General features: G+C 48.3%; 3 protein-coding genes across 7 annotated transcripts; 2 read left to right on the forward strand and 1 right to left on the reverse strand.

Annotated features, from left to right (window-relative positions):
• The first annotated feature begins 6,876 nt into the window (after positions 1–6,876).
• Positions 6,877–196,723, forward strand: ANKRD11 (ankyrin repeat domain containing 11). Of its 5 annotated transcripts, none has more exons than XM_074314446.1 (14): positions 6,877–7,184; positions 70,047–70,130; positions 154,468–154,612; positions 163,093–163,231; positions 174,874–175,044; positions 175,234–175,437; positions 176,642–176,784; positions 180,195–180,342; positions 180,809–187,425; positions 191,046–191,144; positions 191,231–191,374; positions 193,647–193,739; positions 193,949–194,110; positions 195,734–196,723. In XM_074314446.1, exons 3-13 carry the CDS (start codon positions 154,526–154,528, stop codon positions 194,096–194,098), a joined length of 7,995 nt encoding a protein of 2,664 aa, XP_074170547.1. In that variant the 5' UTR covers positions 6,877–7,184; positions 70,047–70,130; positions 154,468–154,525; the 3' UTR covers positions 194,099–194,110; positions 195,734–196,723. The 5 variants fall into 5 exon arrangements, with proteins under 5 accessions (XP_074170547.1, XP_074170548.1, XP_074170546.1 ...); XM_074314447.1 differs by lacking the exon at positions 193,949–194,110 and adding an exon at positions 174,317–174,410 and having other exon boundaries at positions 6,878–7,184; XM_074314445.1 differs by lacking the exon at positions 193,949–194,110 and having other exon boundaries at positions 6,878–7,184; positions 154,465–154,612.
• Positions 196,724–208,150: 11,427 nt separating this feature from the next.
• On the forward strand, positions 208,151–213,393 carry SLC22A31 (solute carrier family 22 member 31). Its single transcript, XM_074314448.1, has 9 exons — positions 208,151–208,588; positions 210,167–210,270; positions 210,367–210,521; positions 210,821–210,989; positions 211,194–211,339; positions 211,433–211,541; positions 211,658–211,872; positions 212,283–212,394; positions 212,929–213,393. Exons 1-9 carry the CDS (start codon positions 208,211–208,213, stop codon positions 213,224–213,226), a joined length of 1,686 nt encoding a protein of 561 aa, XP_074170549.1. The 5' UTR covers positions 208,151–208,210; the 3' UTR covers positions 213,227–213,393.
• Positions 213,394–213,566: 173 nt separating this feature from the next.
• CDH15 (cadherin 15) lies at positions 213,567–234,745 on the reverse strand. The gene is made up of 14 exons (XM_019742687.2): positions 234,452–234,745; positions 226,728–226,886; positions 226,396–226,551; positions 225,668–225,812; positions 220,526–220,686; positions 219,419–219,547; positions 218,818–219,003; positions 217,604–217,857; positions 216,806–216,948; positions 216,404–216,640; positions 215,886–216,125; positions 215,636–215,772; positions 215,257–215,424; positions 213,567–214,254 (listed from the first exon to the last, which is right to left on the reverse strand). The coding sequence occupies exons 1-14, from the start codon at positions 234,491–234,493 to the stop codon at positions 214,054–214,056; spliced, it is 2,358 nt and encodes a 785-aa protein (XP_019598246.2). The 5' UTR covers positions 234,494–234,745; the 3' UTR covers positions 213,567–214,053.
• Between the last annotated feature and the right edge of the window lie 15,767 nt (positions 234,746–250,512).

The following is a 250,512-nucleotide window of genomic DNA, read 5'->3' on the forward strand; positions in this document are numbered from 1 at the left end:
GTCTTAGGACTTCTTTAGGTGCATAAAGATGTCAACACTGCCCAGGAGCCCCAAGAGGTTTTGTTTAAGTGGGTTGTATCTACTGGTATTTACCATGTTAACATCAAAACTGAGAAATGTTTAAAAGACAAGAACACACATTCCCCAGCTGTCAGAATGATGACATAATCCTAGGTCATGTAGCCACTGGAAAACATAGACTCATGAGGAAAGTGAGTGAAACAAACAAAAGTCCTCTAAGTATTTATAGGAAGATAGTTTGACTTTGCTGACTCCACAAAAGGCCTTGGGGAAACCCTAAGGGCTCCTGGACCACACTTTGGGAACCAGTGGTCTAAGTCAATCATGAAAACGTTAACGTAATTAGAAATCTTTTAATCAAAGATAGCTGTGAATTTTATACATTTAAAAAGGGAACTTGTTCCTTTCCATCGCTGCAACCATCAGGTAGCCAAGATAGGCACTTACAAGTACATCTAGGAGCTATGGAGGAAGAAGCAGTCCGATGTCATGCACTTCCTTCTAGGTGTTCTGCTAACAGTAGCACCAGCTCTGCCATCCACAGGGGCCCAGCTCCACCCAGCCTGATACAGCGCCCAGGATGGGATACAAGGCCAATCAAGGTTATGTCATATGTATATTGGATTTGCGTGTGCCGTGGTGACCACAAATGCCCAGTTCCTAAAGCTGTGACCATGTGACCTATGGCAAACCTGTCCATCATGGTGTTAACCAGCTAAACTTTGCTTGAAGTCTTTAGTCTGTTGCCAAGGAGCCAACTGGACACCACTGTGGGGCTCTAAGTGTCCTAAATTCTTATTGGGTTGGTGAAGTTTCCTCATACAAATTCTTTGAGGTTATCCTCATTGATCCATTCCATAAAGCTATTGGATGGAATCCTGATACCCAGTGGGCCAGTCCAGATGCACAGGGAGATGGAAGGGCTGACATCTGCAGGCCGCAAGAGCCATGGCCTTGGAAAGGGCCACAGGTTCACCATACTACTGGTGGTTCTCGTCGTGCAGCTTGGAGAAGGTGCAATACTCTCCACACTGTTACCACTAATATAAGTATCGTTTGTAAAATTCTTGCCTAATAACAATTTAGGACAGTAAAAAAAAGGGGGGAGGAACTTGTTATGTTAGGTTCAAAGTTATTCCTTGTGAGTTCCTCTGTAGCTAAAACATTTTGAAGTACCCAGGGACAATTTGGAAAATAGGTTCTTTTTTCCTTTTTTTTACAAGAGAACAAATCCACTTTATGTACTTTTCAATAAGTTTAAATCTTCGAAGGGTATAGCATTACACAGATTCTGTGTCCTATGGCCTTAGCAGGAAGGTGGCTTCGGAATTTGACACAAACCACGCTACTGTTTCCATGAGCACGAGTTACCTTTCCCCAGATTACTCTGGTTTTGTACGGTTAGCCACCAGGAGTCACTGTGCTGTTTTTTTGCCCAGTATACATGAGCACATCTCTTGCCTAGACAGAATTCAGTTTTATCTTGGGCATAAACACCTTTGATTTTAAGAAGAGCTGCGTGCTCTCTCTGGTTCCAGAGACACCGCTGATAGTCAGCAGAAATGGCCTGGGACCACTGCCTTCCAGACATATTTGTCATTTTAGAAGTCCTGTTCCCAGCAGGCCTCCACAGGCCCCAAGATGGCAGAAAAAGCTGGAGAATATGTGTTGTTGTTTTTGTTTTGTTTTTTTTAATTTTTACTGAAAGCAGCATTAGTAAAAGGTTCCGGATTGACTATCTTGAAAAATAAGCATTGTAGTTACTCATAAAACTGGCACCAGCCAAAGGGCTGCTGTCCCAATGACTGTTACCAGCAGAGCTCGGGTGTATTCCCAAGGTTAGGTTCCAGGGATGGAGCAGGGTGGAGCCTCCATGGTAGTAGATCTGTGGTTCCTTTGCAAACCCAAAGAGAGTGGCTGCAGGTAGGCATTGTGTCACTTACTGAATGTGGCCACCCACCAAAGCTTCTGGCATGTTATACACCAATTATATAATCACAAGATGGCGTTTCGAGTCCTAACTGTCTGGACTGTGAGAGCATTTAAGAGATTTTTCGTTTGGTCTGTATCAGTGTCCAGTACACAGTAGGCACTCAAACATTTGCTGTATGAGTACATGATTCGTCTCCCAGCTGAGTAAGGCCCCTGCTTTCTGCAGGCCGAAATTCATTACATAAAATACATTATGCAATATGATGACAGCCTTACTAGGAAAAAGTCTTAGGAAGACTTATTTTTATTCCAATCTTTCTAGTTAGATTTGAGATGATTTAATTAAAAAAAAAATACATCATATATTTAGACTTTAAAAAGGGCACAAAAACCGGTGGGGCTATAGGAAAAGCACTGGGGACAGAGTTTTAAAAATTAGGGGGTGGTTTTGGTGGTCCTAAGGTCAGGGGCCCCAGGAATAACTGAATCTTGCTTCATGCCACAGTTTCTCTTTTCCTTGAGGTTTGGGAGGGTGATACACCACAGAGCTATGGTAACTGGAAAGCGAAGCATGTAATAATTTATTGTGAAATGAGCTTGGGTTCCAAATTCTAGCGCTAAGAATGCTGGGGCGAGGCTCCAATCCAGATGCCAGTTCTCACCACACAGCCATGGGAGAAGAGACAGAAGAGAAGGGGCCAGAACATGGGCCCATGTTCTGGCCCCTTCTGCCATTTGTGCAGAAGAGGAAGTAGAAAGAAAGCAAGGTGGCTGGGCTGCCTCCCTTTCAGCAGTGATCTATCTCTAGCTGTTCTGCAAGAGAGAAAAGAACCCCATCTACCACAGGATCTCAACAAGCTCCATAAATCTCCTGGTCCACAGCAGAGGGGTAGTATGGGGAGGGGACCGGTGTGCGGAGAGGCATTTGGAGTGCCTTTGCTTAGAGGCAGAACAAAGTAGGACATACCGTTTCTTCTCTGGGAGGTCATCAAGCCCTGCCTGGGCACTGGACTTTTCTGGAGCCACATGTTGCTTATGTGTAATTTTTTTAAAAAGTAGCTTCTTTGGTTTCAGGGAACCCAGGACGTAAGGGAATGTGTCTTTGGCAGGACCTTGGTTTTGTTCATAGCAAAATCCACAGCTCCTAGATCAGTGTCTGGCAAGTAGCAGACCCTGAATGTTTGCAAGATAAATCCAAGACCGTTGGATGGGGTGGGGGTGAGCTATAACGAACACAGTCACTGACCAGTATTGGAGGAAGTGTTTAAGCACAGGCACTGTCAAGGCCAGGCCTTCTTGACTGGGCTGGGGGACACTCCGAAGATGGAAGACGGCGCTAGGACCACCCAGTTGCATGTTCTAGGTCTCACTCCAGAGCTACTGAATCTCTGGATGGGCCTAGGTAACTACATTAAGGAAAACAGGCTTCCCGGGCAAGAATTAGAAAACCACCTTTTAGGGATCAAGATCAGGAATTTGTAGGTCTGATGTATTTTGTTTGGTCCACACAATGTTTGAAAAATTAATCGCTTTTATTGAAGTGCCCCATAAAAATTTAATATGGAAAAACTGGAAGGTGTGACAAAGCTGGCTCTGGCAGCCCCTTTCAGTTCCCTCCAGGCCCAGCAGGCACTGTGTTTGCCACCTGACCCCACTCTGCCATCTTCCCCTTCACTACTTCCTCATCACCATTCCTGTTTCTCTCTTCTCTGGATCTACTGGGACGGCTTCCCACCTGGCCGCTCATCACGGGTTTGCCCTTCACACTGTTTCAAGAGCAGTGTTTTAAAACAGGACTCCGCTCCTGGCCTCCTGATTAAAGGCCTCCACTAGTAGGCACTACTTGTAGGCTGAGAATCATTTGTGTGCCCCAAAGGCCTAGCTTGACCCTGGCTACCTCCCCTCTCTGTTGCTGCCATCCTAGTGACTCTATTTACCTATCATCCCCACAGAGGCCCAAGCATGTTGGACTTAATGATACAAAACTTCCAGTTTTTCAACTCAAACCTGTACCAGCACTGAATCCTTCCAGCTAATGTCAACTACATCCTGGACCCTTCATTTTTCTTACCGCCCACAAAAATCTTGCCAACCCCATCTTCAAAACACATCCCGGATCCAACTGTCTCATGAGTCCAGACGTCATTGCCATTTTGCACCACTTTCTCTATGCGCTTGTCATCTCCAGAGCAATCCTGGATCCATCTCCCTGTGACCCTCCCGTGGCTCCTTCCCACACAGGGTGAAATCCCAAATCTGAGTCCTGACTCCCAGCCATCTCCCTCAGCTTGTCTCTTCTGACTTTGCTCTGTGGTTGTGGGCTTCCTTCCTGCCCCAACCTGCTGCAAACATGCACGTCTTGCTTCCTCGCTCCAAAATTCTGCTCAAAGATGATCTTATCTCAGTCCTTCCCCATTAACTCACATAAAATAGCACCCCTCCTCACCCCTATTCTCACATATTTAATACAGGCCTTAGAATGGTGCTGGGCACATGTGGGCACTTAAAAGCCTTAAATACGTGTTGAATGAATGAGTGCTGTCCCTTGAGCCACTATGCCTCTCTCCACCTTAGGGACACCAGTTAGGTTGCCCCTTTGCCCAGGGCTGTCCAACAGAAACCAAATGCAGCCAAGGTGTTATTTAAAATTTCCTAGTAGCCCCGATTAAAAAGGAAAAAGAAACAGTAAAATTAATTTCAACACTATATTTAATGCAATTGTTCAACATGCTATCATTTCTACATGTAATAAATACAAAAAATTTACTTGTGAGCTATTTTACATTCTTCTTTGAACTAAGTCTCCAAAATCCAGTGTATTATATATTCACAGCACATGTCAATTTGAATTTGCCACATTTCCAGTGCTTAATAGTCATGTATAGCTAGGGGCTATCTTATTGGACAGCAGACTTAGTCGTTCTCCCCACATCTTAATTCAGTTAGCTCTTCCTTAATCTTCTGGCAGCAGCTCAAGTGTAAAGACCTTAGGGAAACGTCCTGCAAGCCACTCCCCAGACCAGATCTGATTTTCAGTCAGTAAAAAATACTTTCGTTCATAACTTTGATACTTCTCTTTCAAAGCACTTATCACAGCTTGAACTAGGTACTTCTATACCTATTTGATGAACATGTTTTCCCAGCCTAATGATACATCATATGCTGGTAGAGACTAGACCTGCTCTGTTTCTGTGGAATTCCCAGTGCTTGATAAAGTGTCTAGCCCATAGCACTCAATAAACATTTTTTTTAAAGATTTTATTGGGGAAGGGAAACAGGATTTTACTGGGGAATAGTGTGTACTTCCAGGACTTTTTTCCAAGTCACGTTGTTGTCCTTTCAATCTTAGTTGCGGAGGGTACCGTTCAGTTTCAACTTGTTGTCCTTTCAGTCTTAGTTGTGGAGGGTGCAGCTCAGCTCCAGGTCCAGTTGCTGTTGCTAGTTGCAGGGGGCAGAGCCCACCATCCCTTGTGGGACTCCAGGAGTTGAACCGGCAACCTTGTGGTTGAGAGCCCACTGGCCCATGTGGGAATCGAACCAGCAGCCTTCGGGGTTAGGAGCACGGAGCTCCAACCACCTGGGCCACCAGGCCGGCCCCTCAATAAACAGTTTTGAATTAATGCATTAAATGGTTTCTTTCCCTTTACTCTATTTCTTTTCACAACTGTGTACTTTTTAGAGGTTCTGTTTCTGTGGAACTTCACTTTGCTTTTGCCTTAGTTATGTTTTCAGATTGTTTCCAAGGCAAGTTGACTCCTTATTCATATTTGCTACTTTAAATTCTCTAGAGAGAGTATTTGATTGACTAAGATCAGCGTTTTTCAAAATTTCCCCAAGAATGAATATTGTCAGGGACAACTCCTCCTCCCCTCAAATCGTAATTCCTAGACCCTCTCATTTAGATTGACACAATAGGTGAGTGTGGGGTCTGGAATTTGAATTTTATCAATTTTAACAGGTAATTCTTACAATGAAGCAAATAGGGTACTTTTGGGTCATCTTTTCATGGATGCCCGCCAGCGCATGGATTGGCTGTTATTGTGAGGTGTCCACCCTCATTCCAGGGAAATTCCTGGTTTTGAGTGGGAAGAGCGAAATCTGGCTGCCCAGAGGAATCTGAAAGACTGCTTATAGCACAACCATTACTTTCAGTTAACTAGGTGACAAGTACTGTTTTAAGGATTTCACGTGGTTCTCGTTGAATCTTCCCGATGGTCCTGTGAGGTAGGACTTGAGAGGTGAATTAAACGTCCAGGACTGCGGCCGGTCAGCGGCATCCAGCCGAACGTCCTGCACGCCCCACCGCACAGGCTCCCCTGGTCGTGGAGCTGAAGCTCCAGTACAAGCAGCACGTGCATTTAAAGTGGGGCCTGACTCAGCCCCAAATAAGGCACTACCACACAACCCCCATGGACCGCTCCGCGCTTTGTAGGCCCATAGGAGTCGGTGAACGACGCACAGCTCAGCGGAGCCGTCAGGGTGCGTCTCTCAGAATAGAGCCGAGGGCCTCCAGTCCAAGCCGAGCGCTGAAGCCGGCCTGGCTCACATTTCATCTTCCAGCTCCTTCATCACCAGGCCCTGGTTCCCGACCGTTCCTCTCGTCGCTTCCGGCATTTGGAAAGGCCAATTGTCAAGCACGAGAACGAAAGTCCCACCCCTTTTGCGACTCAGGCAGCCAATCCAGCTGCTCGCTGCCCCAACGACCCGTACGCCTGGACGCACGACCTTGACCAATCCGTCCCAGGACGTTCTTCTGATCCCGCCCCATGCCTGTCACAAAAGATGTCAATCTTGCCGTCGCCCCTTCACCCCGCGCGCACTTCCTCCCCGACGCTGTGACGTTTGCAGTCCTGTGCCCAGAGCGGCGGGCCAATGGCGGTGGCGGATACGGCGGGCCAATGGGCGGCGGCGTCTCATGAGGCCGGCGCCCGCCGCAGCCGCCGCGGGTCCCGGAGCCAGAGGCCACCCGAGCCGGAGCGCGATGGAGCGAAGGCCCCAGGCGGGGAGGCGCCGCCGCCGAGCGCGCGGCCCGACGCCCCCTCAGTGAGCGCCAGAGCCGCCGCGGCGCCGCCAAGTCGGGCCGCGCCCGAGGGGCCGCCTCGCCGGTCTCGGAGCCCGCGCCGCCGCCGCCGCCTTCCCGCGCGGGCCGCGGGCCGGGAGCCGGGCCGGGGCTGCATGGCCTCGCCCGCGCGCCACCGCTGAACCCGCGGAGCCGCGCCGCTTGGAGCCGGGTGAGAACCGCCGCCGGGGCGGGGGTCGGGTGGGCGCCGGGTTGTGGGACGGCCTCGAGGCCTGCAGGCCTTCCCGGCCGGGCGGAGCAGCGCGACGAGCTCCGGGCAGGCCTGGGGCCCGGGGCAGCCGTGAGGGGCCGACGTGGGTAGCTCCGGGTGGTCCTAGGGGCTTGCGGCAGCCTCCAGGGGCTGAGGGTGGGCTCTGAGTGGGCCTGGGGGCCCGGGGCAGCCGTGAGGAGTCGACGGGGGGATCCGGGCGGGCCTGGGGGCAGCCATGAGGGGCTGAGGGTGGGTTTCAGGCGGACTTGGCGGGCTCGCGGAGTCCGGGCAGCTGTGAGGGGCCTACAGGATGTTCTGGGGTGGGTTTGGGGCAGCCGTGAGGGGTTGACGGTTGGTCTGGGGCCTGGGGCAGCCTTGAGGCGCTGAGGGTGGGCTCTGAAGCGGGCCTGGGGGGCCCAGAGGTAGCCATGAGTGGCTGAGGGTGGCCTTCGGGGCGGGCCAGGAAGGCCTGGGGGCCCCGGGGTAGCCGTGAGGGGTTGAGGATGGGTCTGAGGGCCTGGGGAAGCTATGAGGGATTGAGGGTGGGCTTTGGGGGCCCAGGAGAGCCGTGAGGGGGTGATGGTGGGTTCCGGGGCGGGCCAGGGGGACTTGTGGGGCCCAGGGCAGCCGTGAGGAGCTGATGGAGGGCGCGGGGGGGGTTGGGGGGGTTAAGGGCGGCTGCGAGGGGCCAAGGAGGGACTGAGGGCCCGGGGCAGTCTTGAGGGGCTGATGGGGGGCTTGGGTGGGTCTGGGGGGCCCAGGCAGCCGTAAGGGGCGACGGTGGGTTCCGAGGGCCCCGGGCACCTGGGGAGCGGGGGCACCGACCTCTGACCCGAGGGAGGGGCGCCTTCACGGTAGCGGTGGTAGTTGTTATTCTCAGCGTCCCTATTATTATCGCTGTTTTGAAATGGGAGCAGGCGGGTTTCGGGCTCCGAGCCGGAGGGGGCGGGCGAGCCGGGACCCTGGAGGGAGAGTGGGGGCGCCGGGTTGCAGGAGGCGTGCGTGGGCTTGCAGAGGGGCAGCGGCGCTGGGGGTGTTGTTTGGGGGGGTAGGGTAGGCGGGACTGGGGGTGGGTGGGAGGGAAACAGCGGCGGTGGCGGCTGCAACAGCAGCCCTTGGCCTCAAGGAACAATGTGAGACGTTGCCTGAAATGTTAATTTCCGTTCCTCATTTCATCATCCCCTGGCAGGGCGGTAGCTGTGTGTGTGTGTGTGTGTGTGTGTGTGTGTGTGTGTAGAAAGAGAGAGAAGAGAGAGAGAGAGAGTGTGTGTGAGAAAGAGAGAAGAGAGAGAATGTGTGTGTAGGGTTGGCCCTGCCTCGTGGATTCAGTCCCCTCTCATAGAGGGATTGTGCTGTTTAATCCTATATATATCCTTGCCGTCTTAGGGGGAGTCTTTAATTTTTAATGTCGCTCTGTTCCTGGTGCCCTATCAAGGCTTTCTGCTTCTGTTGTGTTTTTGGAAAGCTAGTCTTGTATTCCAGCTTCCAAGGAGTTTTGGAAGAGGTTTTGGAAGGTTAAGCTGGCGGAAGAGGGCCCTATACTTTGAAAACCATTTTCTAACAGTTAAGATACAGCATGCTTAGGTTTCATTGGTTTCTACAGGTTATGAGAAGTTTTATATTCGATTGCAAGAACAGGGTGGCTTTGCAGATTTCTTGGTAGAGAAATCAAATTTCAGGTTTTCCTATATGGTGAGAGAATTTTCTGAAGTGGTTTGAGCAATAAATATCCTTAACATTCCTTTCCAACTGAGGAGTCAAAGTGTGCACAGTTGTTGAATTGCAAAACTTAGAATATTTTGGTCCTTTTGAGGGGATAAGATGAATTCAGCAAAATGATGTAAGATGATATTGTTCGTGGAAAAAAGTGCCATTGAAATAGTTACTATTTTTGGTTTGTGCAAACCCAGTCAATGGCATAACTTGGATAGTTCTAAGTCAGAGACCCTGAGACTGTTTATTTGATGCCTTTGGGACCTTGATTTCTCTTGCTAAATGTTGCTGTCCTGGAAGACCTAGAGTTCTGTTTGTGTCTTTTGAGAATGATTGCACAAGTACTCTGGTATTACTTTGAAACTGTAGTTAAAAAAAAAAAAAAAAGGAAAAACATCTTGCTCAACTTTGATTGTGACCCTGGAATTGGATCCCTATCTTTGGTGTTGTCTCCCCCACCCTCCATTCAGCTGTTCTCCCCTTTCTGTAGTTTCACGCTTAAGAGCAGGATCTCATTTGATAGGCTGGCCCTCCTGAATGGAATGGGATGGGAGGAAACAAAGACCAAGTTGCTATGACATTTTTCTGTGTTCTTTGTGCATGCCTCTTGAGTTAGTTAAAAAGCTACCCAAAGATATTGCTAGATTTGATCCAAATTTGAAGCTTTCAGAAGTTATTTTACTTCTAATTTTTTTATTGTCGTAAAATATACCTAACAAAATTTACCAGAAATTTGTTTTTAAAGGTGTCACGTAGTCTTGAATTCTTCATTTGCAGTTTTAACTTTGTGTAGGCTTTCTTGCTTGCATTGGTACTGTCAGATGTTTTCCTCTAGACCCTCTGTGGACCAGCCATGTTAATCACACTGCACCAGCAGTGCCTTTCGTTTCTCTAAACCAGATGGGCTGCTGATGAGTAGTGGCTGTCATGTTAGCTATAATTACCGTGTTGATACAGTGACAAGTAGGACTTTCTACAAATAGAGTTAAGGAACCTATGCTATTTGTATTGGAGAATATGTTTCAAGAAGCTTTGTGTGCCTTGGATTTTAAAGTACATTTGACATAGTAAGGTTATGTTACATCAAACATAAGAGGAGAGTTCTTTGCATGTGGGCAATGAGCCCACCATCAATTAAATAACATAATTAGAGTCAGTAAATGCTGGTTCAGAGCACAATCTACATTTGTTGCCAAAATAAGTGTTGTGATCTGTCCATTGCCCTGTAGAAGTCCTTCATCCCTCAAATGGTAAGTGTAATGGATGAGCTTCCTTTAATAGCAAGATTATTTGCTAGTTAATAGGTGAAAATGATGATGCATTGCTTGTTTGACCACATGCTGTGTCAGTTTGTTGCTGTTTAGTCAGTCCTCTGTGGGGATTGAGCTTGGTCATTTGATAAACTTTATACAAAAATTGAATGAACTCAAATAACTAAAAGTTACTGTCTTGAAGTGTTTTTAGTGTGTTCTCTTAATTTGAATTTCAAATGGAATTTCTGTGCAATTCAACTTTTCCAGTTTTATGTTAAAGCTGTATAAAAGAAGAGTATCAATCCTCAGCTCCTGAAACTCAGGCAGCTAGAGACAATCACCATATAAAGCCTTTTTAGGTTTAGGAAATGATCCACTTTAACAACTACTTTGTTAATTCTCATAAAGATGTTTTTATTCCTAAGTGGCTGGGTTTTTTTGTTTTGTTGTTGTTGTTTGATGGATCTTACTCATGGTATCTTTTAAGCCAGAGCCAGACTTAGCTGTGTTTAAATGTCTGTTTTTATTCTTCTGTGCTTTTCTTAACTCCCATTCCTCCCCCTCATATTTAAAATTTTCTTTAAATTCACCTTTGGACCAAATAGTGTTTTATATATACACGTTAGAACTACCAGTGTTATTTTTATGATGATGTCCCGGATGATTATTAACAGCCTGAGCCTGATTGCATGACCCCCTCGCCCCCCACTCCACTCTTATCCTGGGTCACTCTTCCTGAACTGCTGATGCTCTGGCTACATTTGCCTTTCATTTCCTAGATTGAGCCTTGTGTCTTGTTCTTAACATGGCCTTGCCACGTGCTGATCCTCAGTCTGGACCAGGGTCCTGCTGAGTGTCCGTCATTACCTCCCTAGCAAATCCTCCCGCCTCCCCCCACCAAAAAAAATCTCCAAGATAACTCCTACTTAGCCTTTGGGTCTTAGCTAAATATTACTTCCTCGTAGAGAGGCTTCTTAATCATCACTCCCAGGGAAAGTGGACACCCCACCTCATTATAGTGCATAGAACTTAACACAGTTGATCAAATAAGTAATGACTGGTTTATGTCTATCTCCGTGATAGAAAGACTGTAAGCTTAATGATAGGAAGGGTCTCTTTCGTCACCCAGGGCATGACACTAGTTGTAGAATTGGCTTACAAAGTGTTTGTTGAATTGTTTAAAGCATATATTCGGAAGTATTTAATTTTGAAAAGCAAAACTTAGACTCATGAACTTCATTTGATTGACTAGGAATTATGCTGTGTGCACTTCAGCCATTTTCTCATTTGTTTTCATTACATGTTTGCCTTTACAGTTTAGATAAAGGTGTGGGGCATGGCTTTTAGAATTGGCACAGAACAAGAGATAAAGGAAAATAATTAAAGGGAAGGTTGTCTTTGTGGGAATAATAAAATGCTCTTTCTGTGAAAGCAGTTTCAGTTGGACTGCTGCTTTTGGGGCCGAAGTCCAAGGTTCACTGAGTATAGTTTGTTGCCGTTCCTGCTCATGGTCCTTTGGTATTTCACCCAGCATTTTGAACACCTTTTGGCCACATGTAACATGAACAGTGGTTTAACATTGTAGTGCTGTCCTTTGAAAGTTTTAGCGTTTTATTTATTTATTTTTTACTCCTTAAGTAGCTGTATAAAAAAGTTCCTGGGCCTTGAGGCCAAAGCCTGTTTAAATATAAATTCCCCAGAATGGAGGTGGCCCCTTAACAGTCCCCTCCCCCTCCCAGTTTTATCATTTCAATAAAGAAATAATCTCTTTGGAGGGAAGTACAGCAAAATGGAGTTGTGTGTTATTTCTTTTTCCCACTATGTTTATTTTTTCCCTAAATTTTTAAAATAAACTTATGTAGCTGGCAAAATGTTTGCTTTTGAAAAGACTACTTATGAGTATAATTTGGGTGATAGAGACTTGAGTTCTTGGTTTGGGTACAGTGAGTTGGATTTGTGTGATTTTAACTTTCTGGGTAGTAAGGGACAGGGAGTTGGTTGTGGTTGAAAACATTTAAAGACACCATTGTAGAATTTAAGAAAGCCCATAGTTCTAACGCTGGTTCTGTGAATACCGAGTTCAGTGGGTTTTCAGTGTGAAAGGACTGAAAGTCCTGTTGCTGGGCCAAGGATTCTTTGTTGCCACCCCCCCCCCCCCAAGGCCAAAGGTGAGGTGGCTCTCAGGGGAGTGATGCTGTCTGAGTTACAGTGTTCGGACTGCCTGGCTGAGGGCAAGACCCAAGTTTCCAGTTCTGCCCTTGGCATCTGTGCAGTGAATTATTTATTATCCTGAAAATCTGTAGACTCTCTTTTTCCACTTGTAAAGAAACCAATGTGCACCTGTTCACTATGTAAAAATGTTGGCCTTTTCTCAACATAAAAGATTTTTGATCACTTAGATCAAATTTTTTTTTGTCAGGGTTAAATAAAATTCATAAACTCTCCCCCCTCTCCCAATTACTTGTTTAACTATAAAAAATGTGCTTTAAGAATGGCTGGAATTGCAGTTTAACTTGTAAACGCTTAATACGTTTGATATCAGGTTTTCTTTCATCTAAAATGTAGCAAATAGACTTCTTTTCTCAGCTCATTAGTAATGTGTCTCTCCCCTCCTCCCAGCAGCAGTCTTCAGACCGCGAATGCTAATGTCCTGGAATAATGAATATTTCTAAATAATGAGAAGATTGCATAGGGTGCTTGGTTCATGAGGTTTTGGCTAAAGTTATGATTAGCTTTTTCCACTGCATTCATATCTAGCAAAATAAACAAAGACTTGCATTTAATTCTGGGTGATAATGTAAGCTTGAGATCATTATGGTTATACTGAGTAAACTTATGTAAGATGGAGCGCGTGAGAGCAGTGAGGAACATTACTCTTAAATTCAGCCTTGCTAGTATGTTTCTAAATGTGGTTTTACATCCTGTAAAACAGGAAGTAAAAATAAAAAAACAAAAAAACCCCAAAGAAACACTCTTGAAGGAATTAATTTTTTTTTTTTAATTACTAAAGCGCCTGGCTAAAGGATGTGCAGAACAGTTAAAAAAAAAATCTTGCCTTTTTGGTTGATTACAAAGAAGAAAACCTGGCCTTTAGGGATCTGAAGCTGTTTGAGAACTTGTAGTGTTAGATTAGTATTCCATAACCCCTTGGGTGATTCTAATTTCCAGGAATTTTTAGATTTTGTGAACTTTCTCTTTGCTAGAGGTGTATGATTTGCCTAAATGTATTTAAATTACCTACATAGGTATTTTCATTACTTTAAGAATAGTCTATATGAAATTTGAAGTTTTTTTAGTTTAGTGTTTAATATAGTAAATATACTAAAACTAAAAATATTTTAATAGGAATTTTCCCCCTAATACTTGACAAAGGTAATCTTTGAATTGTGTCCTTTATCGTTTAGTGTGAAACTTAGAAAAGTAATAATGTCCTTTCACTCATAGATTAATTTTTAGCAGATGTAACTTTGAGATTTGCATGCAAACTTTTTCTTTGGTGAAGAGATTAGATGTGATTCTGCTAAACTTGGGTTCTCATCAGATGACTGACTTTTTAAAGAAGACTGTTGAAGCAATAACTTTAATTTTTTAAAAAAAGGACATTTAAGTAAAGACCAATGCCATAGTGAAATTTTAGAAAGTTGGGGAGAAAATCTCTGTCCTAGAATTTAACCTATAGCCTTCCCTTTTCCTTTCCTTGATAGCTTCCTTCTAAGCCCCCACATATGCGGTCTAAGGAGGATGAGGACTTATGTAGACGGAGCGTTTGTTAGAGGAGGTGACACAGGAGATTGTGAGGGAGGAGGGAAAATATGCGTGCTCAGAACTTGGAGAAACTGGTTTTTTATACTATTTAAGTGCTGGCATTATTTGTTTTCTATTGCTGCTAACAAATTACCACAAATTAGTGGCTTAAAACAATACAGATTTATTATTTTATAGTTCTGTAGATTAGAAGCCTGACATGGATCTCACTGGGCTAAAATCAAGGTGTCAGGGCAGGTTCCTTCCGAAAGCTTGACAGGAGACTCTTGTTTCCTGGTCTCTTCCATCTTTTAAAGGCTTTTCACATTCCTTGGCCCAGGGCCCCTTCCTGCATCCTTAAAGCCAGTAATGTTGCATCTCTGACCTTCAAAGTCACATCTCCTCCCAACTCTCTCTTTCCTCCCTCTTCCACTTTTAAGGAGCCTTATTACTGTATTGGGCCCACCTGGTTAATCCAGGGTCATCTCCTGTCTACTGCTGAGTAACCTTAATTTCACTTGCTCTGTGACCTAAAATATCCACAGGTTCCAGGGAGTAGGATGTGGCCCTCTTCGGGGACGTTGTTCTGTGACCACACTAGGATTCCATGGATGCTGTTGTAATAGATGAGGTTGGATCAGATCCTCGTGAAGCTGACTCTGGCACTTTCTTTTGGTTCACCAGAATAGTCTTGGCTCTTGGAAAACCTTAGTGCCATCGATCACCTAATGTTGTCTGGCATTGATGGGGGATCAGTGAGTGTGGTGGAAATACACGTCCTGGACACGGTTTTGTTTTGTTTTTAAATAAACTTTTATTTTGGAATAATTTTAAATTTACAGAACAGTTGGAGAAGTAGTGCAGAGTTCCATTATATACTTTATCCAGGTCTTTAAAGTTAACCTTTTATGAAACAATGGTAAGGTTGTCCAAGTTAAGAAATTAACATTGGTACGTTAACTTAATTAACCCCCAGACCTATTTGGACTTCACCCATTTTTCCTCTAATGTTTTTTACTGTTCCAGAATCCCACATTGCATTTAGTTGTCATGTTTCCTTAGTGTCCTCCTGTCTGTAACAGTTTCTCAGTCTTTCCTTGTTTTTTCATGACCTTGGCAGTTTTGAAGAGTACTGTCTTTGTTTTTTGTCTTTGTAACCATTCACCCATTTGGCACAGTTGTAAAGCTGATGTCTGGTTTATCTGACTACTTTTCCAAATGTAGACTGCTTTATAGTGAGAGAACAGTTTTGTGTCTTTTTGCAACTGGAATGAGTTACATGTTTTATGGAGGGGGTTTCTAGTACTAGACAAACTTATACTGATTTAGTCATATGTTTATTGGTTGCTCATTGTGTGCAAGGCTGTGTTGTAGAAACGGAGAGTTGACTGAGACAGGGCCCTGCCCTGAGATGGGGGAAGAAAGAGATGCACTCAGGGATACTGTGAAAAAAGGCAGGCGTTCAGGGCAGAGAAAGCATTTCTGGCTTTGCAGTCTGAGATGTAATGGAGGGCGTGCTATTTAAGAATCAGGGCTATTTAAGAATCAGTGCAATGTCAATGTGCAGAGAGCAGGGTGAGGCAATTGCAGACTGTGGGAAGGCTCTGGACAAAGGCTGGGGGGTGGGATGTAACGTGAGAATGTCAGCTAGACCTGTTTGAACATGGAGCCCATGAAAGAAAATGGTAGCAGATAAAGCTAGGAAAATGGACTGGATTCAAACTGTATAGGACTTGGAGGGACGAAGCCCAGACTTGGCCCCAGGAGGAAGTGTTACATTGCTTGAGGCAGGGCTTGATGTGTCAGAGTCTGACAACTAGACAAGCTGGATGCAGTTCGGAGGCCTCGTGAGTGGAAGGCCATGCAGTTCTCCTGTGCCTACACATGGGATGCCCAGAAAGGGGCGGCTTCTAGGGATTTGGCAGAGAGAGAATCAACTCAGGTTGGCCACTGCTTCTGAAAGGAGGTGAATGTAAGGTCACTGTTTTGTCTTCTGGTTTGTACTTTTAACCCCACCACCCTCAGCTTTTGGTTGAATATCAGGTTTAAAATGTGTCTCACTAGAAACACTGTTATAGAAAGTAGGAAGATCATTTTCTAGGGAAGAATGTAAAACAACCAGTTAGAGATGGATGAACAGGCTTAAAATTTGTTGTAGGAATAATACTTGAAATCAGATGAATGGCAGAAATATCTATCCCAGAAAAGGGATGTGAAGTGCATATAATAGAACCCTGATGGGGATCTGTCAGTGAGGGAGGGGTCTTAGGCAAGAGGGGGACGATCTCTTGTGAGGAGAAGAGCCTTGTGGGCTAAGACGCTCCTAAGAGGATCTAGAGAATCTTGAAACGGGAAGGAGGCTCTTAAAGTGGCCTGTGTGGGCGAGTTGTGAAGAATTAATGGTGTTTGCTAACAAGTATTTATATAAGAATGCTTGGAAACAAGAGGGTAGGTTGATTCAGAATGGATGGAATGGGGCAAACAAGTGATGTACAGTTTTAAAACAGGACAAGGTGGGCCGGCCCAGTGGCTCAGGCGGTTGGAGCTCCGCGCTCCTAACGTGAAGGCTGCTGGTTCGATTCCCACATGGGCCAGTGGGCTCTCAACCACAAGGTTGCCGGTTCGACTCCCACAAGGGATGGTGGGCTGCGCCCCCTGCAACTAACAATGGCAACTGGACCTTGAGCTGAGCTGCACCCTCCACAACTAAGACTGAAAGGACAACAACTTGACTTGGAAAAAAGTCCTGGAAGTACACACTGTTCCCCAATAAAAAGTCCTGTTCCCCTTCCCCAATAAAAATCCTGAAAAACAAACAAACGGGAACAGGGCTGCCAGAGACTAGGGCACAGTACTGATTTTCTGGCGTATGTTTGCTGCATGCCACACTCCATCTCTGTGCTGTGACAAACCTGAATCCCTCTGGCCTTGTGGTACTTGCATTCTGGAGAGAGAAATGGGCAGCTCCGTCAGGAGAGGAAATGCTATCTAGGGAAGTCTGACGAGAGGAGGCCAGGAGCCTGCGGTTGGCAACAGTTCAGCTCAGCAGACGTGTAGTTTGAGGACCTATTATGTCCAAGACAGAGTCTGGTCCTTGCCCTCAAGCAGTTTATTTCAAGACAGTATAAACTACAGGCCAAGGGTAGTAGTTTTGGGTCCATACAGAAGGGGCTAGAGATTTGGGGATCTGGAGAAGTGGTCAGCCTGCTGATGAAGGCTGTGTGGAAGGAAGAACGGGGATCTTATTTGCCAAACTTCATTGTTAGGCTTGTGTTTGTTTTGTATCTCCCATAGTTCTATGCACATATCGGTACATACCTAATCAATATTTGCTTGAAAGATAGACCTAAAAGTTATGATTTTAAAAAAGGGCTTAGGACCTGAGGAAGGAGTAATACCTGGCAGGAAATACATAATACTCTATGCAAGAAACATTAAACCTATGCCAAGCTTATTATTAACTAGTGTGAGTATTCATGATTTGCCTTCAGTCATAGAATGTAGCCTTTATCCTGCTGTATCGTAGCACCGTTTATCATGTGCTTTGGTCCGAAGAACTTTGTCCTTTGGTCTGTCTGTGGGCAGGCAGTGGTGAAACTCAGGCATCTGGCTTAGGGAGCCTTCGGTTGGTGACTGTCTTTGTTGGCTGTACTGTTTCTGTTGGGGCCTAAATTGCAGGTAGTTTAATTACAGATGCAGAAGTAAATGTTTTGGGCAGCCTGACATTTGCAGGTGCCCAAGACGAGGTGCACTTGAAGGGAGTTGTCTCAGGGCCAGGGAGGGCGTGTGTGTGTGTGTGTGTGTGTGTGTGTGTGTGTTGCACTTACTTTGCAGTGTTTGTTTTTACTTATACTGCTCTCCTCAGTTCTGCTAACTCCCTTTATTACCAACCCCTCCATAGCATTAAAGCATTTTACCTTCTCACTAGGTGACAACTGCTGTTTATCTGAAGGAGAGGACTTGGTTTTACACTTGTTACACTGTCACAGGGCTGATCCAACCACTGTCCTTTCTTGATTAGCAGACTGCATTTAGGAGCTGCAGAGGGGCGCACTCTAGATCTAAGTTACCCATGACCTAACTGGTGACAGCAGGGATGGGGGTGGGGCAGAGGACTCACAGAAAGTCTCAGGCAGGGGTTGCGGCCCCCACTGTGCTTTTGTTTGGCTTTTCCTCACCCTACCCGAGACTGGCTTGTTATTGTTGTTTCTTTGTTTGTCCAGGATGCTTTTGAGGGCTACGCTTTCAGTGAATTAAGCTTCAGTGGGCTAGTCAGGGCTATTTGGTTTCCAGGTGTTTGCAGCGGGACCTAATACGATCTGTCCTGGGCTGTTGGGTTAAGGTGAAGGGAAATACTTTGTGCCCCCTCTCATTCGCAGACTCTGCTCTTTTTATGCAGTTATTTGCAGGCTAAAGTCATACAAGATTTTAAACCGTGGCAGAGCACTAAATAACAGATACAAGAGTGGTTCCAAACTCCACCAGGTTTTGAAAATGACAGCTTTAGACCTTTTAGGGGAGACTGTAAGTTGGTTGTGGGCATATGAAAGAAGGGGGAGAGATTTGTAGCAAACAGAGTAATGTCGGCATGTGTTTATTCTGTGCATGGCCTGGCATGGGGATGTTAATTCCAGCCCACACCTCCATTTACTAGGCTTGAGAGTTGGAACTAGAACCTGTGTTTTTACCAACCACTTAGGGTACTTTTAAACATCCAATGTATGTAAATATTTGTTATTGGTGGCTAAATTTCCTAAACTGTAGCTTTCACTAATGAAATTATAATTACTTTTGTCATTACTTTTAGAGCAGATAGACAATTGCACAAATGAGATTTATTTGCAGTTCTTTTTCTGAATTAAGTAAAGTCACAGTTTGAGTTGGTAGCCTATCGTGTAATTCAGAGAAGTAGACCTTCATTAGTAATAGTTGATACTGTCGGCTGACGTTAACTTCATGAGTAGATTCGTCCAGGATTGCTCACTGTAGCTCAGGAGCAAAGGTCCTCCCTCGGCCAGCGGTTCTCCCTGGCTCCCATCAGAGGGAGAGCATGCCAGTTTCCTTGCCCTCCGGCCCCGGTCGGTGTGTGTGAGGCTGGTGGGCTCAGGCAGAGCATGTTGTGCAGGAGGAAGTGGTTTTAGGTTTCATCCCCTTAGGGTCTTACTGCTCAGAGTTACGATTTGATTAAGTAATAAAAATTACTCTGGAATGTAAAATGTAAAAAATCAAGTTTCATTCCAGATGTTAGTGAGTTTATATTAATGTTTTATTAACATTATGTTATCATTTGTGTTGTTCCTCCTTGTTTCATGGAGCTTTCTTTAATAAGTTCACACACAACAAAAGAAACCATTAACAAAGTGAAAAGAGCCTACAGAATGGGAAAAAAATATCTACAAACCAAATATCTGATAAGGGCCACAATATCCAAAATAGGCATACAACTCGATAGAAAGAAAACAAAACCCAGTTAAAAATGGGCAAAGAACCTGAACAGACATTTCTCCAAAGAAGATAGACGAAAGGCTAGGGTTTCCAGGCAGGAATTTCCCCCCAACCCCGTTCTCAGGAATTTTCCCCACTTTCCTGTTCCCGAATCCTGAGAAAAGTCGGTCAGGAAAGCGGGAAAATCAGCTCCTTGAACCCAGGTGGTTGGTAGTATCAGCTGTCACTTTGTGGAAACGATTCATCGTGGAGAACAAAACAATTTATATCTCGGGATTCGGGAACAGGAAAGCGAAAAAAATTCCTGAGAACAGGCGGGAATTCCCTCCTGGAAACCCTAAGGAAGGCTCACATGAAAACATGCTCCACATCACTAGTCATTAGGGAAATGCAAATTAAAATCATAACGAGACATCACCTCACACCTGTTAGAACAGTTGTCACAAAGATAAGAGATCAACGTGAGGATGTGGAGAGGCAGTGACAATGGGAATGTGAATTGGTGTAGCTACTATGGAAAACAGTATGGAGGATCCTCAAGAAATTAAAAATAGAACTACCATATGATCCAGCAATTCTACTTCTGGGAATATATCCAAAGGAAACAAAAACACTAACTTGAAAATATATCTGCACCCTCATGTTTATATTTATAGCAGCATTATTCTCAATAGCCACGACATGGAAATACCCTCTTTCCCCGAAAATAAGACCTAGCTGGACAATCAGCTCTAATGTATCTTTTGGAGCAAAAGTTAACATAAGACCGGGTCTTATAGTAAAATAAGACCCGGTCTTATATAATATAGTATAATATAATATAATATATAAATTATAATACCAGGTCTTATATTAATTTTTGCTCCAAAAGATGCATTAGAGCTGATTGTCCGGCTAGGTCTTATTTTCGGGGAAACACGGTAACCCAAGTGTCCATTGGTGGTTGAATGGATAAAGGAGTTGTGAGACACACACACACACACACACACACACACACACACACACACACACCAGAATATTACCAGCCATAAAAAATGAGGAAATCCTGCCATTTGTGACAACATGGATGGACTTTGAAGACATGCTATGTGAAGTTAGAGAAAGACAAGTACTGCATGGCCTCACATATATGAAGAATCTAAAAGAACCCTCCCTCAGTCCCCCCAAAAAAGATCAGATTTGTGGTAATCAGAGGTGGAGGGGGGGGAATTGGAGGAACCTGGTCAAGAGACAAACTTCCAGTTATAAGATAATTCCTAGAATATATTATACAACATGACTGTACCTAACACTGCTGTATGATATATAGGGAAGTTGAGGAGATCCTGAGAGTTCTTTTTTACCACAAGGAAAGCATTGTTTTCCTTTTTTTATTGTATTATATGGGAAGATAGATGTTAGCCAAACCTGTTGTGGTAATCGTTTCACAATAAATGTAATCCCAGACCATCATGCTATATGCCTAAAACTTACACAATGATGTATGTCAATTGTTTTTCAATAAAACTGGGAAAAGATTTTAAAAAGACATTCACTACAAGGTGTAAGTGGTGCTCACTCCGTACTAGAAGGGCCATTTAAAAACCTGTGAGCACAGGCCCGCTGCCTGCCTCGTGTCGGCTTGCCCGCGACTGAGCAGGGCTCCCCTCCTGCAGGCTCTGCGGTGCCGCGCTCCGCATCCCTCCTGGGCTTCTAAGCGTCAGATTCTGGGGAGTCCTTGAGAAGCCTCGGGCTGAGCAGCAGCAGGCACAGTTGCAGTCACCCAGAGGTTAGAAAGCTGGTCTGACCTCGGCCTCTATCTGAGATGCCAGACCTGCAGAATGACCGTCACGAAAGTATTGTTGCTGATGGTGTGGCAATGGGACTGAATTGTAATAAAAATGTTATTTAATCTTGGTCTCTGTATTTTGATACTTGAATGACTTCCCCTTTTATTTTGCTGTACATACCATTGTTAATCTGTCCACTTTTGTCTGAATTACAAACACCGATCTGTGCGAAAACATAGCCTGACCTCACTACATGAGAGTGTAAATATTCCTGGGCTTCCAGCTTTGGTTTTGTTATTTTCTTAACTGTACAACTTAGAACAGACTGAATTGATAAATGAGAAGCGACACGACTAAAAAAAACAAAAACAAAACCAACCTGTGAGCAAGGTGGATTCGCTGCCCACTGGGAGGGCTCAGGTGCTTTCCACCGAAGGCTGCGTATCCCCCCCTTTGACCATGGTGCTCCCTCCCCTGTCATTGTTGCTGGAGTGTTAGGATATCTGCACTGCTTTTGCTTTGCAATGTAATTTAAAAGGTAAACATGTTGTCTATAAACTGAATCCATTAAAAAAACAAATATCAAGTGCTGATTAATCGAGAGAAGTAGGTTTTCCAGGCTGCTTTAAATAGCCCTCAGTTTTATTAAAAGTAATTTCTGGGCCAGACCGGTGTCTCAGGCGGTTGGAGCTCCATGCTCCTAACTCCGAAGGCTGTGGGTTCGATTCCCACATGGACCAGTGGGCTCACAACCACAAGGTTGCCGGTTCAACTCCTCGAGTCCCGCAAGGGATGGTGGGCAGTGCCCCCTGCAACTAAGATTGAATGCGGCACCTTGAGCTGAGCTGCCTCCAGGATGGCTCCGTTGGTTGGAGAGCATCCTCTCAACCACAAGGTTGCCAGTTTGATTCCTCAACTCCCGACTTCCGCAAGGGATGGTGGCTATGCCCCCTGCAAATAACAATGGCAACTGGACCTGGAGCTGAGCTGCGCCCTCCACAACTAAGATTGAAAGGACAGCAACTTGACTTTGAAAAAAGTCCTGGAAGTACACACTGTTCCCCAATAAAGTCCCGTTCCCCTTCCGCAATAAAATCTTTAAAAAAAAAAAAAAAAGTAATTTATGAGTAGTGAGACATTTTTTATATTGTCACATTTGTTTTATGCAGGAGGCAAACCTGCCTTGTAATTAACATTCTCCTAGTGTCATTGTACTTTCCTGAGGTTGGTTATCTGATACCTGAAACTTTTACGGACCATGATTCTCAAGGGATTGAGTGATGGGTGGGGAACCCGCTGGGAACAGGGGGACACATTGTCCACGAAATTATCAAGGTGGCATGTTTATCTGGTGTGAGGGCCCAAGTGTGTCACTGTAGGACGGCTCAGTTCAGGCATGTTTAGCTTTCCAGACTACGTCATCCTGGAAAATTTAGGAATCAAAATTTCATTCTCTTGAGGTGTGGTTCTTTGATGTTAGAGTTATGGGAATAAGGGGTTTTCATTATGCATCAGAAATTGTTTATGAGAAGTCCTAATGAGAAATGTCATAGAAGAAGCTGCCAATTGTAGCCAGATGGTGCAGGCAATGGCTTCAGAACGGCTCTCCCCCAGCCAACAGGTGGAAGGAGAGAGCGGCCTGAAGGGAGGCAGCCTCCAGCTGGTGTGTGACTGTTGAGCAAGGATGAAAGGAACACATGTGGACGCTGCTTGGCTGCTTATGTGAGTACGACGTCCAGGTTGTTTATGGGGTACAGTAAGTCTGCGAGACCTGAGACCTGATCTCTTTGGCACGTTGCTGACTTGGGCTAGGGAATGTTCACGCGTGGGATGGAGTCATCACATCATGTTGGTTAACAGTGTAAAGGTCTTTCTTTTCTACTGAGATGTTTGGAGTAGGATGTCTTGTTTTTAGTTTGGCTTTCCTTCCATTTTCTGTCTCTCTTTCTTTTGTACTGTTGCCGTCAGAGTGTCTGATAGGGTGATTATTCCTATGTACATTACTGTTTCTCAGACGCTGGACATAAAAATCGGGTCCTTGAGTCCTGGGGGTGTTTCTTGGTCTGTGCCTGCCAGCCTGAGGGCCCTGGGATGTGTTGCTCCCCAAAGTCTGGGTCCAGGTGGCTGACCAGTCCCATTTGCTGCCGAGGCAGTGGTCCTTCGTGTCCTCTCAGGACTGCAGTTAGGAACTATTCCCGAAAGAGTCCAACACAAAACCTACCTGTTAAGCACTCGCCACGCAAAGCCGTTTTTTTCCTCTTTAAGTCTTTTGGGTTTCTTTTGAAGCCATAATAAATTAGAAATAGAATAGTATATACCAAGAAACAAATATGAGGTCTAATTTTTATAAAATTTGTCAATCATTTAATATTTTCAAAACCGTTTTACTGTGACCTATTTTTTAATGAAGCACGTTTAATCATATCCAAAGCTGTGCAGTCATCAGTGCTTTGAAAGCAGTGCAGAAAGAAAGAGAACAAATGCACAATAGGAACAGAGAAAGGATGACTGGCCATATTCCCCCCACAACTCTCTAAGGCCTGCCATCCAGTGGGGTCAAGTTACAGTGTGTTGAGGAAGAAAGGGGATCATTTTGGGTCCTCATTATCAAGAAAATTTAATGTTTACTGCTCATAGTTAAGCACCTTATATCAGGAATGTCAGTTCAATGAAGAGATATTTCAGATGTAGTGGAAATAAGCTAGTTAAGAGAATGGTGGTCCTCCTCTTAAATACTGGGACTGTGTTAGAAAGTTCATCACTCTTGATTTTGCCTTTTACTTGTTCATTTTTAGCTAAAGCCCTCTCCAGGCACTCTGTTGTAGAGTTGAGGTTTGTGACCTTGATTCATAAACTTTTTTCATCCTTTTTTTTTTTTTATTGTGATAAAATATATAAATAACATAAAATTTACTATTTTAATCACTTTTAAGTGTCCAATTCAGTGGTATTAATTACATTTACATTGTTGTATAATCATCACCACTCTTTCCAGATACTTTTCCACAGTCCAGACAGAAACTTTACCCATTAAATAATAACTGTTCATCCCCTTCGCCCTAGTCCCTGGTAACCGCCATCTGACCATCCTAGGTACTTCATAAAGTAGAATCATACACTATTTGCCCTTTTGTGTGTCTGGCTTATTTCACTTAGCAATAATGACCTCAAGGTTCACCCATGTTGTAGCAGAATTTTCTTCCCTTTTTTATTTAAATTAAAAAATTTTTTTTTACATTGGGAAGCAGTGTGTTTCTCCAGGGCTCACCAGCTCCAAGTTGTTGTCCTTCAGTCTAGTTGTGGAGGGTGCAGCTCAGCTCCAAATCCAGTCACTGTTTTCGATCTTAGTTGCAGGGGGTGCAGCCCACTATCCCATGTGGGAATTGAACTGGCAACTCTGTTGTTGGGAGCTCGGGCTCTAACCAACTGAGCCATCCTGCCGCCCCTCTGGCAGCTTGTTGTCTTCAATCTAGTTGTGGAGGGCACAGCTCACTGGCTCATGTGGGAATCGAACCCTCAGAACTTGCGCTGTTACCAACTGAGCCATCTGTCCGCCCCAGAATTTTCTTCCTTTTTAAGGCTGAATAATATTCCATTGTACGTGTATACCAGTTTTGTTTATCCATTTAACTATTGATGGACGTGGGTTTCCATGTTTTGGCTATTGTGAATAATGCTGCTATGAACATGAGAGTGCAAATATCTGTTCAAGTTCCTGCTTTCAGTTCTTTTGGGTGTATACCCAGAAGTGGAATTAGTGGATCATATGGTAGTTCTATGTTTAACTTTTTGAGGAACTGCCAAACCTTTTTCCACAGCGGCTGCACCAGTAACACATTTTTCTTAAAGGAGCATTCATTTTTGACTTTTTATTATAAAATGCAGAAAAGTAGACAGAATGGTAAAATGAACATTCTATATGCATCATTTAGATTTATGTAACAGCATTTTACCATACTTGCTTTATTATTTTTTTGAAGTATTTTAAAACAAACAAATCCACAAAAACTTCAGTTAGGCCAATTTCTTACACAGTAACATTACCTTTGTTACAATTACCAGAATAAACAATAATTTCCTATTATCTAATACCTAGTTTAAAGAGTACTTTTAATAATTGATTTTTATAAGCATGTATTAGTCTAGTCAACTTAAGCAAAAAGAAAAAAAAAATCAATGTTTTCTCCCCCCAACTTTTTAGTATGAAAAATTTTAAAAATATGGAGAAGCAGGAAGAACAGTTAACAGTGATCACTCATGTACTAACATTTGGATTCAATCCTCATTAACATTGTGCTAAGATTCATGTTTCCCCGAAAATAAGACCTAGCCGGACCATCAGCTCTAAGTGTCTTTTGGAGCAAAAAATTAATATAAGACCCGGTCTTACTTTTCTATAAGACCGGGTCTTATATAATATAATATAGTATAACATAATATAATGTAATATAAATTATAATACCAGGTCTTATATTACTTTTTGCTCCAAAAGACATTAGAGCTGATTGTCCAGCTGGGTCTTATTTTCGGGGAAACAGGGTATGTTTGTTTTGTCTGCACATGTGTATATTACATGACAATTTGGAAGTGAGGTGGAGACCTCTTGACACTCCTTCTTTATAGACATCTTCATAAAATGATCATCTGTGAACTGCAGCATACATCACACCTCAGAGAATCAGGTTACCTAGTAGAGTCAATTAGGTCCATAACCAAACCCTGGCTAACCTGAGCATGCTTTTCATTTGGTTGTCCGATAGTGTCTTTTAATGTCAGACAAGCTCTCCTGCTTTGTGTTTTCCTTGAGTCCAAACCAGTCATCTGTAGACGGAAGTGCATTCTCAAGTTGTCTGGCTTTTTCCTAGTTGTGTGGTTTAACTTGTTCCTTTGTTCTATGTTTCCTGTAAACTGGAAGTTAGGTTGGAATGCTTGATTAGAGTTTGATTAAACATTTTTAACTGAAGAGGTAAATTTTTTGGTTCAGAGTAATCTGTGGGGTGACAAAGGATCACCCCATAGATGACTTCCTGGTTGCAGAGGGACACGTGTACCTCTATAGTGGGGAGAAGACCTGGTGGTCCCCACCTTACCCAGGGGTCAAGCTCAGCAGCACTGATACTGATCCACAGCACCCTTCTGCCCTCAGGGTTAACCTCAGTCTGTATTGATGACCACGTGCAATGAGGAAAACTGCTTGCACCCTCATTTGGAGGGAGGGCACAAAATGGCTTTTAAAAAGTGCATTGAGTTATGTCAGTTATACTTCAATTAAAAAGTTTTGGAGACCGTTGGACATTTAAATATGAACTAGATATCAGATGATATTAGTGAGTAATTGTTAATTTGCTTAGGTGTGATAATGATTTTGTGGTTTTGTAGATTATTCTTTGCTCCAGCAATATATATAGACAGGAGATAAACTGTGAATCCTTGGATCTGGGTGAGGGGCTGACATGTGCATGTGTGCACTGTGCTAGTTTCTTAACCTTTTCTGTGTTTCACATTTTAATATAAAAATATTGGGAAAATACTTTGTAGGTGATGCTTATATGCTTCATGTTGCACCCATTTCCTGAGATATAAATTAGACATGCTAAACATACTCTAATGATAGTAGATGAGACCAAGGAAGACAAAAAGAGAATTTTTTTTCTCACTTTGTTTCTTAAGCTATTTGTTTTCATTAACAAATGCTCATGGAATAGACCTCCATCCATTTTTCCCCTTTCCCCCTTGACTAGCTCCAAGTATAATGAGCTTCGTGTATGACATTGCCAGCTGGATCTTGTGTGCTAGTCTGTGCACATACATCTATATTGTGTGTTCCCAGAAGAGTGAGATGGATCTGTCCAAAGAGACTCACTCAGTAAGTCAGGACCCTGCCTCATCTCCACCCCAGCTCGTCTGCTGCCTCCCAGAGAGCCAGATTCATAGGGAAGTGAAGAGAGGATGTGGTTTGGGGAGGAGACTGGCGGTGTACTCAATGTCTACTTTGCAGTACAAACACTAGGACTGGTTCCAAATTAAGAGTTAAAGACACGTATAAATGTATACGTTAAATGACTTAGGTCTGGCCACTTTTAGTGAGAATATATAAGTAACTTGAATAGTTAAAATCTTAAGATTTGACAAGTTGGCAATAATTTTCAAATCAAATAGAAAATAGAATATAGAAAAATACATATATATATATATATATATATATATGTATATAATTTTTTTTTCTCCTTTAAATTTTATTGGGTAACAGTGTGTTTATTCCAGGATCCATCAGCTCCAAGTCAAGCCGTTATTCTTCAATCTAGTTGTGGAGGGCGCAGCTCCGCTCCAAGTCACTGTTTTCAGGCTGGTTGCAGGGGGCGCAGCCCACCGTCCCATGTGGGAATCGAACCAGCAACCTTGTTCTTAAGATCACGTGCTCTAACCAACTGTGCTAACCAGCCGCCCCAGATTTTACATTCTCTTATCTTCACACAATTTAATTTTGTTTTGTTTTTATCTTTATGCTTACTTTTTCCATTGAAAATAGTGATTTTCTTTGTGTCAGATGTCATGGGAAGTCTTTACTTCTGGTCCCCAGCTTCCTTTCCATATCTCGAGTGTCCTTGCAGGGGTGGTCCCTGCATGTACAAGCATACGGATGTGTATGCTTACACAAGTCGTAGACATGTGCTATTCTGCACTTTGCTTTTTTCACTTATTCTTGGGATTTATTCTGTGTTAATACCAGTGGAGCTGCTTTATGTTTTTCCATCGTTGATTTGATTGTGCCATAGCTTATTTAACTTGTCTGTTACTGATGGACATGTCCTTGTTTCCATTGTTCTCCTGTGACAGAATAACCACATCCTTCTGTATACTTTTGCACGGCTCTAAGTATTATCTACTGGTTACGTTCCTAGACTTGCTAGGTCCAATGTTATGGGTATTTTGATTTTGCCACCTTGCTTTTGGTTGACATGGTGCTGGCTCACACTCACCAATGATGTATGAGTGCTTTTGATTTATTTGTAAAGACCACTATGTCTGTTCTCTGTTCTACATGTTTTGAAGTGGCCTTTTTCAAAAGTAAAATTCTGCCGTTTGGGGAAGTGTCAGACTGGTTAGCTTTTCTGCATAGGTTTAAAGGTTTCACACATTGAGGGGCTGCTGTTTGTATTTTCTAGAGATTTCTCTTATTTCTGTCTAGAAGATGCTGAAAAAATCACTGGTTAAACAGTTAATGATATAAAAATTTGTCATGATTTTAGTTCGTAATTATGTTTAGTAGCATTTGCATGTCTGTCTGGTGTGTAGCCCTTGTGGACTACAGAGCAGCATAACCATGGCGAGTGCTGTGAGGTTAGGCCCCTCTTAGTTTCAGTCATCTTTAAAGCCACTGTAGACTTCTCAGCAGAAGGTCACCTGTGAGTCTGGAGGAAGGGGAAGCATCTTGGACTGCCTTTTCTCTGAGGATAAGGAGTTTCCAGAAGCACAAATGGATTTGGAGAAGGAATACCACCAAGTCAAGGGAGAGGGCTGGTGGGCCTTGTATTTGGGAGGAGAGGGGCTGATGCTGGCTCTGGCTTCTTCTCAGGCTTGTGTGCAGACTGGCAGTGGTCATGGTGGAGTTGGCAGGCACGAGGTGCTAGAGCCTCTTTCTGGAAGAACCAGTCACCCCAGTCAAGCGTGAGATCAGGGAGAAAAGTCGTTTTGGGCAGCCCAGTCCCTGGGGCTGCTCTCAGCGTCTGTAGCTCTGTTTGGAGAGCCGCACCCGGTTGAGTCAAAACCTGCCCACTTGCCCAGGCAGGCATGGGCTGCTAGGGTCCACACACCGCTCCTGGTTTGGCCAGGGTTTGGTTTGTATTTCTTCATCATGTTGACATGTAAATAGCAATTTTATTGTTACAAAGCAAATCACTTTACTGTTCTACAAACAACCTAAGAAACAGAAGACAATGAGAAATACTAACATTCCTCCAACTAAGAGTTCTGTCTCTGACTATCCTGATTGTGGTGGGTTATTAAGGTTTATGACAATCAAGAGTTAGCTTTGGGGACCTTGAAAACAAGATCTTTTGAATTTGATTCCAATTTTTGAGAATGGGTTGATGTGCCTGAATTTGGTATTTTGATGAGAGAAGACATTGGCTAAAATTATTTTGGTCTTAGGATTTGCATATTTCTATTTTTTTCATCATTGTTTTGCTCAACTGTTTTCATGTTCCTTATCTTCCTTCCGACTTTTGAGGGCATTTCTTGCTCGATGTAGGTATTAGAGCAGAGATCAGAACTTTGTAATTTTTGCAGTTCTTGATTTGCTTTTGTATCTTTTGTCACTATTTCTTAGTTTAAAAATAGAGGACCCAACATACTTTATTGATAGTAATGTTTAGTGCTCAAAATAGCTTTCAGACTTCTGGTGTGAACAATACAATTATTTTAGAATTTAAGAAAAAATTGTTTGGATGGTGAATCAATAATTAATATTAATGTTATTGATGTTGCCTACCTAGTTCTTTATTAAAATGCTTTTCCTGACTGCAACATTTCATTATAACAGAGAATTCTCATGTAAAACTGGTTGCTTTATATTTTCTTTCTGGTTGCTATAGAAACAGTCCCGTGTGGTAGTGAGTGTTAATCAAGTGCCAGGTTACCCGGCTTTTATAATGGAGCTCTCTGTTAATCGGCTGTATGTAGCTCTAGCATCAGCCACAACATGGCTTGGAGGGGCGGGCCGGAATTGTATCTTCTTTTCTCATTCTTTTTGGTCACAAGAGCATCAGGATCCAGTTGATTACAGTGGTGTGATTTTTCTTTCCCTCCAGCTTATGTGCTGGGGTGGGGGGGGTGAAAGCTGGGGGGCTGCTTTTGTTCTTGGGCTAAGTGGTCCTGGATTTCCTTCCTGCCCGTGAGTCACTGTGTGCAGCCCCACCAGCTATAGACCCCCCAGCCCCTGTGCCTGTCCTGTAAGATCGTCTCCCAGGAAGCAAGCAGGAGGTTCTGGTGAAAAATCACTGCTTGAACAAGAAGTGTTAAAACTTGTCCGGAATTGTGAAAGTCCCACTGCCAACCCCTTAATTGAGGTCCTCATCTCACTACACCAGGCGGGCAGGAAGAGGGCAGGGATGGCCCTGCTTGTTGCTGAGGGGAGAAGAGAGACAAAACCCAGTCACTTTCGTGCTGGACTACTACCACCACCGTACTGGAAGATTTCAGTTCGATTTTTTGTGAACTACAGATTAGTGAATTTTAGTTTATTCATTATTCTGGAGTTAGAGTTGGTAGCAGATTTCAACCTGGAAAACAGCATTCTTTTAAATGATAAGAAAAACTTGTAATATAGTCATTGTTGGAAGCTGTGAGGTCAGTTGTGAAGAACTTGGTCTCAGCTTGGTTGGTACTATCTTTTTAGTAATAGGTTGTGAAGAACTTAGACTTCTGGTGTTCTTGAATTTCATGCCTGAGAGGCCTGTGCACCCTTTTTGGCAGCCTGTATTCAGCCATTCTTTATGCACGTAAGGAGGTGGCATGGAAGCGTGCAGATGGGACATGTGTGTACTGCTGCGCAACACATGACCGCAAACATGGCAGCCTAAAACAGCACTCGTTTCTTACCTCGCCGTTTCTGTGTCAGGAGTCTGGGCAGGCGTCGGGTGGAACTGGGGTCCAGCAGAGGCTGGAATGGGGAGTGCTCTGCCTCCAAGCCCCCTCAGGTTGTTGGCAGAATTTATCTCCTTGTGGTTGTGAAGTCCCCCGTTTTCATTCTGGCTGTCAGTAGAGACTGCTCTTGGCTCCTAGAGGCCTGCTGCAGTTCCTGGCCAAATAGTCCTCTCACAAGCCACCAATGAGTCTTGTGCTCCAGTCTGCTGTGACTGGGTCTCATTTAATATAACGTAATCAAGGGATTGCTACCACACCAGCTTTGCCAGGTAATGCCACCTCATCAAGGAAGAGACATTGCATCTCCTTTGCCATAGTCTATTGGTTAGAAGCAAGTCACGGGTCTGCACTCATGGATGGAGATTACAATGAAGGCACGGACACTTGAAAGCCGAGTCACTGGGTCTCAGGGTCCGTCCATCTGCCGGGGTGTCCATCGGGATGGGCTGCTTTTGGGAACTCTCGTTCCCTGGATTCTAATGTGCCGTCTTGGGGTGGCGTTCCTCTTCTGCCCCACTGCCTATCCATTCTCCGTGCACTGTGAGCCTCCTGGAACCAGGTGGGAGTAGAACCAAGACTGAGCCGCAGGTTGGGGGAAAAAGTGCTTGGATTGACAGCCCTCTTGTCCTGTCGCCTTATGGTGTTTACGCCACGCCTCGTGTTCTCAGCTGTCCTGCCTGCCTTCCAGGTTTGTGGGGAAGATAGATGAGATAATGGGTGTGGTCAGTGAGCCAGTTGGGCAGGGCTTGTGGAATGCTCGTGTCTGAGCCAAGTGAACTAAACTGCGTCTTCTCCATTCTTCAGCAGTGGATTGGTTCTTTTAGGAGAATATAGGATTGTCACCTCTGTGGCCTCTAGCCCTCCTGCTGTTCCAACCTGGGCTCTGTTGAGTGCATTGGACCTTTGATGGGGAGCATTCTTTGAGGCCTTGTAGACAACGTCGACCGCTGTTCATTCTGCCTCTTAAACATCTTCCAGTTTGTCCACTTACGTCTTTCCGCATTGTCACTGCCCTGCAGCTGGTCCTCCTCCTTTCCCTTTTATTACTGCAGCAGCGTCCTGTCTGGTTCTTGATACTGCCACACTATTACCAAAGTGATTTTTTAAAATGAAATTCTGATTCTGTTATTTCCTTTTTTAGAGGAGACTGCTATCTTCCAGGTCTTAAGTGATATGCTTTCTGCCTGGAATTCCTGCTTCCCATTTTCCCCTGGTGATGCCTGCTCATCCTTCAGGCCTCAGCTTCCCCGTGCGCCTTCTTGATTTCATGGCTTAGCTTGTTTGTTGTGTGTGGCTTCTGTCCCCAGTTGACTAGATTCTCATCCTCTGTCTCGCCTCTCTGATAGTAATTTATTGTTCTGTGTTGTCATCTTTTACGTAGCTGCCTTCCCACTAAATGAAACACGTATGTGCAAGCACCAAACCCGGGGCTTGGCGTGCTCATGGCGGATACCTGATAACGCAGTGGCATCACACATCACAGCCTTTAAAGTGGAGTGGAGAGCATGGGACGTGTTTGTGACTCTGGTCACTCTAGTTACTGCATCTATCATCTCTGGCCGTCTTGACCCACCTGGCTTCTCATTTGCTTCCAGTGTCAGTCAGTGTACTTATTTCATTGCTGGATTTATTATGTGAGTTTGAAATGATTTCTTTCTTTTAGTAATTGTCTAGATCTCCAAAATATTGCATCTAAGTTAGAGATACTGGTACTCTCTTCCGTTTTCATGCAAAAAGCATAGGTGGTGCCTGGATTTGGAACCCGGAGAAGCAAGCTCACATCCTTGCTTGTTTCCCATTCTCCTGGCTTACGTCATCGCTGTTGCTTCTGTGCCTGGGAGTATTCATTCAGCAGCTTTGTCATTGCATGTACAGCAGCTCCAGCCTCAGGAAAAGGACGGGAAACTTGCTCTCGGATTAGAACCCTGAGTGTTACGTTTCCGTCTGGGATCCCAATGTTCTCTCCTGCTCTGTTGGGAGGACCTGTACAAGAAGTCGCCTGGATGTCAGAGCTGGAGAAGGCCTTTGCCTGGGCACTTAGCCTCTCCTTTTACAGAGATCGGTCTGTCAGTGTGAGTGAGGATTTATACCGGGTAAGCGGGAAAGTGTTAATGATACTAAGTTTACTACTCAGGTACCCTTTGGCAGAGAGTGAATGTAGTTTTTATTTTTTTAAATCACCATAAAATGAGCATTGTAGCTTGGCAAGGCTGCATTCACCTGACAGGACCTGATAGTTAGGGAGGAAAATACTTAAAATACATGACTATATGAGAGTTTTCCTTTCCCTCTTTTCTGTGTGGTGTTGCATGTGAATCGAGGGCCTGATTTGGATAGTCAGTTGCACTTTAAACATCTCCTTGGTCACTTCACTCCTGACCTGAAGCTTTTGCTCAGAGTAGCCTCTGACAGAGAATCACTTCTTGTTAGACAGCTGGGTGAGTTCTTGCTGTCTTGTGAAACTAAGTTCAGAATTTTCCTTGCTCACCTATTTGAGATTTGTGTTTTCAAGGATATGAGGTCATGATGCATGGATTCATATTAGCCATCTTTTAAGTTTTGTGTTCAGCTACTCTCAGGCTGTGATATGGAAATTGTTAGAATTTCCAAATAGTATCTAGTTTGGGGCTCAATTGTGCTTCCAAATTTAGGGTATAGAAGGGAAGGGATTGGTTGCTGTGCTTTTCTGTGGTTACTTGGGGGCTGATATTCTTTTTCTCCTCCCAAATCGATCAGATTAACCAATTTTCCTAGTCTGGACACATGATACCCATAGCTGCCTGTCCTCAATCTGGCCGCTTATACATCCTTTCCTCAGACTCACATGTATGACCTTGACTTTAATTCATGTGCACATTTTCACTTTGCTTTGTGCGTGCCACACAGCATATTCTACCTCAGCCTTTTTTGTATAGGGCAGGAATTGTAGACAAGGGTATAAGCCATGACCATGAGTAAATTACTTAATTTCTCATTTGTTTTTCTCTTAAGAATCGGGATTATATCTGCCACTCAGTGCTTTTTTTTCCTGTTTACATGCGCTAATTACTATTAAAGCAATTAGCACAGTGACTAGCACACAAGTGCTAAATAATAATTTAATTATTCCCTTCACCCTCTGTTTTGCTTGGTCAAGGGTGACATCTGATGCCTGGTAACTGCTGTTTTGTTTCGTTTTTTAAAACCAGCTTTATTCAGGTATTATTAGCATACAATAAACTATACTTGTTAAAGTGCACAACAATTTGATATATTTTGTTGTACGTATATATCACAGTTAAGATAATGAAAACATCTGTCACTCCACAAAGTTTGTTAGGACCCCTTCATAATTTCTCTCCCCTACCCTGCCCCTCCCTTACCCCCAATATACTTTCTGTCATTGTACGAGTACCTTGCATTTTCTAGAATTTTATATAAATGGAATCCTTTCTCTCTCATTGTCTTTATATCTGTCAAAAATAAGTTGTCCGGCTGTGGTTGGGTCTGTTTCTGGACACTGCTTTGTCCCATTGATCTCTTTATCTGACCTTGGGCCACAGCACACTGGTGCGAATGCTTAACTATAGCTTTATAATAAGCCTTGATGTCCAGTGGTGTTATTCCTTCAAGCTTGTTTTTCCTTTTTCAAAGTTGTCTTTGGTTATTTTAGGTCTTTCTCATTTCCATATGAATTTTAGGATGATTATATCAAATTGTACCCAAAAACCTGCTGGGATTTTGATTGGGATTGTGTTGGTTGTTGAGGTGGAGAGAATTGACATCGTAATGTGACTGAGTCGTCTGGCCCATGAACATGATGTATATTTCTGGTGACTTAGGTGTTCTGTGGTCTCCCTCAGTAGTGCTTCAGGTTGCAGTGTTGCAATCGTGAACATCTTTTGTCAGTTTTATCCTTAAAGTAGTTAATATTTTGATGCTGTTGTAAACGGTATTTAAAAAAATTTTTTTGATTATTTTTGTACCAGTACATATGTCAATTTTTAAAGTTGATCTTGTATCCTACAACCATACTAAACTAGTGACTTTTTTTATAGGTTCCATTGGGTTTTTCTATGTAGATGGTGATATTATCCACAAATAAAGTCAGTTTTACTTCTTCCTTTCTAATCTGGATACCTTTTATTTCTTTTCTTTTGATCTGATTGCCCTGACTAATGTCGAAAAGAAATGGTGAGAGTGGATAGCCATCTGAGGCGTATTTCTGACCATGTGAGGGGTTCATTCACTTTTTCACCACTAACTATGATGTTAAGTGTAGGGTTTTCATAGATGCGTTTTATCAGGTTGAGGAAGTTCACTCTTATTCCATGTTTGCTGCATTTTTGTGAGGAGTGGATGTTGGATTTTTAAAAAAACTTTTTACAGTTATTTAGTTGATCATACTGCTTTTTTAGTTTGTAAATACTGTGAATTACATTGATTGTTTTTCGAATGTTAAACCAGTCTTGTATTCTGGGGTTCAAACCCATTTGGTTCTATTTGTTGCTTGGCTGTCTTGATAGCTGGTTGAAGGGGCGAATGAGCTATGTGCCTCTCGTCATCCAGCAGGGAGGCTGGGCTTCACCACAGCTGTGGTGGCTGCTGTGTCAGTGGAAGAGTAAAAGTAGCAGCCCTATGGCGTCCAGAGGCCCAGAGCTCTCAGTTTCACTCCTGTGTCATTCTTCCCTGCAAAGGAAGTCTTAAAACCAGCCCAGATTTAAGGGATGTGAGATAGATTGTACCACTCCAGCACGTGATTGGAGTAAGCTGCAGAGTCACATTGTGGATGTGGATAAAGGAGGGCAAGAATTGATTGGTTCCCTGCTCACAGTCTACTGAGGGGCACAGCCATCTCAATAGCTTACACCCAAATCCTCTCATTTTTGCTATAATTACGTTCTTCTATGTTTTCTTCTAAGAGTTTTGTAGTTTTAGCTCTTATATTTAGATCTTTGACCCATTTTAAGTTAATTTTTTGTGTGGTGTTAGGTAAGGGTCCCACTTCATTTTTCTGAAAGTGGATATCCAGTTTTCCCATCACCATTTGTTGAAAAGTGTGTCCTTCCCCCATTGAATGGTCTTGTGATTTTTGTCAAAAGTCATTTGACCATATATGCAAAAGCATTTCTGGGTTTTATATTCTATACCATTGGTTTGTATGTCTTTATGGCTGACTCAACTTTTAAATTGTCTATAAGTATTCCATGACAGGAGGAGGTCCACTTGGCTGTGAAAGTGTAATCACAAGAAGATGAGTAGCATCTGGGTCGGAAAGTGTTAGCTGCTTAATTGTATTAAAACATTTTAATTAAGAAGTCTTTTGGTTAGAGACTATACCAAAAATTAAAGAGAAGCTTTTGAATTGGTAGTGTTATAAACAGATGGTAAGTTTCTTTAAGGGTTATGTTTTTATGATTTAAAAAATAAGGTGTTTTTTCAGGGTAACCAAGTAAAATTGGAAATTGAAGTAATTGATATAGCTCATGTGTAATCTCTTTAAAACGGGTCTCACTGTCTGTCTCTGGGAAATAATGCATCATGATTCCTCTGAACCATGTTTCCTAATGTGATTTAGTGCCCAGCCTATGAAATCTTACTAAGTATCACTTTGTGATTTAAAACAGTTTTCTCAAAATGCAGTTTTTTTTGCCTTCCTAAATTTGTATTAACACAATTATTACAGGGCTCCCAAATTTTAAACATTTTTTCTTCTGAAAATTAGTTAAGTGAGTTCAGAATAGGAAAACATTTTACCTGAGTTATGTTGTTGTAAAGCTTTTTCTAGCTGGGCCACAGCAGGAAGACCTAGTGGTATAAAATATAAACTGTATTTATAGCATTGTGTCTATAGGAAGTGTCTTCTGAAAGGGTAAATAAGGTGATTTCTGCTGCTTAGTGTGCCACCTTTTTATTTCCTGTAGCGGTTGCTTGAGGGTGTATGTGGTGTATGTATTTAACTTATCACAGACATCTTCAAATGATACATCTTGCCCATATAGTTTAAGAATCTTACTTTGTATATTTCCATTTCTCTTCTCCAGGGTTTTGTATTAGTATTTTGAAGCATCTACATGTTATAAAATGCGTAATACATTATCATTTTTACTTTAAATGGCCAATTTTTTTCTAAATAGATTTAAATAATAAGCTTATTTGTTTATTTTTACCTAGACTTTAGGTAACCTAAATCACATGGTATAGTTAGCAGCTTTATAAATGTTAGGGGCAAAACTGCAATAAAACTGGATAGTTTTTAGTTTTAGTGTTCTTCATTCCTATGTGTAGGTCCAGATTTCAACTTATTAGTTTCTTCCTTTCTGAAGGACTTACTTTAGTATTTCTTATAGTGGACTTTTGGCAATGGATTCTTTTAGCTTTTGTCTGTCTCAAAGTGTGTTTATTTCGCCTTTGTTTTTTGAAAGGTATTTCTGCTGGGTAAAGAATTCCAGATTGACTATTTTTTCTTTGAGTACTTCAGTCACAGCGCTCCACTGGGTTCTGACTTGCATTGAATGCGTTTCCAACCAGAGGTCTGTTGTCATCCTTATCCTCGTTCCTCTGTATGTAATGTCTTTTCTCTCTGATTGCTTAAAAGATGTTTCAGCTATTTAGTTTATAATGTAGCTTAGTGTAGTTGTTTCCCCTCCACCTTCTTCCACCTCCTCCCCCTCCACGCCGGTTCAAGCCGTTGTTTCTCAGTCTAGTTGTGTAGGACACAGCTCCCTGGCCCATGCTGGTATTATGGGCCTTGCGTTCCTCCCCAGCTGAGGCAGTTGTTGGTCAGCCGCTCACGGCAACTCTTGATGGCTGCCGGCCACTCACACTGGCTACCGGCTGCTCATGGCAGCCCGTGGCAGCCCGTGGCAGCACACAGCAGCCCATGGCAGCTCACGCCAACCTCCAGCTGCTCACGGCAGCCCAGCTCCAGGGAGAGCCGCTGTTCACAATCTTAGCTGTAGAGGACACAGCTCACTGGCCCATGTAGGAATCAACTGGTGACCTTGGCGTTAGGAGCACAGCGCTCCAACCACCTGAGCCACCAGGCCGGCCCGCTTAGTGTAGTTTTATGCATATTCCTTGTGCTTGGGGTTTGTTGTTGAGCTTTATGAACCTCTGGGTTTATAGTTTTTATCAGATTGGAAAAGTTCCTGGGCATTATTTCTTCAAATAATTTTTCTGTCCCTCCCTTTTCTCTTTTGTAGACTCCAGTTACATTTATATGAGGTTGCTTCAAATTGTCACATAGCACAATGACGTGCTGTTCATCTTTTCTTTTCTTTTTCCCCCCTCTGTGTCTCTGTCTTATTTTGGGTAATTTCTATTGCTGTATCTCCAAGCTCACTACCCCTTTCTTCTGTAATGTGTAGCATGTCAGACATTTTTGTCTCAAAAATTTTTGCCTCATTATACTTTTAATTGGAAGAAGTTTGACTTGGGTCCTTTTCACATCTTCCATGTGTCTAATTAGTATGCTCAGTCTTCAGCTTGAATATATAGAATGCTTTCATGTCCTGATCTATTAATTGTTGTGTCTGTGTCACTTCTGGTTGGTTGATTGATTTTTCTCATTGTTGCTCACACTTTCCTGCTTTTATGTCAAGTAATTTTTGATTGCATGCCAGACATTGTTAATTTTACCTGGTTTGTTGCTGGATATTTTTGTATTAACTATAAATATCCTTGGGCTTTGTTTTAGGGTGTAGTTAAGCTACTTTGAAACAGTTTTGATTCTTTCAGCTCTTTAATTCAAGTTTTGTTAGATGGCACCAGAGCAGCATTTAGTCCAGGGCTAATTTTACAGATCTTTGGCTTTCTCTCTTCCTGTGCGTTGCTCTCCTTTTGTGCTCTCCCTGCGATTTGTAGCCTCTGTGGCTTGCCTGGAGTCCCAGCTTCACCCTCTCAAGTCAAAGAGACTGTTGGGCTGCTCCTGGGTTTCCTCTACCCATGTTGCAGCCTGGAAACTCTTGCCAGTCAGTAAGGCGTTGCAGTTTTAGAGTTTTCTTTGTTTTCATTGCTTGATGTCCAGTGTCTTGTAAACCATTGTTTCCTCCTTTTTGTCCAGGTTTAAGAGGGATGGTGAATCCATTCCCTTCTAGTCCACCTTGATTAAAGTGGAAGCTGGGATAGAAATTTTACAACATTTTATTTATTTTGCTTGAAAGCTCAGATTTTATAATTGACAGCAAATACTGACAGTTGTTTGCTTTTATAGCTATGGTTTATCTGTCATACGTTCAAGAAAATTGGGTTTTCCATAAAATAGTAACTCAAACAGTTGAACAAGTCAAGTGCTTTTTGTTCTAAGAACCATTGTCCATCGGTCTTCAGCAGATGTGTGCTTTATGCTCTCTTTGGTTCTGTCAGAGAGTATTAAGATAATATGTACTCCATTGTTGAAATTTAATAAAATTAATTTTTATTGCTTAAATCAGAACAGTTTTAAGTGACATGGGCATTAAAAATTGCCATTGTGTGGTGATGAAGAGTATGGAACTCACTGTTACAAGTGCTGAGTTGCCAGCACTTCTCTCCTTGCAAATGTAGACTCTGTGAAGAGGACAAATAATTTCTTAGTATATGACAATGGTTTTGATCTCAGATCTATTTAGTGCATTGCTAGATTAGAGAATGTGTAGAGGCAGTAATTGGTGAAAATGAATAAGGGCTGGTGCTGCAACCCTGGTATTGGATGGATTGGAGATATTTTTAGGATATGGAAGATAAACTGTAGACTTATTTCCCTTTTTGGGAATTTAAATCAAGTTTTACTACCCTAGGTAAGACAAGTTTGGATTTTGTTTAAAGAAATGCTGTGGAATGAAGCAGCTTCTTTGTAGCCAGCAGCTTTGGAAATGATTAATGGAAGATGTCTGAACAAGCCAGGGTAACGTTTAGCCTTCCAGTGGAACTGTAAAAGAAATGAAAGCACTGCAAAAAAATTTTGTTAATGTACAGTGTGTGTGCTTCCTAAAAAATGACACCCACATATCTAAATTACATAAAATGTGTGCTAAAGTAATAAAGAGCAAGAATATATATCTGGAAGAAAAAATTGATTGAATTTTATTTTGATTAAACTTTTAAATCATTTCAGAAAACTTTTTCTTTTAGCATCAGTGTCTTTCCTTGGCCACTTCTCAGCAGTGGTGTCACTCTGAGAACAGAAGGTCGACTGTGCTAATGGTCTTTTGTTCCAAGAAGGGAGGATCTCTAAGGCTCTGGCAGGGGGGTGAGGGCGCGGAGAGAGGAGGGGGTGTCATTTTGTGGGAGCTGCTCATTGTTAGGTGGAGTCTCTGGCCTTTAACTTGATTCTGATTTTAACTGCTGTGTGTCATTTCTTTTGGTCCATCCAGCTCAATGTTTGTGTGCTTCCTATAATTACTAATGTAACTGATTGTTTTAGTGGCATTTATACATGTATTCTTCAGATGGTAAAAGTACCCATTCTAAAATCTATAGTTAATGAGTTTTGACAGTTGTATCACCCCAGATAACCAACAGTAGAACATTTCCATCACCTCAAAAAGTTCCATTTTATTATGTTTTATTTTTTCACTGGGGAATATTGGGAGACAGTGTGTTTTTCCAGGTCCCATCAGCTCCAAGTCATCGTTTTTTTCACTCTAGTTGTGGAGGGTGTAGCTCAATGGCTCACGTGGGAATCAAACTGGCGACCTGGGTGTTATGAGCTCTGTGCTCTAACCACTGAGCAAACCGGCCGCCCCCAAGAAGTTCCTTTTCAACGCTTAACCCTCAGCTCCAGGCCCAGCCTAAGTGATCACCGGTATACTTTTTGCCATAAATTAGTTTTGCCTCTAAGAATTTCATATAAATTGAATCACACAGGATATACTCTTGAGTCGCACATCATTCCCACAGCAGGGTATTTTTTTATTTTTTTTTTAATTTTTTTTTTAAATGAGGTAAAATTTACATAAAAAGTTTACCATTGTAACCATTTTAAAGTGTATAGTTCTGTGGCTTTTAGTAATTTACAATGTTGTGCAACCATGACCACTCTCTAGTTCCAGAACATTTTTATGACCTGAAAAGGAAACCCTGTATCCAGTAAGTAGTGAATCCTCGTGCTCTCCTCCCTCTGCCAGAGCCACCACAGCCACTGCTCTACTTGGTTCTCTGTGGATTTGCCTGTTATGGACATTTCATATAGATGGAATCATACAAGATTGGTCTTTGTTTCTGGCTTTTTTAACTTAGCAGGATGTTTCCAGGGCTCATGCATGTTGTAGCAGTACGGGAACGTCATTCTTTTTTGTGTTTGAAAAATACTCCGCTGTGTGCATACACACGTTTTGTGTATCCGTTCATGTGCGATGGACATGTGAGCTGCTTTCACTTTCTGGCTGTTGTGAATAGTGCTGCTCTATGTATGTAGGTACGTGTTTTGTTTGAACACCTTCTGGGTACATACCTAAGAGTGGAATTGCCGGGTCCTACGATAGTTCTAGAGGTTAACTTTTTGAGGAATCACCCAACTCGTCCACAACAGTCACACCTGAGAGCCAGGGTTCTCTCTTGACTTCTAGACTGGAGCCCTGACTCCGGACTCAGTGTCAGCCTCACAGCCATGCTTATTATTTGCTCCTTTCTTCATCTGTTGACAGGCAGACCTGCAGAAGTCGTGATCTCTGACCCCTGGATGGCAGGGGTTTCCATTTTCAGTGACTGAGAGCAGCTCTTCACAGCTCTGATGCTCATAGCTGAGTCTGTCACAATCTGCCCCCAATCCCTTTGAAAAGCACCTTCCCCATATGAGGTAGGAGAGTGTGTCATTGATAGTCATCACTGAAGACACAGTTAGGAAACGTGTCCTGTTTTCCAGGTGCTATTCTGTGTGCCTTACAAGAGTAACTCATTGAATCTTGGTAACTTCTGAGGCATAGGTGCTATTCTTCCTGTTGTAGACACGAGTAAATTGAGGCATAGAGACGCTGGGCCATGTGCCCAGGGTCATATAGGTCAGGAATAGCGACTCTGGCAGTAAACCCTGGGCAGGCTGGCTCCAGAATCCCGCCTCCAGTTACTCAGGAGTGTTGTGTCCAGTCACATGTCCTGTACTACTACTATTCACCCCCCCGCCCCCACCCTTTTTTCACAGATAAATAACATATGGTTAGGGCACAAGTCTGTTTTGTTGGCAGCTGTATCTCCAGCGCGTGCAGTGTGGAATGAATATCTTCTCACTACATTGCGCTGTTCTCATGTTTTCCCATTTATGTTCTTGTTTGTGAAAGGACACTGTACTTTTCTTTAAATAACATCTCTTGCCTCCTTTCTGTTACCCGTCCTTTTGGAAACACCCAGTGCTAGTGTTAGTAAGCTGGGTAGTAACACTTTGTCATGGGTGATACCTAGCAGCAGGAAGGTCCTGTTCATGGAAAGGCAGTCTGGCTTGTAATAGTAGTTTTCTGTAAAGCGAGAGGACTTTTGCTAATTGGTTGTGCTAACTAGTACTTTAACTTAGTTATATATTCCTCTTAGAATGTTTGAGGAAATGTTAACAGGGAAGTAGGTGCTCCGAGGGATTTCTGCTTCAGTTTTAAGGTGGAAGTTGTTTCATACAAAAGCAGACTATTTACCTTGAACAATAATTATCTTACTTCCTGGATTGAAACATTAATGTCAGCAAACTAAGACAAAATTTGATGGCAGTGGAATATTTTTTAACCACTAACATAGTAGAGAATATTTAGAATGTGCTTAAGATGTGATGTGTTTCTCCTCACATGTGAGAATGCATGATTCCATAGAAAAGAAGACCACGTGGAAACAAGGACCAAAAAGTAGTGAGGGTATAGTACCCCTTAAAAAAAAAAAAAAGGTTGTCAAAGTATTCTTAATTCAAAAAAGGTAAATGGCTATGTCCTCATCTATGATTTTAAATACCTACGTGGTTACTGAGAAGAGAGGCATTATTCGGTTAAACCAGGCCCAGAATGTGGGTATCCTAGCCATCAAGTACTGATTGTGTAGGTGGGGAGAGAGAAGTTGGGGTTTCATGGAGACACTCAGGATGTGGGTGCCAACCCCATCCTGCCCTCAGCTTACAGCCCAGGCACACCTGCCTGATTCCTGTCCCTCCAGCCACAGGTGAGCTGTTCGCTGTCAGAGGTTCAAGTAGCAAAGTTTTGGACAAGTGTTTGAGAGGAAGTTTTAGTGATTTATTGCAAATTGTGCCCTAAGCTTTAGGTCTTACATGACAAAAGCACAATTATATATAGGTAGTTAACTTTTTAAAAATTTAAAAGTTTTATTGATTAATTTTCATAGCAGATGGACTCATTTTAAATGTATAATTTAGTGATTTTTAGTAAGTTCACTGAGTTGTGAAACCAACACCATAATTCAGTTTTAGAACATTTTTGTCACCCAGTAAGATTTCTCACACCCATTAACAGTTAATTCCTGTTTCTGTCCCCAGCCCTAGGCAACCGCTAGTATACTTTCTATCACTATAGATTTGCCTTTACAGATAATTAACTGTTAAAATAAAACCCCTAAACACTCTCAAAAGCAGCAGATCCAAACTCATTGATCTAGCATGTGAAGACACTGTCTATCTTTGGTTGAGTAAAACCTTGGATTCTGACGTAGGCCAGGGGTTGGCAGACTTTTCTGTAGAGGGCCAGATGGTAAATATTTGGGACTTTGCTTTTGAACCATAAAAATGACCAGGGATAGTTGGTAATGGAATGAGTGAACCAGTTGGACTTTCTGTAGAAACCAAGATTAGACCCCACAGTGTGTACATTTTCATCAGTCATTTTAATGGCCAATGCAAAGCATACTTACTTAAGTTTTTAGGAAGATAAAGCTAGAATTTGGATTGTCCTGACAATTCAGAGAACTTGGGAATTTGGGAGTACATGAAAAGTAGTACGTTTTAGAAAAGAGGTTGGGCATGATAATCACAAAGGATTTCAGTTTTGTAGGCTCGTAAGCATTCATCAGCAATAAATATGACGAGTGGGTTTTTCATTTAAAATAAAATATTTTACTTTTAAATACTGATCAATTAAACTGGGAGAAATAACCACTTCTAGACCATCAGGTGTGGGTTTGGTCCTGGTGGCCTCCCTCTTCCCCATTGGGGCACAGTTGTTACTATAAAAGTCCTTGCAGCTAGCTGCACTCAGCCTTATTCTTGCATTCTGTCTCTGAGTCTTATGTTTTTGTTTACTTTTTTACAAAATGGAAAAATTCCCTTCTCCAGTTATAACAGTGCTGTGTTGTGAGCAACATTAAGGTGTTTATAGCAGAAACTGGCGACCCCACGTGTATCTACACACTGTAAGGAGAGTGCTACGGTGATGGGTTTGTCGCATCTTCCTGCAGAACCCTGAGCGGAACCCTGAGTGCATATCAGGGTGTATGAAAATAGGTGTGTCTGTATGTTAAAATGGGATTTTAAAAATGTGAATGGAAGCTATATGTTGTTTAGTTATCAGCTTTTCCCAGTTAATACCTTTGTATGCTAAGACATACTGTTTTCCTCCTACTATGTTGTGCCCATCTTTTCACTACATCTTGAATTGCTAGACATTCAATTGGGATCTGAGGAATAAATACAGGATATCATTAAGAACGGGATGATTTGTTTTTAAAGTCAGGGATTGCAGTGTGCACCTATATGCTCATACCTGTGCAATTGCACCTCTGCTCTGGGTTATTTTCTCCTCACCTCACATGTACCTCCCCGGTGATCACTCTGCCCGCAGCCCCATTGCTGGATTCCTCGGGGCCTGGATGGGGGGCTAGGGGACAGCAGAGTGTTAATTTCCGGCAGTGACTCCCGCTTGAAGGCAGGGCTTAGAGGCCAGGAGTTGGGTATTTGAGGAGGCCTCCCCTAGTCCTGTAATTCTTCCACCCCCACCTTATAGCTCCAGGAACACACAAACCTTGGAGAATGACAGCGCCGGTGCTCTCCACGGTTGTGGGGCTCTTTGCATTTGCTTCCCACAGGAGTGTATTGCTGAGATAAGTTTACAGAGAAATTTTAAATGAAAGGCTGAAGTGAGATTGTAGACTGGGATCATATCTGAACTTTTGGGGTTCATTAATTCCTCCCGCATCCCACCATTTTAGGACATTACGTTTCTAGCCCGTGGACTTTTCCCCTTAATCCCTCCTTTGGATCTCGAGAGGACATTGGGTGTTACTGATAGCCAGGGCCTTGTATAAGTCCGCTTCCACGTTTGTGGCTGGAACCCTGGCTTCCTCTTTGATTTATTTCTGCTATTTCATGAGTTCGGCCCTTCTGTATTAATGTCCCTGCCTCGAGCGGCCAGTCACATGGGGAGTGCGGTCTGGTGGAAGGAGCAGGAACTGGGAAGTAGGAGGACTTCACCCCTCAGTGTGGCTCTGCCTTGTTCTTGTGACTTGGAGCGTGTTCCCTGCATCGTCTCTTTCAGTTCCTGACTAACCTGACTCAGGAGACACGTGCAGTGCCTCTGAGGGCATGCATGCCCTTTCAGGGTGGAGGAACGCAGACGTGTGTGGATGTCTGTGTGTAATGTATAGGTGTGTGTGTAACTGATTTTGAATAACCAGTTTTAAGAGATTCTCATCTACGCTGGCCCCATGATAGCTGCCTGGGCTTCATCACTGTGTTTCTATTCTTGGATTTTCTTTTTTATTTGCTGGTTTGAAGCAGCAAAGAATGAAACAAGCTAGCTTATGATGCTTGATAGCTGCCAGTAAGAACTAAAGAAAATGGTGATACGGGCAATGGAAGATGGCACATCAGACCGGGCAGTGTGGTTTTGTATGTACTCACAGAGCGAGCTGGAGGCGGTGGGGAGTGAGGACCCGCTGGCTGCTCTGTGCTGAACCGCGAGGCCGGGACCCGAGCCCTTCACTGTGCTCGTGAAGGCTCAAGTCGCTGGATTTGTGCAGTGGAGTGCTAGCTTTTACTAAGGCGCACTTCAATATTATTTGGAAGACATCTTTGTACTTGTGTCATGTATAATAAGGTTTATATTTTTAATTTTTAGTTTGAGAATTTAAGTAATAACAGTAAGGCTATTATTTATTTTTTTATGATAATAGAGATTCTTGTTCAGATGCTTCAGTAATTTGCTTAGGACAAGACCTCAAATGCTTCAGTAGGATTTGGACCCCATAGTGTAAATTCTGACAGATCATTGAGAGTTTTTCCTTGACCATTAGCATTTTTATTAACTTGTCCCTTTAATTCAAAATTTTAAGGGAAGTGTTTGATTTTATGTTTAGGCTGCGTACATTAGTTTTGTGGTTGAGAACTTCTTAAGGAGACTTTCTTTGTATGTTCTATGGGAATATGTGCATATTTGCTACTTGAAGTAGAAATATAACCTGTTCAGTGTAGTGCGTTCCTGTGCCCACCACGGGGAGGGTAAGTGTGACAAGGTCATTCCCTCTTGTCAGGCATCATCCTGTCTGGGTCAGGGCCTGTGCACTAGCTCGCTGTGGACTCTCTCAGCAGGCGTGTCATGCCCACTGTGGCCAACTCCAGACTTCAGTGTGGCAGCAGCTGAGAGGAAAGGCACCATTCGTGACCTGGAGGAGCTGGCTGTTTGCCTTTGGAGACGGACGTGACAATAGACAACAGGAGGCGTGGGGAAGGCTTAGAAAGAGATACGCAGAGGGGTGCTGTAGGGTTCCCGGACTGGGCTGAGCTGAGGCTCCCACAGGATAAGGAAGGGGTGGGATTCTTTGGGAGGATTAGCCTTAGACAGGAAGAATCTGTCTCTCCTGGGAAGAGGATGGGTTGAGCAATTGTGGAAGCTGAGGGCCTGCGCGCCGCTTGTTTAGGAGGACTGAGAACAGGTGACATGTGGGACCACGTGTGGAGAATCCAGAGGGAGCAGAGACCTGCAGCGGGATCACGAAGCTCATGTGGGTTGGATGCCCACGCTTTGGGGGTGCCATCTCGCTGCCATGTTTCGGCAGCAGTTCCTCAGGCCCCATTGGCGTTCAGAACTGCTGGCTCAGCGACATGCAGGGAGGATCTCAGGGGAGACCAGGGTGTGTTTGCTGGTGAGGGAGCACCTGGGCACACTTTGTGAAGAGCAGTGAGGGTGATGTCGGAAGGATGGGAGACGCGTTTGGTGGCAGTGGGTTGCAGACATGGATGGGAGGTGGTAAGGTCACGAGTTGAGCACAGAGCGTGTGGTTGGATAGCTGGGTGTGCTCTTCATGTGGGGGTCGTGCAGGCCGAGCTGGGGGAGAGGGATGGTGATTCGTGCAGTGTCCTTGTTGGCGGGGCCTGGACGGTGGGCTGGGTCCTTCCCAAGTGTTGTTCTACTGAAGCCTTAACTAGGACCCAGCCTGGGAAGGGGGCGCTGCCTACCACCCACAGGTACAGAGGGTGGCTCGGAGAGTGCCTTGGCTGGTGGCTTGGCCGGGACTGCTGAGGGTGGAGGGTGTTTGGCAGGTGGGTACAGGAGTGGCAGCTGGTCAGAAGAAAACAGTGGCGTGGGTGCCAGCCCCTGGCCCCAGAGTGGAGGAGACAGGCTGACAGCGTGGAGATGTGGGCAGGAGTCTGTGTGTAAGGAGGTGCTCAGTGGGTGCTGTTGGGCCAGGAACTGAGTGATGGAGTGGTTTGATCTGTGCCGTGTTTGGGTGTCTTGTCAGTGTACATCCCGGGTCCTGTCAGGAGGATTTCAGGGTTTACTTCAAAGCCCTTAATGGCCTGGCCCCCAGAATTGACTTTGTCTTAAACTTCTTTTAGATGCGAACACCGTGGGAAACTTGAGGAAAACGTCATCTCTTTTCACATTGAGAAGCTTTTCCCTTATTCTCATCACTCATGATTTTGGCCCAAGCTTTAGAAGTCTGTTCAGAGCTTGTTTGTTAGACCTTTTCTAAACCATAGCACATGCTGTAGAAGGTCCCACTGTCAGGAGGACCCCAGGCCTCGCCTCCATCAGGTCCCCTGTTTGGGAACAAGGCAAGGGCCACTGCCCGCTTCCCCTCATCTCCGTCCCAATAGCCCATTTTTTGAAAATGGGCCTAACATGGATTGTTACATCCTGTGTGAAGAGCGGTTAGAAAGAGGCTCTTTTAAAATTACTGTAAAATTATAAAAACCGTGTTCCTTAATACTGGTTTTAAGTGGATCCCTTTCAAAAACAACTAAACTTCATGTTCTCTTTGCTGTTCACTTGTTAAAGAACATATGCTAGGTTAATCTTTTTTTAATCTTAAAAAAAGATCTTTAAAAAAAAATGACACCTGTTTTCTTGATTTTCATACAGAGGTTGTTGGGATATCAGTGTAAGGCGGGGACTTGTGAGTGTTTTTATTGAGTGTTCTCCTTGCTTCCCTGCAGTTGGAATGGCTTGGCAATTTGGAGGGGGCTGGGGGTATTCACTGGGGGCTCGGGCACTGGTCCCAGGAGGGAGTTTTGGGGGTTAGGGTTTGAGGGCGGTTGTGGTGCCCATGACAGGTAGGACGCAGCTTGCAGGGGCAGCATCTTGGGCTTCATGGAGATGATGGCCGCTTAACTTCCCTGAAACCCAGAGAGGCAGCTTGGCGGTGCTGAGTCAGTGCTGGGACTTGGCCTGCTGCCTGGGTTTCCTCTGGAGTCCTCTGCTGATTGCCTCCCTTACTGACACCATGTGTCCTTAGCGTGTCCTGGCTGTAGGAGGAGGATCTGTGGTGGCTGCTGTGTTCCACATTCTACCACAGAGGTGACGCTCTTGCTGCCCCAGGTTGGAGGAAACGTGTCCTGGGAGGTGTTCACCTCCGTTCACAGGTGCTCAGAGAAGGAAGCTGCTGTCTAGTGTGTATGGTGCAGGTGCTCTGGAGGTCCAACTGCACATATACTTCCTTCTGCTGTGAGCAGACAGTGAAGCCACTGGCACTCACATGACTGGGCTTGCAGGGCAAGCCTGTGCCCTCAGGCTCCTTATCTGTTCTCCTTATGGGCATCAGATGGTGGCTCTCCCCTGTGGAGGTGCTGTGAGGATTCAGTGAGATCCAGTTGGTAAAGCACTTGCCAAGAGCCTAGCACAGAGCTGGGGCCATGGGTGTTTGTTAAATAAATAAAACAGCCCTGCTTCCTCCCCTCTACAATGCTCCATTAATGCCACATCCAAGCAGCCTGATTTCCTTTTACAAACAAGCTCCACAGATATTAGCTTTCTGGGAAAGAATCAGCCATTAAGAGTTGCCTCCACTGAGCTGGGGCTGCTAGGGAGAGATACGGGGGTTCAGTAAGTGTGGGTCTGAGCGCTCCACGCCTGGTCCTGTCTCTCAGAGGCCAGCAGGACCAGGCCTCAGCTTCCCAGAATGAGTCGGTGCATGGTCGTTGCCATGTGGGTCTGAGTGGCTCGGTCTGGCAGGGTGGTGGTGCTGTGTATGCCTCTGTCAGCTTGGGGCATTGTCTTCTGTGGGTTCTTTGCCTTCTTTAGACTCTGGTAGGCCCCCTGCAGCCCAGCCCCTAATGCACTTCTGCAGAGACTGCAGTCTCTTGGTTGGTGCTTCGTAGTCGTTTCTATGTTAGAGTTTCTAAAAGTAGCCTTGTATACTAATAAGCCCTGAAGTGATTCATAATAGTTTCATCTCCACCGGCCTCATTGGATTTTTCTTGCTTTTAGGAGACGAGGCAGTGAGTGGATCAAGTGTGATAATAATTTGTCGGCTCCTCTGGTGCTCTGGTCTAATCGGATTTCAGGTGCAGTGCAGGATTGACGTCCCGGGGAAAGGAGCCAGGCCTCCACAGTCGGGAAAGCCGCTGATGCTGACAGCCGGCCGCATCCTGTACCCGCTCCCCAAAAGCAGACCTTCTAGAGAAAGAATATTTTCTTCCTCAGCTGCTCTTCCAAGCAAAAGTGTTTCATGCATGAGAAATTCTGGTGAGCAGCCGCTTGTTCAGAAGTACTCTGGGCATGAAAACTTTTCTTCCTGATAAATTCTTTTGCTCACGCTTTTTGATGTGGAGGCTTTCACAGTGCACTGTTCATTCTGCTTGTAATTTAAAAAATTGCATAGCAATATTTATCTGTTTTAAGTTTTATTACTATTTTATGCAGTCGCATAACATTTATTTAACTACTTTCCTTGCTAAAACATCTAAGTGAGTTATTTTTGATTTCAGATTTAAACTCTTCCTCAACTTTTGACTCAGCGTTGGTGTGTTTCAATGTTCTACTAAAACCTTAGTGGTGGGTCTTGATCTTCAATCATTATTGCCTTGTCCAGCCTGGTAGGGTGCTTTGTCCTGGCACATTTCTCCTACACAGCGGTTACACATTTGCCCAGGTTTTGTTTTGTTCACACTGTCTTCCAGGAGCAGATCTCTGATCTCAAAATGGGTTCACTCTACACCCATTTTGGCTCTTGGTCCATCCCTTACCACTTGTGCAAACTTGCTGCTTAACCTAGCTAGGTAATGGGTGACTGCCTTTGTCGCAAGTTATTAATTCATCCCATTTGTGTAGCTTTACATGTAAAAAAGGGTGTTCCTCACTCGTAAGCACAGTGTCCCTAATAAATTAATTTTTCTCGCTTGCAAAACCTGGTTGGGAGGGCTTAACAGGTGTGGTAGTAATGCTTATTACTCTGGGTGCGGAGGGTATTGCTTAAAGAATTTTCCATGTGCGGGAGGCAGTAGGGTGGCTGGCATGCTTACTACCCACATGTGATGTTGACGCGCGCAGTGCAGGGCGGTGCTGGGGAAGGATGTTTGCATTGGAAATCGGAGCCCTCTCTGTGTTTCTCACCTCCTTGCTGTCGGGAGGGCAGCTGATGCCCTAGAGTACAGGTACCCGTTTGTTTTTGCTGACTAAGAGCAAGCCTAATTCCAAATACTTTTGACAAATTTCCTGGCTAGAGGAAAAATTCATATTTATCTTTCTAATGAAAGAGGTAGAGAGGCTGGATATTGTAGTGAAGTACTCAGTAACAGTGGCAGAGGGCCAGCTGGAAGACGTGCTGGCCAGGCTGGAGGCTGGCCCGGAGCGAGCGTGGGGGTTGTGATGGCTGGAGGCAGGACTGAGCACGCAGACTTGCTTCATGCTGGGGAGTTAACCTGCGGGGTAGGTGGAGGGAGGGAGCGCTGCAGAATGGGGTCTTGCTGTGAGAACCTGTGCTTCTTCACTCACACTCCTGCTGGATGCTGGGGAAGGAACGGTTGGACCAGACTCTGTCAGCCTGTGTAAGACGTAGGCTGCCTCCTTGAGCCACTCACAGATGTTTTTTGGAAACGAGTCTTAGATAGGTAAAACCGTTCCTGAATGACAATCCAGCTAGGTGAAAAATTGATTTATTTTGGCCTAAAAGCTAGAGGAATTGAGAGAGACAGACAGAGATGGAGACAGATGAAAAAAGATGTGTCTGGACAAGCTGTTTCTAGAGAGAAGTTTATAGAATTTCAGTTTTGGGAAGTCTTAATTTTTTGTTAACAGCTTACTGAGATAAAATTTCCAATGCACTGTCTAGATAGGTACTACTCCATCACATCCAAAAACATGGTTTTTAACTATGCTTTAAACAATTAGAAGATCCTAAAAAAATTAAAAATAGAACTACCTCATGACCCAGCAGTCCACTGCTTGCTATCTATTCAAAGAAATCCAAAGCACAAATTTGAAAAAAATTTATGTACCCCTATACTATTTATTGCAGTGCTAATCGTAATAGCCAAGATATGGAAACAACTGAAATGCCCATCAAGAGACGATTGGATAAAGTAACTCTGGGACGTTTATACTATGGAGTATTACTGGGCCATAAAAAAGAATGAAATATTACCATTTGCAACAACATGGATGGACTTAGAGAAAATTATGCTAAGTGAAATAAGTCAGACTGGGAAACACAAATACCATATGATCTTATTATATGTGGAATCTAAAGAACAGAATAAACACAAAAAAAAAGTTAGAAGATAGTGTAGAATATTGAAACTAAGTCCTCAGTGAGAAGAACGTTGCATTACCTGGCATTTTTTCAAAGTACCACCACCATTGTTGCGTATTCCCCCCCCACCCCCCATCCTGTTATGCTGGTCTGTCTCCTGTCCTTTATGAGTCCTGCACTCTGGTCATTATATTCTCCAAGGAAATTTCAGACGTCTCCAACCCTTCACGTATTGGTTAATTAATGCTTATTACTTTCCTAGGATCTTAGTCATAACTGATTTTAATTGTACTTCTGTGCAAGGATTTTTGACTTCTGACTTTTAATTTGGAGCTGTTTAAACTTGAATAGATTGTTTTCAAACCTGCCAACAACTGGACTGTCAGTCTGAGGTCTTGGATGACTTCAGGAAAGTTCTTGCAGAAACTGTGGATGGTACTTTCTGTGCGTGGCTGGGTGGCTGGCACTGGGATCACTGTGGCAATGCCGGGTTGCAGGTGTGAGGTTTTAGAATCAGGTTTGCACATCTTTGAAATTATTCTGTTTTTTAAGAATTGATCTTTTTTTATGATTTTGTGTTTGTTACGGGTGGCAGAATATATTCTGACATTGGATTTGTAAGATCTTAAAAAAAGTCTATGTAATAGAGCCTGTTTTGAGAATTTCTTTAGGCTCTTCAGATTAAAAATTCATTTAAATATTTTAGGACCTCCTCCCCACCCACCCGAGAGAGTTTTAGCACATGCGTAGTGTAGGAAACTTATTTTTTAAAAACTGATCTAAACTCTCCCTTTGCTTCAACTCACGTAACCACACCAAAATTCATGCAAGTACACAAATTGCAACACTCACAAATATGACTATTATTGGTGCCATATGGATTCATTTTCTGCTCTGGCAAGACTGGAGGAAGGCCCAGTGGACCTCAGCGCTGGGTGGGCGTTTCCTCCTGCCCTGAGAGGCGGCACGTCGACAGCTTCTGCAGCCCTCTGGAGGGGTTTGCCCACATGCCTGTTTGGGTCAGAACTTCTTAGGCCCTTGGTTTGTGTTTGACGTTGCCTGGTGGTTCTTTTTTCCTTGTTCTACTGTTAAATGATAACAGTAGAAACATGAGAACATTAACATTTTATACTAATATATTTCTAAGATGTTACTGTTTAAAAAGAGCACACTGAATTCTTTGGGGGAAGCTTGTTTATGTGAATTGTTCCGATGTCCCCTTGAAGACCAAAGATTAAAAAGAGGCAGGGAGAATGGTAAAGGAGAAAGAACACAAGGCTGGAAGCCAGGATAGTTTTGTTTTAGACCTTGGTGCTAGCATGCAGTGATTCCCTCTGTGGCTCTCTGTCAAACTTTGCATGAGAGTGAAGTCATAGATCACAGAATGAAAATGGTGACCTGTGGCTCAGCTCCCAAACCCAGAGAAAATAAAATGCCGTCGGATGTGGCAGTGTGTTCAGAAAGGTGTGCATGTAGTGGAGGTGGAACCTTTTCTTCTGGAGCCTGGCCATCCAGTCTAGACCCTAACTGAGCTCTGCTTGTTGTTAGCGTTGAGCTTCCAACCAGACCCGTATGTGATAATTTGGAATGAAAACAGTTTACAGAGGTTTGAGGTTTACAGAGATTTGTTAAGAACACCTTTGGTGTTGCTTGTGAACTGTGTAGGTATAGAATAAGACAGGATTTTTGTTGTTGATTGTGTGGTCACATTCATAGCCCTGGTTACTGAGGCCCTCTCCTGTGTGCTTAAACTTCAGCTTCAGTATTGCATTGCATTTTGGGTAGATTTTTCTCACGCACATCCCTCAATCACTGTTTTACACGGAGAACTTTGTTGCTTGTGTTTTCCTTTGGGGCAGTTCTTAGCGCTAAGAGAGTATATTTGATTTTATCTCCTTAGAAGTACAACCATTAAGTTAGTGTTGCTGGATTTAAGATTTTTATATGTGCAGAGGTCATATATATTTGTGCTCATGACTCATGCACAGAGTTATTTATACCTCAATACTGTGCATCTTTCAAAAAACTTCTGTTTTTCTGTTTACCCAAAAATAGTGGAATGTATTGAACCTTCAGTGCTGAGTAGGAAAAATAAGAATTTTGTTACAATTGTGTATATACTTGAATTTTGAACAACATAAGTCATGCATTTAGGTAATATTTTATTGTGATATTTACCTACGAGAGGAATGGAAAAATGCAGTTATATTTGATGCTTGCAGGTTAAATCCTTTTATTTAGAAAGGACTGTGCCAGGTTCTCCAGGACAATGTCTTCCAAACTGTGGGTCATGACCCGTTGTGTCTTGTATAGGAAATTTTCCCGATCCCAAAGACGTAAAGATAGCTTCCTGTGCCTTCTGAAAATTGTGTACTTTTGCCCTTCACATCTGTCCCAAATTGATTTTCGTGTACCATGTGAGATAAGGAACCCGTTGTTCATACCGTGTTTCCCCGAAAATCAGACCTAACCGGAAAATAAGCCCTAGCATGATTTGTCAGGATGACATCCCCTGAACATAAGCCCTAATGCATCGTTTGGAGCAGAAATTAATAAAAGACCCGGTCTTATTTTTGCAGAAACACGGTAGTTTTCCATGTGGATACCAGTTGTCCAGGCCTCATCCGCTGAGTAGATTGCTTTGCTTGCTCATCTGCAGCGTTACCGTTCATGCAGCAGGTTTCCTGGTGTCTGGTCTGTGCCATTGATCATCTTGTCTATCCCTGCGACACTGTCACCTGTCTTCATTACACATGGTCCCCAGTTTAGGATGGTTTATGATTGTTTGACTTGATAATGGTGCGAAAGCAATATGCATTCAGTAGAAACCCTACTTCGAATTTTGACCTTTGATCTTTGATCTTTTCTTGGGCTAGTGATAATGCTGGGTAGTGACAGTGAGCCACAGGTCCCAATCAGCCGTGCAGTAACGAGGGTAAACAACCAGGACTCTACATTGTACTGTGTTGCCAGCATTTTCTGCATATTGTGTTTTGCATTTTTGTATCCCATCATGTCTACAAAATGCCCATCTGTGTTTCCTGATTCTGGTGAGAAGAAAAAAAGGAAGGCAATTTCTCTTGGGATAAAACTCAAGACAGTTACCCAACTGCAGACTAATGTAAGTGTTACGTATCCAGGAACTTCTCTTTGTACAGATAAGAAGACTAAGAATGATACATTGTGGTACAAGTAGAACATATCCAAGGTCACTGCCAATACAGTGGCAGGGCCAGAATTTTTATTTTTTTTTCCTGGGGAATACAGGAAACTGTGTTTCTCCAGGGCCCATCAGCTCCAAGTTTTGTCCTTCAGTCTAGTGGTGGAGCGCAGCTCAGCTCCAAGTCTGGTTGCTGTTTTCAACCTTTAGTTGCAGGGGGCGTAGCCCACCACCCCCTGCCAGTATTGAACCATTGAACCGGCAACTCTGTTGTTAAGAGCTAGTGCTCTAACCAACTGAGCCATCCAGCTGCCCCCAGAATTTTAACGCTGCCGTCAGACTCCATAGTCCCTGGTCTTAGCTTATCTACACTGTCCCACATTGATCTTCAGGAAAATTAAACTGGCTGCTGCATATGAGGTGCATTGGAGCAGTGAATTGTAGGATGGGTACAGGCTGGGATTCACAGTGGCATCGAGCAGTAAAGGGCCGCAGAAGTGAAGCAGACACCCTGGGAGAGTGGCCGGGATGGCACAGCCCCAGAACAGAGAGGAGCCAGGCAGGCCTGTGCTGATGCGCTGCGTTTGGAAAGGCATCGGACACACCCAGGCTCGTAGCAGGAATGGGATCTCAGGAGAGATCCAGACAGGGTAGCCGACTTGGGAGGGCTTTGCTTAGAGGTGACAGTGGCAGATTGGGGACTGAGGGAGTCACCAAGTGAGAGACTGGGAGGGAAGGAGCAGGAAGGAGGAAGAGATGAATGAAAAGAAATGACCTGTGTGGAGAAGGAAAGTGGGAGGAGGGGAGGAGTCGCCCTGTTTGCCCTGCTGGTTATTGAAAACAGATGAAGAAATCAGGCATTAAGGAAAACAGTGTTCCATTTTTTGGTGTCAATTGAAAGATTTTGTTTATTTATTTTTTCTGCGGCTTTTTGCTTTTATTCTCTTCCAGATACGTAAGGATCATCTTTGACTCATGGAATGAGAGTTGTCCCATGTCTGCCCTCTCCCCCTCTCCCACCCCCCTGCCCCGCAATTTCTAAATGGACATTAATTTCTTAGTTTAGAGGCAAGAAGATTTGTTCTGTGTTTTTAATGATGGGCCTCTCAGGGCACCTAACAAAGTTTATTTCACTGTTTTGAAAATGGTAGCATAAGTAAGTTGAGTTAGATTTGGATGTATGTTATTTTTCCTTACAACACGCCTTTCTTACATGTCACCTTTTAAGAGATTGGGGACAAGTTGTGTTGAATTTATTAACTGTGGCCATCTTTGGTTTAAATGAAACTACTTCGAGCTTCCCCACTTTCTACATCCCTGTCTTTTTAAAGATATGATTAATATTATATAAAATTCAGAATTTTATTCCATTAGAGTGAACAAGTCAGTTCATCTAAGAGTAAAAACTGACATTTTTTTTAAAGGAGTACCATTAACCTTTATTTTAAGACGTCTCAACTGACAGTTAGCTAAGTTACTCTCATAATTACTCAAGATCATTATAATAATTTTATTGAAACAAATATGTAGTCAAAGTTTTTTGGCTTGTGAGTATCCTGCACTTAGTTGTCAGTGTTAAAATAATTTTTTTTTTTTTTAAGATTTTTTATTGGGGAAGGGGAACAGGACTTTATTGGGGAACAGTGTGTACTTCCAGGACTTTTTTCCAAATCAAGTTGTTGTCCTTTCAATCTTAGTTGTGGAGGGCGCAGCTCAGCTCCAGGTCCAGTTGTCGTTGCTAGTTGCAAGGGGTGGGGCGCAGCCCACCATCCCTTGCGGGAGTCGAACCGGCAACCTTGTGGTTGAGAGCCCACTGGCCCATGTGGGAATCGAACCGGCAGCCTTCGGAGTTAGGAGCACGGAGCTCCAACCGCCTGAGCCACCAGGCCGGCCCTAAAATAATTTTTTATTTTAATTCTGTAGGAAGTCAATTTAAAGGAATACTCTGATGGTAAATCCAGAAAGGAGGGCTTGGTTGCCCTGATGTTCATAAGTATTATCCTCCCTTTCAACTGCTTTAGTTTTACTCTTGCTGAATGACCATCCTGCTTTCTTCTCTTAATACCCAAGGCAGCCATTGTCTGAAGTTCTTGTTTAATACGTCCTATTGGAAAATGGTGTATTTTGTATCTGAATTTCTCCTGCTGATGAGGATAGTCTAACAGGAAAGAAAGGTGGATTTTCATGTTTTAATAGAAGAAACTGTTACTCTGCTTTTCAAAATGGAGAAATCTACTCCTTTGCTGGGTGGGGGGTTATCTTCTCTCAGATTGGTGAGAGGACATGTGTGGATGTGCAAACGTCCATCTGCTTGGTAGATGCAAGCAGATTAGCCTGTTGGCTAATGAACACATTTTGACAGTTCAGCACTCTTACTGGGGCACAGCGGTCCTGGAAGTTTGCGTGTTTTAGAGATGAAGCGCATCACCAGCATATTGAAGTGAGAAAGACATCTTATTCCTTGAACTGACAAATCGAAAGTATGTTTGTTTGTGAAGGGATGGGAAGTGTGAGTTGGTAGGTAGATGTTGGGCTCCCTGCAGGCGTCATGTCCAAAGTGAATCCCCACGCTGATGTACACCTGCCCATTAACCAGCCCCTCCACTCCAGCCGCTTAGTGAGACATTTCAGGCCGGTGTTGCTGGCCTGTGCACTTGTGCAATCTTCAGGGAGGGACATCCCCCAGATGCGCAGGATCGTACTTAGCAGGAGACAGCTCATCAAACATCAGATCACTAGAATCCAGGAGATGATCCTGCTTTGAGTCCTAGACTCACATGTGTGGTACGGCTGTATGACTCTGATGTTCCCCGTCCACGTCTCACGCTTTAATAAGGAAGGATTTGATCTTGTCCCTTAGAGCAGATTTTGGATGCAGGAGATCTCTGTTGCAGACTATGTCATGTCAGGGCTGTTGAATAGGCTTTTCCGTGCATAGCTGGGCAGGAACACAGTGAGTGGACCCGCCACATGTGTCCTTAGTCGTGTTAACGCCCGGGTTGGGATGGGCAGCCTGCAGCAGGGGCAGCTCTGGACTCGCCTGGCAGCCCTGCGACTCCTGGCCTAAATGACTTTGGTGGAATCTTCTCGTTTCTGTGGCCTGCTTTCTCAAACTAGGCCTCTCCGACTTACTTTAGAGGTAATGAGAATTCTCAAGTTTGAGAAACACTGCTTTCTGGTGATTGTTTCTACAATTGTATAATTGGGGGTTTCGGTGGGAGACTGGAACTAGATCAGTGATTATTAGATTTGCTTGGGAAACAACAACAAAAAAATCTACAATCCCCACCCCCAGACACACAGACTCTAAAGCATCTTTAGGTGTGGGAATATGTACGAGACAAGTCATGGGTGAGTTGAGTCTTTGAAGTACAGTGGGCATATCCTCTCTGCAGCCTGTTTGCAACCTGGGGCCGCTTGTTTGTATCTAGTGAGTGGGTGGAACAGGCTACGTGGTGGCAGGGGACCTTAAATTCTTGCTGGGTAACAGGCAGTGGAAGTGATGGGAACTGGAAACTTCTGTGTTTGGAGGCCAGTGTCCTGTCTGCGTCTCTTCCCCCAATACTATGGTTAAAGAAAAGAGTCAGTGAATGTTACTAATCTTAAACATTTATGTAGCTATATTGCAAGTGCCCGTTCATTGTTTTCTTCCGCAGTTCTTGCAGGCGGAGGGGAGAGCTGCATTCCCCTCCCTCCCTCCCTCCCTGTCTCTGTCTCTCCCTCCCTCCCTCACTGCTCCTTCAGGGAGATCTTTTAATTTGAGAGTTTAACCTTGCTTGAATTGGGACTAGTGAGCAATGTTTCTTTTCCATTTGGTAAAAATATATTTTGAAAGCTTTGTCCGTGGTAGTAAATGGAGGAAAAAAGGAGATTGGAACTTGGCGTACAGTTAAGAAGTGGTTCGGTGCTGTCGAGAATTGGTGACTCTGGAAAGGAGAAAATGGGCAGAACTGTATTAATCTGTAGGTGAGGCAGAATGAGAGGCTCTGAGGAACCAATATGCCACAGCCCAAATCTGGAATTACCTGAGGAACGGTAGCTGACCAGGCTGCTCAGCTGGGGCTTGTAGTGAGACCCTGTGCATGGGGAGGGCTTCTTTATGTATTCATTTCTCATTCATTTTGTCTATAAACTACATTTATTTGAGGTGAATTTTCATCTGTATTAAAGAATGATTGTAAGCTGGATGGATCGAAAGAGCACAGATGCTCAGAGGTGAAGGGTAGAGACCTTTATTATGACAGTGCTTCTCTATGAAGTGACCTCGTTTCCATGTTTTCCAATAAACCAGTTATGTGTTTTCATGTTCTCTGAAAGTGAGGGTTTCATCTGCATGTGCCTTCCATGTCCGTTGTGCTGTGTACCCGGGGGCAGTATTGGGCTCTGAGACGAGGGGATCTTTTACAGACTGGAGAGACAAGCCCAGGGGGTATAGCCTGAGTCAGGGAGGATGTGTGGGAAAGGATTCCTACGTGTGGTGATGACATAGTGGGAAATAAAAAGCAGTACATGTCCACTCTAGAGAATCTGAGAAAATATTGACAGTATTAAGGAAGGAAGTCGGGACCTGCGTGTGATGTTGGAGGATGAATAGGAGCTTGCCCAGGGGGGCAGAGGGGCAGAGGGAGCCACCTGCGAATGAAATGTGGTCTTTTCAAGAAATTGGCAGAACGAAATTGCTGAGGAGGCAGCACAGGACAGCCTCATTCGGAGCCTGTGTTCCTCTTGCTTTCCATTAGGGGGTTGCCATATTGATGGGCTGTGAAATCAACTTAGCGGGATGCGCCCACAGTAAAAACAAACCAACACCAACAGCCAATCTAGACTATCGCAGAGGGGTGGCCGGTTAGCTCAGTCGGTTAGGGCATGGTGCTGGTAGCACCAAGGTTACCAGTTCATCCCCACGTGGGCCACTGAGCTGCGCCCTCCTTTAAACAAAAAAAAAGAAAAAAAATAGAATACAGTAGAAAACGTTGGGGTGCCTCCCATGTAGGAAGGGCAGCGTTGGGTGTGTGAAGCCTTTTCTTTAGTTACGTATTTGTATGTGTGTACTGCATCCTGATGTAAAACGTTTCTCGTTGTGGGTTGGAAGTTTGAAAAACACTAATGGATTCCTTGTTAGCCCAGTGACTCCTATAGGTGAGAGTGAGGTGTAAACAAGAGGTGATTCAGAGGCCCAGTTCACTTCTCAGCAGTGTGGGGAATGAGTTGGTTGATGTGTGTGATTGGAGGTAGAGATAATTAAGTTGTTATGATAACATAGCTGAAGAAATACTGAGACTTTGCTGAATTAGGAATCAGGGCAGTGGCAGGAGGGACAAGAAAGTGATGTTTAGAAGATGGAATTGACAGAACTTGTCAACTGGCTTTTGATCTGGAGGGAAAAGGGGGACAGTGGGATTTTATTTGGAGCATTGTCTGAACAGTGGTACCCTGAACCCAGGGCAGCAACTATAGCAGTCATAATGGACTGGGGGACCCCATATGTGCAGTGTGTGTGTGTGTGTGTGTGCGCGCTTGCTTGTGGGTGTGTCTCTGATATGGGTGGACTTTGTGACTTCCGGGGGAGCTCTGAGTTGGACACTGGAATTGAGATTTAACAGCGTGGTTATTAAAGCCAGAAGCAGATAAGATTGACCTGGGAGAGTGTGAAGGAAACTGCATTTAAGGAGCAGGTGGAGGAGAAAGAGCTGGCCAGTGAAAGCAAGTGGAAATAAAGAATTAGCAAGAGAAACGGGTGGTATGAGGGAAGCCTGGGAAAGAGGCGGGTAGTTGGTAGGATGAACGCTGCTGAGAGGCCAAGTCAGGGAAGAGTCAGCTATGTTCCTGGTTTAGATGAAGGATGAACTAAGCCTGCCCTGGATTTCTGAGGTATGAATTATCTCATTGTAAATGCCAGCATCATGTCAATATTTTGGGTTAGGGAGAGCGTTGTCATTTTTAGACTTAAAGTGCTCTCCAGGAACTGGAAGTGCAGGGGAGGTGGGTGGTGTGTGTGGCTGCTACGGAGACAGACTCTAAAGCCTGGGTTTTGATCCTGACTTGGAGGTAAATGATTCAATCTCAGAATCTGGTTTCTCATCAGAAACATGGAAATGATGCTTTTGCCTTAGGGTTGTTGTAAAGGTTAAATGAGACAGTGTATGGAGAACAGTGCAGGTCTGTGGTGGGGACCAGTGAAGCTGGCAGAGGCTGCCATTCCGTGCCAGGACCCTTCCAGACGCTAGGATGTGTCAGAGCTCATACAAGCCGTAAATAAATATGTATCAAGTTACATTCACTAGGGCCAGCTTGCTTTTGCTTATCTTCTATACTTCACCCTTGCTACTTGATAGTTCTGTAAACAATTCTTAATAAAGAGGCAGACTTTGAGTGGCAGCTCCTGCGGAGTTCTGTTGAAAGTTAATGGGAGGACAGAGTTGGCTGTCAACTCTACCTGTCAGGAAGGCTGTGTTGAATAAGTGCAGGCTTTGCTGAAAGGCTTGGATGGAGTTTAGATTGATTTCCTGGTGGGTCGCTTCTCTTCTCAGTCTGTGCATCCACTCCAAACGGTTGCAGGGGCTCCGTGCATGATGAGAGAGAAAGTAGAAGAGTCAGTTAACACTAATGAACATTATAGTTTCCAAATAGAAATTTGAGAAGATACCATATAAAGAATAAACTCCCTTTTGTTAGTCTTACAAAATCAGTTTAAGTTGTTTCGGTGATGTTCCTTTCATTCCAGTTCATTCCAGCGGCTGGGCATCAGGATACATTAGTGAAATTCGAGAAGCCGTGCTCCAGGATAGTGGACATACCCTGCAGGGCTGGGACACCCTGCAGGGGAGAACACCTGTTAATAAGTCAGTCATTCAACAGACAGTTGTTAAACTTTGTCCTTATTACGTGGAAACACCTCAGCTGCCATATACTAGACTTGAGAATTGTCAGCTTCAGCTACATTTCAGTTCTGTGATGTCCAGCGTTGTGCATCCTGCCTGCTGTTTCCTCAAACCCCCTCCAATTTACAGCTTATTCATCGCATCTTAGTTGTTAAACTGTACGAGTTATTGCTGTGGGTTCACATTCTAAATGAACAGAGCAGTACACATTCAGGGAAATGATGTATTTTTAAAGGAAACGATGCTATGTTGGATATTGAATATATTTTTAGAACTAAAGGGGTGTTAGGGATCAAATCAAATCCCTTTGTTTTATAGGTTAATAATCTGAGACTTCCCCAGTACTTAAAAAATAAAATCACCCTTTTGGGGAAAAACCTGGCAACATACATGTACTAGACATTTCAGCTATGTTTTCCTTGTCTAGAAAATTTTAGGAAAACTTTCATAGTTCTATAAGTTGCAGTATATAAGATGTTTAAAGGAAAGCACTTATGACGATTCCATGTGGATGTTAGGATTAGTTGTCCAGTTTTAGAAAAACAGCAGTTGGGATCACATTGAACCTGTAGGTCTCTGGGGGGGATTGCTGTCTTTAACAACAGTAGGTCTCATCCAGGAATCCAGGCCCCCCACGTGCTGAGGTCTTTTAGGTCCTTCAGTTTTTTTCACCAGCATTTTGTCCTTTTCAGTGTGCAAGTCTTGCGTCTCTTTAGTTAAAATTATTCCTAAATAGTTTTTCTTTTTGATGCTGTTGCAGTGGCATCGTTTTCTTACTTTCAGATTGTTCATTGCTAGTGCATAGAAATACAACTGATCTTTTGTATATTGATCTTCTATTTTACAGGCTTGCTGTGCTGCACTCATTTATTAGTTCTAACAGTTTTGTGTAGATTCTTTAGAGTTTTACACCCCCCTTTTAAAAAAAAATTTATTGGGTAACAGTGTGTTTCTCCAGGGCCCATCAGCTCCAAGTCAAGTCGTCCTTCAATCTACTTGTGGAGGGCGCAGCTCAGCTCCAAGTCCAGTCGCTGTTTTCAGTCTTTAGTTGCAGGGGGCGCAGCCCACCATCCCATGTGGGAATCGAACCAGCAACCTTGTTGTTAAGAGCTCATGCTCTAACCAACTGAGCCATCTGGCTGCCCCTACACCCCTTTTTAAAGTGAGTTTTCTGGACAGTCCAGTTCCAGTTTTAGTTATGTCCCACTGATTTCCTGTCTGTGTCCCAGTGTGGTTGGTACATTGCTTCTATTAATATTAGGCTCTGTCACTACCAGTCTTGCCTGTCTCACAGGAGTTTCAAGGGGAGGGAATGTAGAGCACTTGCACTGAATTTTGTGAATAAAACTTGTGTAGAATGAGGACAATATAATCACGGAGCTGTGTCTCGATTCTGATGCCTGAAGACAGGCTGGTACCCAGTGTCCTGTAGTCTATCTTCCTAGGACCATTCATTTTGTAGAAATAAAACAGATGAGTGTTGTCAAAGGTTGCAAATAAATAAGTGATTGTTCTGTAGGCGCTTACACTAATGAAGTGCAATAGCCCCAGCGCTGATTTCTGTTCCCTTGTGTGTTCCCAGTGCCTGGGACCCCATCATAAAATGGTGAGGCCCACAGTGTACTCTAGAGACGGGCAGATCTCATCACATGCGTGTTTTCTTCTGAGTTTTGCCCTTAGAGCGTGATGCTGGTGTGGAATTCTATGAGTTTGCTAAGAGCTGGACATACTGTTAATCTGTCCTGATTTAGACTCTGAGAAAAGCCGTTTTATGTTTTATGCCTGTTAATCAGGATTTCAAACGTGTGTGATGTCTACACAACTGTTCCTGATGGTGGCTTCGTACATTGAGGGTGAGTTAGGGAGTCAGGGAGCCTGTGAACTTGAGAGTCGGGGCCTTCTGTCCTGTTTAGAAGTCAGCGCCGGTTAATATTTTGTGGATTCAGGACACAGGGTACCAGCCTGTCTTTTCTTAAACAGGGTCCTATTTCACAGTCTGCTCCCACTTTCTCTAGTTTGAGTGCACGTTTTTATTCTCTTAATTTTCAGGAATTCCGTTTCGGATGTACAGCGTTTCCCTTTTTAGTTTTTCTTTGTAGTTACACATCTATTTTAAAAAGCCCATTTTCTGTCATTCCCCTGGATTTGGTAGCATGAGCAAGAGACGGTTCACTTTGGGCTGGAGCCTCAGGCTGGAGGTGTTTGATTCCTCTCAGCACAGGCGTGGAGAAAGTGGGGGCAGTCACGTCAGATCATCCCCCTCTCTGGTCATTCTGCATCGTTCACTTTGCATTTTCTTCTTTTAAAGGGTATAGAGAGAATTGTCTTGAAACATTACTTTTCTGTTTCTTGCTTGCTTTGCCCTGTGGTGAAAAATGAGCATGTGAACTGAAGAAAGAAGCTGTATGAGGAGCATTCATCTTTCCTTCCAGCTTCTTTCCCACCTCACGTCATTGCTAAAGTTTGCTTAGTTGCCTTTATTCCCTTGAGCTTTCTTGCTCACTAAAAAACCCCCGAAGAAAACAGTAACAAATAGCACCCATCCTAAATCAAAATACCTCCCAAAAACAAACCCACAACTTTGTTTCCCTGGAAGATGGTCAAGGTCAGATTAATAGCCCTTACCAGAGATGACAGGTGGTATCCACTCCACTCCCACAGCACAGGGAGACTTGGGAATTGTGGGCTCTTGGCGCTCTGAGGGGAGGAATGTTTTGTGTCTCATGTGCAGATGGAATTTAGTCTGTTGTATCTTTCTTTGAGACTGAGAACCTTAAAATGAGAGGAGGCCAGATCAGTGGTCTTCAAACAGTGTTTACTGAAGTCCTCTAAGGTTACATTTTAAAGGAGATTTTTAAAGCTATAATGAGAACAGCATACACACTCATATTTTACATTTCTAGCTGAGAGAGAGAAAGAGAGAGGTTGTAAGTGGGTTCTGGAGCCAGCCAGGCTGGATTTGAGTCCTGGCTCCACCAGTCAATGTGGGACCTTGGCTGTTTCTCCCTCTCTCAGGGCCACTGATTTCTCATCTATAAAGTGGGAATAATAAAGATATCTACCTTATGGGATTGTTGTGAGGATTAAATGAGTTAATAGTCAAATATAAAACTGCCAGTATTAGACGCTTTAAAAAAATGGAGATTGTAGATTCACATAGTTGTAAGAAACAATACAGAAAGCGCGCTTGTTTCCTTTGCCTAGTTTTCTTTCAGTGGTATTTTGCAGACCTGTAATACAACATCACAAGCAGGATACTGACATGGGACAACCCACGAGTCATATTCAGATCGCCCCAGTTTCACTGGTGCTGTGCGTGTGTGGTTTTATCACGGCCAGGTCCCTGTGTCCACTGTCACCGTGAGGGCCTTGACTGTTTCTATAATCACACCCACTTCCCCTCTGCAGCGTCTCGTCACCCTTGTCCCTAACCTGGCAGCCAATCACCTGTCCTTCATTTCTGACATTTTATCATATGAGAATGTCGTATAAGTGGAATCACGTAAATGTAACCTTTTGGGCTTGGCTCGGTGTGCTCAGCTCAGTCCCCTTCCGATCGATCCCGCTCAGATCCGTCCGAATAGTTGCTGTATCAGTACCTCCTGTTTTGTTGCTGAGCGCTTTTCCATGGTGTGTACGGACCACAGTTTAACCATTTACCTGTTGAAGGGCATCTGGGCTGATTCTAGATGTCAACATAGAATTTAGCAATTAGAAATAAAACTGCTGTGAACTTTGCTGTGGAGGATATTGGATCATTTTCGACCTGCAAAAATGGCCAGTCTCAAATAGCTCAGTCTGGTACCCTGAAGGCACTAGGTGTTCTGCTCTGAGTGTTGGTGTTGCCCCTGGATTTAGCTTGTCTGTGTGCAGACCTCAAGACACATCTCTTGCCATCTCGTGCATGTTTGAACTTAACTGAAAAAGCATTTGTGTGTCAGGAAAGCCATAGTTCGGCACTCGTCTCTCAAACCCAGCCCTGGGCTCCGCTCTGCTCACAGCCCTCCGCGGAAGGAGCGCACGGCCACTTTTCTGTGGGAAATAGGAAAGGAAAAGCCAGAAATCGTCTCAGTCCTGCAGCTCTTTGGGTGTGGCCACCATCCTGGTGTAATTGTACTGGTTCTGTCGACCATTGTGTGTGAAGTGCCTCCCCTGCACTGGGCTCCACAGCCAGTCGGGTTCGAATGTGCGCTTACTCATTCAGCCTAGTTTCTAGTAATGAGAATTGTATTTCTACATAAGATTGTGATGGAAAAAGTCATTCTGTGGGTAACAGTGTTTTAAGACCTGTGGGCTAAGGCCAGTGTAGGTAAGACCAGGCTTTTGCTAATTTGGATTCCTGGACGTTTAGGATATTTGGAAAGGTGGTAAAAGGAGAGAGAGAAGGGAGACTTGAGAAATGTTCAGTATTTTAAAATCCAGAGTGAAAATTGTTAATCTGAAAGAATGGTGTGTGGGCCAACTACAGATAACATGATTTTTATTTTTGGTATTGATTGAATTATATCAAGACAGGTTTAAAAAATGCTCATACTGATCAGAAACTGTGATTAGCAGTATATGTCTTTGATTAATAAGAATGGAAGTGAATTAAATATTGTACATAGTTGTAGAAGTACAATCTTCCAAAACTCAGGGTTCCATTAGAAGAGAAAAAGGATGATTCTCTGTGGTGAAAACATTAGTAATTTTGGACCTTCTCCCCCCCCCCCCCGCCCCCATATGATAATAGAGTGTATCTAAGGTCCTTACAGTATTGTGGTTCTGTGTTGAGATTGTGCATGCAGGCTTTTCACAGGGAGCCTGAGTGAAAAGCAGCGCTGTCGCTCCTCATGTAACAGAACGGAAGGCCAGAGTTCTAAAGTAAATTTTTATGCAAAAGTGAGAGGAGGTGGGGTTAATGTGGATATCATATTTCTTGGTAACTTTTCAAAAACTTTTTTTCCTCTACGCTTAGTATGGCACCCAGCTCATTAAAGGAACTGGTGAGATATTAAAGAGTAGAAAGATAAATTTAAAATCTTGCATTGTCCCACCATTCAAAAGTAGCTAATGTTAAAGATATTTCCTAATTTTTCTCAAAAAATTCATGTTATTTTTCTTGAACAAACAATACACGTCAAACTTCATCAGCACGTGTGATTACAATCTAGTCCATGTTGCCAGTCTCGTTGATGGAAACATCTCCCTGTTACTGTAGATGGATTCTTGCTGGGGTTCCGCATCCATGATGGCCCCTGACAGTGGTGGGCAGTTGTCCCATCGATTGAATAGTTCTTCTTCCTCGCACTTGTCCCCTGCCAGCTCTGTTAGGCGCTGACCAACTGATCGTGTCTCCATGGCTTTGTCTGCATTCTTTCCCCACTGATCTTTTCATTTCTGGCCCAGGAACAACTGTAGCTATCAGCTAACAGTAAAAAGTGTAGACTGGTGCATTTCAGTTTGAAAAGGTAGCTTAATTATAGTTGTGCTGGTGGTTTGAATGTGAACAGGTACGCTGCGTGAAGGTTTTTATATCTTAGAGTATTTCTTCAACATGTATTCCCCAGAAATGGGCTTACTCTGTCAAAAGGTATAAATATTTTAAGACTCTTAACCTGTACTGTCTTCCAGAAATAATTGAGTCAATTACTAAAGTATTTTCCCTTAGAATGAAAAGAGCTTCAGACTAGGATTTAGAAGATGTGGATTCTGTTTCCAACTTCTTTTAATTCCCTGCATGACCTCATACAACTAAAAACATTTTTATCTCAACCTAATTTGGACTAGTTTCCTTATTTGTAAACTAGCAAGTGGATTACAGCAGTGGTCCTCTACCCAGACGAGGACGTGGGACAGTGTCACAGCAGGGGGGTCGCTCCTGGTATCTCATGGGTAGAGGCTCGGGTGCTGCTTCACACCCTCCAGTGCCCAGGACAGCAGGGAACGATCTGGCCCAAATTACCAGTGATGCTGAGTTTGAGAAACCCTGGATTAGAGGAGCCTCAAGTTTTCTTCACAATCGTAGTACTAGATGTTCCTTGCTATGTATCCCTGTATAGACATTCATCATACACTCTGTACATTGTTCTGTCACCGTCTTTGTAGGAAAATCGAAAAGCTGAACGACATACTACTTGTTGTTTTTCACTAAAACCAAGTTAGGATGACTGGAAGGTGCTTTCCCACTTTTGATCGTCCTTGAGGTTAATGTCAGCTTTGAGAAATCCTGCACAGGAGTTAAGGGCAAAAAAATCTGACTCCATCTTTGCAAAACACACACATCTGTGATCACAGGTCAGGAAACCACTGTGAGTGCAGATCCCGGGCCTCCTGCTTCCTAAACGCACCATGTCTGAGAACCTCCTCTGTGTCCTGCCTGCGTGTGGCTCCCTGACTGACTGCACGTTCAGTGTGTTTGGAGGTGGACGAGAGGCTGATGTTCGGAGGGATTGGAAAAATGTGTGTGAATGGTATTTTTCCCCCATTAATACTTGTTTGCTTTATTCTTAAAGATCTCAAATCTCTCCTAGGAGATTATACAGATTTATGTAGTCAGTTTTCTTCCTCATGCTGCAGTATAATTTCTCCCTTTCTTACTGGCAGTGTTATTGTGTTCATACAGCGAGGCTACTTAAATGCTCACTTGAGTTATTTGATTTCTTGTGTATAGGAAGTGTGAGAGGCTTCTAAATAAAATCTAGTTTTTATAGTTATTTTGCAAGATTATGTTTTGTCATTTGCTCTTTTTTGATATTATATTTGGGTCTACCTTCAAATTGTTGAAATTGCTACATTTTTATATAAAAATATTTGATGAATGAAAATAAAGATTTTAGTTGTCGGTGTACCCTTAAATTCCTAGTAGTGAATGATAGAATTAAATTATTTCAATTAATCACAAGGTGGAAGATGAGCAGTTGTGCAATTTAGGGACCAGGGATCAGCCTGGCTTTCGTGTGGGGTGTGGCCCTGGCTTCCTGTCCACTCCCTGTCAGGGCAGCAGAGGGGCGAGGAACGCTCAGCCTCTGTCACGGAGTTTTGGAAGATTTTAGCTAGTTTATCATGTGAACTTCAGGGGTTATTAGGGTATAAATTTGAAAACCAGCCATCCCTGCTTTACCAGTATTGTTGTAACTTCTGGTACACTTCCAGTTGGGGTCCAAACACCCCGCCGCCATTCTTTTGAATTTTATATTTCATAGTGATTTGCTTCTCATTGACATTTTACTGTATACATAGTAAATCAAATATATTAAGTTTTATGCGCTTTTGAAAGACAAATATATTCACTGTATCCCTCCAAGACCTTTTTTTCATTCATTTGGTTTTTGAGATTGAGTTATGTTGATATGTATGGTTGTAGTTTAATAATTAGTAACGAGACCGTGTATGTGTGGACTGTCTCTGTGAGGAATGAATCGGAGGGAGGCAGCCTGTCGAACGAGCTCCTCTGCTCCGGGAGCCCTGGCACCCCCCACACAACATTCCTTCCTCACATTTTCAAAATGTGCCGGCCCTCCTGGGTTGCCCTCATCTTCCTGCTTCCCCTGAGTTGTGTAGGGAGGGACTCAAACACATGGTAGGATGCTGGAGTCACATTTCTGAACTGGAGTCATGTGAAGGACGTTGGTCTGAATTATGCTCCTTTGTCTGGGAGAATAAATCTTAAGTAGACTGAGGAAGAGATTGGGTGGCGTGGGGTAGATACAGGGTGGTCAGGAACGGCCTGCTGAGAGGCACCGGTGGGCACAGACAAAATGGAAGAGAGAATGTGGGTCGTGCGAAGGTGGCGGGCCCTCCAGGTAGAGGCCTTACCTAGTGAGGGAAGTAGACAGAGGTGGAGGTGGAGGTGGAGGCGGGGCGTAGGGCGCTATGGGAGGTGGGGAGAGGTGCGCCACCGGGTTTTTAATGAGCTAAAGGGAGAGTTTGGATTTTATGTTGAGTGTGAGAGGAAGTCTGCAGAAGATGCAAACTGCATAACTTTGACAGAGATTTCTGTCAAATTCCACTGGAGTAAAGAGAAAACCTTAGTCCTGAGGCCTTGTCTCTGGGGAGAATGACACACCTACCTGAGGGTTCTTTCCTCAACCTGGTCTTTCCCTGCACTGCTTTCCAGAAAAAAGTACTGAGAACAGAGGTTTCCATTTGGATAGTGCCCTGAAACAAATCAGGTGTGAGCCTCTTTCCTGGGCTTTCCTCTCCCTTTATAACCCAAATCAAACAGACATTTTAAACACTTTTGCTTGTTTGGAGTTAAATGAAATGAAAGAAGTTTGTAGTAGAATAAATGGCTGGTCCAAATGGAGGGAGACAAATTGTAAACAGAGCTGAAGTAGAAATTATTATTTGCCTGAGCTAATTTTAATTTTTCTCTCTCTTTTCAGAATACACACAGTACTGCTCTGGACACGCCTTTATTGGATTTAATACACAGCGCTCGTCAACATTGACTTTCAGCTATGGACTCGGTAAATATTTTATTGCATTACTTCTCATCAGTTTGTGTTTATTTTCATTGGTTTGTAAAAAGGAGTATCAAACGAATGCTTCAGTCTTCAAGTGGTTTTCTTGGGCTTCATAGTTTGGTTACGTGTTTTGAATTTTGTTCTGGATTTCACTTAGATGAGGGTGTTTCAGAGCGGTGGTCGGTAGTGAGCTGTGTGGGGTTAATAAACAGCCCCCCTGAAGTCCCAGTGAGGAAACCTGCAGAAAAATTAAACAAGCTGGTAGCTGGGCCACTGAAGGAAGTTGTTTCTTCTCAACTTCCTTTCTCTTATTCGCTCTATCGCCAGGTAGTCTGGAGACCCCGGGTCCCTGTGCTCACTTGCTGTGGGTGTGCTGTGCTCTCTGCATCTTGCATTAATACTTTGCATGAAGGAGAGTTTCTCTATTCTGAGAATTGTCACTGGTCCTCTGGGGAAGCGTTAGGCCTGGCTCTGTGCTCTAGTCTGGTGGCCTGCGTGTCAGGGCAGTGAGGCACTGCCGGGTAGTCTCGGGAGCCACTCCATGGTGTCCCTGGACGTTTGAGGCAGTGTGTGTGGCTGGTGGGTAAGGACTGGCATGTTTTGCTAGGTTGCCCTGACTCCTTGCTTCCTCCTGGAATTACTGACAAATTTTTTGAGAGGAGGTACAGCTGTTTCCTTAAAGACTCTGGTCTCAGGTTTGACCGAGCACCTGTTGCTCCAGGACAAAGCCCTCCCTTGGGAGACGCATTGCATTGGCATACACTTGATTTCCTCTGATATGTGGATTGATAACAGTTGGAAAGGAAACGCTTGGCTCATTTTAGTTTTTCATACCGTAGCCAAGTATTAGTGTTTTAAAGCAAACAGTCCAAACGTGTGTTATCTACTTTGTGGTGGTGTTGTTCCTAACAGACATGAAAGAAACCTTTCCTGCTACTTTCGTGATGTATCGTCGTCGTCATCTTTTTTTTAATTAAAGTTTATTGGGGTAACAATTGTTAGTAAAGATACATAGATTTCATGTGTACAATTCTGTATTACATCATCTATATATCACATTGTGTGTTCATCATCCAGAGTCAGTTCTCTTTCCATCACCATAGATTGGAGTGATGTGGCTTCTTAATCTAACAGAACCGTCCTCTATCGCAGCCATCATTGAATCGGGCCCCTTTGAAATGCACCTGGCTGGTCTTGTTGACTTGACTGAAGTATTTTCTTGGAAATGGGGATAAGGTTCGATGGAAAAGAGATCTGAGGTGTCCCTGACAGTAGGCCTAGACTTGTTTTCTCTAAATCTGCGGGATGATTAATAGTTAGCCTGGCCAGTAGGGGTGTTGTGAACAGGTGGGATGGTGGTGGGCTTTGTGGCAGCCGGGCAGTGCTTCCCGGGTTGTGAATGTGGGCTCAGCTTGGTTGTCATAATAGTGGGGCAGCCACTAGAGACTAGGTCCAGGGGAGACCCACGTCTGGGAGACCAAGCTCTGCCTGTTTTGAGGAACTGGAATATTATTCTTAATTTATAACAAGGAAAAACAAACTGCTGCTTAAGTTAGGTTTTTCTTAAGGATATGGTGATACCTGATTAAAAGAAAACAATTAACAGCAACTGTTCGCTGACAGTCTTTGGTTGGCTCAGTGTCTGGTGGATTGACAGCAGTGGATGTGTTAATGGTTAAAAGGCTTTCTAACATTTGAAGGGTTGGCTTTTTTGACCATACCACAGTATTAATTCAAGGTTTCTAATGCCATTTATCACTTTAATTAACCATAAATATTCAGTTAATAGTGATTATGATAGTCTTTCCAAAAAATCAACCGTGTTTGTATTGACTGAAGCTGAAGGTTCTTATTAACATGAGGTGCTGCTGTGACTGCCCAGCAGCCAGGTCTCCTCCTGGGTCAGTGGCCTGAATGTACGAGAGCAGGGCCAGGGCTGGGCTGCAGCGGTGTAAGCGGCTTACTGACGGCTGCCCTCCTTTACCTTTCTTGGCATCAGAAGGCAGATTTTTAAAAATAGAATTATTTTGTAGGCTCTCTAATAATTTTTTATTTTATTTTTCACTGTTTCTAATTTTCATTTTGACAACCTAATATAGAATATGAGCCATTTAGATCAGATTAAAATGACTTTTCTGACAGAGATGGGCTTGTTAAAGCTCCTTTAGTGTTTACTGCTATGCTCTCGTCTCCCACTTGGGTAGCATTTAGGGTCCTAGTTTAGGTGGATTCTGAGTTGGTCCTGTCCTGTTACTCCAGGCGTGGCGGCGTTTACAGGGGTGTGTGGTGACCTTGGGCCCACGTCATCAACCCTGTGAGCCATGGTTCCTCCCCTGTGAGGTGGCAATGGTGATACCTAACTTTAAGGTTTCTTTAGAGGTTAAGTGACACTGTTTATGGAAACAGAATTCCACGAAAATAAAAGCTTTAAACTAATTAGATTTAGATTTTTTTTTTAAAAACACCTTTCTATAGCATGAAACTCCAGTTTCAGCTGATGGCTTGTGTAATTCACTTTAACATCTTTCTTGGTAAAACAGGAGGGTCAAAGCCTTTCCAGAGAAGTGATGGGATTGAAATGGTTTTTGGTGGCACACGTTCCTCCAGGTTTAGACGAGTGTATAGATACGACAGAGTGAGTGAGCCTCCGGCTGCTCATGAGAGTTCTTTCCAGCACTGACCAGCCTCCTAGGCGGCATATGAAAGTTACATTCACACTTAACTGTCAATCAGGGTTTTTGCAGTATGTACCCAAAACAATATGGTTTATGAAAATGGACCTGTTATAATTATAAAGGCAGTCTTGTTTATATGAATGGAGGCCACCTTTTATATAAACATTTAATGGTTTATATTTCCAATTGAACACCTATATTTAAAATAGAAAAGTGATCACTTTTTGACTTGCTGAAATGTTGGAACTTGCGAGGCACGCAGAAGAGTGCTGTGTACAGTCTCAGGGTTTCTGGGTGCAGCGCTGAGCCCGAACAGGCTGCGCTTACTGTAGAGAGGTGAGCAACACTGGTGCTCGGCCTGCGTCCCAGACAGCTTGGCGGGACTGGGAGGCTTGTTAGCAGCAGAAGCAGGTCCTCTTCTGCCTGCTGGTCACGTGCTGATCCCGGGGGTGGGGTGTGCGTGTAGGGTCCTCTGAGCAGCGAGGTTGGAGGGAGCGGGGCGTGCAGGAGGGGTCCTGACAGGGAATGCCTTCCCATGTGGTGCTGAGGCGCAGAGAGAAGCTCTTCCTAGGCAGGGCCCTCTGCTCCCCGTGTGCACGGGAGGACTGGCGATTTTTCCTGACCTGCCACCCGCCGAGTGCCTTCCTGGCCAGGGCACACGTGGTTGCGGTGGCCTATGCAGCGGGCAGGGTTGTAAGGAATGTGTACCACTGTGTCCTAATGCTAATTCACTTGCCTTTCTAACAAAGAGGTGTTTTTGTTTTTGTTTTTGATTCAAAAATAGATAAAACACACTGCCTCATTTTCAAAGAAATATGCATAACTAATTATGCCAATATAATTTACTGAATTTTTTAGTATAATGAATTTTTATTGTAATTTTAGGGTTCTGGGGAATATTTTTGGCTAGGTTCCTTTAAACCTTATAAAGTACAGAATGTTAGATATCATTTAAATTAGATTTCAGTAAATGCATATTTTTTTTGTTAATATAAAAGTTGGCAATTGTATTCAAACACTTTTCCCCAGAAGCTCTTGCTCCCCCAGCCGAGCCCTTGTTAATTGGTAGAACTTTGGTCCTCTTGCTCCAAGACATTTGAATTGCTGGAGAATTCACGTGCCGGGGAGAGGGTTTGGAAAGTAGGCGGATGAGAGCAGAAGAGGAGCCCGGTCCCAGCAGAGGTGGCTGTGCACGTGCTGTGAGTTCTGGCTGTTTGGCTCTGTTCTTGCCCTCTGGATGTTTCTGGCTGGAATGGGCCTCTGGGTTCTGCGACCCCAACTGCACGGGGAAGGATGGCATGTAGAGATACCTGCTTGGGACTGAGAAGGATTTGTGGACTGTTTGTAATCCCTTATTCGTTGGTTATAATATCGCTATTATTTTTCTTCCGCTGCTAACTACAGGGATTCTCATAGAGCCAGTGTTTGTTTTATATTTTAACACCATCAAATTGTAAAGCTGGCTGAAGGGATTTCCTCCATGTTTTGTATTTGAGGGTGAAGAGATTTGCCTGTACCCTGGCTTATAGTACATGCTCCGTAAGTTCTGTTAAAACTGAGCTGAACTTACCTGCTGGAACAAACCGGAGAACCACATCCGTCCTTCCTGTGGTCCTTGCTGAACATAACTCAGGGAGGGAGCCTCTGCGCAGCTGAACTTTGCTGCAGTGTGTTCCGTGTGCAGCCCACGAGATCTCAGTGGGAGGAAGACGGCGACAGGAGGGGGGCTGTGTGACAGTGTGGCTACGTCTGGGGGTGGCCCGAACAGTCATGAGGCACCTTCAGGATGGGCCTGCTGAGAATTGTAGTCTCCTCTCCACTCTAGAATAGGTGTCTTGATTGTTGTTTGTATTGCCTATTGGGAGAAAGGATTTAGGATATTCTTAGTGTCCAAAAAAGGGTGGTGGTGGGCTTTTTCGTGCCCTGTTAGGAATGCGAGGGTGCGTGTGTGATCCAGCCAAACCTGTCTGCACCGTCTCCTAGTACATGCCACTGTGGTTCCCTGCAGCTGTGTGAGGGATACTAAAGATGGAGCTGAGTGCTGACCAGAGTAGCACGTTTGAAAGACAAGAGAGCATGACATTGGTCCAGTCCCTGGGCCTGTAATAGTACCAGGCAGTGCCAGAGGTTGGAGAGGGCAGGGTCTGCACGGTATGGCCCTGGATGTGTGCACGTCATTGGCTGCAGTGCCAGCACGGAGTCCTGAGCTTTGGGCCAGGCGACTACTACCCCTGCCGCCCTGCCTCTGCATCGTGCTAGAAAGAAACCGAGTGTGGAGGCCGGGGGACCAGAACAAGTTGACTTTGGCAGTGGGAACTGCCAGGTGTTGGCTTGCGGCGTGACCTAGTATGTAAGGCTCTGCTTCGAAGCACATGTGCACACACACATTTTTTTTCTCGCCACTGACCTCTCTGTGTTTTCCTTGACAGCCCCCGCCCCCCACGCCTTTCTGTTTAAGCTCAGAGTCTGCCCTAGGCCAGAGGTGAAGCTCCTGTGGGCTTAGAGGGCTCTTTGCCTGAGCAAGAATAGGAAAGGAGGTAAAGGAAGGAAATAAGAAGGGGTTCTTTAGAAACCAAATGACACTTTTCTTTGCAGGCTTTAGACTTTATTGACCTTTTGTTAATGGATAGTTTGTTTAGTGGAAGAAAACCCTGGGGCCCTCATCCATCTCTGAGGAAGGTAGCAGCCACTGTTTGGATCCTGGGTATTTTCGGAGGGCAGAAGGGCAAGGGCAGAGCCAGGGGCGTGCATCGAGGGCAGTGTTTTCCCTCAGCGCCTGGTCTCTCTGGGAGCAGATGCTCGGTTGATGGTGGCCTCAGCTGGGCAGGGCGTCTTGCATCTGGTATGTTGGCCTAGATTCATTCCCACCACCACCACACCATCTTCTTGTTTCTTGAACTGTACTTTCATTTTTAAAAAATTATTTATTTTTTACAGTTACAGTTGACATTCAGTATTATTTTATATTAGTCTCAGGTGTACAGCACAGCGGTTAGACATTTATATGATTTACGCAGTGATCCCCCCCATTAGTCTAGTACCCACCTGGCACTATACATAGTTGTTACAGCATTACTGACGGTGGATGCTGTGCGTTACTCCCCGTGACTATTTTGTAACTAGCAATTTGTATTTCTTCATCCCTTCACCTTTGTCACCTACCCCAACCCCCTCCCTTCCACCACCATCTTTTGTGAATCTTCTCTGTGCATTTTCTCCATCTCCTGGATGACGTCAGCCTCTGTTTGAAATTTATTCTTGTTCATTTTTTTGTTAGTGGGAACCAGAGTTCTAAAGATTTCATCCTAGTGGCCGACCAGATGCCACCTTTAGAGACAGATTACCTCATGAGAATGTCACGTGATGCTCGCGTGACTGTACCCACACAATTGAATTTCACAATGTGCCTATCTTATGTTAAATTCTGCCCTGTAGCAGAATAGCAAACAATGTTATAAAGTTAGATTGAAATTGAGAATTGAGCTGAAAGATGCCAATTTAGATGTGACCCGATTTTTTTTTAACCCTACAAAAATCCTAGGATATTTTAGCATGGTAATACCGCATTTTAAACTTCGGTGTTATAATTAAAACTTCCATTACCAATTTTCCTGTTCTTTTGAAATGTTTACTGTCTTACTCACCTTTACCCCTCACCCTTTACCCACATTAATTTCGTACTGGCAGTGGGCAGAGTAGTGACTTAAGAAAGGATCCGTAGGACACTGGCTGCAGCATCAGGAGAAGGGAAGGAGACAAAGTGTCTACGGGTGGGTCTCAAACAGAATTGTTTGTCAGTTGGTGCTGGAGCCTGTGGAAGTTGGGCTTTATTGCAGCCCAGAGACTGGTCTCTCTACCATCTCAGAGACGGACTCTGGGCCTTTGAGTCCTGGGAAGACAGACTGGGGGGAGACAAAGGCTTACCATCCAGCCTGAGGTGGCACAGCTGAAGAAACCCTATTTTGAGCATTTTTTTTTTTTTTAAGTAGGGAAAGCTGTAAGCAGGTATGTAGAGCTCATCTAACCTCCTTAAACTAAAACCTCACTTTAAAAAAATCCCTTTTCTTTGTGTTTGAGGCTCTTCTGTTTAAGTTGCCTTACCAGCCCTGCAGGCCACCTGTCTGGCATTCTTCACCTGGTGACTGCCAGGTTCTCCTAGTAGGTTTCTTTCTGCCCAAAGAGTCTTTCCTTGGGACCACCTCACTGGAGGCTGGGTGGTCAGGGCTTTTGTGTTTCTCGCAGCCCGCCTGTGCTCACCCACCCTTGGGAGAAATCCCACTCAAAACTGTCTGCTGATTTGTATCTTCCCATTAACTCAGGGTCTGCAGGTGAGGCACGTGCTCCCCAGACACCTTCACTATGGCCTTCCTCTTTTCCCTACTAAACCCAAGAAAATAGATAGCATTTTCCACATTTTTATTGTAAGAGTACCTTAATTTAAAAAATACTGTCTTGCTAAAACTGCTAATTGCCATCTGAGCCTTCAGCGAGTTATAATCTGTTTGCTGGTGGAGAGTCTTGCCTTGATGCTGATGGCTGCTGAAAGGTCAGGGTGGTGGTTGCTGAAGGTTGGGGTGGCTGTGGCAATTTCTTAAAGTAAGACAACCGTGAAGTTTGCCGCAGTGATCGAGTCTTCTCTCATGAATGGTATCTTTGTAGCGTCTGATGCTCTTTGACAGCATTTTGCCCAGAGGTAAGATGGAGACACTTTCCAGTTGGAGTCAGTCCTCGCAAACCCTGCTGCTGCTTGATCAACTAGGTGTATGTAATACTTGAAATCCTTTTTGTCGTTGCAGCAATCTTCACAGCAACAGTAACATCAAAGATCACTGATCACAGATCCCCACGACAAACATAATAATCATTAAAATGTTTGAAATATTGCAAGAATTACCAAAATGTGACACAGGGATATGAAGTGAACAGATGCTGTTGGAAAAATGGCACCGATAGACTTATTGATGTAAGGTTGCCACAAGCCTTCAGTTTGTAAAAAAAAATGCAACATCTGCGAAGTGCAATAAAATGAAGTATGCTTGGAAAAGAAACCTGGGTCTGCTGCTCTTGGGTTGATGGTGAAGCCCGTTTTCTAAAGGCCTTGTACCTGCCATCCTTTTCCTTCTCTGTTGTCCAGGGAACTAGCTCTTGATTCTGGTCTTTTCTGCCTAGTCAGGCCGCTTACTTACACAGTTGACCTTTTTACACTTTTTTCTTGTCTCTGTTTATACCGCAGCCTGAGACTTAAGTAAACTTGGAAGGGTTGCTGCAGCGGTGGTTTGTTTAATTTACATAACGCAGCCCATGTCCTGAGGGCATAGTCTTGTCTGGCCTTACCCTGGAGCCCGCTGCCCCAGGAGAACCGGTAAAGCCCAGAGGTGGTGGAAAGGAATCCCGAAGGCAGAAGCTGGTGTGAGCTTTCCCAGATGGTGACTCACTCAGCCTTAGTTTGCTGACTGACTGTGTAGCACACCCACTGCTCTTCACACAGTGCAGCCGCCTCAGAGTCCTTCCGCTGTGGCCTCTTTCCTCATCTGTGGTCACGTGTGTGCCAGTGGCTTCCTGCCCAAGGTCGGCTTTAGAGGGGGCAGTAGTGCTGCTCGCACCTGTCGCTCAGGAGGCCCGCCATGCGTTCCCGCTGTTATCGGCATCCCCATGCTTGACCTGTAGTTTATTAGTCGGAGCCTTTTCCCCCCAAGTTAAGTGGAAGGTGGAGTTTTGTTTATGAAAGAAGGAATTCATTTCTTTGCTCTGATGTGTTGTCCAGTGGCCCTGCCACTGGTGAGGTGGGCGCTTTTGCCCTGGGGTTGGGGCAGTACCAGAGGGAAACATACTGAGCTGGTCAGCTCTGCTGGGCTTCCTGACCTTCATGTTTGTTCCCTTTCTTGAAGCCTCTGTGACCACATTATCTCCTATCAATTAGACTTTTCCCATCTGCTCTCTTTGGTCCTTTCCTAATGTACTGACACTTGTCAGGGTTCCCTTGGAGGCCCTGTCCTTTCAGACTGCATTCTGTTCTCCCTCCGAGTCCTCCACCCCTTCCTGCGTCTACTCTTGCCTCCCGGAGGGCATCCGCCTGTTGGTGGAGTGGACCACCATGGAGCGCATTTTGTTCTGTGTCGTCGGCTGCTTACGGATGCAGCGCTGGGGAGCTCCAGCCAAGCACTTGGGCCTGGCTTTTTAAAAGAAGTCTTGGCCCTTAGTCCTTCATCCTGGCAGATGTCTAGTGAACTCTGCATCTGTTCCTGCCTCTGTGCTGCCCTTTGTTTTCCATCCCGCTAAGACCCTAAGTACTAAGGGCTCATCTGTCTTCCTCACCGCAGTGTCCTGTTTCCATGGCCTATGACGTTCCTTCATCCTTCATGTTCCCCTCGGGGCTGTGAGCTTCAGGCTCTCCTCTAGGATTGTCACATTGGGCTTTTTGTAATTAGGCCCACCCTTCCCCCGTGGGGAGTGATGGGGAGGCAGTGCTCTCTGGTGGTGTGAAGCGTGTGTCCCTGTCACTGTGTGTAGGCCTGGGGACATTTCTGTGCGTTGGTGGGAGTTGTGGGCATAAAATACGCCTGACCGTTACGCACGTGCTCAGCCCAGAGTAACTGGGTCTCAAGGGCTTCCAGCTCCCAGCACTCACCCCTTGCTATGGTTCTATAATTAAGAAACAGAAAGCCAAGTGTTAAGTGGGTTTAGGTCCTTGGTGATTTTCTGGCAGAAGTTTTGCTGGAGAACAGTTGGGATTCACTGTGATGCATCCAGTATGTTGGTGAGTGCTGGGAGAAAACGCGAGGCGTTAGAGCCCTGCGTGTCCCAGGGGCCTGGGTAAGTCCTCAGGACACGAGTTCCAGTAGCGCGTTTCCCACGCGGAGCTGTAAGTGCACACTAGCCATGAACAGAGTCAAGTCTGTCCCAGGAAGCAGGCTAGAAAAGTGATTTTGTGAAGAGAGGCTCCTGTAAATAGTTGTTGTGCAAATGTGTACAACAAAATATTTTTCCTTCCCTTTATTACCCAGGTAGGACATCTGTTATAAGCTAGTGAAAATTATTTGAGAGCGCAGATTCGGGGGTGGGGGTGGGGGGGACTACTCTGAAACTTATTCAGAAATAACCATAGAGAAATATTAAAGGAGAGAAGTTTTTGTTGGGTCCCCCGCACTTACACCCCCTCTTTTGCCCCAGCAGTCTCCGCAGGTTAATCTGGTGGGTGGTTGTGTAGGGAGAACATGTGATGGTAGCCTTGGGCCATGGTCTTGACAGTGACGGGGTAGGGGGTACAGACAGGAGAAACTGTTAAATGTTTCTTTTTGGAAGTCTGATTTCAGTTTTACTTAAAACACAGTGTGTTTATGGTGGTCTGTGGTTACCCATCTATTGCTAACGGGTTCACATTACCCACTCCAGAGAAAATAACGTCAGCAGTGTATTTACGTGACGGCCTCCTTACTGGGGAACATTTTGAAAACCAAATCTCCATGTGAATACATGGAGTCTTGGATCCTCAGAACAGCCCTGTGAGGTCGAGAGAGGAGAGCACAGGATTGGCCTCTGAACTCTTAAAAACACGCCCCTCTGGGGTGCAGTATCCAGTAATGATCAGTGTCTCCCACTCAGGATTCAGCATAGTGACTGGATGTGTGTCCTCTCCTGGCAGGGGCCTGACCCAGCCTGGGGCCTCGGGGCCATAGCAGCTTTAGGACTGAGCATTGCCATCTTGTAGGGCAACTCTTCCTTCTCTTCTCTTTTGCACCAGACCCTTGAAACTGATGCTACATTTTTTGAAGGATCCTAGAAGAACAAAATAACACTTTCTGGCTATTAATCCTTTAAAAGCAGAGGAAAGTTTTATATGGGAGCCATAACAGGTTTCTACATTTTTTAAGTGTTTTCAGTGAAGGCAGTGTTTTCTTTGCATTTGGCTCCCTTCCCATAGTTCCATTTTCTTTAGTTACGGAGGTTGGTATTCTCAGAGGCTTTTGCTCAGGATTTGTGCCTGGGTGGAGGCGTCGGAAGAGAACTCACTGGGCCCCTGGCTCCCTCACTCCAGCCTCAGGGCTTGTTGGCAACCTTCCACCTGAGAGGCATGTACGACGCTGTGTGTAGACTGTGGACTTCTAAGAGAACTCCTTTCCTTAAATAAACTTGTCCCCTCAGTAATGCCTGGCTCACAGCTTACTCAGTTTGCTCTAAGAGCTGCCCCTTGTTTTAAGTTCTAGTTGTACTGGGGCCATGCTTTGGCTCTTGTGCTGTCTGTGCCATTATCTTATCGTTGTGTTCCTGTCTGTGCCCTGGGACACAGACACGCTCCAGATCCCTCCCGGAGAGGCTGCCTGGTGGTCTCTGTGTTTTTTAAGCCCCCATTACTGCCTAATCCTGGTTGAACGTGTTAAAGTCATTCTCTGTGGGTTTCCTGGGGTTGTCGTAAGTTACAGAGCCCTTGGCCTCAGTTTACCTATGAACTTCAGTTTATCGGCTTCTCCCAAGCTGGCTCTCCCACACTGAGCCTGGCTCCCCCAAACAGCACAGACCCTCCAGGAAGCGAAGCTGGTAGCGATATGGCCTCAGACTTGGTTTAGACAGGCTCTGAGATCTTGTAGGGTCACACCAGACCAGTCAGGAGCGGGCCACACAGCAATTGTTGAAAGCCTCTTTGGGAGTGGTCTGAGCCGGCACGTGTCAGACGTTTCAGGCCCTTAGAAGTGTGGGCTCTACCTGTCAGTCGGGAATTTCTTTGAAGTGTTTTACCTGAAAAGTTGAGGAACATTTCATATTGTGTAGTTCATAGTATCTCTGTATATTGAGTGTGAAGGTCCCATTTCAGGTTACTTACTGTCCAGGTCATCGGGGTGACCTTCTGGGTCAGTGCCCAGTTAGAGACCATGGGGTCGAGGCCTCAGGCTACCTCTCCAAACATGATTCGGAGGCAAGAGAAGGTTCAGTCGGATGGTTACTGGGGACGGTGCTTTGCATTTCTGTTTTATGCCTCAGCATGTTTTCTGCCTCTCCCATGTCCCCCCAATCACTTCAGGAAATGTCAGCTTCTCCAAAGAACCTTGAGTAACCCCCTTTCTCATATCACTTCATTGCTTCTGCACCTTCTTCCCCTGTAACCTCAGTTCTTGAGGCCCGTTTCAATCATGCTCTTGCTTGGGGCCTTCAGAGTTCACGAAATCTGTTTGTTCCGAATTGTCCATGTAAGACAGATCAGAAATAACTTTTTGCTTATTTTTGGGTGGTTGTGGGTGGATAGAGTCTGGGGTAGAAACAGGATTTGGGGTTAGGGAATAGAACTACTACCAACAGTGAGTTCTGAAGAGTCTTTACTCCTCCACAGTTTTCAGGGGAATCAGTTCAGACGTCTGCCCAGCAACTGAAAGGAGCATTCAATTTCAGGTACCTGATTGTGGCTTGTTAAGGTTAAGAGTGTATGGTTAGAAATTAATATCAGTAAGGTAACCCCCATGTTTTCTAGAAAGAGCTGGTTACAATAAAGTGTAGGTATCCAAACATAATGGCCATACCCTTGCTTGCTTTTGTTGAAAGCGCAGTTCTTTTGCGTAGTGAACTGTAGAAATCTTATCTTTATTCTAAGAGTTATGCTTGTCAGTATCTTTTAGAAAAATAAGGGTTTCTTCTTCCTATTATTATTTCTAAATTTAAACCAAGTTTACTTTAAAAAAATTTTTTTAAATTGGGGAATATTGGGGAACAGTGTATTTCTCCAGGGCCCATCAGCTCCAATTCGTTGTCCTTAAATCTAGTTGCAGGGGGCGCAGCTCACTGGCCCATGTGGGAATCCAACCCGCAACCCTGTTGTTCAGAGCTAACCAACTGAGCCATCCGGCCGTCCCTAGGGCTTCCTATTATTGAAGTAGTTTATGCACATTGAACAAAACGTAAGTATCAGTTTGCCGTGGCTGCTGTAACAGTCTCACACACTGGGCAGCTCCAACAGCAGAAATGTATTCTCCCACAGTCCCTGAGGCCAGAAGTCCGAGACCAAGGTGCTGGCAGGGCTGGTTCCTTCTGGGGCTGTGAGGCAGAGTCTGCCCAGGCCTCTCTCCCCACTCCTGCTGGTTTGCTGGCAATCTTTGGTGCTCCCTGGCTTGTAGAAGCATCATCCCATCTCTGCCTCCATCTTCACATGGCGTCCTCCCTGTGTGCGTCTGTCCGTGTCCAAATTTCCCCCTTTCCTAAGGAAACATGTTATATTGGGTTAGGACCCACCCTAAGGATCTCTTGTGACTTATATCTGCGATGACCCTATTTCCAAGTAAGGCCACATTATGAGATACTTGGGGGTTAGGATCCCAAAATATATTTTTTGGGGGACGGACACAGTTTAGTAACAGTATATAAAGTTAAATATAAAGAAAAAACTGAAAATCATGTATAATCTCACCACTCAAAGGTAAACATCTAAATTAAAAATTTTTAATATGTTACATATTTCTCACAAAATAGGGATCACACTGTACATAAAGTCTCATACTCTGCATTTTAAAATTTAGCATTAATTTCCCATGACATTAATCTTCAAAACATGACTTTCAATGGCTTTAAAAATCTAGAGAGAAATCTGTAATGTGACTGATAAAATTTTAATTTTTGCATTTTCTGGAGAAGGGACCTTGTCCACTTGCACCTCGGTTTCCTTTCCACCTTAGTGGGGGTATGAAAGGCTTCAGTGCAGTTAGCAGGTGCTTTATGAGGTTCGGCAGAGGTCCCACGAACTTGTCTGTGAACCTGAGGAGGTCAGAGACCGTGTGAACAGCAGGTGTGGAGGTCGGAGGGGCTTTATGAGGTGGGGTGCTGGACAGCCGGCTGGGTGGGGGGCCAGGTACAAGTGTTGGCCTGGCTGTTCAGGCCTGACAAAGGATTATCTTTGTTATGTAAATCAGGCATTCTGTTCCTAGGGGCCCTCTCCCAGGGACCTCAGTTCTCCCTGGGAACTGGCCCGGCCCTGGGAGCCTGTCCTGCTGCACATTGTGTTTTTCTGGCAGGAGGGTCACTTTTTTTTTAAACAGACTATTTTTTTTTTTTTTGAGTAGTTTTAGGGTCACAGCAAAATTAAGCAAAAGATACAGAGAATTCTCATATACACCCTCCCCAAGCCTCCCCGTTACCAGCACCCTCCACCAGAGTGGTACATGTTTTTATTACGTGTAGAATCGACGATGAACCTATATTGACACGTCATCATTACCCAAAGTCCACAGTTTACGTGAAGGTTCACTCTTGTGCTGTGTTGTGCCCACAGTTCTGAGAACCCTGGACTGTGACAGGAGGACATTGCTCAGGAAAGATGCAGCTCTCGGTTCAGGGAACACGGGAAACACCTTGTGTAGAAACCATTCCCACAGCATTCAGACGCTGCAAAGTTGGTGATGGGAGAGGGAGAAGGACGGCCTTCGGCTGTACGCTCCCTGGGGTCTCTGAGGGGTCCGCACTCCCAGTCTGAAGACGGTGCGACACCCTCGCTGGGATTCCTCAGGGAGGGTACGCCACTGTATCCAGCCAACGTGCCTTTCTCCGCACCACTTAATTTTTTTTTCAGAGACCAGTAATTCTTAACCTGGGTTTAGAGCACTTAGTGTATTGGGGTCTTTAGCTATTTCAAAATGTCCTCAGATTCTCCAAACACAATATAATTTTATTCACTAACTCAAACTGGTCATTTTTGAGAGTAAGCTCTGCACGCTGATTCAGCAACAGGATTGCTGCGTAGTGCCACCCCCATCCTGTCCACGGCAGAATCCCGTCCAGCAGAGCACCCGTCCAGGCGAGGATTGTGTCCCGGCTGGTTGCCAGCGTGGGATGGCTTGGACCCAGTGCATCAGCCTGTCCTGCAGCCTGCCCTCGAGGCCTTCATTCTTGTCTGTAAGTGAGGAGACCCCTGCAGGCCATGCATCTGGGTTCTTTTCATCTTGACATTCAGAGGATAGTACTGGGTCTGGTCTGTAAAAGGACGCTGTAAAATGAGAAATAGTGTGCCTTATTTATGCAAGAGGCCCCTGTGCCTTGGGCTGAGGCATGACAAAGTCCCGGTCATGCCTCAGCCCAAGGCACAGGGGCCTCTTACATACCTTGTCCCCAGTTCCTTGGCCAACCAGACATGCTCTGCTGCTCTTCACACATGCTCTGTCGGAGGTGGCTGCATTTCCTCTTCCTATAGAAGGAGCCCGAACAGCAGAAAGGTCCATCCGGTGCGGCTAGGCCCACCTCCCTGTTCCTGACACGGAACAAGGAGTCACCCCAGGGAGACGGTCAGAAAGCCGGCACTTCTTTGGGAGAAATACTCAGATTCTGTAGATGTACATCTTTTTTCTCTGTTCATCCATCTGACACTGTTCACCGTGAGATCCATGGAGTGGGACACACGAAGCGTCTTGTCATGGGTGAGTTCTTGGGGGCGTCTGCAGTGGAAGTGGGGCCTGGACAGCAGTCTCCCTTGGTCTACCCTTTGGTCCTGGGTCCCGTCCTCACACGTTTTCATCTCAGGAACTCTTCGTGTTGTAAACATGGAGGAGTCCAAAGGACTTCTGTCTACACAGGTGGATCTGTTGATAAAGTGTTTATTTACTAATTCCATTTGAAAGTAGGAATAATACACCCATTGCCTATTAATCTAAATAACACATTTTTACTACAAGTATTCCAAAACAAAAAATTGGTGATTGTCATATATTGCTTTGATTAACGTATACAAAAAAACCCCACATAGTTGGAATAGGGAAGAATATTGGAACAGCTTCTTGACATAATTTTGGAGGTGTTCTTTGATTGGACAGCAGAACTCGGCAAATGGTCGTGTGGTGCAAGGTCAGTGGCAGCCTGGAACCCCCGTCGAGTCACGGGCCGTTCCTTCCCAGCTGCATTCAGACCCACTGGTCTTCCTGGCACTGTGACACGATCTTTTCCCTGTGTTTGGTTTGCTGAGCTATTTACATCTTCCGGATGCTGATGTACTTATTTTACTACGACAAAGTTCCTTTTGTTTCTATTGCCTCCCCTCTCACCAGAAGAGCCTGTAAGCCACCAGAACCTGTCTGCTCACAGTGGGGAATTTTCCAACTTTCTAAAATTTGACTGAACGTTGGAATTTTAGCATTGGCAATAAATTAGGGCAGGTGTTTTTTTTTGAACCAGTAGTCTCGTTTTGTTCATTTTCCAGAAATGGTCTGCCAAATACCCACGTCTGAATAACTGGAGTTTGTATATCAGTCATTCTTTCACAGAAAAATGGTGTGCCCTGAAAAGTGCCTTTGCTGGAGAGAACTGTTGTATTTGGTACACAGCAGAAATGCTTCATGCACACCTCTCAGTTGTTACAGGATATGGAAAAAGACAAGTAGAAAGGCTTAAGCTTTAAGGAAATTAGTAATTATTGCTTCATCATGGAGGTTCTTAAGCAAACTGGACGATCACCTTTGCCTCACCAGTGCACAAATCACCCCAGCTAAAAAGGCAGTGTTACTGTAAAAATTCCGAGGGTTGCAGGGATCCCCAAGAATCCTTGGACAACACTTTGTAAATAGCTGTACTAAGAGAAAATGGAGCTGAACAAATCAAGTCTGCCTACGTGCTTATCGACAGATAACTAAGCATTTTACAGCCTCCGGAGAACCTGACTGTGTCTGTTTCCCTCCCCCCAGCACATCTAGCTCACAGACTTGTGTGCGTTTTCAAAGGGGACCCTTGACAATGAGCACCCTTTCTGTAGTTCTCGTGGACATGTAAAAGTGGGTCTTTTAAAGTGGGTCTGTGTGTCTGTCCTGGGTGTGTACCCACGTACTCAACATATCCTCAGTTGTGTGTGGCTCACCAGCTGTTTGCCCTTCCTTTGATTTTGTTTTTAGTGGATTCCAGTAGCAAGTAGACTGAGAGCGGCCGCCCCCCCCCTCCCCGTGCAGGCGGGGTTCCTGCGTGACAGACAGCCTGCATTTAGGAGCATGGACTCTTCCCTGGGGGGTTGCTGGTTGCGGTCCAGCCCATTCCTCTGGCATCAAGCAGCCCCTCTCTGGGGCTCATCCAGTTTACTTGTATAATTCTTCCTTTTAAGAAGCTGCCTCAAAATTGAACATGCATTTCATTTTTTTAAGACCCCGATTCTCTTGGATTATTTCAATTATGTTGCCTCTCGGCTCACTTTAGTCTTGTCTTAGAGTTCAGCCTGCTCGCATGGTTTAAAAAGGTGTCTTTTTCCAGATTTTACAGATCTTTTAACACGTTGCGTACGGATCACGAGAATCTTCACAAGGGATTTAAACCCCGCCGTACGCAACGTGTTAAGATGATCTGGATTGCAGTGGCTTAAAATATATCATTGTGTATTTGCCTGTTTGGAAAACTTTTCAAATTTGTGGAGTCCTGTATACTCAACTGTTTTTTTTTGTTTTTGTTTTTTAAGAATTTCTCACTCTGAATTGGTTGCAATGAGACCTTGAGACAGACTTTCTAATAGTGGAGCTGATCTGCTTTAATTGGAAATGAGGATTCTAGGGTTTCCCCCCCTTTTTTCTTTTATTTGGTTAGATTAATTGGGATATATTATTCGATGACTAATTTACAGCCATCAAAAGCCATACTTTCAAAGAATATGCAGTGTGGACAACAATCATGCTGTTAACAAAAGTTAAGATAGAATACTGTATAACATGTATCATATTATACAATAACTCAGTAACCTGTATTTAACTTTTTCGGCCATTTACTCTGAAACTGGCATACAATCCTGTAAGCATCTTTAGTAGAGTTCTATATCACAAGATGTAACTCCTGTATAATCTTTTTCAGGTTTTATTGGATGAGGAGAAAATACTCGTTTGTCAGATATTTTTATACTAAGAGTTCTTACTGAAAGTGGGCTGGCAGGGCTAGAGGACTTGAGGCCACTTGTTTTCCAGTGACATGGAAGCCTGGTCGGGAATGCAGTCTTCGGATGCACTACTTTGTGGAGAGAGAGCACCAGGCTAGGATCTCCTGTCATCTTGCGTGGACCCTATGAATCACTCTCACCTCTGGATTGGACTGTGTGTTTGGCTGCCAAGTGCTCTGTGTGGCAGCTCCCTCTGCATCGGGTGTGGTGAATGAGGCCCCTCTGAATTGCCAGCATTGCTGGATTTACATCTCCAATAGGGGTGGTTGGAGCTTTCCTGATTGTAGCCCTCAGAATTAAATCCATCTCTATTATAAGAACTTCCTTTGTGATTTGTTTTTGGTATACATTTTTGGACACACCTACTCATGTAAATCAAAATAGTAATTCTCACTGTCCAATGGATTTCATTTGTTCAGTACATTTTAGCACCTGTTAATGTGCAAGATGCTGTGTAAAACCGAGCTGGGTTTCCAGGATGAAGGGTAATGGCACCTGGAGCGCTCACTGCCTGTCAGCACTGGGCCACCTGCTTTGCCTTTTAATCCTTAAAGATCCTCTGAAGTGGGCATTATTCCATTTACAGAAGGAAAAGAACGTGTAATGTGTGTGAGGCTCCCGCAGTCCCAGGGCATGCTCTCCCAGGAGGCCATGGTGTCTGTCACCTGTGGAGGCTGGCGACTTGCTCTCAGGGCACTTAACAATCTTGCAGTAAGATGCCAGGCTCACGGAGAGACCTGCCAGAAGCTCCTGTGAGAGGAAATGGGCAACAGGAGGGCAGGAGACCATGTCTCTTGGGGGTTGGGGTTGACAAAGGCTCCACTGAGAAGGTGGAGTTTGGGTGCTTCTGAGTAATAAGTAAAACTAGAAGTGGCGACAGGAATTAGAAATGGAATTTTGGGTGAAGGAAACAGAATAGGCCTAGAGTAGAGAGTAACCCGCTGTGTCTAAAGGTTTGGGCACAGTTGAGGTTGGCATGCTATGCCAAGAGTTTCTTGGAAGGTGGGGAGCAGAAGCAGGTATTGGAAGAGGGGTGTGGGCAGGAAGCCTCACCAGGCAGGCACGAGCCCAGTCTCCATAGCAGCTCTGGGACGCAGGGTCCAAGGAAGACCCTGCAGAGTGTGGGGCTTGGGAAGCCAGGGAACCCCGTCCTTGAGGTGTGGTGACCAGGACAGTGGTGTGGTGTGGAGACAGGAGACAGAAAGAAGGGGCTGAGGGAGAAGCTGTGGTTCAGACATGACGGATTGGAGGTGCCAGGGGCAGAGTGACTGGGACACCGCCAGGCAGCGGAGAGGGACAGCCAGGATTGGGGAGGTCATTCAGGACAGGAAGTTGAGGCCTGGAGGTTTCTGTGGGTCTGGGTGTGGGTGTGGGGGTGTGGGTGTGCGCACGTGGACACGCAGGTTTAATATTTGTATTTAATATAAAAAAAATCAAAAGAACATCTGTAAGAGCAGTTTCTCCCACTGACAACAGCACATACCTTTGAATGGATAATGTGTAGGTGTTTTGGTCATTTTCTTATTTTGGGAAATAATGTGCCTTGTATCCTACTCTGTACATTATTACATATTTAAGCCTCGTAATAGTATAGCTCACAGCCTTAATGTTGTTTTTCCCATGTAATTTTAGGGTTCGAGTAACAGGGATGTGCTTTAGAATGGAGCCTCCTCAGGGCAGCCCAGGGTGTCGGTTTTAATATCCATATATTTGTGGTGAGGCGTAAGGAGTATGAAACCCCCATTTAGTAGTCATTTTAGTTTCAGCTTGAACCGGATCTTTCCTGTTTCTCAACCACCCTACCCCACCTGCTGCAAGGTTGACTTCCTTCAGTTTTAGGGTACAAGGAACAGGTCCAAATGAGACAGAAAACAGCAAAACAAATGTATACAAGGAGTGTGGAAAGGTCGCACTTTTCCCTTTGGCAAGTAGGACTAAAGAGTATTAAACTTCTGTCCCCTGAAGTCTTGGAATCTGCAGGTTTATTCCAGATCTTGCCTGGGCTGCTGTATCAGGAGGCTGAGTGGATGGCAACAGACCTAAGTGAACTCACACTTTTGTCACCATGGCTCTGACCTTTAGAGGATGTCTCTTTTCTAATTCAATTGACACGTTTCTGTGTTACCAAGAACAGTTTTTAGTTTTTCCAGCCCCGTATGGCTTAGGTTCCATTCTCCTCTTTTCCTTTTCCTTTCCCACGATAGTGGCTTAACACATTGCGTACGGATCACGAGAATCTTCAGGAGGGATTTATACCCCGCCGTGTTCAATAGACACCTGGAGGGCCGGAGCGGGTGCAGGGTGTCAGGGAGAAGTTTTGTGGGAGGGTATGGGCTATGCCCATCTGGTGCTTTGAAATAATCGTGTAACCGTCCTCCAGAGTTGATACTGAAGCACTTTAGGAATTAATTGGTTTTAAACCTTATCATTTGGCAGGGAAGGAGTTCCTCACACCTTATTTCAGATGAGGGGCGAGATCTCGGGGGATTAGATAGACACAGGCTCACTCTCCAGGGTGTTTTCTTGCTTAGATGATGGGATTGGTTAAAACCTGTTTCCACTGTTCTTTTTTTTCTTTTCTAACATAGTGTTCAGAGAAGAGCAGCCTTGGGGGAGTTTTCTGTTCCAGGAGTTTGGTGGTGAAGTGCTGCCTCTGGGCTTATTGGAGGCGCTGGACGTGGGGCTGTTGATGAGCTTGTCCCTGTTGTTGGTTCAGCTCTGTTAACGTGCACTGTCCGTGACGGCTTAAGTGTCAGCTTCTGGGGCCGGCTTCTGAGGGACAGTCAAGCCAGGTTTGTTTCTAATGCAGCCTGCGCGTTGTTCATGCCTGGGAATGTTTCCTGACTTAGGAACAGATCCCCTAAGCACCTTAGCCTGTGCTGCACTGCTTTCCTTTGCTTAGAAAATGGACCAGGAGGTCCATTGTGAAGGTCTCAAAAAATAAACATAGTTTTTATTTCCATTTTCCACCCATTGTAGAAAATACAAGAAAACATGAAGGGGGGTGGGTGGAATCTAAAACTGCACCATCCAGGCAAATAAGTCTTCCCACTACCCTTCAGTAGTGGGCAACTATCCTTCCTGGCTTTCTGTGTACTTGTCCTGTCACATACAGCTGGCCCTTTGTATTTGCAGGTTCCACATCCACAGATGCAACCAGCCGCAACATGGATTGAAAATATTGGAGGGGAAAAAAATGATGTTTTTGCTGACGTGTACTATATAGTTCGACCTGTGGTGGTTCTGTACTGAACATGTAGACTTTCCCCTTGTCATTCCGTAAACTGTTTACATAGCATTTACACTGTATTAGGTATTATAAGTAATCTAGAGATGATTTAAAGTATGCAGGGTGATGTGTACAGGTTATATGCAAATACTAAGGCATTTTATATAAGGGACTTGACCATCTGCAGATTTTGGTATTTGCAGGGGGTCCTGGAACTATTCCCCGAGGATACTGAGGGACAACTGCATTCAGAAAAAGGTATTGAAAGCTGACAATGTTGGTGGTTTTGTGTATTTCTCCATGCAGTTTGTTTTTACTTCATATATTTTAAAATTCAGTTACTAGGGGCATAAACATTTGAGACTATTACATCCTCTTGATAAATCTGCCTCTTTATTTAATTATGAAATGACCTTTGTATCCCTAACGGTGCTCTTTGCTCTGCAGTCTATTTTGATATTAAAATACCTACTCTTTTTTTTTTTTTTGACTAGTATTAGCATGCTATATCCTTTCCATCCTTTTAAGTTTAAACTATTTGTCTTTATATTTAAAGAGGGTTCTCGTAGGCAGCCTTGAGTTGGGTATTATTGCTTTTTAAAGAAACCCAATCTGATAATCTTGCCCTTTTAATGGGTGTTTAGACCATTTATACTTAGTGTGATTATTAGTGTGATTAGGTTTAAATCTACTGCTGAGTACCACTTTTATAGTATAAGAAACTGAAAATAGTGTATGTCCGTGTCTCCCCTCCCGACCTTTCTGCTGCTTTCTTACATTTTCCTTTTACATGTGTTTTTAGCTCTGTGCTTCATTGCTGTTGTTTTTGTTTAAAACAGTAGACCATCTTTAAAAGGAAAAGTCATAGGTATCTACCTGTGCCATTATCATTTCTGGTGTTCTTCATTTTTAGTGTAGATTCCTGTTTCCATCCAGTGTCGTTTTTTTCTGTCTGAAGGACTCCCATCGGCATTTCTTACAGCGTCGTTCTGCTCATGATAAGTTCTTTCAAGTTTTGTATGTCTGAAACTTTTTTTATTTCAACTGCGTGCGTGTAGATGAAATCACCTTTATTGAAGTAATTCACCCATTTAAAGTGTACAATACGGTTTTTAGTATATTCACATGGTTTTTGTTTTGGGAGGATTTTCAGTGTGTGTAGAATCCAGGTGCTGCTCCCAGGTTTTGTGCTCAGGTAGTTTCCCACCGGAATCTGCCGCCATCCTGGCCTCTCTGCATCGCCTTGCCCTCTGGCCGCTTTGTAAGAGTTTTCTTTTATTCCTGTGATGCACCCTGGTGTGATTTTCTTCATGTTTCTTTAGCCTTGGGGTTCGTTGAGCTCCTTGCTTCTCTGAATTTGTAATTTTCATCAAAGCGTGAAAACTTTCAGACTTTATTTCTTCAAATATTTTTTTCTGTCCGTCACCCCCTATGGGGACTCCAGTCATACCTCCCTTCCGTTGCTTGCCGTTGGCCCAGGTCGCTGACAGCGCGCTCATCTGCTCACAACCCTCTTCTCTCCGTCCAGCTTAGGATGGTGGAGTTCACCGAGCTTTCCTTCGGAATGTCTGTTTGCCGTTAATCCCGTCCAGTGTTGTTTTCATCTCCCGAGGCGTTGGTTTCACCTCTACAGGCTCATACTTACGTGTCTGAGTTTTTGAATATTGGTGAACTCAGTTGTGGTAACTGTTTAATGGCCGTGTCTGCTAATTTTGCCATCTGCGTTATGTGTTCATTCTGGGTTGGTTTCAATGGATTGATTTTTGTTTTTCCGTTATGTGTTGTATTTTCTTAATTACATAACTGGGGATTTTCCCCCCCAGTATACCTTTTATTTTGGAAAAATGTTAGATATACAGGAAAAATTGTAAAGAGAGAGAATTCCTGTGTATCTCGCATCCCGCTTCCCTAATTGCTAACGTCTTAATTACCATGGTTGCTTGTCAAACCAAAGAACCCAACATGGCTGCACTGTTAACTATACCACAGACATTATTCAGACATCCTCACTGCTTCCTTCCCTCATGTCCCGTTTCTATCCCAGGATCCCACCCAGCACCGCGAACTGTATTCAGTCATCCTAGCTCCTCAGCCTCCTCTCATCTGGGACAGTTTCTCAGTCTCTCCTTGTCTTTTGTGACCTTGACAGTTTTGAGGGACACCACCCAGGTGTTTCGTAGGATTCTTCCGTTGGGGTGTGTCTGCTGTTTTCTCCTTAGGCTGCGGTTTTGGTTTTGGGGGGAGATGACCACAGAGGTGACGTGCCTTCTTGTCCCATCCTGCCAGGGTGTGTGCTGTCACCATGACACACGGGATGCTAACCTCGGTCACGGGTGAAGGCCCCACACTGTGAATCTGCTCTTCCCCTTTCGTCCTCCGTCCTTGAGATGCCGCCACTAAATCCAGTGAACATGCAAGAGGATAAGGGCTGCTTGTAGGGAAGATCTGTCTCTTCTCCCCGTTGCTTTTGTTTCTTCAGCTCATTTACATCAGTGTGGACTCGTGTATGTTTGTTTGATACCGTACTTTTTCTGGGGGTCGGGTGGTCTCAGATTGTTCCAGCTTCCACGCCTGGGACTAACTGGATGCCAGCCACTGACGTTTGCCTCACTGGGCACGGCACAGGTCTGCGTTCCTGTGAATCTTTCTGCGCTTTGCTTTGGGAAGCAGTTTGCTCCATTCCGGTCTTGCTTTTAAGGTTTGTGAGGTGGGTGGGGCCTCCTCAGGTGTGGGCTGATGCTCCCCTGGCTGCAGCGACGCCTTCCTGCCCTTCCCCAGTGCCTGGGCCGGGATCTGGCCCGTGGGGCCTGGCGGGGCCTGGCGCTGCACAGCCTCTCATCCCGCTGCTCTGTCTGCCGGCAGGACGGTTCTTGCTTGCTGCACACCCAAGGAGACCTGTCCTGATCTCTGGATAATTTCCTTCAAACCGTGTTTTCTCTGAATACCCCCCTCCCCCCCAGCACTCTGCCTTTTTAATTATCTTGTGGGCTTTTCTGTAAACTCTGTATTTGACCGATCTATGTGCAAAGCACATTTCGTGTAATTTTAAAAAGTATTGTTTCATTTTATGTCATTAAGAAGTGACCCAATTAAGAGGACAAGGGTGACCCCAGGTTCCGGGCAGGTCCTAGGCTGGCGCAGGCCCGCCAGACTGGAGGAAGGTCTGTGCAGGTCGTAGCGTGGTATATCCATGGGCGTTTGGAATCAGGTTGTTTTGCTGTCGTTACATGTGATGTGAATATTAGGGGCGGCTGAAAGGAGGGTATGTAGGAACTCTGAACTTTTTTTGCAACTTTTTTATAAATCTAAAGTATTTTAAAATAAAACATTTTTAAAAGAACCCAATAGATTAAGTACAGTCTTTCTTCCCCCAGTGGATATTCACAACTGTGTTTCACAAGATGAGTACGGTCTTACTAGAACTTTCTCAAACTCATGTGTGTGGTGTGAAACCTGCAAGGCCCCCCCCCCCCCCCCCTTCTCCCTCACCACCAACCCCAGCCCCTGGCTTCCCCAGGCAGGAGGTAGCTGCTGCTTTAGGGCGTGTCCTTCAGGCCCTTCCTCCTCCTCCTTACATTCCACACGCATTATTCAGCAGAGTGGCTTTGTTTTGTTTTGTTTTGAAACTTGGTGTCAAGTCCCAGACATGTTTCCTGCTGTGCACTCTTCCTTAGTTGGGCTTTGCTGTCTTATTTCACCATCACCCCGATGGTGGCTGGCATGGCCTCTTCTGGCTCTCCTGTCCCACGCTCTGTGGCCACACTGCATTTCCCACACATTCTGTGTACATGCGTCCCATGATCCCACCTGTCTGGAATGCTGTCCACCGGCTCTTTGCAAGGCCTCCAGGTGTCCTGCTCTCCCCCACCCCCCCACGCTGCTTACGACCACAGGTGGGCTCAAGTGCTCAGAGGGCACTGGGAGGCCTGTGGGACCCCCTCCTACTTGCACTGCAGGCACACATTGTTGGTAGACACCAGTATCGAGCCCTTCCTGCCCCTTGACCTGGGCATTCACGGCATAGGGAGCGAGTCCAAGGTGTCTTGCGCGTGCCTGGGGCGCGTGTTCCAGGCACAGCACGATGGCTGGACAGCCACTTGCCTGTGGCTCAGGCAGTGATGGACTCGAGTCGCCAGGCTTCCATTTTATGAAGATGCTGTTTAAAAGAAGTATATCATCTGAAAATGACTCTGTGTTTGTTTTGTCTTGATGTAGTCTGTGCTTGCAAGGCTATTATTTTTTTAAATAAAAATTTTTTGTAACTTTTGAAAATATCAGTATTTTCTACCTACCAGAAGGTAAGAGAATTTTACTAGGTCAGGACTTGCACTTTTGTCACTACTTGTCTCCTGAAGGCTTCTTTTAGAAATACTGTTCCCTAACAAGTCTCTTTGAGGATAAAAGACCACTGAGCTAGTGTTGGCAGCTCTGAACCCCCCCCCCTACCCTGCCCCACAGTTGTCGGGGAGACCACCCCCTATGGCCGACCTTCAGGAAGGCCTCACTCTGCTGGTACATTTTCTGTTCACGGCTGAGAAAAGAGGACCCCTTGCTTAGCGGTGAAGCATGGGTGAGCGGCTGTGTCCGTGCAGCTGTGTTGGCTGCAGTTTTTCAATGTCTCAGGTCAGAGGACAGGTGGCTCGTGAGTAGGGGCAGCAAAGGGGAGCATGGACAGGTTTCCTGGGACAGTCATGTCATTTAAAACCTGGTTGTATTGCTGCTGTAAGAAGGGGAGTTTGCATGAATTGTCTGTCTTAATCACCCAACTTTTAAATATGTGATCACATAAGTTCATTTTTGGATTCAGTTATTACGTTAATAAAATACCTTGCAGTGGTATTTTATTTTTTGTGTGGATTTTCTTATTTTTTGATCCACATTAAAAGTAGATAAATTAATTGTCCACTGGAAACCCAGCATTATGTTTTTTAATTGGTAAAGGCTTTATTTAAAAAACTAAAATCTGAGGAATAGGCGAAATTCGGGCAGCTCCTTTGTTTCACAGACAAATATGACAAAACTAGTAATTGTTTTTGTTTGATTTTTATTTTTCGACTACAGTTGACTTTTAACATTGTGTTAGTTTCAAGTGTACAGCATAGTGGTTAGACATTTATATAATTTGTGAAGTCATCCCCTGATAAGTCTGGTACCCACCTGGCAGCAAACATAGCTATTTACAGTATTATTGACTGTATTGCCTTTGCTGCACTTTATAGCCCTGTGACTATAACTACCAATTTGTACTGCTTAATCCCTTCACCTTTCTCACCCAGCCCACTAATCCCCCCTCCCACCTGGCAACCATCAGTTTGTTCTCTGTATCTGAGTCTATTTCTGTTCTGTTTGTTTGTTTTATTTTGTTCTTTAGATTCCACATATAAGTGAAATCATATAATACTTGTCTTTCTCTGTCTTACTTGTTTGACTTAGCATAATACCCTCTAGGTCCATCCATGTCACAAAGGGTAAGGTTTCTTTTTTCTTTTTTATGGCCGAGTAATACATTATATATGTGTGTCACATCTTTAATCTTCTGTTGATGACACTCAGGTTGCTTCCATATCTTGGCTATTGTAAATAATGCTGCAGTGAACATAGGGGTGCATATGTGTTTTGGAATTAGTGTTTTGGCTTTGTTCAGATAAATACTCTGAATGGAATTGCTGGGTCATAAGGTAGCTCTACTTTTAATTTTTTCAGGAACCTCCACACTGTTACTGTTTTCTACAGTGGTTGCACCAGTTTGCAATCCCACCAATAGTGCACGAGGATCCCTTTTCTCCACATCCTCACCAACACTCGTCTGTTGATTTACTGATGCTAGCCATTCTGACAGGTCTGAGGTGATAATCTCATTGTGATTTTAATTTGCATTTCTCTGATGATGAGTCACATTGAGCATCGTATCTGTCCAGTTTTCCCAACACCATTTATTGAAGAGACTGCCTTTACCCCATTGTATGTTTTTGCCTCCTTGTCATAGATTAATTGACCATATAGGGGTAGGTTTATTTCTGGGCTCTCTATTCTGTTCCATTCATCTGTGTGTCTGTTTTTATGCCAGTGCCATGCTGTTTTGATTACTATAGCCTTGTCATGTAGTTTGATATCAGGTAGCGTGATACCTCCAACTTTGTTCTTCCTTCTCAAGATTGCCGTGGCTGTTTGGGGTCTATTGTGATTCTATATAAAATTTTGGATTACTTGTTGTAGTTCTGTGAAAATTGTCATTTTGGTATTTTGATAGGGATTGCACTGAATTTATAGATTGCTTTCGGTCGTATGGGCATTTTAACGATGTTAATTCTTCCTATCCATGAGCACAGTATATCCTTCTCCAGAGGGTTCAAAAAATGTATACACATTTTAAGAAAGGAAAACTGTATTACAATTGTAATACTCAATATGTACTGCTAACAAAAGACGAATACAAGTCACATTTGACTTCTGCAACTAGAAGAGGTGCTCAAAGTGGTTACCATCAGTGTCCAGACAGTTCTGATTACGGCAAACTACTGCTTGAGCAACGTTGACCAAAGTGTCCCCTTGTATACATTTCTTTTTGGCACCCCTGGTATTTATTTGTATCTTCTTCAATTTCTTCAGTGTCTTATAATTTCTAAGTAAAGGTCATTTACCTCCTTGGTTAAATTTATTCCTAGGGGTGTTTGTGTGTGTGTGTGTGTGTGTGTGTGTGTAAAGTGTGAAACATTTAGTTGGTGTGTTCTCAAATAACTCAGTGGTCTGATTATAAAATAGTGAAGAGAATAAAAGTTTACAAATAGTGTAAAAACTCTATTTTGTTTAATTAAACAACCAGCAAGAAATGATTTAGAAAAAGAGCAGGCCAGGCTAACAGCATCCAAAGCTACTTCCAGTTCTCCCTTCTTGCTGGTAATCAGCGGGAACATTCACTTTCCAGCCCCACTTCCTGCAAGTGGATGTGCTTATCATACTTAGGGCTGTTGTGGGCACGTTCTTTCCTAAAATTTCACATCTTCCCTTGTGCTTAAGGAAATGAACAGGTGAGTTTTATTGCTTTGTAAAGACTGATGGGAAAGAGAAGTCTCAAGTTTCCTTTTTACTCTTACTGTGATTTTTGACAGTCTGGAGGTGCTGTTTTCTCTCTTACAGACTCTGCCATGAAAAAGCCTTTTCTTAGGTTCTCTCACACATGTGTGCTTTCGCCTACATGTTCTCACATGTGTGCACACACATGCCAGTGAGCTCCTCACTGACTGCCCAGTTGTTCTTTCTTACCCCAAGGCTGTCTGTTAGGCTTGATTTCTGTAGACAATAAATGTAGGTTGCTATAAAATATTGTAAGACCAAAAGGCCACCTGATTGACATAAAAAAAGAAAAAATAATTTCCTGTCCTTTTATAATTTTTAAATTTTTTATTGTTTTATTTTCCCCTAGTTTCAAAATATAATTGACATATAACATTGTATAAGTTTAAGATATAACACAATGATTTGATACATGTTTATGTTGTGAAATGATCACAATAAGTTTAGTCAGCATTGGTTACCTCATGTAGTTACAAATTGTTTTTTTCTTGTGATGAGCACTTTTCAGACTTACTCTATCCCTTTCTATTGTGCGTATATTTGCCTTCTCCTTACTTGTTTCATTCACCCCCTACACCAGCCCCCACTATTTGATCGGTTCAAAAGCACCCTTCTCATTAATTTTTGTCACTGTTTTTCCGAATTAGTGTGTGGAGATATGTGGTGTGTTCTGCATCGCAGCTCTGTTTTGCTGCCCAGGTAACTGACTCACACCTTAATCTTACTGGCTCAGAACAACCTCAGAGCAAAAGGTTGCATACACAAAAAGGGGACTTTGTTGCCAGACAAGTCTAGCCTTCTTCCCCAAATGTGCTTGGACTTGTGGCCCATGTGAGCAGACACAGCCCTGAACTCGAGGGCCGTGCGTGGGTAATTCCCTGAACCTCGCAGGCGGGCTCGGTCTGCGTTTGGCTCAGTTGGATTTGCAGATGTGTCTGTCCAGCAATGGTGTCAGTCCCTTCCCTAAACGCTCCCCGGGGTTTGAGGCTGGAGTCTGGGACGAGCCTGACCTCCTCGAGGAAGCGGTAGAGAACATTCTCTTTCTTGAAGGGAGTTCAGGATTCAGACAGAGAAGATGTTTTAGATTGTTTATCTTGCCAGTTGCTTTTATTGAACACCACGTTCAGTGGGCGCTGAGCTTGACAGATATAAAGCACTGGAAATTTCTGCAGGGCGCTTGTGGATGTGAAAGAATCACCTTTCACCTTTCAGTGTGGATGCTGTAGTGGGGAAAGGAAGGTGGGGATGGTGGTGGCAGCTCGCCAGTGTCTGTGGGATCCACACATGTGCCCATGTGGTGCCAGTTTCTTGGCTTTTGTCTGGTTGTCCACTGGCTGCATCTGGGTTCCGCAGGGCACTTGACCACCCACAGGGCTTTGGCCTCCTGTCTCTGGCCATGCTGAGGCAGCTGTGTTTCAGTGTGACTTACTTGCCCTGTCACTGCAGATACACATTCAGGAGTAGGCGTCAAGGTAGCTTGACAATAAGGTTTAGAATCAGCCTTTCAGAAAGGTGGACATGACGTGGTTTTGTCCATGGTGTTTTACCAGTTTGGAGAGATCCATTGGACGGACAGAGGCGGTTGATTTCTCCTCACTCTGTTGCTCAGGAAGTAAGTAGTGGGGGCTGTTGATGTCACCCCAGAGTAGCTAGGAAGTCATGGGTGGGAGGAAGTTTTTGGATGTCCCTGGGGATCTTAAATCTCAGCACTCTTGGTGGATTTCTAGTATCTTGCAACTTTCATCCACAAATTCATCATTTCCTCTTGTGGTTCCTCTCTGATTTGTTTTGTTTTGATCTCTGATGGCCTTGGTCCCACACCTGTCTCTCACCTCAGTCAGCACATGGCAGCTTTTTTTGCCTTAGATCGTAGATACATATTTCCAGGTGGCAAGAGGGTCCTGGTCACGGTTTTAGCAGCTGCCTGTGGGAATGGGAGGGAGCCCGTGAGGCCCCGGTTCCTCTCACTACGAGCTGTTCAGTGGGGAGTCCCACAGAGGAATCTTGATGTCAGAGCGTTTTCCAAAGATACCAACCATTATGTGTTAATTATGTGGGTCGTGTCACACTAGATGGCAGCTGACTGAAATGGGAACTCATGTCCCTGCACTCTGCTCTACAAGACAAGAGGTGAACACCATCTGTGGCACCTTGGGAATTGTTTAATTTTTGTTTTTCTGCTGTTAAGCTGAGCAATAGGGGGAAAACAGGATTATGTGGCCTTCCAATTTTATAAATTTGTGTGGAATCATGCACAAATTTGAATAATCAATCATACGTTTCAGTGTTAATTTAGGGAAAGTTTGCTCATACACAACATTTATAATCTTAAATGGAGAGGTAGAGAATGTTGATTTCAAAAAGTAAGTTACAGGATCACCGATTAGCTCAGTGCTCTTAACAGCAAGGTTGCCGGTTCGATCCCCACATGTGCCACTGTGAGCTGCGTCCTCCACAACTAGATTGAAACAACTACTTGATTTGGAGCTGATGGGTCCTAGCAAAACACACTTAAAATAAATAAAAGTTTAAAAAAAAAGTAAGTTGCAAAATAGTACATTCAGTATGATCTCATTTTTGACTAAAAAATACACTAATGTTTCACTTGAGACCTGGGTGTTGGCGATTTGTCTCTAGTTTTCTTTTAGTGTGTCAGTATTATTTAAATTTTTTACAATAAAAATGTATTGCTTCTGTTTTCACAGTAAATGGTTGTTTAAAAGTTTTAAAGCGAGATCATGCCTCACTCTTCCTTTCTCCAAACCCCTTGAGCCGAGCGTCTAGACTGTTGTGGTGGGGGATGGCAGCGTCATGCCTGGGTTAGCGTTTCACACTGAATGTTTTCAGTAACTGTTTTAATAACTGACTGGTTTGAAGGCTGAAGATGCAGACCAAAAAGAGGAATCTGACGTGGCATAGTTGTATAGATACGTGGCTTTATTTATTAAAAATTGTACTGTTGTTTCTCGGTTAGGCGGTAAGATGGGCATAAGATGTTTATTTCTAGACTTTGGGTAGCAGGGCCGGCTGTCTGGTTTCAGGTGTAGCAGGGACTAAAGTGACAGTTTTCTCTCAGCTTTGTTTGGGGCGCCCCCTGTCGTGGTCACCACGTGAAATGTTTCTGATGGCTTTGAAGGCGCCAGGAGAAGAGGAGGTGGGTCAGAACAGGCCCCCCACCCCCCCTTACTGGGGTGGGGGGCGTCTGTGTCCCTCCCTCCATCTGTTCGGTCCCCAGCCCACTGCCTGCATCCCTCTGCTTTCCTTGGGCATCTGTCTATGGTAATGCTGGCGAACACTTACTGGAAAGATCTCCAGCGCCCTGGGAGAGAACAGAGCAGATGTGATGTGAGTGCCACAGGTAGGCCATGACCCAGAGAGTCTGAATGGCTGCCTGTGGTCACCAAGTGACTGACCCATGGCCAGCTGTCACTTATGCCCTCAGAGTCTAATCTGGCCTCTCCCTGCCCCTGTTGCATCCGTTTGAGAGCTAAAAATGTTCACTAAACACATCATGATAAAAAGTACGTATATATATCTAACAGGTATCCTTCAGCCTGCATTTTGAGTAGCTAAAGGGCATTAATATCTTGAGATGGGAGTTCTAAAGGTCTATTTCTGTGGACTGCATTTCCTAACATGCCTGTGGGTGGGGGTGTGTTTGCGTTCAGGTGGAATGCGATTGGGCCGAGGGCCCCTTGTCTGGAACCAGAGTGTGTGGGCATTGCTGTGGGCTTTGCACACTGTGCCATTTACCACCTGAGTACAGCTGGCAAGTTGCTGGTTCAAGGAACTCTGTAGTCAAGGGCAGTGGGTCAAGTTCAGGTGCAGCTTTTCCCTCTTCCTGAAAAGATTTCAGGAAGAGTCCTGAGGCTCTGCTTCTTGGCCCAGCTGAGGACACACGTTCACCTAGAACCTGACAGGGCCCAGGCCCTGGAGATTGCAGGCGTCTGACTGGCGGCTGTCCGTCCTGCTCCCAGCACAGCAGCCACCCTGGACAGCCTGCCCAGGGTCTGCATGCTTTCCCTGCTTGAAGGAGGCACGATGCAGCGTGCCAGGGTTCTGCAGTCTTCTGGAACCCAGGGATTCCAGATGACTTCTTATTGTGACTATCTTGTTCTTGGTGCCCTCTGTGCAGGATTCGCTCTGTGTGTCTATTCGCATTAGAAAGTGTGTCATCCCATGTAAGTCACTTGTTCACATATTTAGAAAGTCATCTAGCCTGTTTCATACACTGGAAAATACTTGTTTTAATTTGACTTTTGTCGGTGTCTTAAGGTTGGGACTTGTGCAGTGTGACGCTGTTGCTCCTTCAGATCAGACAGCAAGCCTACAGTGTCGGCTGTTGCCATGTTGGTAGTTTCTTGGTGTCTGTCTGTCTGCGTGCAGGCTCCTCTCTGTTGCCTACCCCTAATCCACTTTCTGGATTGGTTGTCTACCACCTGCGCAGAGCCTAGAGCTCTGGAACCTGTCAGAATGCTGCCTGTGTGCCCGGCAGCACGCTTTCCTCTGGCCCCCATACGGGGGAGCAGGTCCTGTCCTCTCCGCTGCCTTCCTAACGTCGGGTGCAGCGGGCCGTGGGCCTCATGCTCTTTGGGCCAGAACGGCACACTTTACTCCTGTAAATCCCAGTCCTAGTGATGGTCACTTCGGTAAAGACTTGTTTGTGACATCGCCCAGTTTGTCTCTCCAGCATCTCCTCGCTCTCTCCCCCTCACTGGAAAGCGTCGTGATGAGAGCCTGTCAGTCAGTCAAGTTCCATTGTAGTTTTCTCTGGAGTTTCTGTAAATGACCCTGTGTATTCTCTTGGCTTTTGTCTTTCTACAACGACTTGTTTGGCCTTACAGAAAAAAGCTTGAGTCTTCCCTCGCCCAGGACCCCCGTCTCCCTCCAGTTGTGCAGTTGCCCCTCCGTGTTGGGCTGCAGGGAGTGTAGGGCCCTCAAGGACGCAGATGTAGCCACATGGTGCTCCAGCGTCGCCTGCACAGGTGACACCTGAGGGCTCATGGCGCTCAGCCAACTTAGGAGAAAAGGAGTTAAAAATGGCATCACCGTTTCGCAACTAGGGTGCCAGAAATAACATCTTTTCACAGTGAATTTCTTGGTAGAAAGGAGGAGTTTTACACACACACACACACACACACACACACACATATTTATATTTGGACCTGAATTGAAGCTTGAGCAGTTTGGAAATGCAGAAAATAGAGTGTTTGGTGAGTAAAGATGAAGGTGTATGTTTTTGAAAGATGAGAATTAGAAGCTGTGAAATGGTAAATTTCTGCAGCAGGCTATTTCTTTCTATACTTTTGGTTTTCTTTATTTTTAAAATTTTTAGATTGAAATTGTATTCATAAATTATTGGAAACAATCACAACGTAAATGGAGCTAACAGCCCAGCCCCATTTGCCCTCCACCCTCCACCCCAATTCTTTAATTATGAGAACACACACGTCTTCCACATACTGCACCTAAGCGGCTTCTTGTGGAGCTCTTGTGTCCATGAGAGAAGTGCTACAGCTGCGCGCTGGGCTCAGAGGCTACCCTGGAAAAGGATGGGTGCAGTTAGTTGCATGAACTGGTTTCTGGATGCCCCCCTGGGGTCTGAAGTTCACTGTCGGTGAATCCAGGCTGTGCCTCCTCAGCCTGGCAGTTTCCTAATACCTGAGAGCGGCTTTCAAGGCATATGGAGAGCCCTGTTCATGGTTTATACTTGATTTGAGCTTTTTAAAAAAATTTTAATTATAGATTTTTAAATCCCATTTAGAAACTGGTAGAATATCTGTGTCAGAAATTCTGACATTTTTAAGATGAGAGAAAAATCCCTGAGTGCCTTGTTTGTTAGGATACACACCAGCCTCTGCAGCTGGCTGCTCTGCTTCATGGCTCGTGTGGGACAGGCTGGGGGGCTGTCCCCCCACCTTCCAGTGACCAGTCAGAAAGGCTTTCCAGACAGGTTCCAGCTACACCCATTTTGGGGCCCTCTCTTTTATGAACACTGGTAGGCACAGATGACCCCATGTGCTGAGTCTGCTTTCTGGTGGTTGGTCGTTCTCAGGGAGTACGGAGTTCTCAGTGCTGCGGGGCCTCGGGGCCTGGGCTTGGCCAGGGCTACAGAAGACTCCTTGATAGCCTAGTGTGCTACCCCGCCCTTTATAATGATCTCATCCTAAAAGGACTTTCCACTGTACAAGATCCCTCCCCATCCCCCACTCCTCTTCCTCCCCAAAATAACATGCAGGAAAGGGGAAAAAACAACAACAAACAACAAAAAAACAACGCCTGAGAATTTCTCCTCAATCTTCCAGACTCTGACTGCATCTCCTCCTCCGCAGTTTCCAGTGTGCTTGTCACAGAAACGATTCCTAACAGCAGGGTACCCACACATCAGGGTCTACGACAGCTGTGGTTCCTGCCCTGTGTGTGGGGGGACGTCCTGAGTGGGCATTTGCTGTGTGGAGTCCTGTGTATGTGTGGAGGGGGCTGTGCGCACAGAGACGCAGAGTGAAAGACGCACAGAAAAGTGACGGACCGGTGGTTGTTAACCCTTTCTGATCTCTTAGCCTCTAGTAAACTCAGACTGTTTTTACATATTATTAGGTTTATAATTCAGGCTTATGGGTAAATTTAGATGCATTTTTCTTAGCCTACTAATATTCAAGATCTTTGTATATACCAGTGTGTTCTTAAAGCCTCAGAAAATACCATACAAAACCATGCTGTATAATCCTATTACTGTATTTTCAACATGTTTTATTTATCTGTAGCCTAATAACAAATTTAGTTTAATATCCTGTTAAGATCTGCATTTTTGTTATTTTCTGTTGATGTAGCTGTGGTGGTCAAGCTTCATGTCATGATTTGAAATCATTATTAAGAATTGTGACTAAACGTCACTCTACTCAACATGGTAGACTTACATGTTTGTAAAATCTTTTTTTATACATTTGTATACACATGTTAGTCATGTGGTTTTTGAACTTGGATGTTTTAAATTCTTAACTTTTTCCATACATTACCTGGAGCAGTCTTCTGTAGGGGGGCTTTTCTCATCTAAACCGACATGCTCTGAGCAGTAGTTTTCTCACTTCGGAGGTGCAGTCCAGAAGCACAGGAAAGAAGTTGGTTCATGACATACAGTGGCTGTCTTAGGCCATCGAGTCTAATTCTCTCATGGGACCTTGTTGAGGAAGGCAGCTCCAGAGCAGCTCGACTCTTTCTGAACAGGGCCAGTGAGTATCTTAGGCTTTACGGGCCGTGGCGTCTCTGTTGAAGCTACTAACCTCTGTCGATATAGGACAAGAGTGGCCACAGATGATACGTAAACAAGTGAGGGTGCCTATTCTAATGAAACTGTGTCTACAGAGATGGACAGTGGCCCTCACTTGCTGTCTCTGGGACACTTGTTTTTGATGAGAATCACTAGGATCAGTAAGCACAAGATCTGATTGATTTTTATTAAAGTAACACACATTTGCAAAGTCGCATTTTGATGTTTTCAGGAGTTGTTATGCATAACGCGTATCCTTAATGGTATCATGACGGAGGGGAGACAATGAAGAAAATTACCAATAAAGTAATTATTTAAAATTTTGTCCATTTTGCTACACTGCCTCCCGGTCATTTACTTATGCTTAATGTTTCCCTCACTGCAACTTTGTAGAGCTGTGAGTGAAAGACAGCCTTGTATCAATCCACCTGTTCTCAGGAGTAATGGAGGAACGACGCCCAGGACTTGACTTGCCCAGCAGTCATCAAGGGTTTTCCTGAGTCCTTGCTGGGTATGAAGTGCTGTGTTTAGTATTTTTTAAGGCCTCAGGTTCTCACAGTTTACAGATACATTCGTGAAACACATAGGAAATAATCAGCAACACAGTATCTAAATAAATCATCTAATAAATAGTACAGTTAATAGAAGTTCAGAGGGAAAAAATGTCCCGAGGATTGGAGGACTTGGGGAAGAAAGGAGTGACAACTGACACTGAGGAACTTTTTATACTTGAAGCAGGACGTGAACTGGGTTTGGGTCTTGAAGAACGGGGTAGAGGAGAGACTCAGCCCGGCAGAGAACAGAGCCTTGGACATAGAAAAGCAAAGAAATACAGGAGGAGCAGCGAGTATGTCTCTGCCTTCGTGGGCGAGGCAAGGAGAGCTGGGGTTAAAAATAGGCAGGGGGTTTGGAGGGATGGCTCCCAAAGCCGTCCTCTTTATGTGGGAAAACATTACAAATACGTTGCATAGAGTCCTGCCAGGAAACAAGACTGCTCACCTTTGGTGTACATTCTGGGTCTGAAACAACAGGTGTATGTGGTGAGTCTGATTGGACAGGTGAGTGTGGGCATTGGTGGCAGTAGAGCTCATCCTGGACACCCCCTTTGTTTTGAGGCGCTGTAGTTGATACCTCATGTTCAGCCGTTCTGCCCCAGGATGGAGAAAAGCGGTCCCTGGCTGAAAGGTTAGGGCGTGGTGTGGTGGTGTTGCCCTGGGCAGGGACCTGTCAGATACAGAAGCGCGCGCTTGGAGCACAGGAATGGAGGCGAGCTGCACGCTAGTCCTGGACAGTGGAGGACACAGAGGCACCGCTGCCTGCCTTTCTGACGGGCAGCAGCGGTTTGGTTTGGGGAACAAGCCCTCCTCCCAGAGGCAGGGAAGAACTGATCCTGTTCACAGAGGCCTGGTGGTCCTAATGCTGTCCCCCCCCCCAGCCCCCCCCCCCACACACACACGCTGACTGGTCTACATGGCACTCACTCACTCACACGGGGCCTCCTGCCGAGACTCAGGCCACTGCCTCTGTGTTGCAGGGGCTTAGCTTGCTGAGACAAATGGAATCAGCAGTTTTATTTGTAATTAATTATACTGATTATGCCAGTCTGGTAACTGTAAAAGGTCAGACGGTAGGTCGAGGAGTGTGTCTGCTTCAAAGCAGGGGTTGTGTTCTAGAGCCTTCCCGTGGGTCTCGGTTAAGTGTGAGGGTGCAGTCGCTGTTTCTCCACTCCGTGCGGTCAAGCGCATGGACTTTGGAACTGAGTTTCCTGTACCTGCAGATGGTCTGCCTCCTGCTCACGAGGAAAAGGCTGCAGGGAGCCCTTCTCTGCCCTCTGTGCCACTTTGCCCTCAAGCCCCTGGGGTTGAGACCTGTATTGGGCACTGGGGGCGGGCAGGGCAGCATCATGCAGGAGGAGGGCAGTTTCCGTGGCTGTGGTGCTGGCAGCAGGTGCAGGTGTCCTAGGACGCTCGCGTTTTCTGGGACCAGAAGGTACTAGTGTGGGCAGCGGCTGATTTCAGTCCCGACATGCCCACAGCGCTTCCCCTGAGGTTTCTACCTGCCCAGCGTCCAGTGTTGATATGGGGGGTATTGTCTTTTACACCACGCTTACGCCACTTATTGTGGTACGATTTTGCAAATACGGCCTTTTTGCTTTTGTTGTTCAAGGATCAAAACTTACTCTAGGGTCTTGGGAAAGTAACTTTATTGAGTTGGACTGGATGGTCTTTGAAGGGCTTTTCTATTTCTTCCGTTACTCTCAGAGGGTCACTGTCTGGCAGGTCTTTATTCTCAGTGCAGTGATATGAAACGGTAGCAGAGTTCTTTATGGTCATAACAGTGAGGAACAGCAGTAATGATGGCCTGAAGATTCCTTTCTTCTAATGAAGATGTTGACTGTGGTTTCTTTGGCTTTTCTCAGTCATGTGTGTGTGCACAGCAGCCATTCTCTGAATAACACCGAAATTGACTGGGTCCTTCAAGAAAACATCTAGGGACCGATGAGCAGTTACAGCTGATTGAGAGGGTGGACAGTGAATCATCTGGAAATTACTTTCAGGGAGCCCCCGAGACTACTTCACATATAAAGTTAAAATTTTTATTTAACCTTCCATTAGGGATATTTCCAGACATTCACAAAATTTGAGAGAATGGTACCCTGTGTGCCCAGTTTCAGCAGTTAACCAACATTTTGCCAATCTGGTTATATCTGTTTCTTCCCCCTGATTGTTTGCCTTTGTTTTCTCTTTAAAATTTTTTGTTTTTAATTTTAGTATTTTAAAGTAAATCTCAAACATCCTATTATTTTACCTGCACACACTTCAGTAGTGTCTCTAATAGTTAAAGCCTTTGTTCTAGCCGTGGCTGGTTTAGGCAGCTGCCACTCATGACCCTGTGTAAGAATCTTTCCCTCACAGACCTGCTGCTGCCTCGCTCCAGCAGGCGGCTCCCTCGGGGGCCTGGTGCTCGGACTTCCTGCAGACCCCTCTTGGGGGTGGCTCCCTCACCCACTCCATGGACAATAGCATGTGTGGCTTTTTTTTTTTAGACTTACAGCATATCTCTCTATGTGCTTACTTGTTCTTTTTCTCCTAAGGGTGTAAACTCTAATGGCAATTTTTCGTAGAACTAAGTTTTTCAATCTTTGCTTGTATGACAGTTGGGTACCATCATTGGTGGTCTTTGTGGTCCTCCAATTCATAGCAGGAATCAGTAGGCGGGATCCCTGGGTTCAGTGCAGACACTTACTCCTGCCTCTGCATTCTCGAATCCACTGCCTGTCTGGTTCCACCATTAGAGCTACGGAAGGATTTTTTTTAAAAGGAGGTTTTTCAATGAACCAGCCTTTGGCATTGTGTAATGGGACGTGTTTGTCGGATGTGGGAATGCCAACGTAATTGCACACAAGCTGTTGGATACACTTTCCTTTTCAGTTCGCACACCTGCAGTCAACAGGATTTTCTGGTTTCTGTGGAATAACTCAGTGTGAGCGTCACAGATACACCGCCATCCAGCGGAGGTCTGGTCCTGACAAGGCTGCCTGATGGCTGTTGCTTCCTGCATTCCTGTCCTCTCCTGTTGCGTTGTGGTGCCAGCTGGTAGCCTGTCGGTCTCAGGTGGCTGCACGTGTGGCTCTGGTCGGTCCGCATCAGCTTGGTCTTGGAGCGCTCGTTGGGGGTGGGGTGCACCGCCCTGCCTCTTCCTTGCTACCAGAGAAGCCCTGCTGGCAGACGGCACTGGACTGCGCATTGACTTCCAGGGAACCCTGGTGCTTCGCCATCCTCCATGTCCCGCCGGTGGGGCCCATTGGGGCGCACTGTATCCCACATCTGTTGGGGGGTGGGGTGGGCTGGATTAAAACTACACCAAACTGGGCCGGCCCGGTGGCTCAGGTGGTTAGAGCTCCGTGCTCCTAACTCCGAAGGCTGCCTGTTCGATTCCCACATGGGCCAGTGGGCTCTCAACCACAAGGTTGCCAGTTCGATTCCTCGACTCCCGCAAGGGATGGTGGGCTCCGCCCCCTGCAACTAAGGTTGAACATGGCACCTTGAGCTGAGCAGCCACTGAGCTCCCAGATGGCTCAGTTGGTTGGAGCATGTCCTCTTAACGACAAGGTCGCCGGTTTGACTCCCACAAGGGATGGTGGGCTGCACCCCCTGCAACTAGTAACGGCGACTGGACCTGGAGCTGAGCTGCGCCCTCCACAACTAAGACTGAAAGGACAACAACATGACTTGGAGGGAAAAAAAAGAAAGAAAAAAAAACTACACCAAACTGTAAAATTGCCACTGGCGGTGTTAGTCTATTTCTTAGAAATAGCTCGGTCTGGTGTCATGTTCAGCCAGCCCTCTTTGTGAGGTGTGCCTTTCTTGAGTATTTTGAAAGAGTTATGAGTGGAAATGAAAGCCAGTCTGTCTTCTTCCTGGTACATCAGAAAATCACACAGCATTGTGCTGTGTCCTTCCGCGGCAGTTTTTAATTCTCCATTGCTCTTCATTTGTCAGGAGATAAGGCCGTGTATAACATCATTACCAACCATATTTTCCTCCAAAATGGAAGCTGAAGCGTGGAGCTGAGTCCTGCAGCCACAGGGCCGTGGGGGCAGGCAGCCGAGAGGGTGCTCATCTGGCGTCTGTGTCCTGCAAGCTGCGGGGGGAGCAGGAGCGGGCCTGGGGGCCGTGGGCACATCGCCACCAGACTCGGCAGTCTCTTTCACCAAAACCATGGGAACCTTACTTGGAGTGTCTCCTTGGTTAAACAGCACTGTTGCACTTGTGCTCTGCAATGGGAGGAAGTGAGGTCAGGTGAGCGGCTTGGGGGGCTGCTGGGGTTCGGCTGGTTCATTTTCCTTAGTAGTAGGAGTCCTACGGGAAGCGGGAGCTTGGCTCCCGTTAGAAACTGCCTCTTGATCTTCTCTACGCCTGTTGGAAGAACTGGCCCCAAGGCTCCTCGGTGACAGATTGCAGGAGCCTTTTCCGCTTTGTCTCACGTGGCAGGTGGGAGGTTTCCGGGGTCACTACTACAGAATCCACACTGGGCTGAGGGGGTTGCTGGGGCTCCAGGGTGGTGACTTGGGTGGCCCAGGAGAGGTGTTGGCCAGGCCGTGCAGGGCTGCACGTCGTTCCCTGGGTTGGGGTGCCCCCGGGATGCCTGCAGACCAGACGCAGGCTGCTGGTGAGACTTCGGGCCCGCATGGCAGCTCACAGCCCCTTCCGGAAACTTCTCCATGTGTGCCCCACGTCACACTTCCTCAGGACTGCTGTCGAGGTCACACTGGCCACCCTGGAATGCGCGAGGTCCTCTCCGCCTGAGCTGAGGCCTGGGAGAAGTAGAGAAGCTGGTTTTCCTAGTTCCAGTGCTTCCACCAAGCCCTTTTCACCACGCCTGATTAAAATGGCTTACTTCTTTCCCTGCTGTTTCTGGAACTTGAATCTAGAAAAGGTTTGCTGCGTACTCATGCAAACATGGACTCTGCCTGGGGGACAGGCCCCCAGCCTCTCAGAGCTTCAGCCCTCAGCTGGGGGTAAGGGGTTGAAATGGGCTGGCTTACCTGGTTTGTGTTTGTTGGTTTTCTTGGTATTGCTGTAGGTCCACATGCAGTTATGAGAAATAACACAGAGAGAGCTTTGTACTCTGCCTGGTTTCTCTAATGGGAACATCTTGCAAAAGTGAGACCAGCAGTATCACAACCAGGAGAGGAGAGCAGCACTGATAAAATCTTCTGATCTTACTCTGATTGCCCGCACTGCTCTCACTTAGTTGTTGGTGTGTTTCCTTCTGGCAGTTTGCTCACACACGTAGCTTCCTGTGTTCAGCACCACAGTCAAGAGGCTGCAACAGCGCCCTCACCACAGGGGTCACCCCTGTTGTTTTCTGTAACTCGCAGCCATTACTCTGCCTTCTGTCTCTATGGCTTTGCCTTTCTGGACATTTTACGTAAGTGGCTTCACACACTGGGGCCTTTTGTGTCTGGCACCTCCTACCGACCATCCTCATGTTTTCCAGGTTCCTCCACGCTGTAGCGTGTGTCAGTACTTCGTTCCTTTGATGGCCGAATAATATTTAATTGTGTGGATGGACCGCATTTTATTTCTCCATCATCAGTAGATGGGCATCTGACTTGGTTCCCTTTTTGGTGATTATGAATAGCGTGGTTGTGAACATGGGCGTGCAGGTTTTTCTGTGGACGTGTGTTTTCATTTCTCTCAGGCATCCACGCAGGAGTGGAATTGCTGCACTTCTGTGTGTTTCGATTCAAGCCTTTGGAGATGAGAGAATTTTATGTTGTCTTTTGAGAGAACCTGTTGAGGTTGGGGAGCTTGTGGCTTTGATCTTGTGTGTGTGTCTGCTCTAGAGTAGGCTGCCGGGTTGAGCTGGATGGTCACTAGTCCGTGCTGGGCTCGCAGGAGGAAGAAGGGACTCTTCGTGGGGGTGTTCCTCTCCAATGTGGGTCCCACATCCTGACTGAAATCCTGTGACTGCATGGCCATGTGCTTAATCAAGGAACCAGAGGGCCTTCTGTGACTGCCCCGCCCCCTCCTGCTTCTGTGGTCTTGACTGCACTGTGTTTTCCTTTAGAGAAAGAAATTAATGTGAGAGCAAGAGAAAGTACTGCACAGAAAAGCCTTGCAAAGGTATTTGGACAAAGTATGTTGGAAGCTGGTTTGATTTAGGACTTCTTGTTCAAACCTCTGAACACTGTAGACATTGTGAATACTAGAAACCAGGTACATGCAGTCTCCTCAAATAAATAGTTTGCTGCAAGCACAGTTTCTAATAGAGCAGGTATTTAAATTTGATGCTTTCTGTTGGAGCCTAGAAGAGATGCAATAGCAAATGAGCAGCAGGAGGACTGACACAATAAGCCTGTTTCCTTTGTATTTAAAATAAAAAGAGGGACTTTTAAAAATCTCTCCTGCTTCGAATTACTGTTTTAATGTCATTTCCCTCGGGTATAACTGGTTTTAATCCAAAATACAGAGTGAGTAGTGGTGTATGGTGTGTATCTAGGAGGCATTTCTAAGCATGAAGCCATTGCCCAAGCGCTTTTCTTGGGGCCTGTTGGAGTTGCCTTGGGGGCCTCCTCAGTGGAGAGGGTTTTGTTCTGTGGAGGATTTCTGGAGGCTTCTAGAAGCAGGTGGACTCTTCTGGGGCAGCGCCTGCAAGGAGGGGCCGAGTCGGAGGAACTGGGCTGAAGGGAGCCCAAGAAGCCTCCACAGGCTGCCATTGGCAGCTGCGCTTTCGTGGGGATTGTTTGAAAGCTGAAGCCACGTTTGCTGTTCTGGGGTTGCTTTGCCCACTGTAGTTTCCGGTTTGGTCCTTGCTAAAGCAGAAGTGAGCAGCCCCAGACTTGGTCTTTAGAGCGGGGGCCCCAGGTGCTGTTGCCCACCAGTACCACTTCGCCCCGGCACGTGGACCCCCAGAGTTGTGTTAGGTGTGTGCTTTCACCATCTCTGCAGATGGGGATGGGCCTACTCCTCGTCCCCGGTGGCAGCTCGGGGAGGCAGTAGCTGTCCCATTAGTCTCAGGTGGAGGGGACTGAGAGGGACAGAGGAGGACCACAGCAAGGAATTAGGGCTGCACACTGGTTTGACCACAGGCCAGGGGCTGGCACACCGTGGCCTGAATTTGTACGACCAAATTGCTGAGGGTGGTTTTCATGTTTTTAAAGAGTTGTTCACAACAGCAAAGCCTGCAAAGGCCAAAAAGTGTTTGCTTTCCTGTTCTTTCCAGGAAGTCAGCCTTCTGGAACCAGACTTGGTGAGCGCTGTTGAGCCAGGCTCCAAGGAGTGGCTTTGTTAAACCCAAGTCCTGGGTCCTGTCCCATCAAGTGCCATACCACTGACAAGAGTCTAATTTCAGCACCCACTGGAAAATGCAGGCAAGGAAGTAGGGGAGGCTGCAGTCTTTAGCAAGAGCCTGCCGGTTGTAGGCAGGTTGGAGCTGATTGGTCATGAAGACAGGTTTCCCTTGCGAATTCCCCTCGGTGCCACCCTTGCGTGTCGTTGTGGATACAAACAGTTGTGGGCAGCGTGCCTCGTCCAGAGTCACTCACTGCTCTTCCCTCTCTCCAGTGAGCGCCTGCTTCTCTACTATTAAAGCAAACATGAGGCATAAGAGCTTGCAACATTTTTGAAAGAAAGCTTCGGAAGATCCTGTAGCCACTTTGGTATTGCAGCGTCTCCCAGTGCGGTGGAGATCCCCTGACCTGCCTGAGGGGCCCAGCAGAGGCCCCTCCCCTGTGAGGCTGCGCCCACACCCTGCGGCCACGCACAGATGTTCAGATATTCTCCATCTTCGGAACTGAAGGGTGATCATGTATTTTGTGTTTTGCATTTCCCCCCATAAATAATTCAGCCTTATGCTCTATGACATTGGAACTCTGCACAGGTCTTTCATGAACCTACTGAATTATGATGGAAATATCAAGCAAGTGACTTTGGAGAAACAAATATATATATTACCTACTTGTATGTAATTAAGCATTAGGATCCAAGGGTTTAGAATACATGATGAGATACCCTGGGGTTCACAAGTATGTGTTATTACCAAATGGAATCTGGGGTTTCTGAAGTTCGATTTATAAAATCTTTTCTCCAAAAACCAATTGTCTGCTCTCGTACTTCCCCTCCCCCTCCCACCAGGTCTTTCAGCCACTTCAAGAATGCACCTCTCCAGCCAGCCAACAAAATCATCACCCCTGGTAGGGCTTTCAAAGAACTGAACCAACAACCACTTAGAAAGGACTGCCAACAGTGTCTGTAATGAGGAGAGGGTAGTGGAAAGGAGAGTCTTGTCACTTTTGAGTCCATTTTATTAAATCTTGATTATTTTTGACTTCCAGATTTGTTACTTATTAAAAGGTTTCACAGTAGTCTCCAGAAAGTTTCAAAAAGATCTTGGAATGTGATTTCCATGCTAATATTTGAGAATTACCATAGTATTTGTTCAGTTGGATTCATACTAAAGGATTTCATAAGTATTCAGCATTTGGTTGGTTATGCTTTTCCCTGGGCCGTCTCCATGCCCAGTATTTTGCGTGGAACAAGGCAGCGCGGTGATAAAGGTGGTGGGTGGCACTGATACAGCCTCTCACTTCCAGGAGCCAAGGCAGGATGGTGGCGTCTGGAGTACTGTTTGCGGTCTTGAGGGAACATGAGTGCTTTCGGGCAAAATGGAGGAGGGGGTTTGGGGAACAAAGAGTCAAATGTGTGTTTGTTAGTATCTTATACGCTGTCTGGATATTTCAAAGTAGATCTTAACCTGAATGAGATGTGTATCAGTTGTTTATTGCCGCATAACAAAACCACCCCAAAACTTAATGTCTTAAATAACAGTGATTTATTATTTCTCATAATTCTTATTTTGCCTGCGTAGTTTTTCTGCTGACCACACCTGGGTCATTCATGAGGCCGCAGTCAGCTGGGGGATTGGCTGGGTCTCTTCATTTCCTAGTCTGGCCCAGGCTTCTGTGTGTGGGTGCAGGAGTGTTCCAAGAGGGCCTTTGGGGCCCAGGTGCTGGGGAAGGAGTCCCCCTTTTCAGGAGGAACTGGGAATCTTGTGGTCTGTTATCCAGTTTGCCCAGGGTGTATGTGTGAAAGAAGTTTGTCTAGTGTTTGGTGTTCATGAGTAGTGAGCTACGCTTGGTACAAAGATTGTATCAGAATTTAATAGAACGAGAAGAAAGTTTGGGTTGATTTCCTTAAATTCTGACACAACTGTGAATTACCTAAGTTTTGGGTTTTTTTAGAGATTTCAAAACTTTCCAAGACTAAATCTTAATCTTTGCCTAGCGTGTTTTTAAATACAGTAGTCCCCTCTTATCTAAGGGAGACACGTTTCAAGACCCCCAGTGGATGCCTGAAACTGAAGATAGTACCAAACTCTGTATATATGATGTTTTCGTCTCTACATACATACCTTTGATAAAGTTGAATTTATAAGTTAGGCACAGTAAGAGATTGACAACTGTAACTAATAATAAAATAGAATAATTGTAACAAGTTACTGTAATACAAGTTATGTGAATGTAGTCTCTCAAAATAACTTACTGTACTGTGTTCACCCTTGTGATGATATGAGCTAATACAATTCCTACTGGATGAGTGAAGGGAGGTGAATGATGTGGCCTTGTGACGTGGTGTTGGGCTGCTGTAATGGTGACTAGAACACAAGCACTGCTGTACCTGCACAGTTGATCTGCTAAAGCAAGGTGACAACTAAGTAGCAGGTAGCATCTAGAGCGTAGATACTCTGGGTATCCCAGGTGGGACTGAGCAGGAAGGCATGACATTCCATCACACTCCTCAGAAGAGCATGCCAATTAAAACTTATGAATTGTTTATTTCTGGAATTTTCCATTTAATATTTTCAGACCACAGTTGATCCCGGGTAACTGAAACTGTGGGAAGCGAAACTGGATAAAGGGGACTGTACTGTAGATATCTATAGATGTGTTTTCCCAACTTGGATTTGGGTTACATTTATTGAGTATTTATTATGTTTCATTCAGGCTCCAGTGCTGTCCCCTTCATTTGTAACTACATTTTAGATTCTGTTTTACACAGGTAGGTGGGCACTGCCCTCAGTTCTGCTTGGGCCGAGCCGTCTTGTGATTGGGCATCTCCCAGATGGCTCACACTGTATTGACTATTTTCGATTTTAACGATAACCAAAGAACACAACACTTGTTCATGTTTTTGAGATGTAACTATGGAGCATAAGCAAGCTGAATCAAACCCTTCGTTTCATAGTTGAATTATGACGAAGATTGCGACTGGGCCTGAATGAGCAGCTTAAACTGCTCTGGGTTTTGCTGACACTCAGAGATGGGCATTTACTTCTCCAGCAGTTCCCCCTGAGCCCTCACTGTAACCACTGTGCCCGCGCCAAAGAGGCCTGAGTCACGCCTGTGGAGGAGAGGGCTAGAGATTCTGTGGGGTGTCCCGAGGAGAGGGCAGGGGTGCTGCTGTGGGATCACCGAGAAGGCTCACACCGGTCTGGAAGGTTTCAGACTTGGCGGAAGAACAGTGAGGCCCAAGGGAGGTAGCCACGATCAGGAAGAAGGGGCCTTCATGGGCCAGTGGGGGAGGTGCCGTAGCCGTACTGGCGGGGCGCAGGCTGTGCCCTGGAGACGGAAGGGGGTCTCTGGTGGGGTGCGACTGGGATAGGAGCTGGGAGGGGCCCGTGACTCCAAGGGCCCACGCGGGATGGTCAGGCTGCAGCTGGAGTCCTGCTACGAGGTGGCTCCGGTTATGTGGAGGTGGCTGGGGCACCTCACCCGTAGGTGGGGGCTTCGTGCTGTGACGGAGCAGGACATTTGACTACTTCATGGGGCTCTCTTGTGGGCACTCAGAGGGGTGCTGAGTGGGTCTGATCTTTCCTCTGCTCTCCATAGTCCAAAACATGCACATGCATTGGAAAAGGGAGCTCCCTTGTATGATAGGTGAAGCAGCTGTTTCTAGAAATTCTGTCGTCCCTGACATGAGTGCCGTGCTGCCCTTGTGTTTGGAAGGGACATTAATTCTTGAGAGCAGCAACACTGACTAATGCAGGCAACAGAAATAGGTCTATGGTCCTTTACGTTTTGAAATATGTTAAGATTTAAGGGACGTAAATCAGAATTGCATCACATGTAACTTAAAAATCATTCATCACAGATGTCTTTATCAACTGGTTAAAATATATGATGCTAATTTTAGTATCTATGACACTTTGTTTTTAGGGTTTTGGAGTGGTGAATGCTATCCTGTCCTTCTGCATCACTTACGATCTAGTGTAGACTGAAATGTAAACATCTCGTACCACTGGATATGAAGACGGGTGAAGGGCCTCTTGTGAAGTTCCATTCCCCCTTCAGGTTCAGTGTGGAGAGTCAGAGACGAGACAACAGCCTTTGCTGATGTAGAAGAAGATAAAGCGAGAAGTTTTTGTGCCGTTAATAACGGATCTGGCTGGGAGCCGAGGCTGAGCGTAGGATTTATTCAGAACAGTCAAGACTGGTGGACCACGGGGAGGAGGCAGGAGCAGCCTGAGCCCGCGCCTGCTGCCAGGAATAGGCTGGGGGGTCTCTGCTGGGTCCCAGGGAGTCAGCCTCTTGCTTTATGGGGAAGCACTGCTTAAGTGTTCACAGCAGTTGAATTGTATGGAAAAGGGCTTCCCTGGGAATCTTCTTTGGTCTTCACTAAAAATAAAGAAGGATTCCTGAGCTCGTTACATCTAGCCTCCGTTTTGGGGAGGCACTGACGGTGTGTGTAGGGCAGGGGCCACGTCCGGGATGTTGTTTTCAAGAGTGTGGAGCAAGGCTTTAATATTGTTTTTTATTTTTCTCTGAAGAGTGTTTATTTTTCTTCCATCAGGAAGACGAATTAATGACCAATCACTTTGAACCAGTAGAGATTTGTTTTTATCGGTTTTAAGGGCTGGTCTGCTTTGGTTTTGCACTTTTTCTTTTTTAATTTAAAAAAATTTTCAATTACAGCCGGCATACAATATTATATTAGTTTCAGGTGTACAACATAGTGATTAGACATTTATACACCTTACAAAGTGATCACCCTGTAAGTCTAGTACCCATCTGACACCACAGTTATTACAATATTATCGACCGTGTTCCCTATGCTGTACGTCCCCATGGCATTTTTTTTTTAAAGAAATGGCAGCCTATAAGCCCTATTCTTTTCTTTCTTTCTTTCTTTTTTTCAATTGGGGAATAGTGTCTCCAGGGCCCATCAGCTCCAAGTCTCTGCCCCACAACCTAGCTGTAGAGGGCGCAGCCCAGCTCCAAGTCCAGTTGCCGTTCTCAATCTTAGTTGCAGGGGGCGCAGCCCACCGTCCCACGTGGCAATTGAAGCTCATGCTTTAACCAGCTGAGCCATCCGGCCACCCAGCTCAGCGGCAGTTGTGAAGGGCGCAGCTCACTGGCCCATGTGGGAATCGAACCAGCAACCCTGTTGTTCAGAGCCCGTGCTCCAACCCACCAAGCCACCTGGCCACCCCTCCCCATGACTTTTTATAACTATCAATTTGTACATCTTAATGCCTTCCCCCCTTCAGCCACCCCCCTCAACCTTTCTCCCATTTGACAACCATCAAAATGTTCTCTATACTATGAGTTTGTTTTGTTCGTTGGTTTTTTTTAGATTCCACATATAAGTGAGATCATATAGTGTTTGTCTTTCTCTGTTTGACTTATTTCACTTAGCATAATGCCCTATTGTAAATGGCAAGATTCCATTATTTTTCATGGCTAAGTAATATTTCATTGTATATATGTACATCTTCTTTATCCATTCATCTATGGATGGACACTTAAGTTTCTTCCAGGTATTATAAATCATGCAGGAGCAGGCCTTTAGATGAGGACGTGTGTGCTTTATAAGAACTTTGGAATGCTAAAATTGGAAGCAGAGGAAAGCTTTGCTCAGTAAGTAACTGGCAATGTGGACATAGAAGAAATTTGCTCCCGGTGTAGGATTTGGATCTCGTAATTGTTGATGACCAGTTAGTTCCTTCTGCTTTGTAAACTGATTGGTAATCATTCAGCTGTCGCTTTACAAATGGAGGGAGTGATGGTCACTTTTGCCTGTGTGATTAGCACCCACAAGCTTGGGCAGAGGCTCCTGAAGTTACTATTGTTTCCTTGAATGTTGTATTTGATCCTTCTGTAGCATTTTGGAAAAGTACTTTATGAGACACAACAAAATGTAGTTAATGGCATCTGTATCTTTAGTGAACTATGTGTCCTCATTTTTTATTTTACTAGCAGAAGTTAAAAATGGGTATGAATAATGTTCCAGAATTTTAGACCCCCCAAAAAAATCCCCATGCAAAACAAAACACTAATGCTAAAACTAAAACTTTAAATGAGGAGTTTACTACCTGAGGAAGCTGGTGTCCAGTGACAGCCATGTGGTCTAATCTCTGCCATAAGCCCCGTCTCAGGTGCAGGGCACAGTGTCTGAATCGTCTTTGAAGTTGGCTGCAGGTGGCGTCCTGGGTCAGCAGAGTTGAAACCGTGTGATGTGTATATAAAGGAACATATTTTGGCTGTTTGGTTCTCCGTTGTCTAAAGTTTTCCTTTCCTTTCACTTTCAGTTCTAGAGCATGACCCGAGGTGTGGTCTTTCAGGCTTTATGAGGAAGGAGTGTGCAGCATTTAGAAAAGCCACCTCCAGAGACACCCAGCCGAGGGCCCCCCAACAAGGAAGCCGAGAATATATACGCAGATTGCTTGTTGGTCAGATAGTGAAATCTGCAAAAGTTCAAGTGTTTTGGTTTTGTGTGCATTCTTCATTTTTCTGAACACCCATGTTAGTAGAAGCAGAAGCCCTGAGTAAAGCCCAGTGCTGTGAAGGGAAGGTCTCACAGAGGTCGTTTCCAGAGGGGGTGAGAACAGAGGCCTTTGTCTGCACTGCTCTTTGCACTGAGGCTGAGCTGCCCACGTTTACCAACGTGGAAAGTTGTGCAGATGTGAACATCCTGCGGGGGACGTGAGGTTGCAGTGTGGGTGACAGGGAGCAGGAGCCGGCCCAGCTGCGCCGCGGCCTGAGCCCAGGCCTTTCCCAGGGTCTGCTCTGCGCGTGGGGCAACGTTGTTAGTCGTGCGCGCACCGCTGACCTCTGCATGTGGGGCTTCAGTTTCTGCATGGGTAAGACCAGCAAGGGACTCAGCCTTCCTGGGACCCACGGCCATGGAGGTGGGCGTTCCTGGTGGCTCTTGGGGAGGGCTCACGGCCCTCGTGGTGTGGCCTGGAGGAGCCCGGGGCGGCTCCGGGCCTGAGACTAAGTGCATATAGTTTCCTAAAAGGAAAATGACCTATTCTCAGGACTGTTTTTAAAGATAGACTTCAGAACTTGCACCTGGTGTGTGTTTTGAAGGACTACTACTTTTCATTACTTTCACCCCCGTGTTCTGTGAAAAAAAGAAAAGAACTCTTGATGGAGAAGCCAGTGCTTCGGCCTCTCCTGTGTGCTTTTGGGGCCACCAGGAAAGGTGTACTGGTGTCTGCCTGCAGGGACAGAAGAAGGTGGCCCAACTAGGGGAAAACGGGATCTCGGGCAGCCTCCCAGGGCCCCTCACTTTGAATTCTGCTGGACCCCACTTGTGCTTGTCTGCCCTCTGATCTGACGCTCCCCTGCTACCTCCCAGATCCCACACTGACGAAGACACCCCTGCATGACCACCACAGGCAGAAACCGCTCTGAGCGGGCCTGGGCACCTCCCAGAGATTAGTCCAGAAGGGGCTGAGCACAGTGGCCTGAGTGTTGCTACTCTGCCTTCCTGAGCGCCAGGGAGGGCTCCCTTGGTGACCACGCAGCCCCTTCCCGGCTGCCTGCAGGAGGGAGTCCCCTTGGTGAGGATGTGGGGCCAAGTGCTCCGCGTGGGCACAAGCAGGCCTGTCTACTCGCTCTGACCAGGCTGAGGAGGCCGCTCAGGCAAGGGCCGTCCTGGGGGAGGTCAGGCAAGGGACACGGGCCGTGACAGCCAGCAGTTTATATCATAAATGGCCCATGTTCGTCCTGTCCGTGCTCTGTCTCTATGCATTTGACTACTTTAAGTACCTCATGTAAGTGGAATCATATATTAGGTGGGTGCAAAAGTAATTGCAGTTTAAAAGGTTAAAAATAATCGCAAAAACCACAATTACTTTTGCACCCACCTAATACCGTGTTTCCCCGAAAATCAGACCGAACCGGAAAATAAGCCCTAGCATTTTTCAGGATGACACCCCCTGAACATAAGCCCTAATGCGTCTTTTGGAGCAAAAATTAATATAAGACCTGGTCTTATTTTCAGGGAAACACGGTAGTATTTGTCTTTTTGTGACTGGCTTACTTCACTCAGCATAGTATCCACCAGGTTCATCCATTGTAGTACGCGTCAGAATGTCTTTGCTTTTTAAGACTAGATAATAAATATTCCACTGTATGAACAGACCACATTTTTCTTTATCCAATTATTCATTGATGGACACTTGAGTTGCTTCTATGCCTTGGCTATTGTGAATAATACTGCTATGAATGTGGGAATGCAAATATACTAGGGGTGCCAAAAAAATGTATACAAGTGGGCACTTTGGTCAGCGTTGCTCATGCAGCAGTTCACTGTAAGCAGAAGTGTCTGGACACTGATGGGAACCACTTCGAGCACCTCTTGTAATTGCAGAAGTCAAGCGTGACTTGTATTCACCTTTTGTTAGCGGTGTATATTGAGCATTACAATTTTAATAAAAGTTTTTCCTTTCTTAAAGTAAGTATACATTTTTTTGGCCCCCTCTGTATTTTTGAGAACCTGCTTTCATTTATTTGGGGTGTATGCTCAGAAGTGGAATTGCTGCGTCAAATGGTGATTCTGTGTTTAGTTTTTTGAGGAACCGACATACTGTTTGCCACAACAGCTGTACCGATTTACATTCTCACCAGCTGTGTGGGAGGGTCCCAGTTACTCTACCCCCTCATTTGCTGCTCGGCCCCTGTGAGGTGCCCAAGGCCACTGGCAGCCTTCCTGTAGCCAGTCAGAGCACGTGGTCAGCACAGACCCTCTTCTGTTCCTTCACCAGCACATCTCATGGGTTGAAGGTGAATTCCAGGTATGTTTAAGGAAAGTTCGTTCATGTCACCTACGCAGTGCCTTTTGGGGGGTACACATGGAACTCTGGTAGAGTGCCTTTCCCACTGTCTTCCCTCCCACTGTCTGTCCCCATTGTCGTTCCTGAAAATTCATTCTCATCCCCACCTCTGCTCTTGGGTTATTTTGTGATTAGTTTTTAGAATAAAAGATGCCAAATCTGAATATTGAACCGTTAGCAGTGGGACCTCTTGTCCTAATGGAGCAGCCTGCCAGCCCCTCCGGGCGATGGGAGCTGCCCGGGGCTGACGCCACCAGTGCCTGGAGATGATGGGCCATGGAGACGCTGGCTGTAGGGCCTGGGAGAGGCTCCAGGAAGTAACACACTAGCTTCTGTTGCCGTTTATTAAGTGTGCTATCTTTTTGGTCCCCCAAATTGTGCCATCCCTTCATTTACAGAGCTGGCATTTGAACCAGCAGCGTCTCGTTACTCTGGTCTGGCCGCTGGCCTCATCTGCTCCTTCCAGCTCCCTGAGCCTGTTTCCTGTGCTAAGCAAGGTCAGCTGACACCACTGTCCTCCCTCCAGTCGAGGAGGTCCCATAGAGGCCTGTCATGGAGGGAACTGTGTTCATCTCGGAAACTTTCCACTTCACTCCCTTGATAAAAGATGTGTCATTCGGACTTGCGGAGAATCAGCAATGAATAATTTTAAAAACCCACAACAGATTGTGCATTGTTTGTAATTTATAAATGCTATGTCTTTAAAAAGATAAAGATCAGAAATTTGAGAATTAAAAAAAAGTACTGTGCTTCAGTGAAAAGCGACAGTTCATGGTAAGGTTTTCAGAATGCTTTCACAATCATTTGTTTGTTGTCTGCAGTATAATGTGAGGCAGCCTTGAATTATTAAAAGCTTATCACATATGCTTACATTCACTCCGTCACTCCATGGATGGGAATCGTCTCATTTTGGGCCTGGCCCTCAGCCAGGACCAGCTGATGCGTTCTTCTTTCTTATGTGTGCCAGCCCACCTCTGCTCTGGGCCAGCACTTGCCAGCCTCACTAGCTCTTGAGTTTAGAGGATTTAGGCAGGAATTAAAGGCAGAGGCCCTCGGTTTTTATCTAAGTTCCATTTCTTACAATCTTGGAAAGTCACTTAACATTTCTGAGCCCCCATCTCCCTAACTACAGGATGAGAATAATCATGTTTCTTCTCTACTTATTTTATGGGTTTTTTAAAAAAATAACTCCATGTCCCATTTAAGTGTAGCACAAGTGCTCGCTGTAGGTAGATGATTGTGTGCCCCATTCGTTAAAAAAAGACTACCCACGGCTCATTGTATGTCTGCTTATTCTAAGATGAAGGAAAAATAAGCATCTTGCTTTCTGTTTATTAATGGAACAAACACTTTGTTTTTAAATACCTTGTTTTAATACTGATGATGCTGTGATTTGAAGGTGTGGCTTTGCGCTTACGCTGATGTTCAGTGTCATAGTTGGAAAACATAATTTTCCGAAGCAGAGCATGTACCTTATACTGAGGTGACATGCACTACAGGTGATAGTTTTGAAATCTTTGACTAAGTCTTGTCAGCCTTCATTAGGTCTTTCAGGCAAAACAGTCCAGTGGATGAAAAGTTTATCCCTGGGCCGCCCCGGTGGCTCAGGTGGTTGGAGTGCTGTGCTCCTAGCACCGAGATCGCCGGTTCGATTCCCACATGGGCCTGTGAGCTGCACCCTCTGCAGCTAACATTGTGAACAACAGCTCTCCCTGGAGCTGAGCTGCCATGAGCAGCAGGAGGTCAGTGTGGGCTGCCGTGTGCTGCCAGGAGCGGCTGGCGGCCAGCATGAGTGTCCGCAGCGTGAGTGGCCGGCAGCCGGCGAGAGCTGCCGTGAGTTGCTGTGAGCAGCCGACCGACGACCAGCAACCGACTGCCTCAGCTGGGGAGAGCGCAAGGCCCCCGATACCAGCATGGGCCAGGGAGCTGTGGCCTACACAACTAGACTGAGAAACAACGGCTTGAACCGGAGTCGGGGGGAGGCGGAAGAAGGGGGGAAAAACATAAGAAAAGTTTATCCCAGAAGTGGGAATGTGGGCTCTTCCCTTTCCTGGTTGCGTGCCGTAGTTGCTCACTTGTGTTTGGTCCTTGCAGGAACTTCTGTGGCCGTTTGCCCATGTTCTGAGGGTCACCAGCAAGGCCTGCTTTGGCTGGGAGTAAGTGGGGAGCAAGCTTATTGTAGGACGAGGTAGGTGGGGTCCACGGCCCCTTGCTCCTCCTTCAGACTTGGCCCTGGCCTGGAGGTCATTGACACTCCACACACAGCCTGTGTCCTTCTGCCTGGGGAGAGTTGGCAACATTTAGACTTTTCCTGATGTTTTGAGATGAAAACAAATCGTGTTGTTTCAGTATTTTATTCTAGTGAGTCTTCAGCGAGTCCCTCTGTGAGCTTTGAGCATCTGGTCCCCTACCCTCCTCCTGCCTTAGGGCCTTTGCTTTCCTAAAGGAACTAGGAGAATGGATTTTGCCACATCATTCCCAGCCTTTTTATTGGAAGCACACTTTGATGCTAGAATACCCCCAGACGAATAAAGACCGGATCCCTGCAGCCTCGCAGCGGGTCTTAGAGGAACAGCAGGCTGCCTGGCGCACCTTGCTCCCCGTCTGACCTTGTGAAGGGCCTGGCATCGCACCTGGTGTCGGGGTTGCCGGTGCAGGAGGCCGGCTGGCTTTACATGGTTAGAGTTGCTCAGTGAGATTCCACTTCTGAAATATTGATTGTCTTAAACACTTTATATTTGGAGACTTGTCTAATATTCATGAAGTAATTCTTAGAGTTTCCTTTTTTGTTGTTGTTCAGAGTGAGGAGGAAAAGGAGGCTTTTCAAATTCTAGGTGGGATATTTGCTTCAACAAGAACATTTTTCTGAATGCAAAATTTGTTTATCACATGTAAAATTAATTTGTGAAGAGGCATGCCTCAGATGATTTGAATGAGTAAAGGCATGTTTTTCAGCCACCCTATGCAGTGTATTATTTAAAAGCAGTGAAATGACATGGCTGGTAGACCCTGAGGGCGGGGCAGGGGTGGGGCTGTTCGGACTTGCCTCTCTGCTGGAGGCCCATGCCCACTGGGCAGGGCTCCTGTCAGTCATTGCAGACCTGGGTCACATTCTGTTCCAGCTCTGCCCCAGGTCCTCTTTCCTGCTGGCCTGGGTAGCACATGCTCAGCTGTAAGGCTGAGTCTTGTTTTTGGTGTCTCAATGCTGATGGGTGTGGTGTGGTGTTGGGTGAGTGTTTAGAAATGTTGCATTGCGTAAATATGTGACCGGGTCCATCCAGTTGCCTGGGACTGCGGTTCATTTGTGATGAATCTTCCTGCCAGCGTTTCTAGTTCTCCCTTTAAGATGCTCTGTAGCGACAGGTAGAAGCTTCCTGTTTACTTTCTCTTGTGTTATAATTTTACATCAGTGTTAGGATGAAGTAAATAGACCCTATAAAGTTAATATTTAAGTATTTAAGGTTTAGTTATTCCATACCCTTTCCTCAAACACGTGATTTTAGAAATAATTTTGTTTTAACGGCCTCCTTTGCTTCAGTGTGCCACTGAGTAGAAGCAGCAGTGAGGAACGGCCTGTTGGAGGATGTCTGTGCCCTGGTTAGCTCCGTGCCATCAGGCCTTTGCACAGCTTGTGGCACGTGCAGGCATGCCACCTAAACCTGCTGAGCTGAGCTGCGGACATTCCCAGAGGCAGGTGGAACCCACGTTGATGGAGGCTCTTCATGCCGCATCGGGTCATTTGGCGGACAAGGGCCATCCACGGGACACTTTGGTGCCGAGGAGTGGTGTGACCAGAGCTGCAGTGTGTGGTCTGGACAGGCTGGAGCAGGAAGAAGTGGAAGACAGGCCTCGCCGTTCTCATGAGAGCTGTGCAGAAGGATGGCGGGCTTGGCAGAGCCGCTCTAGTAACCGTGTGAGACCTTCCTTTACACGCCCCTGTGCCCGGCCGGGGTCCCGCTGCCCACTAACCAGCACAAAAGAGCAGTTGGTGGGGTCTCGTGTGCACGTGTCTTCAGGGGCCACACCGAGGTGTGCTTCCGGACAGCGAGTATTGGGGAAGGGCTGTGCTGGCCTGGACCTGCTCCGACCCTGGCCTTGGCCAGCACGAGGCCTACTCCCTCTGACAACTGTCATTTGCCCAGCGGGTTATCCCCGGGGAACCTTACTTCATGCTTTTTAAAGAAAATAGCAGCTTTATTGGGATATAATCGACACACCATACAGCTCACCCATTTAAAGTGGTCTTTAGTATGTTCGCAGCCACGTGCAACGCAGCCACTTTTAGAACATTTTCATTGCCTTAGAAGAAACCCAAACCCACACCTCATTCCCCCCTCGCAGCCCTAAGCAAACCACTGTCTCTGTGGATTTGCCTGTTTTGGATGTTTCTTTCGTATCATGAGTCACACACACTGTGGCACCACCGAGATCCTGTGCCCATGTGCATGTGGACATATGGCAGGAATGGCCGTGGCAGGATTGTTTGTAACAGCAGAAACACGAAAAGAACCTAGATGTTGATAATTTAACTTACAGGCATGTTAATTATATCAAATGTTTCGTTTTAGAAGTTTAATACGGTTCTATTTAAGTGAGACTGCCTGTGGACACTTACGAGATTGAGAATCAGTTATTTAACTTGGTGAGTAATGAATGTCTGCAGCGAGTCAGCCTTCTTCCCAGCTCTGCGGCGGCTCTGGCTCCTTCCCGCGCGGCAGCCATCGGAAGCTGTCAGCGTCAGTCCAGAGCAGCTGCGAGCACGTCCCGCGCCCCTCGCCCTGTGTCCGGGAGCTCTGCTCTCTGCCCCGGGACAGTCTCGCTGCTTTTGTCAAACGCCGCTTCCAGGAGTGCTCCCCTTCGCCCCGCGCAGCTTGCTTTTGCAGGGGGTCAATGTGGGGTGCTCTCACCAGCATGCAAGCATGCTGTCCTTTTGCCCTTCTTGACCAAACAAAAACAAAACAAAAACCCAACCTCACTTTTACCGCCAGCTCCACTCCTTTTTTATTTGCTCCTTTTTGCAGCAAAAGTCCTCTTACAGAGAGGGTGATACTTCTTGTCATACCCTCTCTCCCACCCTCTTTTTGAGAGATTTATTGAAATATAATTTAAATACAATGAAATTCAACAATTTTAAGTGATGTTTTAACAGATCAGTACAGCCATGTTCCCAAGTGCCACGTTCCCGCCACCACAGTTGTGATACAAAACACCCCATTATCCCAATGTGTCCCTTTGCCATCACCAGCTGTCTCCTAGCCTCTGGCCGCAGGAAACTCTGATACGCTTTGGTCACAATAGATTTTTTTTCCCCTCTAGAATTTAATATAAATGGAATCCTGAAGTATGAAGTCTTTTGTGACTGGTTTCTTTCACTTAGCATGTCTTTCCATTGGATGCAGATACCATGTTTATCCCGTCAACAGTTGATAAACATTTGCACAGTTTCCAATTTTTAACTATTCTGAGTGAAGCTGCATACAAAACACTGCGTGGCTGTATGTTGTACTTTCTCTTTGGTAAATACCTAGGATTGGGATTTCCGGGTCATAATGGTAGGGGAATGTTTTAACGTTATAAGAACCTGCCAAACTGTTTTCCAACGTGACCATACAATTTCGTGTTTCCATCAGCAGTGAATGAGAGTACAGTTGCTCTGTATTCTCACTGTCACTTCGTATGGTCAGTCTTACTTTTCGCCATTGTAGTGGATGTCTATTGGCGTCACGCTGTGGGTTTACTTTCCATTTCCCTAATGACAAGTGATGTAGATTCTTTCCATGTACTTCAAAAAACATTTGGTCACACATGTTTCTTCGTATCTATCTTTTTTGTCCATTTTTAAAAACTGGGTTGTCTTACTGAGAGTTTTTTAAAAGATATTCTGTATCTTAGAGGGTTCTTTATATATTTTAGACACAAGTCCATTACCAGATTTATGTTGTGCAAGTTTGTTCTCCTTATCTGTAGCTTTTAATGTTTTTAACAGTGTCTTTTGAAGAGCAAATGTTTTTGTTTTGGTGAAGTCCAACCTAGTAATTTTTTTCTTAGATGATACTTCATGCTTTTTGTGTCTTCAGTACCTTTCTCTAACCCAACACCACAAAGATTTTTCTCATTATGTTTTCTTTAGAAGTTATGTAGGTTTGGCTCTTATATTCAGTTCTATAGTCTTGTATTTTGAGATCATTTTTATATAAGGTAAAGTTAAAGGTCCTTTTTTTTTCTTTTGGCAGAAGGATATTCAGTTATTCCAGCACTACTTGTTAACAGGATTATTGTTTCCCATTTTAGTTTCTTTACCTTTATTGAAAATTAGGTGAATGTGTATGTGTGGGTCTATTTCTGGACTCTGGTGGGTTCCATTGCGCTCCATGTTAGTCCTTACACCAGATCACAGTGTCTTGAGTACTGTAGCGTTAGAGGAAGTCTCAAAATCAGATAGCGGATGTCGTGACACTTTGTTCTTTTTCAACATTGCTTAGGTCCCTTTTTATTTTCATATACATTTCAGAATCACCATCAATTATTAGAAAAAAGAGTCAGCTGGTATTTTGATTGAGATTGTGTTGAACCTATAGAACAATTTCGGGAGAATCGACATCTTAACAACATGAAATTTTATGTATCTTAGAGAGGTTTTCCACCTAAGTAATTTATTTTGGGATGCTGTTGTGATTTTTATTTTATTTTTAATTTCAGTTTCTTATTGTTTGTTGGTACTGTGTAGAAATACAGTCAATTTTTCTAAATAGTGACCTGTCTTGGAACTTCATTAAAGTCGCTTATAGTTATAGTTTTTCATAATCTTAGGGGTAAAGTTTTTATTTAGGTCTTTCACAATTAATGTTACCTATTGAGTTTTAGTAGATTTCCTTTATTAAGTTGACAAAGTTTTCTTTTTGTCTTAGTTTTTAACTATGTGAATGGGAGTAGAGTTTTATCCTATGCTTTTTTAATTTATCAAAATGAAAATTTAAAAAAGTACAATAGAGAAAAATCAGTGGAACCAAAAGTTGGTTCTTTGAAAAGATAAATAAAACTGAAAGACCGTCAGCCAAACTGATCAGAAAAAAAGAAAGCACAAAATTTCCTATCAGGCATGAGAGAGAACATGATTGCGATTCTATAGCTGTTAAAAGGATAAGGGATTTTCTTAACTTTATGCTTATAATGAATTTGACAATTCAGGTGAAATGGATAAATCTCTTAACAGACACAAACTACCTAAGCTCACTGAAGAAGAAATAGATCACCTGAATAGCCCTTTATCTATTAAAGAAATTGAATTTTTAATTAAAATTATTGACACAACGAAACCCTCAGTCCCAGATGGCCTCACTGGTGATTTCTCCCATCCATTAAAGAGTAAGTAATGTCAGTTCCACACAGGTTCCTCCGTAGCACAGGAGGGGACACACCCCACCTTGTTCCATGAGGCAGGATTGCCTTGATACAGTAATCAGAGGAGGATGCGATGAGAAAGGAAAATTACAGGCCAGCACCCACATGAATACAGCTGTAAGAATCCTTACTTTGTAGCAAATTGAATTTAGCGGTATAAAAGGATAATAATACAGCATGAGCAAGTAGGTTTTATCTCAGAAATTCAGGTTTGGATTAACTTTTGAAAGTCAATCAATGTAATACACCGTATTGACATAATAAAAAGAGAAACCATGAGATCATCTCAAAGGATGGGAAAAAAAAGTGACAAAATTCCATATCCATTCATGATAAGAAAATACTCTCTGCCAACTGAGGAAAAAAGGGAACTTCCTCAGTCTCTTAAAAAAGGACACTTTAAGAGATATCTACAGCTGATTGCGACATCGCACTTAAAGGTGAAAGACTGAATGCTCTTTCCCTAATGTCAATTATAAGATGGGCTTGTTTGTGGTCGCCTCTTTTCTCTTTCTAAAAATAACCATTATTGCTAAAGCAATACTTTTCATTTTGGAAAATTAGGAAACACTGATAAGGAAATATAAACCATCCCATTCTCACGGCCTAGAGAAGAGATCCTTGTGTGTGCGTTTACGTGCATGTGTGCACACTACATGGATAAGTACATCGTGTGACGTGGACATTTTGACGGATTGACCTGGTTAGGCTACAGTGCTCAGTTATTCAACCATTAGTCAGGTGTTGCTGTGAGTTTGTAGATCTGTATACAGTCCGCGATCAGTGGGAATAAGGCAGAACATCGCAAGTAATGTGGGTGGCCTTATTCCATGGGTTCCGAGGCCTTGAGATAAACAGAGCTGAGGCTTCTGCCCCAGGGCCCTCTTGTCAATTTCAGGCTTATGTTGCCAACCCTCACAATACAGTAACCCAGTTCCTTGCAAAAAATTAATATATTGCCCATTTAACATATATCTGTGTTTCTGATTGAACCTAACTGATACACATATTACACACACACACACACATTAAAATCGTACCTCTTTTTCATTCAGTGGTGTCACCTTTCCATTTTAGTTGCTTCTATTTCATCTAATGCCGCACCACGGAGAGATCTTTTGTGGTCCAGGGTTTTCTCCCAACTCGTATCTGGCCCGTGCAGCACAGTCTCCTTTCCTTCTACTGACCAGAAAGCCCTCCCTTTCTGCTTTCCTTATTGCTTTCCTGTTGCATCATTTAGCTTGCTCTTTATCGTTTAGCTTATCTGTTTCATGGGTCATTTAAAATAAAAATCCACTTTTGACTTTGGTTAGCCTCTGTTATATATTTGCTTTTTGTTTATTTTGTGTTCTTCATCATGTTTTCCTCCTGTGCTTTTGGGTATAATTCTGATTTTTAAAAACCTATTTACTAGGATGCTATCTGGACATAAATACATTTCCCTTTAAGATCCCTTTTACCTGGATTTCCCAATTTACTGCGTAGCATTTTGTCATTCCCAATTTTGAAGATTTTTAATTCCCACTCTGATTTCCTCTCTGACCCCTGAGAAATGACTTAGAAGTCATTTCTTAATTCTCAGATTTACGGTGTTTATGATTACCCCCAACCCATCTAAATTGCATTGTGGTGTAAGAAATAGGTCCTTTCAGATTTTTTAGACTTGCTCTGTAGGTCAGTTTTCATGAGTATTTGTTCCCTGTGTCCTTGAAAAGAATGGGCATTGTGAATTATTGGCTGGAATGTTTTGCATATGCTCATTGAATCAGGCTTGCTGTTGTGTTCTGATTTTTGGTGGGTGTTGTCTCCTTGGCCCTTTAGGTACTGAAAGGTATTTAAAGTCTACTCCTGTGGTTGTGTCTGTATATATTTTCCCTGTTCTGCCAATTTTTGCTCTTTGTTTTGTTTGAGGCTATTGTGGGAGAGGAAGAAACTTTCCTCTACCCTCAAGGTCCTTTTGGCTGGTCTAATAATCAAATAGATGTAAGAGATTAGCAAGAGAAAATAACCAAATTTAATACATATATATGTGCGTGGGAACCCCGCATGCATGAGTCAGACACCCCACACTCACAGAGCGTTTCAGGGATGGACTAGAAGACTGAGGAATATAAGACATCCTGAGGGAGGAATGAGGTAAGGCCCCCTGAGAGCTTCAGAGGGCCATTGCAGGACGATAAGAAGAACAGGCGTTTAGTAAATAGCAGTTTGCCCGGCCGTATTATTGGTGATTAATCTCTTACGGGCAGGTTCTTCTGGGTAGTTTAAGGGAAGGGCAGAATTTTCTCTTGAGCCTAAAGCTAAAATTGCTTCTAACTCAAAACAATCCCCATACCACTGAGACACGTCTTGGGGTGGCTCGTTCTGAACCCCCACACTGTCTTACTATGTGCATAAATATTTGGAACCATCTTATCTCTCTAGTGAAAGGAACCTTTTGTTCTGTTACAGTGACTAACTTGATCTCATGAATTGTGTTTTGGCCTCAAGCCTGTATCCAATATTCATGCAGCAACCTCAACTCTTCTGCTCAATATTTCTTGGTATATCTTTTTTTTTTTTTTCTCTAAATTTTTCTAGATTTTTATGTTTTAGATATCCTGTCTTTATTCTGAGGTAGGTAGATTACTTTTTCCATTGAAGTTTGACAAACTTTGTCTTTTAACTGGATTTTTTTAGTCCTTTTACTTTTGTACTTAATATAACATTTAGTTGCATCATATTGTCTTGGGCTTTCTGTTGGTTCTGAGTTGTCTATTTTCTCTTTTAGATTTAAACAAAACTTAACAATTCAGAAATTATATACCTTTTGGTCGTGGTGGTGGTGGGGGCATCAATCATGAGTCAAGGCGAGCCAGCCTTTTCCTTACCTTCTCTGGTGGATGCTCCCAGATTTTGAAACCTGTGTAACATTTGAAGCAGTTTTTGTTTGGAGTTGTAGGGACTGATCTTAGAAACTTTTTAGACCACCTGGAACATCTCCCAACTCTGCCTTTCTTCATGCCCCTTGTCTGCTCTTGTTTCAATTAATGTTGTATGTGTTTCTGTATTTTTTTCCTATGACTTTTTACATCTTCCAACTGTTCTTTTTTACTGGTATTTTCCATAAGAAGCCTCATAATGAAAGCAGAGAAAATGCAGTTTGGTGTTTACTTGATGAAGATAAAAATTTTCAAAGTTGTTCAGTTTCCCACCGCCTATATTTATTGTCCTTTTCATTTTTTACCAAGAGCGTTGCTGCCACCCAAATCGTCTTTCCTGCCCTCATATTTAACCCTGACACTTGGGAACTCTGTCCCTCTCAGTGTGAAGGCCTCAGTCAAGCTTTCCCCGGGTGAGTGAGCCCTCACTCCTGTCCCTCACCCTCCTTAGCCCTTTAGTGTTCTCAGGCGCATTCTCTTAGACACATTTTCCAAGACCTTGAAGAAACACCAGTTTAATCCTCAAGACGCTGAGGCAGCTTTTAGACGAAGGAAGGGCAAGACTCCTTTATTCGTAGGTTATTTTTGAAGATGGAATTATTTTATGCCCAAGAAGATAAAATCTGTGCCATTCACTTCACTTGGAGCTTCCTGAGCCTGCTGTGGCCCCGAGATGGTCCCCAGCCCCCCAGTGGGAGGCTCTGTGGGGCACTCTCAGGGAGGGTGTGTCTTTGGATCATCTCAACTCCTGCCTTCATTTGTAAAGTGGAAATAATGCCATCTGTTCAGCTGAGGCTAGTTAGAGGCTCTAAATAAAATAACATTTGAAAGGAAAGCACCGTGCAAATGTAATTTGAAATGGATCGTTAAACCCCAGTCACTGACTGAAGGGGGTGGGACACTGTCATTAATTACAGTTGCCAGTGTGTACCAACCACTTGCCTGTGCTGCAAATGGCCCCGGGGACAGTGATTTTTCCCAGTTTACAAAGGAGGCTACCAAGGCAGAGATTAAATCACTCGCTCACCATGGGGGAGCTGTTCCGTCCTTCTGTTCATGTCCTAGCCCCACCCTCGGGTGTCAAGGCTCTGACCTGCTGCAGATTCCCCAGACCTGAAACGTCCCCATCATCCATGGGTTCTGAGGTGCCTTCATAGTCCCTCGACTCCATCAGTGTATCCTTGTCTTTTGGAGCAAGGAAGAGTCCTATGTAGCCAGCAAAACAGAGCACATTGGACAGAGACAACACGTGGGAAAGGAGAGAGAGAGCAGTATGGCGTGAGGTTTTGCTGCACTCGGACTCCTTTCTCAGAGCTTGATTCCTTGAAAAACACAAACAGAAAATCTTTGGGAATAAACCTCATAATTTAGTTCATGTTGGGCCATTTCTTTGCAAGCCTGGTCCACGGTACACCTATTTGTACTATTACAGGTTTATCCTAGACTAAATGATTTCATTCCAAGTTCTCAAAATCTCCAGGGAATTCCACGTTTTCTTCCCCCAAGATAATGTCTACTGTGTTTTTGAAATGAAGATGGAAGTGGGTCCTGGGGCCAGTACCTTGGACTGTGTTGCGCTTCACCAGGGATGCGGTGTGGCCTCCACCCTCTGCAGAGGCTGCTTCCCCCGGCGGCAGGCCCACCACTCCGTTTTCCTCTTCTGGCGCGACTTCCTGGTTTGTGGAGCTCGGCTGTCAGTCCTGCCCTGGGCTTTGAGTCCAGATGCTGAGGAAGTCACGGGAACCTTGGAAAGGGTGGGCCTGAGAGGGGATCAGGTGACCGTGTGGGAAGGAGGGCATGGTGCTGTCTGTGGGTCAGCAAAAGCCCAGAAATGCCCGTGGGGGACTGCCGCTGCTTCAGGCTCATTGTCCTGTACCACACACACTCATCTCGAGGCCACTTCGTGTCCCATACACAAGTTTGCACAAAGATAATTAATCCTGGGGCCTTATTTTGCTTTCTGTAGGTGCATAATTATGCAGAGTGTTTGGTACAGCCGAGGACTAAAAGCACATTTGCCTACATGGAATTGCTCTCAGTTGTTACCCGTGGGATTTAAGGCCTGGGTGCTGCAGAGAGACGAGGGGATGGGTGGTCCTTGCTTTAATCTGGAATTTTTTATGCCATTATTCTCTATTTACAGCTTTCAGAAATAGGTTGGTGTCACTGCACATATGTTTAGAGCTGTTTCTAAGGTGACGAGCCCGAGTCCCACCCACACAGTCCTTCTGGGAGGTGGGGACAGCTTGGTGGGGTCTGTGCACACGAGGGCGTCATGGGTGCGTGATGGAGGAAGCTGCAGATTGCCCTGTTCCAATTTACGTTGTCTGCTCCCTTCTAGCTTGATTGCCTGCTTACTTTATATAATTTAAAAAGAAAAATCCTGTGATGCATTTAATATGGAGAGAAACACAACAGCAGCATTGTTTTCCCATTTTTTCCTCCATGTCATGGTTGTGGCAGAACGTCATTGTTTTCAGTGGTTCTCACCTGTCTCATTCTCCTTAGAAACAGAACTGTGGACTTGGGCTTTAGATGTTTCTCAATAGAAATCTCAAGTTTTAAAAATTTCACAATATTACATATAAACAGCATTAGTCATATGACTTGGGTTATGATTTTTTTTCTGGGTTAAAAAAGTCTGATGTCATTTATAGTATAATTATCTTCCTCCGGGTGTGTTGGTACATTTTTAGTCTGTTTGGAAGGTTGGATTTGCGAAGTGTTATTCTAGTGCTTCACTGGAGCACCATCTAGTATTCACTTGCCTCACTGCTGTATACTTTTAGAAAAAAAAAACGACCGTGTAAACTTCGTTTGGGCCATGGACCCCCTAAAATTCTGGTAGAAGCTGTGGGTCTTCTGAGGAAAATGCATAAATCTGTGCTTATCTGGTGGGACTCACGGAGTTTCAGAGCTCAGTGTCCTCTCATCTCAGCTGTCCTTAAACGTTGTTTCAAATGTTTGCCCAGGAGAGCCCGTTATCACTTGAGTTTACAGTGTCTATTTAAATGAAAGTTCTAGATTATGGAATGGACTCTTTTTCTGGAACCTAATCTTGTTCCACAAGAGTGTCCCATACAGAGTACCCAGCCAAGATCTCGGTAAGTTTACAATGTCAGACATGTGCCCTGATCAGAAATAAAATAGGGCATGTCTGGGAATGACTACACGGTGTGAAGCTTCATCAGATTGTTACAAGTATTTACAGTTAGTTTCTTTTAGTTCTATTTCTAGTTGTAAACCTCAGAGGAAACTTAGATATGTACCTAAAGAAGTATATAGACAGATGTTCATTGTAGCAGCCTTTGTAGTACCAAAGAGTTGGAACAAAACAAATGACGTTTAACAAGAGAATGGGTATTTTTCAGACAATGAATACCACACTGCAATTTTAATGAAGTAGACCTGCATGCAACAAAAGCGTAGCTAGCGAAATCCCCAAAGCAGACTCTGGAGGGGAAAAAGTATCTGAGGGTCTGTGCGGTATGTTTCCTGTAAAAAACATCACTTATCAACATCGCACATCGTGTTTATAGGTTTACATGTAGCCTAAGTATAAAAACGCGTATGGGAATAATTAGCATCAAAATCTAGAATCTTTGGAGAGCAGGATTGAGAGCAGGATGGGGTTGCATAAAGGGCTTCAATTGTGTAGGTACTATTTTTTTATATTTAAAAAAATTCCAAAGCCAATATGGCAAAATGAACAGGTGGTGGATAGATACATGAGTGTACATTATTTCTCATTTTTTAAATATATGCTTGAAACATTTTAATATTAGCCATGGTTACTTTGTTATAAAATTAGGATAGAAAATACTTCCTATGAGGAAATCATAAAATATAACCCATTTTAAACAAATTTAGGGGTACTCCAAATTCCTGGAATGGATTGAAAAAGAATTACTTTTACACTCGACACTTCATGAATGTAGATCATACTTGGTGCAGAATAGGGGCTGTGGACTTGGGCACTTTAGAATTTGACCTGTGTTGTACTGCTGTTGACTAACGCCCCCAATTTTGCAACTTTTTTTTCTTTTTTTAAAGTTTCATAATTGAGTTTTTGTTGTTGGTTTTCATTGGTGGATGTAAGCCTTAAAGCCAACCTGGCTACATCTACTCCTTGGGTTATATCCAGGAGGAATTCACGTTATCTAATAAATGGGTTTTCACCTTAATAGTAAAACTTCCCCTTTTATTGTGATTAGGGACTTTGGTCAGGCAGCATTGGAGGAGGTTTCCACATGGAATGTGGGTTCTCTGAGTGTCTCACTCACTGTCACTGGGCACGTCATTCATAGTATGTGAATTTCCAATTTTTCACCTGTGAAATATACATCCTGTAACGAAATTCATAGTCTTTTGTCCAAATCATGTAGGTAAAATGATTAGTAAAACATAAAATGTTACACAAAATAAGGTGTTGTTAATGCACATTGAAATTTTATCTATTTCTTCTGCAATCAGATAGAAATGATATATGTGCATGGTAGAAAATTAGAAAACTACAAATAAGAAAAACTTTAAAAAAGACATTTCTACTCCTCAGATCATCAGTGTTAATAGCTTCTCGATTCTTGTTTCATAGATAACTTATATTTTATATTAACGTTTTATTTTTAGCGAAAATGAGATCATACTGTTATGTAGTCTGTTTTCTTTTCACCATCAATCTCTACCTTTCCGTTTCAGTAGATCTTAAAGCTGTTTTGTGGAAAGTAGTATTCCATCCGTGACTCCTTCAGGCGCCTCTGTCTAGCACGGGCTTGGCAGTCTGTTTCTTAAAGGGCCAGACAGTAAATATTTCAGGCTTTGCAACCTAAGAGGCAACACTGAGGATATTATGTAGGTACTTGTATAACCATTTACAGATGTGAAAACTTCCCACTCCTGAAGTTGCCCACTCCTGGCAGGGAGGAAAGCCTGACCTGGGAATGTGAGCCTGGTCGGAGCTGTTCCAAGGGCCCAGGCTGGGGCCCCTCCCAGCAGCCCTTCTCCATGAGGAACAGCAAGTGCCTGCCAGCCTCTTGCTTTGGGCTCAACAGAGACCTTTTCAGTTTACTGTAAACAAATCTCAATTTCTGTGATGAACGTTCCTTGGCATGGAACAGCCACGATCAGTTATTTTACACAGCTGAGGCCCTTCCACTGGGTGGAGACACTCCCAGAGGCTGGGGTACCACCTTACCCAGTGGTCCTAGGGGTGTCACACTCAGCAGGATGGAAAGCCAGAGTACAGCCTCTGCGGGCCGGTGGTGTGAGCTGCACGCCATGGTGGTGGTGGTTCCCAGGCCTGAGGACGCGGGCGAGGCCGTTTAGCTTGGCTTTGGGGGGAGAACGTGTTCAGTCACAGGACCATCAGCGCGTTTGTTTGTTTTACATAGATGTCTCGTTCTAGTTCCCGGCACTGCTGTAGTACTTACCCCAGACTGGGTGGCTTCGACAACAGAAGTGTATTCTCACAGTTCTGGAGGGCAGAATTCTGAAATGGAGGTGCTGGCAGGGCTGCAGGCCCGCCGGAGGCTGCCAGGCAGAGTCCCCCCGGCCTCTCCCAGCTCCTGGGGGCTCCAGCATTCCTTGGCTCATGGCTGCGTCCCTCGTCTTGTAACTTCACTTGGCTGCCTTCTCTTGCCTCCTCTCCCCCTGCCTTCTCTGAGGAGGACACTTGTGATTGGATTTAGGGTCTTGTCAGATAACCCAGGATGATCTCAGCTAAAGATCCTTAATTTGGTTATGTCTGCCAGACCTTTTTCTAAATAAGGTCACATCCACAGGTTCTGCTTGGATGTATCTCTTTTCAGGTGAAAGCTACCATTCAACCCACTACTCACGCTTTCTTGAGATAAATGTGTTTTTTCCTTTCTCTCTTTTTAAGTTTAGATGTAATCTAGTCATGAATAAATTGCAGTTTGAGTGTAAGTGTATATCCCCATATGTAACTCCCACGCCCTCTAAGGCACAGATCATTTCCGAGAGCCCCTCGCAGCCAGCTCTCCCTCCCTCCCTGTCAAGGGTTTCGTGTGTGTCACTGTCACTGTGGTGTGGTGTGGCCTGTGTGGGCCTTCATTGAAGCAGAATGCGTGCATCCGTCTGTATCTGGGCTTTCCCTCGGCGTTTCTCGCGGGGATTCATCCACGCTGAGTGTGCAGTAGTCCATTGTTCTTCTCGCTGAGTCATCGCCCGTGGTCTCCTCACCACACAGCTCGCTCACCCACTGATGTGTTGATGGACATTTGGGGTGTTGGCAGTGTATGGCTATTTATCTGTAAAGCTTCTTCGCTCCCAAAGGAGGTAGGGTATTTGAGTAAATAGGTTTTAAATATGTTCTCTCAGTTAACGTCCTCTTAATAAGGAAAAATAATTTCTCCAAACACTTTGCTGTCTCATTTAGGAGAAACCTTTTACTTGGTTTTGCAAAGGTGAGCAGTCTTGGCCTGAGGTTTTCGTTATGTCAGTGCGTTTGTTGCACCCTGAGATGACGACGCCAGGTCCCAGGAAAGGCTGGGGTAACCAGGAGACCTGCCTGCAGTTACCCTAAGGAAACAGGAGCCTCCTGTTGCGTCACAGGACTTGACACTCCTGTGTAACAGCCACTCCCACCTGCCATGCTGTTGGCCTCCCCTGCGAGCCTCTCTGTGGCAGCCCAGCCTGTCAGCCTGTTTGCCCTAAATGTTCAGCCAAGTTCATGCCAAGCCCTGTTCTGGTGAGGCGGTGCAGGGCAAGCCTGGAAGTGTCACAGCATTACCAGCCACCCCCGCTTCTGAACCTGCGTCTCCTATTTTCACAAAGGCCAACTCAGTTTTGTCCTTTTCTAACCATGAGAGCAATGAAGGAAATATGATGGTTTGTGACCATCATCACCAACAGGTTTTTAGACAGGGATATTTTGTCTAAAGTTACTCAATCCTGGTGTTTATGAGACCTGTAGTTAAAAGAATATCAGGTTGGAGGGAAAATGTCGAATTGTCCATAGTTGCCTATGAGCGGTTACCCAGAATGTCTTTCCAGTCGAGTAGAAAGGTTAAGCCTCAGGAACCAGTAGACACTGCGTCTCTTCCCAAGTTTCACAATCCCGGCTCTGATGAGACTCTAGGGCACAGGCCAGTTGGTGGTGCCTTTGAGGGGAAAGGAGGTGGTTTCATTGTGGGTTTCTTTCTGGATGATTCTGTTGTTACTAATTAGGCTTGTTTGGCTCCAACAAGCCTTGGCATCCACTTAGCAAACCTTGCAGTTAGAAGAGGGAAACTGTTTTTTTACCTGGCTGATTATCTAAAGGAAAGCAAAGATGGTAGTTTTTGTGGTAGCCTTTTTCTACAAAAGGTCTCCTGTTTTAGCAAACCAGAGAGTATTGTGAAGACAGTATTTCCAATACAGATAGGTCTTTTCCAAACTGGTATCCAGTTTGGCATTGCGTCAGCATTTGTCAATCCTCCATCCCCCATCCCCCTCTACCCGCCCTCCCGCCATAGCAAACAGATGGTTGTCCTGGGGAGCACTGCTGTGTGACACTGGGGGCAGGTCACACGGGGGGCGGCCCTCAGAGCAGTACACGGACGGGGGAGTGCGCCTTGGTAGTACCTGACGTGGACGACTGGGTGTGCAGGGCTGCAAGCTGTGCCCCGATGCCTTTGGGGGGGCCTCGCCCTCGCTGCATATCCTGGCTGCTAGCCAGGCCTCTGATGGCCTCACTTTGTGTCCCACATGCGACAGGGAGCTGGGGAAGGCAGGACCCTTGCACTCGGCACGTGTGCCTCGCAGGCTGGGATGGGATGCAGGCCCAGGCTGAGGTTGTGGGCTGAGAACAAAGGGAGGAAGGGAAGTCATTCTTTGGGCTCCAGTGATTCTCTGGCCGGTGTTTCGTCCCACATGTCCTGGGACACCCGGGATCTGACTGCCTTGCTCTCCTCGCCTTGGTCAAAGGCTGAGCTGTAATCTTCTTGCTAATATACTCAAAGTCAATGTGTAACTACTAAAATGAAGCCATGCATGCCGGCTGGAACCACTGTGCCTGCACACAGGAGCACAGCCTCCCATGTGGAACAGTGACTGACTGAGGGACGCAGGTGGTCAGCCAGGGACAGACACATGTGACAGGCAGCCACACATCCCAGTAAGATTGGGTGGGCCCAGGAGCTTGAAGGTTTGGTTTGTTTTTTTTTGGGGGGGGGAAGGTGCAGGGGACTGGGGGTCCCTTGTTCTCTTGGTGAGGACATGTGTGGGGCAGCCTTTCTGCCGACTGCGTCACCGTGTCGTGCAGAAGTGGGCCTTCCCTGCCTGCTCATTTCTGCCGAGAGGCTGGTGCAGGAGTGTGGGCTTGTAAACGGGGGTGGCGACGTGGATGAGGCGGCACGGCAGGGATGCCACCATGGGGTTGGGGTTGGGGCTGCAGCGCAGGACACACGGGGTCCCAGGTTTGCTGAAATGCCCACACGTTGAGAACTGTCTGTCTGCACATACACATGATCTCTGCTGTTAGAACATACTCTATGCAGAAGAATTAAAAATACTGAGCTCTGTGGAAGCGAGTATCTCACGGCTGCCTAGTGGCACTTGCTGTATCTGATCACGTGGGCGCAGGAATCTGAGCCGCGAGTTCTGTCTCCTTGACACATTTCATAGGGGCATTGTGCTTCATCTCTGCCCTGGCGTCTGCTTTGCTTTGGCGTTTGAGTTTGCAGTTGTTTTCTAATGGGAAGATGTTCCTTGGTATCTGAAGTGTTATTGTTGTACAAAATCCTTTTGTCATCTCTCCTTTGGTTTGTCCAGCTATGGCGTCATCCTGGGGGTGGCATGAGCGTACGGATAGTTGCACAGAATGGGACGAACTGCAGGGACATGGCAGTCAGACCCCCCCAGAAGGACCTGCTTCAGCGAAGGCTTCCCTCTCGCCTTCCTTGGAAGGCACCTCTTGTAAACAAGGTGCCTCGTGTCTCGTGGAAGTTCTGGGTTCCCACCGGTGTTACAGAGGTGATGGTTTGTATCTGAACCTTGTAGGAAAGTGTGAGGAATTGTGGGCAACATTAGCATTTTCCACACAGTGGCCTGGTGATCCAGTGTTTAAGGGTGTGTGTTTTGGGTTCTCGTGTGTGTGCTTCTTCAGCAAATGTTTCCTGAGCACCTGCTCCCTGCCAGGCTGCTTCACGCTCTGGTGAAGGTGGTGAATGAACCCCAGCCCTTGCCTTGGCCTTGGGCCGTCACCACCCCTTAAGACGGTGGTTTTGAGTCCTCAGCTCTCTTGGCTGCATGGTCACATGGCCGAAAGCCCATCAATAAAATAACAGTTCAAGCTTTTTCGAACCAACTGGCAGGAAAAGTGTCTAAGTCAAGTTTCCTGTGATGTCGGCCATCACTTCTTAATTTAGAAACTCTTCTAAAAGCTCTACCTGAGAGTGTCATCGGACAGATTGAAGCATGTCCCAGGGTAGCATCCTGCCACCAGATGCCCCATGTCTGCTCGCCACCCTCCGGAAGCGTGGACCTGGAGAAAACTCAGCCAAACAACAACAAAACAGACATGAGAACAGCAGCGTCAGCGCCTCTCAGGAGCATTGGAGACTCGCTCCTGCTCTGTAGGCCGGTGGCTGAGGTTTATGTGGAGGGTTTGCACCCCTGCTCCTGTGGACGCCACGGGCTGCACGCCAAGGTGATACCACCTGCTGTCCTGTCTCAGGGTACTGAGGTGGCACAGAGATTTTAGGGGGTGGTGTGGCAGGTAGGCTAGTGAGGGGGCTGGGACACTGTACTCGGTACAGGGCCTTGGAGGGTGAGAGAGCCAGTCTCGTGTGAATGAAGCTCCAGGGTGGCAGAGACCCCCTAATGCAAAACGGCCTCATGTGCCAACAGGGGTGCAGGAAATGGCAGCCACCTTCCATGTGCATGAGGCTGGGTCGCTTGTTCATACACCTGTGGGAACAGCCAGATGAAGGCAGGATTGTCCCATCAGTTCCTCAACTTCCCCACCCCCCAGCTTCTAGCACCATGGGAAACACTTCCACAGTGTGCTGTCACGGCGCCACCAGGGTTCCTCTGTTGTCCTGCTGGGGACATTTGAGCTGTTTGCAGGTTTTGTGTGAGTCTGTGGATGTGACATGGCTTTGGTGGTCTGTGCGTGCTGTCAGCGGGGTAAGTCTAGAATGGCGCATGGGCAGAGCCTGTGCCCACTGCTCCTTGCTCCCAGGTCAGGTCCTGGCCTATCTGGCCTGGCCACTTCTCCCAGGAACCCCACAGCATGCTGAGTGCCCAACTGCCAGCCTGGGTGGCACGTCTTGTTGTCACTTTGGGTCAGCTGTGGCTCTTTGCCAGCCTGCAGTTGCAAGTGGCAGGATCTCACCCTTTGGGGGAGTAAAGTGATGAGAGCAGATGGCTCCTCAGAGAAGGACAGGACACACACGGTGGAAACCAAGGTGTGCTCAGTGAGACGTCCAGGGAACACAGCGGTTTTTGAAGAGAAACATTTAGGACATCGCAGCCAGGGCTCTCCGTCCTCAGCCACACCTTCCGAGCTTGAGAGATGGCTGGTGAAGAATGATGTTGATTGAGCCCTTGCCCGAAGTTCTTACTATGAGAAGGAAGGGTGCGTTTCCATATTTATAGATTGGGAAACTTCGATGTATCTGACCGCATACCCAGGATTATTAACCAGTTAGGCCATTGTTTCTGAAATGTCCTGACAGCGACCCATCGTGAGAAAAACCATCTATATCTCTGCCCTAAACATGCTGTGCACACACACGGGAAACATGTTCACAAAATAACTCTTCATGAGATGGTGTATGAACGTAATGCCCCCTGATATTTTCTGTCCTGTTTTATTTCACTTTTTAAAAAATGGCTGTTCACCATGCTAAAGTGATTCTGGGATTGACCCTGGTTGGGGAACCCCCAGCAGGTGACCTGCGTCTGTGTAACGCAGTTCCCAAATTGCTGTTTCGCTTCCATATCTCGGCATTGATGACATGTCTATTCATGTCTTGCATCCATTTTCTAATTGGACTGTTTGTTGTTTACTGTAGTTTTGATTATTTATTTTACATACAAGTCCTTTGTCTGACTTGTGATTTGCAGATATTTTCTACCTCACCTGCAGTTTGTCTTTTCACCCTATAAGCTAGGTCTTTCACAGACTGAAGTTTTTAATTTGTTGAGATACCATGTTTTCCTGTGTGGATTGTACTTTTGGTGTCACATCTAAGAACTCTTTCCCTAGCCCTAGATCTTGAAGATTTTACCCCCTTTTTTTTTCCCCTAAAATTTTTATAGGTTTTCGTAGATTTTTACCTAAGCATTTCATTTTCATTTGGAACAATTGCAAATGGTATTGTGTTTCTATATACTAATACTAGTTTGTTGCTACTAGTTTGTTAGAAATACAGTTGATTTTTGTGTGTTGATCTGGTATTCTGCTCTTGCTGAGCTCATTATTTCTATCAGTTTTTGGTAGATTCCTTGCAATTTTCACGTCATCATCAAATACAGGGGGCCTGCTGTATCAGTGGCTTTCGAATCTGCAGATTCAATGAACTGCAAATGGAAAATATTTTTTAAAAATGTTACATTGTTGCTGACGTGTTCTATGTAGTCAGGCCTATGATGGTTGCTGTGCCTGCACCGAACATGTACAGGCTTTTCTTCTTGTCATTATTCCCTAAACAATACAGTATCACAGCAGTTTACATAGCATTTACTTTGCATTAGGTAACAATCTAGAGATGATGCCCGTAGGTTACGTGCAAATACTTTACGCCCTTTTGTATGAGGGACTGGAGCACCCGTGGATTTTGGTGTCCGTGATGGGCGGCGTCCTGGAACCAGTTACCCCCTGGATATCAAGGGAGCGCTGGAGAAAGTTTTATGACTTTATTTCTTCCTTCCCAGTCTGATGCCTTTTATTTCCTCTTCTTGCCTATCGCTGTGGTCCCTGCTTCCAATGCGATGCCTGATAGTAGTGCCGGGAGGGGGCATCCTTGTGTTGGGCCGGATCTCGGGGAGAAAACAGTCAGTTTTTCACTGTTAAGAATGCCGTTGGCTGTAGGCTACTCTAGATGTTCCTTATCACACTGAGGACATTGCCCTGTACGCCTGTTGTGCTGAGAGTTTTTATCGTGAGTGTTGAATTCTGTTAAACATTTTTTCTGCATCAGTTGTGATTGTAATTTTTCTTCTTTAGCTTGTTAATATGGGGCATTGCATTGATTAATTTTTGCGTGTTTACCCAGCCTCGCATATTCTATATTTGTTACCACAAACATAACTGTCTGCATCTCTCTAGTTGCTTTCTCTACTTGATGAGAAGGTCAATGTGGAGGTCACACCGAAGTAATAGATTTCCCCCCTTCGTCCTTCGCTGCAGTGTAGATACCTCATGACCTGAGCAGCCGCCTAGGGGGTGGGTTTGTGTCCCAGGACCTCTCTAGGGAGTGTTGTAGTAAATCGCCCTGTGCCCGCCTTTTCCTGTCTTTATCGATGCATCTTGGGACAGATCTAGCCGTGGGATGGCTGCGTTGCAGGCTGTACGTGATACTTCAGGGTACTCCACAACGCTTTCTTGAGGGCTGTCCTCTGCCGCATTCCCAGCAGAAATGCACAAGGTGCCTGGGTCCTCTTTCTGATCTTTTTCCTCCACTTTGTGTTTTTGTCTCCTTCTGGTCAGTTTGTTTCTACAGGGATCAGCCTTAGAGGATGTCCCAGACTAAGCCCTCCTCCACTCAGTGCTTCACGGCTATTGTTTGTAGTTATTTGGTTGTGTGCCTTTCGTTTCTATGTCTCTGTTCGTTTGTCACATTTAGTCTATCTTAATTCCTTCTGTGTGTTTTTCTTACTTTGTTTTATCAGCCCCTTTTTACCTCCCACATTCTGAGAGCTATGTGTTTACCTTTAACTTATCAGGGTTTTTGTTTTTCATTCTGTTCTGCAATAACAGTGACTTCTACATAGGTTAGGTTCACTCCAAGTATTGGGAAGCCTTGAGCTGCTACCCCATTATGTCTGCATAACTACAGTTCTCAACAGGATCACATGGGGTGCTGGGGCCACTTAAGGGACACCAGTTGTGCAACAAGGCCAGCTAACCAACCTTCCACTTTCTCAAGTCCTGCCAGAGTGTGCAGTATACCATGTTTTGAACATATCCAGATTTTTAAATTTTATTTATTGTGAAATGTAACGTTAACACCCAAAAGTCCACAAAGTAAAAATGTACATTCACTTATCACAAAGGACACAGGTGTGTAACCACCCCTCACTTAGAAACTCTTTCTGGTCAGCTGTCAGTCACGGGCCCCAGCCCCCACTGTTCTCCAGACTTGCACAACAATTTCAGCCTTGCTTTTGTTTGTCTTCTCACCTAAGCATGCATTCCTAAACACTAGTGTTTATGGGATGTTTTTTCTCATTGTTATTTGTGAGACTCATTCAGGTTGTGTGTTGTCCCTCCTGTATAGTTTTCCATGTCACCATCACAGTGTCCTACAATCAGTGCGGGCCTCTGACACGCATTGTTGCGTGCATGTTCTTGTATCTGTCCTGGTACATACGTGTTTACATGTCTTCTGAATGTGCCCAGAATGCCACTGCTGTACAGTAGGATGTGTGTATGTTCAATCTGAGTGCCAGACTTGTTGCATTGCGTTGGTTCACAATGTATCTGCTTCCTTTGTTGTACATTTTTCCTGATACTATATTTTGATTTTTTGTTTGCTTTTTTTTTTTTTTTTTAAGATTTTATTGGGGAAGGGGAACAGGACTTTATTGGGGAACAGTGTGTACTGCCAGGACTTTTTCCAAGTCAAGTTGTTGTCCCTTCAATCTTGGTTGTGGAGGGCGCAGCTCAGCTCAAGGTGCCGTGTTCAATCTTAGTTGCAGGGGGCGGAGCCCGCATCCCTTGGGAGACCTGCAGCCTTGTGGCGGAGAGCCCACTGGCCCATGTGGGAATCAGACTGGCAGCCTTCGGCGTTAGGAGCACGGAGCTCCAACCTCCTAAGCCACCGGGCCAGCCCTTTGTTTGCGTTTTTGATTGATAAAGAAGCTGATAGCTTTTCTTCTACTTATTGGCCTTGTGCGACTCCTCTTTGTTAAGTGCCTAAGTCTCATGTCCATTTGTGTATTGGTTTGTTGTCTTTTTTTATTGATTTGTAGAAGCTCTTTATATTTTTTTCGGATAAGAGCTGTTTGTCAGGTCTGTGTGTAGGAAATTCCTCTTCTCTTTTTTTGTGGGAAGGTGACCTTTAATGAACAAAACTTTTTACTTTCAAAGTGTCCGAATTTCAAAACTTTTCCTTTATGGTTAGTATTTCTGGTTTAAAAGATCTGTCTTTACCTTGAAGTTGTGAAGTAGTTCTTCTGTATGTCTAGTAGCTTCGTTGCTGTGCCTTTTACATTTAGATCTGTAATCTGTCTGGCATTGATTTCTGGGCATGGTGTAAGGTGGGGATCATGTCGTGTTTTTCCATTGGATGCCCAGTTGTCCCATCGTCACTAATGGACCCAACTGGCTTTCCTGCCTATGGAGCCTCTGTGGTCATAAGTTAGTGTCCATTTGTAGGGACCAGACTGTTTCTGGTTCTGCTCTGTTGGTCAGCATCATGGTGTTTTAACAGTTGCTTCAGCTTTTAAATAATTTGGACTTTAATTTTGAGGTTCTTTCTTTTCAAGTTTATTTGCTTGACTTTTTAAAAAGACTTTTCCCTCTCTTTTCTTACGACAATTTGGGCTTCTGCACAGTAGTCATTTTATGCTTTCACATTACTGCTCTCCTGGCGTGGGTTCATTTCCTGGTAGCAAATCTTTTCCTGCCCTTGGGCTGCAGAGGTTCCCAGACTTCTTGAGCTTGAAGATTATTGAGGACCCTATAGGGCTTTTGTGATGGCGGTTACAGCTTTCAAATTCTTGTATTAAAACATTGGCTTAAAAAGTATAACAAAATTTTTAAATGTTTTGTTCATTAAAAAGTAATAAACTATTACATACAATTTTTTTTTATAGAAAATAACTATTTTACCAAAGAAATCACAGAAATTTAGCGGAAAAGTGTCATTGTTTTATATACTTGCAAATCTCTTAATAATCTGGCTTAAATAAAAGACAGCTAGACACTGCTGCCTGAGTCTGCACTCCATCTATTGCATTCTGCTGTTTTGTTTAAAGTGTATGGAAAAAAATCCAGCCTCTCACAGCCATGCAGTAGGAAAAGGGAGACATTGGAAGCCATTCTCACGTGATCGTGGATTCTGCTTTGGCAGGAAGTGCAGCACAGGCTCTGAAAACTCTCTGCTGGCACTACAGCCCCGTCAGGGTGTTCTGTGCATGGTGTTCTGGGCGTGTTTTCCTGTGTGTGGTTTTGTAATATCCCATATTTGGTCATTTGGAAAATGCTGGTTCACTGAGTTATGCAGATCTTCCAAATGTTGACACGTTTCATTACACATTATTTAAAAAATAACCGTTTTATATCACCACCGATCTCCTTAAAATGTCCTTTAGCATTGGGATGCTGGTAAGCTAATGGAGATGGATACAGGTTTCCCAAAATACAGATTTCACTTGAAAGCTCACATTTTGTTTTTGGCCACAACTGCTGTTAATTTTCCTTGAAGTGATAGGCTCAGTTTGTTCATTTTTGAGAAAGTAACTGCCGGATACCCAGTTCTTAATAATAGTTTGAAAGAATTTTTCAAGTAAGACTTGTGTTCCATGAAAATGCAGTCAGTTGAGCTAGCAACTCACATACTTGCCGAAGTCTTTCTTCAGATAAGCATTGTGCTTTGATATGCAGCAGAAGTGCTTCACACACACTTCCATCCTGTCACAGATTCAAGGTTTGCAGTTCAATACAATTTGTATTTTTGCTGCTTTATTAAGGAGAGTTGTCGGTGACACTGGCTTGTTTCCTCAGAGGACCCCGCCTTCTTCCTGGGGCTGGGCCAACAGCACCTCGGGCCAGAAGGTCACTCTTGGTATTGTTATGAAAATGGTGTTGGCCTCCCAGGCCCACTGTATGGCTCCAGGTGACCTTCAGGGCCCACAGACAACACAGAACCCCTACCCTGGAGGGGGCGGGCTGTCCATTCTGCCCACCTTTGTGAAGTAAAGACCGAGGGAAGCCATCTGCACACAAGGGCTGCAATCTGGGTGTGGCCAAGGTCTGTAACATTTTTTTATGGACACGGAAATTCTGATTCCATGCAATTTTTACATGTCACGAAACATTAGTCTTGATTTTCTTTTACACCCAAGGATTTAAAATATAAAAACCTATTCTTAGCTCTTATTGCTTACACAAAAGTGGAGACGGCTGGCTTTGGCCTGAGACTAGTCTGCTGTTCCAGTTGGGGGGGGGGTCCCAGGGGGGATTAACTTAACTTTCGGCATGCATGGAAATGTCTTCAGTTTGCGCTTACTCTGATTGGCAGTATGGCTAAATTTGGTATTTTGGTGTGGAAATAATTTTCTTAGGACCGGGGTTCCATTGTCATTGTCATCTGGCATTCATAGAGTTGATGAGAATTCTAATGCAGTCAGAATCTCACTCCTTCGTGGAGGACCTTGGCGCAGCCCCCCCACCCCACCCCCGTAGTGTGTGGGATTTCTGGAGGCCAGGCGAGGTTATGGCTCAGCGCATTTCTGTTGTGTGCCCTCACATTCCTTCCCTTTAAAGAGGCATGTCCTCGGCTGTTTTCTTTTACTATTTCTTTGGTAATGTCTTTGCCTTTTTATGACGATGGGTTTTTGGGTTGATTCTCCAGAACATATGTTTTCTCTTATCTTAAAATTTCTGATCTTTTACTCTCTCTCCTTAAATGTTTCTACTCTACCAACCCAACCTTGCTTCTCATCCTTTGTTTCTCTTTTGTAGCAGCCTGCTGTGTCCCACGCCTGGCTCCCCTGCAGTCTAAGTGCGGCTTCCCTAGGTTCTCTGCCTTCCTTCTGGGACGTGCACTTGTTCACGGTGGTCTTCCTCCCAGGCGCCTGTCCTCTTCCTGTGGTTGCAGCTCAGCTGGGCAGGGAGGGGGCTGGTGGGCCTTCCTTTCCCACTTGGTGTGCATGGCCTGTACACAGGCGGCCAGAGCTGTTGACCCTGCATCCTGCTCCGCTGTGCTCTCCCTCGCAGAGCAGTTCCAGCCGGCTGGGCCCACAGTGCCCATGGGAACTTTCCCAGGCTGTGCCTTTTCCCACTCGTGTTCCATCTCTGATCCACATGAGGCCAGTAAACATGCCTTGTGATTCCCCATAGTTTCTTGCTGTTAGCTTGACACTGGACATGGCAGGATCAGGCTAAAATTCCTAGGAGTTTTGCTAAGCTCCAGGAGTTGCAATAGTGCTCGTCACCTTCCTGCATCAGGTTTTGTCTCGGAGGAGCCTTTCTCACGTGTGCCGCGTCTGCCCGCGTAGAGGGACTGGCAGTACGATCTTGTGTGTAGAGAAGGGAAGACAGTGTGGTATGTGGGATGGCAGCTTAGGCAGAGGCCTGCCTGTGCTTGTGGGGTGTGGGCGGGGGCTGCGTCTCACGGCACCGCTCACACTTGAACACTGTTTGAAGCACCTTTGGGAAGGAACACACTTGGTCATCCTTGTCCAGAGGCCTCTTGTCACGTTAGTCCTGCAAGCCCTTTGAACAGTTGTCTCTCTAAGCTCACAAATGCAGGGTCCCAGGGCAGGTGGGAAGAAGGTTCTACCAGGTGGACATCACATGGAGCTTGTGTGGGCCACTTGCAGGTGCACAGGTACAGAGCTGAATGGGCTGTCTCACCCTGGGGGCAGGGGCCTGGCTGCAGACAGCTGCTGCTTCCCTTCCCAGCTGGGCGCGGACAGGGGCTGCTGCTCGGTGCTTGGCAGTCCTTCAGCCCGCAGCGTAGCGCGGTGCCTTCATTTCAGGGAATGTGATGACGTCTCTTTAGAAAACTCACCCCACTCCAGACTCTTGAGTGCATTCCCAAATGGTATCCATGCCCCCAACAGCCTGCGAAGCTGGAACAGCTGCCATTCATTTTGGAGGTGCAGGAACAGGGCCGCATCCAGCCGCTTGTCCCCGTGCAGGAGCTGGTCAGTGCCAAGGAAGGGCGCAGACCAGCTGTGCTCTCCGTGGCCACCTTTGCACTGCGCTGCAGACATTTCCCAGGTGCTCAGCTTCTAGTCCGCCTGTGTCCCAGGGCGCCATGGGGGGTTTGGTTCTGATGTGAACTAGAGCGTCCCTGCGTTTACAGTGGATTTGTTCTGATACTGGAAGGGATTCAGGCTGCACTCACAGTGTGTCTGATCGGGGGGAGATTTGGGTAGTCAGTTGTGGAGCATGTTGATCAGAAAGCCCCAGAGCCCAGGTTCAGACAGCCTTGGAAATTTCTAGAAGGGAGGACTGACAGCCATGAAGACTGTCCGCTGTGACAGCTGTCGGGCAGTTCCAGCCTCTTCCTGGGTTTAACAGTGAATGCACAGCATTGAGTGGGGAGGCCTGGGTGTCCCAGCAGCCCCCACCCTCACAGGATCCGCAGAAGCAGCAGAGCTCTAGAGCCTGGCTCCTGACAGGAGCCCTTCTAGGGGCCTCACCGAGCTGATGAAACCCCCAGGAGGAGGCCTAGGGGGATCTGCTTCATCTGCAGCATCCCCTTGGCTGGCGTGGCTACTTCCTGCAGCCGAGGGAGAAGCTGACCAGGTGGAAAGGGACATGCTGGGGTGCAGCCCGAGAGGCCGGCCGCTCTGGGAGGGTCAAGATGACCCAGCAAATGGAGGAGGCCAGAGGAGCAGCTGAGCCTTTGCTCTTACCTAGTTTGTCATGATAAATAACAAAGTTCGGGTGGCCCAAGCTCCCTTTGGCCATGGACTTCCCAGAGGCGCCCTGTGAGGCAGGGGATACGTCCATCCTGTGCATCCAGTTCTCCTGCTGTTCGGTGGGTGCAAAAGTCATCGTGGTTTTTGCGATTATTTTTAACCTTTTAAACCGCGATGACTTTTGCACCAGCCTAATAGAAACTCAACTGGAATGCGTCACTGGCAAATCTGAACTCTGTCTCTTTTTTGTTTCCAGCTCTTTTGACCCCTGTTTCAATGATTGCTCCTAAAGATAGCAGTCTAGTGTGCTGGGGTCACCAGGCCCTGAGGGGCAGGAGCCATCGTTGTCCTGTATTCCTGATCAGTGCTGAACGTTGGGTGTGTGTAATCAGTACCAGGCCCTAACTCGAGGATCCTGGGAGTGCGGTGCCTTGGTGGTCTTGTCTGTCGTTGGGAAGGTGGGCTCAAGGGACACAGTTTACAGCAAAACAGTGTTCAGGAAGGAGTCCTACCCTACCTGTGGGGTTCCCAGTCCTTCAGGGGGTGGGGGTGAAGCTCGAGGACAGCAGCCTTTTCAGGCGTGATAGAGACCCGTGGGCCAGGGCAGGACACACCGTGCGTGGCCAGCTGCCGACACGTAACGTCCCTCAGGCCGTCCTGGTGAGGTGTGGACCTGCCTTCACTCTGTGACACATCACATGGAATTAGCCGGTAGGTTGTTCACAAAATAAAAATAGTGGTGATTGTCTCCTGGTAGCCTGTGGTAGAAGGAGTGTGTGCCAGAGTCTGGGTGAAAGGAATTGGACCCAAAGACGGGTCCCTTGAGGCTGCAGTGTTTTAATTTTAGTGCTAACAATGGCAGCCATGACAGGCTCCATCGGTGGATTGCTCCTGGTGTTTCCTGCTTCACGGTTCACAGTACACAGAACTGGGGTGCACCTTTGAGCGACGAGTTTGGGGGCTTAGCCTGTACTCTGAGGCCGTGGTGTTTCCTGTGCAGTTTCGTGTCTACCGCCGAACTCAGCCCTCTATAAAGCCTGCCTGTGAAACACCTCACCCTCCAGTCTCTGAGGGCGCTTGGAAAATGGAAGAAATCCTGGAGGAGCAAGCGCAGAACTCACGTCACCATTTTCTCTGGCCCTGTAGCTTCCGTGGTTGTTTTTACAGATAAATAGGCTTTGGAGATTGGGGCAGTTGTTCTGGACACGTCATAATCACTTCATCCTGCCGGTAGCCATTGTGCTGCCTTTCCCAGGGGGAGAGGTAGGCGTGTGAGAAGGAGGCAGGCTTCTGAGTTGAGGGGCCTCAACCCTCCATCTTGAATAGAGAGCCCACCCAGCAGAGCCCGCTCGGGGACACCGAGGGAAATCGGTTGTTTGGAGAAGGAAGTGGCTGCTGTGTGCTCTCCTGGTCAAGGTGCTGCGAAGTGGGCAGCGAGATCAGGCCCTGGAACCGCGGGGTCCACACTGTTTCCACGCCGGTGCTGTTCCCAGTGTCTCCTGCACGTTCTCCACAGACTCACGTGTGTTCATATCCAGGGACTGGAGGGTTGAAGATACCATGACTACTTGGCTCAGTTTTTCCATCATGACGGCAGGCAATCAGGATTTTAAAAAATTTTCTGGATGATAATCTTTCAATTTCTGCTGTAACATTGCCGATGAGTTCCCAGGCAGCCGTGAGTTTCAACAGCTGTCTCTGCATCAGACTCTGAGATGCCATGCCTCCAGGCTGAGATGTTCCAGTTCTGTAGAGGAAAATGGGAGGAGAAAGTAGAACTCATCATTTCCAGGGGAGATAGATAGGAAGTGTCATCTCTGGCCTCAGCCATTGGCGCAGTGGATGGAAATACCCTGTTTACCTGCATTGTGTGCTGGGGAGGAAGTGTCAGGGAGTGAATGAAATTCTTAGGTCAGTTAAGCACCAAGAGGATGAAATTTTATCAGTTAATGTGGAAAAATAAGACAGGGTCTCCAGAAGGATGGGGAAGGGCAGATTGGTCTTCTGCCCACAGGGAGCAGGAAGAGTAGGGACCTGCTACTTACAGAATGAATCCTAGGTGAGTTAGTTATAAAAATTACTTGTCCAGAATAGCAAAGCACAAAAGCATGTGACTGTGGGGAAAGGAGATGAAACCATGCATGTGATTTGGTTTATATAAAATATTTTCTAACTCTGACAGTGAAACTAACACATGAAAAGGAAGACAGTGGCTTTAGGAAGACGGAGTACGTGTGCTTTTCCCTGGTCCTCCTGCTAAGTAATGCGATGTGTGGGGCACGCACAGGAGGGCTGGGAAGTGGGGAGAGATGGGCAGCCTGTGTTGGAGGAACATCCATGTCAGGCATGGTCTGGTCAGGTCCGCGTGGCCACAGCAGATGTGGCAGGAAGTCAGTTCTCTGCACAGGTCCCAGGGAGCGGTCACTGTGTGTCACACAGGACCACCGGGGAGAGCACCAGAAGATAGGAGTTAGAGGAAAGTCTCGTCCAGAGCCTTTGTTGGGGTTTCTGTAGGAAGGCAAGGCAGGACAGGGTGAGCGGTTTGGGATTGGCTGGTTTGAACAGTTCTGCGGACTGTGGTTATAGGGTGGCCTGTATTGCCTGGTGGCTGGGACCGTGGATGTTAGGGGAAGTCATGTGGTTGTGTGTGAGTGACACGGTCTGGTTGGTGGTTTCGTGTGTGAAAGGCGTGCCCACTTCAGGCTCTCTTTGCTGTCTCTAAGGAAGGGCTAGTCCCGTGAGGGACAGTGTCTCCCAGACAGCAAGCTTTTTAAGATATCAAAACATAAAATACAAAAAAATAAAACCATGAGGAATACAGCATGTGTCCTGGGATTTCCTGGGAAATGCAGGGGCTGGCTCAGCAGGTAGGAGTTGGGCATTAAAACTGCCAGAACATTCTCTGAGGACTCCCTCAGAGGCATGGCATGGCTGCTTTCTGAACATTTTATTCGGGAGAAGTTGGTGAGTTAATTGGGAGTGTTGGTATTTACTGTAAAGTATAAATTCTCACCTGATCTTCTGTCTAGGGGGCAGTGTGGGAAGGGACCTGCTTTCCCAGGTGGCGGGTGGTGTTGAGGCCAGAACGGTGGGTGGGCACGATCTGTAGGACCTGAGGGGCAGGCGCTGCGCCTCGGTGTGACCTTGTCCACGTGGCACGGCCACTGCAGAGCATGTGTGGCACCCAACCCTGAAGAGCAGGACCCGAGCCGCTGGGCCCCGGCACGCAGTCTGAGGGTGGGTACTGGCCACTGCTGCTCAGAAGCATGGCCATCGCCTTGGTGGGTTGATCCTTTCTGCAGCCAACATATGCTTGCCCCACTGTGTCCTCCATTATGTCATGTACATATTGTTCCTGCCAGTGCTGACTGGCTGCTGTTTCCTCAGTGGTTTCCTTCTGGGCCAGTCTGAACAGCTGGTTAGGTTTGGTTCATTCTGTTGCATGAGTTTGAGATTGCCTGGGTTTTGTTTGAGTTCAACACATCTTAACCTCCTTTGTCTTCTCTTCGAAAGCAGACGGTTGATGACGAAGCGATGGCCGTATAAATGAAGATCAAGTGAGGGGAGAAGAACGATGCCCAAGGGTGGGTGTTCTAAAACACCACAGCAAGAAGAATTTTCTCTCAGCAACGACATGGTGGAGAAACAAACGGGGAAAAAGGTAACACCCTGGTCTGGCTCTTCTCCTTCCTCCTTCTTCTTCCTTCCTCCATCCCCCACCCTCCTTCCTCCTCCTCCTCCTCCTCCCCCTCTTCATCTTCCCCTCCGCCTCACCCGTCTCTCCTCCTCACGCTCCCCTATCCGCAGGCTATAGTCACCGTGTCTAAACAGGCATAAGGGCTGAGAATGTCGCTCTGACCACTCAGATGGTCTGTCTGCAGCAGTAATGTCCTTTCTTGGTCCCACCTTTGTTAGGCCTCCCTCTGCAGCTGCAGTGGAGAAGGTTCTGTTGGGTGGGTCGGTGTGGAGAGGCGTGATCTTGCCAAAGAGGTCTTGCTTTCTTTTAAGGGTGTGGTTATTATTTGGGGCCCAAAGTTAGTCTTTAAACACTAGGTGTATGTGTGAGATAACCTCAGTTTGCCCCCACATTTCTGTCCCCAAGACCATAGGATTCCTGTGATGGTTTCAGTAAGATTGAATCTGACATTTAACGGTGGTGGGAGCCGCAGTGTGGAGCTGCAGGCAGGCAAAAGCTTCAGCCGTAGAGGCACACGCGTCAGAGGCGTCTGGATGGCCTGGGAGCGGCTTGGGGTGCACGTGGATTGCCGTGTCCATGAGCACATGCAGCCAGTGGGCACTGCCCTGGGAACACGGGAACTCCCACTCCGTGGCTGCGAGCTCCAAGTGTGGGGCGCTTTCACACTGATATTATCTCGGTTCCCTGGTCGGTGTGCATTTTCCTTGTAAGAGGATTGCTTAGCTGTGGGCGCAGGATGGGGGAGATGCCCACCTGCGCCTCACTTCTGCGCCGGAACCCCACCCAGCTGCTTTCTCTGCCTCCAGGCTGCGTCCTCAGGAGCCCCAGGCTGCTGTCCCCACTGGCCCAGATCTCCACAAGGTGGAATCAGGGCTGGGCCTGCTCAGAAGTGTTTCCCAACCAAGGCGGACACGGGAAAAGACGCACAGGCAGCGCACGCTTTGGAGATAGCAGCTGCGTGGGCCTTGTGGGCACCCAGTCCAGGGGCCGTGGGCAGACCTCCCGCTCACCTTCCAACAGGGCCTCATTCGGGACTGTTTGCACTGTTTTCTTTTACTTGAGAACAGAGACTCAAGGGGACTGAACTGGCTCTGGCATGGTCGGTGCAGGCAGCGTACGCACGTGGATTGGCTTTGTTTGTTTTCTCAGTAAGGTAGTTTTGTACTGTTTTATTTTTAAACTACTCAGAATGAAGCCAGACATTTTCCTCTTGGAGGGAGACAAATACTAACACTGAAGATGCCACATAAATGGAGCCAGGTGCTCAGTGCAGACAGGCTCTTCCTCGGGGCCTCCGCTCAGCAGACTACAGAATCCCGGAACATCCAACCTGGAAGGAGCCTGGAAGGAACCAGCAAGCCCCTTCATGGCTGAGGGTGTTCTGTGCACAGAAACCAAGGGCTGCCGTGGTGTCTGAGGCCACTGAGTAAGAAATGACGCATGGCCCCCAGGCTGGGGCCCTGTCACAGCAGCCCTTCTCCCCGTCTCACAGAGGATCCTTCTTGTCTCATCACACACCGCTCAGAGAAGAGGCCGCACAGCACTCAGGGTTACTCTGAAGGTTACGTGGTAGCGAAGGTCATTTTCTTGGTGCTAGACGAGTGGTTCTCCGAGTGGCTTCTTGGACCGGCAGCGTCAGCACCACCCGGGGACCTTACAGGAAAGCGCCGAGGTTGGGCGCCTCCCCTCTTTAACGAACCCTCCGGGGACGTGGTGGGTGCACTGGTCTGGGAACTGCCCAGGTGCCGTGTTCCCACAGGCTGCGACATCCAGGGTTCCCTTCACTCTCCTTAGACGGAACCCCTCAGGGCTGGTCTGAGAAGTCACACTCAGCCTCCTCACAGGCCCACCTCTCCTTGGGGGGAGGGATGAGGCCCGTCTCCAGAGGTGGCCTCAGCGCTATGAGTGGGGGGCTGTGTCCCTGTGACCCCACCGCTTCATCCAAGAGGAGTAATTTCAAAAGTGACCTCAGTTTGGAAGCTGGAAGGGGGTGTGGTTAACGGGGCTTTGAGTAGCTGCTTCGTCCTGTGGTTTCATGGGCAGTTCTAGGACAAGGCCCCAGGAAACGGGTCCGCAGGGCTGTGGGTCCCTGTGCTCTTTCTGACCCTAGGGAGCGCTGGGAGCATCTGGCTGCACAAATCCAAAAGAAATCTGCTGAAGAAAGGGCAGAAAGTCATGTCCCGATAATGAAATCACAGAAAGGGTGAAGGTGGGCCCAGTTTCCACGGATCCCAGGCCCCTGAGAGTGTTGGCTCTTTTCAGGCTTCAGGTAGGCTTTCTGGGGGCAGCACAGTCTCTAGTGAAGTCAGGTTATTGTCATTTCAGGTGGACTCCTGTCATCTTCATGACTCGGAGAGTCTTGGCTGTTGGGATTTCTTTCTCTGTGTTTTGCGAAGGTAGAGAGGGAAATAGAGAAAAACACAGAGGAAATGAGATGTGCCAAGCTTGGGTCCCCTTCAGCTCTCAGACCAGCCCTGGAGCTGGGGAGCAGGTTGCATGTCACTTACGGGTTTCTGCTCACTTACCCACAAAGGCTGATCCCACTTGAGAAGCACCTGCTGCCTTACCCCTCCCCTTACGTGACGTGATCCTCTCTGTAGCATTTACTCCCCTCTGACACACATGCATTTGCTTGTCTCCTAATCTCTTCCCATCATAAGTAAGCTCTGGGAGGATCCACTTTGTGTTCCCGCAATGCCCAGTACACTGGGCACTCACTAGGCATTATTATGCAAATGGTGACACCCTCCGATGATCAAATCAGATTTCCAATGAAGGCAGGGCTGGCCTTTGAGAATGAGAGGCACACAGTTTGCAAAAGAAGGAGTGAAACTGTCTTCCCTCCCAGGCAACATGATTGTCTGTGGAGAAAACCCAGAGAAATCGGCACAAAAGCTCCAAGAACTAAGGAGTGAGTTTAGCAGGGTTGCACAATGTAAAGTCAGTATGCAAAGTATATTTCTGAATACTATTAATAAACAATTGGTTATTAAAATTTAGAAATACGCTTATAATAGTGTAAAAAATATGGATCATTAAAGGATAAATTTGATGGAAGATGTGCAAGACCTATACCCTGAAAGCTATGAAGAAACATTGCTGAGAGAAATGAGGCAGACCGAAACAAATGGAGAGTCATACCATGTTCATGTGTCGGGAAACTCTCAGTATTGTTTAGATGCCATCTCTCCCCCAATATAATACTCAGAATCCTTGGGCTGCTTGCTAAGAATTGATAAGCTGATTCCAAAGTTCACATGGAAATTCAAAGGACCTAGAATAACCATAACTTCTTTGAAGAAGAGGAACAAAGTTGGGGACATAATCTGATTTCAGTCTTACTATATAAAGCTACACTAATAAGAAAGTGTCGTATTTGCCTAGGACAGGAATATCAATGAGTGGAACAGGCTCGAGTCCACAGATAGAACCCACACACGTATGGTCAATGCTTTTCCACAAAGATGCCGAGGCAGCTCACTTGGGAAAGGGTAATCTTTTCAACAAATGAATCACCATATTTATGCTGTTTTTTGTGGCTGATACAATTTTCATTCCTGTTGGATTCTTTTGCTGTTGGTCATTGATAGATAAGAGTTAGTTCGCCTTAGTTAAGTGTGTCAAGTGTACCACGGCCATCTTCCAAACAGTTAACAACTTTCTCTTCCCCTCCGTGTGGAAAGCATAGTGTGAGGGCAGATTACAAGATGGCCTTCTTCTCTTTGTAGGTGATGTGTGCGGAGCCCCCTCCTCAAGCCTGCTCTGAGGATGCGGGAGGTGACACGGGCCAACACCTGGTTGTCCCGTGCTAGCTGGTGCCACCTGGCCGTTTTTACGGCATCTCAGGGTCTGGCATGGTAGTGACTAGTGAGGTTGAATTTGTTTCAGGTATTCTTTAAGCGTTTAGGAATGAAAACGTTGTAATGTGTACAGTTGTTCCTGTTAGGCTTCCTGTTTTCCTAGTGAGGAAAGCTTAGCCCTGCCCCAGCCCAGCTGCTCAGCAAGGCTCTGAACCCAGGTCTGCCCTGAGAGCCGTGCCCCCGCTGTGCAGCGCAGGGGTTTGCTTCCCCCTGGACAGCCAGCACGGTGGGGAGCGAGGATTTTCAAACTTCCGTGAACTTTTTAAGTGAAATATAAGTGCACATCCTATCTTATATTTCATGATTAGAACCTGGGGTCATCTCTATCCAGATCAAAACGTACCAGCCTTGCGCGTCTCCGGGGAGCCTTCCTGTGCAGTCTCCTGACCATGGTGACATCTCTTCTGCCGTTGTCACTGTCGATACGTTCGCACGGTTGGGACTTACAGGAGGGCATCAGTTAGTTGTTCAGCATTACATGTGATTTACAGGGGTTTGTTTCTTCTCACTTCTCTTCCTCTGTTGCTATGTAGTGTGAATGTTCAGCAACTTATTTATCCATTCTTCTGTTGATGAACGTATGTATATTGGGTTTTTCCCACAATGGAAGATACGGTTTAATAGTTTGTCAGAATTCTTGTGCCAGTTCTGCAGTCCTGAAAGCTGTGAGAGTTCAGGTTTACCCACGTTCTTGCCAACACTTTTGTGGTATTGGTTTAATTTTAGTCACACTAGTGGGTGTATAGTGGCATCCTGTGGCTTTATTTGTTCTTCTGTTGCCTACTGGTCGTGAAGATGTTCCCCTGTACCGTCTTCTAAAAGCTTTCAGTCTGGTTCGTCTGGAATTCATTGCTTGCTTCCTTATGGATGTCCACACGGTCCTTGTCACTTACTGGAAAGACCCTCTTTTCCCCACTGTGTTGCAACAGAGCCTTTATCACCAGCCAGGTGGGGTTCCAAATGGTGCTCTTTGTTCTGAACCTGTGAGCCTTGGTCCAGGACCACCTGCTGTGATGACATTCACTTTATAGTCTTGATCTCTGGTAGTTTAATTTGCTGGACTTTGCTGTTTTTCAGAATTATCTTTGCTATTTTTGACCCTTTGCTTTTCAATATACATTTTGAATAAGCTGGTTGATTTCCACAGAAAGCCTGCTGGGATTTTGATTGGATTGCTTTCAATGTAAAGATCAGTTTGGGGAGAATTGCCATATTAACAATATGAGTTTTCTTATCAGGAACATATCCCTCCATTTTTGTCGTCTTTATTTGCTCTCAGTAGTGTTTTGTAATTGTGTAGAGGGCTTGAACGTCTTTTGTTAGATTTATTCCTATGTATTTGATGTCTTTTGGTAGTTATGTAAGTGATATTTTAATATCATTTCCTAATTGTTTATAGTAAACAAATCAATTACCTTCTGTATCTGGCAGCTTCTTTAATTCACATACTAATTTGAATCCTTTAATTGTATATTCCTTTGGATTTTTCAGGTATACAACCTATCATTTTAAGATGTATACTTTGTTATCCCTCAGGGGGAAAAGGGATTGAGCCAAATCTGGTTCCATAGGGGACTTGATTTTTGTGGCCCAGAAGTGTCACGATGTGACTACTGATGCATCAACAGTTCTGCTCCAGGATGTGTCACAGGAGAGTCGTCCATGTCATTGCATGTGCCAGTATCTTTTTTATTGTTATGGAATATTCCATTTATGCCTACAGTAGAATTAATGTAGACATTTGCCCTTTTTTAAAATTTTTTATTGGGGAATATTGGGGAACAGTGTGTTTCTCCAGGGCCCATCAGCTCCAAGTCAAGTCGTTGTCCTTCAATCCAGCTGTGAAGGGCGCAGCTCAGCTCCAAGTCCAGTCGCTGTTTTCACTCTTAGTTGCAGGGTGCGCAGCCCACCATCCCCTGTGGGAATTGAACCAGCAACCTTGTTGTTGAGAGCTCGCGCTCTAACCAACTGAGCCATCCGGCCACCCCGCCATTTGCCTTTTAATGGGCAGTTGTGTTGTTTCATTTTTTTACCATTATGAACAAAACTTCTGTGAACATTGTTGTGCTAGTTTGTGAACCTACGCACTCATTTCATTAACTTTGTTAGAAACTCCCAAAGCGGTTGTGCCATTTCAGTCCCACCGCCCACACCTCAGGAGTTCTATTTTCTCTGCCACACCTGGTCAGCATTTGATACTGTCAGTCTGCTTTATTTTAGCCATTCTGGGGAAGTATTTAGATCTCCTTGTGGTTTTAATTTGCATTTTCTTAGTGCAGAACGCCTTTCCGAATGCTAATTGGCTAGATGGATATTTTCTTTTGCAAAGTGCATATTCAGGTCTTTTGCTCATTTAAACAAAAATGTTTTTCGGTAGATGTGGTGATGATAGGCGTCCTTGCGTCAGTCCCCTCTCAGGGAACACCGTCTTTGCACTTGAGCAAGGTATTAGCTGTCAGGTCCTGGGTCCTCTGTGTCAGGCTCCCTGCTCTGTATGCACTGAGACCTCGTGTCAGGAGCGGTGTAGAATTTTATCACAGGCCTTCTCTGCAGCTATCAAGCTGATCATGTGATTTTCTTTATTTTCTTCCTGTGGTGAATTACACTTGATTTTTAAAAATTTCTTGCGTTCCCAATTACTTCGTTATTGTTACTTTTTGCCTTACCTTTTTTATGTATCTGTAGATCAGATTGGCCACCTGGGCCGGGAGTTTTCTTGATGGACAACTGATTATTAGAGTTCGGGGTTTTTGCTGCTAGGTTCCGTTCTTCTCCTAGTGCTGGGGTGGGTAGCAGGTGCAGGTGGTGACAGGCGTGGCTGTGTCCTCACAGCCCAGGTGCACTGTGGTGAGATGGCACGTCTAGCATCTGTGTGGCTCCCTCTTCCTGGAGTCCTTCCTCGTTCCAGCAGCATGTCCAGTGGCCCCCTCTGTACTCCAGATGTCCCTGGAGCTGACAGAGCTGGCAGGATGCTCCCGGGCCACTTGAGGGTGTCTCTCGTGAACTGTTAAGGTGGTGGGTGCCGAGGCTGATCCATGAAGGGAGGGACGGGGGGGGGCCACTGGGACTGCAGGAGCGGGAATGTGGTGGTGCTTGGTGCTGGCAGGTGTCTCCTCTCGGGAGCAGCAACAGGGGTGGCCCAGGGGCATGGCTGTGATTGCACCGTGCTTACCAACAGCTGTCCTGGGGAAATTCCAGAAAGAAAGCTTGCTGGTGGGGAAGGAAGCATCTGCTCGTAGCAGTATTGTCTTCTGCAGGCATCAAGCGTGCTGACCGGTGGGGCGGGCTGTGTGTGTGCTGCCTGCTCGAGGCTTGATGCTCGTCCTCCCTGGAGCCTCTTACTGCTCCGTGGACGGGTGGGGAGGCTGGAGTCCTTATGCCCCGCCCCTCCCCAGGCCGTGTGTGCCAGGAGCAAATGAGCCACAGTGTTGGTTAGAAAACTCCGGAGCACCCTGCCCAGGATGCTGCTGTTTGCTGAGGGGTGGGCTCCAGGCGTCCCGCGGCGGCAGCCCATGAGGCGGGCTCCTGTCTGCACACGGTGCTCTTCCTCACCGTCACCACATACACACGCCTCGTGTGCTGGGATCACACTGCCCTCCCCTGCCCTGCTCGGCTCTGTGCAGTGCTGTTTGCACACGTGACACTGCATGGGGAGCGGCCGATGGACGTGCCCGCGCGTACTGAGCCCTCCACTCGTCCTGTCTGCCAGTGGTGACACTGAGGTAGCACCAGTGCTAGACTGGCTAAAAGTGGGCCAGCTGGTCAGGGTGGGCCTGGAGTTCAGGCTTCCTGACTCTGTAGGAGAGACCAGCCTTGAGACTAGAGCAAGGAAGGGTGGTGGGGATGTGCCCCACCTGCCCTTCAGCCAGCTCTTGCTTTGGTGGGTCACTTGCACCAGGTTTGCAGCTGTGGGCTCTACTCTGGGATGGATGCTTGGCCTGCAGGGTCTGTCTGAAAGGCAGCCCCGCAGGGTCACAGGCCTGTGGGGAGGCCAGAGGCAGCATGAGTACGGGGGGGGGGGGGGGGCGTGTGCGGCCATGTGGGGGTGTCAGACAAAGGAGAGGCTGGCCCATTCACAGGAAGCACAGCATCTCGGGGGATGGAGACACTCCTGGAGTGGGAGGCCCTTCATTCCACAGGGAGACTTTCTGGTGGAAATCAGGACTCCACCTGTCCACACCCCCTTTTGAGGCTCTTGTGCCTCGTTGTTGGGTCTCTCCCTGGGAAAACGGGTTCAGAGGCAACTGTGTCTCTGTGTTCTTTCTTCCTACTCAGTGAGAACACTTGTTAGCCATAATTTCTCAAGACTCCTTTGGGTTCGGGACAAGACGTGGGGCTGTGTGGGACGGGGTCAGCCGCAGTGCTAGTCCGTGAGGGGCCTGGTGGGTCAGCGTGGCTGTGTGGCCTGGGGAGGAAGACGGGAAGCCACCTGTGCACACCTGAGCCTGGAGCAGGCGCGGCTGCTTATCGCCCAAATAAGAGGTTTGCGTTAACTGGCACGTGGTAAAAAAAACCATAGTAAACATGAGGATTTTGAGACTTTAATTTGGGAATGATGTCTTAGAGTGTCACTTTCTTTTCTAGGATAAAGATAAAGTTTCTCTAACCAAGACCCCAAAGCTGGACCGCAGTGATGGAGGGAAGGAGGTGAGAGAGAGAGCAACCAAACGGAAGCTGCCCTTCACGGTGGGGGCCAATGGAGAGCAGAAGGACTCGGACACAGGTACCCGCGCCGGCTGCCCTCCCATCCCGGTCTCCCTCCTGCTGCCTCCAGGGCAGCCTCACCCGGCCCCTTCCCGCATCACACCTGCCAGACTCTTCTCTTCCCCAGGAAGTGTCCTTCTGGGGTGTCCTGGCACTGGACCTGGCCTGGGGGTGGCCTGGAGCAAGGCCTCACAGCTCCTTCTCCTCTTTCTCTGAGGTTCAGGGCAACTCAGAGCTGATAGGAAAGATTCACATAGAGAATTCTCCTTAGCGTGCAAAGTAGAAATGTTCCCCCAGCCCCCAGCACTCCCAGGGGACCGCCCTGTGTGAGTCCCGCTGTGAGGCTCCCAGCCACTCAACTCTGTGCTCTGTGTAGTCTCTGCAAGTTTTTAATTGGAGGATAAGCATGGTTTCCCTCAGTGCTAAAGGAGCACATAAATGAAAGCCAATTGTTGGAAATAAGTCACAGGCACCACTGCAAGTGAGCAGGAGCCCGTGCGGTCTTCCTGCGAGTGTGGGTGGGTCCTGGGCGTGACTGAGTGTGTACACATGTTGTGCAGCACCGTGTGTACATGTTCACATGTGCATTGGAGCATGTATGCATGTGTATGTGTGTGCGTGTTGCCTGCACTTGAGTGTGTGCACGTGTGTGTGTGTCTGCATGTCTGGGTGTGCACACGAGGGCTTAGTAAGACTTGGTGTGTTCATTTTCAAGTTGGTTCCATCTTGACTGCTCGCTGGGACGTATGCTGCATCCAGGCAGTAACCCGGCCCCTCTCCTGCGAGCCCACACTCTCTTCCTCTTGATCCTGGTGCCCAGGAGCCTTCCCAGCTGCTGGTCATCTCACTGCTCTGCAGACTAGAACGGGCGCATAGCACACAGAGGCCCCGGAGCCTGGGGAAAGCCACGGAGCTCTGACATGTGCCCTGGCTTGCACAGAATGCCACCACGGGACAAGGCGCAGAGACCTGCAAGGATGGGGTGTGCATAGGGGCTTCCTGCATGTGAGGATTTATGTCAGGCAGTGAAATAAGATAAATATGTAAGAAAATTGGGGGAGATGGCAGAGGGAACAGCCTGGAAATGAGTATCTGTGTCACAGCTTTTCAAGAGTCGTGGGTCCCTTACTCACACCTGTTGTGCAGGTGTTCCCCAAGGGAGCAGGTTCACAGTAGCTGGGCAGAGACTTTGGTTAGTTCAAAGCCAGTGAAGTGGATTTGGTTTTGGCCCTTGGTATATGAGGAAGGTGGCATGGGCTCTGTGGAGTTTTCACAGGTTGGACTAAGCCCGTGGTTCCTGTCACTGAGGAGGCTCGTTAGGGAGGGGGAGGGGGCCGGTACTCCATGGATGAGCCGTGGAGCAGAGGGAGGGAGGGGGTGCATGTGGGCGCCTGCCAGAATGGAGAGGCTCCCAGGGATTCTGAGACTTTAGGTCCAGAGATGAGACCAGGCCGGACATCCTGTCCTGTTTCGGTGCCCAGGCCAGTTCTAGTTATGGAGGGTATGCTGTTGGTATTGGCTCTCTGGGTGGTGCGGGGCTAGAGGTTGGTGTCAGACCTCTGGAAAGTTCCTGTGAGGCCCCAGAGCCTTGCTTTAAGAGCCAAGGAGACGGTGTTAAAGCTTCCACCACCCCCCAGGAGAATGTGCTGCCTGAGCAGAGGTGATGCAGCTGCATTCCTGCGGAGCAACGTGCCTGGGGGCGGACGTTCTTGGCGCCCCCCGTTTGGTAGGATTTCTTTGCAGGGCCCATTATGTTGTGTCTGTGGCTTCTGGGTTCTGCGTACTCCAGCAAGCCTTATACCCATCTGTTGATGGTGAGCGTCTCAGCAGAAGGTATCCACACTGGTTTTCTGGGATGTCTAGAAGATACCTGGGGCCCATAGGAAATCACCGTGAGATATGAAAAAAGTAAAGAACATTTAGAAAACAGAATTTTCCAACCAGGGACTATGTTAAAGAAAAATCTAAATACATATGAAATACAAGATTTGCCCTCCTATGTTTATTTTCCTGTTAGGGGTTGATTTTAATATTTAACTTTCTCGTACATGTGCTCAGTAATGCAACGAAACGAGGTTTTCCAGTGAGATGATTCTGGTGCGTGTCGGGGGTCACTTGTATGAGGAGCCCCTAAAACTGGCCGATCTTTGTGCATCATGCCCAGCAGTGGGAAGCCTTCTGCTGGGCCCTGCTGGCCCCGCAGACCCTGGTTCCTTACTGGTTACCTGTCTTCTTCCTACCTGCACTTCCTGGTAAGCAGCCTCCCTCAGCTGATCACTAATTCTGCACTAACTGTAGGAGTGTTTTTTGCTCAGAAATGGGGTGAGAAGGAGTGAGGCCGTTTCTCTGAGAGGCACACCCCTCTGGCTGCCCTGGCGCAAGTCTGAGCCTCCAGCTGTCAGGAGGGAGGGAGAAGCCATGCAGAGAGTTAATAACTGATGAGTGACTGAGATAGGGAGACCTGGTCCCCTTGGGTGAGGGAGGGTCCTCAGGAGCCACAGACCTGGGGGAGGGCCGGTAAGAGGCTGCCCTGTGTCCTGCTCCTGCGTGTTCCTCCAGCGCCCTCTGCTGGGAAGATGTGGTCTGGCGCACCCTGCAAAGGGGGACACCACAGAAGGCTCCAGAAGTTGAGGTTCTGAGTGGCAGATAGTGGCTTTCCTCTGCTGTGCCCTGAGTGGGGAGAGGCTGCTGAGCCTCCTCCAGAGACCACCGAGCTGCTCAGGAATCTCCTCCTGTTTCTTGGACCCCGGGAGCATGTGCACGTGACCCAGCCCACAGGAGGTCGGCCTCCGCGCGCTTAGTCAGGGCTGGGGGCGGATTGCCAAGAACAACACGACTCCGTCTGTGGTGAGAGCTGGAAATACTCCGCGCGTCCAAGCCCGAGCAAAGCCAGTCCATCCTGAGGTGGTTTGTCCTTTTAGCTGTCCACATAGCACCCTGGACAGCTCATGTCCGAGTGAATATGAGCATATGTGCGGGAACTGCTTCCGTGTCCTTCCAGAAAGAGCATGCCCCAGAGGCAGGTCTCTGTTTGCACCAGGTGCAGGCTGCACACTCTGTGTCTCGGCTCCTCCGGTCTATGCCCGAAGCAAGCCTGGCTGCCTGTGTAGGGAAAACAAGCAGACCCAGGGCCACCTGTTGCCTCAAAAGAAGGAAGCCCCTCCAACAGAGAGGAGGGCACCCCATCAGAACAGCTTTTCCCAGGCAGGTCGTCTGAGGAGGCTCAGCCTGCCCGGGCTGCCTGCCGCCCACTCGCTGCTGGTCTTGGTGTAAAGCGTTTTACCACTTACAGTGTTCATGATGGAATTATGTGACGTATGGTAGTTGCTTGAAATTAAACTATTCTGTCTACTTTTACATGTTTACATTTCCCCACAATTTGGAAAAATCTATAAATCAGTTACGGTCATGAGTAGGACTACACGAGAGGTCCCCGGAGTCGTGGGGACCTGCCTCACCTGCGGTGCGGACAGCATGGGCCTGACCACCTGCTGGGACACACCTGGGAGGGGCCCTGAGGGAGGCCGTGGTACCCTGTGGACGCACACCTTTTCTGCAACCGGGGGAAATAGAGAATTTTCAATAAAAAGAATCTTCCATTGCTGATCCAAACTCCCCTTCTGTGTAAGAAGAAACAATATAAATAAATACTGTTTAGGTTGGTTTAGACGATTATCTACCCTCTGCAGGCTTCCAACAGAAGCCTTTGCTCCGTCAGTTCTCCATTCCTTAGTCTGAACATTCGCCTGCCGCTTCCTACCTGGAACCACAGGTGGGCCCTGCTGGCCAGAAGCATCGAGAGCTAGCAGCTGCCTATTTCCAACACCTGAATGTGTCTTTGGAATGAAGAAAAGTTGAGATTTTCTTATTTAGCTTTTACCTGTGAATAAAAGTTGTCTCTGGTATCTAGGGTGTTCATTCAGCAATGCTGAAATGTCAACTGCTCATTCATTCACTGTTTGTGGTTTGGGGACACTCACTCATTTACTGAAATCAGGATCACCCGGGTTCTGTAAGATGGGAACGGGCTGGCTGTTGTGACTTCTCCGAGGCTGTCCCCTGTTTGTGAAAAGGAGACATGCTCTCTGCCACTGCCGTCTGCAGAACTTCTTGAACTCAGCGCCATGCCCTGCTGAGCACTGGAGGTGGCTGTGCATGGTGATGGATGGGCTTCTCCTGCTGGCTCACTAAGTGCTGGACTGTGCCGGAGAGAGCTAGGTGGCACCGTGGGAAAGGGACACCGCTGTGAGACCTCCCCTAGGAGCTCTCAGGACTTGGCCGGGGCATTCTGACAAGACTCCCAAAGCTAGAAGGATGAGGGTAGGATGCTTCAGTTACATGGACCAGGAAGCCCCGCGTCAGTCTGCACTGGATGCCTGGTCACCTCCCATCACAAAGCAGAGTCGAGAAACAAGGCCAGGCCGGGCCCACTTCTCTGTGGCTCTCATCTCACTGCGTGGACTTGGTTGCTGCCCATTCCTGACCTGCCATCACCATGGAGTAAAGATGAATTCCGTTACACAGAAGAGAGATGGGAGGTGGGTGTAGGTGAGCAGCCAGTGGGGCCACAGCAGGAGGTGTGGGGAGCCCAGCACACGCCCCTCCTGTGCTGGTCATATGTGAGGACCACGTGAGGTCACTCATGAAGAAGCACCTCCAAGTAAAACATTTTCAAATAATGAAGAATTCCATGTAATTGACCTCTGGTCAAACTATTTCCCGATCATTTTTCCTCTCTAAACTTGAGCAGTTTCGTCTTACACAGAAGGGGAGTTTGGACCAGCAAAGGAAGATTCTTTTTATTGAAAATTCTCTATTTCCCCCGGTTGCAGAAAAGGTGTGCGTGCACAGGGTACCACGGCCGCCCTCAGGGCCCCTCCCAGGTGTGTCCCCGCAGGTGGTCAGGCCCATGCTGTCCACACCGCAGGTGAGGCAGGTCCCCACGACTCCGGGGACCTCTCGTGTAGTCCTACTCATGACCGTAACCAATTACAGTGACAGACACACAGCAAAGTCAGCACAGGGAACAGGTGCCGCTGCTGGTCCCCACTCGGTGTCACAGGGCCACTTGCATGGGTTGTGAGGACACTGGGGAGTGTAGTCGAGCAGTGAGGCCGTGGAGGGCAAGGGCAGCAGGGGCGCGTCCGGGCTGCGTGCTGGTGAGTCACTGGGCCTTCGGGGCACTTCCTGCTTCTCTGTGCCTCAGTGTTTTCATCTGCAAAGCTCTAAAGCACGAGGAATCTGTGGTCCTCACGTAGGAAGTGATGTGTGCAGCGCTCTCAGCAAACATTCCAGTCGTTCTCAGGAGGAGTCTGGGTCAAGATGTGGCCACTCCAGTGGTGTGGCTCCCAGGCTGGGGGTCGAAGACCCGTGCAGGCAGGTACAGGGACTAGAGCAAGACGGGCAGTGTGGGTCAGGCGTGGCTACAGGTTTGAATTCAGATTAAAAAATTTTGTTTTGTAGAATTGTCAGCATGCTTTGGTGTGGTGAAAATGGCAAGCGGTGGTTTGGGAGACTGTTGTCTGGGCCCTTTATGCTGATACCGCTTTTTCTGTTCCGGCTTGCGGGTCACACGAGCCCTCATTGAATTGCTGCACCCCTGTGAAACAGGGACTGTCGTCACCCTCACCTAGAGAGAAAAGTACCCAGCTGTAGAGTTCATGCAGCCGGAGCTGGAAGAGCCCTCCATGGGGGTAGATGGAGAAGGAGACGTCCCGGTAGACCCAGCTGCTCCCTGCTGGGAGGGGGGTGAAGCCCAGAGAAGTACTAGGGACCTGAGCCACACAGATCCCCTTTTTTTAAATGATCAGTGATGGTCATTTTTAAAAAAGGAAAGAAAGCAGGTGAGACAAATCAGGAAATAAAGAAAAGCCAGTTAGAACTGCAGCCTGAACAGACGACAGTGCCTCACTGCGCTGGTTTAAGTGGGACAGCACTCGGCTTGGGTCCCTGGGTCTTCCATCTTGCCGAATTTAACAAATTGGGGTGTAATGCTTAGGTAAACATGACAGCCCTTGCAACGCATTACCTGATTCGGGTCATCTATCTTGTGTGTGGACGCTCCATGAATCAGGCTTCTTGGTCAGGAGCACTGTCTTTCATGACGGAATATCACGGGTAGGCCACATGTGTGGTGTGGAAGATGTGCTCCCGAGGCCAAGTGAGACAGAAGGAAGCTGTCAGGAGAGCAGCTTCCTGGTACCCCACCGCCCCGCCTGCTACAGACTTACCTGAGCGTTACCTCACATCGCGCTGGACTTTGTGATTTCACAGGAGCACTGCTAAATGCTCTCCCATGGAGCAGAGTCAAGATGGTATTGACAACTTAGGATTTTATGGGGATCATAGGTGTTACAGATTGCCCTTTTGGCGGTACAGTGGACTATGTCTCCTGGAGAAGCCTAGGAATTAGAGGTGGTGGGTGATAAACATAACAAATGAGCAGCTGAAGTCCCCAGGGGCTTAGCAGTGACAGTTGGGATACTTCTCTGCCCTGCTGTGGCCACAGGTTAGCTGGGGCGGCAGGGGACGGGCCAAGGGCCTCGCACCTGCGAGCACTTCGGGTTGGAAGACACCATCCCTCCGCTGAGGTACTGTGTTTCTTCTCGCCGGTGTCCAGACGGGGTGAGGAACTTGGGGACGTCTCAGAGACTAACCCAGCCTGCCCTTGTGCAGGGCTGTCGCTTGTATGTGGACCCTCTTATGCCATTGGAAATACGTGCTCCCCCTAGTCCTGGGACAGAGACAGGCTTCTGTGCAGCTTCCTGGGCCCATTCAGAGCTACAGACCAGGATGAAGAAACCCATCCTAAGAGAGGTGCAGCCCCAGGGGCGTCACACCTTGGGATGTTTAGATACAAAATATGAAATCAGGAGAATGGAATGAAAGAGGAAATTGAACACACAAGCAAAGAACAAGACACTGTCAAAAAGACCTTGGAGATTTTTAAAAAATAAAATGGAACATATGGAAATGAAAATTATCACTGCAATTAAAAATTCATTGGTCAGATTATATAGTTTATTAGATACAATGTAGAAAGAATGAGTGAGTTAGAAGTTGAAACTACAGTAATTGCTTAGACTGAGGCATAAGAAGAGAAAGAGGGAAAACATGAAAGAGGTTGCAAGATAGGGAGGAGAGACTGCGGCTCAACGATGGCATCTAACCAAGGAGAGCTGTGGAGGCGCTGGTGCTGCTCAGAGAAGACGGAACCTCGTGTCTGTGAAAACGGTGTCCTCCGTTCAGGGAGCGTAGTGCGTTACGAGCAGGGGAGAGACAAATGATGAAACGTAAGCATTTTGTGATGAAATTACAGAACAGCGCAGAGAACGGAGAGGACACATCACCTACAGAGAGCAAGCCGACCTCCCAGTGGCATCGTGGAGGTCAGAAGCCGGCACTACCCCACAGAACTAGACGCTCCGGACTGGTTCTCATGGGGAAACCTTCCCCCAGAAGCTCACTCTGCTCTGGCTGCCAGAATTTGCCGTAACTCTTTTCTCCGGTGGATGCATCTGAGTCCTACTGGGGAGTGAGACTGAGCGGCAGGAAGTGGAGTCGGGACGCTGACTTCTGCACACAAAGGTCCCTCAGAACCATCTGCCCTGGCAGCCCCCTCCGCCCTAGGAAAAGGCCCCATTCTAGCCCGACAGCTGCAGTAAACGGTGCAGGAGGACTATGTTCCGGAAGCCTGGGATGAGGAGAAAGGGGGTTAGTAGACCCCCCTCCCCCCCCGACGGCCTGAGGAGGGTGGGGAGTCTTGCATTTGCCAGCTGGGTGAGCACATACCAAGAAGGGATGATCAGATGTGCACTGACTCACAGAGACCAGACGTGAACGTTCATAAAAACAGGTGCTGTGGTGATGATACAAGGTGCTGTTGCATCACTGTGTTTTCCTAAGGGTGATGCAGGGGGGCGGTCCAGGCGCATGTGAAACCATCTCCCACCCGTGAGCCTAAGCGGAGCGCCACAGCTGACGCTGGATACCGGGAGCACGTAGGAATGAGGAAGACAGCAGACAGCCTTGAGGGAACAGGAAGGAAGGAAGGATCCGGTAGGAAGACAGCCTTACTCCGGGCCGTTAGGATATGGCCCCAGCTGTTTCCAATCATGCTTTTCTTCAGCACTCCACCTTCGCTGGAACTCTGCTTCTCGGCCGCACGCTGCCGTCACCTGCAAAGCCCTCCAAGCATGTGCAAGCTGCAGACCGCAGGCCCCACTCCGCACTTGGCCTCCCCCCGCCCCCAACCTAAGCCTGGGAGAAGTTTCATAGACTGGCTTGTCAAAGCTGTGCCTTCAACCTGCACTTGCTGCTCCGCTGTCACTCAGAACGGCCAGCTTTCCATTCTGCAACTTGGCAGATACCATTTGGAAGTTTTGGAAGTTCTTTGTTTCTGGTTGGATATTAGAAACAGAAAATGAGCAGAATGCCAAAGGAGCTTGCCCGTCGCCCCAACTGTCGTTCCTCTTGCCCTGTCATTTACACTACCCCGGCAGCAGGGGCACTGGCCGATGGGGGCCTGTTGCCCAGCCGGGGTAGGAGGCTGGTTTTGCAGCCTCCCAACTCCAGGGGGTCGGTCTCACCGGCTGGCCTCTGGGTTGGCCGCTGCCAACAGGACAGAGCAGGTCAGGCCAGCCTGGGTGGTGTCTGGGAAGAGGCCGCAGGGCCACCTCTGGCACGCAGCATGCTCTGTGCATGTTGGGCCTCAGCCCTTGGCCTCATTGAGGCTGGGCCAGCATGGAGAGCTTCTGAGGGCTCTCCTTCCACCTGAGACTCAGCCTCACTGCACTAGGACCCCTCAAGTACTGGTACCTTCAGGTGCTCGTAGAAAAGATTTCACCATCAAGAAGTTGGCATCTGAGATCTGATTACATTTTGCATTTTCCCCTGTGTTTGACACATAAAACATCCAGTTTAAGCCCAAGGAGGTCCGTGTGAGAAGGCGGCTCCCTTTCCACGTGGTGGGGGGGCGTGAGGTTCTGACTTCATTACCAGGAGAGCGCGTGTGCCTTTCCCTCAGCATCACTGAGAACGCTTACAGTTCTTGAGGCCATGGGAGAGAGGGAAGACACATCCTGCCTTTGCTAAAGCTCAGTGACAGCAGAAGCAGAGGGAGGAGTGGCGGTGGGCGTAGTACCGTGGGGAGGCCGTCTCCACACTCCACACCTGACCTCTGTCCCTTCCAAAGGCCGGGTGCCATCGGGTCCTGGTCTGCAGCAGAAAACCGGTGCTGTTGCTGCCCTTTGGGCAAAAGGCACCAGTTCTTAGGGGCCGCTCAGGAAGTGGGGTGAGCTCCTGGAGGTCCCTCTCTTACCTCCTTGACCCCTGAACAGTGTACTGCCTGCACTGGCACTTGAAGACTGGTGCTTTCTGCTTGGTTCCTCTGGCGTCTTAAAATTGTTGTCACCTCTGACCTGAAGCTCCCCCACCTAGACTCCTCCCCCCCCCCGGCCATCTTGCACCCGCTGCGTCCACACACAGCAGAGAAGCAGCACTTTTACCTCGTAGTTAATAGTGCAGTTAGCAAATATTCCCCACAACCAGGAATTCTCCACCCTGCTTTTCTGAGGTTCTGCTTTCCTCCTCTTCCAGTGAGCTTCCTGTCGTCATGGCCCTAGGTGAGGGGGAGGCAGTGGGCCTCTTGAACTGTGTGCCCTGTGGAGGCACGGTTGGTAAGAGCCTCTGAGAGGCCAGGCAGTGCTTCCAGGAGATAGGGCGGAAGTGGGTCCAGTTTGCAGAGCATGGCGAGTGTGCCTTCCTCCTGCCTTCCTGTGCTGGAAGCACCTCAGTGGTGGGGCCCCACCACCCTGTGCGGAGGAGCTGGTCAGCTGGTGTGTGCCTGTGGAGCAGCCATGGAGCTGGGCCCAGCCAGCCCGCTGGTCTTGTCTCTGTCATTGCCTACACCTGGGCAATGGAAAGCTCTGTCATCTGCCTTATCAGAAAGGATTGTATAAACAAGCAGCGAAAGGACAAGTGGGTGAACGTAGAGGAGGCAGGCAGAGCATGGGGTGCAGGTAGCGAGTGGCGCACGCAGCTGTGTGCGAGTGTTTAAACCAAATGCCCACATTCAGGCACTGTGGCTCCCCCCCTTGTAAAGTGGGGGATTGGAGGCCCTGGGCCAGAGCTGCTGCTGTCCACGTTCTCCGTCCTGTGCAGAGGCTTCCAGGACGGCCCTGCTGTGGGGTGCACCGTCAGGCTCCGCCTCTCGGGAAGCAGGTGGGAGGTAGAATGGGGAGGGGTGAGCAGGGGTGAGGGGCTGGGGTGGGGTCCTTGGTCATCAACGAAGAGCATTTGTACTGGAATCACTTCCTGTCTCGGACGTGTGCTTGTTGCTGCTGGTGGTGGCGTGCAGTGCCTGAGTTATCACCTCAACACAGGAGTCAACATTCTCACCAAGTCACAACCTTAGTGTTTAAAAAAGCAATGTAAAGTTCTTTTAAAAGAAATTGTAGTTTATGGAAAACTCGTCTTACAATAGATAACAGGAGATGACAGACAGACATGTTTATGGTGAATAGTAAGGGGCTATTGTTTTAGGAGGGAGTGGACATGGTGGACATGTGATCTGTTTAGTCGGTTTCATAGACATCACCCACCTTTCTGGGGTCAAGGCCCAGCCAGGGAACCAGCTGAGTGACCTGGAGAGTGACAGGGGCTCCTCAGATTCGCCGAATGGGAAGCAAAGGAAACAGAGGAGAGTTTCCGAGACCCGCGTCTCCTCTCTTGCCTGCAGCTTGTACCCTGTGACCTAGAGCATCCCACAACATCTTGGCTCCGCACAGGGGCTCCACCCAGAAAGCATGGGCCGTAGGGGGGTGGTTCTGAGGCTCTTGATGGACCCCAAGTTTCCCCTGAACAAGAGGACAAGGTGAGGGGAGAGGCGAGCTTTTGGCTCCTGGTTCCTGGAGTTTGGGGGTATCTTCTCTGCCTTACTCCTGCCTCTATTAAAAGAAACAGCACATGCATTTCTGGTCAACGCGGACAGGGTAAATTGTAATGGGTGAGACAGGTGGAGGATTTGCTTGTTATGAGGAGGCTGAGATGGGATGGCCGCGCTGTTCCATCGTGTCTTGTTAGTGCTCTGTGTTGATGCCTTTAGATGCCTCCAGCTCAGTCCATGTCGTGGTACAAGGCGGGTTCGCTCCTCGAAGCGCCATGGCATGAAATGGAGGTGCCTAGAAGCAAGAAGAAAGGTACAGTACTACCAGTCAGCTTTGATCTGTTTATGTATTTCTGAACTCTATTTGCCATTTTATGTCTGTAATGTTTGGAGGCGGGATGGGAAGGAGAAATTAGAGTACAAACATGCGTATTTAACAGATGGAGACCTGTCCTGTGTGAGCCAGGACACTGGTGATCGGCTCTCCCACCACCTCGCACACGGGTGGTCTGGGGAGAAACCTGGAGCGGAGTGAATGGTTGGTGGGGGCCACGGCTTAGCAGGCTTCACTGACTGATAACGAGGTGTTGGAATCGTGTCTCGGTTACTGCTGGAAGAGGTGCTGATGGGCAGCAGGAGAGCTGCCAGCTCTGTTCTTTCCCTTCCCCCCATGTGAGGTGGGAGGTGGGGGCTCTGTCATGCCAGGGAAGGCTCCGGGTTCTGAGGACTCCAAGGCCTGAAATCTCCCCCTTTCCTCTTCCCCCACCACCTCACAGAGAAGCAGGGTCCTGAGCGGAAGAGGATTAAGAAGGAGCCTGTCACCCGGAAGGCCGGGCTGCTGTTTGGCATGGGGCTGTCTGGGATCCGGGCCGGCTACCCCCTCTCCGAGCGTCAGCAGGTGGCTCTCCTCATGCAGATGACGGCCGAGGAGTCTGCAAACAGCCCAGGTGAGCCCCCACAGGGTGGGGGGGGGGCTGTCCCCAGGGACTGGGGAGGCTCTCTTCTTGGGGCCGGTACCCATGAGGAGGCGTCCCCTCCCTTGTGAAGACAGCCCAGGTCCTGGAGATTTCTCCCCCGAGACCCAGCCTTCCTGGCTCTACCCCCACTAATGCTCCGTCTTTCCCCTCGGCCTGCAGTAGATACAACACCAAAGCACCCCTCCCAGTCGACAGTGTGTCAGAAGGGGACACCTAACTCTGCCTCAAAAACCAAAGATAAAGTGAACAAGAGAAACGAGCGCGGAGAGACCCGCCTGCATCGAGCTGCCATCCGGGGGGACGCCCGGCGCATCAAGGAACTCATCAGTGAGGGGGCGGATGTCAACGTCAAGGACTTTGCAGGTGAGCTCACAGCACCCGAGAGACGCAGGACCAGGGCCCTTGCACGCGCGTTCACCGCATAGGAGCCTGGCCTCCCCAGGCGCGGGAGCCTCTGGCCGAGCACCAGCGTCCTGGCGGCGGTGCCTGTACCCGGGATCACAGCAGGAGCAAGAACCGCGCCCTGGGCCTGCGTGGCTCTGTGGGTGCGTTCTGGGCGCGTGGGCAGGCCCATCTCTGAGACCAGTACCACTGGCTGTTTCTGAGGAGGAGATAGTGTCTTGGGAAGTATTTCAAAATAAAATCGTTTTGTTTTTCATTATTTTTAAGAGAATTGAAGAATTTGTAGCTATTAATCTGCTGTATTACATAAACCCCAGTTCTGTACCAGAGGATTCATTCTTTCTGACTATTGGAGGAGTGCTTCTGGCATCTTTAGAATGAAGCCGTGTTGCCCAAGCAGAGGGTGTCTCTGTCAGCCCAGGGATCCCCTCCCACCTCCCAGGGAAGAAACGTCACCCCGGGACTCTCATTTTAAGACAGAAATGGACATGCCTCCCTGACCTGAGACAGGCTGAGGCAGGGCCTCGTGATTATAGTTCTGTGTTGTCTCTTCTGCATCAAATACTTCCATATGCTTTAATGCACCATCAACAGATTTGAGTAGTTTGTTCAAAATGGAATGGGAACATAAGATGAGCAAAGCAGTCTTCATGCAGAATCTTTCTAGATTTTTCCCACTGCCCTAGTTGATAGTTGTCTGATTCAAACGTAATTTAGCACCTTTTTTTTTAAGCCATTTTCCTACATCAGGATTTTCCAAAGCACTGGAATTTGTGCCCACAGGGGCCCTGTTTGCACTGACATGTGTGGCCTCGGCCGTGTGCTCCACAGAGGGCGTGTTTCCCAAAGGGGACGCTTTCCTTCCCATCTGGTGCTGGCTGAGCAGGGCCGAGGCTGCCGCTCATGACATGGTGCCCTCCACCTTGTCAGGTTATTGCTCCTGATGACCCTGCAGCTGCTTCATCCATAGGGTTAAAGCCACGTCCTGGAGCAAATAAGAGGCACCGCTGGACAGCATGTTCGGGGTTTCCCTAGACCTCTAGCCCTTCAGTGCCGAGCAGCCCCCAGGGCTTGTCCTGGTATCCACGTGCTCGGAGTGCTGCCCTGAGACAGGAGTGACGTTCCTGAGGATTAAATAACATATGTCCTAAGTGTCTGTTTCCAGGCTGGACAGCACTGCATGAAGCATGTAACCGGGGCTACTACGACGTTGCCAAGCAGCTGCTGGCCGCAGGTGCAGAGGTGAACACCAAGGGTCTGGACGACGACACCCCTCTGCACGACGCTGCCAACAATGGGCACTACAAGGTGGGCCCTCCCATCTGACTCCGCATCCTCTGTAGCTCTTGTCCGTCCTCACTGTCCTTCATGCTTGCTGGGTGACTGCCACTCGCCAGAGCTGTCCTCTCTGACCAGGTCAGCTTTCTCGTCCCGGATCAGCACCTGGAGGCCTCGTGCAGTCCCAGCAACCAGCACTGTCTGCAGCGTGTGTGTGGCAAGGCCTTGTTCTAGCCACGCAGGTGTGGTTGGATCCTAGTGGATGAACAATCATACCCTCCGGGCTGCTGCGGGACCCTGTCCTTGTTCCTGTGGTACAGTTAGACCCAGAAGGTCTTGACTGGTGCGATGCTGAGAGGTGTAACCAGCCCAGCAGGAGTGAGCGCCCCAGTGCACGGTTTCCCTTGAGAGGACTCGGCCTCTTCGGGGAAATGGCTGCCTCCAGGTCTGAAGCAGAACATGCACATGATGTGCCTTGTGCCTCTTGTGCTGCCAGAAAGCAGGGTGGTCACAAAGATGAGGAAGTTTTGCTGTAGTCATTACCAGAGCCATCTTGAAGGGGCCCCTGGCCAAAGGTGGGACAGCCGAGCATGGTGTGGACGATGACACCAGTAGACTAGAACTTCGTGACTGTTTGAATCCACGCTCCTTTATGGCAGCTCTACCTGGTCACAGTTTTTGGCAGATGCCTGGGAACCAGTAACATTAATAGTGTTAACAGCACAATTTGAAAAGGACAAGTCACTGCAGGGGAAAGACAGATTGGGAGGGAGCTCTGAATTAAAAGATTTCTGAGACAACTAGAGATATCTGAACACTGATTATATATTTGATGGTAGGAATTATAGTTAACTTTTTAGGTAAGATAGTGAAATGGTTTTTTTGTTGTTTTTTTAAGGACTCTTAAGAAATATACTGAAAAGTTTATGAGATGTCTGGGATTTGCTAAAAATACCGGGGGTGAGCGGAGTGGGTGAAATGAGGCTGGTTGTGAGCTGGAAGGTGATGAAACAGGGAGGAAGGGGGTCATCATTTGAACCTCCATACTTTTTGTCATTTGGTTGTAAAACTTTCTATTATTATGAGCTCTGGATTTCAAGTCAGTGCTCTACCACTGCTAACTCCGAGGCACGTCATTTAAATTCTCGTGTAACAGCTTCCCCATGTGTAAAATGGGGTTAAGAACTCCTTCCTCACAGAGATGTTAGGAGAATCAGAAGAGAAAACAGATTTGAAAATGCTCTGTCAATCATAAAATCATGCAGAATTCTTTATAGAAATGTGAGGGTTTCAAATGTGGTAACATGAGAAAGATCACAACACAAAAAGCCTGACACATAAACACTCAATAAAGGTTAAACCCTACCCTTTCTTTCTGTATAATTTGTAGTTAGAAAATGGTTAAACATAAATGAAAGTCTGTCTTAATTCTAATTCTGTGGTTAAGATTTGAATCACTAAGGTTTCTGGGGGACAATGCCTTGAAACAATCTGGTTCCATTAATAACATTTTTCATCAATGTTCTTTAGACTAAAATAATTTTCTTCTTGGCCAAAGTTCTTGTAAATTGGAGAGTAATTTCTGTTTTGAGGATTGTGACAGAAAAGAAAAATTCAAGTAATGCTTTTATGAAGAGTTAAAAGTAGCAGTTTATCATTTGGGATTCTGGTAAGATTTCAGTTTTACACTACTGAATTAAAAGATTTATTCTGTACATTGAATGCCCAGTTTTGTGTGGCTCTGAGAATAATGCTAAAAGTTCAAAAGCTCTCCAGTGACTAAAAACTAAAATAGCAAGACTAAAATAATATGCTCTATGAATTAGCCTGGTTTCTAAAAAGTATCAGAGTTCACAAAATAAAGAAACTAAGCAATCCTTAAACGGCAAATTAACAGAAAAATTATAAGTTAAAAGTATCCAATGCACAGATGTCATCAATTTTGTAAAAATCAGGCACTGATATACACATTATATCTTCCAAAAGAATACTATGGAAATAATATTCTAAACCTCATAATTAGATATGAAAAGTAAGACAATAAAACTCCATTTATAAAGTGCGTTAATGTACGAAAAAAACAACAAAACTTTTCTATAGTGGTTTATTATGGAAAATGTCAAAGACTGGAAATGTGCTAAGGGAGACAGAATAAGCGCACCAAAGATAAACCCATCCTGATCCTGGGACCTGTGACATATGACCTCACATGGTAATGGAACTGCAGATGGGAGAAAGGGAAGGACCATGAGATGGAAGATACTCCTGGATTCTCTGGGCAGGCCCAGTGGCCTTCAAGGGTTCTGACAGCAGAGACCATTTCCTAGTTGGGTCAAGTTACCAGCAGAGGCAGGAGGGAGGAGGACGTGAAGGACACCTGACCTGCTGGCCTTAGAGGCGGGGCCACGGTCAAAGAATGCAGTGGCCTCCAGCAGCTGGGATGACCCAAAGCTGGCAGACAGCAAGGACTCGGGACCAGAGTCCTCCTCCTCCCCCCCTGCAAGGAAACCTACACACAGGAAAAGGAAAAAGCCAACACTACACAGGTCAGCAGGACTGATTTTTGAACTTCTAGGATTGTAAGATGCAGGTGGTACTGATTTGTTAGAGCAGCAATAGGAGCCTGTCCTGATGAAGCAGTAGAAACTGTAACCACTGAGTGAAAGTAGAGTATGCGAGGAGCGAGTTTCTGTCAGTCCTTACGAAAGATTCTTCTCATGCTCTGATTTCAGACTGGGCTGAAATTGAGATTGAATTCAGTGTTTGTCCTTGGGTTCAGTGAATCAGCTGTCCTGGGCGTATGAAACACAGGTTCCTGGTTATACACAGAGCTGTGGAAATGTCACCTTGAGTGTTTCTGTCCTTCACATGACCATCCTTAACAGGATAAAATAAAGCAGATCTTATTTTCTAAAATAAATGAAAACCTAAAATAAACCCGCTTACGGAAGCTTGGCCTTTGTTTCCTCTATTCTTTTTTTTTTTTTTTTAATTTATTGGGGTTGTTTCCTCTATTCTGTAAACTCCCCTCCAATAAAAAATCCCCCCCCCCCCTAAACTGCCAGAACTCATCCATGACCACTGGACCCTGCTGGATGGTGAGCTCATCCTTGGCAGGAGGGGAGAGCCTATGTGAGAAGATTCCAAGAAAGCGGTCAACTCGTTGTGAGGGAGGAGATTGTCGGGGGGAGTTGGGACTGTTCTACCTGCAGGAAAGCCTTGAAGGGGTGCCAGGACCTGTTAGGGTCCTTCCTAAGGAAGAGGCACAGGTCTAGAGACCCCACTGGGTAATGCTAGGCACACAGCTTCCAGCCCTCGGCCTGGGGGCTGTTCCCTGGTAATAACCACCAAGTTGTCTGAACAGGTGGCGGTCTTACAGGGCACTGTAGCAGTCAGTGTTTCTCAGAACGTGCCCTCACACACCTGCTGCTGTCTTGTAGGTGGTGAAGCTGCTGCTGCGATATGGAGGGAATCCTCAGCAGAGCAACCGAAAGGGCGAAACACCGCTGAAGGTGGCCAACTCCCCAACCATGGTGAACCTCCTGTTGGGCAAAGGCACCTACACGTCCAGTGAAGAGAGCTCGACTGGTCAGTGGCTGGGCACCAGGCCGTGTGCAGGGTGGGGGCGGGAGCAGGGTGTGCGGCATTACAGGGGAGTAGGCCTCCCAGAACTGCTTTGATGCCAGAGGCAATGTTGCCTTTCATCTGTAGATCAGCTCACACAGTTCCAGCCTCCTAGACGCCTGGCACTTACAGGAATTTCTGGACTGTGAAGACCGGGGGTTTGAGTTCCAAAAGGCCTTCAGGCTTATCCTAAGGTGCCAGCTTGTTTCTGCACAAACCTATCTTTGGTTTCCTTCAGCTCTTGGTTGGCCGCAGATTTCACTAAGTCAAGTGAAGTGCTTCTCCAGGGGGCCTCCCCACCCCTCCAGGGGTGACTTGAGTGCTTGGGGAGGCCTTTCTCCAGGTCACCTCTGCAGCCTGCTTTCCCCCATCGTGTCTGTGCAGGTGTTTTGAACCTGCCTCTGACATCTTTTCTCCCTGTTTCTGACAGAGAGCTCAGAGGAGGAAGATGCCCCGTCGTTCGCACCTTCTAGTTCAGTTGATGGCAATAACACGGACTCTGAGTTTGAAAAAGGCCTAAAGCACAAGGCTAAGAATCCAGAGCCCCAGAAAACTGTGACTCCTGTCAAGGACGAGTATGAGTTTGACGAGGACGACGAGCAGGACAGAGTCCCTCCAGTGGATGACAAACACTTACTGAAAAAGGATTACAGAAAAGAGACTAAATCAAATAGTTTTATTTCTATACCCAAAATGGAAGTGAAAAGTTACACTAAAAATAACACAATTGCACCAAAGAAAGCAGCTCATCGCATCTTGTCAGACACATCAGATGAGGAGGACGTTGGTGTCACTGTGGGGACAGGAGAGAAGCTGAGACTCTCTGCACACACAATGTTGCCCAGTAACAAAACACGGGAGCCTTCTAATTCCAAGCAGCAGAAGGAAAAAAATAAAGTGAAAAAGAAGCGAAAGAAAGAAACAAAAGGCAAAGAAGTGCGGTTTGGGAAGAGGAACGACAAGTTCTGTTCCTCTGAGTCAGAGAGCGAGTCCTCAGAGAGTGGCGAGGACGACAGGGACTCGGTGGGGAGCTCTGGCTGCCTCAAGGAGTCCCCGCTGGTGCTGAAGGACCCCTCCCTGTTCAGCTCCTTGTCCGCCTCCTCCACGTCGTCTCATGGGAGCTCTGCCCCCCAGAAGCATAACCCCAGCCACACAGACCAGCATGCCAAGCACTGGCGGACAGACAACTGGAAAACCATTTCTTCTCCCGCCTGGTCGGAGGTCAGCTCCCTATCGGACTCCACGAGAACAAGACTGACCAGTGAGTCGGACTGCTCCTCAGAGGGCTCCAGTGTGGAGTCGCTGAAGCCAGTGAGGAAGAGGCAGGAGCATAGGAAGCGGGGCGGCTTGCAGAGCGCTCTGTCAGAGAAGAAGAGCTCCTTCCACCCCAGCGTGGATGGCGCCATTCCCAAGCTGGACAAGGAGGGGAAAGTGGTCAAAAAACATAAAACAAAACACAAACACAAAAACAAAGAGAAAGGGCTGTGTTCAGTCAGTCAGGAACTAAAATTGAAAAGTTTCACTTATGAATATGAGGACTCCAAACAAAGGTCAGACAAGGCTATACTTTTAGACAATGATATTTCCACTGAAAATAAGTTAAAAGTGTTAAAGCACGATAGAGACCACTTTAAGAAAGAAGAGAAGCTTAGCAAAATGAAGTCAGAAGAAAAAGAGTGGCTCTTTAAAGATGAGATAATAAAGGTCTCCAAAGATGAGAAATCACTCAAGAGAATCAAAGACATGAACAAAGACATGAGCAGGTCTTTCCGAGAAGAGAAAGACCGTTCGAATAAAGCAGAAAAGGAGAAACTGGTGAAGGAAAAGTCTCCAAAAGAGGAAAAACTGAGACTATATAAAGAGGAAAGAAAGAAAAAGTCCAAAGACAGGCCTTCAAAATTAGAAAAAAAGAATGATTTTAAAGAGGACAAAATTTCAAAAGAGAAGGAGAAAACTTTCAAAGAAGATAAAGAAAAACCCAAAAAAGAAAAAGTTTATAGGGAAGATTCTGCTTTTGATGAATATTGTAACAAAAGTCAGTTTCTGGAGAATGAAGACACCAAATTCAGCCTTTCTGACGATCAGCAAGATCGGTGGTTTTCTGACTTGTCCGATTCGTCCTTTGATTTCAAAGGGGAAGATAGTTGGGATTCTCCAGTAACAGACTACAGGGACATTAAAAATGACTCTGTGGCCAGATTGATCCTGGAAACGGTGAAAGAGGACAGTAAGGAGAAGAAGCGGGAAAACAAAAGCCGGGAGAAGCGAGAGTACAGTGAAAAACGGAGCGACAAAGATGCTTTCTTCAGAAAGAAAGACCGGGACTATCTGGATAAAAACCCTGAGAAGAGAAAAGACCAAATTGAAAAGCATAAAAGTATCCCCAGCTATCTTTCAGAAAAGGACAAAAAGAGGAGAGAGTCTGCTGAAGGCGGACGAGACAGAAAGGACAGGGATCTGAGTGACATCTGCAGGGACAGGAAGGACTCCCTCGAGAGTGCCAAGGAACGGAAAGACAACAGAGTGAAGGCCGAGGAGACATACAGGGAGGACCTGAAGGACTATGGCTGTGAAAGCATCTTCAAGGACAGGTCTGACTGTGACTTTGGGAAGAGTCTGGAGCCTTGGGAAAGGCATCATCCAGTGAGGGAGAAGGAGAAGAAAGACGGCCTTGAAAAGGAGAAGAAGGAAAAAATAAAATTAGAAAAATATAAAGATAAGTCCAGTGACAGAGATAAAAATGAAAAATCAATCCTTGAAAAATGTCAGAAGGACAAAGAATTTGAAAAATGTTTTAAAGAGAAGAAAGATCCTAAAGAAAAGCATAAAGATATGCATAGCAAAGACAAGGAAAGAAAATCTTCTCTTGACCAAGTTAAAGAAAAAAAGGAGAAGAGTTTCCCTGGAATTATCTCAGAGGACTTCTCCGACAAAAAAGAGGAAAAAAAGGGTAAAGAGAAAAGCTGGTATATTGCAGATATATTCACAGATGAAAGCGAAGATGAAAAAGATGATTATACAGCAAGCGGATTCAAAATCGGAGAGGCCAGTGAAGTGCAGAGGGCAGACAGCCTCCAGGAGAAAGACGATGGGAGGGAACCTTACCCCTCAGACAGACACCGGAAGCACTCTGCTGACAGGCAGCACTCGGAGAAGCAGAAGGAGAAAGAACTCAAAGAAAAGAAAAAGGAAAAAGCCACAGAAGGGGGGAAAGACAAGAAAGAAAAAGGCTTTGAAAAGCACAAAGAGAAGAAGGATAAAGAGTCTACCGAAAAATATAAGGACAGGAAAGACCGAACTTCAGTTGACTCTACTCAGGAAAAGAAAAACAAACAGAAGCCTCCCGAGAAGGTGGAGAAGAAGCCCTCTGCCGAAGACAAGGCCAAGAGCAGACACAGGGAGAGGCCGGACAAAGAGCACTGCAGAGAGAGGAAAGCATCCAAAAGTGCTGAGGTGGAGAAGAGCCTGCTGGAAAAGTTGGAGGAAGAAGCTCTGCACGAGTACAGGGAAGACTCCAATGACAAGATCAGTGAGGTGTCCTCCGACAGCTTCACGGACCGAGGGCAGGACCCAGGCCTGAGTGCCCTCCTGGAGGTGTCTTTCACCGAGCCCCCCGAGGAGAGGGTCAAGGAGAACTGCCCACAGGAGAAGCTGAAGGAGAAAGAAAGGCACAGGCACTCTTCTTCCTCATCCAAGAAAAGCCACGAGCGAGAGCGAGTCAAGAAAGAAAAGTCTGAGAAAAAAGAAAAGAGTGATGACTACAAGGACCTTGGCAGCAGGAAGGACTCCAGCCAGTATGAAAAGGATTTCTTGGATGCTGATGCTTACGGTATTTCTTATAGTACAAAAGCCGACATAGAAGACGAATTAGATAAAACCATTGAACTGTTTTCTACTGAAAAGAAAGATAAAAACGATTCTGAAAGAGAACCTTCCAAGAAAATAGAAAAGGAACTAAAGCCTTATGGATCTAGTGCCATCAACATCCTAAAAGAGAGGAAGAGAAGAGAGAAGCACAGGGAGAAGTGGAGAGACGAGAAGGAGAGACACAGGGACAAACACGGGGACGGGCTCTTGAGACATCACAAGGATGAGCACAAGCCCGCAGCCAAAGAGAAGGACAGTCCTCCCAGTTCCTTTAAAGAAAAGTCCAAGGACGAAAGCCTGAAACTCAGCGAGACCAGACTGAAGGAGAAACTCAAGGAAAATCCAGAGAAAGAAAAGGGGGACTCTGTCAAGATCAGCAATGGAAACGATAAGTTACAGCTGTCCAAAGACCCAGGCAAGAAAGAGGTCAGGCCCAGAGAGAAGCTTCTAGGAGATGGCGATCTGATGATGACCAGCTTCGAGAGAATGCTCTCCCAGAAAGACCTGGAGATTGAAGAACGCCACAAACGGCACAAAGAAAGAATGAAGCAAATGGAGAAGATGAGGCACAGGTCTGGGGACCCTAAGCTTAAGGAGAGGATAAAGCCAGGCGAGGACATGCGGAAGAAGAGTCTGGATGCCCCTCCGAAGAAGCCACTGGGGCTGGACCTGGCCCTTAAAGACAAAAAGCTCAAGGAGTCGGCTCCTGCTCCATCAGCCCCCGAGACTAAGCCCCACCCAGGACCAGCTGTGGACGCCAGAGACTGGCTGGCAGGACCTCATATGAAAGAGGTCTTGCCTGCTTCCCCCAGGCCTGACCAGAATCGGCCCACTGGGGTGCCCACCCCCACGTCCGTGGTGTCCTGCCCCAGCTACGAGGAGGCGATGCACACGCCCAGGACCCCATCCTGCAGTGCCGACGACTACCACGACGTCATGTTTGACTGCACAGACCCCCCGCCCGTCTCCAACACGGCCGCCAGCGCCTGCTCCCCCTCCTTCTTTGATAGATTCTCTGTGGCAGGGAGTGGGATTTCAGAAACCCCAGGTCAGACGCCTACAAGGCCTCTGTGCACAAACCTTTATCGTTCGGTCTCTGTCGATATCAGGAGGACCCCCGAAGAAGAATTCAGCGTTGGGGACAAGTTATTCAGACAGCAGAGTGTCCCCACTGCATCCAGTTATGACTCGCCAGGGCAGCACTTGGAGGACAAGGCCCCTTTGCCCCCTGGCCCCCCAGAGAAGTTTGCCTGCTTGTCTCCAGGGTATTACTCCCCGGACTATGGCATCCCCTCCCCCAAAGTGGACACTCTGCACTGCCCACCGGCAGCCGTGGTCACCGCGACCCCCTCCCCAGAGGGCGCCTTCTCTGGTTCACAAGCAAAGTCCCCCACTTCACACAGAGATGAGCTTTTGGCCTCGTCCATGGAGGGGGCCCTTCCCCCCGACTTGGGCATTCCCTTGGATGCTACAGAGGACCAGCAGGCCACGGCCGCCATCATCCCCCCAGAGCCCAGCTACCTGGAGCCCCTGGACGAGGGCCCCTTCAGCACAGTCATCACAGAGGAGCCCGTGGAGTGGGCTCACCCCGCCGCCTCGGAGCAGGGCCTCTCCTCCAGCCTAATCGGAAGCGCCCCTGAAAACCCTGTCACCTGGCCCATGGGGTCAGACCTTATGCTTAAGTCTCCACAGAGATTCCCAGAGTCCCCAAAACATTTCTGCCCTGCCGAGGCCCTCCACCCTGCTGCCCCGGGGCCCTTTGGCACCACGGAGCCCCCTTACCCCGTTTCCCCTGTCTCGTACCCTCTGTCGGTCACTGAGCCAGGACTAGAGGAAGTCAAAGATGCCTCAGTGGACGCAATCCCGGCCGCCATCTCCACTGCGGAAGAACCAGCCCCTTTCGCCCCTCCTACTCGGCTGGAGTCCTTCTTCAGTAACTGTAAGCCACTTCCAGAAGCGCCCCCCGACGTGCCCCCAGAGCCTGCATGTATGACCACCGTGGCTCAGGTGGAGGCTCTGGGGCCTCTGGAAAATACCTTCCTGGAAAATGGCCACAGCCTGTCTGCCCTTGGCCCAGTGGAGCCGGTGTCCTGGCCCGACGCCTTCCCCAACTCCGAGGACGACCTGGACCTGGGGCCCTTCTCACTGCCAGACCTTCCTCTGCAAACGAAAGATGTTTCTGATGTGGAAACCGAACCTGTAGAAGAGAGTCCTCTCATTCCCCCAGAAAGTACCCCTGCAGGGGCCCCCATGGTCCTTAATGGTGGGGATGTGGCTGCATCAGCTGCTGAGGAACAGCTCGTGCTGCCTCCTGAGCAGGCAGCCGCCCAGCTCCCCGCCGAGCCCGAGCCCTCAGAGGGGCCAAAGGCGGATGTGATGTTGGAAGCCACGGTGGAAGCAGAGGCTGAGTCGGAGGGAAGAGCCCCTGAGGCCTCTGACTCCAGCTTGGGGCTCACACCGCCCTCCCCAGAGCAGCGTCCACCGGGGAGTGGAGATGAGGCCGAGGGCCCGGACCCCTCGGCAGCACCGCACAGCACACCCGAGCCCCTGGGGGATGGCCCTGCACCGGCACATGGAGCAGACGGGGCTGGCCCCCATGACAGCGCTGGGCTTGAGGGGCCTCCAGGCAGCATCCAGTCTGAAAGTACAGAACAAGAACCCAGACCCACAGCCGAAGCCCCGAAGGCCCCCAAAGTTGAGGAGATCCCCCAGCGCATGACCAGGAACCGGGCTCAGATGCTGGCCAACCAGAACAAGCAGAGCTCACCACCTTCAGAGAAGGAGGCCGCCCCGACCGCCACCCCCACTCCCAGAGCGAAGGGCCGTGGCTCCGAGGAGGAGGACCCCCAGGCCCAGCACCCGCGCAAGCGCCGCTTCCAGCGCTCCAGCCAGCAGCTGCAGCAGCAGATGAACACGTCCACACAGCAGACGCGGGAGGTGATCCAGCAGACGCTGGCCGCCATCGTGGATGCCATCAAGCTGGATGACATCGAGCCCTACCACAGTGATAGATCCAACCCGTACTTCGAATACCTGCAGATCAGGAAGAAGATTGAGGAGAAGCGGAAGATCCTCTGCTACATCACCCCGCAGGCTCCCCAGTGCTACGCCGAGTACGTCACCTACACAGGCTCCTACCTCCTCGATGGCAAACCGCTCAGCAAGCTGCACATCCCCGTGGTGAGTGCCAGGTGGGGCCAGGCCACTGGGTCAGGATCCTGTTTGCCGGGGACACCAGAGCTGGGGCAGGTGCGGTGCCGTCCTGGGGACCAGCCTCCAGCGCTAGGTCTGCGTAGCCACAGCTCCTCTGGAGCCGGGGATCCACTCACTTTCCTCTTTGTCGTTCATTGTTTTTCCTGTGGCAGCTCCCACCTCGGGCCTGAGTCAGTGCCCAGTCCTGGGGTCCGTGCCTTCCTGACCGTCCCCCAGCTCCCTGTCCTCTGTGGCTGCGTCCTGCAGACCCCGGTGCTGCTTAGTCCCTGGTCTCCCCGACATCCTCACCTGGGACTAGGGCCGACCAAGGCCCCCATCCCATGTTGGGCACCCCTGTGCAGCAGCCCCCCTTTCTGCAGCTCCATGTCTCCTCTCAACGCCCTTTAACAGCCAAGACCTCCACGGGGTTGTTCAGCCCGGCTCCAGCCCAGCCCCTCACCCTTGAACCCCTCCCTCCGTGCCTCTTGTCCTGGTTTCTAGCAGCCCCCTTCCCCCCCATGTTGCTGTTCTGAGGCCAGGCCTCAGCTCTCATCACGCTGGAACCCTGAGTGACCCTGGCAACTTGGCCCCTCCTCGAAGCACACTGGGCTTCCAGGCTTCTCCAGCTGGCGGGCCTGTGCTCAGTCAGCACCCCACCAGCCTCTCAGCACGCTACCCAGGGCCTCCTTTCATCCAGTCCCCCTTCCCTTGGTGGCTTACTCTCCGTCTCGACCTGATGGCCCCGTGTCGGTGCAGACATGACACGTCTAAACGGCACCATGCACACCACCCTCCACCCCCGTCCTTGTGCCCATCAGCAAATCCTGCCGGCAGGTCTCTGCAGGCCAGTACCTCCCGTGTCGCTCCTCTCCCCTCTCCCCTGGGTGGCTCTTGCTGTTTCCTTGCCCATTGGCGTCTGTTCTAATCATAGTAGGCAAAGGGATCCTTGTGCCCTCCCCTGGCTCAGCCACAGCCTCCTTGGCCTTCGAGGACCCCAGCTCATTGTGACCCCAGGTGTCCTCCATTCATGCTTCATTTCTTTGACCATCTCACCCCCTTGAAGAAAAGCCAGGACTTCTGTTTGATCTTTCCATTAGGCCCCAAATGGGTCTCAGTTCAGGCTGTTGAGTGAATGCCGGTCAGGGTGAGCTGATTCTGGGGTGGGTGGGCATACAGCCAGTCTCAGAGGGAACCTCTTGTCCTGGATGCATATGTTCTGCTGTCAGACCTTGGTATTCCAGAAGTCGGTACCTGCTGGCTCCACCAGGCAGAAAGCTCAGCTAACCGGACTGACACCCAGCGTCTTCTGAACAAGGACAAGCGACTCTGAGTGTGAGGTTCAAAAGATGAGGCATGGGGGCACAGCCACCAGGGCCGCCAGTGTAGAACTCAGCAGGATGTCACCAGTGTCACTCTCCCTTCTCTTGGTGCTCTAACCCTGAGCCGCTCTGGGGAAGGGAAACTGAGGCAACCCTACCCTAGTCTGGCCTGGGAGGAGCCAGCTGCCTGGCTTCATCTGGGTCAGTAGAGTCAGAAAAATCTGGTCTAAGGTTTCTGTTTGGTGAGACTTCTGTTGTTTTGTTGTTTAAATTTTAGCTATCGAAATAAAACCACCATGATCACCATACAAAGTTTGAGAAACCAAGAAAACAGTAGAGGTCACTCAACCCCTACCACCCAGGGCTCACCCTGTCAGTGGTCTGTGCGTCTCCTCTTCTGGACTCATGGCTTTCTGGAAGAAAGCTCTGTTTTACTTCCTGTTAGCACATCATTGAGCAGCCAGGCTGTTAGGTGAGGGCAGGCCGAGGTCCGGCGTTCCTGGATTTCTCACCAGGCCAGTGGCCTGGGGCTCCCACCAGGCTGCCTGACACTGAGTGAGGCCTCGTTCCGGCAGCCATGGCACCGGGTCCTGGTGTTGTCTCTGAGGACACAGAAACAGTCGTGCTTTAAATCATACCAGAAGCAAGAATCACACATAGATGCGCCACTGAGCTTGCACCTCCCCGCCTGGTACCACCTGTGGACGGCCCAGGTAGAGTCAGATGAGGAAGGCACCCCAGGCCCCATGAGGCCAGGCCCAGTGAGCAGAGCAGGGCCCCAGAGGTGCGGCGTGCGCCTGAAGAGACCAGCTGGATGTCCTCCTGTCTTCTGAGCTAACTTTAGACTGACAGTTGAAAGCACAGAGTGAGCGTGTGCCCCTCGCTGGGCTCCTGGGCTGTGGTAGGTCACCCACTTCATCTTCCTGGGAAGACATAGTCTGGGGACACTTTCGAGGACTTGGTTAGGTATTTGATGTCCAGGACTCGGCCGAAGGACATGTTTCTGGTGAGAACGCACAGATGGGACGAGACCTTGGGGTGTCGTGTCCAGTTTCTTGCTGTCAGCAGCCACTTCCTGGCCACAGTGGCCCAAGTCTCCAAGTCTCCACTCTGCAATTACTGTCTTTTCCCTTCGTGGTTGACAAGTATCTTGTGGGAGGTACTTTGAAACTTAAGTCCTGTTTTCCTCACGCTTGTGCGCACTGATTTTAGTCTTCAGTGGATCTTGCCTGCAGCAGTTATTCCTGTGGTGCTGGCTTAATGCTGATTTTCTTCTTCCCTCTCCTACATTTACTGATTGGAATTTTCGTGTAATCCAGCGTGAATCACAGTTGTTTTTGTGTGCCAACTGTCCCAGCCTCGGCCGTCAGTAGCTCCTTTAGGTGGCCCCATCTTTCTGAGCACTCTCGCACTTTACGGCTCCACGAGTTGTTCCAGCTCAACCCTCTCTTCGACCACATGGTTCCTTCTGGTAGGAACGGTGTTTAGAAACCATGTCCTGGGTGCCCGCTGTCCTGGGAGACACAGGGTGGCAGGGGGAGTTCCTGTCTGATCCGTGATGAAATCTTACCTTCAACCTGTGCTTGCATCTTCCTTCTCCGAGAGAGACCTATTGCTTCTTTCCCATGGTGCGTGTACTGGCCTGTTCACTCCCAGTGTGCGCGTCTTGTTTCACCAGTGCTGACCCAAGCCCTGAAACCCCTCCACTGGTTAGAGGATGGCATTTGTGGGTGGTTCTTCTGGTCTTTTGCTTCAGGTGAGCGCGCTCTTCCCCTCGCTGACCCTTGAGTAGGACAGTTGGGCTAATTGTCACATGTGTTTCATGTTAAATTGTTGGTATTTACATCCCACTTGGTGTCAGAGTTTATTTGGGGGCCGTGAAACCTCACTGTAAATAAACGGTCCTGCCTCCTCTCCCCTGGCCCCCACTTGCTCCTCGTATTGTATTTCTTCTGCACAGACAGACCTCTGTATTCTTGACCTTTTCTTTCTTGCATGAAGAGTAGCAGTGTAGACACTCTGTACGTTGCTTTTTACCCTTCACAGCGTCTCTGGCACTCACTCCCCCTCGTTCTTTTTCACAGCTGTGTGATGCTCCTTTCGGGACCAAGGTCCGTGCCACAGTTCATCCACCTGCTCTCGTGGACAAGCATCTGCCTGGTTTCCAGGGAATTGCTTAGTGTGTGTGTGTGAGGTGTGCCTAGAGGTGTCTTCAGGGCAGACTCGGTCTGTTGTTGGTGCAGGTTCTCAGCCTCCGCTAACCCCCTCTCTCCCCCTTTGTGACTGCAGATCGCACCCCCTCCGTCCCTGGCAGAGCCCCTGAAGGAGCTGTTCAAGCAGCAGGAGGCCGTGAGGGGGAAGCTGCGCCTGCAGCACAGCATCGAGCGGGTAAGAGGCGGCCTCGGGCGGGGGGCCCTGGACCCAGGACGCGTCTGGCCACGTTACTCTCGGCTCACCTGGCTCCTGTCCTCTAGGAAAAGCTGATCGTCTCCTGCGAACAGGAGATCCTGCGGGTTCACTGCCGGGCGGCGAGGACCATCGCAAATCAGGCTGTGCCGTTCAGCGCCTGCACCATGCTGCTGGACTCCGAGGTCTACAACATGCCTCTGGAAAGCCAGGTCAGTTTTCGCCCAGGCTGGGCACTCACACCTGCCTCCCAAGAGCTGGGCCTTCCAGGCTTTGGCTGTACACACAGGCAGGAGCGGGAGACACTGACGTCCCCCAAACGCCATGCTGGTCACATGAGCAGGTCTGCCCCCGGGACGGGGAAGCAGGGTTGGTCAGACAGCGGTACTGCCACACATGGTATCATGTGAGCTCTGCGAGGCCGTTCCAGGGTCCTCATGGGCACAGGCTTCTGGCTCAGTGGCTGGGCTTTAGTTTCAGTCACTTCAAGTGTTATTTCAACTTTCCTCTAAAACATACATACCGTGTTTCCCCGAAAATCAGACCTAGCCGGACACTCAGCTCTAATGCATCTTTTGGAGCAAAAATTAATATAAGATCCGGTCTTATTTTACTATAACATAAAACCGGGTCTTATATTCGTTTTTGCTCCAAACGACGCGTTAGAGCTGTGTCCGGCTAGGGCTGATTTTTGGGGACACATGGTATGGTTACTATAAGCAGCATCCAGAGCTGCTGCATAAATAGCCTTGTGCAGCGAAGGCTCGCAGGTTGTCATGCTGGGGACAGGGGTGGCCTCGTACCAGCCGCGGGACAGCAGCAGCAAGGCCTTCCAGTCAAGAGCCAAGAGGCGTGAGGGGCTCACAGGCCCCAGGTCCTGTTAGAACGTCCCTGCTGGTCTGGTGCAGGCTGGGCAGCAGAGCCCAGAGCACCCCACCTGTCCTCCAGAACGGCCCTGCCTCGTGCACCCCAGTCGGCTCCCCTCGCCTCCAGGGTTAGGTTTGTCCCATGTGGTCGGTCATACCTTTTGTTTCCCTAACCCATCTTGACCTTTAGGAGTTGTCAGCGGCCTCTTGCCCTGTCCATAGACATGTCTGAGATCTAACGCATGCGAAGTGGGTTCTCATGTCCCCCATTGCCGTCCTGAGCCCGGCTCCTTCTCCCACCTCCACTGCCCACAGCACTCAGACGTGGCCCTCTGAGGCTGTCTGCCCTGGGTTTTACTCCCCAATTTACTCTTCTGCCCCAGCAACCACAATGACTTTTGCAAACAACCTAGCATGTGTCATTCTAGGCCTGCCCTCGGCCCCGCGCCCCTACTTGCATGGACTTGCACGGGACACTGTTGTTCCTTTGGGCCTCTCCTGCTGGCCCCTTCATTGTTCAGGCCTTGGCGCCAAGTCCCCTCCTGGCCTGCTGTACCCCAGACTCACAGTAGGAGCCCGTGGACCCCTGGGGGTTCCGAGCGGCATTCCCAGGTTGGCTGCGGTTGTGTGGTGACATACAGTGGTTCAGTGGTTTTTAGTTAAAAACTTTTATTAGTGCATTAAAGATTTCCCATTTACTTATGTATAATCTTTAAGGTTGTATCTTAAATAGTTTCTCCATCTAACATACTATGCAAAACGACAAGTATTTTCCCTAAAACAAAACATTTGTCACCAAACTATAAAACAGAATGTTTGGTTGGGACTGAGTGATTACTTCAGAGATTGGGTATTTGGAGGATTTGCTTTTTGCATCTAAAAGAAAAAAAAAAAAGGAATCTGCTGATCATTAAGGGGTTTCCTGCATTGCTTCTGAATGTCAGAGAGAGTGAAGGCTGCAGCCTCCTCTCCTAATGACGTTCTGTGTGGGGCCCAGGCTCACGCGCTGGGTGGTGGCGCATGGACCCCTGGCTAAGAGACTTCATGTGTCCTCCTCGCCATGCTGCCACCTGTCACCATGGAGAACCAGACAGCAGGAGTCCTAAGGCTCCCTGTGTGGAAACCACAGTCCGTCACAGGCACAGACGCTGCCACACTTGAGGACGATGACGTTAAGGTAGCACTCCTGCAGTGAACCGAGGAGGCTAGCTCTGTGCCCCCTCAGGCCTCTCAAACATCCTTTTCAATGAAAAAAAGTTACAAACAGAAGGAATTGAAATGGATGCCACTGCCTGCCAGCTTTACCACGCGGCCTCCAAGAGCAGTGCAGGCCAGAGTCGTAGGGCTTCCTGATTCTGTTTCCTCCACGGGGATCGTGACAGACACGGAGAACATCCTCACGGGGTCCTGATTCACCCCCAGGGCAGCTCTGCCACAGATGGCCCCATGGCCCCCTAGGGCGTGTTAGGAAAGCTGGCTGGGGGGGAAGGATGGTGGAGGGTCACGCGGGCCGTTCTCAAGCATTATGGCCTTCAGTGTGGAAGGAGGGTCTGCAGCACGTGCACGGCGGTCTTCTCCCTGGTTCCCCACAAATGCCCATAACTGGTTCTTCCTCCAGGGCGATGAGAACAAGTCCGTGCGCGATCGGTTCAACGCCCGCCAGTTCATCTCCTGGCTCCAAGACGTGGATGACAAGTACGACCGCATGAAGGTGAGTGTGCTCTACCCCCCCCACACCCCCAGCAAGCTGCACCTGGGCTGGGAGCCCCCAGGAGTCTCCTGGGGCGGGGGGAGGCCACTGCCGGGTCCCGTGTTTGGAGGTGACAATTTCATACTCTCGGAACCCAGCTGATACTTTCAGGGAGCTGAGGTCTCCCCGCCCCCATGTTGTCTCCTTAGAGTGTCTTCCCTCCTGTCCAGGTGTGCGGGGAGCAGCTCCTGTCACCAGCTGGCGGTCAGACCTCTGTGGGACCCCACCTTGAGCCCTCCTCAAAGGTCACAGCATACACTCATCACCACTGCTCTGGATGTGCTGACCAGTGCAGCAGGCAGAGGATGGGGGGGAGATAGAAAGATTAGCAAGTAAGAAGCAAATCCTCATGTGCAGTTGCTTGAGCTGCACCTGGGGCCACCCATGAGAACCAACCGTAAAACTTGCCAACAAGAACGTGCCAGTTACAGAGTTAACACACAAGTCAGCGCCACCCCCGGCAGCTCCATGAGGCAGAGCCGAATGGGCTTTTCCCTGAGCTGCAGAGCTGATGGAGAGGCATCCCAGACTCTCCCACTTCACCCCTGTGGTGCCTGTATTGGGAGAGGAAGACAGTGTCCAGGATGCCAGCCTTACCCATGCGCCTTACGTCAGTGACTCATGACCATGGTGCCACAGCAGTGCACACAGGTGCCACATGGGGTGGACAGAAAGCCCAGCACACAGAACAGCGAACCCATGTGGCGTTTCAGGCCCCAGGGTGTCGTCAGGAAGCAGGCGCAGGAGTTCCGTGTGACCTTTGTTTTGAGAACCACAAGTTAAATGTGATCCTATTTAGAAGACAGACTGCCGGCCTCCTCCGCATTGGGTTCTGTCCTGCAGTCGTTTGACAGTTTTGTAGGGTGAGCAGTATCTATCAGATTTCAGTGTTTGGCCACCTAACCTAGCAAGTTCACTTTAGTCATTTAAAATGTAGGGATACATAAAAAAAAGTTCCAAGTTTATTGGAACAACCCAGTAAAGTGGAAACCCAGAAGCCTCATCAATAATTCAGTGATTAAATGGAGTGTGGGGACACCCCAAGATTGAACTACTATGTAGTATCTTCGGCAGAACGGCCTGACCAGTGAGCGAGGGCATCTGAGCTGCTTAATGTGGAGGGTCAATCCGGGGTTCAGACACATTGCAGCACCACATGCAAGGAAAGTTTGGAGACACGCCTGCTACGCACACAGCAGTCAGTTCCGGAAGACTAAACACACTTTAAAAAAAACAATTATTTTAAAGCAAATTAGACATTGTGATATTCCACCCTAAATACTTGCATGCACATAAGAAAATACATTTATTTTCCTGTACACTCATTGTAACATTGTCAAACCTGGCCATGTTTAACTCCCCTCTGTTCCCAAAATGTGCTCCCCCCGGATCCACAGGTGCTACATCTGGTTCTGTCCCATTTCAGTAATTTGGTGTCATTATTTCAGTTTTCAGCATTGTACCTATGTAATGATTTAGTACCTATTTAATAATATAGCCATGAATATTAAGCATTTTAGTACTAAACCCTAGATAACCCTTTTCAAAAATTAAGTGCACTTTTAAAAACCAATTTATTATAAATGAAAATGAGCAATATCACCACCCATAAATAACTGTAAAAAAAGAAAGTTGCAAATTCTAATTAAATGCTGCTGTGGTGAAGCCCATGGGGGTCGGGGGCAGAGACAGACTCTCCCTGGGTGGCAGGACCACTCGGGGCAGGACGAGGTGGCCAGGGTGGTCAGGTGGCCTGCAGGGCGGCACTGTGGACCACGCAGCGGCACAGGCCCTCACAGATGGGCATCCTGCGGCCAGAGCTCGGCCCAGGTCCCTCGCCCCCTCCCTCCCAGTGGGTACTGCTGCAGCGAGAGTGGGCAGTGGGGGCCCAGGCACCTGAGGGGCGGCCCAGGGTCTCGCCTCCACTTGCCTCACCTGCTGTGTCTCCCACGCAGACGTGTCTCCTGATGCGGCAGCAGCACGAGGCTGCGGCCCTGAACGCCGTGCAGAGGATGGAGTGGCAGCTGAAGGTCCAGGAGCTGGACCCCGCCGGGCACAAGTCCCTGTGTGTGAACGAAGTGCCCTCCTTTTACGTGCCCATGGTAGATGTCAATGACGACTTCGTGCTTCTGCCAGCCTGACGCACCACGGGACAGCCGCACAGGACACAAGCGAGGGCCACCGGCGTTGGCCCAGCGCTGCTGCCGAGTCGGGGTGGCGGAAGGAGACCTTGGCCCTCAAGTGGGGGCACCCAGGGAAACCCTGCACTTTTCCCCCTGGAGCGCGGCTCTTTTATACCAGCTGCCACAGGAGGATGAGAAGACCGCAGGGACGCGGACACGGTGGCCTTGGGGTCTGTTTCCCAGCCGGCTGCTCGGGCATTTCAGGAGCTGCAGAACGGAGTGCGTTTTTTTTAAATATCTGTTCCATTCTGATCAACTAAAGGAAATAAAATTAAGGCGTCCACCCCTCACCAATCGTGACCTCCAGGTCGGAGGGCAGGGAGAGTGCCATCCTGGCTGTTGTCCTGTTGCCATGGAACCGCGGACAGCCACAGGCCTCCGACGGGCTAGGACGCTGTGCCGAGCGAGGCCGCCCGCCAGCCCGCCCGCCTGCCTGACAGAGGGACACAGAGGGACACAGAGCCAGGACTCTCCGGTTGTGTTTTTAATGGAGTCAAATCCACGTGGTTTGTATATTTTTTCCTTTAATCTTGGGCATTTTGTTTCTCTTTCTGAGAACATAACTTGAAACACTACAGAGCCAATAATCATATAAAAAGTGTACCCGTAAACGCTGTACAGTTTTATACACATTCACAATGTACTTTTGCTGCCTTCTAGATAATTTATTTTGCAACACATTACTGCACAGTTGTAAATAACTTATGTACTGTAACATCACTTCAGTTATGTGTAAAGAAATAAATAAATTAATTAAATGCTCTTTGTACATGACAGTCCGCTCCCCGGGAGGGGCCAACACACAGGACTGGGAGATGAGGGGTCACCACTGAAAGACTATTTTCTTAAACTTTTTCCCTCCCCAATTAGTAGCTTTTAATTTTGAAAACAAATTATACAGGTGACTCTTGAACAAGGCAGGGGTTAGGGGCACCACACAGTCAAAAATCTGCATATAACTTGATTCTCCCCAAAACTTAACTGCTAATAGCCTACAATTGACCAGAAGCCTTACCAGTAGCAGTTAACACATATTTTGTATGTTACATGTATTATATACTGTGTTCTTACACAAAGTTAGAGAAAAGAAAATATTAAAATCTTAAGGAAAACACATTTATAGCATTTAGTGGGAAAAATCCACGCCTAAGTGGACGTACACAGTTCAAACCCGTGTTGTCCAGGGCCAACTGTATTTTTCCCCTCCTTTCCTGCCCTTACTGGGACCTGAGGGGCCGTTCCCCACTGGCCGGGAGCTGCGCAGCTCACGATGGGGAGGAGCTGGCCGGGAAGGCAGACCCAGGCAGACGCGCACCCCAGCAGACGACCAAGGCCTGGGACAGAACCCTCAGTTCCTACAAAATGCCGAGGCTTGCTTTCGGCTAAGGAGGCTGACGGCGTGGGAACGTAGCGAGTACCAGCCCCCGGCTTCCAGAAACCCAACAGGAGGCCTGTGTCGTCTTCCCTGAGGGACCTGTCAGAATAGGAAGGAGACAGGTCCGCTGGGCAGCATGGCCTTGGAGCAAGCACTGTCCAGGCTGGCCAGCTCTCACTCCCTGCTCTGCCTGCTCCCTGCACCAAGAGAGCTTCCCCCTGGGGCTGAGTCTGCATGGCTAACAGGTTCCCTGATGAGGCTGCCGCTGGTACGGGGTCCCCACTTTTAAGAAGCCGTGCTAGCAGAAAACCAGCTCAGAGGGCAACAGTTGGAGGTGTTCTGCAGGGGCCGGGCCGTGCACTGAGCAGACAGCGCTGGCACCCTGTGCTCCTCTCCAAGGAAGACACCTGCAGGAACAGGGTGAGAGCCAGTGTGCTGCACCAGACCGCATGGGCTGCGTGGGGGCCACCTTCTGAGTAGGGGGCTCCCAAAGTGGCCTTTCCCCCTAGATCACCCTCACCCTGTCCTGACTGCAACTCCTGTCTGGCTCACACACTGGGCTCCCCTAATACCTGGGGTGCTGGAGGGACACGTGGTGCATGGAGGGCACTGGTCCAGGCAGGATGGTCGGAGTAGACCTTTTTCTTGCTCATGTCCTGGGATCCCTCACCCTCTTCTCTGGTCCGTGCTTCCTGTACCCAGCGGGGGCAGCAGGAGCTGTAGAAATGAGCCCACACAGGAGCGAAAGCCCAGCTCTGCCTCACCAGTGGCCCTGAGCACCCTGAAAGCGCAGACCAGCCTGAGTGGCCTGCGACTGGTTCTGCGGTGCAGGTGGGGTTCCTGGACCTGCCCTGGATCTTTGGGAGGGGGCCATGGGCAGGGCCTGGATTTCCCCAAAGCACCTGATGTGACCTCCCCGGTCCGTGTCTGGGATATGGAGGGAGGCCGCCCCCTCTCGCCTTCTGACTCTCTGTTCTCCCCTTTGTGCAAATCCGCTCCAGGCTGGTCCCACTTCGTATACCTGGGGAGGGGCACAGAGATGGCAGCGAAGTTCCAGTGTATCTTCTGTTTTTCTAATCGCAGAACTCTGATCACAGTAACACTTCCTCTAAGCCCTGCTTTTTAAAGCGGCTTAGCTTGCATGCGTTCATATGGACACCCTGTGGCATCAGCAGCTTCAGGCCACAACAGCGGAAGCCCTGGAACCCCTGGCCCGTGCCTGGGCCACCTGCACAGCGCGCACCACCTGGTGGGCACCAGGGAGGCGCTCTGTTCCCCAGAGAACATTTGTACATTCTAGGAACAAGGGCTCTGTCTGTGGTTCTGCCCCCCCACTGGAGGATTCAGTGCAGGTATTTTTAGTGCGTCCACGCGTTCAGAATTGTGCCTGGTCTGGAGGTACCGCTGACTGTCCCCCAGGCCTGTGACTGCAGGTGTGGGCGTCAGGCCGGCTGCCCTCAGGAGGGTCTGGCTTGAGCTGGAGGAAGGCAGCGCTCTGCCCCGAGTGCCGGGGTCTCACGATTAGCCCCTTGCTCGGGACACCTGCTGCCACCCCGACTGCTGCCTGGGCTCTGGGCTCTGACACGGGTGTTGAATGAGTTGAATTCCTCGCTGGGGAGAAGGTCCACCACCCCATAATTCAAGGCCTCTTATCCTTTGGTCTTCAGAGGCTTTAGTACCTCATTAGCATCAAAAACAAGCCCTAGACAAACGCCCACCAGGTGCTATGGGTCAATGCGTCAGTCAGACACGGGCCTTCTGTCAGGGAAGCTGGTGCCTTGCCAAGGGTAGCCCCCGGCTTAGATGGAAAGATAAAAGAAATCAGGGGCTTTTTCCAACCTGCAGAAGAGAAGCTGACGGCAGACTGCAGCTTGGAAGCAGGTGAGGGGTTTCTGTGGAAAGCCATGAGCAGCTTTCCTCTTGACAGAAAGCAGCCAAGGGAGAGCGTTCCTGCGGTGCAGGGAGCCTGGAGGTGGGGGCTGGCCAGGGGACCTCACAATGTCCAGGCCTGTTCTAACATGGCAGAAGGACAGAGTCTCCATTGAGGTGACTGGATGCCTGAGGCTGAGAGAGAGCTGGGAACACCCTTGGCAGGAAGAGAGGATGCCTTCACACGAGCCAGATCAGCACGTGGGCTCCTGTGCTGGGTAGGTTCCCTCACACAGCCTGCTTTCATCCTGAGCAAGGCGACAGGGAGGGGACACACTGCTCCCAGATACACTGCTGCTTCTTCATGTTGGGGGACTTACTGCATGGGACGCACAGGACAGTGGAAAGCATGGCTCAGGTTCATGTGTGTTGGAAAATAGAAACTGAAACCAGCAGGAGGAAACCCAACATGCAGTGAGGGGCCGGCAGGACGGGAGCACTGCCCTGGAGCACGAGGCTAGGGTGCTCACCACACCAGCCCGACGGCTTTGAGCTGCTCATAGTGGTGGTGGGGGGGGGGGGGCGGCAGGGCGCAGACCCAACAACTCCACTCTGAGCATTTGCTTCTATGAGAAACAGATGCTTACGGGCACAGAATATCACTTACAAACTAAAGGCATACCTAAATTATTGGTAAGAGTTAAGAACTAGAAACACATGTCACTTTGTTAAAAGGGTTAAAAAATGACGGTATATGCAGCAGAGTTTCTCAGCCTCGGGACATCTGGCCGGACGAGTCTGTTGTGTCTGTCCTGAATACAGCAGAGTGCTCAGCAGCACACGAGCCTTCACCCACTAACGCCAGTGGCACCATCCCCACCCCCCAGCCAAGGTGTGACAACCAACAAAATCTCCAAACATGGCCAAATGTTCCCTGGGGGACAAAATCACCCTCCTGAGAAGTGCTTATATATAACAATGAAGGTGAACAAAACCCAGCTACATACACAATTCGTATTGCGTGATTCCATTTATGTAAAGTTAAACCAGGAAAACAAAACTGCCGTGCGAGCAGTCAGTCACCGTGTGAAGAACGCAAGGACCCTGGGGTGCTGGCGATACTCTATTTCTTGATCTGGGTGTTGCCTAGATGGGTATTTGTGTTGTGATGACTCAGTGGGCAGTAAATATGTTTTTGGCAGCTTTTTGTTATAGTTGACAATACAAAAGTGTTTTTTTTTTTAAAGAAATGGAAGATATGTCTCCATTTTCCCAGGAAGCCAGAAGGATATTCGTGGACATACTTTGGAAAATACAGTGCAGGATGCCAAGTAAAAATGGCAAAGCAATTTGATCTTCCAGTCAAAATCACCAGCACTACCACCAAAAACAAGAAAAAGAAAGAGAAGAGAAGAGAAGAGAAGAGAAGAGAAGAGAAGAGAAGAGAAGAGAAGAGAAGAGAAGAGAAGAGAAAAAAATGACAAAGGGGTGGGGGTGATGACAAAGCATCTTGGTAAAGAGAGAATGATTATATTGCAGATTAGAACCTCTGAGAAATGGAAAAGATACAGTAAGATTAATTAATTTGATGGCAAATGAGTTGGGACTTCCCGAACAGCAGAGTAAGGACCTCCAAAAATCTCCATAAGAGCAATGAGAAGATTGGAAGGGGCAAAAACAAAAACAAAACAAAAAAACACAAAAAAAAACAAACCTGCCAAAATCAACTTTTCCAGAAATCTAGAAATTAAGGCTTGTTACAATCCAAGGAGTGATTATTCAAGAAAAATAGCAGCATCTCGGTACAAAGAGTGAGCTTTCTGTCATTTTAAATTTCCGTATTTCTATTCCTCTCTTTCTAGCTACATTTAACCTTGAAAACCAGCCGCCCAGTAGCCACCAAAGGGGTCAGACTGGGTGTGAAGCTCCTCAAATGCCCTCCCATTTCCAGGACATTGTCACGATCTGACCTGGCTGGCAGCTCCCTGGGAAAGCACCATTCGCAGGGATTGTCATTATTTGATGTAACTTGGAGTTCATTCAGTGGTAAAAGCCCTCTTCTCAAAAGGTTTGTCAAAAACAGTGACAACTGTTTAACATCATAGCTGCCTGAGGTGGTGATACCAGTGGGGAAAAATGCCTGGTCACAAAATTTAGAAGGAAGAGCTGGGGAGTAAGATGCCCATTGTACTCTTAGGTGCTCTGACATATTCCTGCATATGTGCCAAGTCTATGTGTATGCCCAAGAAATAACAGAACAGCCTATTTTCTCACTTTTGGCTAACCTTGAAGCTTTCAAAGCAGGAAGCGAAGGCTAAGGCAGGGCTATAACCTGCCTGAGTACTTTGAAGAGCCTTTCAGCAAAGGGTGGGGGAAAAAACCTCTGTCCAGTCATTAGATGAGCAGCAAGCCAACAGCACAAAGACTTCACCACCCCCACACAAAGGACTTTACAGAATTAGTTCAGGAAAGACACTAACCACAAAGCGGTAGCAGCAATAATGACCACCAACACAAATCTGGGGAATGGAAAACCAATTTCCAGAGTTGCATGTTATATTATTCAAAATGTCTACTTTTGAACAGAAACTTAGAAGGTGTGCAAAGAAACAGAAAGCATGACCCATAAACAGGAGGAAAAAAAAGACAACCAATATATACCATCTCTGAGGAAGCCCAGATGTTAAACATACTGGAAAAAGATTTAAAGTCAGCTTTGACAAATGATGGTGAAAGGACTAAATGAAATTATGCCTAAAGATTAAATATGACAGTAAGAGAAAGCTTTAACAGTGAGGAGGTAATTCTGACTGCCTTTGGACCCAAAATGCAGTATCAACTCTTCCCTGGATCCCCAGCCTGCTGGTCTAACCTGCAGACTTTGGACTTGCCAGCCTCCACAGTCACGGAAACCAATTCCTTAAAGTGTATCTACCCATCCATCTATCTTCTACTGGTTCTGCTTCCCTGGAAAACCCTAAATAATACATTAGCCAAAGACTTAAAATCAGCTTTTATAAATTATGTTTAAGTTACTAAAGAAATTTATTTCTAAAGACAGTAAGAGAATGGAACCAACGACAGAACAAGAATAAAAAGAAAAAATTTAAAGAACAAATGGAAATTTTATAGTTAAAAAGTACAAAAACTGAATTTCAGTTGGCAGAAGGAAGAATCAGCAAATCTGAAGACAGGTCAATTAAGATGGTATAATTTGAGGAACAGAAAGGAAAAAAAAGTGAAGAAAATTGAACAGAGACCTGTTGGATGCTATCATGTGTACCAACATATGTACAATAGGAGCCCTAGAAGGAGAGAGAAAGGGGCAGAAAGAATATTTGAAGAAACAATGTTCAAAGTTATTCAAATTTGATGAAAAATATTAATCTATATCCAAGAAGCTCATTAAACTAAAAGCAGGATAAACTAAAGGAAATTCATTCCTAGATGCATTACAATCTAATTGTCAAAAGTGAAAGACAAAGAGAAAATCTTCAAAGTAGCAAGAGAAATCAATTCAGCCCACAGGAGGAACCCTCAATAGGATTAACAATTGGCTTTTCATCAGAAACCATGGAGGTCAGAAGCAGTGGGGTACATATTAAGTGCTGAAAGAAAAAGACAGTCAACCAAGATTTCTATAACTGGTGAAATTATCCTTCAAAAAATGAAGGAGAGGGCCGGCCCGGTGGCTCAGGCGGTTAGAGCTCCGTGCTCCTAACTCTGAAGGCTGCCGGTTCGATTCCCACATGGGCCAGTGGGCTCTCAACCACAAGGTTGCCAGTTCAATTCCTCGACTCCCACAAGGGATGGTGGGCTCCGCCCCCTGCAACTAAGATTGAACACGGCACCTTGAGCTGAGCTGCTGCTGAGCTCCCGGATGGCTCAGTTGGTTGAAGCGTGGGCTCTCAACCACAAAGTTGCCAGTTCCATTTCTCAAATCCCACAAGGGATGATGGGCAGCGCCCCTGCAACAAAAGATTGAACATGGCACCTTGAGCTGAGCTGCCACTGAGCTCCCAGATGGCTCAGTTGGTTGGAGCGCATCCTCTCAACCACAAGGTTGCAGGTTTGACTCCCACAAGGGATGGTGGGCTGCGCCCCCTGCAACTAGCAACGGCAACTGGACCTGGAGCTGAGCTGTGCCCTCCACAACTAAGACTGAAAGGACAACAACTTGAAGCTGAACTAAGATTGAAAGGAAACTTGACTTGGAAAAAAAAAAAAATGAAGGAGAAATTAGGACATTTCCAGATAAACAAAAACAGAATTTATGGCTAGCATAGCTGCCCTTCAAGAAATACTAAAAAGAGCCCTTCAGGCTAAATTGAAAAAACACTAAATAATAATTGAATTCACATGAAGAGATCAAAAACATCACTAAAGATAAATATAGGTAAACACAAAAGAAAGTGTAAGTGTATTTTTGTTTTTAACTTTTTTGTCTTAAAAAACAACTTCAAAAGCAATAATTATAAAACTGTGTTGATGAGCTTGTAATTTGTAGCACAAAGGAGGGGGAAGGAGACAGATATATTGGAGGAAAGTTTTTATATACTAGTGAAATTCCCTTATCTAAACTAGTTTGTTTTCATTAAGATGTTAACTGTAATATCCACACTGATGTTTCTTTTTAAATCGCTCAAAAATAGTAAAAGAAATAACAAGGAAATTTAAATGGAATACTAGAAAATATCTAACACAAAAGAAGGCAGTAATGAAGGCACTGAGAAATAAAAACAGAAAAATGTCAGAAGTATTATCAGTAATTACTTTAAGCGTACATGGATAAGACTTTTCAATCAAAAGACAGAGATTGGCAGAATTGACTTTAAAATTATGATTCAACTACATGCTACCTACAAGAGACTCTGCAAAAACTGGCAGAGCAGAAAGAAGAACTAGACTATCAACAGTAATAGTTAGAGACTTCAATACTCCCTCTTTTCCTAATGGATAGAACAAGTAGGCAGAAGATGAACAAGGAAACAGACATGCACACACTAAAATGAACTAGACATCTATAGAACACTCTACCCAGCAACAACAAAATGTATATGCTTCTCAAATACACATGGACTATTTTCCAGGGAAGACCATATGTTAGGCTACAAATCAAGCCTCAATAAATTGTGAACTCCAGGGCTCAGCCCCACCCATACATACGTATTCCTAATTAACACACTAAAATCTTTGGGAACAGGTAGACCATGCCCACCCAGAACACAGACTGCCGTTGGTGACGCACACCTGGGACAGAGCTGAAGAGCTCTGAAGGCTCTGAAAACTGAACTGACATTGGAACCACAGCACACAGTAGGCAGGTTGGAACTTACAGCCTGAATCTATCCAGGTGGACTGCCTGATAAAAGTAACATCTTCATAGTTTTTAAACAAGACCCAGGATCTTATAAGTTCAGGACACAATAAAAAATTCTTTAGCATATGAAAACCACAGAAATTTCAATTTACACGGGAACAGACAATCAACAGATGCCAAGGCCCAAATGGCACAGATGTTGGAATTATCTCACAAGTATGTTAAAGTAGCAATTATACAAATACTCCCAAGAAGCAATCACTAACATTCTTTAAACAAATGTTAAAATACAACATCGCATAAAAGAAATGAAAGACATAAAGATAACCCAAGTTTCATTTTTAGTACTAAAAAATAAAGTAAGCAAAACAAAAAGCTCACTGTACAGACTTAATAGCAGAATGGAAAGATACAGTGATCTTGAAGAGAAATCAATAAATATTATTCAATCTGAATTACAATAGGAAAAAAATTTTTTTTTAAAGAAACAGATCCTTAGGTACCTGGGGGACATAAACAAAGGTCTAACATTTATGTTGTTGGAGTCCCACAAGGAGAAGAGAATTATGTTGAAAAATTTGAGAAAATAAAAGGCTGAAAAATGCCAAATTAGGCAAAAAATATAAACTAAGAGATTCAAGAAGCTAAGCAAACTAAAGAGGATAAACTTAGAGAAATTAATGCCTAAATAAATCATAATCAAACTACTAAAAGCAAAAAAAATTTTTTTTTTAATGAACAAACTGAAAGGGAAATTACAAAAATAACTTCATTCACAATAGCATCACAAAGACTAAAATACTTAGGAATTAATGAAGGAGGTGAAAGACTTGGATGCTGAAAACGACAAAACATTGATGGAAAAAAATTAAGACAAATAAATGGCAACACATCTTATGTTCATGGATTGGGAGACATAATTTTCTTAAGATGTCAGTACTATGTGACGTGATCTACAGATTTAATGCAATTCCCATCAAAATCCCCAAAGCATTTTTTTTGCTGAAAAAGAAAAACCCATCCTAAAATTCATATAAAATCTCAAGGGGCCACAAAGAGTCAAAACAATCTTGAAAAAGATTGGGAATGGGAGGACTCATTCCCAATTTCAAAATGTACTACCAAGGTACAGTTATCACGACAGTATAGTACTGGCATAGGACAGACATATAGACCAATGGAATAAAACTGAGAGTCCAGATATTAATCATACAATTGGTTTCATCAAGAGTGTCAACAGGATTCAATGGGAAAAGAATAGGTCTTTCAACAAATGGTGCTGGAAAATCGAGATATCCACATGCAAAACAATGACGTTGAACCCTTATCACACACTATATGCAAAAATTAACTCAATTTGGATTGAAACCCTAAATCTAAGAGATGAAACTATAAAATACTTAGAAGGAAACACAGATGTAAAGCTTTATGATCTTGGATTTGGTAATGGTTTCTTACATATGACACCAAAAGCATGAGCAGAAAGGAAAAAAAATGAACCTTACCCATGTTAAAATCTTTTCACTATCAAAAAGTGAAAAGACAACCTATAGGATGGCAGAAAATACTTGCAAATCATATATCTGATAAAGTCTAGTAACCAGAATGTGTAAAGACTTCTTACAATTTAACAACAAAAAGGCATGCAACCCAAGTAAAAAATGGGCAAAGGACTTCAACACTTCAACGTTATTTCTCCAAAGATATACACATGGCGAACAAGCACATGAATAGTTTTTTTTAACATCTCTAGCCATTAGGAAAAGAAAATTAAAAACCTCAATGAGCTACTTCACATCCACTAGGATGGGTATAGTCTTGGTTTTGTTTTGTTTTGTTTTGTTTTAAGGGAAGGTACGTATTGGCACAGAGGTGGAGAAATTGCTGGTGGGAATGTAATATAGGCAGCCGCCATGGAAAACTGTTTGATGGTTCCTCAAAATGTTAAATATGGACTCACGACATGACTCAGCAATTTCACTCCTAGGTATACACTCAAAAGATCTGAAAACAGGTACTCCAACAAATACCTGTACAGTAAGTCCTCATTTAACATCATCAGTAGGTTCTGCAACTTGAAGCAAAATGACTTAGAACGAAACCAATTTTACCATAGGTTAATTGATACAGAGTTAAGTTCCCACAGCATCTTATCAACGTTATAACAAAATGACTTTGAACAAAACATTATTCGAGGACCTGCTGTACACGAACGTTCATAGCATTATTCACAATAGGCAAAAAGTGGAAACAACCCAAATGTCCATCAACAGACGCATGGAGAAACAAAATGTGACCAATCTATACATGGAATATTACTCAGCCATAAAAAGGAATGAAGTCCTGACAGATGCTACAATGTAGGTCAACCTTGAAAACATTATTCTAAGTGAAAGAAGCCAGACCCATAAGGTCACATATTGTATGGTTAGTGGTTAGCAGTGATGGGGGTGGAGGAAGGGAAATAGGGACTGATTAATAGGTACCAGGTTTTCTTTCGTGATGAAAATATTTTGGAACTTGATACAGGTAGTGGTAGCATAAAATAGTTAGTTTTATGTTATGTGAATTTCACCTCTGAAATATTTCAAAAACACTGCCAGTTAGAAAATACAATGCAAATCCACAGTTCCTTCACAAAGCAAAAGGAAGCCAACTAGTTAGGAAAATTTAGGCATAACCTATAGGATATAGTGTCATTTTCCTCACTGAGAAAAACAGAAGATGAAAACAAACGCGACCTACCTTTGTCTGGGATGGAAGCCTCCACCAATGTGACAGTGTCAGCGTCCCCACTTAATCCATACACGCAACGCCATTCCGAGCCAAGCTCACAAAAGGACCCACAGCTGGACAAAGTAACTGAAGCTCGTTTTGCAGAATAATTACAATAATCCTCAAACTTCTGAAACGCAGGGCACCGATCAGGGCCTGTCCTCACCTATACCACACTCCGATCCGGCTGCAGCAAAGGTGGCGACGCAGGAGGGCCAGAGCCGGACACTGGAGCAGGACGGTCCGAGCCGCTACCTCCCATGGCTGCAGCCCCGCGTCAGGCCGCTGGGGGGCAGTGGCAGCCCGCGCTCCGCAGGCCCGAACCTTGGCCGACGCGGAGTCCAGTGCGCATCGGCTCAGGATCCCTGGCCTCCTCACACACCCGGGACCCTCGGGCCGACCAGGGACCCTGAGGCCTCCGAAACGCCTGAGACAGCGTCCGCCCGAAGTCCGCTGGGGCGACCCAGGCCCGGCGTCCAGACACCGCCAGGACCACGCGCACCTGAGTGCCTCTCGGCCACGCCCGCACGGCCACGTCCCCGCAATCCCCGCGGCCCAGGCCAGGACACTAAGACCTTCACCTGCCCTGCCCTCTAAGGCACCTCTCATGGCTCCACCCTCCGGCCGTAGCCCCTCAGGCCCCGCCCCAGTCTCGGCCCCTCTGAGGCCCCGCACCAAGGACCTGCTCCGCGCTGTAGCCCGGCCCCTCAACAGCCCCGGTCCTCTCCCGGCGGCCCCGCCCCTCCCAGGCTCTGCTCCGCCGGCTCCGCGCCCTCCCTGGCCCACCTGTTAACCCCGACCCTCAAGGCCCCGCCTACAACAGGGCTCCGCCTACAACAGGGCCCCGCCCACAAAAAGGCCCCGAGTGGCAGGTTCCTCCCCAAGTTTCGCCAAGGTGCAGAGGTAGACGATGGACCCGGAGGTGCGGGTGTTGCGTGCGGCGGGCGGCTTCGGCCGAGCCCGGCGCCTGCTGGCCGTCGCCTCGTGGCTGCCATGCGTGGTGCTGGGTCTGGCGCTGAGCTCGGAGCCGCTGCTCACCGCACTGCCCGCGCACCACTGCCGGCCGGACCCCGCGCTGCTACCCCCGACGCTGCGCGCCCTACGCGGACCTGCGCTGCTCGACGCCAGCGTGCCGCGCCTGGGCCCCGCGCGCTCCCCGAGCCCCTGCCTGCTGCTGCGCTACCCCGAGCCCGCGCCCCGCGCCCGCCCCAACGGCACGGGGCCCTGCACTCGCGGCTGGCACTACGTTCTGCCCGCCGCCGGCCTGCTGCGCAGCCCGGTCACCCAGGTGCGGGAGGACTGCCTGGGGTCTTCATCACGCTGCCCCCCTCCCCTGCCTCTGGCCCCCTCCTTCGTCCCCCTTTGCTGTGCTTCCACCCTCAGTACCCCCTCCTTCACTCCCCTTGCTCTTTCCCCCCATCCCTGGCCCTCTGCCCCCAATTCTCTGTCCCCCCTCCGTTTCCGGTACATCTTTCTTTTGCCCCTCTCCTTTGTGTCCCCATGCTGTCCCCATTCCTCTGTACTCCCTCCTCTGCTCCTTCGTACCCCCTTCCTCTGTCCGTCCACCCCCTTGCCCTTCTGCCCTTGGTCTCCTGGGGTTCTCATTTGGAGGGCCACCCCCTCCTGTCTGATGGTGCAGCTGATGCCCAAGTCGGCGGGTTGCCAGGCCTGATGACAGAGTCTGAAGCCCAAGGGCTGCCAAGGTGGGTGGGCAACCTGGGGGAGGAGGAGGAGTTAAGCTGAAGGTATGACCAGGTAGGTGCCAGGTGGTCAGCAGGGCCTGGAGTTCACTTCAGTTCAGTGCCACGAGCATTCTGAGCAACCTGTAGCTTTGGGCTGTGTCAAGACTGGGTTCCCAAGGCAGGAGGCTTTGAATCAAGGGAATGATACTGTCAGTTCAGTTTGTGAAAGACAGACCTCCCACCTGTGAGGTGTGTGTGCAGGTTGGACTAGAGGCCGGGGCTTCTAAGGGGGCAACTCGGGTGCTGGTGGGAAAAAATGGAAAGAGGACAGCTAGGACCTCCTGTCCCACCATGGGGCTAGGGCCTGCCCATCCCTGCCTCCCTCTTAGCAGCCTCAGGCCTGAAGCCGCACCCCCACCCCTGAGAATATTGGCCCCAGTGTGGAAACTGGAACAGGGTTGCCACATCCCTGCCAGGCCTGCCTGGAGCCCTCAAACTGGCAGGGCTTCTCTCCTCCCACCCATTCTGTTCCACCTCACACCTGCCTTCCTGTTGGTATATGGTTCGATCAGCTTTCACAAGTGGTTGGATTTTAAAATAAAAACTGACATAGTGTGACCCAAAAAGTATGTTAAACTTATTTTTAAAAAGCCCAGGACCCTGGAAGGGGAGGTGGGGTGGTGCAAAGCTGAGGTCAAGGGCCCTTGACCAGGAAAAGCAGGTGAGCACAGCCCTGCAGCCTGTTCCAGGAATTGCTCTTGAAGTGAGCAGGGCAGGGGAGAAGTGAGGGTGAGGCCCTGGGAGCCCTGGGCACAGCAGGTGGAAAGTAAGATCAGCCAAGGGCCAGCCTTGGGAGGAAAGTGAAAGCTGGAGAGAGAGGAATGAGACTCCATCCAGAGAATAGCAGGAACCAGTGTTGGGGCTCCATGTGGGTACTCTGGGGACCCCAGGTCATCACCCCCTGGGGACTCAGACCTAGAATTGTTCCAATTCCATGTGAAGCCCACTGGTCAGAAGACTGTGTGATCGTGAGCAGGTCTCTTGCCCTCTCTATGCCTCAATTTCCCCTTCTCTCCAAGGAGGAATTGGAGCAGGACATCTAGGGCCCCCTTCCAGCCTGACATTCTGAGGACTCCAGTAAGGGAGGGTCCTGGCTGGCTGACAGGTGACGCTGTCTCCTGCAGTGGAACCTCGTGTGTGAGGATGGCTGGAAGGTGCCACTGGAGCAGACGAGCCACCTCCTGGGCTGGCTGCTGGGCTGTGTCATCCTGGGCATGGGCTGTGACCGGTGAGGTGATGCCCTTCCCCTCTAGCTCCTCGGGGTCCAGCTGAATGCCTGGTCTGTCCTGAGCTGCATCCATGTGTGTCCCCCACTGCCCACCAGATTTGGCCGCCGAGCTGTGTTTGTAGCCTCCCTGGTGCTGGCCACAGGCCTGGGGGCTGGCGAGGCCCTAGCTGCCAGCTTTCCTGCCCTGCTGGCCCTGCGGCTGCTTCATGGAGGGGCTCTGGCAGGGGCCTCCCTTGCCCTCTACGTGGCTCGTGAGTACCATGGGGGGCTGGAAGAGGTACCCACTCAAGCTAGGCCTTCAACCCCACTGGAGAGGGCCGTCAGCAGCATGGGAGGCCTCTCCATACTGCTGTTGAGGGCCCTTCTCTAAAAGGTGGGAGGGCACTGAGCACTGCTGTTTGTGGGCGGGCAGGCTCAGTGCTGGAGTGGGCAGGGAGTTGGCCTCACATGTCTAGCTCTCGGGCAGGTCAGCGGCTGGTCCCCACAGCCCTGGACAGAACAGCCCTCCCTCTCGAGAGGCCTGGGCCTCAGGCCATCTGTGTCTGTTCAGGCCTGGAGCTGTGCGACCCCCACCACCGCCTGGTGTTCTCCATGGGGGCAGGCCTCTTCTCGGGGGTGGGCACTCTGCTGTTGCCCGGCCTGGCCCTGCTCGCACAGGACTGGCGCCTTCTGCAGGGGCTGAGCGCTCTGGCAACAGGACTCCTGCTGCTCTTTTGGGGGTAAGTGTGGCGGGACACAGGTCAGTAGCCACCGTGGAGGCCACGCATGTCACTTCTCTCTGCACCTCCACATAATACCAGGCATAGGGGTGTGGGACAGGGACACAGAAAGCCATGAGATGTCCTGCCCCTAGGTCCAGGGAGTGGGCATTGGCCTGGCATCTCTGGGGAAGACCTGGAGGCATCCTTACCCCACCCCCGCAGGTACCCAGCCCTGTTTCCTGAGTCTCCCTGCTGGCTGCTGGCCACTGGGCAGCTGGCCAGAGCCAGGAAGATCCTGTGGCACTTGGCTGAGGCCAGCGGCGTGGACCCTGAGAATAGCCCCGAGGAAGAGACCTCCCTGGCTACAGGTAATGCACCAGCCAGAAGGGAGGCTAGGGTGCTGGAGGAGGAGAGGCCTCACCCCTTCATGTGCACCCCCTCATGTCCCCTCATGTCCACAGAGCTGGACATACTGTCTGCGGGGAGCCCCCAGCCCCAGCACCACTGCATCCTGGAGCTCCGGCACACCCACGTCACCTGGAGGAACGGACTCATCCTGGGCTTCAGTTCGTGAGGAGGGGAGGGTGTGGGTGGGCTAAGAGATGGGTCTGTGCTCTGCCCCCTGTGGAGGTTGTCGCCAGGGCCCCCAGCTCTGGCTGAACCCACAGCTTCACCCTCCCTCCCAGGTTAGTCGGTGGGGGCATCAGAGCCAGCTTCCTCCGCAAACTGTCCTCACATGAGGCTGTCTTCTACGGGCCCTACTTCCTGGTAGCCGCCCTAGAGATGGCAGCCACCATCTTCCTGCTCCTGACAGTGGATCGCTGGGGGCGTCGCCTGATCCTGTTGCTGGGTACCTTGGTCATGGGCCTAGCATCCCTGCTGCTGCTTGCCGGGGCCCAGTGTGAGTGGAGGGCTCTGCAGGATAAGAGTGTCGCCCTGTTTGGCTGAGGGTCAGCCTGATGGGGGACGGGGGTGGTCCTGGGATCAGCCCCCTTCTGGGACCGTAAGAGAGAAGCATGGGGTGTTGGGATAGGCTGCTGTTCTTTTTACCCCATTTATATCACTGTGCAGCCGGGGAAACTGAGGCCCAAAGAGTTAAGGACCAAAAGTATCTCCATGAAGGGGCTAAATTTAACGGTCTGGTTTAGACAGGACAGCCTGGAACACCTGACCCCAAACCCCAAGTTCAGGTGCAGGGGTGAATGGTTGGGGAGGCCAGGCCCGGCAGGATCCCTGAGACATGGATGAGGAGAGGGCGGGCCCTGGAGCAGCCTGGTGTGGGCAGCATGGGAGCTCTGTCCTTGTCCCCAGACCTGCCAGGCTGGACCGTGCTGTCCCTCTCTGTCCTGGGGCTCGTGGCCTCCCAGGCCGTGTCCACCCTCAGCAGCCTCTTTGCGGCTGAGATCTTCCCCACAGTGATCAGGTGAGCTTCAGGCTTCCCAGCCACGTGGCTGGGCACACAGTCCTGCCAACCCAGCCCACAGAGCCCCCCGGGGACCGGATACCTCACCCCCTCCCTCCCCAGCTTATGCCCAAGACCTCCATTCCATCATGACCCGAGTTCCAATTGTCTTTTCCTGGGTGACGCGGGGGCCACTGGCACAGAAAGGTCTGGACCACAGCTCAGGAATAAAGGAAGGAGAGACGGAGGCTGGAGGGAGGGCACAGATGAGTCCCCAGAAAGAGTAGAATTCCGGGGGGAAGTGGTTTTCCAGTTTTCTAATGAAAAGAACAAAACTTGTTCCAGGGCAGCGGGGAGTTGCTTTTCCACACAAAAAAATGTTTTCAGTTTTGTTTTCCTGGAGCCCCCATGCCTCTGGGTCTGCTTAGGGTGGGTCCCTCCCTGGATCCAGGCCTGCCTGGGGGCACTTGAGAGTCACACGCTGTGTCTGTGTGTCCATCTGCATGTGAGGGTAGCCACCTGCCCAGGCTGCCCACACCATGCCCTTTCCTGCAGGGGGGCAGGGCTGGGCCTCATGCTGGGTGCCGGGTTCCTGGGCCAGGCGGCCGCCCCACTCGCCAACATGCACGGCCGGCGGGGCTTCTTCTTGCAACATGTGGTTTTCGCCTCCTTCGCCATCCTTGCCCTGCTGTGTGTCCTGCTGCTGCCCGAGAGCCGTGGCCGAGGGCTGCCCCATTCGCTACAGGATGCTGACCGCCTTCGCCGCTCACCGCTCCTTCGGGGCCACCCCTGCCAGGACCACCTGCCCCTGCTGCCGCCCTCCCATTGTCGGACCCAGACACAGCTGGTCTAGGAGGGGTGACCCTGACTGGACACACACCTCCCCTCAGATGGCCACGTGTCAATGTGGGCAGAAGGGCCTCAGAGAGGACTCCTGGGGACAGTGTGAAGGGGGAGCCCCGATGGGGTCCCTTGTTCTTGGGGGCACTTGTGGAGGATAAAGGTACCCATAGAACTTGGCATCCTCACTGGTTCTTCCTTCAGGCCACATCCTTGGGCTGGGGGGGCTCCCCACTTTAGGCTCACTACCCCAAGCCAGGGTGCCCACAACCCCTCCCACCATCCCCTGGGGCTAGCCCCCTGCTATAGCCATGGTGGGATGGGGGTAGAGTGAGACCCTGCACACCCCACACTGGAGAGACAGCATATTTTTAATTCACATTTGTTGGAGAGTTGCTTCCGTTCATACAAACATGAGATCTGCATGGGGGAGGCAGAACTGGGAATGGGGGTGGCTGAACCTCTCGCAGGCAACTCAGAGCAGGGCTGTTGGACCCTCAGGGTGGGAGAAGCGCCTCCTTCCTGCAGCACCACTGCAGGCTCTGGGCTCTGCCCCCTGGACTCCATCCTCTCCTGGGAGAAACAGGCTGCCCAAGGCCCCTAGGTGTGGGGCCAGGTGCCCTGTGGCCACCTCCACACAGGTCAGCTAGTCCTTCTAGCCGCATGGCCGGATTTTGGTATATCTAGTCGGTTCCCTGTGGTCAGGCCGTGCATCCTGGGAAGGATGTTTGCCCTCGGTGTCCAGGTGGTTGTGCCCTCAATAAGGTGGGTGCAGGTCCCCATCAGAAAGCTCCTTTCCCTGTCCTGAGCTGCCATGGTATCCCGTCCTCACTTCAGTCCTCAGTGAGGGCCATACAAGTCGGCCAGCCGGGCGAAGCGGGGGCCCCAATCCTGGAGGCAGCTGTAGTCTTGGTCCTCGTCACCCAGGCTGGACAGGATGGAGCTCAGTGTCCCTGCCACAGACCCATCTCCTTCGTAGTCATAGATGAGAGCCGTGTCATAGGGTGGGACGCTGAGGTCACTGTCCGCAGCCTCCAAGCCCTACAGAGAGGCCCCGGGAGCTGAAGACCCACGCACACACAGCCTAGCTGCAGCACAGGGTGAGGTCAACCTGAGGTGGGAGGTCTGGGGGGTGATTGGGGATTCTTGGAGCAGCCCTGAGTGCGTGAGGGAGGGGGCACCATGGGGAGCTCCCACCCCAGGATGTAGATTTGAAAAGAGAAGCTTCCCTCTAGATGGCTGTCTTTCCTCGGGGCCAGAACCGTCCCCAGCCCACCCCAAGGGCTGTGTCCTGCCTTAGGCTTCCTGACACCCCATCCTAGAGACCAGCTGGTTCTGCCTCTTAAAAGTTTGGCAAATGGTCCACCTCTGCCCGTCACCTTGTCGGTGAATGCATTGGCTCCTGAGGGTGGGACCCCCTCCTAACCAGGACCTGCCCCTGGGCCTGCCCCTTACTGGGCATCTGTCGGCGGTGTTCTCTGAGCCAGGGCACTAAGTATGCAGGCAGATGTGGAACCTGGCCTGCTACTGAGAAGCACCTGTGTGCCTCCCCTCTCCTCCCCACCCCCGCCACTGCCCACTTAATTGGATTTCCCATGTTCTGGGCATCTCCTGTGTTGCCCTCAGGAAGTCACTGAGGCTGTATCCAGAGGAGCTGTGGGGGTGCCCAAGTTCAGCTGACAGCTGCACTTCACTCACAGGGGCATTAAGTTCCTCTGCTAATGCTTGGTGGACAGCGCTGCTGGGCAGGCTCCAACCAACCCTGCTCAACCACGCCCACTGCTATCTGGGCCAGGGGGTCACCACCCGCCTCGTCCCATGGGACTTTCGTGCCTGTGGCCTCTTGTTCCCCCCGCTTCACTCAGCTCTCAGGTCTTCAGGAGCTTCCCAGAAGCTTGACCAGGGTCCCCAGCAGTGAGTCCACTCCCCCCGACAGCACATGTACAGGGGTACATGGAGGCATGGGTGTGTGGTGTGCGTGTTATGGGTGTGTATGTACACGTGTGTGCCCCCGCCCTCTCTGCCCACCCCTGGGGGACGTACGCCGTTGATGAAGTCTACGATGTCAGCAGCGCTGGTGGGCAGTGCACGGGGTGGTGGGGGGCGCGCCCGGCCGAACGGGGCGTCACGGCGCAGCGGTGGCCGACCCAGAGGGGCGCTCAAGGCTGCCAGGTGGGTCGGGTGGCGCAGCTGACTCATGTCGTAGGCATCCTGCAGATGAAGTACATGGAATTGAGCCTGGATCAATGACAGTGGAGTTTCCATCCCAAGACAGGTCCTATGGATTTGAGGGTGGGGGGGAGAGGATCTGGGGAGGCCCTTCCCCTTGGAGCCTGGATGCTGGCCCCTTGCCTGGGCTCCCCAGGACCCTTCCCACAGCTCAGAATTCTGAGCTGCTATGCAGCCCCACCCCTCCCCTCACCTGGTCCTCCTCGCCGCCCCCCTGCTCATCGTAGTTGAGGATGTTGTCCCTGAGATCGTCCTGCAGCCCCTGTAGAAGCCCCTTGTCCCACGACTGCTGCCGGAACCGCGTGAGGACGACCACGGGCAGGCTGAGCACTAGGTGGCAGACAGGGCTCGGTTAGTGCTGACAAGACCGTGTGGGGGGGAGAGGGGGTGGTGTCCAAGGGTGCCAGGGTCTGAAGGCAAGGGTCTCAGGGCACAGCACTCACAGAGCAGCAGGGTGACGCTGGCCAGCACGATAACCAGGGCGCCCAGGCTGATGCCCGCGGCCCCAACCCTCAGCGCAGAGGCCCCCGGCAGGCAGGCTCCATCGTGGCCGCAGCGGCACACGGTCACGTTCAGGAGCTGTTCCCGCTGCTGGGGCGGCTGCCCTGAGTCTCGGAGCAGCAGGCTGAGGTGGTGCAGCCCCTCCTGGACCTGGTGCCGCAGCCGCAGGCGTGTGTGGCTCACTGTGGAGGGTGCCTGAGGTCAGCAGGGTCCCCTTGGGCTGGCCATGCCCCTTTGTGCCCTGGGCTGGCCATGCCCCTTTGTGCCCTGGGCTGGCCATGCCCCCTTTGTGCCCCGTGGGGATCATGAAATGCTGGGCCTGTTTCCCCATCTGCCCACTGGGTATAACTAACCCCTGCCCCACCTGAGGGTGTGCTGAGGTGGGAACCAGCGGGACCATGTGTTGAGTGCCCCTCAGGTCCCAGGTCTGGAACCCCAGGGTTGGGGGGTTGGAGCTCACTGTTAATCTGGTTGAGGCTCCAGTTCCGGGCCAGCTCTGGAACCCTAGGGCTCAGCTGGAAGTGGAAGGGGGCCCCGTGGGGTGGCAGGTCCTCATCCACGGCACCCAGGAGAAGGCCAGAGCCTTGATCTGGCTCGCTGCACAGGCTTCCAGATGGTGGGGATAGCTCAGGGGCATGGTCGTTGACCTCTAGGATCTCAATGGACAGGGTCCCGGTGGCTGTGCAGGGCGGGGAGGCTGCAGACAGGAGAAGCCTGGTGGGCTCCTTGCCTCTGCCAGAGCCCACTGCCCACCCCACAAGTCTGCTCCGTGGAAGGCCCAGTGCTCAGCCCTTGCACAGTGGCAGGGACACCCCATCTGGGTTAGGGACCCCTGGGGTCCAGGTGTGGGTTTGGCGCTCACCATTGTCGTGGACCAGGATGATGGCCCGATACCAGCCATCCTTGAGGAAGGGAGATGCCGGGCTGAGCACACGCTGGGTCTGGACCTGGCCTGTGGCTCCATCCACTTGCAGCCAGTCCTCGGGGTCATAATCCTTGAAGTAACTGTTGGCCACGGAGGGAACAGGGTGACCCTGAGCCTACGCAGGACCCCCCTGCCCCAGAAGAAGTGTGGTCACACATAGACACACACATACATACATCCCCATACGCACACTCACTATGTGCATATACACATTAGCCTTTGAGGCCCTAAGCTGGTGTTTTCTATGCCAATCCACAGATGAGGAACCTGAGGCTTGGAGAGGCAGGTGAGCTGCCCAGGGTCCCATGGGGACTGAATGACACAGCATCATGTCCATAGAATTCAACCCATGAGCACCACAGAGACAGCAATAACACAGGGCCGGGGCTGGGGGTGAAATCCAAGATAGTAAGGGCCAGTCCCATGGGAACAACAATTGCCAGAACGGACAGGGCTGCACACTCAGAGGCTAGCCGGAATAGACTGTGGTCGTGTCAGTGTGTGCCCACTGGAGCCCAGTCCTGCCCTCTGGAACAAAGTCATACCAATATGCACTCGCATGGGACTTAAGACCCTCTGGACCATCAGGGACACACACAGATTGATGAGGCCTCCACCCTCTGACCAGGGGTCTGACGGGAACCCTCAGGGCACAGAGGCTGATGTACCCTCAGCTGTGCTCCTGGCCCTGGCAGGGAAATGGAGGAATGGGGCCATTAGCTCCCTCTGCCACACCTGAGCCTCTGCAGTTGTTGTGTGTCAGGGTCTCGGGCAGAAAAGGTGGCCACGGGGGTCCTGGGGGCCGCCCCCTCAGCCAGGCTGGTCCGCAGGGGGTTCTCCTGGAACACAGGCGCCTCGTTCACATCCTGCACCTGCACGCTGACCCTGGCCTGGCCCCGCTCGGCTCTGGGGGCGGCCGCATGCAGGGGGGCCTCGTTCTGCACCGCCACTTTGAGGTCGTACTGGTCACAACTCTCATAGTCCAGGGGCTGTGGGGAGGAAGCATAGCTGGTGACCTGCTCAAAACTCTGGGCCCCCCTCACATGTGGGCACCCGGGGGTAGGTACAGGGCCTAGGAGGCTGAGAGTGGCCTCCATGGTGGTGCTGCTGCCCCCCCAGGTCTTTCCTCCGAGCCCCCTTCGTTCTTTCTTTTCCTTTTCGGCCTTGGAAAACGTAAAAGTTATGCAGGACAGAAAAGGCACAAGGAATAAGGTAAAAATGATCAAATAAACACTCATCACTCAAAACGAATTGGTTGGGTGTTGTGTGGTCAGTTTTAAGTATCACTTCCCCAGTGACCCAAGTATTCATCTGGGTGTTGCGAAGAAGGTATTTGGTAGATGTGGTTAAATTAACTTCTACAATCAATTGGCTTTAAAGAAAGAAGATTGTCCTGGACACCTGGGTGGGCGTCCCCATACGTGGGCCTCTTTAAGAGCAAAACTGAGATCTTTGAGGAAGAAGGAACCCTGCCTCAAGATTGCAGCACCAGTTCCTGAGTTGCCAGCCCACCCTACAGATCTCACACTTGCCCAGCCAGCCCCCACAGTGGGATGAGCCAGTTTCCTGCAACAAATCTCTTCCTATATCCATATCTAAATAGATCTATATCTCTACGTGTGTATATACACACATGTGTGTATACATGTCTCTCCTACTGGTTCTCTGGGTTCATATCTGGCTGATGCAGTTGCAGTCTGTATTCATATAGGCTGATTACAAACATAAAGCAGCAGTGCACTGTAAGTAACGCACAGGCTGGTGGGAGGTGGCCCCGTTGCCCTGTGGTCAGTGTGAGTCTGCAGTCCTAGCATTTCCCATCCTCTTGGCTCTATCCCTGTCCTCTGCTCTCTCCGGAAGACGCACAGAACGTCCAAATGGGGTCCCAGGGTGTGAACAGCTCTGCCCACAGCAAGACCCCAGCTGGGGGAGCAGTGCGCCCCGCTCACCTTCACCACAGACAGCACGCCCTCGTTGGTCTTAGGGTCTGTGCGGATAGTGAAATGCCCATCGGGATCTCCCTCCAGGATGGTGAACTTGGCCGCCCAGTTAGGGGAGCCTGGCAGGTCCCTGTCCTCCACCTCGAGCCGTCCCACGTCGACTCCGCTGACAGCCTCTGAAGTCTCCAGGAAGAACTGTGGGAGCCCACCTTGGTTACCTGCCAGGGCTCTTGGGAGTAGGGATGCCCTCCCTCACTCCCTCCCTGCTCTCTGCTGCCCACCCACTGGGAATCCTCCCGGGGTTTGTCCTCTCAGGAATCACTGTCCCCCAGGGGCCCTGGGAGCCCCTCTCTGTAGGCTCAGCTGCACACGGGCTTGGGAGAGACACAGAGGGGTGTCTGGGCTGCTTCTCCCAGGGACTCTCTCCTGGCTCCTTCTGACTGTTTACCACTCGCAAGCACTGCTTCTGTTGACCCCCAATTCAGGTCTCTGTGCTACCTGTGCAGGCAAGACTCCTCCAAAGCACCCAGCCTCCCCCCCTCCCCGCGGGGCCTGAGGAGGGAAGGGCAGCCCCAGCAGAGTTTGGTGGGGGTGTGGACAGTGGCGGCACCTCATCCCTGGTGAACTCAGGGGCATTGTCATTGACGTCCTCAAGAGTGATGATGGCCGAGGCAGTGGCAGTCAGGCCATCTCCAGACATGTCTGCCACCTGCAGGCTCAGATTGTACACGGCGACCACCTGGAGGGATGGCAACATGGGCTCAGGAGACTGGGTGGGCATAGGGCCAGGGCTGGCCAGCCACTGTAGGGGCCTGGGGGGCAGGGCAAGGAGCAGGCCACCTTCTGTGGGCTTAGCCCGCACAGAAGAGCACTGTGGGCAGCAGAGGCCCCAAGTGGTTCCAAGCACCCTGCCTGCTCCCAATCTCTGGGACAAAAAGTGCTGCTTGGCCTCTTGGGGGTCTGATGGCACCACTGCCAGCCCCAGATTCTGCCCCAGTCCAGGAGTGGGCAAGAGGTCAGTTACCAAGTCGGATAAGCATTTACAGAACACCTACTGCATGCTGGATGCTGAGTGGCCCCAACAAGCTGGGTCTCTGCCCTGGGACATAGCAGAGAGAAAGAGAGGGATGAAGACCACCTAACACAGCGGGTGACCAGACAGAGCCACACAGGTGGCTGTGGAGAAACCAAGGAGGGCTTCCTGGAGGTGCCAACGCCACACAGACGCCCAGCAGTGAGAGGCAGCAGTGGTCCTAACAGAGGGCAGCCGTCACTCCAGAGCATGAGTGGTTGCTGTGGGGCCCATCAAGTGAGGGGATGGTCCTACTCCAGGTGATGAGCCTGACTGCTTAGTAGGTACCCGGGCAGGGAGGTTTTCGGCAGGAAAGATGCTGAGGACGTGTCAGGGCCAGGCGCTGCACTGAGGGCCTTCCACACCCTCTCTTGAGCTAACTCCACAACCATCCAGGAGGCAAATGCTTCCCATCTGAGTCTGTGCCCAGAGCCCGGAGCCACCATGAGTGTTTGCAGCAACTGGGGCCCTCCTTTCACTGTAGGGGAAGGAGAGTCCGTGTGGGCAACGCTGAGGCAAAGGGTCCAAGTAGAAAGGAACTGCCCTTGACCAGCCGACCATGCCAATAAGGTGGGCAAAAATGGGCCAAATGTGACAACGGCTCCCTCATCCCCAGCTTTTAAAGTGGAGCAATGGCGGCCTCACCTCTCGGTCCAAGCCCACTTGCACTGTGCGGATCTCCCCCGTGTGCTCATCGATGCTGAACAGCTGGGGGCTGCCCTGCTCCAGGATGGAGTACCGCAGGGCTGCGTTGTCGGTTTCTGGGTCATCAGCATCCGTGGCCTCAGCCCTGGTCACATAGGTGCCTGGAAAGGACAAGAACATGTGGGTGCAACGCCCATGGGTGCCAACCCCTAACTGCTGCTCCCCTGCAGCCCACCATGCCAGGGTCAGGCCCCCTGTTTGGCCTGTGCAAACTTGAATGTCCAAGCCTTTTGCCTTATGTTGTTTGGGGGGAGGAAGCAGGAGTATCTGATACGTGTTCAATCAAGAGCTGACACCTGTGTCTCCCACAAACACTGAGACAGCCCAGCAGGGGCTGAGAGCACTGGGTCAGACCAGGCGAGCCAGCAGGAGAACCTGGGGCTGGCCCTGAACCCCAGCTCCCTGGGAGACAGAGCATGTGCCGCTACACTAAGCAGGCTCTGTCCTCAGCCCGAGAAGCAGCAGCCAGGGCTGGACCTGTGCTTTGAAGGAAACGAGCCACCGAATCTCAGGATAGAGGCGCCTATGCAGGGGCCAGGAGGGTCCTCAGCATCTGTCCCCACACCCCTTTTTCCCTCTGGTGAGATTTAGGCCTGACCTCCCCCTCCCCGCTCAGGTGTACTTCACAGTCCAGACTAGTATACAGGAACGTATGTACGTACATACATAGGGGAGAAGTAAAAGTTCTGCCACAGAATAGAAAGCCAGCTGATAAATGGAGAAAGAATGATGGAATTAGAAAACCACCATTTCACAGCCATCAGAATAATAACTGATTCAGGTGACAGCCTTCAGTGGACGCTAAATTTGGTGGGTGGAAATTTGAGGAGCAATAGGATATTCGTCTCAAAGTATCTTCCACAAGACACCTACCAATCACAACGGGAAAACAGGAAAATCACAGTGGAGAAGGCGAGCAGACACCCCCTTCACTAGGTGGATCAAAGTCAGCATATCCGGGAACAGGACACATGTGCCCCCTGATAGGATACACTGAGGACACTGCATCACTTCTGTGAAATTCCAACCAAAAATGCAAAGCCCGAATCCAACCACACAGCGTTACATGCAGAGACAATCTTCAAAACAATTGTTCGGATGCTTCAGAATGCCAGCATCAGGATTAAGGAGGTGAAAGACTTATACAATGAAAACTACGAACCGTTGCCCAAAGAAAGTAAAGAAGACAAGTAAATGGAAACACATCCCACGTTCACGGATTGGAAGACAGTATTCTTAAAATGTCAGTACTACCCAAAGTGAATTACAGATTGAATGCAATCCCAAGGACTTTTTTTTTTTCAGAAATAGAAAAATGATTCTAAAATAGACGTGGAATCTCGAGGAAGCACAAACAGCCAGAACAATCTTGGAAAAAAAGAACAAAACTGGAGGGCTCCTGCTTACTGATTTTAAAACTTACTACAAAGGTATAGTGATCAAAACAGTGTGGTCGTAAAGACAGACATATAGACCAATAGAATAGACTAGAGAGCCCAGAAATAAACCCTCTTATATATGGCAAGTGATTTTTGACAAGGGGGCCAAGACCTTTCAATGGAGAAATAACCGTCTTTTCAACAAAGAAACTGGAGATCCACACACAAAAGAATGACATCAGACCCATAATTATCTAACACTGTATATAAAAATTAACTCAAAATAGATCAAAGACCTAAATGTAAGACCTAAAACCATAAAACTCTGAGAAGAAAATATAGGGCAAAAGCTTCATGATACTGCATTTGGCAATAATTTCTTGGCTATGCCACCAAAGGCACAGGCCATAAAAGGAAAAAGAAACAAATTGGACGTTGTGAAAATTAAAAAGTGTTGTTCATCAAAAGACAACATCAAACGAAAAGCCAACCAAAGAATGGGAGAAAATATTTGTAATCATATATCCGATAAGGGATTAATATCCAGAAGATATAGAGAACTCCTAAAAACTCAACAATGAATAATAACCGGACTCAAAAATGAGCAAAGAACTTGAGTAGGCATTTCTCCAAAGAAGATGTACAAATGATCAATATCACTAATCATTAGAGAAATGCAAATAAAAATTATCATGAGATACCACCTCACACCTATTAGGATGGCTACTACCCAAAAAGTAGAAAACAAGTGTTGGCAAGGATGTGGAGAAATTGGACCCCTTGTGCACTGTTGGTGGGAATATAAAATGCTGTAGCCGCTGTAGAGAACAGTATAGCAGTTACTCCAAAAATTAAAAATAGAATTACCTTATGACCCAGCAATTCCACTTCTGGGGATATGCCCAAAGAACTGAAAGGAGGGTCTCAAAAACATATTTGTACACCCATGTTCACTGCAGCACTATTCACAACAGCTAAGACATGGAAGCAACCCAAGTGTCCATAGACAGATGAATGGAGAAGCAAAATGTGTTCTCTACATACAAGGGATATTATTCAGCCTGAAAAAGGAAAGAAATTCTGACAAATGCTACAACATGGATGAACAGTATACTAAGCGAAATAAGCGAGTCACAAAAGACAAATACTGTATGATTCCACTCTTACAAAGTCCCTTGAGGAGTGAAATTCACAGAGACAGAATGTAGGGTGGTGGTCAGCAGGGGCTGGGGGGTGGGGGGATGGGGAATTAGTGTGTATTGGGGACAGAGTTTCAGTTTGGGAAGATGGAAAGAGCAATGGGTGTGGATGATGGTGAGGGCTGCACATTATGAATGTGTTTAATACTGCTGAATGGTATGCTTAAAAACGGTCAGGATGGTAAATTTTATGTTATATTTTACCACCATAAAAAGCTGAAAAAAAAAAGTGTCATGAAAACCTAATGGCTAAAGGAACTAACTGCCAGACAGGGAGAATGAAGAGGTCCTGGTGCTTGGAGGTGGAAAGAGAACGTCAGTCCTACCCTCACGATGAGAACAAGTGGGTAATCCACAAAGTAGTACTTATTTTGAGTTTGTCAGATTGGTGAGGGCACAAGGCAACCTGCTAAACTGGGATCCAGGATGTGGCCAGCCTCCCTGAGGAAGGGTGGGACGCGTAGAGGCTTTCACCTTCGGTGGAGCGAGGCAGGAGAACGCAGCCACCGCAGAAGCAGGCAGGAAGAGAAGAGGGGACATTTGAGCAAAGTCTCAAAGGCTGAGCGTGGGCTAGCATGACAGCTCACAGTCCTGGGAGTGCCCACACAAGGAGATCTGTGCCCTTTCGTCAGTCCATTTCCATAGGCCCCCACTGAGTGCTCACGGGAAGGACTGGGACAGGAGGAGGCCAGGGAGGGCATCTAGGCCAGGCCTACAGGGTCTCCCTAGGTTGGGGGGAGCGGGAGAACTGGAGAAGACCAGGGGTGCTCTGGACCGTTCACAACTACAGGGTGATGATGGGGTGTCTGGGGAAGGAAAGCACCCTGCCCTAAGCAGGAGAAGAGGTGGTTTGTCTTGAAGGAGGGGCAGGAACCCTGAAAAAGTCCCAACCCAGAGGCTCATGTCCACAGGGACCACGTATAATTGAGACCCCCATCCCCTCCAGGAGCCTTGCTGGGTACCATGAAACAGCAGTCACCCCGGGAGGGGCCAGGGGTGTGGAGAGACCCCTCTGTGCAAGGGGGTACAGTGCCTACTGAAGCAGAAGTGCAGCAGGAATACCAAGGAAAGCCCCAGGAAGCTGAACTGAAGCAGCAACAGAGTCCAAGGCTGGCCCAGCGACAGATGAAACCTGCCCACTGCCTGCGTCCCCAAAGTGGGGCCACCCCCCCATTCCCAGGCATTCACTATTTACCTCCATCTCTGCTGTTCTTTTACACACAGTAGAGCAAGAGGGAAAAAACTCCATCTTCAATGATCAATCAGCCAACAGAACCAGACCTATAGCTGACTGGACACTGAGGCTTTTATTCAACAGAACTCTAAAAGGACTATGGTCAGTGTGCAAAAGGCTCTAATGGAAAAGGTAGGCAACATGCATGAACAGATGGGGAATTCAGAGGAGAGATGGGAACTATAAGAACAGGCAGGGTTTTCTTTTGCTGTAAAAGGCATTATTTGGCTAACTGAAACGGAATGAGGTCTGTAGATCAGATATTAGTGAGTGTCAATATTAACGTCCTGGTTTTGATCATTATACTGTAGCTAAGTAATTGGTGTATATACTGAAGGCATCAAGTCTGCAACCAGCAGTGAAGGCAAGAAGGGAGGGAGGGAGGGGAAGGAAAAGGTTAAAGCAAACATGATAAACGTCACATCTCTGTGAAGGGTGTATAGGAATTCTTTGCAACTTTTCTGTAAGTCTGAAATTATGTCAAAATAAAAAGTTAATAGTAAAAGCATTGTCATTTTAAGTCATGAAAAACAAAAAAATGGGATGAAATAAAATAAACATGAGTGACAAAAGAGGACACACCCCTGCCATGAATCAGTGCTCTCACCTCTGAAGCACATGACTTGTCTGGAATTTGACAAAAACCCTGGGAGCAGGGTGGGGAAGAAGAAGGGGATTACTGTCTGCAATGAAATTTGTCTGTCCTGGAACAGACTCAGACAAGTGAGTGCGTTCTGTAAAGACTCATAAAGGGCTGAAGGCTGTCGACTCAGGTGTGTTTTGTTTGCGATCGAAATGTAGAATTAAGAAGCAACGAGAGGGAGTGACTGCTGAATGGGCACAGGGTTTCCTTTTGGGGTGACGAAAACGTTCTGGGACTAGATAAAGTGGTGGTTGCCTAACATTGTGAATGTACTAAATGCCACTGAAATGTTCCTTTAAAACGGTTAATTTTGTTATGTGCATTTCACTCCAATTTAAAAGCAGCAGGAACAGCAGCCAGAGCTTTGCCATCCACAAATCCTCTCATTGCATTTTGGAAGCTGTGAGGGTTTGAAATATGTATTGAAATGGGAAGTGACTTGAGTTGACTTGTGCAAATTTCCTCAGTTCTGGAAACTCTGTTTACTTATTTTTAGACTCTTTGAAGGACCTCAAACTTCTTGCTAAAGGGAAATCCTGAACTTCCGACCTACCCAGAACCCTTCTGCAGAAGTTTTCCTCCCCTGTGGGAACCAGTGGGCACAGGGTGGCTGGGCTCCCGCCTCACCTGGGATGGCGCCCTCCAGCACTTGGCCAGTGAACACCTCCTGCCGGAAGACAGGCCGGTTGTCGTTCTGATCCACAACTACGATCTCCAGGTCCGTGGGCTCCTCCAGAGTAGATCCTCCCAGGTCCAGGGCAAAGGCCCTTAGCTGGTCAAGCAGAGAGCAATGACTGAAATTGTGATCCCACATTTCTGTGGCTCCCACAAGAGCCATGAGAAAGGGACAGCAAGCGCAGACTTTGTGTTTCCTGATCTCCCTCCCCACTGCCCTTTCTCTCAGACCTCATAGTCCCAAACCCTCTGAGGGGTGGGTCGTGCGGTGCCCTGCCCAGGGTCTCACCCCTACAAATCAGGGGGCAGCTGCCACTGAGATTTGCCAATACTGTGGGATTCTTCTGACACCCTGTCCCCAACAAACATAGCCAGATGGGGGGAGAATTGGCTGTGGGTGAAGAGGGCGACACCAGGATGAGGTAGTGCTTTCCTGAGGAGGCAGCGCCAGCCCTTGCTGCCCAATCTTCCTGTTGGAACCAAGCTGCTCCTCCATGAAGCCTCACTTTGCTCCTTTGTTAAACAGGGATATAATCCTGAACACCTGCTTCCTTGGGCTGCAGGCCCTAGTCCCAAATCCCCCCCTCACCCCCCTCCCCCCATTAAGGACACAGCTCTTGCTGGAGGAGTGGTCTTAGCCAGACATGGGAACAGGAGCCTGGCTGGGGGAGGAACCCCACCCGGAAGCGGTCTGTCTTCTCCCGGTCCAGCATATCATTCAGGAACACCTTCCCTGTGAACTTGTCGATGGAGAACATGCCCCGGGGCTCCTCGTCCACACCGGGCCCCTGGATGCTGTAGATGACGCTGCCCAGCTCCTGCTTGTCCGACTTGATCTGCCAGGGCAGGAAATGGACTGAGGCAGGTGCCCCCAGGGAAGGGTCCCTCCCTCTCTGACGCCTCAGTCCCACCCCCAGCTGGCAGGTCAGCTCAGCCTGTGGCTCCAAGGACCTTCGGGGACCCACAGGGAAAACCAGCCTCTGCTATGCCCACTTTAGACCCTCCCACTCACCTGCACCAGTAGGTAGGGGAGGCGCTTCTGGTTCTCGGACACACTGATCGGGGGAATGACCCAGGCTCTCCGCACACGGCCCAGCGTGGGCACCCGGCGCCAAGGGAACAGGGTGCTGGGCCTTCTCAGCCCAGGGACCCCCAATGACAGGCCCAGGCTCTGCAATAAAGACACAACCAAGTGAGCCCAGGGAGCAGGCAGCACTGAGAGCTCCCCTCCCCCAAGGGCCGAGGGTGAGTGAATTGTCCCCCGCCTGGAGGGCCAGGGGCACCTTGACCCCCATCAGAGCCCCGAGCTCACTCCTGGGAGGCCCTAGCAGCCACACCCCCACTCCTGGAGCCCCTAAATCTCAGCGTTTGTCTCTTGCCCTAGTCTGGGAACCCCTGAGCCCAGGAACAGGACTTGTCACAGGCTCTGGATGACTGGGGGGAACTGACCATGCTGTACCCCGTCTCATCCGAGTGCCAGGCACTCTCCCCACTCCCCATGTGGCCCAGGGGAGGCTCAGGCTCCAGGGCCTGGAAGGCATGATGTTCTGGGGGGAAGCTGCAGAGAACCTGGTGCTGGGAGAGAGAGGACGCCTGGGAGGGAGGAGAATGATGAGTAATGGGAACAACAGCTGGCCCAGCAGGGGCCCCTCTCCAGTGACCCCTGTGGGTAAAGAGTGTGGATAACAGGGCTGGCCCAGGGGCCCAGGTAGTTGGAGCGCCATGATCCTAATGCCAAGGTCGCTGGTTCGATTCCCACGTGGGCCAGTGAGCTGTGTCCTCTGCAGCTAAGACTGGAGCTGGGCTGCCGTGAGCTGCCGGTGACCAGCATGAGTGGCCAGCAGCCGGCGAGAGCTGCTGTGACTGGTGACCGGCAACTGACTACCAGCATGGGCCAGGGAGCTGTGTCCTACAAAACCAGACTGAGAAACAACGGCTTCAATCGGAGTGGGGGGAGGCAGAAAGAAGGGGGGGGGAAGGAGTGTGGCTAATGGTGTTGGGGGCCAAGAAAGCCGGGTGCCCCGGGAGCACTCCTGCCCTCTCCATACGGCTGGATCTGTCCGAGGTGGGGTCTGTCCGAGGTGGGGGTGTGGGGGCTCCTGCCTGGTGGGCTGGGGCAGTGGGGGGGGGGGTGACATGTCCCCATCCCAGGCTCCTCACTGCTGGAATTCTTGAGGGTTGGTGGAGGGTGTCCAGACCAATGCTTTTGTCAGAAAAGAACTAAGAAGGGAAGGGGCCACCTGACGTACCCAAGTGCCCCAACACCCTGCACCTTCCTCGCCCCACTCCCACCAGCCTGTGCTGTTTTTCTCCCAGAACTGTGGAACCAAGTGTCATTTTCACACAAATACTTTAGTTCCTGAGACTTGGGGGCCCTCTGGCATGCTCCACCCTCAATTCACATGGGGGCCCTGTGTGCGATGCCCCCATCCCCAAGTTGCAGTGCCCAGCCTATGGGGCTGCCGAGGGAGGACGAGACTGTGGTAGCCATGCTTCCCCCGACTCTACTCCAGGGGTAGGCGGCATGCAGACACAACCCCAGGTCCTGCCCCATGACCAGGCTGTCACCACCCACTGAGCTCTGGGATCAGAAGGACAGGGTTGTACAGGAAGGAGCACAGAGAAGGGCCAAAACTCTCCAGACCCACTGCCAGCTCCCTGTCACTACAGACAGTCCCACCCCACCACTCAGATGGGGACACTGAGGCCAGAGAAAGGGCCCAGCCCCTGAGTCAAGGGTAGCTGGCAGCAGCCCCACATCCCATCAGGGCAGCCCTGCTTTAAATATGTTGTCTTTGCACAGACTCGGTGCTGGCTGGCTCAAGTGTGGGCCTAAGCACGGAGATATTAAGGTCCCCTCATGCTCCCCAAACCACAAGGGAGGCCGATGCTACTGCAGCTCTTTGGGGCCACAGAGTCTGGCTGCACCTGGATAAAGAGAAAGGGAAGAGGGCTCAGTCACTTGCTGGGGCCCAGCTAGGTTTGGCTGCAGGAGAATGTGAGAAATGCACCCCCTGCCCTGGCCTGTCAACCCCCGCCCCCGGTTTGCAGCTGCTCCGTACCCTGCCCTCCCCCAGGCCTAAGGCAGGACTAGCCAGCTTGTGTGTGCAGAGGGGACACCCCATCCCAGTCCCTTTCCTAGCCACCAGCCCTCTGTGTCCCTGGGGATGGCCCTGGGAGCTGTCTACTCCCACCCAGGCTCTCCAGGCTCCTGGGCCCTTCTGAAGGGGGCTCCCTTCTAGCCAAGGCGGACAGGGTGACTTCCAGGGCCCTTCCAAGTGGGGCACAGGCTCCCTGGCTGCCCTTCTCCTCCTGAGCCCCTCAAGACCCACGCCCAGCCACCTGGTCCTTCTGACCCCGCTTTCTCTCCCTTCCAGTCTGTGGAGGGGCAGCATGGGACGCGAGCGCTGGTGGCCTCAGAGGAGGAAGGCGTAGCGACTGGTGAGTGGGGGGTGCTTAGGGGCGGGGCAGGGGCAGCAGGCTGCTGTTCTGTGTAATCCGCTTGTCTTTTCTCTCCTTCGTAACCTCCCCTGCTGCCTAGGACCAGGCACAGTCAGTTCGCAGACACTTTATTGGCAGAATAGCAATAACATTCAAACTACAGCTGACCCGTCTGATGGCCCTAGGCCACCTCCCCAGTTCTGGAATACTCCTCCCACCACCTCACTTGAAATGCCAGGGGCATGTCACCTGCAGGGCCTGGAGTCCAGGTAGCAGAAACCCTGTTTATAAAAAGGACCAGGTGGCTGGCCAGGCCCCCTGAGCTCCCTGCAGCCGGACAGATGGCAGTGCTGGCCTCTGAGCTTGCCTGGGGCTTCTTGCCAAAACCACCCAAGCACAAGCCACTTCCAGGTCAGCATGGTATTCCCACCAAGTGGAGACCTGCCTGCCTTTGTCACTGTGCCAGTGGGGCAGTATCTGTTTCCTGGTTATTTGGGGGCAGCGCCGAGTGCACATTCTCCCTGTGCCCTTGCCCCCCTTCTTTCCCTCCCCCTAAACCCTCTCTCAGCTTTCACAGCCCTTAGGAAAGGTGGTGATCACCTTATTTCATAGCTCTCCAGAGCGAGGGTCATAGAGACTCAGCCATTTGTTCAAGGCCACAGGGCCAGAGCTCAGCAGCGCTGGGAGCCCATCACTCAGAGGAGCAGGCCCTGAAAGCAGCCAGTGGTACAGCAATGCCCACCCTGCCCTGACTTCCGCATTGGGGGAGGGGGCTGGGCACAGTCCACGGGTATCCCTTGATCTCAGGCTCTTGGAGGCATCCTGGAGAGCACGCCCTGCCCTGTCCAGCTGCTGCCACTCCTGGACTGGCCCCTATGCCCCTCACCCACCACAGAGCCTCTGGCTGCCCCTCCCTGCCAGGGGCCTCAGCTGACACTTCAGGATGCCCACCAGCTTGGCGTGGGGCCAGTATAGTAGAGGCAGAGTCTGGGAGTCTGGGTCCCAGTCTGTCCACAGCCCAAGTTCGTGAGGTCAGCGGAAGCCACAGAGCCTTGGCAGGGGCCCCTCGCCCAGATCACAGGCTGTGGTGGGTGGGGTGGCTGGGCTGCGCTGCAGCAATTTCCGGAGTTTGGGAGTACTTCTCTGTTTGTCCTTTGTCCTCTCATCACCTTCTTCCCAGAAGACGTGGCTGGCTGGGGGAAGGAGCTGCCTGGGGATCTCGGGAGAAAGCCCCAGGGACAAAGCCAGCTCACACAGACCCTCAGCACGCTGGCAACGCCCTTGAGTGACATGTACTCACATACGTTGCCCACCTCGCTGTCCCTGACGCCAAGCCAGAACCAGCGGGTGTCATGGACCCACTGCCCCCAAGTGGGTGCCCAACAACACCCCACACTCAGCCTTGACCTGCCCTTAACCAAGAACCTGAGAGAATATTCTGGAAGCCTTAGAGATGCCAGGGCCCTGCTCCTCACTGAGGTCCACCCCAGCCCTGGCACCCAACCCAAGGGCTGCCAGGAATGATGCTCCCATCACTTATGGAGCACTTGCTACGGCCAAGCTGAGTGGCGAGTGCCTTACAGACATTCCTGCAGAAGCAGGAATGGTGTTGACCGACCCAGACATGGGCAAGGGCCCTGGGCCTGTGAGCAGCCGGCCACTTCCTGACGAGACGCTTCTCTGGCCTCAGAGAAGTTCCCATTGCGTAGGATTGGTGATCATGCCTCCTCCCTGGTCAGACCAACCAGGCAATGCATTGGGGCTGAGGCATTTAGCACAGGCCAGGATTCTAGAACCTGAGTGATGAAAGAATCACCGGGGCGGGAGGAGTGTTGTTAAAATAGGGGTCCCACGAGTTCACCCCAGGCATACTGAGTTAGGGAACCCCGGTGGTCCCAGAGCCCGCGGGATTCTTGGAAGCTTTGGGGAAACTGGGCAGCACCGGGCTAGAAGGTGGGACTTCAGGGTCAAACAGTCCTGACGTCCCATCCCCCAGGCAGGTCCCTCCACATCCTGGGGGCTCTGCGTGTGGGGGCCACAGTGTGGGCCAGACAGACAGAGCCGGGGCGAGTGCTGGATGATGCATTTCCACCAACACCATTGCTGTTCAGAAGCAATGGAGAGAAAGTAGCCAACGCCTGGAGGGGGACTGCTAGCTGCCCCCTACCCTCTGCAGGCATCCATCCCGCCTGCAGGCCTGGGGCAGCCCACAGGGCTCTCTGCTTCTCTTCACCAGCCCAGGTGGGTTCAGAACAAAGAATTATAAGGCACAGCCCATCTCCCAGGAGCCTCGAAAGAAAGCTGGGCATGTGGCTGGCTGGGCGCTCGCCGCTTTGGGAAGAAATGCTGGTGACTAGGGAAGCAGGGTGCAAAGTAAGGAGACCACAGCTCCTCTCTTGGCACTGCAGCCTGTAGTGGCAGGCAGGGGACTGGGGCTTGAGCAGGATGTTTGCTGACTGGGACCTAGCTCCCTGGAGCTGGTCCACAGCAGTATGGCTTGATTGGATAAAGGGCATTTTCTATTCCACCCCCTCCCAATGTAGTCGGGAAAACCTGATGAAAAGTGGATGCAGCAGCAGCTCAGGGAAGGGGTCCTGGGTGTAGGGACACCCCTCCCATACTGCGTAGGCCCTGGGTTTCTCAGATTCTAAGAATCAGCAGAGGCCTGTAGCCTGGTGGAGCCTGGGCTGGGGGGAGAGACCAGGTGTCTTTGAGGTCTAGAAGCCCGGGTCTGGATGCTCCACAAGCTTCCCGGGCATGAGCCCCTTCCCCCCAGGCTGGAATCCACGCCACACCATTCCTGGACGGCCTGGCAGGCATCAGACATGCCAGGAATGGACCCAGCTGTCGACCTGGCCCAGAAAGGCATCCCCCCACCCTCACCCGTGCTCCCCTCCAGCTGCTGCAGGCTTCAGAGAAGGAATGAGGATGGCCACAAAAACGGGGCGTAGGGAGGGGAGCTGTTTCCTCTGCCTGTCCCCCTCTGCTGGGACAAACACCACAACATAACTGCCACCAGGGTCCTATTCTCCTTGGAGAGGACAGTGGTCCGGGAGCCCGCTTCCGCCTCTGCTTCGGTTACTATCACCCTAATGAGGGGCTGACAGCCCCGCCCTGTACTGGAGGAGATGGGTGAATCCGCTGTGGGTTCCATCCTGTTCCAGGCACTTTTCCACATTGCCTGGGGTTCTCCACACTTTGCAAAGCTCCCAGGAGTGCCGCTGAGGCCCCATCTTTCTTCCAGAGACCCTGTGGCTCACTGGCTAGACACAGGCTTGGGGCTCCTCCCAGCAGGGTGTGGGTCTGCCCTGAATCATCCATGGTACCCCAATCCAATCTGTCTGCCACCCCCAGATGGGGGGGTCCCCGAGTAAGCCCAGCTACTGGACATGTTATGGGTTGAGGTGGGGGAGACAAAGGTCAGTTCTCACCCAGCCCCCTGGATGAGATTTTAGGGGACACAGGCAGGGGAGGGGCACGCCTCATCCAAGGCAATGGATCTGTGTAGTCTGGTCTCCAACAACCCCCCCCAGTACCCTCCCCCCACCAGCCCATGCTGGGCCTGGGGCCAGCCTGCCTTGGGGGCTCCTGGAGGTGGAGGAAGGAGTATCCAGGGGTCGCCACAGGACCCATGTGGCTGGACAGGAGAGAACAAAAGTCTGAAAGCTGAGCTGGGTGGGGGAGGGGTGGGCAGGGTCCTGACAGACAGATTTAGGCAGGTCCAGCAGCCACTCCCCAGTTCCCCTCGCTCCCCTCGCTCCCCTCACACCGGAGCTAATTTGAGCACTGGATGCAGGAACTTGAGCAGCCTGGAGGCCCCCACTGGCTGGTCCCCCACCAGCACCCGATCCTGAAGGCTCCAGTTGTCTGGAGGAGGAGGCATTCTTCAGTAGCCCTGGGGGAGGGGAGAGGAATCTGAGAGGGACTGACTCCCCTTCCCTTCAGCAGAGTAAAAGGTGGACACCCCTAGACCCAGAGAAAGGGGTCTGCAGGAATATACCTGTGAAGGTGCTGGGGCAGAAATGCTGTTCCTAGGCCAAGTGGGGAGAGAGCACGGGAGGCGTGGAGCCTTCTGCAGTGGATCCCAGTGTGTGGCGGCACCCAGGGGCATGGTCTCCCAGCAGCGGGCTGGAGGGGCCAGGCCATGCTGGGCCAAGGGTGACTGAGGCTGTGCTGAGCCGGCTGCACAGCACAGGACTAGGCGGCAGGGACACTGTCTCCAATGGGGGACAGTGGGAAGGCCCAAGGGCAAGGGAGGAGGTGGAAGGAGCCATGGGGCTAGGTGCCCAGAGGGGCCAGCTGCTGGAGGGTCTGGCTGGCGGGCATCTGGTCAGCTGCCAGGGCTGAAACCTGAGCTGGCCAGCTGGAGCTCGGAGGTCTATGAGAATGAGGGGGACTCAGGAAGCCACTATGGTGGGTGCTAGGAAGCCTGACTTTCCTCACCAGCATCCAGCGCTGCCTGATGGGCCTGGAACTGTAATAGCAACTGATGATTCTACGTGACCTCTGCCTGGCCCTGGCCCTGGCCCCTGGCCTCTGACCTGTGACCTTGGCTCAGCCCAGTCCCCTGAAGGCAGGAGGCCATTGAGGCCACATGCTCCATTCCCGGGCACAGCCTAGGCATTGAGGAGATCCAGGGGGTCCCCATTGTGGGAAGGAGGGGGTGGCCTGTGCTTCCTTCTACCCTTCCTATTCCCTCATTGGGGAGGCTGGGGGACCAGCAAGGAGTGTGCAGGGTGGTCGGCTGTGTGCTGGGACCTGGTTCCCCTGGGCACAGGGCCCTCCCAAGGAAAAGTGCGTTCCTGGAAGGTAGAGCCTGCAGCTGCCAACGCTGGCAGGGCACACGGATGGGGGCTTGGACTCCCCCCAAGACTAAATGTCATCAGCCAACTTGGCCTGGGGTTCCTACAGAGATCTAGCCTGCCAGCTCCTCCAGCTGGGCGTGCTCGGCGGTTCCCCACTCTCCCTGCCCCCCACCACAAGACTGACTACTCCAGTTCCCAGTAGGGCTGAGCGGCACACCTCAGAGGGAGGGGCTGGCCTGTTTGTTAGGCGGTCTCCTGGCCAGCTTGGCTCCCTGTCCAGTCCAGGGGGAGGCCGTTCCACTCGACTTTGGACCCTCCTACCCCAGGGACCCAGAGCGCCCTGGGCAGCACTGCCCCACCGAGGACCATCAGCTCAGGGGCCCCTAACGGCAATCAGGGCCAGTAGTACCGGGGACGACGGGGCGACGCACTCTAAGACACCGTTGGGCAGTGTAGGGGGGCAGGGACCCCGCAGGTGCCCATGCCTTACCTGGGCCAGCAGCCCGAGGGCGAGAAGGAGCACGGTTTCCATGGACCGGCGGCGGGGCGACTGGCCGAGTGTTCGGCCGGCCGGGCCCGAGCTGTACCTCCTGCTCCGACAGAACCCGGCTGAGTGACAGCACAAGTGCGCGGGCGGTGGGCAGAGTGAGTGACTACACGTGGCCGGGGCGGGGCCTGGTGCTGAATGACAGCACAAGTGCGAGGGCTGGGGGGCCGCATGTGTGCGTGGAGGGAAACGGGGGCTGGAGGGCGGGAGGTGGAGCCGGCGGACTGAGTGAATGACAGTACGAGTGTGGCGGCGGGTCTGGGGCTGAGTGACTGCACAAGTGCGCGGGCGGGGCCGGGGCGGAGCCGAATGAGTGACAAAATGAGTACTGGGCGGGGTGGGGTGGGGGGCTGGTCCAGGACTGAGTGACAACACAAGTGCAGGGGGCGGGGGTGAGGGGACGGGGAACTGGGCTGAGTGACAGCACGCGTGTGGGGGCGGGGACTGGGCTGAGGAACAGCACATGTGTGGGCTGGGCTGGGCGATGAGTGACAGCACAAGTGTTAAGAGGGCGGGTCAAGGGCTGAGTGACAGCACGTGAAGCCTCTCGCGAGGCTGAGGGCGGGCCCAAGGGCAGGCCCCGGCAGGCCGGGGAGTCAGGCAGCTGTCCTGGGATGCACAGCTTGCAGGGTCAGGCCATGGAACCAGGCCTGTCAGAAAAGGCAGCATTCTGTGGGGGTTGGGCTTTCTCTCTCTCTCTCTCTCTGTCTCTCTCTCTGTCTCTCTCTCTCTCTCCTTCTCTCTCTCTGTCTCTCTCTCCTCTCTCTGTCTCTGTCTCTGTCTCTGTCTCTGTCTCTCTCTCTCTCTCTCCCTCTTTCTTTCTTGGTCCCCAAACTCACCAGGCACACTCCTGCCTCAAGGCGTTTGCAATGGCTGTTCCCCCTGCCTGGAACGCTCTTCTCTTTCCCAGGCTTGCTGCTCGCTGCCTTGAGGGCTTTGTCTAATGGCATCTCTCCACCATCCTATTAGACATTATTACTACCCAGCATAGTTATCTCACATCTCCAATCCCTCTTGCTGAATTTGTTCCCTGCTTGGGGTGGAGCGTCCCTGGGGTGGGGCTGTTCCCTTTGGACTCCCAGGCCTTGCACAGAGGAAGGCCAGGCACAGACCCAGCCTCCCCCACTCCAGTCAGAAGCCTTTTCTTCTTCCTCTGGTCTCTGGTCTCCTTGGTTGGCAGGTATTTGGTTAGGATCTTACTGCTCTCCTCAAGACCCTGCATGCCTGGTGTGCATATGCGCGTGTCTCTCACAGGTCCAGCAGAGGTAAGGGAGTAGGGAGAGGGCAGAAGGGGAGGAAGAACCTGTGGACCAGCGTGCTTTCTTCTGAGCAGGAGCAGTGGGGAGTGGAGCTGCTGACCAGCCCCCGCCTTAGTGCGGGAGCCTGGGTGTGGGTCTTCTCTGTCACAGGAGCAGGATGGGGCCTCTCCTCTCCTCTCCAGATTGCTAGGCTGCGGAGCAGGTGCAGCACCATCTGTGCCCTTGGCCTGCTTGGAAGGAGGCCAGGCTGCCTGGGGAAGGCTCTGGCAGTGACTGTGTCTCTGGCACTCACTGCTCCAAGGTGGGGGGCAGGGAGCCCCTTCCATCTCCAGGCTCTGAAGCCCTGGGGCTGGGGACCAGCCCCTGGGGGCCACCGTGCTGCCTCTAAGGTTAGGGACCCCAAACAAATAGCCAGTTTACTTTCCTTTGTAACGAGGGACCAGCCCCTCAATTTTCCGGGGGACTTGGGACACCCGACCCTCTGGGCTCGCCTTCTCCCATACCCCAAGGCTGCAGCTCGGACCCCCAGTCTGGGCTGCCCTCTCCTTTCCCAACTCTGCAGCCTCCCTCAGAAGCTCCAGACTTAAACCCTCCCTACCCCTGCCTACCTTCCCTCTGGCCCCCTCAAGGGGCTTATGCCTAAGAGGGAGGGACACCCTTGAGCATTGAGCCAGAGGGCTTGGTGAGGAGGGGCTGGCCGGTGGGCAGGCGCATGAGTGGGCAGGGCCTGAGGCTTCGGGTTGCACCTCACCAGGTTGCTGAGGAGCCGTATTGCCTCCTCAATCTGCTACACACGATCCGCTCTGTGATGTCTGAGCCTTGAAAGTGTTGGTGGTTCAGTGAAGCCCTTGTGTCCACCAGAACACTGATGACTGTCTGGGCTGTTCCCATTCCCGCTCCCCTTCCCGCTCCCCTGGATGACTCCTCTTGGGAAGTGCCTGCTTGGTCTCCGGCACAGGGACACTGTTGGGTGGGTTTGAACCCATCAATCCACTAGGGCCTGAGTCTGGTCAAGGTCCACACACAGTGGGTGCCTGCCCACTCGCCTAAGTGGGTGAGCTTGTGAACCTGGAGGAGGCCCAGGAGGCAGCAGCTATTCACTGGCAAAAGGCCAGGGGCCAGGGACCAACCCTGAGGGTTCATCCTGTTTAGGGATTTTCAACTTTCTTATGATAAAAGGGGCAGTACTGACAGCCTTCAGCACAGAGGTGAAACTATTATAACTTTAGAATAATCATGTAATTATTTACATTAGAATAATACTGTAATTATACAGTGAAACAAGAATTATTACATATAAAAATATGTAGGTTTATATAAAATTGAACACAAATATAAGACACACACACAGAGTTCTATGAAGCAGAGATTTTTTTCTTAGTGCAGGTAAGGAGACAGCTTAGCAGATGCTGGACAGATGGTCAAAAATGCATGTCCTGAGGCCAGAACCTGTGAAAATGTCACCTTCCATGGGAAAGGGACCTTGAGGTAGGAAATTATCCTGGATTGTCTAAGCAGGTCTAATCCGTTCACAGGAGTCCTTAAAAGCAGGGAACGATCGGCTGGCAGCAAAGAAATTTGGCAAGAGGGAGAAATCAGAGATCAAAGGTGCACGAGGGACCAACACCACATGTGGGTGTTTGTTCTGAGGTTCAGGGGCCATGGGCAGACCTCTGGAAGCTAAGGACAGGCTCTGGCTGACAGCCAATGGAAACGGCACCTTAGTCCTACAACCACAAGGAACTGGATTCTGCCAAGGACCTGAATGAGTTTGAAGCAGATTTCACCATGAGATCTGGGTAAGCGCTCACCCAGCTGACACTGTCTTTCGCCTCTTTGACCAGGAACCGATGACTTGGTCCAGCCATCTTAGATGCCCATCAGACCTAAAGAAACAGTGAGATGATAAATCCATGTTGTTTCAGCCACTAAGTGCGTAGTAACTTGTTCTGGTGGCCAGAGACCAAGAACACTCAGGCTGAGTAATGGCAGAACCAGCTGGTATTCACTGAGTGTCTGCTTGGCTCCCAGCAGGGGGATAATTACATGTTCACACTGCCGCAGCCCCCTTTGTGAGTGAGGGTCAGTTAGGGGCTTGTGGCAAGGGGACAGAGAGGTGTACACGCAGCTCCTCCGGCTGCATTCAGGGGCATCCACCCACTTAGCGTTTACGTTGCTGTGTGGGGGGTGGGGGCCTGGACAGAAGGTGGACACAGTGGGGAGGGGGAAGAATGCTGAGTGTTCAGGAGGTGCTGGACGAGGACGTGATCCTGACACCAGGCCCAGAACTGGGCAGTGGACAGGCTCCTTGTGGACATGACCTGGGGTCCCCGTGGTCATCCAGGCGGACGTGTCTAGTGGGCAGCTGCACATAACCACAGTAAAGGTGAAAGGGGGCTCTTGGAGGCCCAGGCACTGTTCTCACCCCACACGTGGCTGGTTCCGCTGGGGCCCCCATTTTACCGGGAAGGACCCGGAAGCTTAAGAGGCCAGTACAAGTAGGACCTGGCCAGGAGCCCCGGCTCACCAGCTACAGGGCCCATGCCCTTTCCATATTCAAGCCTGGTCTGGAGGTTGGAAGAGAGGCTGGGTGGAGGCAAACACTCCCTCCTTCCCTCTCTTTTTCCTTCCTTCCTTCCTTCCTTCCTTCCTTCCTTCCTTCCTTCCTTCCTTCCTTCCCTGTTCCTCCCTCCCGCCCTTCCTCCCACAATTCACCTGTGCCAGGCCTCTTCCAGGCTCTGGGGCTTCAGAGCTGAGGAAAGTCCTTATGGGGCCTCCCTCCCAGGGCAGTCAAAGCATCAGCAAACCCTAATGTGGTGAAGCAGTGTACATGTGTCCTCGGTGGAGCTGCGTAAACATGCGGGTAGATGGCTGTGGAGTGTGTGTGTGTGGGTGAAAGGGTGGAGCAGATCTGGAAGGTCCCAAACACCTGCCTGACCCTCCTGGCCTGGTCAGGGCAGTGAGGTCCTACAGAGAGCTTCCTGTCCGTTAAATTCATGCCAGGGTCAGAGGATAGTGGGGGTGGGCTGGGTTGTGGGACATCAAGGAGATGCAAGGGTCGGGAGGAGGCCAGGCTGGTGGTCCTTTTACCCAGCACCTCTCCTGGGAAGAGCAGGGGGGTCACTGCCCCGGGTCCAGGCCTTGCACGCCCTCTGGCGGCCACAGGGCGCAGTGCAGGCAGAGGCCTCCCTGGATGGAAGAAGTCCAGGCGGCACCCATCAGGTTGGGAGGGGATCTTGGTTTTGTCAAAAACCCAATGACACCTCCCAAACAAACGTACAACAGTCATTCTCAAACTATGTTTTCAGTCTTGAATGCTCAAACAATATGGATAGACAGCAGATAGAAGTTGTGGGGCCTTGTAGCCCTGAGTATTGGGAGCAAGGAGCCCACAGGTCTGGAGGGCCTCTGGGCTGCAGGCCCTGTCCTGGATTCCCTCCAGGGCTGTCCCTGAGCTTCAAGCCCCCATTTGCTGGGGCCAGGGTCCTGTCCTGCTGAACAGCCACCTGCCCAGTAACCCTGACACGGGGATGGACAATCCGGCCAGTGGCCCCAGGTCCACTGGACACGGTTTCCTCTGTCTCTCAGGAAACCAGCCCCAACCAGACTTGACCCAGTCACTGGTATGGGAGGAGCGGGGGTGGGGGTGGGTAGGAGGAAAGGGGGTGGCCCACTCAGCCAGGGTGGCAGGGAAGGGCAGGCAGGGGGTAGACCAGGGTCTTAGTGGCTCCCGCCACACCCACTGACACCAGCAGAGGGCAGTGTGGCTCCAGGGAAGGCGGCAGAAGTGGTGGGACGGTGGGCTGGAATGGAGGGAGGTGGCAGCCGGGTCCTTCCTCTTGCTGTCCCTGAGGTGGTCCCTGGCTCTCAGGGGGCAGCTGGGAGGGTCAGTGGGCCCTTCTCACCCCCACCCTGGACACACCTGCCCTCCATACCTGCTCTTCTGGAGATGCAGCCCCCACAGTGACCCTGCACCCTCTTGTCTGTCCCAGGGTAGAAGGAGCCTGGCATAGACCCTTGTTTTCCCAAGAGGGATTGAGGGACTGCTGGCCACAGGGTCAGCACAGACTTCTACCCACATCTACCCCAGAGAAGGCCTCAGGCTGCCGACCCCTCCCAGGCCCCTGGCCAGGTAATGCCAGCTTACCTGAGGTCTCCCCCTGGCATTGGCTCTGCAGCCAGCTGGGCCTCCTACCCATGGCTGGCCCAAATGTGCTGCGGTAGCCGGGGGCAACCAGGCCAGCAGGGGATCTTGCAGGGCATGGCATCTGCTAAGGGCACTGTCATTGGCTGAGCCAGGTCAGCCCAGACCTGCCTGCGGCGAGGCGGGCTGGAGGACTAAGAGGATCAAGAGAGCATCCTGGCCACCACAACATGGGACATGCAGACAGAGCGAGGTGGAGGGCAGGCCAGAGAATGGAGTCACCAGCCTCAGACAGTTGAATTTTAAAGCAATTTTAAGTTGCAACAACCACCCCTGGAGACTCAGTTTTGATGGAAAAATCGACTCAGTAAAAGCCTCACCAAGACGAGCCGGGGCCAGGGCTGGGACCACCATGCAACCCAAGACCCCAGGGAGGGGGTGCAGGCCCCCTGTCCTTCTTCTGCAAAGCCTCAGGGTGCTGAGGACCCAGGAGAGGGGCTGGTGTGGGTGGCTGCCCTCTGAGTTGGGCAGGAGGGTGTGGAGGTCAGGGAGGGGTGGTACAGGGCCCAGATGAGATGTTGGAGGAAGCAGGTGGGGGGTGGGGTGGAACAAAGGTGGGGTGAGACCCCCCGTGGGTGTGCACACCAGGTGAGCGTCCATCACCAGTCTTCCCTTCCTGGCAGCCTGTGCCTGTGGGCCCCGGGGATTAAACGCCCCAGACTGGCTTCACATACGCAGCAGGCATGAAGGGAATGTCGCTGACGGACCAGGAGGTCTCTGCTCCCAAAGCCGCCTGGGCCCTGGAAACAATCAGTTCCTTAGAGTGGCCTCAGTGAGTTTGTTTCCTGTGTTGTCACAACATATGTCATTTCACAGGGCCCTTGGCCAGGGCTAGGGAGAGTCCCTGTTAGGAGGAAACTGGTGGGATGGACTCCAGGCAAATGAGGCCACCTGGTGGCTAATCCTTCCAGGCCTGGGGGAGGGAGGCCAGGGTCTGTCCCTTCGGCACTGGCTTGCATGGGTCCCCTCTCCTGCCTCACTGCTCTCCCCACCCAGCCCGGAGAAGCTGCCAGCACAGCTCCATGTTGGCTTCTCTCAGAGGAGTGAAGGCCAGGGAAGGGTGGGGGCTTGTGCCAGGGGAGTGGAGACTGCAGGGTGTGTGTTGCAGAGTGGGGAGTGTGCCAGCAAGGGCGTGGGGGTCCCTAAGTCAGCCTAGTCAGTGCAGCCCCACGCCCACCCCCAGCCTGCTATGCTGGGCGCTGGCACCGTTGTCTTTCAATCAATATCAAGTGGACTGGTGACAGATTTGGGAGCGAAGAATCCCAAACAGCCATATAAATCACATTAATGACCATTCAGATGAAATCAATTGCTGTAATGGAATCAATTTAGTCTGACGACATTGTTGCTGCCTTTAATCTCGCCCTCCGTTCTTGGGCCGCTGGTGAGTGGGGGCTCCTTCACCCAGGGGCAGGGTCTCCGTGGCGCTGTGATGTTTCCCTCTCCAGTGTCAGGGCCCAGGAGGAAGGTACGGGGTACAGGGGCCTTAGGGGCTATGAGCCCTCCCTGTTGGCCTTTCTTTGCCAGACAGATGAACCTGGGCAGAAAGGCTGGGAAAGGCAGCACCCAGGTCAGTGCAAGAGCTGGTGGATGGCACAGAAGCCTCCCCACAGTGCCCAGGACTGCAAGCTGGGCTGCAATGCCAGGTGAACTGACAAATAGGCACGAGTTCCAGGTAGGCACAGGAGGGGACTCCTGCAGACTCAGAATCATGACTTTGTAGAGCACCTCTGTGCCATTCTCATCTTCACAGTGATGGTGTGAATGTGGGCTGAGTGGTCAGGCAGCCTCCACCTGAGAGATGCCCTCACCTGGAGGAAAGTTTCTGCGGGCACTGACCCTGTCCTCAGCCTCACCCTGGTCAGCGATTCCATTAGTGCCTGGAATGAAGTCACAGGAGGTGACCTGAGGTTCGGTGGCTGCTGACAGAAGAAGTCAAAACTCTCTAGAGAGTTTGTCACACTACCCTGTTCCAACAAGATGAAATGACACTAACAGGGTTAAATAAATACTGAGACTTCGTTGAGATGACAACGTATTAGATGAGATGCTGAGGGACTAGTCTGGCTGCCATCTGCACACAGTGGGGCTGTGTTTAGTGACCCCAGAGGCAGTGTGAACCTAGAGCAGTCTGGCTGCTGCAGGAGGAATTACTCGGGCTGCATTCAAAGAGGACGTGTTCCCAACAGGGCCGAGTGCACTCCAGTTGTGGATTTCTATCTAGAGAGGAACATCTTTACCCAGAGGATACTCAGGTCCAGCAATTGAGCAAGGGAGGACACAGGAACTGGAACTGCTCACGAGAACAAAGCAGTTTCCACCTGTGCACACACACTGTTAGGTTGAGCACAAGAAAACCTTAATAGCATCAGAGGAAAAAGATCAATGAACTTGAAGACGTGAAGGCCGAGAATGCCGGGAAGCAAAGGTGCAGAGGAAAATGGCTCACGTCTCGTACCAGGCAGCCTGTCATTCAAGACGGAGGCAGAAAGAAAGAGTCAGGTATACAAAGGTTAAGCGAGTTCACCATTCCAATGCTTTTAAGAGAACTATTTACAGAGCATTATTTATTAAAATGAAATCCACTGAGCCAAGAAGTTGATAAAATGTCAGTAAATTTAACGATTGACTGTAAAAAGGAAGCCTATTAATTTTTGTGTCAAAAGAGACAAACAAACTGAAAGTTTAAAGAAATACCAAGATGGTAGAGAAGCAGGTATTCAGAGGCAGGTTACAGCATGTTACAGCCTCTTCTGGGCCACGGGGAGCCACAGACCGTCTCATATAGACTTTATAGTATGTATTTAACATTTTTAAGGGTTCTCAAAGAACGGAAATTTAATTTATAATTTCCTGATAAAGAGGAAAAAGTAGAGAAGGTTATTTATACAACAAAAGAGAAGATAAAAACAAAGCAAAAATCCCGAGGATGGCAGGCATACGATTGCAGTAACCAGTCTAAATACATCAGTAATCACAATAAATGGACTACATTCACTTACTAAAAGACAATGGCTGTGCTAACACTGACACCACACAGAAAGGTGGGTGATTAAGGAACGCAAAGCCGGACCATTTCAACACAAGCCCGGAAGCTAGAAGAGCAATACTAACCTCAGACAAATATAACTGAAGGAAAAAACACGGACAGGGATAAAAAGAGATGCTAAATAACATCCATCAGAAACATATAATAATAACCAAGTATAATATGGGCCTAAGAACACAATGTTGAAATACATAAAGGAAAAACTGACAGAATGACAAGGAAACACAAACAGCTCGACAACGTGGCGGTGATTTTAACATGCCTCCTACTGAGGGGTGAGGCAGGCCAAACACTGAGGCACAGATGCACTGGAATAACCAAATTAACAAGTTTAATCTAATAGATTCTCCGCCATCTCTCGACTCTGAAACAAAACCCAGCTGCCTAGGACACAATAGGCGCCTCAGATTTCAAAGAGCTGGAATCACATGGCCTGTGTTCTCGGGGAAGTCCACGGAGAGCAAAAGGAAAATGGTGGATTGAAAATGTGCTTGCGGGTTAAGAGATTAAATCAAAGTGGAATTCACCAAGTCTTTGGAACTGAAAGTGCCACAGAATAAAGCCTGAGTGATGCTCACGCAGTGTCTAAGGGCCTGGAATAGATTTCTAAGAACAAGCCAGACAGAAGCCGGCGAGGGAGGGGACAACCCAGGTCGTCAGGAAAAGAGTGTTCAGTTAACCCTGAGGCCAGAAGAGGGAGAATGATGACCAGAAGTTGATGAAATGAAAGAAAGAAACACAGCGAAGATTAGCAAACCAAAGAAAAAGTTAAATAGACAAATGGAGCAGGATTGATGAGGAAGAGACACTGGGCCCTGTGAGGATGGGAGTATATTTACAGGCAGGACAGGGGAGAAGGCTGGGGACAACTTTATGCCAGTAAACCTGAAACCTGGAGGAAGTGTATGGTTTTATAGAAGACACAGGTAATCAAATGGACTCACAAAGAAGTAACAATTTTGAATAAGCCAGCGGCCATTAACGAGACAGTAGTAATCGAAGACACCCTGCCCGTGAAAACACACAGGCCTCATGCTGTCCGGTGCCATCTTACCCTCTTCAATATTCTAAATAAAACGCAGGCTCAAGTCCCAACCCAAAGCCCCAGGCGAGAAGGGTATTGGAATTCAGAATTTGTCAGATGTTCCAAAGGCGAGTTTGCCACATACTGTGTTGCTCCCTCGGGATCTGAGATGGCCCCCGGGACCAACGCACACTCACATCGCCTGATGTCCCTTCCGCTCAGGTCTGTCTGCTGTCTTAGTCTGTTCAGGCTGCTATGACAAAATACCACAGACTAGGGGGTTATAAACCACACACATTGATTTCTCACTTTTCTGAAGGCTGGAAATCCAAGATATGGGCTCCAGAAAATTTGACATCTGGTGAGGGCTTCCTGCTTCATAGATAATGTCTTCTTGTATCCTCACCTGACGGAAGGGGCAGGGAGCTCTCAGAGTCCCTTTATAAGGGCACTAACCCCATCATGGCCCCCTCCCCACCCTTCATGAGCCGATGGCCTCCCAAAGGCCCCACCTGTTAACACCATCACATTGGGGGTTAGGGCTCAACATATGAATTTTGAGAGGACGCAAATATTCAGTCTGCAACCTCTGCCAAATGAGTTTACCACAAACACAGAAAAACAAAACCCAAAACAAACAACTTTGGTTGTCAGAGTTTCAGTTGTGGAATTGTAGATAAGGAACCACGGTGCCAGATCAATAATCACATTAAACAGTATAATTCAGCTCCCTCTTCCCTGCCCCCAGTGTGACCAGCTAGGGTTTATCCCAGGAGCACGAGTGTAACATCAGAATATCGTCCACTTTAAGAGACTGAAGACAGAAAGGCTGGTCAATTTCATAGATAAAAAATTTTCAATAAAATTTCGCGCTCATTCACGAAACATCTTAGCAATTAGGGGCAGTAATGCACGAGTTCATTCGAGGCAGGGTGTCCACCTGTATTCACCTGTGGAACTCGACGTGGTTCTGGAGGCATCTACTCACCCCCTTTCTTCTAGTTTTTATCTTGGTGGAGATTTCCGCAATGCAGTAAGGGGAGAAAAGAAAGAAACAGGAAAGCTAAGAATTGTAAAGGGGGAGGTATAGCTGTGTTATTGGTGCCGAAGTAAGAAACGTCCAAACCTGTAGAGAAGTTTAATGAGTTTACTTGAGCCAAACTGACGACAATTGCCAGAAGCAAAACCTCAATGGATTAAGAAAATGCTTCAGAAAATGGCAGTTTTCGTGGCTTATTTTATACATCAGAATCAAAGGAGGAGACAGACATTACATGAAATCCATTGGTGGTAGATTAAGGTAGATTAAAGCAAAGCAGGGAAATCTCAGACTGGATAAAAATTAAAATGGGGAGACACTTCTTCTACCCTAGTGGGTGCAGGATGGTTAACAACATTTTACAGCACATGCGAGCAGAGATGTTATTCGGGGAACAAGGTAACAGTGAGGGGTTCTGTAGTCTGGTGCTGTGCTGCGGGAGGGTTGTGCCCTGAGGGGTCCCGAAAAAGGGATTACTCTGACATTCCAAGAGTATGTTATCTTAGATGCAAAAAGACAACTGACAGGCTCACTTAAGGTGAAGATTGACCTGTTTTGTCAAGGAAGCTACAGGCCAAGGAAGTGATTACCGGCCATTACCCGCTTTTAGTTAGGAATTTTTATGTTCAGACCATTCTGTGTGGTTGATTTAGGTCTCTGAGTTTGTAAGGCCTGCCGTGCAGGTTTAGTATGTGGCCCCTTTTTCATCCACATTGGGCAGATGTTGATAACCTATAGGAAACCCACAAACGAATTCAGTAAGGCTGCAGGATGGAAATCCAACACACCCACACACCCACACACCCACACACACCCACACACACACACTATTTCAATAACCAATTAAAAAATATAATAAGAAATCCCATTCAGGTTTCCAACAAAAGGTATAAAACACCTGGGACTAAATCTCCCAGAGGACATGTATAATTATTATAGAGAACATTGCAGAGCACGAGGAAGCCTGAAGAAACAGAGCTGGCTCACGTTCGTGGACTGGAAGATGCAGTTTGTAAAAGACAGCAAGTCTCACCAGATGAATCTATGAATTCAATCACCTCCAATAAAATTTCCAATGAAATTTTTTAAAAAAGGGACTTTAAGCTGCCCTTAAAATTCAGATGGAAGAGTGAAGGGCCAAGAAGAGCCAAGGCTGGTTTGAGAAAGGGAATGGGAGTGAGTGCCTTGTCCTAACAACTATCAAGACTTAGGAAGAAAGATGGGAGTCTCGGCAGCCTAGAAGAAAGTGGGGCACGCCTGGTAGAGAACAGAGGCCACATGCAGTTCAGTGGGGAAAGATGGAAGATTCCGTAACTGAGCACATTAGTTATTCCACACGGGAAAAGTCAGGGCACTTCAGGCCACATGAGAAAATAAATTCCCAATGAATTAAGGGCTTAAATGAGGACAACAAATCTTTGTAACTTTTAGGAGAACATATGGGAAAATATATTTAAGAGCTTGGAGTAGAAAAGGATTTTTTAGACATGAAAAATTCAAGCCATAAGAAAATTAATGCATGTGAATATATTAAAATTTTTAAATTAGGCACACCGATAGATATCATTAAATGAAGGAAAAGGCAAGCCAGCCACGTAACCGGTACATAATCAAGAAAATTACCAACAACCAAATAGGAAATGGGCAAAGAACAGGAACAGGCAATTCACAGAATAAGAAACGGAATGGCCACTAAACAGGTTCAAAATATTCCTCCTACCTAGTAATTAGGGAAATGCAAATCAAAGCCAAGAGATTCCATTCCACACCCAGCACGGTGGCAAAAATGAAAAGTCTGTTCGTCTGTGTTGGCATGGAGGTGAGATTGGCATGTCACGTATGCTGGAGGGCATCTGCACGGGTACGGCCTCTTTGGAAAGAAGGGGGCAATATCTGGTCATTGAGGAGTCCGGCGCCAGCTGCTGCCAGCTCCCAGCATGTCCCCGAGCTCTCCTTGACCTTGTTCTGTCTGTCACCGGCCGCCCACGGCCCGGGGGACGCTGACACCTGATGGGTGGCTTCAGAGCCCAGATCTGTAACCTACGGACATTTATGTGTCCGTGTGTGTATGTGTGTGTGCATGGCAGAACACGTGTACATGCATGTGGTCACACACATAAAATGCATGTATGTGCTAGCACATGTGTATGCATATCCATGCATGTCCATGTGTGTATGTACGTGTGCACAGGTGAGTATATAGGCCTGTATATGCATGTCGATATGTGGTGTGCATGCACATATGCATGTACACACACAGCTGTGTATGTCTGTGCGTCCATGGGTGTCTGTATGCATGTGTGTGCATGTACATGTGTGCAGGAGGCAGCCAATCTGGCTGGTGCAGTGTCTCCTCTTTCTCAGGAGTGACTCTTCCCTGTCACGGCAGTGCTAACGGGGGTGTCGCTGAGGCATTAAGGATGCGTCTGCTTGTTGCCGCTGTTGTTTTAATGGTTTTATTGCTCGGTGGTGGGGAAAGGGCTGGCAGGCTGGAATGAAGTAGATTGATGGCTTAATGGCCCGTAGCCATTACAGAGTAATTGAATGGCTGTGTATATATGATCAGACTGTCAATGGGCAACGTGCACTGCAAGCCGATGATGAGAGGGGCTGCGGGGTGAGCATGGCTTGGGCTTGGGAGAGGACCCTGGGCGGGCAAGGGGCACCATGTGAAGGAACACGCAGATGTGCCCGGTGGAGGGCTGCGCCCGACACTCATTCCCACACAGGTAGGTCATGCCCAGAAGCCTGCACGTGAACCCGAAACATGGCCGCTCATGCACACACCTGCATGTGGATACCCAGCCCATGTGCTGGTGCCCCTTCCTTACACATGCACGTCTGCATGCACCTCAGGTGTCTGCACACTGTACACAGCCGTGTGAAGCCCCCGCACCAGCAGATGCAGAGGGATGGCACCTTTCAGAGGCCTGAGGGGGTGCCGGTGCCCAACTGGGCCGAGGGCGCACTGTGTCTGGGACCAGGGGTCAGAGGCTTGTAGTTTCCATGCCTGTGGAGGTCCATTTCAGCACAGGCCAACAGGCCACCTGCCCAGTCCCACGTTGGGGGGGGGGGGCGTATAGCCTCAGGAGAGAATAGGGAGGTGGCTGGGAAGCCGTGGCCAGGGCCATCATGTTCAGGTGACACGGCTGTGTTGCAGGAATGGCCCCAGCCCTGCTCGCCCAGGTCCCAGGGCCCCTGTCCTGTGTTCCTACACCCCCGGTTCTGGGGGTGGCCCCTGCCAGCCCAGCACCCAGGCCCCCACACCTCCCTGCATGGAGAGGACCCTGAAAACCACCTGTTAGGGGCTGAGGGCTGGGATGAAAACCTCCCTTTGTTGAGCCTACTGCCTGCGCTGGGAGCTGGGAGGCGGCTTCAGGAAGGAGATTTCCACCGACTCCTCCTTCCCTTGGGCGTGAGCATCCTTATCTCTATCTTCACAGAGGAGGAAACTGGCTCGAGAGGCACAGGCTGGTGTGAAGATGCCAGGGTGTGTCCTCGGGCCCTGGCCACCCACCTCAGTGCCTGCTCTGAGGAATTGTTCCCAACTGGGGACTGGAAGAGGGCAGGGAAGAGGTTGGCAAGGGTGGATGCAAGGATGCAAGTAGGCTTCCCGCCCTGGTCTCGGAAAAGCCAGGCTCCCCCTGCCATGCCCTGGAGACCCCTTTCCCAAATCCTCATTCCTCTGCCCAGACGCCCCTCGTCAGCCTTTCTGGTCCTGTTTCCCATGTTCTTCATTGATCAAGGGAACGTTACCTGAGTCTGTGGAGGACACCTCAGTCCACCCCTTGGGGCAGAGGCCTCACAGCCGTGCCAGCCCCAAGACTCCAGGACGCTGGTTGGAGAGGACTTGGGAGCCACAGACAGGCCAGCTGGACCAGGATCCAAGAGAACTGTTCAATAGCCCTCTTTTTCTTCATCTTAAAATGTCCGCTAACGAGAGATTGGTGCAACTTACAGGGAACAAGGAAGATGCTTAACAATCACTACACATCTGGAGGCTAAAACAACACGTTGTTCTCCCATGTCTGGAAGTCCAGCACCTTCTCTGGGGCTAGAATCAGGTGTCTCAGGGCGGGTGCCTCCTGGAGGCTCCAGGGGAGAACCGATTTCATCTTTTCTGGCTTCTTCGCCCTCTGCCTCTTCCCCCGTCATCTAGGCCAGCGATGGCAGCTTGAGCGTCACTCCATCATCACTGACTCTGGCCCTCCTGCTCCTCTCCCACTGTTAGGACCCTGTGATGATACTGGGACTCACCTTTGCCTCGTGAAGTAACCTATTCACAGTCCTGGTCTCAGGGACCAGGACATGGACAACTTTGAGAGCTTTCATTGGTGGTCCCAGAATCGGAGGGCGGCTGAGGGACCCCAGGGACAGAGGTGGGCCCAGGCTACCTTGGAGTGGCCTGTGTTGTAGCTTCCACAGCTCTTGGCCAGCTCCAGGATGCCCGCCCTACCTGGGAAGACTGACCCCAGCCACCGCAGGGATTGGCTTCCACTGCCTGCCCGGCCAGGGGCCAACTCCCTTCCCCTGATGCGTCTGCACAGGCGCCTCCCTGTGCCAAGCATGTGACCAGCATGCTGCTCCCCCACACATAACCCCCTGCCCCTGACCTCCTGTCTAACCTCTTCTCCCAGGTTCCCACACACAGAACCACCTCAGGGTTGAACATAGAACAGCGTCACCTGGGCCTGTGCTCTGGGCCGTGCTGCCCCACCTCCTTCGAGGATCGCTCAAGACCACCTGCCAAGACCAGCTCAGACACCACTTCCTCTGGAGTGCTCCTGAGGGAGGGGAGTGCCCGCCACCCCTCCAACACCCACGCACATTGTCACGATTGTTGGTGATTTTGTTAGTTGTGTGTCTGACCTCACTCCTTGGACAGAGCTGCTGAAGGTGGAATAACCAGGGCTTCGGGCCCAGAGAGCATGGGATCCACTCCAGTGTTTCTCTTCCTGGGGCCCTGGGACAGTCGCTCACCTCACTGGCCCTGTTTCCTCATCTACAAAGTGGGCTGAGAGCACTCCCCTTGGGGTACCCACTGGCATGGCCCCCACAGCCGGGAGAGCAGCCAGTTTCACTGGGTTTGTGAACAAGTTGGGGACCTGAGTGGGATCCCTGCCCTCGTATCCAAGTGGGTGGGAATCCCCCCCCAGCTCACAGTGGAGCCGGGCAGGCTTCCCCGCGTGAGGCAGGTGGTCCGGCCCCTCCCTGTGGTCATCCATCTCCCAGGTTTATTAATGGCCTTGTCAGCACGGCGTGGGACACCCGCGGCTGTCTGCAGTGATAGATCGCGAAGCGCCTCTGCTGCTATTTATTCTCCAGTGACCTTGTCCCCCCATTGTTGCACGCGTAAGAGTTATGAATGTGGGACATGATAATTTGATATTGATCTATTTGGTGAGCTAAGAATTTACTGCATCCTTGAT

This window comes from Rhinolophus sinicus, linkage group LG11, assembly GCF_036562045.2.
Source record: "Rhinolophus sinicus isolate RSC01 linkage group LG11, ASM3656204v1, whole genome shotgun sequence".
NCBI classification, from domain to species: Eukaryota; Metazoa; Chordata; class Mammalia; order Chiroptera; family Rhinolophidae; genus Rhinolophus; species Rhinolophus sinicus.

Coding starts and splice junctions, on each gene's coding strand:
- SLC22A31 (XM_074314448.1), top strand. CDS start 208,211: ATGGACCCGGAGGTGCGGGTGTTGCGTGCGGCGGGCGGCTTCGGCCGA. Junction 210,271..210,366: donor CTGGGCATGGGCTGTGACCG/GTGAGGTGATGC, acceptor ACTGCCCACCAG/ATTTGGCCGCCGAGCTGTGT. Junction 211,340..211,432: donor AGAGACCTCCCTGGCTACAG/GTAATGCACCAG, acceptor TCATGTCCACAG/AGCTGGACATACTGTCTGCG.
- CDH15 (XM_019742687.2), bottom strand. CDS start 234,493: ATGGAAACCGTGCTCCTTCTCGCCCTCGGGCTGCTGGCCCAG. Junction 219,004..219,418: donor CTGAGTTCACCAGGGATGAG/GTGCCGCCACTG, acceptor GGGCTCCCACAG/TTCTTCCTGGAGACTTCAGA. Junction 215,425..215,635: donor GGGGCGGCGAGGAGGACCAG/GTGAGGGGAGGG, acceptor CTTCATCTGCAG/GATGCCTACGACATGAGTCA.
- ANKRD11 (XM_074314445.1), top strand. CDS start 154,526: ATGCCCAAGGGTGGGTGTTCTAAAACACCACAGCAAGAAGAATTTTCT. Junction 175,438..176,641: donor CAACGTCAAGGACTTTGCAG/GTGAGCTCACAG, acceptor GTCTGTTTCCAG/GCTGGACAGCACTGCATGAA. Junction 193,740..195,733: donor ACAAGTACGACCGCATGAAG/GTGAGTGTGCTC, acceptor TCTCCCACGCAG/ACGTGTCTCCTGATGCGGCA.